Source organism: Phyllobates terribilis, unplaced genomic scaffold (genome assembly GCF_046119375.1).
Source record: "Phyllobates terribilis strain yellow unplaced genomic scaffold, ASM4611937v1 Scaffold_1__5_contigs__length_1240528914, whole genome shotgun sequence".
NCBI classification, from domain to species: domain Eukaryota; kingdom Metazoa; phylum Chordata; class Amphibia; order Anura; family Dendrobatidae; genus Phyllobates; species Phyllobates terribilis.
Genome location: NW_027362761.1, coordinates 159,429,347 through 159,683,190, shown reverse-complemented (window position 1 = coordinate 159,683,190; position 253,844 = coordinate 159,429,347). Strand labels below are relative to the sequence as shown.

The window sequence follows — 253,844 nt, the reverse complement described above, 5'->3', positions numbered from 1 at the left end:
CGGGACTCCGGTCCAGCATCCAGGTCAGTGCTACCTGGTGGCTGGATAGGAGGCCGTGAATCTCTAACCATCCGGCGTCCCCGGCGCAGGTTTTGATCACCCAGGGCTGGCAGGACGTCATCTGTGAGTCTATACAGTACAGGCCCCATATATTGCTCCATTCAGTATGGGCCCCATATATTGCTCCATTCAGTATGGGCCCCATATATTGCTCCATTCAGTACAGGCCCCATATATTGCTCCATTCAGTACGGGCCCCATATATTGCTCCATTCAGTACGGGCCCCATATATTGCTCCATTCAGTACAGGTCCCATATATTGCTCCATTCAGTATGGGCCCCATATATTGCTCCATTCAGTACAGGCCCCATATATTGCTCCATTCAGTACGGGCCCCATATATTGCTCCATTCAGTACGGGCCCCATATATTGCTCCATTCAGTACAGGCCCCATATATTGTTCCATTCAGTATGGGCCCCATATATAGCCACATATAGTATAATGGGCCCCATATATTGCTCCATTCAGTACAGGCCCCATATATTGCTCCATTCAGTACGGGCACCATATATTGCTCCATTCAGTAGAGGCCCCATATATTGCTCCATTCAGTACGGGCCTCATATATTGCTCCATTCAGTACAGGCCCCATATATTGCTCCATTCAGTACGGGCCTCATATATTACTCCATTCAGTACAGGCCCCATATATTGCTCCATTCAGTATGGGCTCCATATATAGCCACATATAGTATAATGGGCCCCATATATAGCTCCATACAGTATGGGCCCCATATATATATAAAAAAAAATCAAATACTCACCTCTCCTCGCTGGCGGCAGGTCAGGACTCCTCAGGAGATGAGGAAGACGCCGGAGCTGCGGAGGATCGAGGAGAGGCAAGTATGGCAAGTGCTGGGGCCCTGAGGAAGCAGGGGGGCCTGGCATCGATATCCTTTTATTCATTGCAGGTCACAGACATGTGAAGGATTACAGCTGACAAGCCAGCACTTCCCACATTTATGGCTCCCACGTCATCGTGACACTCCGTGAATCACCAGCGAGCCTCACACTAGCCTCCATGCAACTAATCCATTCACAGAGACAAAACTTCCTCCAAGCCCCAGATTTTAATGGTTGTCCCCATCAGCCCTGATCCTGCCACACCCTGGTCCCGGTTACCTCCAGCCGCCGAGCACCAGAGCAGGAGGAGCAGCGTGGCCTGGATGTGAGCGACGAACACGATCGGCAACTGGTCGGAAGGAGGGGGCGTGGCCCAGGTAGAGCGCCACATAGTCTGAGACCACTCAGTAGTAATTAGTAGGTATGGGGGGGAGTATGTGTGAGTTACCTCATTGGTTACTGCTTGTGTGCAGGCGAAATTGCCAAGGCGTACTAATACGTATCTGGCCCATAAGGCCCAGGGCACAGATGCGCATTAGTACGCCTTGGGCCGGAAAGGGGTTAATGGTGAGTGCATGTCTGTATTCAGCGGCACAGTGTGGGGGATTCATTTTTTTTAGGAAACAAGTGTGTATATATATGTGTATGTATATATAAAATGAGGGACACACATATGTGACGTTTTTAATTTTAGGGGCACAGTGAACAGTACGGCAAACTCTGCAGTGGCCATATCACGGCATTGGGACGTCGGCAAGAAGGTTTGACAAGATGGAGAAGAAATAAAGAAAATGGCTGTAATCAGATGAGACATCAGCGGTAAGTTACTGGCTGTAAATATTTATTCTGTATCTGCACAATTCAAAGGTTTACACGGGTGATCAGTGACACTAAACAACCACTGATCGGTAAACCATGATCACTGTTCTCGGCAGTGCGAGTCCTGTTTACAGAGGACAATGATCTTTTGTGCTGCACAAAAAGTAATTTCACCTGATGAACGAGCGTTTTGCTCATTCATAGGGTGATTGGCAGCCTGTTTAAAATGGAAGGATATATCATAAGAACGCTTCTTCATTGATTATCTTTCAGTGTAAATGCAGCTTTATTTGCTGATTTGATTGGAGTAATACTTTTGTTTGCAAAAGAAACTCTCTTATTGTGTAAAGCACCGTCACTTAATATATAGGGTTTTCACTTGTTTTGTTCAGGCCTGTATGTAAGGGAAAAAAAATTCTTCTTCCATAGCATCCCCTCTTGTTATGTATAGCCCCATCCCTTATTACATAGCATCCCCTCTTGTTATGTATAGCCCCGTCCCTTATTACATAGCATCCCCCTTGTTATGTATAGCCCCGTCCCTTATTACATAGCACCCCCTCTTGTCATGTATAGCCCCATCCCTTATTACATAGCACCCCCTCTTGTCATGTATAGCGCCATCCCTTGTTACAAAGCATCTCCTCTTGTTATGTATAACCCCGTCCCTTATTACATAGCATCCCCCCTTGTCATGTATAGCCCTGTCCCTTATTACATAGCATCACCTCTTGTTATGTATAACCCGGTCCCTTATTACATAGCATCCCCTCTTGTTATGTATTACCTCATCCCTTATTACTTGGTATCCTCTATTGTTATGTTTAGCGCTGTATGTAAGGGAAAAAAAATGGCGTCTACTGATGTGCACCAGAGCACCTGTGAGTTCTTCATGTGACATGTCACATGACTTCCCAAAAATATCATGTGGCATGTTACGTGATACATGCACCCTAAACTGCCCGGGGCCCCGGCTAGTCTCAATCCACCCCTGCTCCCCATGTATCTTGGTTTGTATGCTCTATGCTATGTCAAGAGGCACAAAGAAATACACAGCATTTTGGCAAGTACCACAGATGTCTTCACTGTCACATTTTTCCCCAAAAATTAATTCTTTGTGGGGTGGAATAGCTAAAAAATGTGTCTCTGTCATTGTTGCTTTTTTTTTTTCCAGTGGGCAGTAAAAATAACATGTTATTCTGTCGGTCAGTATAACTAATGAGATACCAAATGTATATAATGTTTAATGTTTGAATATTTAACAAAATAAATATCTTACAAAATAAAATTTTGTTTGTGTTGCCATATTTTGAGACTCGTGCCTTTTTTATTGTTCAATCAATGGAGCTGCACCAGGCCTTTGTTTTGCAGGTACAGCTGTAATTTTAATTGGTACCATATGGCCATGTTCACACGTTCAGTATTTGGTCAGTATTTTCCATCAGTATTTGTAAGCCAAAACCAGGAGTGGGTGATAAATCCAGAAGTGGTGACGTGTTTCTATTATACTTTTCCTCTGATTGTTCCACTCCTTGTTTTGGCTTACAGATAGTGAGGTAAAAAAACTCACCAAAAACTCATTGTGTACAAGTGACCTATCAGGACTGGGGTTACTGCTCATTCCATTTTAGTGGGGAAAAATGACCCAAAACAGCAATTCCTGCAATTATTTTTATTGTGTCATCCTGCAGGATAGATTATGTGATATTTTAAAAGTTTGGATTCTGTCAGACAATGCTAAATCTGGTGTTTTTTTATTTTTACATTTTTATGTACAGAATGGAAAAAGGGGCTATTATTAATTTTTTTTTTTTTTTTTTATCTTTTAAACGAACAGCTTCAGAGTAGCAACAGGGTTGCAACTCAAAATCTCCAAATTAGGGAAGATCCCAGCAGTCAAACCACCACCATTATGCCAAAACTGATCCTTTACAAAATAGTCCCATCATTTTTAGTGGAATGTGGCGCCTTCTTTAAGTAGAATATTTATGTTGGCGATTGGAGTGCACAATTATACACTCACCTTTGTTGGCTGCTGTATCTCTTCCTGATCAAGTATGTGATTGGGAAATAGATATTCTGGGATATATTTGCAGGAATATGGGAGTGCGCTGTTAACGTCAATGTCCACGGAAGGTTAATTCCAAGTAGCAGATAAGTATAGTAAGCAAGTTGCAGTGTTTTAACTCCGCATATCCACCTGACGAAGGCTCTGATCTGTTGCCAAAAAATGGATATTGTATTTTGCCGTATACCTAAATAAACTACTGCATCTATGCTTACCTACTTCTTGGAATTAATATTCCATGGACCATGGACGCTAATAGCGCACTCCTGTATTCCTGCTGATACATCCCAGCATCCAGCATGAATTTTTAAAGAGAACCTGTTATCTCTCCTGACATGTATGTTTCAGTAGAAATTGGTGTTTCCCATGAGATTACTACTATGGAACATATTTATTAAAACTTGATTTATTGTCATTCCTTTGTTATTCCTCCTCATATACTGCCTCTATTGGACAAATAATCAGTAGATTTGGTTTTCAGTACCATCACTAAGCCAATGATACCCAATTATACATCTCTACTCCTGACATCACTCCTGCATTATTACAAAACACCAGTGATTGTCTTTCCTCGGTCTTTAACATTATGTCCTCCCTCTAACTGAAACTGAACCTGTCAAAAACTGTGTTTCCTCCTTCCACTAACCTACCTATGCGCAATATTGCCATCTCCGTGTGTGGTTTCTACCATTACTCCCCGGCAACATGCTGCTGTCTTGGGATCATACTTGATTCAGATCTTTCCTTCACTCCTCACATCAGATCACTCGCTCGCTCATGTCATCTACACCTCAAAAACATTTCTGGAATTTGACCTTTTCTTACCTTTGACTCTGCAAAAACTCTTACTGTTGCTCTGATTCATTCTCGTTTGGACTACTGCAACTCTCTTCTAATCGGTTTCCCTCTTACTAAACGCTCCCCTCTCCAATCCGTCCTGAATGCAGCTGCCAGGATCATATTCCACCAACCACTACACCGATGCCTCCACGCTGTGCCAGTCATTGCATTGGTTGCCCATCCGATATAGAGTTCAACATAAACTCTTCACTCTCACCCACAAAGCGCTCCATGGTTCAGCACCACCCTACATCTCCTCCCTCATCTCTGTCTATCATCCTACCCGTGCCCTCCATTCTGCTAATGACCTAAGGTTAACATCCTCAATAATCTGAACCTCCTATTCCTGTCTACAAAACTTCTCGCGAACTGCACCATTTCTTTGGACTGCATTACCTAGGACTCTTTGATTAATCCCCAATACCCACAGTTTTAAGCGTGCCCTAAAAACACATTTCTTTAGACTAGCCTCACCTCACTTATCTAACTATCCCTGTTTTGCCCACACAAAATTTTCTTCAAAACCAGGAACGTATCATCTGTTGACACACCCTCCATGCACTTAATAGCCCCCTGTGTCTGTACACATACTGGTTGGTGACTGATTCATGCAGCATTTTGTGAACACCTTATTTATTATATTGATGGCTGGACCGTGTAATACAAGCAATTGTTTTGTGTCTCCCCTATTTCCTCATAGATTGTAAGCTTGCGAGCAGGGCCCTCACTCCTCCTGGTATCTGCTGATTTATGTAATTATTGTTATTCTGTAATGTCTTTTATTGTCTGCACAAGTCCCCTCTAAAATGTAAAGTGCTGCGGAATATGTTGGCGCTATACAAATAAAAAATTATTATTATTATTCCTCCTGGCAGTATATGCCACCACTTCACAACTGGCAACCGACCTCTCGGTCCTCACTTTCCCTAAAAATGAAGAGCTGCGCCTCCTTCAGTTTTATTCTTGCACAGTGGTGCCCTAGCCCACTTGCTGTGCAGAGGAACTACAGCACAGCTCCTTTCAATATGGGTGCTTAAGGAGTACAGCTGGGAAAACAGACCCAGAGGCTGGAAGATCCACTGATCATAAAGTGATGGCATATCCTTGTAATTTATGTATTTATGAGGTGGAATATCCCTTTAAAGCCAGATCTTTTTATCAACATTGTTTCCTCCTGAGCAGTTTCCTCTTTAAAACTCGTCTGATAAGTCACCTTTGCTTGAGACAAACTTTCCATAAACTTCCTTGTTTCTGAAAGATATATGAGTAAAGTCTAAAAGACTATAACTATGCATGAGGTCAGGGAACACGTATGGTACAATAATCAGTCCGAAAATATCATAGCAAAAGAAAAACCTTGCAATACTGCCTGAGCAGTTCCTTCTAGTTCTGTAATATAACTATATAATTTCCATTTTCTACAGTTTCTTTATAGAGTATAGTAATAAGGGAACATACAGCCTAAAATGATATAGCACAAATAGATAAATAGTGCAACAGAAACAATGTTAAATGTTGTGTGAATCTAACCCCAAAAACAAACAGGAGTGCTTGTGTAGCACAACCCTTTGGGCAGAAGCACATTAGTGAAAAGATAAGGTTTCCCAATCCACTGATTTAACTCACTACCACTCACACAGGGACTTAGCCACTGTTCACATTTGCATTGTGAATTGTTCATAACAGTCACCCAAATGCATTTCCAGATTGGTCTCCTAAAGGTTACTACTGATTTCCAATAGGCTCAATTGTGTCTTCTGTAATTTTGACGTTGTATGGAGTGATATTCTGGCTTCTAAAAGTATGTTCACACTCATTGATTTTGCTATGGAGAATTTAATTGCTTAATTCATGTGACCGCTGGAGCCTGTGATTGGCTGCCACGTCACCACGAACCATCACTACATGCTGGGTGTACAAAGGTTGGCAGGAGACCAGAGAAGCATTGCCATGGGGCTGTCAGGGAAAGTGAGAAAAATGTATTTGTGGATTTTTGCTATAGATCCATGGGAAATTTTTACCAAAATCCACCAAAAATCTGCAAATAATCTACAACATAAACTGACATAGTGCAAATGTAAAAATCCACATATCAATCTTACTGCTACCGCATGCCCAAAATTATTTTCCATTGGTCCAAATAGAGAATTTGTGTCAATTTCAGTACTTGTAACCTAGATGTGACTAAACCTCCAACAGAGGCTCCATTCTTCAACCAGGTAATCATCCCATAGGTGCTTAATCCTGTACACTCTACAAACTCTTTCAGACCAAGGGCAAACCCACACGTGGTTGCCAAGTCCCATCTGATAACCACAGTGGCTAATTGTTTTTTCAGAAAAATAGCTGGGCTTTGTAGGTGAACAGGTTTCAATTGCAAAAATGCAATGCTGACTGCAGGGTCGGACTGGGACTTAAATTCAGCCCTGGCATTTGTGAGCACACAGGCCCACTTGCTATGAAGTGAATGTGATATATGTTTTTTGTGGATCGCTCGAGATATATAGCACATTTACAGAATGCAAACTGCTGTGAAATTTAAAGGGAACCTGTCAGTTCAGATAACTATTTTCCCTGCAGATATAGGGTTAATCTGCAGGTTAATAGTATTATGAAGGTGCCCAGCCGCTGTACTGAAAGTGCGGCACCAGGGACAAAATACATTTTATTTCTCCCAGGAACCACCAGTTTCAGTCATGCAGGTGTGCCTGAATGAGAGGCCCATAGCTCGCACCAGCCCATCTGGCATTTGCCAGAATTGCCGGGTAGCCAGTCCGGCCCTGGCTGACTGTATCGGTGTGTGGATTTGCAAGTGAAGCTGTTCCCATGCAAAAGCAAGTAATTGCTAACATTATTATTAAAAAAAAAAAACTCCTAGCCTATGAAAGCGGTCACCTCTGATAGACTACCGAAGTAGTTGGTAACCTAGGCAATGAACAGTAGAAGTCTAAAATAAAAAAAAAATTCTGTCTCACGTAACTATGAATGCTGCAGCCAATCAATGGCCTCTTGATTGGCTGCAGTGGTCACGGGACATAACAATGCCACATGACTGCCAGGAATTACAGGACCAGCGCCGGTTTGGCAGGTAAGTTTATGGTCTTTTTTATGTTATGTGTTGCACATGAGCAGTTAAGGGGTTGTCCACTACTGGACAACCCCTTTTAAGTCCTATTAAGTATTTAATACTCATAAAAAGTAATCATTTATAAATATCACTGACACTATAAAAAATAATAGTAACATATTTAGAAATTGATCCTGGGACCACATTTAACCATTCCTTGCAATCTACATGTACTTCTACAATTTCTTACCAGCTGAATTCTTTTTAATAAAGAGTTAAACCTGTAAGACTATGTCAAATTGAACTAAATGTTATGTGAAAGTCTTCTTACCAGAATCTATGTAAGAATCTATGTCATTCGTTAGTTCTTGGCAATTATATCATGGGCAAATCCAGAATATGAAGAATTGTTTTTCTTTCACTAGATGGTGACATTGTTCCTGAATTACACAACTGAAGTTACTGAAACAAGTGAGAAAAAGTTTTGATATTATAGTATACAAATTGGTTTTTAGTCTCTTTCAGTTTTGTTAACTGCTAGCTTGGTGGCTAGGTTATTAAGGGCATCATAACCAAAAAACAATGAGCAAATACATTTTTTATAGGATTTTTGTGTAAATTATGACAGCTTTTGTATTGTTACGTCTACCCAAGGGATGTTAACTTCACAGGATTTCACTTTTATAATTAGTACAGTTAAAGCACCACTCCAGCGAGTTTTTTATTTCAGCGCTGGAGTGGTGCAACTAATCTAAGATCCCTGCTCCTAGAACATACTACCTGCTGTCTTCAGCTATTCCCGGTGCCGCTCCGGTCCTGCACCGCCATCTTGTGACCCCAGCTTCTGACTGACCGGAAGTCAGAGGTATAACGATCACAAGTTCTCAGTGTAAGTCTATGAGAGCCTGAAGGAGGCTCTCACAGATTTACATTGAGTTGTAACTTCTGGATCACTCCAGCAAATACTGGAAAGATTGACACCTGTTTTGTATTTTGGAGACACTCCTGATTTTGGATAGAAATACTGATCAAAAATACTGATGTGTGAATAAAGCCTAAAGGTGTGTATACATCATATGATTTGTGGCATGAAACAATTGCCAATTGGTACTTATTTGCTGATCAGTGGTTAGTTAATAGCCTGTTTAGATAATCAAATTGCATTTAATAAGCTCACAGAATAATTAGTAATAAATCGTTCTGTACGCATAGGCTGCCATTGCTCTCTCTCGGCAGCACATGTCCTGTTTACACAGGGTGATATGCTGTTGAGAATGATTATCTTTTGAATTGCTTAAAAGATCACTTCTCCTGATGAACGAGTTTTTTGCTTGTTCATTGAGTCATCGTCAGCCTGTTTCCACTGCAAGACTTTCAGGAAGAGCATTCCAATGACCTTTACTGAGGCTCACTCCCCTTACTATTTGTATTACAAATACCTAGTAAACTTTTTTATCATTCTAGTTGGCAGTGTATATTATATCTTCATTTTGCCAGTTCAGTTTTATCAGTTCTACGTGCACTGACTTCCTGGTGATCCTGTGATGGACTTGTGATTAACCCCTTCACGACATATTACCTATGTTTACGTCATATGTCATATACCTGCCTTTGATGCGTGCTCACACACTGAGCCCGCATCTTTCCGCGCACATAACGGCCGAGTTTATCAGCCATCATGTGCCTTTAACCTCTGCCGGTGGGGAGGTGCTCTGCCCCCGCCTGTTAAATCCTGCTGACAGCTGCTTTTAACACGCGCTAATAGGGCGTCATTCCACACTCCCATCGGCGTGCCCGTGACGTGATCGCGGGGCACCGAAGGGTTGTCATGACAGCTGGGGTCTGCTGATGACCCCCTTGCCTGTCGCTACGATCCTCCTGTGAATGCCAGTCCATGGCTAGCGTTCACAGGAGATCGTGATTTTTACTATACCTAGCAGTGCTGAAGTACTGCTATATATAGCACAAGCGATTGGACAAGAGTTCAGATCATCTCCCCCTTCTGCCCCATTGAAAACAGAGCAATTTAAAAGAAAAAAAAACACATTTGGTATTGCTGCGCTGTGCTTTATCAAAATATAAAATAAATTCATCCGATCAGTAAACCACCTAATGTAAAAAAAATTAAAAATGCCAGAATTACGTTTTTTTGCCCGCTGCAACATTTTAATGAGAGGCAATAAGAGGTGATCAAAACATTGTATCCACCACACACAGTATCAGTAAAAACATCAACTCAGGGTGCAAAAAATAAGCCAGCACACAACCCGTGAAAGCTCTACGGGTCTCGGAAAATTGCGACAAAAGCAAAAAAAATTTTCATACAAATTTCAGAATTTTTTTTCACCACTTAAATAAAAAACAAACAAAAAACACTATACATGTTGGGTATCTGCTTACTCGTACTGACCTGTAAAATCATATTGTCAGGTCAGTTTTACCATACAGTGAACATGATAAATAAAAAACAATTGTGGAATTGCAGTTTTTGCAATTTTACCGCTCTTGGAATTTTTTTCCCGTTTTCCAGTACACTATATGGTAAAATCAATGGTGTTATTCAAAACTACAACTCGTCCTGCAAAAAAGAAGCCCTCATATGGCTATATTGACGGGAAAAATAAAAAAGTTATAGCTCTTGGAAGAAGGGGAGGAAAAAGCTAAAAAAAAAGGGGCTAAACACAATAGACAATTTGAGTTGCAGAGGGGAGGCAGGGTGGAGAAGCCTGGACCAATGATGAGGCAAGAGGTGTGTATCAGACTACTGCAGATTTCCCATAGACATTGTAGCTAAACTGTAGCCATAGCCAAAAGCTCTGTGCTGATGGAAATGAGATAAGAAGTAACCAAGGAGCAAATTCTGAGGAAAAGAAATAGCAGGTATGCATCCCCAATAAGACCATTTTTGAGCCCATAACTGGACAGTCACTGTAATGAGACAAGGGGGTATGTGACCCTCACTGAACTCTATTAACTTGAAGATATACGTAACTATCTTACCCATGTTGTTGGAAGTTCCATCTCCCTTCAGCTAGCACAGCAGGTTTCATATTATGCAACTCAGAACAAGTTGCTGACCAGGTGAAGTAAAAGAATTGGAACGTTTACAGGAAGTGAAGTTTTAATGAGGAGTTAACAAAAAGTGGAAAAGCCATATTTTTCTCCCTTTCAAAAGCAGTAAACTAAGTAGATTTTCCCCATAGTCATACTGTAATGTTGCCTAAAAAATATATCACTTCCTCCTTGTGCATATTTAAATGTTATGCTGGAGGAAGAACACAACAGTACAGAGCAGGCTATGAATTCACAGTGGCTGTAGTCTTCTGGGTAAGTGGACAAAATAACTTAACACACACATTTGCTTTCTCTCTTTTATATATATATATATATATATATATATACATATTTATACAGTATATATATATATATATTATGCTGCATTCTGTTGAAAATTTAGTTTATTAGGGGACATCTGCTGGTATGATTACACTGTTTGTATCAGCCACTATGACATTAGTTATTTACCAGTCTTCTGGCACCATGTATTGGGGTGATCTCTGTTAGCACTGTTTTTATAGGGTTCTGTGCTGACACAATTGTTTATGGGATTGGCACTGATTATGTGTGGCAGTATCCTGGTATTACTTTCTATGGGGGTAGTCTGATCAATGTATACTTCCAGTTGCTAAAAATCTGTGTGCCTTGGTGTCCATCATATCATATAGCTATGAATAGACTATCTCACAGAAGACATTTTTTACCCTAATAACTTCTTGGAATATCCTTAGCAGAAATAATTGCACTCAAATATTGCTGAAATATATTGCGGTATTTTTACCAAAGGCATTTGAGACCAGTTTTTTTTTCAGACTCGCTCTAGTTTAGCAAAATATAGAGCAATGTCAGTATTCCTATACCATTAAATTAATATAATACAATTATCTCTAAGCCAGTTCATTTGAGGCTTTATTAAGCACATAGAGAATTCAGTCAATAAGAGTTAGGGTTCATCCAATGAGGTCACCTTGTTGCTGTTGGATGGCTATGACTGTGTTTACACGTTGCAGACACGGCACGGCAATTGCGACGATTTTCAAAAATTACGGCAAAAACATTGGCAGGCAGCAAGATTACTGGAAACCGCAGACAATCAGGAGAAGTCCTCCACTGACAGGTAGCAAGATTAGTGGAAACCACAGACAAGCAGGTGAAATCCTGAATACAACTAGAAGGTAGCAGGGTTACTGGAAGCGGCAGACAAGCAGGTAAAGTCCTCCACTGACAGGTAGCAAGTGTTAGAACCCTCCTGTTTGTTTTTTCCATCTTGTGTTTTGCGGTCACGTGACCATCTGCCTTTATATTCCAGCTCCGCCCTTTTGGCTTTGCTGGACTTCAGTGTTGTTTGACTGTTTTGCTAGCCAGGTGCTTCTGTGCCTATCTCTGTCGTTTTGCTTGGTCCTTCTGGGACCTCTAGTACCTTTTTGTCAGTTTATCTTTTTGTGTTCTGCAACAACCTTCTCTGTTTAGGAGGTGTCCCATTTTTGTTCCAGTCCTTAGTTCTTTTAGGGACCCCTTCCTTTATGCTATAGGTCTTCGTTCAGACTAGCCGAGGACTAAGGCAGGTCTGTTCGCTAGGAACAGGCAGCCCGCTACATCGTAGGCATTCAGCTTAGTCTTACTGTAGGGATAGCTTTCCCCTTTCTTTCCTTAGTACTTGTTGCAGATCATAACAGTAAGTCTAGCCCAAAAAAAAACTAAAAGGAAAGAAATTCGGGGATCAGTATGGCTTCCATCCAAGATTTGGCTCGACACTTGCAGGGATTTTCTCTGGAGGTGGCCGAGCTCCAGCAACACATGAGTAGCTGTTCTGGAGCGCATTTTGTGGAACCCAAGGTAGGACTGCCAGATGTTTTTCATGGTAAACAGCAAGATTTTTTTTCCTTTAAAAATGCTTGTTTGTTATATTTTTGTTTGAGACCAAGGTCCTCGGGGAATGAATCACAGCGCATTGGTTTTATTATGTCACTTTTGCACAATGAACCACAAGGGTGGGCCTTTTCTCTCCAACCTAATGATCCATGCATAAGGTCGGTAGAAGAATTTTTTCTGCTATGGGTCTATTATATGACGATCCTGATCGGATCTCATCTGCTGAGGCAGAACTCAGGCGTTTGAATCAGGGTTCAGGTGATGTTGAAAATTATTGCACACACTTTAGAAGATGGGCTTAAGAAGTCAAATGGAATGATCCTGCTCTGAAATGTCTATTTCTTGCTGGTCTGAGTGAAAGGATTAAGGATTTGCTTATTGCATTCCCCGCACCTGAGACTCTGCAGGATGCCATGCAATTAGCTGTTCGTGTGGATAGGAGGCTGAGATCCAGGCAGAATGAGGTAAAGACTCCTGTAATGCTAGGTCCTAGTCCCTAGAAAATCTGCTCAGACGGCGGAGAACCGATGGAGGTTGGGCGATGTCACTCCGCTCTCAGGAAAGAGACCGGAGGTTCGCCGAGGGATTGTGTCTTTATTGTGGTAAAGCTGACCATTTGATTAAGTATTGTGAGCTTCGTTTAAGTAAAGAAAAAAAAAAAGGTCAGGTACGCCCATATAGCTTGTTTACGCTCTGCAGGAGTATTTCTTTCAGGGAGTACTACTTTGCAGGAAAATTTGATTGAATTTCAGGTAATTGTGGATTGTGGTTCAACACTTAATGTGATTGATAAAGGATTTTTGGAAAAACTTAAATTGAAATCCAAACCTTTGTCATCACCTATTTCTGTGATTGCAATTGATAACACTCCCTTGAAATGTATTACTCACAAGGTTGCTGCATTTCCCCTCACTATCAATGGACTTCACAAAGAAATTTTGGACTTTGTTGTATTAGATAATTTACCCTCTCCAGTCGTTCTAGGATTGCCTTGGTTAAAACTGCACAATCCTTTGCTGGACTGGTCTACTAATATGATAAAGTCTTGGAGTCAGAAGTGCTATGATAAATGTTGTAATGGTCGCATTGCGGCTGTGGAAAAAGGGGAATTACCTATACCTATTCAAGATTTTTGGAGGGTTTTTTCAGAGGAGGAGTCGCAAGTTTTACCTCCTCATAGGGATTATGATTGCGCCATTGAGTTTGTTCCGGGAGCTACTCTTCCCAAGAGTCGCTTGTTTAATCTGACTATCCCTGAAAGAAAGGCCTTGGAGGAGTACATACAGACTAGCCTGGCTGCTGGTCACATTAGACCTTCTAAGTCGCCTGTGGCAGTTGGATTTTTCTTTGTTAAAAAAAAGGACAGGGGTTTACATCCATGTCTGGATTTTCATGAAATTAATAAGATTACCGTACGCAATTCCTACCCATTGCCATTAATTCCTGACTTGTTTAACCAGTTAGTGGGGGCCAAGTGGTTCTCTAAGATTGATCTCCGGGGGGCATACCATTTGTTACGAGTGAAGGAGGGTGATGAATGGAAAACTGCTTTTAACACTCCGGTAGGTCATTTTGAGAATCTGGTGATGCCTTTTGGTCTTACCAATGCACCTGCATTTTTTCAGAACCTTATTAATGACATCCTGAGACCTTTGATTGGTAAGAATGTGGTTGTGTATTTAGATGACATTTTGATTTATTCTCCAGATCTGGAGTCCCATTGGCAGAGTGTACGTGAAGTTTTGCAGTTATTGAGTGATAATTCACTCTTTGCTAAGCTGGAGAAATGTGAGTTCGCTGTGCAGAAAATTAGTTTTGTGGGCTACATTGTCTCCAGTGAGGGCTTTGAGATGGACCCGGTGAAGGTTCATGCTGTGCAGGAATGGCCTAGGTCTATTGTTTGAAATCTATACAGAGATTTTGGCGTTTTGCCAATTATTACAGGAAATTCATTAAGAATTTTTCTGTAATTGTTAAGCCTCTAACCGATCTCACCAGGAAAGGTGCGAATACGGTCCAGTGGACTACTGAGGCCATTGAAGCTTTTGAGTATCTCAAAGAGAGGTTCAGTTCTGCCCCTATCCTTATGCAGCCTGATGAGACCAAGCCTTTTTTGGTCGAGGTCGATGCTTCATCGGTGGGGGTCGGAGCAGTTTTGTCTCAGGAGAACAGGGATGGAGTACATCCTTGTGCCTTGTTTTCGAAAAAAATTTCTGAAACCGAACTGAATTATGATGTTGGAAATCGGGAGTTGCTGGCTATTAAACTTGCTTTTGAACCTTGGCGTCATTTTTCGGAAGGCGCTAGATTTCCTATTCAGGTTTTCACAGATCATAAGAATTTGATCTATCTGGATGCTACCAAGCGCTTGAATGCCCGTCAAGCTAGGTGGGTACTTTTTTTTTCTCGGTTTCATTTTTCTGTTACCTATATCCCTGGTACTAAGAATGTTAAAGCCGATGCTTTATCTTGCAGCTTCTCTCCTACGGTCAGTGCCGAGGAGGAGGAGAGCATTTTACAGAAAGGAGTTGTGGTGGCGGCATTGGACTCCGTTTTGGAAAATGGGATTCTGAAAGCTCAAGATGATGCTCCATCTAACACTCCCCATGGGAGGTTGTTCGTGCCTAGAACCTTTAGGAGAGATTTGTTTGTGGAATGTCATGAGTCTCGGTTGGCAGGTCATCCAGGAATTTCTGAGACTAAGAGACTTATCAGTCGCAGTTTTTGGTGGCCTGGATGGCAGAAAGAAGTCATCAAGTGGGTGCGTCAATGTACTGTGTGTGCTAGGTCAAAGGCTTCACATACTCCTGCTGCGGGGTTGCTTTGCCCTCTGGAGGTTCCTAGTGCGCCTTGGACGCATCTCACAATGGATTTTATTACTGATCTGCCCGTGTCCGAGGGTTTTACTGTCATCTGGGTGGTCGTGGACCGTTTTAGTAAGATGTGTCATTTGGTTCCATTCATTAAGTTGCCCTGCACCAAGACACTCGCTAAAGCGTTTGTTAAGGAGATTGTCAAGCTTCATGGCTTTCCCACGGGTATTGTTTCTGATAGAGGACCTCAGTTTGTGGCTCCCTTTTGGCGTGCTTTTTGTGACAGGTTGGGAGTCCATTTGTCATTTTCGTCTGGGTACCATCCTGAGTCTAATGAACAGACTGAAAGAAAGAACCAGGATGTAGAAGTTTTTGTAGAAGAGGCTAACAAGAAGTCCAAGAAGTATTTTGACAGGAAACGTAAGGTGGTTTTGTTTACAGTAGGTGACATGGTTTGGTTGTCCTCAAGGAACTTGCAGTTGAGGATTCCCTCTAAAAAACTGGGTCCTAAGTTTGTGGGTCCATTTAAAGTGCTTCAGGTTGTTAACCCGTCTGCGGTTAGGTTGGATGTCCCTACTTCCTGGAAGATTAATCCTGTGTTTCATGTTTCCTTGTTGAAAAAGGCTGATATATCAGATAGGGATGCCACTGTCACAGTTCCTCCTGTGGTGGAAGACGGCGAATATGAAATTTCTCGTATCTTGAATTCTAGATGGCATAGAGGGAGATTACAGTATCTCGTCTCCTGGAAGGGTTTCGGTCCCGAAGATAACTCCTGGGTAAGGGTGGATGTTGTCTCTGCTCCTAGGCTTGTTAGAGCTTTCCACAAGAGGTTTCCGGATAGGCCTGGGTCTGGAGGATCTGGAGGATCCTCATAAAAGAGGGGGTACTGTTAGAACCCTCCTGTTTGTTTTTTCCATCTTGTGTTTTGCGGTCACGTGACCATCTGCCTTTATATTCCAGCTCCGCCCTTTTGGCTTTGCTGGACTTCAGTGTTCTTTGACTGTTTTGCTAGCCAGGTGCTTCTGTGCCTATCTCTGTCATTTTGCTTGGTCCTTCTGGGACCTCTAGTACCCTTTTGTCAGTTTATCTTTTTGTGTTCTGCAATAACCTTCTCTGTTTAGGAGGTGTCCCATTTTTGTTCCAGTCCTTAGTTCTTTTAGGGACCCCTTCCTTTATGCTATAGGTCTTCGTTCAGACTAGCCGAGGACTAAGGCGGGTCTGTTCGCAAGGAGCAGGCAGCCCGCTACATCGTAGGGATTCAGCTTAGTCTTACAGTAGGAATAGCTTTCCCCTTTCTTTCCTTAGTACTTGTTGCAGATCATAACAGGAAGGTTACTGGAAACTGCAGACAAGCAGGTGAAGTCTTTAATACCACTGGCAGGTAGCAGGGTTACAGGAATCCGTAGACAAGTAACTCAGGGACTGGAAACCACAGGTGACCAGGAGACAGCCTGAAGCCTGTGGACAGGAACAGTGTACAGACAAACTAAAAGCATTACTAGAAAGTCTTAATGCAATGCCAAGACTCATGTGTGTGGTGTGTCTTTGAAGGCCTTATACAGTGGGGAAAATAAGTATTTGATACACTGCCGATTTTGCAAGTTTTCCCACCTACAAAGAATGGAGAGTTCTGTAATTTTTATCGTAGGTACATTTCAACTGTGAGAGACAGAATCTAAAAACAATCCAGACAATCACATTGTATGATTTTTACATAATAAATTTGCATTTTATAGCATGAAATAAGTATTTGATACAAAAGAAAAACAGAACTAAATATTTGTTACAGAAACTTTTGTTTGCAATTACAGAGGTCAGACGTTTCCTGGAGTTCTTGAACAAGTTTGCACACACAGCAGCAGGGATTTTGGCACAATCTTCCATACAGATCTTCTCCAGATCTTTTAGGTTTCGGGGGTGTCACTGGGCAACATTGAGTTTCAGTTCCCTCCAAAGATTTTCTGTTGGGTTCAGGTCTGGAGACTGACTAGGCGACTCCAGGACCTTGAAATGCTTCTTACAGAGCCACTCCCTTAGTTGCCCTGGCTGTGTGTTTCGGGTCATTGTCATGCTGGAAGACCCAGCCACGTCCTATCTTCAATGCTCTTACTGAGGGAAGGAGGTTGTTGGCCAAAATCTCGCGATAGATGACCCTATCCATCCTCTCTTCAATACAGTGCAGTCGTCCTGTCCCCTTTACAGAAAGCACCCACAAAGTATGATGTTTCTCCCACCTTGATTCACGGTTAGGACAGTGTTCTTGGGGTTGTACTCATCCTTCTTCTTCCTCCAAACACGGCGAGTGGGTTGATACCAAAAAGTTCTATTTTGGTCTCATCTGACCACATGACCTTCTCCCATGCCTTCTCTGGATCATCCAGATGGTCATTGGTGAACTTCCAACGAGCCTGGACATATGCTGTCATGAGCAGGGGGACCAATTTGATTTTCTGGTTTTTATTTTCCAATTCTGTCTGTCACAGTTGAAGTGTACCTACGATAAAAAATGATAGACCTCACCATTCTTTGTAGATGGGAAAACTTGCAAAATCATCAGGGTATCAAATACTTATTTTCCCCACTGTATAGGCTTAGGAAATACAACACATGGGAGTACACCAGGCTACTTGCAAAGCGAGACGTGGCACACAAGAAAATCGAATGGACTGGGGTAGGTGCGTAAAACCATCCAAAAATAATCCTTTTTTTATGGGGACAGCATCCAGTTTGCTGTTTTAAAAGTGGCGTCTTAAAAAGCTGTGCAAAAATTATACCTTTTTTGGGAGCATTTTCAGGTTAATTTACCATGTACAGGGCAGGGTTTTCAGCAGCAGTACAGTATAATTATACAACACAATGAACAAGGAGGAGATGTGTGTGATTATTTATCATCAGTGGCAGTAGCAGAAACAACCGACAGTATAGAATATACTATACAGCGAAGTAGATCTCAAGCTGTGTAGGGCCGACAAACCAGCAGCAGCAGTGCAGTATAGCTATAGAAGACATTGGACAGGCAGGAGATGTGTGGCTTTCTATCAGCAGAGGCAGCAGCCACACAGTATAGAATATGAAGGGGTAGGCAAAGGGATGTCCAGCTGTGCAGATGTGCATAAATAGACTTGGGGTACAACAGAGAGAAACGGAGTGCACCACCAGATAGCTGGGATCAGCCTGTAGCATGTCAGACAACCGATAAATCAATAGAGAAAAAAGTGGTACATAAGAGCCACAAACAAATCTTAAAAATATTTAAAAATAAGAAACACATGACACAGCAACCCACAATAGAGCTGTAACCTGCCTAACAAATGACACACTCAATATAAAAAATGTGATGCATGATAACATATCACCAAAGGGTTGATAGGACCAATTGAGAGGATGCACAGCTATACCTGGTGTATATAGCTATATATGATGTCAAAGAATAGAACATGTGCAAAAGCAAATGCATGCACTTATGACACTACCATCCTATGCACGAAGTGGAATAACATAATTGAACTGGAAAAAAATAGGTCCATGTTAACAAGTAATCCACAATAAAAAAAAAAAGTCGTAGAAACCTATTTGCAGATAGCCCAAATAAAAACATATAAATATGTATAAAACATCCCAGACTCAATATAGAACACAACACCTAAATGACTTATAAAATGTAAAGTCAGCCACGTTCCAGACCACGTGCTGGTCAGACAACAACAGTGGCCACTCTCACCAATCGATCATATCTGGTGCATGTAATATTTTGGTCCGAAACCCAAAAGTGGTCAGATGGATAAGGCAGGAAAAGATGCCGATGCGTGTCGCCACAAAGGTGGCTTCCTCATGGGCCTGTAGAATGGCTCTTGATACCGCTGCATATACAGTACAGACCAAAAGTTTGGACACACCTTCTCATTTAAAGATTTTTCTGTATTTTCATAACTATGAAAATTGTACATTCACACTGGAGGCATCAAAACTATGAATTAACACATGTGGAATTATATACTTAACAAAAAAGTGTGAAACAACTGAAAATATGTCTTATATTCTAGGTTCTTCAAAGTAGCCACCTTTTGCTTTGATGACTGCTTTGCACATTCTTGGCATTCTCTTGATGAGCTTCAAGAGGTAGTCACAGGAAATGGTCTTCCAACAATCTTGAAGGAGTTCCCAGAGATGCTTAGCACTTGTTGGCCCTTTTGCCTTCACTCTGCGGTCCAGCTCACCACAAACCATCTCGATTGGGTTCAGGTCTGGTGACTGTGGAGGCCAGGTCATCTGGCGTAGCACTCCATCACTCTCCTTATTAGTCAAATACAGTTATATGAAAAAGTTTGGGCACCCCTATTAATCTTAAGCTTAATGTTTTCTTAAAATTGGTGTTTTTGCAACAGCTATTTCAGTTTGATATATGTAATAACTGTTGGACACAGTAATGTTTCTGCCTTGAAAAGAGGTTTATTGTACTAACAGAAAATGTGCAATCTGCATTCAAACAAAATTTGACAGGTGCATAAGTATGGGCACCCTTATAATTTTATTGTTTTAAATACTCCTACCTACTTTTTACTGACTTACTAAAGCACTTTTTTTGGTTTTGTAACCTCATTGAGCTTTGAACTTCATAGCCAGGTGTATGCAATCATGAGAAAAGCTACTTAAAGTGGCCACTTGCAAGTTGTTCTCCTGTTTTAATCTCCTCTGAAGAGTGGCATCATGGGCTCCTCAAAACAATTGTCAAATGATCTGAAAACAAAGATTATTCAACATAGTTGTTCAGGGGAAGGATACAAAAAGCAGTCTCAGAGATTTAACCTGTCAGTTTCCACTGTGAGAAACATAGCCAGGAAATGGAAGAACACAGGGACAGTTCTTGTTAAGGTCAGAAGTGGCAGGCCAAGAAAAACATCAGAAAGGCAGAGAAGAAGAATGGTGAGATCAGTCAAGGACAATCCTCAGACCACCTCCAGAGAGCTGCAGCATCAACTTGCTGCAGATGGTGTCACTGTGCATCGGTCAACTATACAACGCACTTTGCACAAGGAGAAGCTGTATGGGAGAGTGATGCGAAAGAAGCCGTTTCTGCAAGCACGCCACAAACAGAGTCGGCTGAGGTATGCAAAAGCACATTTGGAGAAGCCAATTTCTTTTTGGAAGAAGGTCCTGTGGACTGATGAAACCAAGATTGAGTTGTTTGGTTATACAAAAAGGCGTTATGCATGGCGGCAAAAAAAACAGCATTCCAAGAAAAACACTTGCTACCCACAGTAAAATTTGGTGGAGGTTCCATCATGCTTTGGGGCTGTGTGGCCAATGCCGGCACCGGGAATCTTGTTAAAGTTGAGGGACGCATGGATTCCACTCAGTATCAGCAGATTCTTGACAATAATGTTCAAGAATCAGTGATAAAGTTGAAGTTACGCAGGGGATGGATCTTTCAGCAAGACAATGATCTGAAACACCGCTCCAAATCTACTCAGGCATTCATGCAGAGGAACAATTACAATGTTCTGGAATAGTCATCCCAGTCCTCAGACCTGAATATCATTGAACATCTGTGGGATCATTTGAAGAGGGCTGTCCATGCTCAGCGACCATCAAACTGAACTGGAATTGTTTTGTAAAGAGGAATGGTCAAAAATACCTTCATCCAGGATCCAGGAACTCATTAAAAGCTACAGGAAGCGACTAGAGGCTGTTATTTTTGCAAAAGGAGGATCTACTAAATATTAATGTCACTTTTCTGGTGAGGTGCCCATACTTATGCACCTGTCAAATTTAGTTTGAATGCAGATTGCACATTTTCTGTTAGTACAATAAACCTCATTTCAAGGCAGAAACATTACTGTGTCCAACAGTTATTACATATATCAAACTGAAATAGCTGTTGCAAAAACACCAATTTTTATAAAACATTAAGCTTAAGTTTAATTGGGGTGCCCAAACTTTTTCATATAACTGTAGCCCTTACACAGCCTTGAGATGTGTTAGGGGTCATTGTCCTGTTGAAAAATAAATGATGGTCCAACTAAACGCAAACCGGATGGAATAGCATGCCGCTGCAAGATGCTGTGGTAGCCATGCTGGTTCAGTATGCCTTCAATTTTGAATAAATCCCCAACACTGTCACCAGTTAAGCACCTCTACACCATCACACCTCCTCCTCCATGCTTCACGGTGGGAACCAGGCATGTAGAGTCCATCCGTTCACCTTTTCTGCGTCGCACAAAGACACGGTGGATGGAACCAAAGATCTCAAATTTGGACTCATCAGACCAAAGCACAGATTTCCACTGGTCTAATATCCATTCCTTGTGTTCTTTAGCCCAAAAAAAGTCTCTTCTGCATGTTGCCTGTCCTTAGCAGTGGTTTCCTAACAGCTATTTTACCATGAAGGCCTGCTGCACAAAGTCTCCTCTTAACAGTTGTTGTAGAGATGTGTCTGCTGCTAGAACTCTGTGTGGCATTGACCAGGTCTCTAATCTGAGCTGCTGTTAACCTGCGATTTCTGCGGCTGGTGACTCGGATAAACTTATCCTCAGAAGCGGAGGTGACTCTTGGTCTTCTTTTCCTGGGGCGGTCCTCATGTGAGCCAGTTTCTTTGTAGCGCTTGATGGCTTTTTGCAACTGCACTTGGGGACATTTTCAAAGTTTGCCCAATTTTTCGGACTGACTGACCTTCATTTCTTAAAGTAATGATGGCCACACGTTTTTCTTTACTTAGCTGCTTTTTTCTTGCCATAATACATATTCTAACAGTCTATTCAGTATGATTATCAGCTGTGTATCCACCTGACTTCTGCACAACACAACTGATGGTCCCAACCCCATTTATAAGGCAAGAAATCCTACTTATTAAACCTGACAGGGCACACCTGTGAAGTGAAAACCATTTCCGGTGACTACCTCTTGAAGCTCATCAAGAGAATGCCAAGAGTGTGCAAAGCAGTCATCAAAGCAAAAGGTGGCTACTTTGAAGAACCTAGAATATAAGACATATTTTCAATAGTTTCACACTTTTTTGTTAAGTATATAATTCCACATGTGTTAATTCATAGTTTTGATGCCTTCAGTGTGAATGTACAATTTTCAAAGTTATGAAAATACAGAAAAATCTTTAAATGAGGTGTGTCCAAACTTTTGGTCTGTAGTACTGTACTGTACTTTAACAGTTATTAATCAATGCACCTTGTAGCTTGTTTTCGAATAAACACTGCCAATCTATTATATTGTATATTTAAGACTAGCCTACATTTAGGCTACCCACATTGGTATCACAAGATGTTTCCATGGTCACTGTATGCACTTTAAATCAATATAACTAGGATCTTGATATCCCTTTAGACTTATTAACCATTATAGTTTAATTATATATACAGGTGCTTCTCACAAAATTAGAATATCCTTAAAAATGTAATTTATTTCAGTTCAAAAAGTGAAACTCATACATTATATAGAGTCATTACAAACAGAGTGATCTATTTCAAGTGTTTATTTCTGTTAATGTTGATGATTATGGCTTACAGCCGAAGAAAACACAAAAGTCTTTATCTCAGTAAATTAGAATAATTTATAACATGGGGCAGCATGGTGGCTCAGTGGATAGCATTGCAGCGCTGGGGTCCTGGGCTCGAATCCCACCCAGGACAACATCTGCTAGGAGTTTGTATGTGCTCCCCGTGTTTGCATGGGATTCTTCTGGGTTTTCTGGTTTCCTCCCACACTCCAAAGACATACTGATAGGGAATTTAGATTGTGAGCCCCAATGGGGACAGCGATGATAATGTATGTTAAGCACTGGAGAATATGTTGGTGCTATATAAAAATAAAGATTATAATTGTTATTATTATTAACACCAGCTTGAAAAATGTTTTTAAAATCCAAAATGTTGGCCTACTGAAATGTATATTCAGTAAATGCTCTCAATACTTGGTTGGGGCTCCTTTTGCATCAATTACTGCATCAATGCGGCGTGGCATGGAGGCGATCAGCCTGTGGCACTGCTGAGGTGTTATGGAAGCCCAGGTTGCTTTGATAGCAGTCTTCAGCTCGTCTGCATTGTTGGGTCTGGTGTCTCTCATCTTCCTTTTGACAATACCCCATAGATTCTCTTTGGGGTTAAGGTCAGGCGAGTTTGTTGGCCAATCAAGCACAGTGATACTGTTGTTTTTAAACCAGGTATTGGTACTTTTGGCAGTGTGGACAGGAGCCAAGTCCTGCTGGAGAATGAAATTTCCATCTCCAAAAAGCTTGTTGGCAGAGGGAAGCATGAAGTGCTCTAAAATTTCCTGGTAGACGGCTGTGCTGACTTTGGTCTTGATAAAATACAGTGGACCTACACCAGCAGATGACATGGCTCCCCAAACCATCACTGATTGTGGAAACTTCACACTAGACCTCAAGCAGCTTGGATTGTGTGCCTCTCCACTCTTCCTCCAGACTCTGGGACCTTGAATTCCAAATGAAATGCAAAATTTACTTTCATCTGAAAACAACACCTTGGACCACTGAGCGACAGTCCAGGTCTTTTTCTCCTTGGCCCAGGTAAGACGCTTCAGGCGTTGTCTATTGGTCATGAGTGGCTTGACACAAGGAATGCGACACTTGTAGCCCATGTCCTGGATACGTCTGTGTGTGGTGGCTCTTGAAGCAATTTTTTATTTCAGCAGCAGTCCACTCTTTGTGAATCTCCCCCAAATTTTTGAATGTCCTTTTCTTAACAATCCTTTCAAGGCTGCGGTTATCCCAGTTGCTTGTGCTCCTTTTTCTACCACACTTTTTCCTTCCACTCAACTTTCCATTAATATGCTTGGATACAGCACTCTGTGAACAGCCAGCTTCTTTAGCAATGACCTTTTGTGGCTTACCCTCCTTGTGGAGTGTGTCAATGACTGTCTTCTCGACATCTATCAAGTCAGCAGTCTTCCCCATGATTGTGGAGCCTTCTGAAACAGACGAAGGGACCTTTTTAAATACTTAGGAAGCCTTTGCAGGTGTTTTTTGTAAATTATTCAAATTTACTGAGATAATGACTTATTTGTTTTTATTGGCTGTAATCCACAATCATCAACATTAACAGAAATAAACACTTGAAATAGATCACTCTGTTTGTAACGACTCTATATAATATATGAGTTTCACTTTTTGTATTGAAGAACTGAAATAAATTACATTTTTGATGATATTCTAATTTTGTGAGAAGCACCTGTATATTACATTTACACATATGCCAAACTCTTGGTCGTGGGACAAATTTGGCACTCAGGGTGATTATATTTGGCCCTCGACGCCATATGTGGGACCATTATTCTGTACGGAGCACTATGCGGGCCATTATTCTGAATGGAGGACTATGTGGGGTCAATTATACTGTGTGGGAGGCTGTATGGGGATCACAGTTGGGGCATCATACTGTGTTAGAGTCACCATACTTTTCCAGGGGAGTTGAGGTGGGGAGTGGGGGGTACAGTAGAGTCATAATACCATATGTGTGGAGGGTACTGCGGAGGAATTCACTGTGGGGGTATCATACTGTGTTTGGGGGCACTTTTGTTGTCATCATACCTTATAGGGGCAATGAAAGGGCAATATAGGGGCTTCAATAGGAGGAAAATTACTCTGTAAGAGATGCAAAGTTGTGAGATATGCTCCTCTGTGACCCCATCAAATATTAAGTTTTTTTTTTTAAATAAATATCAAGGTTAGCCCATGACTTTGTCCTAGTTTTGAAATTTGGCCCTCTGTGTATTTGAGTTTGACATCCCTAGTATAGTACATAATACCAAAGAGTGACCGCAAGTCCTCTTTCAGAGCATAAATTCTGCCTGTGGCACTTTCATTTGCTGTGCGCATGCACACTGACGTGTTCCCTCACGACTTCCAGGAGTGCGAGATTAGCTGACCTTGATGCGTCCCAGCATGCGGTTCAGCATGCTCTGTCTCGTAAGTCCCATTAGCAAGAAGGGGCAGGAACAGTGCACGATGCACCAGATTATGCAAATAAGCTCCGTGACATGGCACTGTCCTATTGGTGGAATAAATATACATATACCACGGGTTCCCCTGCATTTGAGACATGCCCCCGGAAGAAGCAGAGGCAAAATGGCGTCGGGGTGAGGGGAGGACACTACCCTTGTCTGCCTTTACAGACGATTCAGATCATATTGGTAATATACCTTCTTACTTCATTGAGTACACTTGTCAAATGATGGTCACGTGTTTGGTATTGGCATATCTATTGGTATTTTGTACAGTGTTTAGTATATCCCATATTAGCTAAAATACTTTGCACATCTATTCAATATATAGTACATCTCCTATTAACCTAGTGGTATACCAGTACAGCCCTCTGTAGCTGGGCATGAGTGATGCAACTTCACTTTACTTTATATGGATTGGTTATTCCTTGTTTAGGCTAATTCTTGTGCAATTAACTATGTATTTAAACTTTTCAGCATTGGACTGATGCTATATGTACATAATTTGTGGGTATACTTATATATTTTCCACATACTATTGTTAATTGGGTTTGTGTTCCCTCCCCTTTTTTCTGGAGGTTTTTCTGCCCTGTTTTTTAATGTTTTATTTTTATATCATTAATAAAGATTATATATTTTTAAATTTGAGATGGAATCTCTTCTTATCAGGACAGCTATTTATTTCATTTGCTGTTGCTGATATATGATGTTCTATAGTTATTGAAGTGTCTAGCATTATCTTTCTTTTTTTATGAACATATTGAATTAATAGAATGTATTGGATGCAGTAACTCTGCATTGTTCAATGAACACATGCGGATTTAACTGCGTGATTGAACGCAGCGTTTTGGACGCAGCGAAAATATGCTACGTCCAAAATGCTGCTATTTCCTGATCATTAGCACATAGCCGAATAGTTGAAAATATAAAGAGAAGATGATGGCCGCAGAGCCGGGTGCATTCTCTTCTCTGTCTCCTTTCTTCTGATGCTGCTTGCTGCACTAATACACCCAGAAGACCACTGTGAAGATTTTATTTTTTACTGGAATTAAACTTTAATCTCCTACTTTGATACAGCACTTATCTCTGGATGGTGCCCTATCTCAGTAACGTTCATAAGTCTGAATTGATATATTAAATTGATTTTTCTTATTTTACTGTCCAAATGTGTAATGAAAGCTTATAGTTACTATGTACAATGCTTGGTCATGTGGAATCTCTGACAGCCTGCACTGTGTTATTGTCTTTGTAGCTTAGGCTCCAGATGGCTGCACAAAGTAATTTTCTGTTTGCTGTTCTTTTATGGAAGTGTTGCACCATTATAAGTGGTAAGCAGTTGTTTCTTTTCTACTCATTGGAATCTGTATACATCACAAAGCTAATATTTAAAGCACAACTGTGGTGATTTTTATTTCATCGACAGAATGGTATCACAAATGTTAAGTTCCCTGACCACAGTAATATATTTGAGTGGTGCTATAAGCTAAGGCGTAACATTTCTCCTTGTGGAGAGTGACAAGCCAGGCCTGGCATGTCAGATTGAGGAAACTTATAGGCCATGCATGCTCCTCTGGGAAACTAAAGATGCAAATTGCCTCTTCAGAGAGGAAGAGGACTAGACCTCTAGTACCAGCTATTGGAAGTAGCAATCCTAAAAGTCAATATCAACCTTTTAATGAGCCTTTCCATAATAGGATTGCTACTTCCAATAGGTAGCACTAGAGTTCTAGTCCTCTTGCTCTCTGAAGAGGTAGTTCTGCTTTAATAAAGGGGTTTTCTGGGACAACGGACTGTGGTTGCAGCATTAGCAGCTGATTGTGGTACAGATTTTGTGTGATTCCATAATCAGCTGCCGATGCTGATGCCACAGTCTGTGCCTCCAAAATCCTGTCAGGCTGACCAAGCACATCCTGTAGGCTCAAGATCAGGCCTTTTCCCACAGCCAATTGCAGATCTAAGGCTGTGTTAACATGCAGTGGTCATTTTGAGGTTTTAAACAGCATCATCCCAGTGCCACTGCAGTCTTTCCCTTTCCACTTTTTCCTCGTACAATCACTTAAAGAGTGGTCTGATAACTATAATGTCCTTTATAAATATCTATCTTTAAACCCTAACCACTTTTGTAATTTGTTTTATTAAAAAAAATAAAACTCCCTACCATTTTCCCTAGCCTGCTAATCCCTATATCGTTTTTTTTTTTTTACTTTACTTCCTGAGACGTTTTGTTTGAGGGGAGTCTCAAACAGGACGTCACAGGAGGATGGTCCATCTGTCGTTTCTTCAGCTTTTATCACCCCTCCTGAAACAGGATGTCATCAGGGGCCAACACTGTGGTCACTTACCACAACTTTCTCATTGTTGTCCCCTGATGAGGTCCTGTTTCGGTGCGGTGATGGAGAAGTGACCGCCTCTTCAGTGGATTCCGCCACACTTCTGTGCCCGCTGCCATACATCAGTGCGCGGTGCCGTGCGCCCAAACAGTGTTTTTTCCCCACATATGGGGTATCAGCTCAGGAGGAATTGCACAACAAATTGCATGGTGCAATTTCTCCTGTTCCCCTTATGAAAATGCAAAATTGGAGGCTGAAAAACATTTTTGTGGGAAAATTGTGAAAATTTTATTTTTACGACTGAATGTTATAAACTTCTGTGAAGCACCTGGGGGTTCAAGGCGGGGCCGGCTCCAAGTGTTCGTGGGCCCCGGGCGGAAGAGTCTCAGTGGGCCCCTTTAACACATATCACAATTCATGGCGCAAAGATACAGCAGAGAAATATATTTATGGCATAATGCCGAAGATTTCACTTACTTTTTACGTTACATGAGTGATATCTATTGTAAATTCTACAATAGCTCAGAAACCGGCGAATCCTCGCAGCGCACAGTGCAAACCGGACAGTATAGTCCTCCATACAGTATTGTGGGCACCACATAGTCCTCCATACTGTATTATGGGGACCACATAGTCCTCCATACAGAACTATGGGCACCATATAGTCCTCCATACAGTATTGTGGGCACCGCTTAGTCCTCCATACAGTATTATGGGCCCCATATATTGCTCCATACAGAATAATGGACCATATAATGCTCCATACAGAATACTGGCCCCCATATAATTCACCATACAGAATATTGGCCCCCATATAATGTACCATACAGAATAATGGACCCCATATAATGCTCTATACAGAATAATGGGCCCCATATATTGCTCCGTACAGTATTATGGGCCCCATATATTGCTCCATACAGAATACTGGCCCCCATATAATGCTCCATACAGAATACTGGCTCCCATATAATGCTCCATACAGGATACTGGCCCCCATATAATGCTCCATACAGTATACTGGCCCCCTTATAATTCTCCATACAGGATACTGGCCCCCATATAATACTCCATACAGAATATTGGAACCCATATAATGCTGCATACAGAATACTGGCCCCCATATAATGCTCCATACAGATTATTGTCCCCTATATAATGCTCCTTGCAGTATACTGGCCCCCATATAATGCTCCATGCAGAATACTGGCCCCCATATAATGCTCCATGCAGAATACTGGCCCCCATATAATGCTCCATGCAGAATACTGGCCCCCATATAATGCTCCATGCAAAATACTGGCCCCCATATAATGCTATATGCTGTATGGGCCCCATATAAGTGTTCCATGCTGTGTGGGCCCCATATAAATGTTCCATGCTGTATGGGCCCCATATAAATGTTTCATGCAGGATGGCCCCATATAAATGTTCCATGCTATATGGGCCCCATATAAATGTTCCATGCTGCATGGGCCCCATATAAATGTTCCATGCTGCATGGGCCCCATATAAATGTTCCATGCAGGATGGCCCCATATAAATGTTCCATGCAGTATGGGCCCCATATAAATGTTCCATTCAGGATGGGCCCCATATAAATGTTCCATGCAGGATGGATGGTCCCCATATAAATGTTCCATGCAGGATGGGCCCCATATAAATGTTCTATGCAGGATGGATGGTCCCCATATAAATGTTCCATGCAGGATGGGCCCCATATAAATGTTCCATGCAGAATGGGCCCCATATAAATGTTCCATGCAGGATGGCCCCATATAAATGTTCCATGCTGCATGGGCACCATATAAATGTTCCATGCAGGATGGCCCCATATAAATGTTCCATGCTGTATGGGCCCCATGTAAATGTTCCATGCAGGATTGGCCCCATATAAATGTTCCATACAGGATGGGCCCCATATAAATGTTCCATGCTGGATGGGCCCCATATAAATGTTCCATGCATGATGGGCCCCATATAAATGTTCCATGCAGGATGGCCCCATATAAATGTTCCATGTAGGATGGGCCTATATAATGCCCCATGCCTCCATATATAAAAAAAAAAATCAAATACTCACCTCTCCTCACCTCTGCTGCTGCTCTGCTCAGGGCTCCTCAGTGTTGCCATCTTCCCGCTCTCTGCGCTGTGACTGCTCAGCAGAGGGCACGGTGGAAAGACGTCATCGTGCCCTCTGACCTGAGACGTCACAGTCAGGAGGCACAGAAGAGACAGGACCTGCGGAGGCACGAGGAGAGTTGAGTATTGTGCCAGAGCTAGTGGGTGGGGGGCCTACCCGCGGGCGCTGGCACCGCACGCCTCCACTCACGGGCCCCATAGCACACCGGGGTGCCCCCCCTCCTGCTCAGGGCCCTGGGTGCTGACTCCGGCCCTGGTTCAAGGTGCTCACTACACATCTAGATAAGTTCCCTGGTGGTTCTAGTTTCCAAAATGGTGTCACTTGTGGGGGGTTTCCACTGTTTAGGCACATCAGGGGCTCTCCAAACATGACATGGCGTAATTATTCTACCAAATTTGACATTCAAAAAGTCAAATGGCGCTCCTTCCCTTCTGAACCCTGCCGTGCGCCCAAACAGTGGTTTTCTCCCACATATGGGGTATCAGCTTACTCAGGAGAAATTGCACAATAAATTTTGGGGTACATTTTTTACGGTTACCATAATAAAAAAATGTGGGTCAAAAGTAACATTTTTTGTGAAAAAAGTTAAATGTTAACTTTTTTCTTCCACATTCCAAAAATTCCTGTGAAGCACCTGAAGGGTTAATAAACTTCTTGAATGTGGTTTTGAGCACATTGAGGGGTGTGGTTTTTAGAATGGTATCAATTTGGGGTATTTTCTGTCATAAAGGCCCCTCAAAGTCACTTCTAATGTGATGTCGTCCCTAAAAAAATGGTTTTGTAAATTTTGTTGGAAAAATGAGAAATCGCTGGTCAACTTTTAACCCTTATAGCTTCCTAACCAAAAAAAAGATGGTTCCAAAACTGTGCTGATGTAAAATAGACATGTGAGAAATGTTATTTATCAACTATTTTGTGTGACATATCTTTCTGATTTAAGGGCATGAAAATTCAAATTTTGAAAATTGCGAAATGTTCAAAATTTTTGCCAAATTTCTGATTTTTTCACAAATAAACGCAAGTCATATCGAAGAAATTTTATGACTATCATGAAGTACAATATGTCACGAAAAAACATTCTCAGAATCAGTGGGATCCATTGAAGCGTTCCAGAGTTATTACCTCATAAAGTAACAGTGGTCAGAATTGTAAAAATTGGCTTGGTCATTAACGTGCAAACCACCTTCGGGGGTAAAGGGGTTCATGTAAATTGACCTTCTTTGTGCTTTTGAAATCCACAAGAATTGAATTTCTCTTGTGTTAAATATGCATTTTATTTGCAAATTTTTCCCGTAGACTTGAATGAGATGAAGAAATTTTGCTGCTAAAATGCACTAAAAATGCATGTAATACATACATGACTTTGTACAGAATACAGAACAGATCCGGTGCCTCCTCTCTTTTTGCAATCACCGTCCTCCTTCTTGCTTTGTGTGGATGACGCGCACTTCTTTGTACCCTGCCAAGTGCGCATGTGCCGGTGCTCTTTGGCCTTTCCCCATGCATGCACATTACAGTACCTTGCATTGCTCTCGGCAGAGCAGAGAGAAATGCTCCTGCGCGGGAACGAGCTGGAGGACACTGTGTGCATGAGCAAGGAGGATGGCGATCGCAAAAAGAGAGGAGGCACCAGATCAAGACCAGCGATGCCCATCGGACTGCGCCTTAGGTGAGTGTAATAAAAACCTTTATTGTGTGTTATGCAGAGCACATTGAGGACATATATACAGCATTCTAGAATTCTGTATATGAGGGTTTATAGGTGCTGGTCTTACATTATATGGGAAAAAAGTGGTTACAGGTTCCCTTTAAAGGGAAGCTATTATTTTATACCCCAAATTAATGGCGTTTTGAAGAAATCCATCGTTGAAATCTTGTTTCAGTGACCTGCCTCACTGTACCGAGCTTTCCTGCCAGTGCCGTCAGTGCATGAGGTAGTATCTGCATAGTAATGTTCATATGACGTCGCCAGACCCAGGTCCTGAAGGCACTGGCGAAAGATGTTGGTCAGGCGAGGCAGGACACTGAGACAAGCGTGACCTATCGGTCACACTTAGGAAGCTGACCACGGGCATGGAATAGGGAAGGAGGCAGGAGAGCTGCAAGTGCTTTGGGGTGGGACATGCACTCATTTGCACACAACTTCATAGCTGCATTTCTCAAAAACTGTAAAATGGACTTCTGTAATCAAGATACGGAATTAATCAGTATGAAAGCTTCATGCCATTCATTTGAGGTATAAAATCCTTCTGACAAGTTTGATTTAAAATGTTTAAAAAAAATGAATGTATTGAGGAGCAGTTTGTTTTAAAACAACAAACTGAGCTTTACTCACTTTCACCGAGTCCAGCTCTGAGTCCAAAGCTTTAACGTCATAGAAAAATCCTGCGAGCTCAGCTTCTCATGTCATCTGCTCAGGCAAAGCCACTGAGTTCACTGATTTACTGAAAAGTTGTCAATTTGTTGTCAGTGCTGTAGACAGTAACAGTTAGTTTCTTTGACTCCTTGACCCAGACAGGGTGAGTAAAGAGCAGTTTGTTGCTTTGAAACAAACTGGGGAAAGGGTTTTCTTAAACTGGAAAATCCCTTTAAAATGGATTCCCAAGAAAATGAGTCATAGTTATCTTCTAGCAACAAAATAGGGAACAACATACAAATATCTGAAGGAAACCCCAGCGATCCCAAGAACGAGGCACTGAAAAGCCCTGTCCAAGTGCAATGGAGGTTAAGAATGCACATCCCGGCATCTATGGAACTGCCAGAGATAGCTGAGCTCTTTGTTTGGCTATTTCCAGCAGCCCCATAGGCAATGAAAGGAGCAGAGGCGCTTGCAGCAGATGATATAAGTAATATTTTTGCATATCTTATTGTACATATTATATACGGTATGTATATCAACTATACATTCCATGTGACATATACGGGTAAAGGATACACAGTGACACACAAAATACACAGTGGATTTTCTGTGCAGATTTAACAGCTGGAATATTTGCAGCTTAATATACAACCCCTGGCAAAAATTATGGAATCACCGGGCTCGGACGATGTTCATTCAGTTGTTTAATGTTGTTGAAAAAAAGCAAATAACAGCCATGCAATGCTTCTTTGAAATATTAAATATGCAAATTGCCTCTTCAGAGAGGAAGGTGGCAATGTGCCACCTATTGGAAGTAGCAATCCTAAAAGTCAATATCGACCTTTTTATGAACCTTGCCGTATGACTGAGGATAAAAGCCAGAGCAGAATCTCAATTTGCAGACACGTTGTTTCAGGATATTGCTCCTTGTCAGTGCAAAGCATGAGATCTGATTGGCTAAATAAGAGGCTTATGACTGCGATCTAAGGGGTGTAAAAAAACATTTCAGAACTCTGTTAAAAAAAGAAAAAATTTGGTTTGTGACACAATTTTCTAAGGTTCCCATACATATTAGATCAGCCAACTGTGTTTATGTGTATTGGGGCCTTCCAGAGAAGGGGAGAAGGGTTGAGCACATCAGATTATCAATGGCTGATCCTTTTGTTCTTCAGGCGATATGCTGCTGGCAGAAGAGTCCGGAGGGAACAGAGGAGTCTGACAGTGTCTCTCTCACGGAGAAAACAATAGTGCATAGCCAAGCTGAGCGTTCCTGTGTATGGGGAACTGTCACGCAAGGTGTGGGAAAGACTTAGTGCAACACAAAGGGAAGAGGGAAAGGGAGCCCAGACACTAGGAAAAGGGGGAAATGGAGACCTCCTAGACTGATCTAATATCACCCTGTCTCCACTAACTTCCCTATATTGGTTTTTCACCAATCGCCGCACACTAACCTCACCCTGTCTTTCCTTGGCGTTAGGCCCTGGCTAGGGAAGGGAGGGGGATGAGCGCTAGTCGATCCCCACTGACAACTAAAGACAACAAGGGGGAACAAACAAGGGAAGATAGCTTAGCTTTAGTCAACTTCAGAGAGATGAACACCCGTCCTCATAGCCCCAGAGAGGAAGAAGTAAAACACTTGCTCCTAGCCTTCACAAGGGGTAATGTGGGTACCGCCGGCACCTCCCTCTAGCAGACAGCAGGTATTTATACACCCAGGCCAGTGTGTTAATTAGCCAGAGGAAGATAGCCTCTGGGTCCTAGAGAGACAGCCTCTAAGAAGGTGTCTGTAATGCCAAACATAGAGATATCCTGCAACCAACTGCAGGGCGACTGTCTGTCACTTCTGACACACCCATGACAGTACCCCCTCCTCTACGAGTTGCCTTCAGACACTCAGGACCGGGTTTCTCAGGATAAGAGGTGTGGAATGAACGAACCAACCTGGGAGCGTTCACCTCTGATGCTGAAACCCACATCCTCTCCTCTGGAGCATAACCCTTCCAGTGCACCAAGTATTGTAGAGAGCGACGTTGGAGATGAGAATCTACAATCCTCGAAATCTGGAACTCCTGATTACCATCAACCATTACTGGGGGCGGTGGTAGAGGTGAGGGCTCAAGAGGTTCCACATACTTCTTGAGTAAGGACCTGTGAAACACGTTGTGGACCTTACGGGCCTGAGGAAGTTCAAGACAAAACGCTGATGGGTTAATGATGGTGGTTATTTTATAAGGACCAATAAACCTAGGTCCCAGCTTCCAAGAAGGAACTTTCAATCTTATACTTCTGGTAGACAACCACACAATCATTCACATTCAGGTCCGGACCTAGCAAGCATTTTGTGTCAGGCACACGTTTATACCTGTCTCCTATGATCTTTAAATTATTCAAAACACCCTGCCATACTGAGGAGAGCGACAAAGCAAACCGTTCCTCCTCAGGAACTCCTGAAGCTGCTCCCCCACTAAAGGTACCAAACTGTGGGTGATAACCGTATTTACCGAAGAATGGTGACCTGCCAGTGGATTGACGATGATTTTTAATGGCAAATTCTGCCAGCGGTAAGTAGGATGCCCAATCCTCCTTATTTTCAGAGACGAAACACCTGAGGTAGGTCTCCAAATTCTGCACACTGGGTCTGTCCAACACACTCGGTCTGTCCGTTCGACTGAGGGTGGAAGGCAGAGGAAAAGTACAGAGGCACCCCAGTCGAGAACAGAATGCCTTCCAGAACTTGGAAACAAACTGGGTCCCCCAATCTGACACCACATAAGAGGGAATCCCGTGAAGCTTCACAATCTCATTTATGAACACCTGAGCAATTGTCTTGGCATTAGGAAGTGCAGGTAATTCAACGAAGTGAACCATTTTACTGAACCTATCTACAAAACCACCGTTTCGCCTGCAGAAACCGGTAGGTCGGAAATAAAGTGTGTCTATGGCCTACTAGGAATAGGTAGCAGAAGAAGAGTACCAGACCGGCGGGTATGCAAAACCTTAGAACGCTCGCAAATACTACAAGCAGATACATGTTCAATTACATCCTGATGCAACTTGGTCACCAAAAATGACGAGAGAGGAGGTCTGCGGTTGCCTTACCACCTGGATGCCCAGCAAGCACAGAGTTATGATGTTCCTTAATTACTTTGCGGGGCAGATTAGATGGTACAAATAACCTTCCTGAAGGGCAGGAGTCAGGGGCGTCCCCCTGAGCCTCCAACATTTCACCCTCCAGTTCAGGATACAATGCCAAAATGACTACCCCTTTCTGTAATATCGGGGCTGGGTTCTCATGGTCACCACTGCCAAGGAAGCTCTGGGACAGAGCATCAGTCTTGACATTTTTCAGCCTTAGACGAAAAGTGACAACAAAATTGAACCTAGTAAAAAACAGGGACCATTTGGCTTGCCTAGGGTTGAGATGTTTAGCTGACTGGAGATATAACAGGTTCTTATGGTCAGTAATAACAGTAATAGAATGGACAGCCCCCTCCAACCAATGTCGCCATTCTACGAATGCCAATTTGATCGCCAAAAGTTCCCTATTACCCACTTCATAATTTCTCTCAGCCGAAGACAATTTTTTAGAAAAGAAGGCCCATGGACTCCATTTACCAGGGGACGGACCCTGAGACAACACAGCCACAACCCCGACATTCGATGCATCAACCTCCACAATAAAGGGTTGGGAAACATCGGGCTGACTGCGTATAGGTGCAGTGGCAAAATGATTCTTTAAGGAAGAAAAAGCCTGGAGGGAGGCATCCGAACGTTTGGAAAAATCATACCCCTTCTTAGTCATGTCAGTAAGGGGTTTCACAATTACAGAGTAATTTTGGATGAATTTCCGGTAAAAATTAGTAAAGCCCAGAAAACGTTGTAGAGCCCTCAGGTTCTTGGGACAGTCCAAATAAAGGACTGCACGGATCTTCTCCGGATCCATCCAAAAACCCGAAGATGACAAGTACCCCAAAAACTGCACCTCCTGAACAGCGAAAACACATTTTTCCAGTTTTGCATAAAGTTTGTTATCCCTTAATATATGGAGCACCTGCTTAACATGCCCCTGATGTGTCTCAAAATTAAGTGCATAAACCAAAATATCGTCCAGATAGACCACCACAAACCTACCCATCAAATGATGGAAAATATAATTTATGAAATACTGGAATACTGCAGGTGCACTGGTCAAACCGAAAGGCATAACCAGACTCTCAAAATGCCCTTCAGGGGTATTGAACACTGTTTTCCATTCGTCCCCTTCTCTGATTCTAACCAGATTGTAGGCTCCTCTTAAATCCAACTTGAAGAATACACCCTGGCTGAACAAATCAGAAATCAGATGAAGACTTTCCGCAGTGAAATACTTCATGGCTTGTCTCTCAGGGCCAGAAAGATTATACAGTCTGGACTTCAGTAGTTTAGCTCCAGGGGTCAGGTTAATAGGACAGTCATATGCATGATGAGGAGGCAAATCTTGACACACCCTCTCAGAAAAAACGTCCTCAAAACCAGACAGAAAAGCCGGTAAAATTTCCATACAGACAGTAGCAAGAGAAATATCTAAACAGTTCTCATGGCAGTAATCTCCCCATTCAATAACCTCCCCGGCTTTGCCAATCCACTAACGGATTATGTTTAACAAGCCAAGGAATACCCAAAACAATAGGTGTGGGAAGAGAGAGACAGCCTCTAAGAAGGTGTCTGTAATGCCAAACATAGAGATCTCCTGCAACCAACTGCAGGGCGACTGTCTGTCACTTCTGACACACTCGTGACAGGAACTCAGGAGAGTTAGCCATCGACTAAATGATCTTATCTGACAGCTAACCAATGTGTATGATGAGGATTAAAGTTTGAACAATATCCCTTATAAAAAGGATAGGTGATAGCTTCCCAATCACTGGGTGTTTGATCTCTGAGACCTCCACCAATCCCGGGAATGGCTGTCTGTCAAGTATGCACTCCATTCATTAGCAATCGAACCACTGGAGATAACAGAGCGCAACAATCGACTGGTCTTTGGAAGTTCCACTACAAATAAATTGAGCAGAGATGCTCATGCCTGACCTCCACTTCATTCAGCTGGGGCCCTTAAGTGCCCTATTCTTAGGATTGGTGGGGGTCTCAGTGGCTGGGCCCCCAGCAATTGGGAACTTATCTCCGATGATGACTTAAAAACTAGGTTCAACCCTTTTAAGACTTCTTGTTCATGAACACAATGACAGAATTACAATAAACAATGTCAATCACGCTGCACAGTAAGACCTCATTTAGATGACCATATTTTACGAATGAGAAAAAACTGAGAGATCTACAATAGTGTGCCATCTTTTTTTTTTCTCACATACAAAAAATTTTTTAATTTAATTATTAAACAGTAAAGACAAATACAGAATACAAATAGATGGTTACCGAATGCTGTTTTTTTACATAAATGGATGAGTTTGATCCACAAATTGGATGAAAAGTCTATATGTGAGCATGCTACAGGCTATAATGGGTACATGTTTTATCTGTGAAAAATAATGATTAGAACTATAGAGAATTACATGATGATTAAGGAGTCCTTTTGTGTATGTCCGCTTCCAAAAAATGCCTAAAAATCACTCAAAATTAATGTGATAGGCTTTCTATTTATTTCTACTGTATAACCACTTTGCTGTTAATACGTTAAAAGGGTTGTCCAGGTTTGTGTTGGAAGTCTGCAGTCATTCACTGCAGACTTCTTAATCCTCACACCTGTCACCTGAATGTTTAGCTGTTTGCAGGTCTCAAGTCAGCCGGAAGTAAAGTAGACCACAGCTCCATACGCCTGGATTCTCTCACGTACAGAAATGTCCACAAATATGTGCTAAGTAAAGCAATTACGAGAGGGTCACGGAAGAGCAATTTTGCACAGGGCACCACTTAGCCTAACGCCGGCCCTGGGTGCACTGATGGAGAAGGGAGAGGTATCCAGCAGAACATAAGCCAAAACAGTGTTCTTTTGGAAACCACTAGGCTGGTATTCACCAACATTGTTTGGTTACCTTTGATGAAACTTTATGTGTATCAAATATGCTGCAGCCTTCCCTGGGAGATACAATGGGATATAATCCATATACAGTACAGACCAAAAGTTTGGACACAGCTTCTCATTTAAAGATTTTTCTGTATTTTCATGACTATGAAAATTGTACATTCACACTAAAGGCATCAAAACTATGAATTAACACATGTGGAATTACATACTTAACAAAAAAGTGTGAAACAACTGAAAATATGTCTTATATTCTAGGTTCTTCAAAGTAGCCACCTTTTGCTTTGATGACTGCTTTGCACACTCTTGGCATTCTCTTGATGAGCTTCAAGAGGTAGTCACCAGAAATGGTCTTCCAACAATCTTGAAGGAGTTCCCAGAGATGCTTAGCACTTGTTGACCCTTTTGCCTTCACTCTGCAGTCCAGCTCACCCCAAACCATCTCGATTGGGTTCAGGTCTGGTGACTGTGGAGGCCAGGTCATCTGGCGTAGCACCCCATCACTCTCTTTCTTGGTCAAATAGCCCTTTCACAGCCTGGAGGTGTGTTTGAGGTCATTGTCCTGTTGAAAAATAAATGATGGTCCAACTAAACGCAAACCGGATGGAATAGCATGCCGCTGCAAGATGCTGTGGTAGCCATGCTGGTTCAGCATGCCTTCAATTTTGAATAAATCCCCAACAGTGTCACCAGCAAAGAACCCCCACACCATCACACCTCCTCCTCTATGCTTCACGGTGGTAACCAGGCATGTAGAGTCCATACGTTCACCTTTTCTGCGTCGCACAAAGACACGGTGGTTGGAACCAAAGATCTCAAATTTGGACTCATCAGACCAAAACACAGATTTCCACTGGTCTAATGTCCATTCCTTGTGTTCTTTAGCCCAAACAAGTCTCTTCTGCTTGTTGCCTGTCCTTAGCAGTGGTTTCCTAGCAGCTATTTTACCATGAAGGCCTGCTGCACAAAGTCTCCTCTTAACAGTTGTTGTAGAGATGTGTCTGCTACTAGAACTCTGTGTGGCATTGACCTGGTCTCTAATCTGAGCTGCTGTTAACCTGCGATTTCTGAGGCTGGTGACTTGGATAAACTTATCCTCAGAAGCAGAGGTGACTCTTGGTCTTCCTTTCCTGGGGCAGTCCTCATGTGAGCCAGTTTCTTTGTAGCGCTTGATGGTTTTTGCAACTGCACTTTTGGACACTTTCAAAGTTTTCCCAATTTTTTGCACTGACTGACCTTCATTTCTTAAAGTAATGATGGCCACTCGTTTTTCTTTACTTAGCTGCCTTTTTCTTGCCATAATACAAATTCTAACAGTCTATTCAGTAGGACTATCAGCTGTGTATCCACCAGACTTCTGCACAACACAACTCATGGTCCCAACCCCATTTATAAGGCAAGAAATCCCACTTATTAAACCTGACAGGGCACACCTGTGAAGTGAAAACCATTTCCGGTGACTACCTCTTGAAGCTCATCAAGAGAATGCCAAGAGTGTGCAAAGCAGTCATCAAAGCAAAAGGTGGCTACTTTGAAGAACCTAGAATATAAGACATATTTTCAGTTGTTTCACACTTTTTTGTTAAGTATATAATTCCACATGTGTTAATTCATAGTTTTGATGCCTTCAGTGTGAATGTACAATTTTCATACTCAGGAAAATACAGAAAAATCTTTAAATGAGAAGGTGTGTCCAAACTTTTGGTCTGTACTGTATATAGCACAAAAGAAAACATTACATGTGAACAGAGCTTTAGTTTACATTGAATAAAACCTTTAATAACATGACAGTTTTGCCTAATTCATACCTTGAGACAAAGTAATTTTGTGTTAGGCTGTGTGCCCACGATGCATTTTTTAAGCGTTTCCGCAGTGACAAAAACGTTGCAGAAACGCTTAAAAAACGCATGGTAGAAGGCCTGCTATGTTCCCCAATGATAATCCGCATGTGCTGTGCACATGCTGCGGAAATTTCCGCTGCGGATTATCATTGCGGAAAAAAACGCAGCACTACCAATTATTTTGCGGAAGTGCTGCGTTTTCGCCGCCATTGACTTGCATTAAATCGCATGGATTACGCATCACTGCATAAGTAGATGCGCATTCCATGCGTTCTAATGTGCGGATGTTACCCAGGCTAGAGGAGAGGAGACTCTCCTCCGGACCTGGGTACCATTGAAAACTGTAAAAAAAAGAATAAAATAAAAAATAAATATATACTTACCTTCTGGCGGCCCGCGCTGCGCTCCTCCTTGCTTGGCAGCAGTTTGCGATGGAATGAAGGACCTGCGCTGACGTCAGAGTCATGTGACAGGTCACGCGACGCTGACGTCGGCAGGTCCTTCACTCTACCGCTGCCGGCAGCCAGGACTTAGGGAATCAAGACAGCTCGGGCCATCAGAAGGTAAGTATATATTTATTTTTTTATTTTTTACCATTCTTTTACGGTCACACTATATAAATCCATGCCGTTTGCATGGATTTATATAGTGTGACCAAGTTGACAAGCACTTTCCAAGTGATGCTAAAATCGCTTGGAAAGCGCTTGACAACCCGCATGCGGAAATGCAAGTGAAGAACGCTTCACATCCGCTTGTCCCTGGCAGGAAAAAGGCATGTACAATCCGCATGTACAATCCGCATGTACAATCCGCTTGCGTTTTTTTCTGCCAGGGAGATGCAGAAATGCTCAGGAAAAAATCCTGAGCATTTCTGCATCGTGGGCACATAGTCTTATACTGTCTGCTAATTGTTAGAGACTAATTAAAATATAATACAAACATATGATTATATGAGTGCGATACACCGTAGTTCCCTTATTAATTACCAATTTACACATACTCTTTGTGTCATTACTTTTCCAATTGGTATCTTGTTTTTTTTCATCCAATCACTTTTTAATCTATATTATCTATATTAGGCATATATAATTTGCATATAAAAATTATTTGTTTTAGTTGTTTAGATTTATTAAGACCCTGTTTCCGTTGTCAAGGCTAATAAAGTGCTCAGAAACACACAATTTCATCCCCTTTCACAGTATACTTTTTGCTCTAAGACGAATTGATCCACAATGACACTACCTGTCGATTTGCTCTATAAGAGCCCCCTATCCCCCTTGGGAGCCTTCTCTCACTGGGAAATTTGAATCTTTCATATGGTAAAATGACATCTGCCATATCAGTGGTGTGGACGGGGTTATACAGGGCTCAGCACTCATAGAACTGGTAGATCTTCAGCAGAGAAAACAGGGATTTTATAAAAACTAAAGTAAGCAGCTCAGTAAGTGACATGTCGCTGGAATCAAGTTCTCTGCCCCTACATCATGCTGCTCAGATAGGGGTAGTAAAAACCTGGTGACAGATTCCCTTTAATGGAGTTGTCTGCAAATATATATGTGACATGCAAAAGTAGTGCTGTTGCAGAGTGTGACATGCAAAAGTAGTGCTGTTGCAGAGTGTGACATGCAGAAGTAGTGCTGTTGCTTTAAAAGCATTCAGCAACTATTAGAAGTAACACAAGTACATGAGACAGGAAGTGTTGTGCTCCAGAAGCATCCAGCAACTAGAGGGGTTAACACAGTCACAGGAGAAGGGGAGTGTTTTAGCAGAGCCCCAAGGGGATTGTGGGGAAGTTGTTTACTGTCTGGCTGGAGCCAAAGAGAAAGGTGGTGTGTGTGTTCTGCATTTGACAGAAGCGCCCCTGCAAGTGAATAGGATTCAAGTCAGGAGTGAAGCTAAGCACAGGTCAGGTAGAGTTCCTGAACTAGCAGTGCAGAGTATTGTCAAGCAGAAAGATAAGGACTGTAAGAAATGTGTCTCAGGGATAATCTCCCTCAGCAAACCCTCCCCCCCTCCTCCATCTCACTGTGCTGTAAAGAATGCTGTGTTCATTAATGTGCCTTTGCATTAGAACTGTGCTGTCCTGTACTACTGAGAAGACTATGAACTGCTGTGCTGCTAAGGAAACTGTACTGTTTGTCACAGGAGCCTGTTGCTCATAAGACTTAACTTGGCTTCTTATTAAATGCTACTGCTCTACCGTCTATGAGGACTCTTGTCAAGTGTGTCTGGTCAGCAAGTGAAACAACCTACGTGTCTGTGCCTGAGGGTCAATATCCCTGTGTGCCTGAGAGAAGCTGCAGCACATGGTCTATGGTCGCCCTGAGTAACGGTTCCCCCAGGATTCCAAAGAATTCTTGTAACCTGTCTCGCCCCTATCTGAACCTAGCAGCATGCGTGTAACATATATAACTTAGCTGTTTTGCCCAAATGTAATATGAACTTACCCCAACATTTTAGGTTCATTTTAATGGGTTAGTGTTCCTTGGCAGCTTAACTTTGATTCTTTACAATCATGCAAAGTTGGAGTGTAATACTGCTACCAAAATGCAAAATGCAGCCATGTGTTGGGTATCACATGGTTAAAGTCAGTATTTGTTAACCGCTTAGAATAGGAAATGACACAGTACTTATCACTTCATCACTGTTTCCTGACATATGTGTTTTTACATTTCAGGGTTATTTACAGTGGCGGCCAAAAAGTCCCATTATATTGCAGTGTATGGAAATAATGTTTCCATGGAATGTCAATTTTCATTGGACATGGGAACAGATGTTGAAAAGTTGAACGTTTTATGGAAGCACAGCAGAGATAAATTGGACGCTGTAGAAGTGGTAAAGCATATAAATGGCAAGGATATTGAAATATTGCAAGACAAGAATTACAGTGCCCGCATAAAGCTGTTATCGAATGAACTGCACAAGGGCAGGGCCATTCTTCACATTAGTAAAGTAAAGATGACTGATGTAGGTCAATATTTGTGCATTATATCTTCCCACGGATCAGACTATAAAGTGATAAAATTGGACGTGCAAGGTAATTGCTTTTCCATTATGTCTCTATAATGTACACGGAAATGACAATTTGTACCTGTTGTATTGAAACCTTGGACAACTATTCAGTACAGTCGAAAACAAAATAAGGTACACTGATGTATACTGCTCCTTTTGGCAAACACTTTGGCCCTGTTTTATAATTGTGTTTACTCTAAAATTCTGGCGTAAAACACATTCAAAAGACTCAGATTTTTTTGCACAACATGAAGTTGCTCAAACATTTTGCGACCTGTAGTGTTTTCACAGCAGTTTTGGCTAGTTCCACGAAAATTGGCAGTGGTTTGTTCTGGAGTATGCACTGTTATCACTGTATTTGCATGTAGAGATAACAGTGCATTTCATTTAAACAAGCATACAGCTCAGGACACTGAGAGCCATGATGCTGAGTGCCAGGAGGTTGTGATTACATAGAACTGATAAGAGTAGCTTGGTCAGGAGATGAGAGGGAGGGGGAGGGTGGTGAATGTATAGAAATCAATGGGCTAGAGAGAGCTGACTGGTATGTTAAGAGTTAACTCCTCTCCTGGAATGTAACTCCTGCACACAAGTCCAGGGTCTTGGTAGGCACTAGTGGTCAAGCACCATGGCAAGAGCTGTACACTATGTAAGATAAAAGCTGTCATTGCAGGAGAATGACAGCATATATAAAGAGCAAGTCAATTGCTAACCTGCTTATTTTCATTCTAGCTATCTAATTAAAACAATTTATTAACTTAATGGGAACATTTCATGTAAAAAAAAAAACCCGCTATTAACCTGTAGATATGGGCTTAATCTGCAGGTTAATAGCGTCCTGAATCTGCCTGGCACCCATTCTGAGAGCCCTTATGCAGGGAGGAAATTAACTTTATTCTTCTTGGCAGCATCAGGTTTTCAGTCATTAGGGTGTGCCGGCGCGGCTTCAGGCACAGCTTAGTGCATAGTGAACGGTGGCTGTAACCGCACCCCTGGCACTGACTGACAGCCGGCTCTAATATTGATTCGGCTGTCAGTCCGTGCAGGGGCGTGGTTACAGCCTCTGCTTACTATGCAATGATAGGTGACTGAAGCCGCTTTGGCCCACCTGACTGAAAGCCAGAGGTTTCCGGGAGGAATAAAGTTGATTTCCTCCTGGCAGCAGGGCTCTCAGTGCAGTGGCCGGGCAGCTTCAGAATGCTATTAACCTGCAGATTAACAGCATTTTTTTTACATGACAGGTTCCCTTTAAAAATACACCTGTAAATGTAGAATTCATGCCATACCTCATAATTCATTGATCTAAGTTTCCAAATAAGGCTCAAATAAGACCCAGTTCATTATATTTTTCTCAGCATCCAATAGTATAATAAAATCCTCTTTTTCCTTAGCACCATACAAGAACATAACAACACAAGTCAGAGATGTGGTTAATTCCTCTGGAGAGACAGTCCGGGAAGTTTCCTGTCAATCATTTGGATTTCCAAAGGCCAATGTCACTTGGGTGGTAGACAAAGAGAATCTCACTGTGGTCCAGAACATCAGCTACACGCTAACTGCTGACAGATTGTTCAATGTCACCAGTGTAGTCAGAATCCCAGGAACATCTAGTACAACACTCACTTGTACCTTCTGGAACGAAATAAATCATAATGAAACATCTCTCACTTTTACCGTATCAGGTAACCACAGTTTTCTGTAATTCTCAACAGCTAAATAGCTAGCCTGTATGTACACCCTCTTATTTCTTTTATTTTTAACTAGCTGTACCTGGCTATGCGTTGCTGTAGCTCAGTCTGGTTAAATGGAAAAGAAAGAAAAGAGAAAGCGCACGTTTCTATAATATTTAATTTCACAATGCTTGTGGGTATACAATATTATTTGTTGTTCCATTGTCTGTGTAGATATAGAGATTGTCTGGTTTGCCGACTCTAGAACACGCAACATATAATTGTCCATGTGAGAAGCAAAATCTGAAACATTGAAATGGAATCGTAAAATTGGAAATTTGTAAATCGTAAATGGATGGTAAATCGGAAACATTGAAATGGAATCGTAAAATTGAAAATTTGTAAATCGTAAATGGATGGTAAATCGGAAACATTGAAATGGAATCGTAAAATATTTAGTATAGCATATGTTGCTTTTACGTCCAACAGAAATACTTACGTTTTTATTTATATAGATATATATCTGATAGGGCAATGCTGGCGCTGTTGATAGTTGTGCCTATCAGACAGGCATGGTAGCAGCCTGTACCCTGTGACCCCTGCAGACCTGTACTCTGCACAGGTCACTAAAGAGGTTGGTACTTGCTGTCAGGTGTCACAATGGAGCCGGTCATGTCAGGGATTGCTAGTTATGCAATTCCCTAGTACAGAGGGAATGTGACAGGAGGGGGCGCAGAGATGAAGGAAGGCGGTGGCAGAGGAGGAGGAGGTGATGCGCTTGACATGTCCAGGGCCTGTACTGGCCTGATCACAGCACCGGTTCTGCCGGGGGTGCAGTGGGATTTGCACTCGCTCACTATCCGCCCACTGCTGCAAGGCTCGGGCCCAGCTCAGCGCCCAGAGTGGAGGCCACGGCCTGCGCCTCTCCGTGCAGCCTCCCTCTCTCCTTCCCTCCCCCGCTTGTTGTTGCGCAGTCGGAAATAAGACTCACCTGCTGGAGAAGAAGAAGCTGCAGCAGCGGTGCCGAAGGGCAGAGGCAGTCGCCTCTCAGGCGGTGGTGGTGATGAGCAGCAGCGTCTTTTCGGCCTCAAACAGATGGTCTCGTCATTCCCCTTCCCCTAACCCCCACGGTGGACACGAAAGTAGCAGAGCACAGGCAGCGGCTGGGGCGAATGAAGGAGAGGAAGAAGGGTTTATGAATGAGATGTCACTAAGGGGGGGGAGAATGCCGGGCGGCCAGGGAGAGTCAGCCTGGGACTGAGCTCGTAACACCCCCCTCTCGCTGTTGATTTTACGTCCAACAGCAGGTATATAAAAACATAGTAGGTATATAAAAACGTGTGTATTCGAATGCAACGTTGTGTCAAAATTTCAAAGCAATCGGTGAAGAACTTTCAGAGATTTAAGATTTTGAACAAACGAACATTTACATTTTTATTTATATAGATTATTAAGTTTTTCTCTTTCTTATTGATTAGGCTGATGACAGCATTACAATTGTTTTGTACAAATCCAGGGTTCCCATAAAAGTGCATAGGGCCTATACCTTTAGTTTCATATGAAGCCATGCAGTTTTCTTACTTGAATTTCATATGAAAATTGAGTTATTCTAGAAATATTGCTTCTCTGTCGATTAAGTGAGGCTTAAAAATCCCAAATGGAAGGCATTATAGATAATGTGCCTTAAGTGCATATTCATAGCTCATTAAGGCTGTGTTCACACGATGAGTATTTCATGCGTTTCCGCGGCGTTTTTGCAGTTGCGTAAACGCCGCGGAAACGCATGAAAAACGCATGGTAGAAGGGAAGCAATGTTCCCCAATGGAAATCCGCATGTGCTGTGCCCATGATGCGGATTTTTCCGCAGCGTTAACGCTGCGGTCAAAAATCCGCAGCATGTCAATTAATTTTGCGGAAACGCGGCGATTTCGCCGCCATTGACTTGCATTAGAACGCGCCAATTCCGCAAGACAGCATTTGTACTTGCGTAATTGGTGCGTTCTAATGTGCGGATGGTACCCGGGTGTGGAGGAGAGGAGAGTCTCATCCACACCCAGGTACCATTAAAAAACCTGTAAAAGAAGAATAAAATAAAAAATAAATGTATTCTTACCTTCTGTCGGCCGCGCAGCGCTCCCGCTTGGTTCCCGGCACTTGCAGTGAGTTGTAGGACCTGCGGTGACGTCAGAGTCATGTGACGGGTCACGTGACGCTGACGTCGGCAGGTCTTTCAATTCAAAGTTGCCGGCGAGGGAGAACAGATTGAGCAGGACAGCGCGGGCCATCGGAGGTAAGTATATACACTCTCTCGGTTCACACTGTATAAATCCATGCTGTTTGCATGGATTTATATAGTGTGACCTAGTTATCAAGCACTTTCCAGGTGATGCTAACATCGCCTGGAAAGCGCTTGTGAATCTGCATGCGGAAACGCATGTGAATCTGCATGTGGATCCGCATGTATTCTGCAGGAAAAACGCATGCACAATCTGCATGCGTTTTTTCTGCCAGGGAGATGCAGAAATGATGCAGAAATTTTCTGCTTCATTTCTGCATCGTGTGCACATAGCCTTACCCGTTCTCTGGAAAAAAACATTGAGCACTCTTCTTGATCACTAAGGAGGGAGCTCAGGGGGACACTTTCTGACCAAGAAAAGCTTATGATCCACGAGGCCATATAGCTACACAGCTTACAGTGAACAGCACCGAGTAATAATGAATACTTACCAATATGTTATTGAGCTAGCACCATAACATGTAGAGGTATTATGCTCAAATATATATACAGTATGTAATGTTCTTTTAAAAGGAACCTGTGGCCAGGTTTTCCCTATACAGTATAAGTTATAACCACCATTCCTTCTTCATAAGAGCCTATCTATCCTGCATACCTTATAAAATAACTTTTATAATAGTCCTGTGCTTTCTGCTATTCAGTGCTGTCTGGTCCTATGGGGTATCTCTGGACTGTGCCTGGTGCCTCCTCTGTCTCTGTAATCGCCGTCCTCCTGTCTTGATTGACAAGGTTGACGTCATCCCCAGAGTCTGCGCAGCTCCTGTTCTCTACTGTGCAGGAGGGAGATTTGAATAGACTGTGTAGATGACATAGGAGATGTCAGCCATGTCAATCAAGACAGGAGAATGATGATTGCAGGGACAGAGGAGAAGCCGGGCACAGTCCAGAAACAGCCATTGGACTAAACTGTGCCGATTAGCACAGAGCATGGGACAATAATAAAAGTCATTTTTTTAGGAATGTGGGGGAATTGGTCTGGAACGCTGGGGGAGATGTCACAGGAATGCTTTTTGAGATGTGACGAAAAGGTGGTGGTTACAGCTTAAATAGGGAAAACGGGAGATAAGTTTCCTTTAAGTATTGAATTTTGACAATAGCATCAGCAGGTACTTAACCCCCTTCACACCTTAAACACTGAGGTGTTCAAATGACCACTTGTCAATGCCAAACACTTCTCAATGCAAAATAATGCGGTATTGTATAAATGGCCAAATACTGTATAGTGTTAATGGCATTGTTTATTCTATTTTTTTAGTTATTTTTATCTAATTTTTTTTTCAGAACCTGTAAAAAATGAGAAATCTCAAGAATGGAAGCTTTCATTTGTCAGTTTGGCAATATTGATTGTAATAGTTGTTAGCTTGGCAGTAGGCTATGGTAAGTCAACTTCAATTTTTTGCATAGATAAGTGTTTCTCTCTAGTTTGACATATAGGGAACCAAAATTTGTAAAATTGTTCGTTCCCCTATTCTTTGTATTTCTTGTTTATATTTCTTCAAAACTTGTGCAGACCCCTACATTAACCCTAAAATACCCATAAAGCATTCTGATTATGAAGTGCTCCCCTCCCAAAACACAATTTAAATAATACAAAGTTAATCAGTAAAATGATTAAATTCATTATAGAGTGGGTACGGAAAGTATTCAGACCCCTTTAAATTTTTCACTCTTTGTTTCATTGCAGCCATTTGGTAAATTCTAAAAAGTTCATATTTTTTTCTCACTAATGTACACTTTGCACCCTATCTTGACTGAAAAAACAGAAATGTAGACTTTTTTCAAATTTATTAAAAAAGAAAAACTGAACTATCACATGGTCATAAGTATTCAGACCCTTTGCTCAGACACTCATATTTAAGTCACATGCTGTCCATTTCCTTGTGATCCTCCTTGAGATGGTTCTACTCCTTCATTGGAGTCCAGCTGTGTTTAATAAAAGTGATAGGACATGATTTGGAAAGGCACACACCTGCCTATATAAGACCTCACAGCTCACAGTGCATGTCAGACCAAATGAGAATAATGAGCTCAAAGGAACTGCCCAAGGAGCTCAGAGACAGAATTGTGGCAAGGCACAGATCTGGCCAAGGTTACAAAAGAATTTCTGCAGTACTCAAGGTTCCTAAGAGCACAGTGGCCTCCATAATCCTTAAATGGAAGAAGTTTGGGACCACCAGAAGTCTTCCTAGACCTGGCCATCCAGCCAAACTGAGCAATCATGGAAGAAGAGCCTTGGTGAAGAGAGGTAAAGAAGAACCCCAAGATCACTGTGGCTGAGCTCCAGAGATGCAGTAGGGAGATGGGAGAAAGTTCAACAAAGTCAACTATCACTACAGCCCTCCACCAGTCGGGCCTTTATGGCAGAGTGGTCCGACAGAAGCCTCTCCTGAGTGCAAGGCATATAAAAGCCCGCATAGAGTTTGCTCAAAAACACATGAAGGACTCCCAGACTATGAGAAATAAGATTCTCTGGTCTGATGAGATGAAGGGAGAACTTTTTGTTGATAATTGTAAGTGGTATGTGTGGAAAAAAACAGGCACTGCTCATCACCTGCCCAATACAATCCCAACAGTGAAACATTGTGGTGGCAGCATCATGCTATGGGGGTGTTTTTCAGCTGCAGGGACAGGACGACTGGTTGCAATTGAAGGAAACATGAATGCGGCCAAGTACAGAGATATCCTGGATGAAAACCTCTTCCAGAGTGCTCTGGACCTCAGACCTGGCCAAAGGTGACCCTAAGCACACAGCTAAAATAACAAAGGAGTGGCTTCAGAACAAGTCTGTGACCATTCTTGACTGGCCCAGCCAGAGCCCTGACCTAAACCCAACTGAGCATCTCTGGAGAGACCTGAAAATGGCTGTCCACCAACGTTCACCATTCAACTGACGGAACTGGAGAGGATCTGCAAGGAAGAATGGCAGAGGATCCCCAAATCCAGTTGTGAAAAACTTGTTGCATCATTCCCAAGAAGACTCATGGCTGTACTAGCTCAAAAGGGTGCTTCTACTCAATACTGAGCAAAGGGTCTGAATACTTATGACCATGTGATATTTCAGTTTTTTTTTAATAAATTTGCAAAAATTTCTACATTTCTGTTTTTTCCAGTCAAGATGGGGTGCAGAGTGTACATTAATGAGAAAAAAAATGAACTTTTTAGAATTTACCAAATGGCTGCAACGAAACAAAGAATGAAAAATTGAAAGGGGTCTGAATACTTTCCGTACCCACTGTATAGTGAAATCAATGGGTGATTGCCAAGCTACATCCTCTTGAGGGAGAACTGCTTTTTGTACCAGTTCTAAATTGTCTATCAGGCACAGATCCCTGTCTAATATTTATATATGCCCCAAAAAGGCATACTTCACTACCTGACGATTTTCAGTTTTTTCCTCCCCTTCTTCTATGAGCCATAACTTTTTTATTTTTCTGGCCATATAGCCATACGAAGGCTTGTTTTTTGCGGAACGACTTGTACATTTGAACAACACCATCCATTTTATCATACTGTATAGAGTACTGGAAAATGGGAAAAAAAAATTCAAGTGCATTGAAATTGCAAAAAAAGTGCAATGCCATAATTGTTTTTTTTATTTACCATGTTCACTACTTGGTAAAAATGGCCTGGCAATATGATGCTCCAGGACAGTACAAGTACAAGTATTTAAGTGGTGAAAAAAAATTGGTAATTTTGTAAAAACAAAAAATTTGTTTTTGTTGCCATTTTCCGTTTCCATTTTTTGGGATCTGGGGCTGTGTGAGGGATTATTTTTTGCTCCCTGAGCTGACATTTTTATTGATGCCATTTGGGGGTAGATAACATGTTTTGATCAGCTCTTATTGCATTTTATTGTGGTATTGTAGCAGCAAAAGAAAAATAATTCTGGCGTTTTGATTTTTTTTCTCATTACCCAGTTTACTGATCGGATTAATTTATTTTATGTTTTGATAGATCAGACATTTCTAAACGCAACAATACCAAATATGTGTATTTTTCATTTGTTTTATTTTTAATCGGGGGTGATTTTGTGTTTTTTTTGGTCATATTTTTAAAAACTTTTTTTTACTTTTTACTGTCTTCAATAGTCCCCTTAGGAGACTTGAAGCTGCGATCGTCCGATCGCTTGTGCTATACCCTGCTATGTGCCCTGCTATGTATAGCAGAAATCACAATCTACTGTACTATGAATGCCAGCCACGAGCCGACATTCACAGGAGTATCGTAATGGCATAGGGGTCATTAGCAGACACCCGGCTGTCATGACAACCCATTGGCGCCCCCCTCACGTGGCAGGGGCACTGAGGGGCAAGCTGGGTGACGCGCTTCTGGCTGGCGTGTGTTAAATCCAGCTGTCCTTGATTAACAGTGGGATTTAACTGGTTAACAGTCGCGAGCGGACCACTGCTCCACCCACAGCTGTTATATTCACTTGATGGCTGATTAAATCTGCCAACAAGTGTGGGGAAAGATGTGGGCTTGGCATACAAGCCCACATCAAAGGCAGGGACACTAGCTTTGTCCAACGTAGTGAAGGGGTTAATTACATAGATGACAAGAGAAAACACAACCATCAATATTAATCCTTCTCAGTTATTTCTGGCTTCACATAGCAGTCATATCAATTCCCTGGGTAATCATTTGAAAAGTTGTTGTTTTTTATAGTCGATAACAGTTGGATAGAAGGCTATACAGGCAGTTTGGAGGTTGCGATCAAGAGTCCTAGGTTTGTTCTTAAGTTGAATTTGTAAATACATTGCAATAGGTATATAATTTAAAGGGAATCTGTCACCAGATTTTTGCTACCCCATACAGGAGCAGCATGATGCAGGGGCAGAAATCCTGATTCCACCAACTTACTTTATTGGCTGTAGCAGTTTTGATTACAAACTTTTATCTGCTGCATATCTACCAGTTCTCCAAATTCTGAGCTGTGTATAACCCCACCCACACCACTGATTGACAGCTTTCTGTGTACACTGTGCATAGGCAGAAAGCTTCCAATCAGTGCTGGGGGCGTGATTGGACTACATGGCAGCAGGCCAAGTAGTCCTCTAGTGATAATCTCTGACTGACAGAGGACTGATTTTAAATAATCTACACTAAGCAGCCTTGTAAGTGAAACATCACTGGAGTCAGGATCTCTTCACCTACATTATGATGCCCTCAGATTAAGTAGCAAAAACCTGGTGACAAATTCTTTTTTAGAGAAACGCCAGCAACATTTTTTTGTTTTTGGATAGCATAAGGAAAGGTTATTACTAGAGATGGGTGAATTTTTTTGAGTGGAATTGAATTCTACTAAAATTTTACAAAAATCCGTATTCTCCAAAAAACAGATTTCTTTGTAATTTGCTCCAGGCTAATTCAGCAAAATGGTAGCCAGCTGGCCATCATTTTTCGGAATGCTAAAGGGCTGGCAAATGGTTTAAAAAAAAAAATGCTCACCTCACTACTCCTCTCTCCGGCTGCCCCTCTGCTTGTTGCTCGTTGACCGGTCCACTTCTTTTCACCATCGCATGCAGTATTCCCAACCTCTTCACTATAGGTATAGGTCAGGAATTCTGGCCGCATAGAGGCTTAGGAGGACACTGTGCGTTGTAAGGTCGACATTGCAAAGCAGCAGAGGCGAGCAACAAGTAGGGGGCGACCGGAGAGCTTTGTGATGAGGTATTGGTTTCTCTTTTGTTTTTGACATCTTACGTTTTTAAGCATGAGTCATACATTAGTCGATCATTCGTTGACAAATTTTTGTGCACAAAAAAATTGGGACATTTGAAGGCTTTTTTACTCCAGAATTCTGGTGTAAACACCTTTATGAATTGGGGCCTATGCGTCTAAAACTCCTATGCAGATGTTTGTGACTCCATGATAACAGGCCAGAAACACTCTGCACCCTGACCCTGCAGTTATGGGGCATTACATCGGCCCTCTCCTTTTTTGCCAACATATATTTAGTTGGTTAGAAAGTATATGCAGACTGATGTAGGGATACTGTATGTTACAGCAGGATAAGGGTACACAGAATTTGCTTGTAGTTTGTAACTATGGAAATATATATTTCTGCTTAAGAGCTGTAGACTCAGAACAATAGGATACTTTTTACAGAAATTAATTTGTAAAGTTGCTTCTTTTTTTTTGATTTTCAATACACTGGAACAAAAAAATATATATAATTGTAAAGATGTCACCATCATCAGTTTTTGCTCTGTGTCACATTGCTCATAATTTACAACTCCAATTGATTTTACTACTTATTTTTATTATTTATTTGCCAAATCAAATGTTAGTACTTCACAAAACTGAGTCTAGTTTTGATCCGTTTCTTGGTATTTGACTTTCTATAGGACAGTACAAAAGAGTTCATCAGAAGACCGGTTTCAACAAAAGCATATGTAAAAATGAGACTCTCAGCATCAACGATAATACATTAGCGACAAGCAAATATTCTAGCAAACATTTTGGAAACATATCTGAGAACACAATTGTTGGTAAATAAAATGTCTTTCTTTCACATTATGTATGTAACCTGGTATAATTAACATATATAAACTTCTCTCTTGGTTCAATGTTTGACCATTTCACAACTTCAAGTGCAGTTGATTGAGCCAGGAATCATGGAGAGATCTGCATATTCTCTAGAAACACCTAATGACCCATGCTTCTTTTCAATTTCTGTCCATTTTGCTCTTTCAATGGGAAGGCAGGGACAAATTTACTGTACACTGAGATCTTTGTACAAGCAAGTACGGTAAATGAATATAAAGAAGGGGGAGCAGGAACGTTTTTGTGATCCTCCCTTTGTGAGCCAGAAATGCTGGAAAAAGTGTTTTAAGGCCCCGTCACACTTAGTGACGCTGCAACGATCCCGACAACGATACGACCTGTCAGGGTTCGTTGCTGCGTCGCTATGTGGTCGCTGGTGAGCTGTCAAACAGGCAGGCTCACCAACGATCAGGGGAGCAGCGACATCGTGGAAAGAATCTTTCCACGATGTCCTGCTCCAGTTGCCAGCCTGCTGAAGCAGGAGCAGGCTGGTAACCATGATAAACATTGGGCTACCAGGGGCACACGCGCACCTAGTAACCCGTTGTTTATCATGGTTACCACTCTGCTACAGTGAGCGGGAGGTTACCGCTCACTTTAGCAGGCTCGTAACCATGATGGGTGCGCGTGTGCCCCTAGTAACCCGATGTTTATCATGGTTACCAGCCTGATCGCTGCTCCCGCTGGTCACACACAGCGATGTGTGCTGACCAGCGGGGGGGCAACGACCAAAAAATGGTCCAGGACACTTTGCAGCGATCAGCGACCTCACAGCAGGGGCCTGATCGCTGCAAAGTGTCATACATAGCGACATCACTGGTGAGGTCGCTGTTGCGCCACCAAAACCGTGACACAGCAGCAATCTCGCTATGTGAGACGGGGGCTTTACACTCTGCATTTCAGGATTATACACTGATCAGCCATAGCATAGACCAGCTGCCTCATATTATGTACAGTAAGTCCTCCACATATCAGCAAAACAGCTCTGATCCACAAGTTTTCACAAAACCTTTGAAGGTGTCTAGTGATAATTAGAAGAATTTATGGTTGGAAGTGGCCAGAGAACTTTAGGAATATTCAGTGCCTCCCACTAGATAATCAAGAAGTGACTGAGGGTACTTGCTATGGACTGTCTCTTAAACAGGAGCAGAATTTACCGATGCCATCCTTAGCTTTATGATAATATTTGAGAAGTGTTAAGAGTATAATCATGTTAATTGATATAAGATATATCTAAGTTCTCTCAACACAAATGGCACCAATCAGAAAATATGATCGTGAAAAGTGGGTTATTTGGTGGAGTACCCCTATAAATATTATTGTAGGATGTTGTAACCCTTGGTGGTAGAATTGTTCCCCATTTAGGGGTGGCTGAAGGAATGCAGGCAAATGCAGAAGGCTGTTCAACAACTATTCACAGGGAAGCACAGATAGAAGAACAGCCGGCTGATAACTGTGAGACTTTACAGACACGTGTCTCAGCCTGCTGGCAATGTCTTCAGCTGCTTCTCCTCTAATCTGGTTTATTCTATGTGTCATTCTCAATGTTGCACACCCTTAGAGTGCTTTTCACAGCCTCTCTTTTGGTCATCTCTCTTGGCAGCAATACTGTTTAGTAGGTTATCTGGGAACTTGAGTACTTTTTTGACTTACCCACATTGTTACTGCCTTTCAGTTCGTTACACTCAGGCAAGAGTTTTCCTGCTGTTCCTAGTGTGGTAGTTTTCATCAAACACAGGCATAAGCTGACTCCACGCTGTCCTTTATCCAGCCATGTCACCAGCAATTCATTACCTTTACTCACTCCTAATTATCAGCACCTCATACTACACCACTGCTACTCATTGGCATTCATTAGTATTTCTTGTCCTGGGGTGTACTTAGCAAATAATTCAATGGGTCTTAAATTACCATTCACTTGCATTGCTTGCACATTTGTCACATTTTTTTGCAGCTCATTTGCAGCATTACATATACTAAATGATGATAATAAATAATATCATGGCATTAAAATGTGTATCGAACTGAAAAGTGCATGAAACTACCCATCAATAGGCCCCTTGATATTATGTACAGTAGATGGTGGGATATTCAAAGTTTTTGCAATTTTACCTTGAAGAACATTTTTTTCTGAAATTGTTTCAGAATTTTTACGCAAAGCTGTTCACAGATTGGTGAACCCCTGACCATCTTTGCATCTGAAAGACTGCCTCTCTAACATGTTTTTTTTGTACACAGTCATGTACACTTAGTTAAAAGTTGACACTTCAGCTGCATTTCATTAGTGCCACTTACCCTTCCTACCTTTTGTGAACACTTTTTTGAGATGTGTTGCTGCCATCAAATTCTAAATGAGTTAATTTTTTCAAATTAGATGGAATAATGTCTAACTCTCATCTTCTGATCTGTGTTATATATTCAGTTTTGAATAAAATATATTGGCTATAAGTAGTGATGAGCGAGCGTGTTCTGTTAACTCTTTCGCCAAGCATGTATTAAAGCAAACAGGCATTCCTCACATGTATTAAAGCTGTCAAACAGTCTCAAATCATGGACACGCCGTAAAAACTTGGCGAGCACCCGAGCATGCTCGGTGAAAGGGTTAACAGAACACGCTGGCTCATCACTAGCTATAAGAGATTTCCAAATCATTGCATTCTTGTTTTCTTTACATATTACACAGCATCCCACCTTTTTTGGAATTGGGGTTGGACACGGCAGTACGCAACATATACTGTATAGCACAACATAACGTAATTCATAATATATCACATAGTTATGGTACATAATAATGATATTAGGATAGTAATAGCATAACTTTAGTGGTATCACCACTGTGTCAACAATTATCCATAGCTATCAATAAAGGATATCTTAGTCCTGGAACATTCAACTCATAACAGTGGGGTTCAATGGGAACAGTCCTCAATTTTTGTAATTTATAAGCCTATTATAATCCAGTATTGTTCTGGATATGTAGGGGATTAGTATGTGACCCTAGGCTTGAATGAATATGCACTTTGTAGTTCAGTGTTGAGCAGAGCTTAGTTAATGGCAAGTTCACGTCTCTAAATAAACTGTACTTTGCCTGTAAGACTTTTATTGCAAATAGTTTGAAAATTATAAACTGTATCTAACTGATTGAGTTCATAATGTGTTCAATTTCATTTTTACAGATGTGGAAAACACAGTCACAAGACTCCTGAGCAGTTCCTGATGATGCAACTACTGGTGAAGAAGAATGGAGAATATTTTATGTGCACTTTATACGAGTAGAATGTTTACGCAATTGTGACTGTTTGATAGGTCCAGAAATTGGAATTATGCTTTGGTATATATTTACCTGTCAACAATAATAATTAAAAAAAAAACAGGAAGTATTTAGAGTCCACCATCATCTATAGTTTATCATTTTTAGAAGTCTTTAGTAGAACCTTCAGTTAACTTTGTTGACAATACCTTCCAGTTCTTCAAGCTTGGATTGAAGCACATGTGGCACAGCAGAAGACTTGTCTATAGGAGTAGCTGATTACATTTCTTGTATCCTGAAAAATCTGAGATTATAAAAGATTATTTAAAGAAAGGATCAATACATGTGATGTCCCATGATATCTGCTAAGAGAAATTCTCACTACTTTTATTCTGTTGTCAAGTTTAATACGTTTTTTTTTCCTACACTTATCGTGGAATATGCTACATGTTTCGGCAGGTACAGAGCTTTAGCTGCTCCGTGTGTAGTCGTATGGCACCTCTGCATGACAATATTTAAATAGTAGAAAGTGGTTCTAATGCATCCAATATAACCTATGATGAAAGGAAAGGTTATTCAGTGCCATCGGAGAACAAAAACTTTATTTACATATTATTATACAGAAGGGTGCACAGCCTACAAACTGTAGCGCATGCGTAAGAACCTGCGTAGTCCATGGCATGGATCCTTATGTTTTAAAAATGAGCAAACAAAGTTCACAAGTTTTCTTCCTCTGCTAAGTGCTGCTGGATATCCTTTCCTCTCATCATATTCTACTACCCGGGATCCGGCATTACGTTCTTCTCTGTGTGTCCCACATCAATAAATGGTCGTCTGGTGCTTTTAGAACCATCCAGCTGGTGTGCTGATCCTGATCCTGTTTTTTCCTTTATCCAGTTTGACATAGCATTTTTTGTTGTTGGATTCTGTATGAAATTGGAGAACTACAAAAGGTACAGTATGGCCCCAAAGACCTCTTTAGGAGTAATATCATAGCTCCTTATGATTCCAACCTTTTATGGAGTCTAATTTAGTTGTGTACATGTGCACTTGATTTACCAAAAATCACAAAAAAAAATCTATGAAACTCGAATGTCAAATCCGTTAACATTTTCCGTTAAAGATTTTCCATTAAAACAATTTTTAGCATTCAAAGAGCTGTGCGTTTGGTGGAACTCAAATAGGCGTACGGATTATATTTTCTACTCTGCAATTTATTCTTACATCAATTCCTGAAATCAATAAGTGAATATAAGTTTGGTTGTATAATACATCTACAATGCACTTTATGAAATGTGTAACAATTATCATAAAGTTTTATTTTTGTATAATAAATACATATTTTTGTAATATTTTCACTTAAGTCATTATTTCTTTATCCATATTTTCATACTATTATTGTTATTATTATTTATTATTATTATAGCGCCATTTATTCCATGGCTCTTAACATGTAAAAAAGGGGGTATACATAGCAAAAAACACTTACAATAATCTTAACAGAACGAGTCAGCGACTGGTACAGGAGGAGAGAGCACCCTGCCCACGAGGGCTCACATTCTACAAGGGATAGGTGAGGGTACAGCTGTTTGTGCAGCGGTATGGTGGAGCGAGGGTTACTGCAGGTTGTAGGCTTGTCAGAAGAGGTGGGTCTTCAGGTTTCTTTTGAAGGTTTCCACGGTAGGCGAGAGTCTGATGTGTTGAGGTAGAGAGTTCCAGAGTAGGGGGGATGCGCGGGACAAATCCTTCTAAATGCCATTGTGAAATTACCCTCGGGCACAGATACAGATACATTTGACATTTTTAAAAACATTTTTTAAGGGAACAATAATAAATAATAAAATAGCATTAAAGACCAGACAAACAACACAGACTGTGAGTCCGCAGCTGAAGCGGTTTGGTGAAACGCACGTCGGGTGTGCATTTTTCTCAGTGGTTGTTCCCTTTTTCTTATCATTTGTACCGACTCTCTCCATGCTTCTTGTTTTGATTCAATATACATTACTCCTGTGTATGTTGCAGCGTTGAGTATTGCAGCGCACATGTACTTTGTACTATTTAGACTTGTTTCCAGGTAGTCTATGTATATAACATTTGTAGTTTATGTATATAACATTTATAGTTATGATATTACATGTCATGTATTTTTACCCATTTGCATTATGACTCTTACATATCATTATCTTGTCTTCAATGATTTTCAAGCAAACCTAGTGATACTTTATTTACACTTCAATGTTCTTCTGTTTTATATACCGGTGTGTATATATGCAGTGGGGGAAATAAGTATTTGATCCCTTGCTGTTTTTGTAAGTTTGCCCACTGACTAAGACATGAACAGTCTATAATTTTAAGGGTAGGTTAATTTTAACATTGAGAGATAGAATATCCCCAAAAAAATCAAGAAAATCACATTGTATAAATTAGATATATTTATTTGCATTTTGCAGTGAGAAATAAGTATTTGATCCCAAACAAACCATTATGAGTTCTGGCTCCTACAGACCAGTTAGACATTCCTAATCAACTCATTACCTACATTAAAGACAGCTGTCTTACATAGTCACCTGTCAGTCTGTATAAAAGACTCCTGTTCACAGACTCAATTAATCAGTCAGACTCTAACCTCTACAACATGGGCAAGACCAAAGAGCTTTCTAATGATGTCTGGGACAAGATCATAGACCTGCACAAAGCTGGAATGGGCTACAAAACCATAAGTAAGACGCTGGGTGAGAAGGAGACAACTGTTGTTGCAATAGTAAGAAAATGGAAGAAATACAAAATGACTGTCAATCGACATCTATCTGGGGCACCATGCGAAATCTCACCTCGTGGGCTATCCTTGATCATGAGGAAGATGAGAGATCAGCCTAAAACTACACGGGGGGATTTCCAGGCAGCTGGGACCACAGTCACCAAGAAAACCATTGGTAACACATTATTCCTTAAAGTTTTAAAATCCTGCAGTGCCCGCAAAGTCCCCCTGCTCAAAAAGTCACATGTGCAGACCCGTCTGAAGTTTGCCAGTGAACACCTGGATTATTCTGTGAGGTATTGGGAGAAGGTGCTGTTGTCAGATGAGACAAAAATTGAGCTCTTTGGCATTAACTCAACTCGCCGTGTTTGGAGGAAGAAGAAGGATGCGTACAACCCTAAGAACATCGTCCCAACCGTGAAGCATGGTGGGGAAACATTATACTTTGGGGGTGCTTTTCTGCAAAGGGGACATGATAACTGCACCGTACTGAAGGGAAGATTTTGGCCAGCAACCTCTTTCCCTCAGTAAGCGCATTGAAGATGGGTCATGGCTGGGTCTTCCAGCAAGACAATGACCCAAAACATACAGCCAAGGCAACAAAGGAGTGGCTCAAAAAGAAGCACAGTAAGGTCATGGAGTGGCCTAGCCAGTCTCCAGACCTTAATCCCATAGAAAACTTATGGAGGAAGTTGAAGCTCCAAGTTCCCAAGTGACAGCCTCAAAATCTTAATGATTTAGAGATGATCTGCAAAGAGGAGTGGACCAAAATTCCTCCTGACATGTGTGCAAACCTCATCATCAACTACAAAAAACGTCTGACTGCTGTGCTTGCCAACAAGGGTTTTGCCACCAAGTATTAAGTGTTGTTTGCCAGAGTGATCAAATACTTATTTCTCACTGCACAATGCAAAAAAAAAAATATATATCTAATTTATACAATGTGATTTTCTTGATTTTTTTGGGGATATTCTATCTCTCAATGTTAAAATTAACCTACCCTTAAAATTATAGACTGTTCATGTGTTTGTCAGTGGGCAAACTTACAAAAACAGCAAGGGATCAAATACTTATTTTCCCCACTGTGTATATATGAATATGTATATTATACACCAATCCGATGTAGAAATTTATGAGTTCTATATTTTCTGTGAATCAAATATAATTGCGACAACCTTTGAGCCTCGGAAAGGGAAAGAAGAGTTGTTAAGCCTAATATGGAGTATTTTGAATCCTTATGATTCACTCTCTATAGATTATGATTTTCCCCCCACTCTGTATATCATACTCAATTTGTTTATTTATGTCTCCTGAATTTTGTATAAAATAAGCACAACATTTATTAATTATGTTGCTATAGCTGCAGCCATCTAAAGATGTGATATTACATGTCGTGAGGTCGAGTCTCAAAGCTGCTAGTCTGGAAGAGCAGTTCTTGAGCAGCATGGACAAGTGGCACTAGAGCATTAGAACAGAATAGAGGAGTGAGACCACTGTGGAGAAAATGCCATGCCAATGTAGCAGGGCCCAGAAAAAAGAGAAACGGAGAGCTCCCTATGTAAAACTGCAAGGTGATTGGGGAGGTGATAGGATGTGAACCGCTCACCAGAATGAGTTGTGTGCGGCACAATTGAGAACGTGAGTTAAGGAATAAAAATATTTTCCTAGGAAATTAAATTCCATTATAGATATGGATCCAATCAATGTGTCCTTTTATAGAAATATTTTAGATGGAAATTTTATGGATTTATAGTTTTTTTGTGTTTTGTCTTAATTGAATAATTACATAAACGTCACGACCTACCCCTATATAAGGGGAGAAGTGACCCCTCTGTGTATAACCTGAAGAAGGAATTGATGCAACGTTGTTTTTATAGTCTGTTTCTTCAACATCTGTTCCATTGTGACATAGTTGACAGCGCATGGACACCACTGCCGTTTTCGCTCAACTACCCTAATGTAGCAGGGCTAGAACAGTAATGATTGATATAGCAGCGCAGGATCATCAGTGAATGATTAAGCAGAGCTGGACAAACAGAGTTTGTACCACTGAGCAACAGAGTAGTACCACAATATAGGAGAGAAGGTACAACTGAGTAGCAGAGTTGATATAACGATGTAGCAGATTTGTCACCACTATGTAGCAGAAGTTGTATGGGAATATAGCTGTACTGGAACAATGGTGTAGTAGAATTGTAACAGCAGAGTCTGCGTAGCAGTGCCAAAACCACAGTATATAGCAGCAATGTTTCGATCAAGAGTAATGTAGCAGTTCAGAATCTAAAAAATAGCAGAGTTAAGATAAAAAGTAGGTTGCAGTACAAAATAGTGACAAAAAGCCAATGAATATTCCGGATCCACCCCACCACCTGAGCCAGGTTAAATAACCTGGTAAAATGACTTCATAGGTGTGTGTCAGGTTGCCGTGGTAACCAGACACACAAGAGAGAAGGCTGAAATGGCCGAGGAAGTAAAGCAAGGCAGTGCTTGGGGCTAGAACTGGGAGACTCTTTTAAAGCCTCTCCCAGAAGTGTTCAACACGGAACCTCTTACAGCATATCCACATATTTTTTCATTTCTAATATTTGACTGGGCTTGAAATCCCCTACAGGGCACTTAAAACGCGTCACATGCTCATACAAGAACAGACCTGCCTCTTCAAACAACTGGTGTAAGACTGAGATGAAGAACAGAAGAGAGTATGTAACAGGATCGTCATTTCCACAGAGGTGCAGCCCAGGTCAATGTTTCTCCACAAAGCAGCAAAAACAATATGTCATACTGGCTGTCATGCCTCTGGATTTGAACCCTTGGTTCTGTGGTCGGCGTCTCTGAGCCACAGCAGATTTACCTTTTCTTTGAGTGTTTTAGTTCTGTTATGTTTGTTTCTGTAAGTTTTTGGGCAACAGGTGTTTTTCATTTACTCTGTTTGTCTGTCCTATCACCTTGTGGGTGCAGCTTTACATACCTTACCCTACTGGTGTTTCTTGCTGGTGATAGACTTTGTTGGATTCATTCACTTAGCTATAGGTTGTGTTGGTTGCAGTTGTTTTGTGTGTGATTCCTTTATTCCTTAGGGAATTGCTATTCTAGCGATCCTTGGAGCTGCTAAGGACATTCAGGGTAAGCCGCCGTCGAGTGAGGGCGCCATTCCGTTATCTTAGAGTGCAAACCTCTGCAGTCAGGCAGGGACAGACCAGGGTCAGAGAAGGGCTTTTTTCTAAACTAAACAATGACCTGTCAGGTTCAGGAATTTGTCTTCCTGGTTTGTACGTTACCTGTGTGAATGTGTTTTGACAGTCATAACACTGGCACTGTCAAAATAGAACTGTTGCAGACAAATTTTAAAGTGTATAGTAGATAAGTTGACAAAGCCCCAGCAAGCCTTAGTATTCTCATCAAATCGAGTGGTGGTGGTTGGTAGCAGAAGGGAAGATTCCCAGGGATTGATTTCCAACAAAGAAACTATTTGTTGTAATAGTTGCGAGACTGGAGATGATGCAGATGAGAACTGTCCTTGTACGTCCGTATGTGCTGAGAGATCACACACAGTCTGGGCTATCTTTCGGTGATAAACAGAAAGCTGAGATACTAGCCCACCCAAATCTCCAAGATCAATCAGCCAGAATGAAGATGCTGTTGCCCCATGGCTTGTTATGTCTCAAAAGTACTATGTAAATTATAATTCCAGAAAAATTGACTCTTTAGCTGTACCTCACTAAGTATGAAAAGCACTGATGTATACAATAATCAATAAATCCACAAAAATATTTGCAGGTCAAAACCTAAGGGCATATGGTTATTATCGCCCTTACACTTCAAACACATAAAAATTATTCCCAGGACAGCAGATCTACAATCACCGATAGTGTTAATTTTTTAGACCGGCATTGCCTTGCTTCCCAGACTTCACATCCATCAAGATCAAAACTTTACCTGTATTTTCATATTCTTGTTCATAGCTGCTTTCTATAGTAGCCTTTGGTTTAGCCCACATTCACAGGTTCAGTATTTGGTCACTGTTTTACACCAGATATTTTTGAGTCAAAAGTGGGTTAAAATGCATAAGTGGTGACATGTTTCTATAATACTTCTTTTTCTGATTGTTCCACTCCTGATTTTAGCTTACAAATACATATCCGTGTGTCATCCGTGTGACATACCGGCGCCTGGGAATCAGTGTACAGTTAGCGCTGTTCCCAAGCGCCGGGTGCTGAATTCTGCACTCATCATTGTTTCCTGTTGGCGCTGCGATCAGCACCAGCAGGGACAATAATGAGAGTAGTAGTGTCTGCTCCTGCAGTGTATAACTGTAAAAATAAGAATAAAATAAAAAAAAAACCTTATACTCACCTGTCCTAAGTGTTCCCCATTGTAATCCATGCGACCAATCATGTCGAGGAGCCAGGGAGAATGATTCGCTGCAGCTGTTCTGAGCTCAGTGAGTGACAGGACATCGCTCGCTGAGCGCAGCTCCGGGGCCCGCTCGCTGCAGGAGTCATTCTCCCCAGCTCCTCGGCGTGATCGGTGGCATGGATTAAAGCGGGGGACACTTAGGACAGGTGAGTATAAGTTTTTTTTTTATTTTATTCTTATTTTGGACACTTCGGGAACAGACACTACTACTCTCATCATTGTCCCTACTGGTGCTGATCGCAGCGCAAACCCTGCTGGTGCTGATCGCAGCGCCAACAGGGAACTCTGATGAGGGCAGCGTTCAACACCCGGCACTTGGGAACAGCACTAACTGTACCGCTGATTCTCAGTCACCGGTACGTGTGATCCTGATGTGGCACACGGGCGGCACACAGGTGCACATGAACACGAATATCTCCAGTACCGGAAATATCAGGACGTGTGAAAGAGCCCTTAGCACTTTGATTTTTTTTTTTTATAAATTAATGAATCTAAATACCCTATCAAATTGATTATATTTATTTGCACTTTTATATTAATTTATAAGTATAGACTTGTTTCAGCAATTGTGTAATCAGAGTATGCGTATATTGCCATAAATACACCTGTTAAAAACAGCATTAGGGCACATGTTAAGTATTTGGTGCAGACATTCTGCATCAAAAAATGTCTCTTGGCAGGAAAAATGCTGCAGAAAAAATGCGCATTTTAGATCTGTTTTTCCCAGTCATTAGAATGGGTGAAAAATGCTGCAGAAATGCTGAAATTGACAGGGTTCAGTTATGAAAATCCTTCAGATCTACACGGAAAAAATAAGTAGCGTGTGCATGAGATTTCAAACATCTTATTAACTCTGCTGGAACAGTAAAATGCTGTGTTTCTCATGGCAAAAAAAACGTGCCAAAACTGCAACATGTGCACATGGGGTGATTTTTTATTATGGTAACTTTTCATGTAAATTGGTATCAATCCTATGTGTGATTGTGGATATGGTGGGGATATGCTTTACGTGTCTGCAGTGCATCACCAATAAGATCCTTTAGGTTTCTCTCTGTAGTTATTGTTGTCGATGTATTGATAATTGTCTACATAATAAAGGTTTTACTATATTGACTAGTACATCGATAGGATGTAAGCCCGCAAGGGCAGGGTCCTCTTCCCTCTGTACCAGTCTATCATGTAAGTGATATCTGTATTTTGGATGAAACCCTTTCCTCATGTACAGCTCGATGGAGTCAGTGGTGCTATATAAATAAATAATAATAATACACCCTTGTTGCTTGCCGGTTATGGATTTGGTTTGAAAAGGGAACATATTGATGTTCTAATGAGGTTTGTTTGTATGAACAGCTGATTGGTTTTTAGAAGTCATATGATCATGGTTTTGATTAATCTTTTGCGATTTATTGAAGTCACTTTTCTTTTTTCACTTTGTGGTATTTGCTGAAGTTTTTTGCGCCAAATTCTACAAAATGGCGCACATGGTTTATGTATGTGGTGCAAAATCAAAAATGCTGTTTATTTATGAATTTTTTTGCAACTTTTATAGTGGAAAAACTAGCAAATCCTTTTAAAAGCCACACACTTGTCTTAAAAATGAACCAAATTAAAAACTCCATCTGAAACCTTACTCAAGGCAAGGACTGGAGTAAGATGAGCCAAAAAACTGTGACATTTGGTAAAAGATGCATTTCATGAATCCATCTAAAGCATTTAATGTGCAAAGTTGCAGAGGTAAAATAAAAAATAAATAAAAAAGACAACTTAAAAAGTGGCACAAATCTTATACAGGATAAGGCCCTTTGTTCTCCAGCATTTTGGCTGTCCCTTGTATCGGACAGGAACAGTCAAAGGGCAAGATGTGGCATGTGGACCACAGTTTGCCCAAGTCTACTTTTTTGTATAAATTGGTTCTGTTATTGCATCCTTGTAGTAAGATTGGATCTGTTACTGCTGCCTTTATAGAAAAAGATGTCATGTTCATACCCTAAGATTGGTTTTGGTACCACATCTGTGTAGTAAACTTGGTTCTTTTACTATTGCTATGTACTTAACTTGGTTCTAGTACTAGTTCTGTGCAATGAGTGTCAGATCTTTGGTGAGGATGTTTCTGTATAGAGTCCAAAGTATTTAGCCCACTCAATGGTGAATTTCATGCTGTTAATACAATAAGGAAGGACCCCTGCTCACGGGTCACTGCTGTGTGCTTGCTCCCAAGCCAAAATTTGCCAGCTAGCCCCTGGCAGCCAGTGTCTGATTCGTACTGATTGTGGTTCGGCCAGCATGAATCTGATGTCAGGTTCCCTTTAAAGACTATAGAATAACCAAACTAATAAATATAAGTCAATTTTTGTATTTTTTTTTTGTCCGGGTCTCTGTCTCCCTCACCGAAACCATGTCAACATTGCGTTACTTTACACAGTTTTTTTCAATCTCTGCCATGTATCTAGTGACAATCTTTCACTGCCTCACTCAGAATTTTTCCTCTAGAGCTCTCCCTCTTTAACTCATGTGCTTTATGTCATGCAGCCAGAAGGTGGCAGTTCATGTTCACCTTTCTAAAAAATAAATATATATATATAATGGATGGACAAATAAAAATATTTTTACAGTAAGTGTATATGCACACAACATTTTTTTTCAGACGGATTCCACCTAGAAACTATCTGAAAAGAAGCTAAAAAAGAATGAACATATACACTGCAATGTGAAAACAGTATGTTCCGTCTGTTCTTGCTTCTTGTATTTGTTTCAGCCTTCAAAAGCCAAATCTAAAAGATGTGATCTGACCAATGTTCTGGCGGCTTCTGCTTGGAAATCGCCATTATTTTATATATAGAATATAAAAAAGATGCCGGGGCAAAGCCACTGCAGAAGACGTCCAAAAAGACGCTTCAGGATAAACACCGCTATGTGTGCATACCCTTAGGGTTAGGTTTTTCTAGAATGTGAAAACGCGCATTGGGGCTTCGGCACTACACTTCAGGGTAATAATATTATTTGTTTCAATTTTGCATCCTTGATGGTCTTTTAGCCATATGTATTTTTATAGTGGATGGGTGGAAGCTCTCACTGGAGACCCTGGGTCTTAGAATTTAATGAACATTCCACTAAGGGATGCTGATCATACCCTCTCTGCCCATACCTTCCCCCTTTTTGTTGTTGTGTGGTGCCACCTACTGGCTAGTGCTATATTCATGTTTTAATTTGTATTATTCAATAAAATTGTATTTAATCTATTTATCATGTGTTTTTCATATTATTGCTTCAGTTGCACATTTTTTATATTATTCTTAACTGGGAATAAGCAGGGAGTACTGCGCAGTATGTTCCATGACAGTCCTTAGAATCTGTATTTAACACTGGAAGACTGAACAACACACTTTCCCCAAGTCTTGCCCTCCATACAGCATAGCTCCCAACTTTTGAAGAACAGAAAGAGGGACATATGATGCGGCACACTAACCGTGCCACGGCAAATTTTGGCCACGCCTCTGTCCACACCCCAATCCACGCCCACTTGCCATTATCTTTCTTCCCCGGCAGGAGGAGTTGTCAGAGGGGTGCGGGCAGTGAGGGACATTCAGCAGATGTTTGAGACTGCAGGGTGCAGACCCAAATCCGGGACTGTCCATTGTATCCGGGACAATTGGGATTAGAGATGAGCGAAAGGATTCATGGGTCTCTGGTCCAGCGTCCAGGTCAGTGGTACCGGGCGGCTGGAGGGGAGGCCGCGAATCTCTAACCATCCGGCGTCACCAGTGCAGCTTTTGATCACCCAGGACAAGGCGACGTCATCTGTGTGTCCTGCTCATCTCTAGTTGGGACTTGTGGATTATTTTTTGTTTCTCATTCACAGTCGGAGCCGCCAGAACTTTCTCATCATTATGTAGCTTCACTATATGACATCTGGCTTTTTTTGTGCCTGTAAGGCCGTGTTCACACATTGCAGAAATACTGTGTTTTTCAGCAGATGTCCGCACCAAACTCCACAATAACAATCTTCTCCCCCTTATTTGATGCTTTTCTGGTGCAGATGTGAAGCCGCGTTTTTAGTGTGTTTTTTGTAGTAAAGAAAAGCTTTGATTCTGCACTTAATAAATTATCTGCGTTTTTTTTAGGCTCCACATAGAAGCATCTAGAGAGAAAAAAGCACCAAAACCGCACAGTTCATCAGCATTCTTGGGCACACAGCGGGCAACTTTTTTGTTAAAGTAGTTATTATTAAGGATTTTTTACATAAATGGGATAAAGAAAAAGGGGGAGGCATATTGTAAATACACAGTAATATAGAAGCAATCAAGAACAAAATAAAAACATAAAAGCTAAATTTAAAGGGATGAAAGATATAGGCAAAATAATGGGTGGAAAGGATTAAGGATGAGAAGGGGGAAGGAAAAATATGGTTTATTAAGGAAAATGGGAAAAAAGGAAAAAGAAAAAATTAAGGGGATAGAAGGAAAATGAAAAAGACTGGTATGTACAGGATAGACAAGGGAAAGGGGTCACAATGCAAATATAATATACTTTATATATAAAGCATTTAAGAGGTAGAAGGGGAAGAAAAGGAATGGGAAAGGCAAGGAAAGAAAAGAGAAAGGAAAAACAGCTGTATAAACAGGTGGAGAGACAAGCGTATAGATAAATACGAACTTTTAAATAATGTAAAATACTGTTTGTTGAATTCTAATAGCAGGCGGAGTTCTCATGAAATCACATCCACTTTGCTTCGACAGTTAAACACAACATAATTTTTGTGCAAAAAAACCTGCAGAAAATACGCAGCATTTACGCTACATGAGATCACGGTCTAAATGTCCAAGTAAAGTGGATGTGATTCCATGAAATCTCCGCCCTCTGTGGTCTAAAGATGCTGCCGAACTCTGTGGTTTTGGTGCATTTTTTCTCTATAGGCTTCTTCGGAAAAAAAAACTCATGAAGAAAAAAAACGCTGTTGTATTTTTAAGCACAGAATCAAATTTTTCTGTACTATTAAAAAAGCATTAAAAACTCTGCTTCATATATGCACCAAAATCGCATCAAATAAGGGGGAAAACGCATAAAAGAAATGCAGCAAACACACAATAATCAGAGAAGATTGTTACTGCGTTGTGTGGTGCAGACAACCGCAGAAAAAAAGCAGCTGAAAGAACGCAGCATTTATGCTACATGTGAACATGGTCTCAGCATTACTGTTTCATTAAATTTTTTATTTCATTGCCGTAAATAATCTGATCGCTGTGTTGTGCAGGTTGTTATGATTACAGGAATACCAAATATGTCAGTGTTATGTGCTGATTTGTGATGTTCATTATTTAAAATTAAACGCAGTAAAAATTACAATATTTTTTTCATTATCAAGTGTTTTTCATTATTATATTTTTAGTAATTTTATAAGATGAAAAAATCTCTTATTCTCTTAAAAATGCATACATAGAAAACAGCAATGTATTTCTATCAGTACAATCAGCCTAAAGGCAGATCATGCACTTATGATCAAGTAAACAAAATTCTTCTCATTACATCACTAGAGCTTGTGGCTCTAATGCTCCCATCTATCTGGAATGTGCAGGTTGTGGATTCAAGCCCTGGGTAGACTCCTAAAAATAAAAAAAATGTAACTGCTTATTATTTGTACTACTTTTAGGCAACGTTTCCATGATCAGGAACAGCAGATCTTTGGACGCAGCATATTGTCGCTGCGTTCTAATCATGCAGGTAAATCCGCATGTGTTCACTGAACACACAGGTGAGCTGTGTCTAAAACGCTGCTCTTCCTGATCGTGAACCTTCCTTATAGGAAAAAAATAAATCTTTTTCTTCACCTCAGTATACAGGCACCATAAAAATACATTGTTATATACAATGCAATATAGAGCTCAAGATAACCAAATTCTCCTATCTTTGTTGTTATGGGCTGTAGCTCAGTGGTTAGAGCAACAGCCTGTGAGCTTTGGTATGCAAGCTGTCACACTGTGATGTGAGTTTGAGTTCTGGGTGAAACTTGATAACAGGAGGGACAGGATGTGAATATTTAATTTATACACCGAGAAGAGATGATCAGCCCCACCCCCAAGGAGAAGGAGCTATGGAGCGATGAAAAACTCAGAGAGGTGAATATAGAAGTCGTGAGAACAGCTGTGTCGGGACAGTCCCACCAAAACCGGGATGGTTGGGAGCTATGCATATAGTATTGCAACACCCTAGTGGGCCTCCAGAATCCCAGTTTACCTTGCTGATCTTCATTTCATGTAGTGCCATATCACTCCCACTATTATCTTCCTGTGCATTCCCACAGTGGCTTCTCCGCATCTTACACAGCTGGGTGCCACTAGGGTTAGGACCAATTATCTTCCTCTTTGAGGGGTAAACAGGCAATTCTGTACCATATTTTTTCAGATAGCGCTCCTGTCTTTTTAGCCAACTTGCTAGTTTGTTGATCCTTACTGCTTTCTAGCTCAAAAGCCAGTGACTGGAGCTTTTGTAACCCTTAGTCCTCCCATCACTCTGGAACTTAAAGGGAATTTGTCATCAGGTTTTTGCCATGTAATCTAAGGGCAGCATGATATAGGGGATGAGACACAGATTTCAGTGATGTGTCACTTTTTAGGCTGTGTAATGTTGTTTCAATACAATCAGTGTTTTATCAGCAGGGGATTATCACTGCCAGACTAGCTGCCCATGTGCCCCCTTGTCCATCCACGCCCCCACCACTGTTTAGCAGCTTACTGTCACTATACAATGTACATAGAATGCTGCTAATAAGTGGTGTGGTTGGGTTAGCTTTCTGAGCTCTGCTACATCTACAGCAGAGAAAACTCTTGATTGTATCACAACTGCTGCACCCAGTAAACTAAGCAACCCATTGCCGGAATCAGGGTCTCATTCCCTACATTATGCTGCTCTTAGGTGAGGTAAAAAAAAACTGCTGACAGATTCCCTTTAACTAACTACCTAGTGCTGTGAACTCTATAGCGTATAAAGTGCTGCTGACACTTCTTAATGTAACACACACAATAATAGAGAACTTAGCGAACATCAATGCATAAAAATTACAGATTAAGGAGGCAAAGCACATAATATTTTCAAAACATTAGTGTAATTCCCAACGTTGGGGTATTACATGTGAACATAGCCTTACTGTGCAGCCTCTTGTAAAGCTGACAATTGTGAAAGTCGCCCATAACCCATAGTATTATCAGCTGAGAAAGAAAGTGAAAATACAAACTGAAACCTCTCTACAAGAAATCCCAGTGCTATCTGCAGTGAACGAACATCGTCAGGTAAGATTTTTCTACTATATGGCATTATTAAGAGGAGAGAGAGAGAATGGATAGATCAAATAGATAGATAATTGTATTATTGATGATGTTACTAACATTTAGACAGTTCCTGAGGGACCAATCTTCCTGGTTCTATCTACTACTATGTAGAACAATACTGAATATCCGCAGAGATATAATGGGACATATTTATCAGGCTTAATGGCTTAATAGATATGATGCAAGTCAAGAAAGACAGGTAGGTTTTTTATGGTTATGTGCTTTAAGACTGTCTAGTGTTAGTCTACACTGTCTACACTTTTATCTACCCAGAGTACCCCTTTAAAGGATGAAAGCTGTATTTATTCTGCTAGATACAATGGCTTTGGCCTCGTTTGTCCTAGTTTGCTTATTTCAGCAAACAGTATCAGATAGACTTTAACCCCTTCACGATCGATAACGCATATATATGTAATCGGTCCAGTCCCTGTTTTTGATGCGGTCTCCGGCGCTGAGCCCGCATCTTTCCCTGCTTATGATGACTGATTTAATCAGCCATCAAGTGCCTCTAACAGCTGCGGGTGGTTCTGAGATCCACTGTCAATCACTGACATCGGCATTCAACAAGCGCTGGCTGGAAGCACACCACAAATCTCACCCATTGGCACCCCTGTCACTTGATCGTGGGGCACCAATGGGTTGTCATGACAGCCGGGGGTCTGCAGAAGACCCCTGTGCCTGTCATTGTGAATCTCCTGTGAACGCTGGCGTGTGTCCGGCATTCATAGGAGATCGATGTTTCTGCAATACGTAGCACAAGCAATTGGTCAATCGCTGCTTCAAGTCTCTTAAGGGGACTATTAAACAAAGTAAAAAGTGAAAAAAAAGTTTTAAAAAAATATAAAAAAAAAACCAAAAAACACAAAAGTTCAAATCACCCCCATTTTACCCCATTAAAAATAAAACAATAAAAATTACACATATTTGGTATTGCTGGATTCAGAAATGTCCAATCTATCAAAATATAAAATAAATTAGTCCAAACGGTAAACGGCGTAACGAGAATAAAAATCAAAACGCCAGAATTATAGTTTTTTGGCCATCGCAATATTGCAATAAAATGCAATAATAGGCAATCAAAACGTTGTATCTACCCCAAAATGGTATCAATAAAAATGTCAGCTCAAGCTGCAACGTAAGTAAGCCCTCACCCAGCCCCAGATCCCGAAAAATTAGAACGTTACGGGTCTTGGAAAATGGCGACAAACGCAAAAACTTTTTTTCATACAAATTTTCAAAAATTTTTTCACCACTTAAATAAATAATAAACTATACATGTTTCATATCTGCGTACTCGTACTGACCTGGAGGATCATATTGCCAGGTCAGTTTTACCATATAGTGAACATGGTAAATAAAAAACCCAAAAAACAATTATGGAATTGCACTTTTTTTTGCAATTTCACCACATTTGGAATTTTTTTTTCCGTTTTCCAGTACACTATATGGTAAGATCAATGATGTCATTCAAAAGTACAACTCGTCCTGCAAAAAAACAAGCCCTCATACGGCTATATTGATGGAAAAATAAAAAGTTCTTGGCTCTTGGAAGGAGGGGAGGAAAAAACGAAAAAGAAAATCGCTTGGGGGTGAAGGGGTTAAACCTAAAATGTGGATCAAATGGAACCTGTTGGCACATTTTTTCATATGGAAGTAGTAGTATGGCTATGTAGATCTCCAATACATTTTTGTAGAGATTAAATATGCCAGTCATGAGAAATCAAGACTAGAAACAATATCCAAATCAGCCCGGAAGTGTATCGGGGGAAAAAGCAGTGCCAGTGCACTGACACTTTCCCATTTCTTTTGCAGCCCAATTTGAATATGGTTTCTTCATTAGATTTGTCATGACTGGCACATTGGACCTTTACAAAAAAGGTATAATTTCTATTGAGGGACAAGCGCCGACAGTCATACCACTACCTTTACTTCTAAAAACATTCCCAATACCAGAAGACGTTTTGATCTCTGTCACTAGGTTTGGGACCAGTCATGCAACTGGGGTTTATCACTTTAAACATGTCTATTGTGACAAGCTGATGACTCCTTACTTATAATACTTGTTTCCAAGAAGAGAAGATGTTTAAATAATCAATATTGTATGAGAAAAATGAAAAGATGTGCAATGCAAATCTTGCATGTGAAATTAGGGACTTTACATATACAGTTGAAACCAGAAGTTTACATACACTATATAAAGTTTCACATATGCATGTTTTTCTCAATATCTGACATAAAATCAGAATAAACCTTTCCCATTTTAGGTCAATTGGGATTACCATAATTTTTAATATTTGCCAAATGCCAGAATAATGAGTGAGAGAGAATGGTTTAAGGCATTTTTATTGCTTACTGCAAAGTCAAAGGTTTACATACGCTAAGATTACTATGCCTTTAAACAAGTCTGGACTGCCCATATGATGATGTCATGTGTTTGGAAGCTTCTAATAGTTTTTTTGGCAACATCTGAGTTAATTAGAGACTCACCTGTGGATGTATTTAATACACACCTGAAACACACTGCTTCTTTGTGTGCCATCATGGGAAAGTCTAAAGAAATCAGCTAAGATATCAGGAAGAGAATTGTGGACTTGCACAAGTCTGGCTCGTCCTTGGGTACAAGTTCAAGATACCTGAAGGTGCCTCGTTCATCTGTACAAACAATTATATGCAAGTACAAACAAGAAGAGAATGTTCAGCCATCATACCACTCAGGAAGGAGACAGGTTCTGTGTCCCAGAGATGAACCTGCTTTGGTCTGACATGTGCAGATCAACCCAAGGACAAAAGCAAAAGACCTTGTGAAGATGATGGCGGAAACTGGTAAGATTGTGTCAATATCCACAGTGAGTATTGTATCAACATGGGCTGAAAGACCACTCTGCCAGGAAGAAGCCATTACTTCAAAAGAAACATGAAAAAGCCAGATTAATGTTTGCAAATGCACTCAGGAACAAAGATCTTAATTTTCGGAGACATGTCCTGTGGTCTGATGAAGCTAAAATTGATATTTTTGGGCATGATGACCATCGTTACATTTGGAGGAACAAGGGAGAAACTTGGAAGTCTAAGAACACTATCCCAACTGTGAAACACGGGGGGTGGCAGCGTCATGTTGTGGGGTTGTTTTGCTGCAGTAGGGACTGGTGCACTTCACAAAATAGATGGCATCATGAGAAAAGAAGATTATGTGGAAAAACTGAAGCAACATCTCAAGAAATCAGGCAGGAAGTTAAAGCTTGGGCGGAAATGGGTCTTCCAAATGGACAATGACCCAAAGCATACTGCCAAAATGGGAACAAGGTGGCTTAAGGATAACAAAGTCAATGTTTTGTAGTGGCCATCACAAAGCCCTGATCTCAATCCTGTTGAAAATTTATGGGCAAAGCTGAAAAGGCAGGTGCGAGCAAGGCGACCTACAAACCTGGATCAGTTACACCAGTTTTGTCAGGAGGAATGGGCCCAAATTCCGGCCAACTATTGTGAGAAGCTTGTGGAAGGATATCCCAAACGTTGGACCCAAGTCATTCAGTTTAAGGGCAATGGTACCAAATACTAATGAAATGTATGTAAACTTTTGACTTTGCAGTAAGTAATAAAAATGCCTTAAAACATTCTCTTTCTCATGATTCTGGCATTTGGCAAATATTAAAAATGATGGTAATCCTAATTGACCTAAAACGGGAAAGGTTTATTCTGATTTCATGTCAGATATTGAGAAAAACATGCATATGTGTCTTTTTATATAGTGTATGTAAACTTCTGATTTCAACTGTATATAGAGATGGAGTATGGACCAATTTCTCACAAGGAACTCTGGACTAGCTTTTAATGCAAAATAAGATTTATGCTTAAAAGAAGATTATCAGAAATGCCAAAGGTTCAGGAAAGGAGCAGATGAACCATTTCCTTCATTTTCATATGAACATTATCTTCTTGGTTACCAGCAGGTTCCATAAAATTCCATAAAATTCCTGTCTACATTCTTTAGATAGGAATATCGTGATATTATCACAGGTCAAAATAAAGCTCTTTTCATGCTGCATTTTCCTTCTTCTAAGTGCATACATAAGGAAAGCTCTTTTACCTACAGGAATCCAATGTAAAAAACATACCGTATTTTGTTTCATATTTTTCTGGCGAGATAGCTACAGGAGTGACACTATTCATTTTGCCATATGAAGTAATGAAAATGGAAAAAAAACCTATAGGTGGGGGAAATTATGAAAAACATACAATTTGACCATTTGTTGTTAAGGTTTCATTTTGGCTGCTTTCACTGTGCTGTAAAAATGACTTTAGGCTGTAGGTCAGTTCGATTACAGTAATAGCAAAGTTATATAGTTTGTTTTTGGAATTTACAGCTATTGAAAAATAACTTTATAGAGCAATAACCATAGAGGTTGTAGATATCATGCTATGACTGAGGACCAGAATGCCTGAAACGCGTTACCATCTCTGTTGATCCTGTTTGTGGATTTTACAGGAACTTCATGAAGTTTGCATATATTGCTGGATTCTGGAGCCTACCTTCCTGTATCCAATATTTGAGTGTCTTACACACATCCATGCATCCTGCATACAGCGCAGTGGTGAACTGGACATTTGAACATGTTCTAATAGCAGCTAGGCCCCGGTATCATATCCTTCTGCCTCATAAGAAAACACCAATACAAAAAAAGAGCATGGTAGGTGGCGGGCCCTCCTACAGATCTTACATTAGGTTTCAAATTACCATATGCTACTGGTGACCTATTTTGGTTAAACATAGTTGAGTCAATTTCTATGTATTAGGTAACTAAGAAATGTTCTACCAATGTCTTGAAAAATCTATGTAAATCCCAGATATTTAAGCTTTTCTGTTATTTCCTTTAGATTTACTGAATAATACACATGTAGGTTATATTTTGAAGATTTTAACATATCATCTAGGGTGGTACTTTTTCTGGTAAAGTAGGTCAAAAATGACATATTCCTTTTAACTGGGTCAGTATCAAGAGCCTCAGTAAAAAGTTTTTTTTATATTGCTGAAATCTGAAACCTTGTGACTCATTTAGTCATTTTTCATTCTGGAGGGGTTGTAAGTAAAGGGATCCCAGTTTCATTATTAGGGCTCGCTCACATGAGCATATAATACGGCCGAGTGCTATGCGATGTTTTATGGGATAGCACTCAGTCCAGTGCTATTCTACGGGCAGCTCAGATCTGCGATTATTATCTCATGCCAATTCAGCATGAGAAAACAATCTCAGCATGCTGCGAGTGACTGCTAGATTCGGCTCACACGGCTCGGTCCGAGTGCAGTGCGATTATCGCGGACACAGGCAATGGAGAAGATGGAGAAATTACTTTCTCCGTCTACTCCGCACCTGTGCTGTGATTCTTTCATTTGAGAGAATCGGAGCACAGTGCACTGACACTCGGACAGAGTTTGATCAGAGAGTATTTGCATAATCGTCCCCAGTGAGAGATTTGACGGCCCTTAAAGTATGCATAGTGCCTGTGGTATTTTTTCTAGTAAAGTGAATACATTTTGTCATTAAATGGGTTCTCCAGACTTTTTTTTTTTCTGTTATACTATTATGATGATCTGATGTGTGTGCTGTGACCTGGAGATAATCTATAAAATGTTTTGTCAGTCAGAAAGACAGGATGGACAGCAGGGTGAGCAGCCTCTTCTTACCTCACCACTCCTATTATCTCCAGTATTAGATCAGAAAAAGAGGGAGGACAAAAATGTGAGGTGCTACTTCTTACCTCAGTGTCAGGGCACCACATTAGCACTCCTGGTATATCCAGTATTAGATCAGAGTGACAGGGAGGACAGCAGTATGAACAACCTCTTCTTAACCCAGCACACCTGGTATCTCCTGTATTAGATCTGAAAGACAGGGCAGACTGCAGTGTGAGCAGCCTGTTCTTACCTCAGCATCCCTGGCATCTCCTGTATTATATCAGAAAGATAGGGTGGACTGCAATGTGAGCAACCTGTTCTTTCCTCAGCATCCATGGGTATATCCAGTATTAGATCATAAAACAAGGTGTATTGCAGTGTGAGCAACCTCCTCTTACCTCACCACCCTTGGCATCTCCAGTTTTAAATCAGAAAGACAAAGTAGATTGCAGCGCGAGCAGCCTCTTCTTACGTTAGCAGACCTGGTATCTCAAGTATTAGATCAGAAAGACAGTATGGACAGCAGTGTGAGCAGTCTCTTCTTACCTCAGCACCCCTGGTATCTCCAGTATTAGATCAGAATATCCACTGAGAGCTGCGCATGAAGCTTCCTACCGCATATGCTCACAGGCACCTGTCCTGTTAACATTCTAGGAAAGGTTTCTGTCAGTGTAACAAAGTGTTGACAATTTTAATTTTATAGTGATTACCTCCCTAGAGAAATCCATTGTGATTTGCTAATTAACAGTATTTAGGAAATATCTAATTACATTTTCTTTAGCTATTTTTTGTGGAGAACCCCTTAAACTAACCCCTTTAACTCCCATACAGCCCATCAAGAGTTTCAGGTTGTATGAATGGGCCTTAGAGGGGTTGTCTTGTTAAAACAAGTTAACAGTTATCCACTTGATAAGTGATAACATATTCATCGGTGGAGTACTGACTGCTTGAACTCGCACCAGTCGGCAGAATGGCCAATTTTTATCTACGACAGGGCACTATTATGCCCATTAGAAAGGAGCGACAGCGCGAATGCTTGACTACCACGCCATTTATTCTCTATGGGGCTGCCAGGAAAAAGTTGAGCTCAGGTCTCGGCCGCCTTATAGGGAATGGAGAGGTTGTTGAGCATTTGTACTGCCATTCTAGTGGGGATAAATGTACCTTATCAGGAATAATAAATCTCCATTCTGCATATAGATGCAGGTCTCAGCAGTCGAACCCCAACTGAGCAATAAGTTATCACTAGTGTTGAGCGAGTATGTTCTGTTAACCCTTTCGCCGAGTATACCCCCCTATTTACTGCCTGGGGGGTATTTACTGCCTGTGTGGGTTATTTACTGCGAGGGGAGGTATTTACTGCATTTGTGGGGGTATTTACTGAGTGGGGGGTATTTACTGTGTGGGGGCTGTATTTACTGTGTGGAGGGTGTATTTACTGTGTGGGGGTGTATTTACTGTGTGTGGGGGGGTATTTACTGCCTGGGGGATATTTACTGCCTGGGTGGGTTATTTACTGCCTGGAGGGTTACTTACTGCGGGGGGATATTTACTGCGTGTGTGTGAGTATTTACTTCATGTGTGGAGGTATTTACTTTGTGGAGGTGTATTTACTGTGTGTGTGTGGGGGGGTGTATTTACTGTGTGTGTGGGGAGTATTTACAGCCTGGGGGTAGTATTTACTGTGGGGGTATTTACTTCGTGTGGGGGGTGTATTTACGGTGTGAGGGTGTATTTACTGTGGGGGGTTATTTACTGTGTGGGGGGTGTATTACTGTGTGGGGGTATTTACTGTGTGGAGGTGTATTTACTGTGTGGGGGTGTATTTACTGTGTGGGGGAGATTTAGTGTAACGGGGGATGATTTGAGGACACAAGTTTGGGGAGCAAAGAAGGGACAGATGCAGACACACTATGGGGAGTGGGAGAAATTTGAAGACACAATATGAGGAACAAGGGGTAAGATGGGGGCATGTATGGGGGGATGGGTGCTGACACAATATGGTGAGTGGGGGGATGGGTGCAGATACAGTAAGAAGAGCAAGGGGAAAATGTATGCATACACAGTATGGGGAGCGAGAGTGATAGGATGTGTGTGGACACAGTATGAAGATTCGTGGTCATGTGTGAGGGGGCAGTATGGAAAGTGAATGGGTAAATGTATGAGGAGGGAGGGGGAAACATATGAGGAAACTATTGAGGGGAATAGTGCGAGGAGACACTATGGGGGGAGAAAAGTGTGAGTGGGCACAGAATAGAGACCGAGTAGTGTGGGGGGGTAGCATGGGGGGACAGTGTAAGGCACAGTCAGGAGGGGATAGTATATTGAGGAGTGTGATGAGGGGGTACAGAGTAGAGTCTGGACCCTATAGGGGGGACACAGTGTGAGAGGATAGTGTGAAGGGGGGGCCCAGTATGAAAAGGAGAGGGCAGTGTGGAGGGCATGTACCATAAGAGGGACAGTGGGGGTTCAAACTGTGTGCAGGGAATATAGTGAGGGGCAATTATTTATTCAGGGGCTCAGTGTAGGGCAGATATTTTGATTCAGTAGCATTATAATGATACTGCTATCTTTAAGGGCATCATGTGGGGATGTGCTGCAGCAGGAGAAAGAAGATGGAAGTCTGCAGACATGGGTTGTGGATGAGAAAAGTAATCATGGAGTCTGAACAAGATGAAGAAGAAAAGAAAGAGAACTACTCCAGACACAACGTCAACTATAAGGTACCTGGAAGTAAATATTTTTTTTGTGAAACTGACTAATTCTCATATTTTATTTTTGTTAGGAGCATTAAAGAGGTTGTCCAAGTTTGTGATGAGTCTGCAGTCATTTTATATGACTGCAGGCTTCTGAATTCTCACAGTGCGCACTGCATGCTGTCAGTATTCTCTCGTGCCGGCGATTTGCATACATGTGGTCATGTGTCAACTAGACATGTGTGGCCTCACTCAATGAAACTTAATTGAGTGAGGCCGGGCACGTCTAGTCTGAATGTGGCCAGAAGTATACAAATTACATACTTGTGCAAGGGAGAATCCTATAAGTGTGCAGTGCATGCGCTGATAGAATTCAGAAGCCTGCAGTCACATAGAGTCACTGCAGACTTTCATCTCAAACTGTGACGAGACGAGCCCTTTAATTATAAAATGAAGTCCTGTAGCATGCCAATCCTAACAGTGTGTAATATATACTCACTGTCAGGATTCAGCTCAGCTTGCTGGTTCCAGCAGTCATCACATGGCCACTTCACTCAAATGCGATTTCCAATCTTACAGCATTTGGCAACTAGCTTCTCTTCCTGCTTCTCTCAGTTTTTCACTGAACATTGAGAGAATTAGGGAGAGCAGCTCATCGTCACATGACTGTAAGTGTGCAAATCGCATATGTGCTTGAGGGGAGGGGGAGCGCCAAACTGAATTCTTGCACCGGGTGCCAGAAAATCTAGATACACCTCTGCCCATGTGTCTCATTCCTGGCCCCATGTGTCTCATTGCTGGCTCCCATGTGTCTCATTGCTGGCCCTCATGTATCTTATTCCTGGCCTCCATGTGTCTTCATCCTGCCTCATATGATCTCCCATGCTGCCGCCTTATGTTCTCCCATCCTGGCCAGTTATGTCTCCATCTTGCCCCCATATGTTCTCCCATCCTTGCCCTATGTGTCCTCATCCTGCCCCCTTATGTTCTCCCATCCTGGCCCCATGTGTCTTCATCCTGCCCTCATATGTTCTCCTATCCTGCCTGTTAGAACCCTCCTGTTTGTTTTTTCCATCTTGTGTTTTGCGGTCACGTGACCATCTGCCTTTATATTCCAGCTCCGCCCTTTTGGCTGTGCTGGACTTCAGTGTTTGACTGTTTCTCTAGCCAGGTGCTTCGGTGCCTTTCTCTGTCAGTTCGCTTGGTCCTTCTGGGACCTCTAGTACCTTTTTGTCAGTTTGTCTTTTTGTGTTCTGCAACAACTTCTCTGTTTAGGAGTAGAGATGAGCGTTGTTCTACTCGAACTGTTCGCCAATCTCAAATTCGAGCTGTTTTGGGCGGTGTTCGAGCCGTTCGGCGAACACGAACAATTTGAGAAAAATTCGGCTGTTCGAGGTTATGTTCGATAACTGTTCGTGCACCAAAATCATAACTGGATTTTTTCTCAGTAATGATGAAAATTAATGTTAATACGCAGTTTGAGTGTACAGCGGGGTGGGGGGAGGGGCAGGGGATGGATCTCTGCAGGAACAATGAAGATCTCCATTTTTTTTTCTCTTTCCCGCATTTGCAGTGGGGAGGTGCAATCTGTCAGCCTATCAGCAGCGCACACACGGAGCGAAGTGCTTTTTTTCACACAAGCAAGGGCATGTGTCATTGGCAGTGTATGTCACATGTCCTTGCCCTATAAGACCAAGCCATTTTCCCCGTCGCCACCATTTTCTCACTGCTGCAGCTGCGTGTTAGACGGCACCGCTGTTGCTGTGTGCGCTATACCTTGTTAATTTCAAGCCAATTTTCACACAAATATACAGATAGCTTGGGAGTAGGGAATAGTTGTGATTGCAGTCCTTTTAAGGACTAGGTTACAGCATTTTCCATACGACTTTTATCAGGCAGGTCTGTGCTCTTAAATAGATAGATTGTGGGAGTAAAGACTAATTGTAATTGGAGTCCTTTTCAGGACTAGGTTACATGAGTTCCTATCAGTTTTTGCCAGGCAGGTCTGTGCCAGTGCTGTGCAAGTTTTTTTCACAGCATTTGGCTGAATCTAGCAAAGCTAATCCTTTTTGGCCTATTGCAGAGTGTGTTAGTCAGTGGAGTAGCCTATCTGTGTTGCAAGATATAACACCTGTGTATAGAATACCAATTTTTTTACTGCACCTAGTGAAGTAAAATCTTTTGGGCATAGCATCATTCTATTAGTCCATCTATACTGACCTCCATCAGGTTGCAAACTGAATATAATTTTTTTCTGCATCTAGCTCTGAAAAAATATTTGGGCTTCTAGCAGTGTCTGGGACTTGGTCTATTAGTCCATCTATACTGACCTCCATCAGGTTGCAAATTAAAAATAATTTTTTTCTTCATTTAGCTCTGAAAAAATATTTGGGCTTCTAGCAGTGTGTGGGACTTGTTCTATTAGTCCTTCTATACTGACCTCCAGCAGGTTGCAAATTGAATATAATTTTTTTCTGCATCTAGCTCTGAAAAAATAGTTGGGCTTCTAGCGGTGTGTGGGACTTGGTCTGTTAGTCCATCTATACTGACCTCCATCAGGTTGCAAATTAAAAATAATTTTTTTCTGCATCTAGCTCTGAAAAAATATTTGGGCTTCTAGCAGTGTGTGGGACTTGGTCTATTAGTCCATCTATACTGACCTCCATCAGGTTGCAAATTAAAAATAATTTTTTTCTGCATCTAGCTCTGAAAAAATATTTGGGCTTCTAGCGGTGTGTGGGACTTGGTCTATTAGTCCATCTATACTGACCTCCATCAGGTTGCAAATTAAAAATAATTTTTTTCTTCATTTAGCTCTGAAAAAATATTTGGGCTTCTAGCAGTGTGTGGGACTTGTTCTATTAGTCCTTCTATACTGACCTCCAGCAGGTTGCAAATTGAATATAATTTTTTTCTGCATCTAGCTCTGAAAAAATAGTTGGGCTTCTAGCGGTGTGTGGGACTTGGTCTATTAGTCCATCTATACTGACCTCCATCAGGTTGCAAATTAAAAATAATTTTTTTCTGCATCTAGCTCTGAAAAAATATTTGGGCTTCTAGCAGTGTGTGGGACTTGGTATATTAGTCCTTCTATACTGACCTCCAGCAGGTTGCAAATTGAATATAATTTTTTTCTGCATCTAGCTCTGAAAAAATAGTTGGGCTTCTAGCGGTGTGTGGGACTTGGTCTATTAGTCCATCTATACTGACCTCCATCAGGTTGCAAATTAAAAATAATTTTTTTCTGCATCTAGCTCTGAAAAAATATTTGGGCTTCTAGCAGTGTGTGGGACTTGGTCTATTAGTCCATCTATACTGACCTCCATCAGGTTGCAAATTAAAAATAATTTTTTTCTGCATCTAGCTCTGAAAAAATATTTGGGCTTCTAGCAGTGTGTGGGACTTGGTCTATTAGTCCATCTATACTGACCTCCATCAGGTTGCAAATTAAAAATAATTTTTTTCTGCATCTAGCTCTGAAAAAATATTTGGGCTTCTAGCAGTGTGTGGGACTTGGTCTATTAGTCCATCTATACTGACCTCCATCAGGTTGCAAATTAAAAATAATTTTTTTCTTCATTTAGCTCTGAAAAAATATTTGGGCTTCTAGCAGTGTGTGGGACTTGTTCTATTAGTCCTTCTATACTGACCTCCAGCAGGTTGCAAATTGAATATAATTTTTTTCTGCATCTAGCTCTGAAAAAATAGTTGGGCTTCTAGCGGTGTGTGGGACTTGGTCTATTAGTCCATCTATACTGACCTCCATCAGGTTGCAAATTAAAAATAATTTTTTTCTGCATCTAGCTCTGAAAAAATATTTGGGCTTCTAGCAGTGTGTGGGACTTGGTCTATTAGTCCATCTATACTGACCTCCATCAGGTTGCAAATTAAAAATATTTTTTTTCTGCATCTAGCTCTGAAAAAATATTTGGGCTTCTAGCGGTGTGTGGGACTTGGTCTATTAGTCCATCTATACTGACCTCCATCAGGTTGCAAATTAAAAATAATTTTTTTCTGCATCTAGCTCTGAAAAAATATTTGGGCTTCTAGCAGTGTGTGGGACTTGGTCTATTAGTCCATCTAAACTGACCTCCATCAGGTTGCAAATTAAAAATAATTTTTATCTGCATCTACAGTACCTCTGAAAAAATATTTGGGCTTCTAGCAGTGTGTGGGACTATTTGTATTAGTCCATCTATACTGACCTCCATCAGGTTGCAAATTCAAAATAATTTTTTTCTGCATCTAACCCAGCCAATAGTTTTGGCCTAATACCACAGTTTGGCCACTCAGCTCTGCTCGGTTACCATCCATTGTTTTTTTGTGCAAACAACTCCAGAGTTGTGAATTAGTTAACCACCAAAATGAGTGGAAAAAGGCCTGCTGCTGGTGGAAAGGGGAATAGGCGTGTTGGGAAGGGGAAAAAAGGTTGTGTCCGTGGGGTAGGTGTTAAAGCAACAGTAACATCTGCAGAAGAAAGACCATCTTCCAGCCAAACTAAAATGTCTACTTCTTTTAGCGGACAATGTGATAAGATCCCTTTCTTACGGCCACGCCAATCGCTACAAATTCCAGATGAGGCACAAAAACAGCAGGTGCTTCAACGGATATCAAGTGCTCCTTTAAGTGGGCTCTCCTCCACATCAACTTCAACATCACAAATACTCCAGTCCTCAAAGGTGTCACCCAAATCGCACTTGCTTCCTCACAGCTCCCAAATCTCCAGCTGCCCGTCTGAGTATGAGGTAGAACAGATGGTTGAGTCTGCAGAGCTGTTTACTCATACTATAGCCTGGGAATCAGAGGTCGACTCCAGCGCTTCTGTGAATCCAGACGAGGAAATGATCTGCACTGATGCCCAGAATCTTTATGAGTCGGATCCAGGACCAGACGCAGAAGGTTCTGACCATAATGTAGACCCTCATTCCCAAACTGTAACTCCTGTTGGTGGAGACAATGAGGAAGACGATGATAAGACTCAAATACCTGATTGGAGCGACAACTTTAGTTTTTTGTCAGGGCAGGAACAGGTTGGCTCTGAGGACGACGGGTGTGATAACGCACAGGGTGATGATGATGAGGTCGGAGATCCCACTTACTGTCAACCCACAGTCAGCCAAGAGATGAGGTCAGCAGAGGAGGTGGAGGAAGATGCTAGTGACGACGAGGTCAGGTTGCGCCTTCCTGGACAGAGACGTAGTACTGGAAGCACGTCAACAACTGCATCCTCAAACACAACTCTGCCTCTCACCACAATTCGTGGTGGCTCTTCAGGTCGCATGGGTGCTAAGCCTTGCATAGCCTGGGCATTTTTTCAGATCGATAAAGATGACCCAACTCGTGTTATCTGTAACATTTGTCAGCAAAAGCTAAGTAGAGGCCAAAAAATACATAGTTTGAGTACTTCATGCATGAACCGGCACATGGACATGAAGCATAAGTTGCAGTGGGAAGCTCAGTGTGCTACAATGCGGCCTAGCCGGCCGGGCCAATCACCGTCTGCCATATCTTGTGCATCCGCGGCCTCTTCATCCTCTGTGACTGGGGGGACAGCAGTCACACCTGTTTTGGGGCGCAGACCTGCCACCTCTTTACCCGCAACAGCCAGCGTGATTGGCAGGTCATCATTTTCTTTGGAGGTGGTAACACCAGCTGGTGTTGAGCGCTGTCCGACATCGATAGCACCACCTTTGGATCAAGGCAACCTAACATGTCCGCCTGCATCTTCCTCACAGACCGGCAGTTTGCCGGGGACACCCTTATCAACCCCGTCTAAGCACAATAGCCAGCCCTCGGTCCCTCAGATGTGGACAAGTAAAAGACCATTTCCTCCTAGCCATGAGAAAGCTAAGAGGTTGAATTTCACCATCTGCAAGCTCTTGGCTACAGAAATGCTGCCTTTCCGCCTGGTGGACACAGAGGATTTTCGAGACCTTATGTCCGTCGCAGTGCCCCAGTACCAGATGCCCAGTCGGCACTACTTCTCAAAGAAAGGTGTGCCTGCGCTCCACCAGCATGTCGCACACAACATCACCGCTTCTTTGAGAAACTCTGTGTGTGACAGGGTGCATTTCACCACAGACACTTGGACGAGTAGGCATGGACAGGGGCGTTACATGTCGCTGACTGGGCACTGGGTAACTATGGTGACAGCAGGACAAGGGGCTGCTGTCCAAGTCTTGCCGTCCCCACGAGTTGTGCGTCAATCCTCTTTATGTCAAAGTTCCTCCACTGCTTCTGCCTCCTCAACCTCCTCTCGGTCTTCCACCTGCACCCAAAGCCTGTCTGGTCATGCCACAAGCTTTCTAACTGCGCAGAAGGGATCCTGCACACCTCCTTACTATGCTGGCAGTAGGGCTCAACGTCATCAGGCGGTTTTTACATTGAAATGTCTGGGAAATGTGAGTCACACAGCTGAGGAGTTGTGGTCAGCTCTGGAGAACCAATTTCATGAATGGTTGTCTCCACTGGACCTGAAACCAGGGAAGGCCGTGTGCGACAATGCTGCAAACCTGGGTGCGGCCCTTCGCCGGGGCAATGTCACACACGTGCCTTGTATGGCTCACGTGTTGAACCTGGTTGTCCAGCAATTTTTAGCCCACTATCCCAGACTAGATGGCCTTCTGCAGAGGGCACGGTCGCTGTGTGCTCACTTCCGCCGTTCGCATCCCGCAGCTCAGCGACTTACATCTCTACAGAAGTCGTTGGGCCTGCCACTTCACCGGCTAAAATGCGATGTGCCTACCCGGTGGAATTCAACTCTGCACATGTTGCAGCGACTGTGGCAGCACCGACAAGCCCTGGTGCAATACGTTCTGACGTATAGCCTGGGCCAACGAGATTCAGAGGTGGGGCAAATCACGCTGGAGGAGTGGTCTCAGATCAGGGACCTATGCACCCTTCTGCACAGTTTTGAAATGGCGACGAAGATGTTTAGTGCTGACGATGCCATTATCAGCATGACTATTCCGGTGATTTACATGCTGGAGCACATGTTAAACAGAATTCGGAGTCAGGTGGTGGCACAAGAGGAGGTGGAGGAAGTAGAGGAGGAGGAGTTGTATGCGGAAGGGCTAACATCTGCAAGGTCCAGACGGTCGGCAGCACCAAGGCGGCAGGCATGTGAGGGTGGGGGAGATGGTTTTACCAGGGCGCATGGTAGCAGCCAAACTAGTGAGGAAGGTGCAGGAGCCCAGGAAGAAGTGGAGGACGAACTGATGGAAGACTCATCAGATGAGGGAGACCTTGATCACATTTCTGTTGTGCGAGGTTGGGGGGAGAGGACAGAGGAAGGAAGCATGATTGTTACCTCGCCACCAACACAACAGGGACTTGGTGCTCCTGGATGCGCAACACACATGAGTGCCTTCTTGCTGCACTACCTGCAACATGACCCTCGAATTGTGAGAATTAGAAATAATCCTGACTACTGGGTTGCCACACTGTTAGATCCCCGGTACAAAAGTAAATTTGCCGAAATTATTCCTGCCATAGAAAGGGATGCACGCATGCAGGAGTATCAGCAGAGACTGTTGCAGAATCTTACATGTGCTTTTCCACAAAATACCAGTGGTGCACGTAGTGAATCTCACAGTTCCAACTTGCCAACCGTGGGACCGTCAAGTGTTCAGCACTCAAACTGTAACAGAACCACAGTATCTGCTGGTAACATCAATTTTGCGGAATCATTTCACCACTTTTTTAGCCCATCCTTTGCAAGGCCACAGGAGACAAGAAGTCTGACACATAGTCAAAGCCTAGAGACGATGGTACAGGAGTATCTCCAAGTAAACATTGAAGCCACGACTGTGTCACTGGACCCTTGCTCTTTTTGGGCTTCCAATCTGGATAAATGGCCGGAGCTAGCCACTTACGCCTTGGAGATCTTGTCATGCCCCGCAGCCAGCGTTATGTCTGAACGTGTGTTCAGCGCTGCTGGTGGTGTGCTGACAGATAAGCGCACGCGGCTCTCCACTGATAATGTAGACAGACTCACGTTCATAAAGATGAACAAATCATGGATCCGAAACGACTTTTCTACCCCTGTGTCATCCTGGGGAGAGTAAAAGCTTGATGATTGGTTAAAATCACCCTACCAACCGTTTTAAGCTTTCAAATTACTAATCATGTTTATCTGTATCTTGACTGGAAAATAATTTGGGCTTTGTAGCAGTGTGCAGCACTGATCCTATTAGGCCATCTATACTAAAGCTTCACCAGATTTAAAATTAAAAATAATTTTTAGCTGCATCTAGCCCGGAAAATGATTTTGGGGCTCCGAGATGCGCAAGGCACATAAGTGCCTTCTTGCTGCACTACCTGCAGCATGACCCTCATATTGTCAGAATTCGAAGTAATCATGACTACTGGGTTGCCACACTCTTAGATCCCCAAACTTTTCGATCAACCTTTTCATTTTAATAAAGACCAAAAAAATGGTCATTTTTGAAATTATAAGCATTAGCAGGTTGTTAGAAACTGAAATCAAACAGTTTTCAACTCAAAACTTTATTCTAGGTGATGTTACATTTTCACATAGGACCCCTTGTTCGAAAGGAGCTTCTGAACTCTCTCGTCCATTGAATTTGTCAGGTTTTGGATGGTTTCTGCTTCAATTGTTTTGCATGAGGACAGAATACCCTCCCAGAGCTGTTGCTTAGATGTGAACTGCCTCCCGCCATCATAGACACTCCTTTTAATGATGCTCCAAAGGTTCTGAATGGGGTAGAGGTCAGGGGAGCATGGGGGTCACACCATAAGTTTGTCCCCTTTTATGCCCATATCAGCCAGAGATGCAGATGTTTTATGTGCAGCATGAGATGGTGCATTATCATGCAGAAAAATGATCTTGCTGTGAAATACACGGTTCTTCTTCTTGAACCATGGCAGGAAGTGCTGTTTGAGAAAATCCACATACATTATGGAGTTCATCTTTAGCGCCTTCAGGGATCCTAAAGGGGCCGACAATCTCTATCCCCATGATTCCAGCCCAAAACATTACTCCACCTCCTCCTTGTTGGCGCTGTAGCCGTGTTTGCGTGGGGTGTCCATCAACCAGCCATCCTCCACTCCATCCATCTGGACCATCGAGCGCTGCACGGCACTCATCCGTGAACAAAACAGTTTTGAAATCAGTCTTCATGTAATGTTTGGCCCACTGGAGCCGTTTCTGCTTGTGTGAAGTGGATAGAGGAGGTCGACAGGATGGCGCATGCACAGCTGCAAACCTCTGAAGGACCCTGCATCTTGTTGTTCGGGGGACGTTGGAGGCACAAGCAGCTTCAAAAACTTGTCTTCTGCTATGACAAGGCTTTTTTGCCGCTGCTCTTTCAACCTGACGTAATTGCCTGTAGGAAAGAGTCCTCAATTTGCCCTTATCAGCACGCACACGTGTGTACTGTGAATCAGCTACATACTTCTTGATTGCCAAGACACTTCATCCTGATCATCGCACAATGTTGATTGTAGTCATGCCTTGACCTAAACACTCCACAATTTGTTGCTTCTCAGCAGCCGACACATCCTTTTTCTTTCCCATTTTGGCAGAAAATGTAGGCTGCTTAATAATGTGAGAGAGCCTTCTTAAGTAGTCTTGCCTTTCATTGGACACACCTGCCAAACTAATTAGCACAGGTGTCTGCAATTGCTTACAGTGATATAAAGAGCCCTGACACACATCACCATCAATGAGTTTAACTGACAAACAAACAAATTCTTCCCTTATCACTCCTAAACACTTTTTGTATAATAATTTGGAACGCAGTGTACATGTGCTTTTCCACAAAACACCAGTGGTTCACGTAGTGAATCTTACAGTTCTAACTTGCCAACCGTGGTCTGTATGGAGTTGTTCAATAAAGGGCCCAAAATTAAGATAACATAGATGGGAGAGGTCTCTATGAATAGGAATTCCTAAGTATTTGATACCCTGTGAGGGCCAGGCAAAGGGAAAGTTGGACTGGATGGAATCCTATATGGATTTGGGGAGGGAGACATCGAGGGCCTCAGACTTCGCTGCATTGATTTTAAAATTTTACCATGTAACAAAGTGATCTATTTCAGCCATAACAGCATGGATGGATATATGTGATTGAGTGATATATACTAGGACATCATCAGCAAATAGAGAGCACTTGTACTCGGTGCCTCCCACCTCAATCCACCTAATATTGGGGTTATGGCGAATTGATGAGAGCAGGTGCTCCGTCACTAGGATGTATAAGAGAGGGGACAGAGGACATCACTGCCTTGTCCCATTGGTGATTGTGAAAGGTGATGAAAATGTTCTGACGCACCCCCTGGGCCTTGGGACACCCGGAGCCGGACCCTTTTTGGTGGATGCTGGTGGTTGTAGTCTTCGTGGCGGCGACCCAGTTCCGTGGCTCAGGGCGGTCAAACCAGTGGCGGAACTATTTATGTGGTTTTCATGTTTAAATGTCCGACTACGCCACCTGTGGATTGCGGTCAGAGTGAACCGCCGCTACAGGGCAGACCACTGAGGCTGGTGTTGTGGGTGCAGCAGAGCGTAGCATAACTCCCCACGGGAGGAGTATAGCCTCAGGGCAGTGTATGCGGAGGATGGGGGTGATGGTGCAGGGCAGCAGCAGTAACGACACGGAGTCAGTGATGCAGTTCAGGGCCTTTACTCACAGTTCTTATTATCCAGACCACGTCTGCAGGTAACGGCTGTCCACGTCGTACTGTGCTCACCAGGTGAGGGGCTCAGACAACTCCCAGATAACTTTGGAGCACTTCACAGGACCCCCTTTGTGTGTCCTTTGTCTGGCCTTTCTTACCAACACTTCTGTCCGGCTGCCTCGGGCCTCCTCTTGGTAAACTTGGCGCCAGTTTCCCTGACCCTATGTGGTGCCTTCCTAGCGGGTGTAGCGAGGGGCTGCGCCACATAAAATGTCAGAGCCTCCGGTTTCTAGCTGAGGGTCGTTTCCTGCCTCCACTAGTTCGGGGACCGGTCTCCCCCTTTGGCCTGACCCCTCCACGCAGGTGGATTTGGGCGTGCGGTGGCGACTCGCCCGTCCGCACCCCTGGGATCCCTTCATTCCTCGTTCCTGGAGCCTTCTCCGCTCCTCTTCCTTCCTTCTCCCTCTTCCAGGCTTGGGCCTCTGTTACTAGGCCCGCCTCCGGAGCAGAGCTCATGCAGAGCCCCTGCTCCCTGCCACTTCTGCTCAGACTTCTCTGCACTGAACTAAGATGGTGCCCACCTTTTATACTCCCTTCTCAATGCACCCAGGAACTGCTTCCTCGCTGCTCCTGCACTACAGGGTTCCCCTTCCTCAGTGTTCCCTCCCCCCACTCCAGCCAAGGACAGGGACTGTCGTGCCCATCTCAGGGGCATATTGGTCGCCCTGCCCCACGGCAATGTGGTGTAATGCATGCAGGTGTCGGGTCCTGATCCACACTCCATCCTTACCTGAGAGTGAGATATCACACCTCTGGGTGAGGTGCAATACGTCTGTAGCAACCGAGCCCTCAAGGTGCTACAGTTCCATTTATCTTCAGCCTAGGTGACGTATTGCGATACAGGGCCGTGATTTTGGCTATAAAAGGGTCCCCTAGACCCCTACCCCAAGCTTTTTAAGAGAATCATATATGGCGTGCCAGGAGACTCTATGGAATGCTTTCTCAGCATCCAACGAGAGTATCTAATTACAAATTTTTAACTGCATCTAGCCCAGGAAATACTTTGTGCCTAGTAGCAGTGTCTGCTAGTGAGCGGATTATCCCGGCTGTTAAGCAAGCTGCACCACCTGTAGTTTAGACACTTAATTTTTTCAAAGGAAATGCTTCGGGACCATGGGATACTTAGTGAAGAGCATCAGGAGGCACCCCAAGGCATAGGGGCTGGGACTGGCAGTAGGATGCCTTGCGGTGGACAGCCGAGCTCGATCCTTATAAAAGCTTTTTAACTGCAGCAGCTTTAGTGGACGCTACTGGAGCTGGAATTACTGCGGCTGCTGGCATGAGACTTGCCCTCCAATAGATCCTTGTAAATGGATTTAAAGTGTATTCATTCAAATTAGAGAGACAATTTAAATTAAAAAGCTTAGAGCTGCCTCCACCACAGGGGGGCTCGCTCGACCCACCAGCGGACAGGCACCAGTATTGGGAGAGGGGGGCTGGCCGTCAGGGTTCACCGCGGCTCTGGCACAAACCCGGCGACACGGAGGTGGCACGGGCAGGAGCGGACTGGCCGTGTCGGCTTCTCACTTTTTGGATTTTAGAAGGGCATGACATGCCTATATCTGTGTCTCCCCCTCCTTTTACTCCTCCACCTCTTTTATTTTCGCATGACTATATGTACTTGTCACTTTTCCATGTGTTAGTTATGTCTTCTGAGCAGTTTGTCAGCTTTTGGACACCTTTGAAGGTGTTTTCTATGTGTTTCTATGTGTTTTTGTTTGCCTGCCATTGGTTTTAACGGTGTTCGAAGGTGTTCGACGAACAGTTCGACGAACAGTTCGGCGAACACACGGGTGTTCGACGAACCGAACCGAACTCGAACACTACGGGGGTGGCTCAACACTATTTAGGAGGTGTCCCATTTTTGTCCCAGTCCTTAGTTCTTTTAGGGACTCCTCCCCTTATGCTATAGGTCTTCGTTCAGACTAGCCGAGGACTAAGGCGGGTCTGTTCGCTAGGAACAGTCAGCCCGCTACATCGTAGGGATTCAGCTTAGTCTTAATGTAGGGACAGCTTTCCCCTATCTTTCCTTAGTACTTGTTGCAGATCATAACAGTAAGTCCAGCCCAAAAAACTAAAAGGAAAGAAATTCGGGGATCAGTATGGTTTCCGTCCAGGATTTGGCTCAACGCCTGCAGGGATTGTCTCTTGAGGTGGCCGAGCTCCAGCAACACGTGAGTAGCTGTTCTGGAGCGCATTTTGTGGAACTCAAGGTAGGACTGCCTGATGTTTATTATGGTAAACAGCAAGATTTTTTTTCCTTTAAAAATGCTTGTTTGTTATATTTTCGTTTGAGACCAAGGTCCTCTGGGAATGAATCACAGCGCATTGGTTTTATTATGTCACTTTTGCGCAATGAACCCAAGGGGTGGGCCTTTTCTCTCCAACCTAATGATCCGTGTTTAAGGTCTGTAGAAGAATTTTTTTCTGCTATGGGGCTATTATATGACGATCCTGATAGAATCTCATCTGCTGAGGCAGAACTCAGGCGTTTGAATCAGGGGTCAGGTGATGTTGAAAATTATTGCACACACTTCAGGAGATGGGCTTCAGAAGTCAAATGGAAAGATCCTGCGCTGAAATGTTTATTTCTTGCTGGTCTGAGTGAAAGGGTTAAGGATCTGCTAATTGCATTCCCCTCACCTCAGACTCTGCAGGATGCCATGCAATTAGCTGTTCGTGTGGACAGAAGACTGAGATCCAGGGTGAATGAGGTAAAGACTCCTGTAATGTCAGGTCCTAGTCCCCAGAAAATCTGCTCTGACGGCGGAGAACCGATGGAGGTTGGGGCGATGTCACTCCGCTCTCAGGAAAGAGACTGGAGGTTCGCCGAGGGATTGTGTCTTTATTGTGGTAAAGCTGACCATTCGATTAAGTATTGTGAGCTTTGTTTAAGTAAAGAAAAAAAAAAGTCAGTTACGCCCGTATAGCTTGTTTACGCTCTGCAGGAGTATTTCTTTCTGAGAGTACTACTTTGCAGGAAAATTTGATTGAATTTCAGGTGTTTGTGGATTGTGGTTCAACACTTAACGTGATTGACAAAGGGTTTTTGGAAAACCTTAAATTGAAATCCAAACCTTTGTCATTACCTATGATTGCAATTGATAACACTCCCTTGAAATGTATTACTCATAAGGTTGCTGCATTTCCCCTCACTACCTCACTATCAATGGAGTTCACCAAGAAATTTTGGACTTGGTTGTATTAGATAATTTACCCTCTCCGGTCGTTCTAGGATTACCTTGGTTAAAACTGCACAATCCTTTGCTGGACTGGTCTACTAATGTGATTAAGTTTTGAGGTCCGAAGTGCTATGATAAATGTTGTAATGGTCGCATTGCGGCTGTGGAAAAAGGGGAATTACCTGTACCTATTCAAGATTTTTGGAGGGTTTTTTCAGAGGAGGAGTCGCAAGTTTTACCTCCTCATAGGGATTATGATTGCGCCATTGAGTTTGTTCCTGGAGCTACTCTTCCCAAGAGTCGCTTGTTTAATCTGACTATTCCTGAAAGAAAGGCCTGGCTGCTGGTCACATTAGACCTTCTAAGTCGCCTGTGGCAGTTGGATTTTTCTTTGTTAAAAAAAAGGACGGGGGTTTACGTCCATGTCTGGATTTTCGTGAAATTAATAAGATTACCGTACTCAATTCCTAACCATTACCGTTAATTCCTGACTTGTTTAACCAGTTGGTGGGGGCCAAGTGGTTCTCTAAAATTGATCTCCAGGGGGCATACAATTTGCTACGAGTGAAGGAGAGTGATGAATGGAAAACTGCTTTTAACACTCCGGTAGGTCATTTTCAGAATCTGGTGATGCCTTTTGGTCTTACCAATGCACCAGCATTTTTTCAGAACCTTATTAATGACATCCTGAGACATTTGATTGGTAAGAATGTCGTTGTGTATTTGATTGACATTTTGATTTATTCGCCAGATCTGGAGTCCCATTGGCAGAGTGTACGTGAAGTTTTGCAGTTATTGAGTGATAATTCACTCTTTGCTAAGCTGGAGAAATGTGAGTTCGCTGTGCAGAAAATTAGTTTTTTGGGCTACATTGTCTCCAGCGAGGGCTTTGAGATGGACCCTGTGAAGGTTCAGGCTGTGCAGGAATGGCCTAGGCCTATTGGTTTGAAATCTATACAGAGATTTTTGGGTTATGCCAATTATTACATGAAATTCATTAAGAATTTTTCTGTAATTGTTAAACCTCTAACCGATCTCACCAGGAAAGGTGCGAGTACGGCCCAGTGGACTACTGAGGCCATTGAAGCGTTTGAGTATCTCAAAGAGAGGTTCAGTTCTGCCCCTATCCTTATGCAGCCTGATGAGACCAAGCCTTTTTTGGTCGAGGTTGATGCTTCATCGGTGGGGGTCGGAGCAGTTTTGTCTCAGGAGAACAAGGATGGAGTACATCCTTGTGCCTTCTTTTCGAAAAAAAATTCGGAAACCGAACTGAATTATGGTGTTGGAAATCGGGAGTTGCTGGCTATTAAACTCGCGTTTGAACATTGGCGTCATTTTTTGGAAGGCGCTAGATTTCCTATTCAGGTTTTCACAGATCATAAAAATTTGATCTATATGGATGCTGCCAAGCGCTTGAATGCCCGTCAAGCTAGGTGGGCACTTTTTTTTTCTCAGTTTCATTTTTCTGTTACCTATATCCCTGGTACTAAGAATATTAAAGCCGATGCTTTATCTCGCAGCTTCTCTCCTACGGTCGGTGCAGAGGAGGAGGAGAGAATTTTACAGAAAGGAGTTGTGGTGGCGGCATTGGACTCCGTTTTGGAGAATGGGATTCTGAAAGCTCAAGATGATGCTCCATCTAACACTCCCCATGGGAGGTTGTTCGTGCCTAGAGCCTTTAGGAGAGATTTGTTTGTGGCGTGTCATGAGTCTCGGTTGGCAGGTCATCCAGGAATTTCAGAGGTTAAGAGACTTATCAGTCACAGTTTTTGGTGGCCTGGATGGCAGAAGGAAGTCATCAAGTGGGTGCGTCAATGTACTGTGTGTGCTAGGTCAAAGGCTTCACATACTCCTGCTGTGGGGTTGCTTTGCCCTCTGGAGGTTCCTAGTGCGCCTTGGACGCATCTCACCATGGATTTTATTACTGATCTTCCTGTGTCCGAGGGTTTTACTGTCATCTGGGTGGTCGTGGACCGTTTTAGTAAGATGTGTCATTTGGTTCCATTCATTAAGTTGCCCTGCACCAAGACACTCGCTAAGGCGTTTGTTAAGGAGATTGTCAAGCTCCATGGCGTTCCCACGGATATTGTTTCTAATAGAGGACCTCAGTTTGTGGCTCCCTTTTGGCGTGCTTTTTGTGACAGGTTGGGAGTCCATTTGTCATTTTCATCTGGTTATCATCCTGAGTCTAATGGACAGACTGAAAGAAAGAACCAGGATGTTGAACAGTTTTTGCGTTGTTTTGTGGAGGACAATCAAGAGGTGTAGTCTGAGTTTCTGCCTCTCGCAAAATTTGCTCTTAATAATCATACATCCTCCTCTGCTGGGTGTTCTCCATTTTTTTTGTTGTACAGGGAGACATCCGTCTTTTGGTTCGTTCTCCAAATTGGGGTTGGCGGTGCTGGAGGAGGAGAATTTTTCCGGTGATTTGGAGAGAGTTTGGACTAATGTACATTGCAACCTTCAAGAGGCTAACAAGAAGTCCAAGAAGTATTTTGACAGGAAGCGTAAGGAGGTTTTGTTTACTGTGGGTGACATGGTTTGGTTGTCCTCAAAGAACCTGCATTTGAGGATTCCCTCTAAAACACTGGGTCCTAAGTTTGTGGGTCCATTTAAAGTGCTTCAGGTTGTTAACCCGTCTGCTGTTAGGTTGGATGTCCCTACTTCCTGGAAGATTAATCCTGTTTCATGTTTCCTTGTTGAAAAAGGCTGATGTATCAGATAGGGACGCCACTGTCACAGTTCCTCCTGTGGTGGAAGAAGGTGAATATGAAATTTCTCGTATCTTTAATTCTAGATTGCATAGAGGGAGATTACAGTATCTTGTCTCCTGGAAGGGTTTCGGTCCCGAAGACAACTCCTGGGTAAGGACGGATGATGTCTCTGCTCCTAGGCTTGTTAAAGCTTTCCACAAGAGGTTTCCAATATGCCTGGGCCTGGAGGATCCTCATAAAAGAGGGGGTACTGTTAGAACCCTCCTGTTTGTTCTTTCCATCTTGTGTTTTGCGGTCACGTGACCATCTGCCTTTATATTCCAGCTCCGCCCTTTTGGCTGTGCTGGACTTCAGTGTTTGACTGTTTCTCTAGCCAGGTGCTTTGGTGCCTTTCTCTGTCAGTTCGCTTGGTCCTTGTGGGACCTCTAGTACCTTTTTGTCAGTTTGTCTTTTTGTGTTCTGCAACAACTTCTCTGTTTAGGAGGTGTCCCATTTTTGTCCCAGTCCTTAGTTCTTTTAGGGACTCCTCCTCTTATGCTATAGGTCTTTGTTCAGACTAGCCGAGGACTAAGGCGGGTCTGTTCGCTAGGAACAGTCAGCCCGCTACATCGTAGGGATTCAGCTTAGTCTTACTGTAGGGACAGCTTTCCCCTATCTTTCCTTAGTACTTGTTGCAGATCATAACACTGCCCCCATATGATCTCCGATCCTGGCCCCATTTGTCTCCATCCTGCCCCCATATGTTCTCCCATTCTGGCACCATGTGTCTTCATCCTGTCCCCATAATTTCACCCATAATGGCCCCATGTGTCTTCATTCTGCCCACATATGTTTTTTCATCCTGGCCCCATATGTTTCTATCCTGCCCCCATATGTTCTTCCATCCTGGCCCCATATGTCTCCATCCTGCCCCAATATGTTCTCCCATCCTGGCCCCATGTGTCGTCGTCCTGCCCACAGAAGTTTGATTATCCTGGCCCCTTATGTTCTCCCATCCTGCCCCAATATGTTGTCCCATCCTGGCCCCATATGTTCTCCCATCCTGGCCCCATGTGTCTCCATCCTACCCCCCATATGTTCTCCCATCCTGGCCCCATGTGTCTTCATCCTGCTCCCATATGTTCTTTCATCCTGGCCCCATATGTCTCCATTCTACCCCCATATGTTCTTCCATCCTGGCCCCATATGTCTCCATCCTGCCATCATATGTTCTCCCATCCTGGCCCCATGTGTCTTCATTCTGCCTGCAGAAGTTTGATCATCCTGGCCCCATATGTTCTCCCACCCTGCCCCCATATGTTCTCCCATCCTGCCCCCATATGTTCTCCCATTATGGCCTCATGTGTCTCCATCCTGCCCCCATGTGTCTCCATCCTGCCCCCATATGTTCTCCCATCCTGGCCCAAGGTGTCTTCATCTTGCCCCCATATGTTCTCCCATCCTGGCCCAATATGTCTCCATCCTGCCCCCATATGTTCTCCCATCCTGTCCCCATATGTTTTCCCATCCTGCCCCCATAGTTTCTCCCATCCTTGCCCCATGTGTCTCCATCCTGTCCACATATGTTCTCCCATCCTGGCTCCATATGTTCTCCCATCCTGCTTCCATATTTTCTCCCATCCTGACTCCATATGTTCTCCCATCCTGCTTCCATATTTTCTCCCATCCTGGCCCCATGTGTCTCCATCCTGCCTCCATATGTTCTCCCATCCTGCCCCCATATGTCTCCATCCTGGCCCCATATGTTCTTCCACCCTTTCCCTATGTGTCTCCATCCTGGCCCCATATGTCTGCTTTAAGTACAATAAATAAGCAAAAAGTTTCTCCTTACCGTTCAGTTACTGAACCGACCGAATCCTGTCCCTGTGGCCCAGTGAGCAGAAGCCCCCTATCCTTGCTTCTTCTCATTGGGACCCATACACCATTAAGGTACTGCCCTGATGGTGGCCCTGATCGGCACATGGCTGATGTTGTTCCATTCTTTAAAGGGTGTGGGCACAAAGGGGCCCACTGGAGTTGATGTGCAAGGCAAGATTAGATGTATTGCAGTAAATGAGCTTGGAGAATCAAAAAAAAGACACATATAATAGTGTTCAGCGAGATATTCTGCTTTAATAGAATGCGGGAGCGAGATATATTCACCCCTGAACAGAGAATGCTCTGTGCCAAAAAGCAAGCAACTATTTTCTGGGATGTAGACATAGATGTGTCTAGGGGATTGGGTTTGATCCAGTTTCTCAGGCACTTTGAATGTGTGTATGTGGGGGGGTTTGTGGAGAAGCTACGTGATAGAATTAGAGTATAAAATTAGGACTAAGAAGACAAAATGGATCCTGATTTCCCACAATCCCTTCCTTTTGTGATTCAAAAAGATAGGAAATGTGTAGTGCCGGCGTCCCTGCCCTCTGCTAGGCAGGGACGCTGTTCCCCTCACCGCTCTACTCCGTGCCCGGCGTCCCTCTCCCGCTCTGCTGGCAGCGCGCGCTCCTTCCCGGCCACTGTGCTTAGGGCGCGCGCGCTCTCCCTCCCTCTTAAAGGGGCCGCGCGCGCCGTCCTAAGGAGTCCCCGGCCAATGGCCGGAGGACTTTACCATATATAAGGCACCTCCTCCAAAATGGAGGTGCCCGAGCAATGTTGTTTGCACCTGTGTCTCACCTGTGCTTCAGCCCTCAGGTCCCGTTGCCAGTTACCTGCCAGTTACCTGCCAGATTCCTGCCTGATTACTTGCTACCTGCCTGCTAGTCTGAGGTCCGACGGTCTGCCTTACTAATCCTGTCAGTCTGTCTAAGGACCAGCCTGCCCGCTCACCTGGGAGCGCACATCAGCTACCTGCCTGCTTGCCTGTGGTCCGACGGTCTGCCTTCCAACTCCTGTCAGTCTGTCTATGGACCAGCTTGCCCGCTCACCTGGGAGCGCACATCTGCTACCTGCCTGCTAGCCTACCTGGAGGCTCCGCCGTCACGTGCTGTGACCACCTGCCTGTCCAGTGACTCCTGCCCGCTCACCTGGGAGCGCTCATCTGCTACCAGTCTGCTTGCCTACCCGGAGGCTCTGCCGTCACGTGCTGTGACCACCCGCCTGTCCAGAGACTTCTGCCCTCTCACCTGGGAGCGCTCATCTGTCGCCTGTCCGCTGGTCTTCCTGGAGGCTCCGCCGTCACATGCTGTGACCACCCGTTCATCCAGAGACTCTCGCCTGCTCACCTGGGAGCTCACGTCTATCTTCAGCCGCCACAGGTCGTACCAACCCTATACCTAGAGACTGCCCCGGTCACTTGCCGTGACCTCCAGCCCGTTCACTCAGAGACTGTCCCGTTCACTCAGAGACTGTCCCGTTCACCTGCTGAGACTTCCAGCCCATCTTCCCTGGTCGCCACCCGCTCCCTTACAAGGACCGCCCCCTTGTATAGTAGCTCAGAGGTTCCGCCTCCCAGACCCGTTACAGTTTGCTCGGGCCATGGAACCCGGTGGCACCCAAGCTCCCTCGCTCTCGGACCTGTGTCATGAACTGTCCCGTCAAAGGTCCCAACAGGAGTCCATTCTGGGTCACCTGCGGAATGTCAATACTCGCCTGGACACTCTGACTGCTCCACCAGCAACCTCCTCCAGTGCCATGTCTCGCAATCCGGCAGCTCCACTGCCCACTAATACCATGGTATCTTACCCCGGACCCCGGCTTTCTGCACCTCCTCGCTTCGGAGGCGACTCCGCCCAGGCTCGGGGCTTCATAAATCAGTGCACCCTGCACTTTGAACTATTATCTCACCAGTTTAACTCCGACCGGGCCAAAATTGCATTCATCATGTCCCATCTCACCGGGGAGGCCCTGGCCTGGCTAAATCCTCTATGGGAGAGAGGAGACCCCCTGGTATCCAACTTGCCTGCTTTTCTCACGGCTTTCCGGAAAGTCTTCGACGAACCCGGACGGAAGACCTCATCCGCATCATCTCTGCTACGCCTCCGTCAGGAAAGTCTCACCGTGGGCCAATATGCCATACGGTTCCGTACCCTTGCCTCGGAGCTGGCCTGGGATAACGACGCTCTGGTTTCCGTCTTCTGGGAGGGTCTGTCCGGCCGTATTAAAGATGAGCTTGCCGGTCGGGACATTCCTACCACTCTCGATGATTTAATAACTCTTGCCACCCGGATTGACCTACGGTTCCAGGAGCGTGCCAAAGAGGTCACCCGTGAGAGGAGGTTACCACGTCTAGCTCCTACTTTTCAGAAACCCGTCACTCCTTCTGTCTCTTACCAGGTACACTCTCCTGAGCCTATGCAGGTCGACCAGACCAAGATGGTCAAGACCCGTCAGGACTTACGCCGTGCCGAGGGGACCTGCTTCTACTGTGGCAGTAAGGAGCACCGGATCCGTGCCTGCCCGGAGAGGTCGGGAAACGCCTGTGTCTAGGTTTGCTCAGAGAGGTCCACCTAGACAAGAATAAATCCTCTCCATCCCTGCTGTTGTCAGTTTCAATCGTCTACGGGGAGAACCGTTATTTCGAACTAGCCCAACTTGACTCTGGAGCAGCCGGGAATCTTATCTCACAGTCCCTGGTAGAGAAATACCGCATCCCCACCAAACCTCTGGCTGTACCCTTGTCTGTTGCTGCCGTGGATGGGGGGCTCTTACCACGCCCCATCCAACTCATCACCGAATCCATTACTCTGCAGGTGGGAATGCTGCATTCTGAAAGTATCTCCTTCCATGTTCTGCCTGGACTCTCTCACGCCCTCCTGCTGGGTCTACCTTGGCTCCAGAGACATGCACCCGTTCTTGACTGGCAGACCGGAGAAGTCCTTCGCTGGGGACAGGGCTGCCATAAGACCTGTCTGGTTCCCGTCCATCCCGTCCATCCTTCTCCTACTCCAGCTAATCTACCTGGACTTCCGATCCCTTATTGGTCTTATGCTGATGTCTTTAATAAAAAGGAAGCAGAGACACTACCCCCTCATAGACCATACGACTGCCCTATCGACTTGTTACCTGGTACTTCTCCTCCCCGTGGGCGTATTTATCCATTATCCGCTGCTGAGACCCGCTCGATGTCCGAATATATTGAGGAGAATTTGGCCAGGGGATTCATCCGGAAATCTACCTCCCCGGCGGGAGCAGGCTTCTTTTTCGTCAAAAAGAAGGACGGCTCTCTCCGTCCCTGTATAGACTATAGAGGCCTTAACCAGATCACGGTGAAGAATAAGTACCCCCTTCCGCTCATTCCGGAGTTATTTGATCGTCTGAGGGGGGCTAGAATCTTCACCAAACTAGACCTCCGTGGGGCGTACAACCTGGTTCGTATCCGTCAGGGGGATGAATGGAAGACGGCATTCAATACCCGGGACGGCCACTATGAATATCTGGCAATGCCCGTTGGCCTCTGTAACGCTCCTGCCGTCTTTCAAGAGTTGGTCAATGACATCTTCCGGGACCTTCTCTACTCCTGCGTAGTGGTGTACCTGGACGACATCTTGGTCTTCTCTCCGGATCTCCAGACTCACCGGAGGGACGTTCGTCAGGTCCTGCTCAGGCTCAGGCAGAACCATCTCTACGCTAAATATGAGAAGTGCCTCTTTGAGCAGACCTCGCTTCCATTTCTGGGCTACATTATCTCTCAGACCGGCCTACAAATGGATCCTGAGAAACTGTCTGCCATCGAGAAATGGCCCCGACCGGAGGGGTTGAAGGCCATTCAGCGATTCCTGGGCTTCGCCAACTACTACCGCCTCTTCATACCACACTTCTCTTCCCGGACTGCCCCAATTTCCGCGCTCACCCGTAAGGGTACTAATCCCAAAGAGTGGCCGCCCGAAGCAGAGGAGGCCTTTCTTTCCCTAAAACAGGCCTTCTCTTCCGCCCCGGTGCTGCATCGCCCGGACGGCAACAAGCAGTTCTTCCTGGAAGTTGACGCCTCCTCCTCTGGAGCCGGAGCGGTACTTACTCAAAAATCATCTTCCGGGAGAATGGTAACTTGTGGCTTCTTCTCCAAACTCATCTCCTCTTCTGAGCGCAACTATTCCATAGGAGACCGAGAGTTATTGGCCATCAAGCTGGCGTTGGAGGAGTGGCGTTACCTAATCGAGGGGGCTCTTCATCCGGTAATAATTTACACTGACCACAAGAACTTGGCTTACCTCCAGCATGCCCAGAGACTTAACCCGCGCCAAGCCCGGTGGTCCTTGTTTTTTGCTCGCTTTGATTTTGTTCTTCATTTTCGCCCGGCTGACAAAAACGTCAAAGCAGACGCCTTGTCCCGATCCTTTCTGGTGTCCGATCTCGAGGAAGAACCTAAACATATCATCGATCCCGCCAGAGTAATGCAGGTGGCTCCCGTGAGTCTAAATCGTCTCCCTCCCGGTAAGACGTTTGTTTCAGTACCTGATCGGGAGAAGATCCTACACTGGGGCCATTCGTCTAAGCTAGCTGGCCACGCCGGTCAGAAAAAGACCCTCCAGCTTATTGCCCGGCACTATTGGTGGCCTACCCTGCACAAGGACGTAATAGACTTTGTTTCTGCCTGTGTGTCCTGCGCCCGCAACAAAGTCCCGAGACATCTGCCAGCCGGACGCCTCCTTCCGCTTCCTGTGCCTGCTGCCCCCTGGCAGCATATTGCTATGGACTTCATAACTGATCTCCCCGTCTCTGTCGGTTATACGGTCATTTGGGTGGTCGCTGACCGCTTTTCCAAGATGGCTCACTTTATTCCCCTGCCAGGCCTCCCGTCTGCACCCGAGCTGGCTAAAGACTTTATCCGCCATATCTTCCGTCTTCATGGCCTGCCCCTCCACATCGTGTCGGATCGTGGGGTACAGTTCACCTCACGTTTCTGGAGAGCCACTTGTAAACTACTAGACGTCACCCTGGACTTCTCCTCCGCTTACCACCCACAGTCCAATGGTCAAGTGGAGCGGATCAATCAGAACCTGACCAGTTACCTCCGGCACTTCGTTAATGCCCACCATTCTGACTGGGTGGATCTCCTACCATGGGCCGAGTTCTCTTATAATAATCACGAGAGCGAATCCTCCTCCAAATCCCCGTTTTTTGTAGTTTTCGGTCAGCATCCTCGGATTCCTTTTCCTGTCTCCACCTCTGTGGACAACCCGGCTGCGGAATCTCTCGTTAGCAAATTTTCCTCCATATGGGAGAGTACCCGGTCCGCACTCCTTCTGTCATCCGAGCGTATGAAAAGACACGCTGACAAAAAACGCCTGGATCCTCCACAATTTCGTCCAGGAGATAAGGTCTGGCTCTCATCTAAATATGTTCGACTCAAGATACCTTCTTACAAGTTAGGGCCTCGGTTCATCGGTCCTCTGGAGGTCATCAGTCAGATCAACCCGGTGGCCTATAAATTGAAACTCCCGGCCAACTTACGGATCCCTAACTCCTTCCATGTATCTCTCCTCAAACCCGTGGTGCTTAACTCTTTTTCCAAGTCTACAGGTACGCCTCCTGCTCCGGTTTCCGCTGAGGACGAGTTTGAGGTAGAGAACATTCTTGCTACCAAAAGGGTAAGAGGAAAGACCTTTTTTCTGGTAGATTGGAAGGGGTTTGGTCCTGAGGAGAGAACGTGGGAGCCCCGGGAGAACATCCATGCCCCTCTCATCCTAGCTAAATTTCTCTCTGGCCTAAAAAAGGGGGGGCCTAAAGGGGGGGGTACTGTAGTGCCGGCGTCCCTGCCCTCTGCTAGGCAGGGACGCTGTTCCCCTCACCGCTCTGCTCCGTGCCCGGCGTCCCTCTCCCGCTCTGCTGGCAGCGCGCGCTCCTTCCCGGCCACTGTGCTTAGGGCGCGCGCGCACGCTCTCCCTCCCTCTTAAAGGGGCCGCGCGCGCCGTCCTAAGGAGTCCCCGGCCAATGGCCGGAGGACTTTACCATATATAAGGCACCTCCTCCAAAATGGAGGTGCCCGAGCAATGTTGTTTGCACCTGTGTCTCACCTGTGCTTCAGCCCTCAGGTCCCGTTGCCAGTTACCTGCCAGTTACCTGCCAGATTCCTGCCTGATTACTTGCTACCTGCCTGCTAGTCTGAGGTCCGACGGTCTGCCTTACTAATCCTGTCAGTCTGTCTAAGGACCAGCCTGCCCGCTCACCTGGGAGCGCACATCAGCTACCTGCCTGCTTGCCTGTGGTCCGACGGTCTGCCTTCCAACTCCTGTCAGTCTGTCTATGGACCACCTTGCCCGCTCACCTGGGAGCGCACATCTGCTACCTGCCTGCTAGCCTACCTGGAGGCTCCGCCGTCACGTGCTGTGACCACCTGCCTGTCCAGTGACTCCTGCCCGCTCACCTGGGAGCGCTCATCTGCTACCAGTCTGCTTGCCTACCCGGAGGCTCTGCCGTCACGTGCTGTGACCACCCGCCTGTCCAGAGACTTCTGCCCGCTCACCTGGGAGCGCTCATCTGTCGCCTGTCCGCTGGTCTTCCTGGAGGCTCCGCCGTCACATGCTGTGACCACCCGTTCATCCAGAGACTCTCGCCTGCTCACCTGGGAGCTCACGTCTATCTTCAGCCGCCACAGGTCGTACCAACCCTATACCTAGAGACTGCCCCGGTCACTTGCCGTGACCTCCAGCCCGTTCACTCAGAGACTGTCCCGTTCACCTGCTGAGACTTCCAGCCCATCTTCCCTGGTCGCCACCCGCTCCCTTACAAGGACCGCCCCCTTGTATAGTAGCTCAGAGGTTCCGCCTCCCAGACCCGTTACAAAATGTTCCTGTGCACATACTTCAGGGGCTAATCCATCCTGCCGGATTTATTAACTCTTCACCGGATTCCGGACATCAGATCATTTCGGGCTTCTTTGAACTCACAGCAATCTTTCTTCCCTAAGGAAGGGTCTTCTCGAAAACGCAGCCATTAACGTACAAAAGAAAAACACATTTAGAACTATCATAAGAATAAAAAATACAAACATTACTACAACTTTATATTGGGCTTGTACTAAATTAACAATAATCACACAGATACTGTACATTGTAAAAAACAAATGTTTCCATTGTGGAAATAACCCTTTACTTCACATGGGAGCCCTGTGGTGATTGAGAGCAGGGCTTCTCTGAAATGGCTGCAATCAGAAAAACTCTAGCATAGGGTGACTGTCCCTATGGGGCACTGTGCAGGAGCAGGCCGCTTATCTCCTAACATGAGCAGCAGTTAGCCCAATATATTTGATTCTCTATATACACAAAAGCAACTTCTCATCATTAACCCAACAAACTACCTAGCTTATTAATATAGAGAAGTGTAGCACCCTGAGGATTCGGCTGCTACAGGGGTATTGCACCTCAACCCAGAGGTGTGATATTCCACTCCCGAGTAAGGAAGGAGTGTGGAACTGAGCTCGGTAGGCTGCATGCACTACACACATCCCATTTCCGAGGAGCAGACCGACGGTACTCCCACTTAGAAATGTGCAGGTACGACCGAGTCTGTTCCTGGCTGGAGTGGGAGGGGGGTGGTACATCCCAAGTAGTGTAGGGGCAGATAGGGGGAGCAGCCTGGGTAAAGATAGGAGCTCATTGGGTGCTGGTCACCTGAGCTCACACATAGAGGGTGTATATAAGGTGGGCACCAACTAAGAACAGGGTCAGTTGCAGAGAGAAAGTCAGCGAGCAGAGGAGAAGAGAGACCCAGAGTGAGAGGAGAAAGAGAGACCCAGTGGGGGGAAACAGAAGAAAAGGACTCCAAGAACCCAACTTAAATCCCCGGGTGAAGAGTCGGCACTGGGTACCGGAACCCAAGCTGGTGGGGGCAAAAACACTCCCCAGCCAGAGACCGGAGGCCATGGGCAGCGTTTGCCACGGTCACCCACCACATCCACCCTGAAGGCAAACCACGAGTAGGGTCTGGGAACCCAAGGCCAAGGGTTTCCCAACAGAAGGCCCGAGGGAGCTGGACCTAGGTGGATCCGTGGTGGGGACGGCCAGGAGAAAGGACAGAAGGAGAGCTCAGGGTCACGCTCCGGACTTATTTGGGGGTTGGCTGGATCCAGAACCTGGTGGACGCAGCACGGCTCGGGAGGTCACTCGAAGCTGGAGTGACCAGAACATCAGCAGTGAGTAAACATCCTAAACTGCATAACCCGACTCTGTCTCTGATTGCCGTCTACACTGCATCACCACAACTCCCATCCTCTGCACCTGATCCCCCTGAGGCTATACCCCACCCGTTGGGGGTTATATCACCAAAGCTGCACCTACACCACCAGCCTCAGCGGACCCTGCTGCAGCGGCGGCCACAGTGACCGCAATACAACGGGTGGCGTAGTCGACATTAAGAACTTAGTAACATCTGTAGGACTGCCACATACAACTGAGTTTGACACCCTGGGCACGGACCGGGTCACAGCCACTCGGAAGACTACAACCCCCATCTGATCCGGCTCCGGATATTCCCATAAAGAATATGGCCCAGGGGGCGCGTCAACTTTGGCGTAGTCGGCAGGATTACGTGCCCGCAACACCCGGGCACTGCGTGCCTGAAGGAAAGTGCAAGTTTACCTCAAGAAGAAGTCTCCTGCCGGTTCCGGAGGGTCCCCGCCATCGGACCCCATCACCAGTCGATTCCAGCCGGTTGTCCGCCATTAACAGCGTTTTCCCGCCATCTGCAGAGTTTCCCGCCACTGGGAAGCGATTCCCGCCATTTCCAAAGGTTTCCCGCCTTGGAAGAGCGGACGCCATTATGGGCGTGCCAGAGGGTGGCGAGAGGCCACCTCCCATCGTGGGCCAGGACCGAAAATGGCGCCAAAAGTGGAAACCGCCCCCACCAACAGAGACTGTGATGCTAGAGGTGTCTGTCAGCGTGAAAGAACCGCCCCTGGAGCTGACAGTCACCCAGTGGCCCCGGGACCGCCCTCGAAGTGGGAGGAGACGAAAGAAAAGAACGAAGATGGGTGCCGCCTGGAGCAGTCTGGAGCGAGCGCACCCGGAGGCAGGAAGCCTGGAGAAGAGTAGCAGAGAAGCTCACCCGGAGATGGCGAGAGAGCAGAGCAGCACCGGCCCGCTGGCCAGGAGCCTGCTGGAAGAAGAGCAGAGCAGCACCGACCCGTTGGTCAGGAGCCTGCTGGAAACCACGACCCCACTAGGCCTAGTGGAGGTCCTTGCACAACTCCCCCGAGACCGGGAGTGTGCACAGACTGCCCTGGAGGGCCTCGCACGGAGGATGGCCCGGGTACAGCGAGAGACATTGGCGGAGTGGAGCCGAGAGATGGCCCAGCAAACCAAGACCCGGAGCACGCCAGCCAAGATGAGGAGACAGACCGCCTCTGAGGACGGCGCGGGAGGACCCAAGGCCGGAGACGGCGCCGAGAAGGGAGCCGAACGCATGGAGGCAGGTAAAGGGGACGTCTATACCCCAAACCAGGACACCGCTTACCTGCCCCAGCTCCCCGTCGCAGAGCCCGAAAGTCCCCCTGCTGTGCCCGAAAACGCCATGTCACCGACGCAGACTAGGCCCCAACCGGAAGCCGCCGCGACCCCTGTGACGCCACGCGCACCGACCCCGAGCGTGGCAAAACAGGAAGTGACACCAGCCTGGTCGCAGGGCCTAGAATTCCCGGGCGTCGCAGCACCAACAGCGCCCCCTACCTCCGCGGAGCCTCCGGCCTGGCCGCAAGGCCAGGTAGCCCAGGGCGCCGCCGTCCTAACGGTGCCCTTCACCTTCCAGGTGCCTCAGGCCTGGCCGCAAGGCCTGGGCAACCCGGGCGCCACCACCACCGCGCCCGCACCCGTAAAACCAAGGGTGCCGCGTCTGGGAGAGGACTTGTTTGCCCAGCACACGTGGCCGGACGGGCAGCCTTTCATCTGGCCCCAGAGATATTATGAACTGGAGCACCAGAGGAGAGTTGGGGCCATGTGTGCACCCCTGATTCCGGCTCCGAAGCCCGTGATAAGGATCTCGCCCCCGCTTGAAGAGACCCAATTTGAGTGGGACCCCACCGGAGAAGACCTAATGGGGTTCACTCAGGAAACCAGGGCAGCTGCAGCGGAGCGTGCTGAGTGTTGCCGACAGCAGCTCGAGGAGTTTGCGAGGGAGTGGAGAGAGAGGCGGGTCCGGGAACAACAGGCCCAAATAAGGAGCGCCGAGCAGAAGAGCCGAACCAGGAGGGATCCCCGTGCAGCGCACAGTCCCCGCACCACCGGGACTGTAATTAAGTTCAATATGCAGCATGGGTGGGGCTTCATCAGAGACCACAACACCCCCGGCGACGTCTTTGTCACGCGCAGAGATGTGGAGTCCCATCTGCCGGAGGGGCACAGAGGTCGTGACCTTTATATCGGGGACGAGGTCACCTTTACCCGGCACAAGTGTGCCAAAGGACCTTACGCCCTCCATGTGCATCGCCTGACAGAGGAGGAGCTGCGATGTGAGGAGGAAGAGCAAGAGGATCCGGACGGGTCTGAAGCTGAGATCCCCAAAGAAGGAGCAGGAGGAAGACGCTGTTGAGTACAGCGGAGCAGGTGCTGTAAATAGTTACCCGATCGGGGTATAAAGAAACTGTTACTGCAAATATAGTCCCCGTTGGGACCAGCTGATGTGAACTGTTCACCCGTTTACCCTTGATCCCACAGGCTGAGGACTGTGAGCAGCCATTCCCTTTCCCTCCTTACCTGGCCGAGGACTGAGAGCGGCCATACCCTTGTACATAGTTGCGCTTCCTAAAGCGCCCCCTACCGGTTTTATAGGAAAACCATTTTTCTAGAAAGACTGTCGCACTGTACCCGGTCACACGTTGCACAGTGACCGGAGGAGGAGCCAGAGGCGACGAGAAAGTTTTATATATATAATGTTTTATATATTTTATATGTTTATGAAAAATTTTGCATGTTATGTGATGTTTTTGTCTTACAGCCCGAGGACGTGCTGTGATTTACCAGGGGGGAATGTAGCACCCTGAGGATTCGGCTGCTACAGGGGTATTGCACCTCAACCCAGAGGTGTGATATTCCACTCCCGAGTAAGGAAGGAGTGTGGAACTGAGCTCGGTAGGCTGCATGCACTACACACATCCCATTTCCGAGGAGCAGACCGACGGTACTCCCACTTAGAAATGTGCAGGTACGACCGAGTCTGTTCCTGGCTGGAGTGGGAGGGGGGTGGTACATCCCAAGTAGTGTAGGGGCAGATAGGGGGAGCAGCCTGGGTAAAGATAGGAGCTCATTGGGTGCTGGTCACCTGAGCTCACACATAGAGGGTGTATATAAGGTGGGCACCAACTAAGAACAGGGTCAGTTGCAGAGAGAAAGTCAGCGAGCAGAGGAGAAGAGAGACCCAGAGTGAGAGAGGAGAAAGAGAGACCCAGTGGGGGGAAACAGAAGAAAAGGACTCCAAGAACCCAACTTAAATCCCCGGGTGAAGAGTCGGCACTGGGTACCGGAACCCAAGCTGGTGGGGGCAAAAACACTCCCCAGCCAGAGACCGGAGGCCGTGGGCAGCGTTTGCCACGGTCACCCACCACATCCACCCTGAAGGCAAACCACGAGTAGGGTCTGGGAACCCAAGGCCAAGGGTTTCCCAACAGAAGGCCCGAGGGAGCTGGACCTAGGTGGATCCCTGGTGGGGACGGCCAGGAGAAAGGACAGAAGGAGAGCTCAGGGTCACGCTCCGGACTTATTTGGGGGTTGGCTGGATCCAGAACCTGGTGGACGCAGCACGGCTCGGGAGGTCACTCGAAGCTGGAGTGACCAGAACATCAGCAGTGAGTAAACATCCTAAACTGCATAACCCGACTCTGTCTCTGATTGCCGTCTACACTGCATCACCACAACTCCCATCCTCTGCACCTGATCCCCCTGAGGCTATACCCCACCCGTTGGGGGTTATATCACCAAAGCTGCACCTACACCACCAGCCTCAGCGGACCCTGCTGCAGCGGCGGCCACAGTGACCGCAATACAACGGGTGGCGTAGTCGACATTAAGAACTTGGTAACATCTGTAGGACTGCCACATACAACTGAGTTTGACACCCTGGGCACGGACCGGGTCACAGCCACTCGGAAGACTACAACCCCCATCTGATCCGGCTCCGGATATTCCCATAAAGAATATGGCCCAGGGGGCGCGTCAGAAGCATAGGTAAATTTGTGAATGAGGGTAACGTAATATTTGTATGTAACTGAACATTGGGCCCATAGAGTGAATGTTACTGGTGGGCCTTTGCCGTAACAGTCCAACACTGTACCCCGGTAAGAGTTAAAGAAGCATTCCCAACAAAGTTTTTATCCTAATATATTGCAATATATATTAATGTATTGCAGTCATCACATTTTATAGCACTGTGTACTTACAATTGCTCATTTGCCTTTCTACCCAAATAATTCTTCTCTTTTCCATGAGGTCTATGAGACATCATGTAATTAAAAACTGACTAGCTAAATCCTTCTGAACTATATGTAGAAGCAGGAAGTCTATTTTCCCTGCATGAGTCATAAGTCACTGCAAAAGTCTCTGGCAGGGGGAGGAGGAGGGAGCAGCTGGGTCAGGAGTTGAAGAGGGGGATGATAAATGCAGGGACAAGAGACTTCCTGTTTTTACATAGAGCAGAGAAAACAAGAATTAGCTGGGTAGAAAGGCAAAATGAGCAATTGTAAATACACAGTGCTTTTTAATATGGTGATTGCAATATATTAAGAAGGTAAGAACTTTGATGAGAGTACTTCTTTAACCTGTTTAAGGGCGCAGTCAGACTGCCTTATAAATCGGAGTGAGATCGTAACGCAGTGCACGGACTGGCCAGTGGCTCGCCCTACATGAGAGTGACATCTTCATGTACAGTATTTCTATGCAGGTGTGATGCTTAGGTCAGGAGAGCCGCCGGCCAGTCCGTGCACAGTGTTCCGATCTCGCTCTGATTTATACAGCTGTCTGACTGCGCCCTAGGAGACAATTTTTTCAGAGCACTTAAAACTAATAAAAATATCACCTGGAGATTAAAAAAATGTTTCTCTTTTTTTTTTTCTCCACGATACATGCAGCTTAACTTTTATGTCATGCTTTTTTTTTTTTTTGATGATATTGGGGGAAAATGTAAAGAAAAATAGGAAGTATTTGTCTAATTTTTATTTCTTAATTTATGACCATAAAGGGCCTCTCAAAAACATTTTAAATTGCATTCTGTTTTCTGTAGGGGGTAGTTTATTTTTTACTCTTGCTTTTTTATTTATTTCACAAGCTATGTCCCCTCATAAGGTCGTAAAATACATTTTAGGGGCATCTTAACATATTCATTCATTCTTATTATTGCTGATTTCCCCTATCACTGAGGTTGGTCTATTAGGCCTCATATTGTTATTATTTCTGTAATGCGCTTATAAAAGAATTCCTTATAATAGTTCAAGGATAGTGAATTAAAGGTACATTAACATATTGGGCCTAAATGATCAAAACTGACTTATTTTGCCTATAGCAACCAATTACAGTGTAGCACACAATTTTTTCTTTTACGCAGTTTCTCTTTTTCTCTTAAGCCTTCCCCATTGATTTGAAAGACAGGCCCTGATTCATGAACACAGGCATTTAGCACTGTCAGTCTAAGGCCAAAGCCCGACTATCAGTATCTGGTCAGTATTTTTTCTCAGGAGTGGGAGCCAAAACCAGGAGTGGGTGATAAATGCGGAATTGGTGACTTGTTTCTATTATACCTTTTATCTGATTGTTCCTCATCTGGTTTTGGCTCCCACTCCTGAAAAAAAAATACTGACCGAATACTGACCAAATACTGATAGTGGGGCCGTGGCCTTACTGACGGGTACCTGGGAGTAAGAGGCACCAAATTCATTAAGAAGCATGCTCCTTGAAATGAATTTAGAGTATATATCAGGTGGTGTCTGGTAATTTATGCCCCTTTTATATTGTAAATTCTGATTCGTTTTTCTGCTCCACTCAGCTACACTCCTCCAGCTAAGCTCTGCCCAATTTGTGTCACTTTCCAAACAGTTTGACAGAATTCTGACAAAAACTGTTTGATGAATCGAGGCGTGAAACTATTTCCAGCATTTTATGGGGTCACTGACAAAATGTCTAAGCGTCAAACAATGTAGCTGTTGTTTCAGGAGAACTTGCAGGTAGAATGTCTGTGTCTGCCGCTAGCTCCTCCCAACTCTTCTCCATAGAATCTTATGAGCACCAACTGTCATCTCCTATCTCAGTGACAGGAAAATCTGTCTTCACTAGATACAGATATTACCAGTGAATTGAGAATAAATAATCAATCCTGGAGGAGATTTCAGATTTCTCTGATAACATACATTACAAAGTTTTGTATTTTCACGTGATGGTTTCTCTATAACAATTTTGCTTGCAGTGTCAAAATTGAATGTGTTAAGACCATTGTGACTTTATTGAAAGCTCCTTAGCTGTTGAATATTTCAAGAGGAAGTGTTTGGAAATTCCCTGGTAAATCAGCCATTAAGTGTTTGTTTACAGACAGATGAATTGCAGAGTCAGATACTTTTCAGCTGTAAGCCATTATTCCATGTAAAAGATGACTAATCACTGAACAATACTGCTATAATATAAGGGGGTTGAAAATGGACTCCGACACCCTCTTACAAAATGTAGGTCTTTAATCTGCATGAACTCCACTGTTATGTTGGGCTGACTAAGATTGCCATATCTGTGTGGGTTGGTACTGATGCAATAGATATACCAACTGGTTATCTACTTTACCTTATTAATGTGCAAATGCAATACTGTCGCCAAATAAGAGTGATTATATGCCTGTAATGTATTGTGTTATGCCTGCTGTCTACTGTCAGCCATGCACTATTACAGAGATGTCAACCTGGGAGAGCTCCTCAAAGCTCCTCACACGAGTGGTAGCTCACAGCAAAAATAGGAGAGAACCCCATGTCTATGTCCATGTCCGCTGTGCAAAGGCTTCCATGTCAGAAAGGTTCCACTTTTCCCTGACTGACGCCCCTGCACTAGGTCAGCACCTGCACTCAGTCACTGCAGAGTTCTGCTGCTATGTTGGTTCTTCCCTTCACTGTTAGCACCCTGCACTGACATGTATTATTATTATTATATTATTTTATTATTATTTTTTACCTGTGAGAACCCAGAAAAAGGGTGATGGTTATATCTCACAGGGTGATCGGGTGTGGGACATTGAAAACAGGGTGACTCCCTATTAAATCATAGGGTGAATTGACATGACTGCTATTGCTAGGTAGTATTACATCTTATGATTAGGTATGTTCAGTATTGCCATACCAATGCCATTATATTATGTACTAGCCATTGAACCCGTTCTACGCCCGGGTGGCGAGCATTTTTATTGGTATATGGTTTCCCATGCTGGTATGTGCTGCCCCCCTCCTTGTATTTGTGCTGCCCCCATCCTGTCCCCACCATCCAATCCTGGTATGCGTGGTACCCCTCACCCCCAATCCTGGTATGCGTGGTACCCCTCACCCCAATCCTGGTATGCGTGGCACCCCTCACCCGCAATCCTGGTATGCGTGGCACCCCTCGCCCCCAATCCTGGTATGCGTGGCACCCCTCACCCCCAATCATGGTATGTGTGGCACCCCTCACCCCCAATCCTGGTATACGTGGCACCCCTCATCCCTATCCTGGTGTGTATGGTATCCCTCATCCTGGTATGCATGGCACCCTATCCTTCACTCCCAATCCCAGTATGCGTGGCACCCCTCACCCCCAATCTCGGTATGCGTGGCACCCCTCATCCCGGTATGCGTGGCACCCCTCACCCCCAATCCCGGTATGCGTGGCACCCCTCACCCCCAATCCCGGTATGCGTGGCACCCCTCATCCTTATCCTGGTGTGTATGGTATCTGTAATGCACACGCCCGGGCTGAGTGGCGTGTGCGTGTGTATGTAGTGATTCCACTGCGCCATGAACCGGAGAGTGCCTGGAGGGGCGTAACTAAGTATCTGCCCGATCCGACCAAGGTCGCACGACGGCATACGACGCCAGTGCACCAGGGAGGAACCGGGCAGAGGGACCAGGTGCTACTCCTGGTCAGACCCCGGACACGGCTGTTGACCCACACAGGGGAATACTGGAACAGGCAGGTTAGGCTGGCACACCGACTTGTGAGTATAGGCAGACACGGCTGGAATACAGACGGGTGGATGCTGGTAAGCACGACTGGTATGCAGGCAGGGAGGTACTGGCAGGTACGACAGGTTGGAGCACCGAGTGAATAGGACCCAGTACAGACTGGGACTCAGGAACAGAACCGCAGACGCGGTGGACAAACAGCAGAGTGAGGCCGCCCAGAGCGGCGAGCAAGAGCAGAACAAGACGAGACCGCCTGGAGCGGTGAGCGAGAGAAGAGCAGGACAAGGCCGCTTGGAGCGGTGAGCGAGAGAGGAGCAGGACGAGACTGCCTAAGCAGCGAGCAAAGGGTCGGAGCAGAGCGAGACTGCCGGAGCAGCGAGCAAAGGGTCAGAGCAGAGCGAGACTGCCGGAGCAGCGAGCAAAGGGTCAGAGCAGAGCGAGACTGCCGGAGCAGCGAGCAAAGGGTCAGAACAGAGCGAGACTGCCGGAGCAGCAAGCAAAGGGTCAAAGCAGAGCGAGACTGCCGGAGCAGCGAGCAAAGGGTCAGAGCAGAGCGAGACTGCCGGAGCAGCGAGCAAAGGGTCAGAGCAGAGCAAGACTGCCGGAGCAGCGAGCAAAGGGTCAGAGCAGAGCGAGACTGCCGGAGCAGCGAGCAAAGGGTCAGAGCAGAGCGAGACTGCCGGAGCAGCGAGCAAAGGGTCAGAGCAAAGCGAGACTGCCGGAGCAGCGAGCAAAGGGTCAGAGCAGAGCGAGACCGCGGGAGCAGCGAGCAAAGAGTCAGAGCGGAGCAGGACTGCCGGAGCAGTGAGCAAGGCTGAGCAGGCTAGAACCGCCGGAGTGGTGAGCAAGGCAGAGCAGGAGGGACAGGGCTCTGTTCACACGGAACAGACAGGAAGGGAAAGGCAGAACCAGATACCCACAGGGTACGTGCAGTGAAGCAGCGAGTGGACCACAAACTCACAAACGGAAGTACAGTGACAATGAGCAGGAGTTAGGTACGAGTTCAGACTCTGCAGAAAAAGGGAAGGTACGGACATAGAGAAAAACAGGAAACAGGCTAGGAGAGTATACAGACAAGAACAGACACAGCAGCAAGATACAGGAGCGGGTCTAGGTATGCGGCCCCTAGAAGGCGGAACGAACAGGCTAGGAGCGTGTTCAGACAGGAACAGGCAAGATACAGGAACGGGTCTAGGTATGCGGCCCCTAGAAGGCGGAAAGAACAGGCTAGGAGCGTGTTCACACAGGCCTGGAAATACAGCCTCCAGGATAGGCAGAAGACAACAGGCTAGAAGATAATACAGACAGGACACAGTTCAGACACGGGAACTGATACCGAAGGCAGGAAACATAAACGGGACCTGGCATATCAGTGACCAGAAGCCAATTGACAGAACACAATGCTCAGGCAGGGTTTCTTGGGAGGAGCTGGGTTAAATACCAGATGACAGACAGCAATAGGCTGAGGACGCACAAGGGGTGTGCCCGCAGCAGGTACAAGAAACAGGAAGTGATCGGGCGCCACCCTTAAGAAGCAGAAACAGAGGCAAACAGACAGCATGGAGGGAAGCCAGGCTAGCAGACTGGACTGGAGATCAAGTGCGCGCTCTTGCACAGTGGGAGATGGACCACTATGCAAGGACGCCGCCAGGTATGTTACAGTATCCCTCATCCTGGTATGCATGGTACCCCATCCCTCATCCCTATCCTGGTGTGTATGGTATCCCTCATCCTGGTATGCATGGCACCCCATCCCTCATTCCCAATCCCGGTATGCGTGGCACCCCTCATCCCCAATCCCGGTATGCATGGCACCCCTCATCCCCAATACCGGTATGTGTGGCACCCCTCACCCCCAATCCCAGTTAACGTGGCACCCCTCACCCCCAATCCCAGTATGCATGGCACTCCTCACCCCCAATCCCGGTATGCGTGGCACCCCTCATCCCTATCCTGGTACGCGTGGCACCCCTCATCACTATCCTGGTGTGTATGGTATCCCTCATCCTGGTATGCATGGTACTCCATCCCTCATCCCGGTATGCATGGCACTCCATCCCTCATCCCCAATCCCGGTATGCGTGGCACCCCTCATCCCCAATCCCGGTATGCGTGGCACCCCTCATCCCCAATCCTTGTATGTGTGGCACCCCTCATCCCCAATCCCGGTATGCATGGCACCCTTCATCCCCAATCCTTGTATGTGTGGCACCCCTCACCCCCAATCCCGTTATGCTTGGCACCCCTCACCCCCAATCCCGGTATGCGTGTTACCCCTCATCACTATCCTGGTGTGTATGGTATCCCTCATCCTGGTATGCATGGTACCCCATCCCTCATCCCGGTATGCATGGCACTCCATCCCTCATCCCCAATCCTGGTATGCGTGTTACCCCTCACCCCCCAATCCTGGTATGTGTGGCACCCCTCACCCCCCAATCCTGGTATGCGTGGCACCCCTCACCCCCCAATCCTGGTATGCGTGGTACCCCTCACCCCCAATCCTGGTATGTGTGGCACCCCTCACCGCCCAATCCTGGTATGCGTGGTACCCCTCACCCCCAATCCTGGTATGTGTGGTACCCCTCACCCCCCAATCCTGGTATGTGTGGTACCCCTCACCCCCCAATCCTGGTATGCATGGTACTCCTCACCCCCAATCCTGGTATGTGTGGCACCCCTCACCGCCCAATCCTGGCATGCATGGTACCCCTCACCCCCAATCCTGGTATGTGTGGTACCCCTCACCCCCCAATCCTGGTATGTGTGGTACCCCTCACCCCAAATCCTGGTATGCGTGGTACCCCTCACCCCCAATCCTGGTATGTGTGGTACCCCTCACCCCACAATCCTGTTATGTATGGCCCCCTCATCCCTTTCACACTGTACACACATACAAAAAAATAAATAGTTATACTCACCTTTCTTCCCTGTGCTCCAGCGCTGCTGCGTCCTCTTCTGCCGGAGGCCGGGGGAGGAGTGTGGCGCTGGAGCACCGCGCTGTCCAGCGCCATTTTGCTTAAGACACACTGTAAATGTGTCTTCAGTAAAATGGCGCCGGATAGTTCAATGCGCACGCGCCGGTCCAACGCCTTCACTCCGCCCCCGGTCTCCAGCGAAGAGTGGCGCCGCGGCAACGCTCCTCCCGGTCAGGTAAGTATGTAAGTATGGCGCCGGAGATTGCGGTATACGTTCAGTGTCTACGCATACCGCGATCTCCGGCGCCATATACTCCTCTTACCTGTAACGGCTGGATGCGTGCTTCTCTCTGGAGCCAGACTGCGCGTCACGCATGTGCAGTCTATCGAGGCTTCAGACAGAGACACGCATCCCCGGTTATATTATAGATGTGATGTAGCTGACCAGATCTGTGATATACTATATGTGTGTGAGATGCCAGTGAGTGTGATATCATCAGTCACATCTCACTGAGGACAATATCTGCAAGGACTTTGTATGTTCTCCCAGTGCTTACATGGGTTTCCCACACTCTAAAGACCTAAGTTCCTTTCATTCAGCGTTTTTGCCCACGTTCGTTGGTCCTGTCGGGGCTTGCATCCAAATCCCCCCACAAAACGGGATTCGGGTGTATGCGCCGATGGGGCCATAGACTATAATGGTACCAACAGAGTCAACGTGTGCTCTGACGTGCAGCATTTTCGGGCGTATGCTGGAAGCAGACACTCAGACTCAGTCTACTGTTTTCTACAGCAGTAATGCAATTCCAATTTCATATATTCAATGTGTACATGTTATAGCATTTCAGAGTGTGGCTTTAATTTGTTAATTATATAGAGTGGCTCTCTTAGCTTGCACCTGTTCATACTTGTCTTTTTCTGTTTTTTGATAATTGTAGCATACGTCTTCTGACTGAGCACTCCTCCCATCAGCCTAAGGCGGTTTTAAATAGAGCTTGACCCTATCTGCTCAAATCATTGTAGGCTTTCAGCCTGGGAAAGGCATCATGTTAGGTTTAGGGTCCCAACAATGGTGTACGCCTTGTCGTTGGCTATTGGGCTCACACGAATTGGCCAATTTGTGCGCTAAGTACCTACATTTTTAACATGTTTTCTACAGCATTAATGCAGTTCCAATTTCATATATTTAATGTGTACATATTATAGCGTTTCAGATTCTCCTGTGAAAGCCCGCATTTAGCTAACATTCATAGAAGATCGGGATTTTCACTATACATAGCAGTGCTGATGCACTGCCATGTATAGCACAAGTGATCAGACGATCACAGCTTCAAGTCTCCTAATGGGACTATTAAGTACAGAAAAAAGTTAAAAAAAGTTTATAAAATATGAAAAAAATATAAAAAGCACAGAAGTTAAAATCACCCCTTTTTTGCCTCATTACAAATATAACAATAGAAAAAACAAAACACATATTTGGTATAACTGAGTTTGTAAAAGTCCAATCTATCAAAATATTAAGTAAATGAATCCGATTGGTAAACGGCGTAATGGGAAAAAAAATCAAAATACCAGAATTATGGGTTTTTGACCACCTCAGCCAGGCAATAAAATGAAATAAAAGGTGATCAAAACATCAGTAAAAACATCAACTCAGGGCACAAAAAATAAACCATCACACAGCACTACATCCCCAAAATGTAAAGTGTTACGGGTCTCGGAAAATGGCGACACAAGCAAAGTTTTGTTTTTGTTTTGTTTTTTACAAATCTCCCAAAAAAATTTTAACACTTAAATACAAAAAAAACAAAAAAACTATACATGTCTGGTATCTGCGAACTCGTACTGACCTGGAGAATCATACTGTATTATCAGATCAGTTTTACTACATAGTGAACATGGTAAATACACACGTGGTCAAAATTGTTGGTACCCCTCGTTTAATGAAAGAAAAACACACAATGGTCACAGAAATAACTTGAATCTGACAAAAGTAATAATAAATTAAAAATCTATGAAAATGAACAAATGAAAGTCAGACATTGCTTTTCAACCCTGCTTCCACAGAATTTTTTAAAAAAAATTTAACTCATGAAATAGGCCTGGACAGAAATGATGGTACTCTTAACTTTGTTGAACAACCTTTTTTGGCAATCACTGCAATCAAATGATTCCTGTAACTGTCAATGAGACTTCTGCACGTCTCGACAGGTATTTTGACCCATTCCTCATGAGCAAACTGCTCCAGTTGTCTCGTGTTTGAAGGTTGCCTTTTCCAGACGGCATATTTCAGCTCTTTCCAAAGATGCTCAATAGGATTTAGGTCAGGGCTCATAGAAGGCCACTTCAGAGTAGTCCAATGTTTTCCTTTTAGCCATTCTTGGGTGTTTTTAACTGTGTGTTTTGGGTCATTATCCTGTTGCAAGACCCATGACCTGCGACTGAGACCAAGCTTTCTGACACTGGGCAGCACATTTCTCTCTAGAATCCCTTGATAGTCTTGAGATTTCATTGTACCCTGCACAGATTCAAGACACCCTGTGCCAGATAAAGCAAAGCAGCCGCAGAACATAACAGAGCCTCCTCCATGTTTCACAGTAGGGACAGTGTTCTTTTCTTGATATGCTTCATTTTTCCATCTGTGAACATAGAGCTGATGTGCCTTGCTAAAAACTTCCATTTTTGTCTCATCTGTCCATAGGACATTCTCCCAGAAGCTTTGTGGCTTGTTAACATGTAGTTTGGCAAATTCCAGTCTGGCTTTTTTATGATTTTTTTCAACAATGGTGTTCTCCTTGGTCGTCTCCCATGAAGTCCACTTTGGATCAAACAATGACGGATGGTGCGATCTGAAACTGATGTTCCTTGAGCTTGAAGTTTACCTTTAATCTCTTTAGAAGTTCTCCTGGGCGTTTTTGTTACCATTCTTATTATCCGTCTCTTTGATTTGTCATCAATTTTCCTCCTGCGGCCACGTCCAGAGAGGTTGTCTACAGTCCCATGGATCTTAAGTTTCGGGATAATATGTGCAACTGTAGTCATAGGAACGTCAAGCTGCTTGGAGATGGTCTTATAACCTTCACCTTTAACATGCTTGTGACGTGCCCCCTGGGCCGTGGGGTACTCGGTGCTGGTCATTGCTAGGGGAGATGTCACAGTGGCGGTGACCCGGTCTATGACCCAGGGCGGTCAATCAAAAGGGGAATATTTACAGGGGAATTAAAGTTTTTATATACAGTTCGTGAGGCCACCTGTGGTATGCGGCTAAAGGGAGTCGCCGCTGCAGAGCAGGTCCTCTGGAGCTGCTGTTAATGCAGCAGAGTTGGTTTAGCTATCCACAGGTAGAGCTTAGCTCCAGGGCAGTGTAGATGTTGTTGTCATGAAGTAGCACTCGGGGTGCAGTGTGGTGCAGGGAGTAATGGCACAGCAGCAATAACTGACAGAGACAGTGGGGTGCAGTCTTCAGGGTTTTACGGTTTTCAGACTCCAAGTTACCAGGGCCAGGGTAACCTCCCACGTCGTCCTGTGCCTACTCAGGGAGGGGTTCAGCCAACCCTCAGGTACCTCCAGAGTACATAGCGGGACCCCCTTCTGTGTGTTCCTTCTGGCCGTCTCCCTGCACCTCACACCTAGTGTCCCAATCCAGTGACCGCGGGCCTTGTCAGGCGATGTCTTCTCTGTCCCCTGGGTCCTCTATGGCCACCTTCTTGGTGAGACAGATGTGGCTTGTGGCTGCAGTACTTGAAATACTGCAGCCTCCGGTTTCCTAGTTGAGGCTTAAAGAACTCTGCTAGTTTAGGGACCGGTCCCTTCTGTGCGACCTGACCCCTCCATCTCCTGGCAGATTCGGGCGTACGGGTGGCCTCCAGCACTGCCCGTACCCCTGGGGTCCCTTCTACGTTCCTGGAGCCTTTCTCCTGCTCCTCTCCTCCTCAGTCTGTCCTGGGCCTCTCTCTAGGCCCTCCTCCTGAGTAGAGATGAGCGTTGTTCTACTCGAACTGTTCGCCAATCTCAAATTCGAGCTGTTTTGGGCGGTGTTCGAGCCGGTCGGCGAACACGAACAATTTGAGAAAAATTCGGCTGTTCGAGGTTATGTTCGATAACTGTTCGTGCACCAAAATCATAACTGGATTTTTTCTCAGTAATGATGAAAATTAATGTTAATACGCAGTTTGAGTGTACAGCGGGGCGGGGGGAGGGGCAGGGGATGGATCTCTGCAGGAACAATGAAGATCTCCATTTTTTTTTCTCTTTCCCGCATTTGCAGTGGGGAGGTGCAATCTGTCAGCCTATCAGCAGCGCACACACGGAGCGAAGTGCTTTTTTTCACACAAGCAAGGGCATGTGTGATTGGCAGTGTATGTCACATGTCCTTGCCCTATAAGACCAAGCCATTTTCCCCGTCGCCACCATTTTCTCACTGCTGCAGCTGCGTGTTAGACGGCACCGCTGTTGCTGTGTGCGCTATACCTTGTTAATTTCAAGCCAATTTTCGCACAAATATACAGATAGCTTGGGAGTAGGGAATAGTTGTGATTGCAGTCCTTTTAAGGACTAGGTTACAGCATTTCCTACGACTTTTATCAGGCAGGTCTGTGCTCTTAAATAGATAGATTGTGGGAGTAAAGACTAATTGTAATTGGAGTCCTTTTCAGGACTAGGTTACATCAGTTCCTATCAGTTTTTGCCAGGCAGGTCTGTGCCAGTGCTGTGCAAGTTTTTTTCACAGCATTTGGCTGAATCTAGCAAAGCTAATCCTTTTTGGCCTATTGCAGAGTGTGTTAGTCAGTGGAGTAGCCTATCTGTGTTGCAAGATATACCACCTGTGTATAGAATACCAATTTTTTTACTGCACCTAGTGAAGTAAAATCTTTTGGGCATAGCATCATTCTATTAGTCCATCTATACTGACCTCCATCAGGTTGCAAACTGAATATAATTTTTTTCTGCATCTAGCTCTGAAAAAATATTTGGGCTTCTAGCAGTGTGTGGGACTTGGTCTATTAGTCCATCTATACTGACCTCCATCAGGTTGCAAATTAAAAATAATTTTTTTCTTCATTTAGCTCTGAAAAAATATTTGGGCTTCTAGCAGTGTGTGGGACTTGTTCTATTAGTCCTTCTATACTGACCTCCAGCAGGTTGCAAATTGAATATAATTTTTTTCTGCATCTAGCTCTGAAAAAATATTTGGGCTTCTAGCGGTGTGTGGGACTTGGTCTATTAGTCCATCTATACTGACCTCCATCAGGTTGCAAATTAAAAATATTTTTTTTCTGCATCTAGCTCTGAAAAAATATTTGGGCTTCTAGCAGTGTGTGGGACTTGGTCTATTAGTCCATCTATACTGACCTCCATCAGGTTGCAAATTAAAAATATTTTTTTTCTTCATTTATCTCTGAAAAAATATTTGGGCTTCTAGCAGCGTGTGGGACTTGTTCTATTAGTCCATCTATACTGACCTCCATCAGGTTGCAAATTAAAAATAATTTTTTTCTGCATCTAGCTCTGAAAAAATATTTGGGCTTCTAGCAGTGTGTGGGACTTGGTCTATTAGTCCATCTATACTGACCTCCATCAGGTTGCAAATTAAAAATAATTTTTTTCTGCATCTAGCTCTGAAAAAATATTTGGGCTTCTAGCAGTGTGTGGGACTTGGTCTATTAGTCCATCTATACTGACCTCCATCAGGTTGCAAATTGAATAAAAAAATTTTCTGCATCTAGCTCTGAAAAAATATTTGGGCTTCTAGCGGTGTGTGGGACTTGGTCTATTAGTCCATCTATACTGACCTCCATCAGGTTGCAAATTAAAAATAATTTTTTTCTGCATCTAGCTCTGAAAAAATATTTGGGCTTCTAGCAGTGTGTGGGACTTGGTCTATTAGTCCATCTATACTGACCTCCATCAGGTTGCAAATTAAAAATAATTTTTTTCTTCATTTAGCTCTGAAAAAATATTTGGGCTTCTAGCAGTGTGTGGGACTTGTTCTATTAGTCCTTCTATACTGACGTCCAGCAGGTTGCAAATTGAATATAATTTTTTTCTGCATCTAGCTCTGAAAAAATATTTGGGCTTCTAGCGGTGTGTGGGACTTGGTCTATTAGTCCATCTATACTGACCTCCATCAGGTTGCAAATTAAAAATAATTTTTTTCTGCATCTAGCTCTGAAAAAATATTTGGGCTTCTAGCAGTGTGTGGGACTTGGTCTATTAGTCCATCTATACTGACCTCCATCAGGTTGCAAATTAAAAATAATTTTTTTCTGCATCTAGCTCTGAAAAAATATTTGGGCTTCTAGCAGTGTGTGGGACTTGGTCTATTAGTCCATCTATACTGACCTCCATCAGGTTGCAAATTAAAAATAATTTTTTTCTGCATCTAGCTCTGAAAAAATATTTGGGCTTCTAGCAGTGTGTGGGACTTGGTCTATTAGTCCATCTATACTGACCTCCATCAGGTTGCAAATTAAAAATATTTTTTTTCTTCATTTATCTCTGAAAAAATATTTGGGCTTCTAGCAGCGTGTGGGACTTGTTCTATTAGTCCATCTATACTGACCTCCATCAGGTTGCAAATTAAAAATAATTTTTTTCTGCATCTAGCTCTGAAAAAATATTTGGGCTTCTAGCAGTGTGTGGGACTTGGTCTATTAGTCCATCTATACTGACCTCCATCAGGTTGCAAATTAAAAATAATTTTTTTCTGCATCTAGCTCTGAAAAAATATTTGGGCTTCTAGCAGTGTGTGGGACTTGGTCTATTAGTCCATCTATACTGACCTCCATCAGGTTGCAAATTGAATAAAAAAATTTTCTGCATCTAGCTCTGAAAAAATATTTGGGCTTCTAGCGGTGTGTGGGACTTGGTCTATTAGTCCATCTATACTGACCTCCATCAGGTTGCAAATTAAAAATAATTTTTTTCTGCATCTAGCTCTGAAAAAATATTTGGGCTTCTAGCAGTGTGTGGGACTTGGTCTATTAGTCCATCTATACTGACCTCCATCAGGTTGCAAATTAAAAATAATTTTTTTCTTCATTTAGCTCTGAAAAAATATTTGGGCTTCTAGCAGTGTGTGGGACTTGTTCTATTAGTCCTTCTATACTGACGTCCAGCAGGTTGCAAATTGAATATAATTTTTTTCTGCATCTAGCTCTGAAAAAATATTTGGGCTTCTAGCGGTGTGTGGGACTTGGTCTATTAGTCCATCTATACTGACCTCCATCAGGTTGCAAATTAAAAATAATTTTTTTCTGCATCTAGCTCTGAAAAAATATTTGGGCTTCTAGCAGTGTGTGGGACTTGGTCTATTAGTCCATCTATACTGACCTCCATCAGGTTGCAAATTAAAAATAATTTTTTTCTGCATCTAGCTCTGAAAAAATATTTGGGCTTCTAGCAGTGTGTGGGACTTGGTCTATTAGTCCATCTATACTGACCTCCATCAGGTTGCAAATTAAAAATAATTTTTTTCTTCATTTAGCTCTGAAAAAATATTTGGGCTTCTAGCAGTGTGTGGGACTTGTTCTATTAGTCCTTCTATACTGACCTCCAGCAGGTTGCAAATTGAATATAATTTTTTTCTGCATCTAGCTCTGAAAAAATATTTGGGCTTCTAGCGGTGTGTGGGACTTGGTCTATTAGTCCATCTATACTGACCTCCATCAGGTTGCAAATTAAAAATAATTTTTTTCTGCATCTAGCTCTGAAAAAATATTTGGGCTTCTAGCGGTGTGTGGGACTTGGTCTATTAGTCCATCTATACTGACCACCATCAGGTTGCAAATTAAAAATAATTTTTTTCTGCATCTAGCTCTGAAAAAATATTTGGGCTTCTAGCAGTGTGTGGGACTTGGTCTATTAGTCCATCTATACTGACCTCCATCAGGTTGCAAATTGAATAAAAAAATTTTCTGCATCTAGCTCTGAAAAAATATTTGGGCTTCTAGCGGTGTGTGGGACTTGGTCTATTAGTCCATCTATACTGACCTCCATCAGGTTGCAAATTAAAAATAATTTTTTTCTGCATCTAACCCAGCCAATAGTTTTGGCCTAATACCACAGTTTGGCCACTCAGCTCTGCTCGGTTACCATCCATTGTTTTTTTGTGCAAACAACTCCAGAGTTGTGAATTAGTTAACTACCAAAATGAGTGGAAAAAGGCCTGCTGCTGGTGGAAAGGGGAATAGGCGTGTTGGGAAGGGGAAAAAAGGTTGTGTCCGTGGGGTAGGTGCAGAAGAAAGACCATCTTCCAGCCAAACTAAAATGTCTACTTCTTTTAGCGGACAATGTGATAAGATCCCTTTCTTACGGCCACGCCAATCGCTACAAATTCCAGATGAGGCACAAAAACAGCAGGTGCTTCAACGGATATCAAGTGCTCCTTTAAGTGGGCTCTCCTCCACATCAACTTCAACATCACAAATACTCCAGTCCTCAAAGGTGTCACCCAAATCGCACTTGCTTCCTCACAGCTCCCAAATCTCCAGCTGCCCGTCTGAGTATGAGGTAGAACAGATGGTTGAGTCTGCAGAGCTGTTTACTCATACTATAGCCTGGGAATCAGAGGTCGACTCCAGCGCTTCTGTGAATCCAGACGAGGAAATGATCTGCACTGATGCCCAGAATCTTTATGAGTCGGATCCAGGACCAGACGCAGAAGGTTCTGACCATAATGTAGACCCTCATTCCCAAACTGTAACTCCTGTTGGTGGAGACAATGAGGAAGACGATGATAAGACTCAAATACCTGATTGGAGCGACAACTTTAGTTTTTTGTCAGGGCAGGAACAGGTTGGCTCTGAGGACGACGGGTGTGATAACGCACAGGGTGATGATGATGAGGTCGGAGATCCCACTTACTGTCAACCCACAGTCAGCCAAGAGATGAGGTCAGCAGAGGAGGTGGAGGAAGATGCTAGTGACGACGAGGTCAGGTTGCGCCTTCCTGGACAGAGACGTAGTACTGGAAGCACGTCAACAACTGCATCCTCAAACACAACTCTGCCTCTCACCACAAGTCGTGGTGGCTCTTCAGGTCGCATGGGTGCTAAGCCTTGCATAGCCTGGGCATTTTTTCAGATCGATAAAGATGACCCAACTTGTGTTATCTGTAACATTTGTCAGCAAAAGCTAAGTAGAGGCCAAAAAATACATAGTTTGAGTACTTCATGCATGAACCGGCACATGGACACGAAGCATAAGTTGCAGTGGGAAGCTCAGTGTGCTACAATGCGGTCTAGCCGGCCGGGCCAACCACCGTCTGCCATATCTTGTGCATCCGCGGCCTCTTCATCCTCTGTGACTGGGGGGACAGCAGTCACACCTGTTTTGGGGCGCAGACCTGCCACCTCTTTACCCGCAACAGCCAGCGTGATTGGCAGGTCATCATTTTCTTTGGAGGTGGTAACACCAGCTGGTCTTGAGCGCTGTCCGACATCGATAGCACCACCTTTGGATCAAGGCAACCTAACATGTCCGCCTGCATCTTCCTCACAGACCGGCAGTTTGCCGGGGACACCCTTATCAACCCCGTCTAAGCACAATAGCCAGCCCTCGGTCCCTCAGATGTGGACAAGTAAAAGACCATTTCCTCCTAGCCATGAGAAAGCTAAGAGGTTGAATTTCACCATCTGCAAGCTCTTGGCTACAGAAATGCTGCCTTTCCGCCTGGTGGACACAGAGGATTTTCGAGACCTTATGTCCGTCGCAGTGCCCCAGTACCAGATGCCCAGTCGGCACTACTTCTCAAAGAAAGGTGTGCCTGCGCTCCACCAGCATGTCGCACACAACATCACCGCTTCTTTGAGAAACTCTGTGTGTGACAGGGTGCATTTCACCACAGACACTTGGACGAGTAGGCATGGACAGGGGCGTTACATGTCGCTGACTGGGCACTGGGTAACTATGGTGACAGCAGGACAAGGGGCTGCTGTCCAAGTCTTGCCGTCCCCACGAGTTGTGCGTCAATCCTCTTTATGTCATTTTTCCTCCACTGCTTCTGCCTCCTCAACCTCCTCTCGGTCTTCCACCTGCACCCAAAGCCTGTCTGGTCATGCCACAAGCTTTCTAACTGCGCAGAAGGGATCCTGCACACCTCCTTACTATGCTGGCAGTAGGGCTCAACGTCATCAGGCGGTTTTTACATTGAAATGTCTGGGAAATGTGAGTCACACAGCTGAGGAGTTGTGGTCAGCTCTGGAGAACCAATTTCATGAATGGTTGTCTCCACTGGACCTGAAACCAGGGAAGGCCGTGTGCGACAATGCTGCAAACCTGGGTGCGGCCCTTCGCCGGGGCAATGTCACACACGTGCCTTGTATGGCTCACGTGTTGAACCTGGTTGTCCAGCAATTTTTAGCCCACTATCCCAGACTAGATGGCCTTCTGCAGAGGGCACGGTCGCTGTGTGCTCACTTCCGCCGTTCGCATCCCGCAGCTCAGCGACTTACATCTCTACAGAAGTCGTTGGGCCTGCCACTTCACCGGCTAAAATGCGATGTGCCTATCCGGTGGAATTCAACTCTGCACATGTTGCAGCGACTGTGGCAGCACCGACAAGCCCTGGTGCAATACGTTCTGACGTATAGCCTGGGCCAACGAGATTCAGAGGTGGGGCAAATCACGCTGGAGGAGTGGTCTCAGATCAGGGACCTATGCACCCTTCTGCACAGTTTTGAAATGGCGACGAAGATGTTTAGTGCTGACGATGCCATTATCAGCATGACTATTCCGGTGATTTACATGCTGGAGCACATGTTAAACAGAATTCGGAGTCAGGTGGTGGCACAAGAGGAGGTGGAGGAAGTAGAGGAGGAGGAGTTGTATGCGGAAGGGCTAACATCTGCAAGGTCCAGACGGTCGGCAGCACCAGGGCGGCAGGCATGTGAGGGTGGGGGAGATGATTTTACCAGGGCGCATGGTAGCAGCCAAACTAGTGAGGAAGGTGCAGGAGCCCAGGAAGAAGTGGAGGACGAACTGATGGAAGACTCATCAGATGAGGGAGACCTTGATCACATTTCTGTTGTGCGAGGTTGGGGGGAGAGGACAGAGGAAGGAAGCATGATTGTTACCTCGCCACCAACACAACAGGGACTTGGTGCTCCTGGATGCGCAACACACATGAGTGCCTTCTTGCTGCACTACCTGCAACATGACCCTCGAATTGTGAGAATTAGAAATAATCCTGACTACTGGGTTGCCACACTGTTAGATCCCCGGTACAAAAGTAAATTTGCAGAAATTATTCCTGCCATAGAAAGGGATGCACGCATGCAGGAGTATCAGCAGAGACTGTTGCAGAATCTTACATGTGCTTTTCCACAAAATACCAGTGGTGCACGTAGTGAATCTCACAGTTCCAACTTGCCAACCGTGGGACCGTCAAGTGTTCAGCACTCAAACCGTAACAGAACCACAGTATCTGCTGGTAACATCAATTTTGCGGAATCATTTCACCACTTTTTTAGCCCATCCTTTGCAAGGCCACAGGAGACAAGAAGTCTGACACATAGTCAACGCCTAGAGACGATGGTACAGGAGTATCTCCAAGTAAACATTGAAGCCACGACTGTGTCACTGGACCCTTGCTCTTTTTGGGCTTCCAATCTGGATAAATGGCCGGAGCTAGCCACTTACGCCTTGGAGATCTTGTCATGCCCCGCAGCCAGCGTTCTGTCTGAACGTGTGTTCAGCGCTGCTGGTGGTGTGCTGACAGATAAGCGCACGCGGCTCTCCACTGATAATGTAGACAGACTCACGTTCATAAAGATGAACAAATCATGGATCCGAAACGACTTTTCTACCCCTGTGTCATCCTGGGGAGAGTAAAAGCTTGATGATTGGTTAAAATCACCCTACCAACCGTTTTAAGCTTTCAAATTACTAATCATGTTTATCTGTATCTTGACTGGAAAATAATTTGGGCTTTGTAGCAGTGTGCAGCACTGATCCTATTAGGCCATCTATAATAAGCTTCACCAGATTTAAAATTAAAAATAATTTTTAGCTGCATCTAGCCCGGAAAATAATTTTGGGGCTCCGAGATGCGCAAGACACATAAGTGCCTTCTTGCTGCACTACCTGCAGCATGACCCTCATATTGTCAGAATTCGAAGTAATCATGACTACTGGGTTGCCACACTCTTAGATCCCCCAAACTTTTCGATCAACCTTTTCATTTTAATAAAGACCAAAAAAATGGTCATTTTTGAAATTATAAGCATTAGCAGGTTGTTAGAAACTGAAATCAAACAGTTTTCAACTCAAAACTTTATTCTAGGTGATGTTACATTTTCACATAGGACCCCTTGTTCGAAAGGAGCTTCTGAACTCTCTCGTCCATTGAATTTGTCAGGTTTTGGATGGTTTCTGCTTCAATTGTTTTGCATGAGGACAGAATACCCTCCCAGAGCTGTTGCTTAGATGTGAACTGCCTCCCGCCATCATAGACACTCCTTTTAATGATGCTCCAAAGGTTCTGAATGGGGTAGAGGTCAGGGGAGCATGGGGGTCACACCATAAGTTTGTCCCCTTTTATGCCCATATCAGCCAGAGATGCAGATGTTTTATGTGCAGCATGAGATGGTGCATTATCATGCAGAAAAATGATCTTGCTGTGAAATACACGGTTCTTCTTCTTGAACCATGGCAGGAAGTGCTGTTTGAGAAAATCCACATACATTATGCAGTTCATCTTTAGCGCCTTCAGGGATCCTAAAGGGGCCGACAATCTCTCTCCCCATGATTCCAGCCCAAAACATTACTCCACCTCCTCCTTGTTGGCGCTGTAGCCGTGTTTGCGTGGGGTGTCCATCAACCAGCCATCCTCCACTCCATTCATCTGGACCATCGAGCGCTGCACGGCACTCATCCGTGAACAAAACAGTTTTGAAATCAGTCTTCATGTAATGTTTGGCCCACTGGAGCTGTTTCTGCTTGTGTGAAGTGGATAGAGGAGGTCGACAGGATGGCGTATGCACAGCTGCAAACCTCTGAAGGACCCTGCATCTTGTTGTTCGGGGGACGTTGGAGGCACAAGCAGCTTCAAAAACTTGTCTGCTGCTATGACAAGGCTTTTTTGCCGCTGCTCTTTCAACCTGACGTAATTGCCTGTAGGAAAGAGTCCTCAATTTGCCCTTATCAGCACGCACACGTATATACTGTGAATCAGCTACATACTTCTTGATTGCCAAGACACTTCATCCTGATCATCGCACAATGTTGATTGTAGTCATGCCTTGACCTAAACACTCCACAATTTGTTGCTTCTCAGCAGCCGACACATCCTTTTTCTTTCCCATTTTGGCAGAAAATGTAGGCTGCTTAATAATGTGAGAGAGCCTTCTTAAGTAGTCTTGCCTTTCATTGGACACACCTGCCAAACTAATTAGCACAGGTGTCTGCAATTGCTTACAGTGATATAAAGAGCCCTGACACACATCACCATCAATGAGTTTAACTGACAAACATACAAATTCTTCCCTTATCACTCCTAAACACTTTTTGCATAATAATTTGGAACGCGGTGTACATGTGCTTTTCCACAAAACACCAGTGGTTCACGTAGTGAATCTTACAGTTCTAACTTGCCAACCGTGGTCTGTATGGAATTGTTCAATAAAGGGCCCAAAATTAAGATAACATAGATGGGAGAGGTCTCTATGAATAGGAATTCCTAAGTATTTGATACCCTGTGAGGGCCAGGCAAAGGGAAAGTTGGACTGGATGGAATCCTATATGGATTTAGGGAGGGAGACATCGAGGGCCTCAGACTTCGCTGCATTGATTTTAAAATTTTACCATGTAACAAAGTGATCTATTTCAGCCATAACAGCAGGGATGGATATATGTGATTGAGTGATATATACTAGGACATCATCAGCAAATAGAGAGCACTTGTACTCGGTGCCTCCCACCTCAATCCACCTAATATTGGGGTTATGGCGAATTGATGAGAGCAGGTGCTCCGTCACTAGGATGTATAAGAGAGGGGACAGAGGACATCCCTGCCTTGTCCCATTGTTGATTGTGAAAGGTGATGAAAATGTTCTGACGCACCCCCTGGGCCTTGGGACACCCGGAGCCGGACCCTTTTTGGTGGATGCTGGTGGTTGTAGTCTTCGTGGCGGCGATCCGGTTCCGTGGCTCAGGGCGGTCAAACCAGTGGCGGAACTATTTATGTGGTTTTGATGTTTAAATGTCCGACTACGCCACCCGTGGATTGCGGTCAGAGTGAACCGCCGCTACAGGGCAGACCGCTAAGGCTGGTGTTGTGGGTGCAGCAGAGCGTAGCATAACTCCCCACGGGAGGAGTATAGCCTCAGGGCAGTGTATGCGGAGGATGGGGGTGATGGTGCAGGGCAGCAGCAGTAACGACACGGAGTCAGTGATGCAGTTCAGGGCCTTTACTCACAGTTCTTATTATCCAGACCACGTCTGCAGGTAACGGCTGCCCACGTCGTACTGTGCTCACCAGGTGAGGGGCTCAGACAACTCCCAGATAACTTTGGAGCGCTTCACAGGACCCCCTTTGTGTGTCCTTTGTCTGGCCTTTCTTACCAACACTTCTGTCCGGCTGCCTCGGGCCTCCTCTTGGTAAACTTGGCGCCAGTTTCCCTGACCCTATGTGGTGCCTTCCTAGCGGGTGGAGCAAGGGGCTGCGCCACATAAAATGTCAGAGCCTCCGGTTTCTAGCTGAGGGTCGTTTCCTGCCTCCACTAGTTCGGGAACCGGTCTCCCCCTTTGGCCTGACCCCTCCACGCAGGTGGATTCGGGCGTGCGGTGGCGACTCGCCCGTCCGCACCCCTGGGATCCCTTCATTCCTCGTTCCTGGAGCCTTCTCCGCTCCTCTTCCTTCCTTCTCCCTCTTGCAGGCCTGGGCCTCTGTTACTAGGCCCGCCTCCGGAGCAGAGCTCATGCAGAGCCCCTGCTCCCTGCCACTTCTGCTCAGACTTCTCTGCACTGAACTAAGATGGTGCCCACCTTTTATACTCCCTTCTCAATGCACCCAGGAACTGCTTCCTCCCTGCTCCTGCACTGCAGGGTTCCCCTTCCTCAGTGTTCCCTCCCCCCACTCCAGCCAGGGACAGGGACTGTCGTGCCCATCTCAGGGGCATATTGGTCGCCCTGCCCCATGGCAATGTGGTGTAATGCATGCAGGTGTCGGGTCCTGATCCACACTCCATCCTTATCTGAGAGTGAGATATCACACCTCTGGGTGAGGTGCAATACGTCTGTAGCAACCGAGCCCTCGGTGCTACAGTTCCATTTATCTTCAGCCTAGGTGACGTATTGTGATACAGGGCCGTGATTTTGGCTATAAAAGGGTCCCCTAGACCCCTACCCCAAGCTTTTTAAGAGAATCATATATGGCGTGCCAGGAGACTCTATGGAATGCTTTCTCAGCATCCAACGAGAGTATCTACTTACAAATTTTTAACTGCATCTAGCCCAGGAAATACTTTGTGCCTAGTAGCAGTGTCTGCTAGTCAGCGGATTATCCCGGCTGTTAAGCAAGCTACACCACCTGTAGTTTGGACACTTAATTTTTTCAAAGGAAATGCTTCGGGACCACGGGATACTTAGTGTAGAGCATCAGGAGGCACCCCAAGGCATAGGGGCTGGGACTGGCACTAGGATGCCTTGCGGTGGACAGCCGAGCTCGATCCTTATAAAAGCTTTTTAACTGCAGCAGCTTTAGTGGACGCTACTGGAGCTGGAATTACGCGGCTGCTGGCATGAGACTTGCCCTCCAATAGATCCTTGTAAATGGATTTAAAGTGTATTCATTCAAATTAGAGGGACAATTTAAATTAAAAAGCTTAGAGCTGCCTCCACCACAGGGGGGCTCTCTCGACCCACCAGCGGACAGGCACCAGTATTGGGAGAGGGGGGCTGGCCGTCAGGGTTCACCGCGGCTCTGGCACAAACCCGGCGACACGGAGGTGGCACGGGCAGGAGCGGACTGGCCGTCTCGGCTTCTCACTTTTTGGATTTTAGAAGGGCATGACATGCCTATATCTGTGTCTCCCCCTCCTTTTACTCCTCCACCTCTTTTCTTTTCGCATGACTATATGTACTTGTCACTTTTCCATGTGTTAGTTGTGTCTTCTGAGCAGTTTGTCAGCTTTTGGACACCTTTGAAGGTGTTTTCTATGTGTTTCTATGTGTTTTTGTTTGCCTGCCATTGGTTTTAACGGTGTTCGAAGGTGTTCGACGAACAGTTCGGCGAACACACGGGTGTTCGACGAACCGAACCGAACTCGAACACTACGGGGGTGGCTCAACACTACTCCTGAGCAGAGCTCCTACAGAGCTCCTGCTCCCTCTACTTCTCCTCTCAGACTGCTCACACTCCCAAGATGGCTTCCCTCTTTATACTACTCCTAACAAGTGCTCCCCTGATTTACTTTCTCCACCCACACCCACTACATGGTTCCCCCTACTTTGGTTCCCCCCACTCCAGCCAGGGACAGGGCTCAGCAGGAAGCGCGACACATCTTGCCCTTCCAGCTGGTCTGGAGTAGTGTAGTGTTGGATGCTGGTGTTAGGGTCCCGGGCTGTACTCCTTCCTTACCTGAGAGGGAGATACCACACCTCTGGGTGAGATGCAGTACCTCTGTGGTGACCGAACCCTCAGGGGCGCCACACTTGTCTATAATTTTCTTTCTAATCTCCTGAGACAACTCTTTCCTTTGCTTCCTCTCGTCCATGTTGAGTGTGGTACACACCATGCCATCAAACAGCACAGTGAGTATCTGTAGCCCTATATACAGGCCCACTGACTGATTAAAAGATTGTAGACACCTGTGATGCTAATTAGTGGACACAACTTGATTTAATATGTCCCTTTTGTCACATTATTTTCAGGGGTACCATCATTTCTGTCCAGGCCTATTTCATGAGCTTAATTTTTTTTAAATTCTGTGGAAGCAGGGTTGAAAAGCAATGTCTGACTTTAATTTGTTAATTTCCATAGATTTTTAATTTATTATTACTTTTGTCAGATTCAGGTTATTCTGTGAGCATTGTGGGTTTTTCTTTCATTAAACGAGGGGTACCAACAATTTTGACCACATGTGTAAATCCTCTTCACCCCCAAAAATTATGAAATTGCACTTTTTTTGCAACTTCAACCCACTTGGATTTTTTTCCCACTTTCCAGTGCATCACATGAGAACTGTCATTCCAGCTCTGTGCAATAAGCTCTGGCGAATCCATGAGCCATAAAAATGTTTGCCTGACAATCATGATAATCAAGATTGTAATCTATAAATAGGAATAATTCTATTAGGATGCCTGAATGTATTTTTCACTAGTGTAAAAAAAAGATCTATGACCTCGATTCATCATTCCCTTTGAGCCTGTTTTCTTGTCTAATTTTGTGTGTTTTGAATTTTTTTTTGTTTTCCCCCAATTCATTATTCTATTTGCACCTTTCTTGAAGTCTGTTTCTTATGCCCTGACCTGCTTTTTCTTGTTTTTCTGCTTTGTGGGTGGAGTTTAGCATTTCCAGATGTTTTTGGGTGATTATTTGCAACTTTTTAAAAAGTTTTAAAATTTGGCCAATTCCACTCCAGTAACCCTCTTGAGTAATTTTATGCATGTCAAGCAAAAAGTTCCATTTCAAAAAGTCGCAAAAATGGTTAATGACACAAAAAAATGCCCATTTTTTACTTTGAACAAAATTCACGAACTGTATGCGCCATTTTGATAAATTTGGTGCAATAAATAAATGTCAGCTAATATCACAACACAACAAAATAAAAACATTACCTTTAGTCTTTTTCTACCTATTTCAACAGGTTGGAGCTGTATGTGTCTACTGAGGTTTCTTGGTCCATATAAACAATGTTGTGTATTACGCTTTTCCTCCTGATTATTTTGGCTTTTCAATCAATTTTAGGTAAGTGAACCTTTAAATCTTTAAACCTCTTTTTGACCTCATTGTTCCATCAAATTTCAACATCATCATTTGTTCTGCAGTTAAAGGGAGCCTGTCATGTCCCCAAAATGCTATTAAAGCAGCTCTCCCATCAAACGTTTTATCCTCTTAATATAGTGCTGTCATCATATTATTTGGCACTATGTACTTACAATTGCTCATTTTGCTTTTCTACTAAGCTAATTCTTTTCTTTTCTCTGCTCTATGTAGAAACAGGAAGTCACTTGTACCTGCATTTATCATTCCCCTATTCAATTCCTGACCCAGCTGCTCCCTCCTCCTCCTGTCAGGGACTTTTGCAGTGACTCATGACTCATACAGGTGTAATTGACCTCCTGTTTCTACATAGAGCTTAGAAGGACTCAGCTAGTCAGTTTTTAATCACGGGATGTCATAGACCTAATGGAAAAGAGAAGAAGAATTGAAAGACAAAATATCCGATTTGTGCTGGAGGAATTGTGGTCAAAGAGGCAATCTTCTTCACATATTCTGGGAATGTCCAAAACTTTTGATACTAAGGAGAGATGTCTCTTTACTATTGAATAAAATCAATGAATCTCTTGTAAAATTTCTCCCCAATTGGCTCTCCTTTCTCTGGAAGCAGATGACCTCCCTCAAAAAATTAGACAAGTTTCTTTACATAGTTTTTCTGTTTCTGATATTCCCTGTATTTCCGACATAATTGATATTATGTTCTCCCATAAAGTCTTTGAAACCTCCTTAGCTTTAAGGAATAACTCTCTACCTAAACATAATTCCAAATGGTCCTCTTGGAATGCAATTTTTCCTCCAAGCAAGAGAAGTCTCTTTATATGATGTTTTATTACTTTGCCAGAATTCTTTTAATCTATACTTCATTCTATGTTATTTTTGCACTTGGTATGTTAACGTTGTGGTGCAACTATGTTAAGATGATCTTCATTTCCTTTTTTTTTCCCTCTCCTCTTCCTCCCTACTCCATTTTCTTTTTTCCTTTATTTGGTTGCCTTTCCTTTCCCTGCATCCCTTTCCTGACCCATTGTCCCCTATACTGTAAGAATTCCCCTAATAAAAAGAATTTTGAAAGAAAGGCAAAATGAGCAATTGTAAGTACACAGTGTTATATAATATGCTGATTGCAATATATTAAGAGGATAAAAACTTTGATGGGAGGAGGCGTGCTTCTTTAACCTGCAGATATGGTTTTAAACTGCAGGTTAATAGAGTTTTAAAGCCGTGTGGCCACCGCACTGAGAGCTCTGCTGCCAATAGGAAATAAACTTTATACTTCCCCGGTAGCCTCTAGTTTTCAGTCATAGAGGTGTGGCTGATGCGCTTACTACATTGTGAATGGTGGCTGTAACCACGCCCTGGCATAGACTGACAGCCAGCTCTGCAGTGCACAATTACAAAACCAGCTGTCAGTCGGTGCTAGGAATGTGGTTACAGCCACCACTCACTATTGTGAGGCAGTGACCGAGATCGTATACGAGGGACGTTATACAGTCATGGCCAAAAGTTTTGAGAATGACACCAAAATTATATTTTCACATGATCTGCTGGCCTCTGGTTTTTATTAGTGTTTGTCTGATGTTTATATCACATACAGAAATATAATTGCAATCATATTATGAGTACCAATAGGTTATATTGACAGTTAGAAAGAGTTAATGCAGCAAGTCAATATTTGCAGTGTTGCCCCTTCTTCTTCAAGACCTCTGTAATTCTCCCTGGCATGCTCTCAATCAACTTTTGGACCAAATCCTGACTGATAGCAGTCCATTCTTGCATAATCAATGCTTGCATTTTGCCAGAATTTGTTGGTTTTTGTTTGTCCACCCGTCTCTTGATGATTGACCACAAGTTCTCAATGGGATTAAGATCTGGGGAGTTTCCAGGCCATGGACATAAAATCTCTATGTTTTGTTCCATGAGCCATTTAGTTATCACCTTTGCTTTATGGCAAGGTGCTCCAACATGCTGGAAAAGGCATTGTTGGGCGCCAAACTGCTCTTGGACGGTTGAGAGAAGTTGCTCTTGGAGGACATTCTGGTACCATTCTTTATTCATGGCTGTGTTTTTAGGCAAGACTGTGAGTGAGCCGATTCCCTTGGCTGAGAAGCAACCCCACACATGAATGGTTTCAGGATGCTTTACAGTTGGCATGAGACAAGACTGGTGGTAGCGCTCACCTCTTCTTCTCCGAATAAGCTGTTTTCCAGATGTCCCAAACAATCGAAAAGGGGATTCATCAGAGAAAATGACTTTGCCCCAGTCCTCAGCAGTCCACTCCCTGTACCTTTTGCAGAATATCAGTCTGTCCCTGATGTTTTTTCTGGAGAGAAGTGGCTTCTTTGCTGCCCTCCTTGAAACCAGCCCTTGCTCAAAGAGTCTCCGCCTCACAGTGCGTGCAGAAGCACTCACACCAGCCTGCTGCCATTCCTGAGCAAGCTCGTCACTGCTGGTAGTCCGATCCCGCAGCTGAAACAGTTTTAAGATATGGTCCTGGCGCTTGCTGGTCTTTCTTGGGTGCCCTGGAGCCTTTTTGACAACAATGGAAGCTCTCTCCTTGAAGTTCTTGATGATGCGATAGATTGTTGACTGAGGTGCAATCTTTGTAGCTGCGATACTCTTCCCTGTTAGGCCATTTTTGTGCAGTGCAATGATGGCTGCACGTGTTTCTTTAGAGATAACCATGGTTAACTGAAGAGAAACAATGATACCAAGAACCAGCCTCCTTTTAAAATGTCCAGTGATGTCATTCTTACTTAATCATGACTGATTGATCGCCAGCCCTGTCCTCATCAACACCCACACCTGTGTTAATGGATCAATCACTAAAACGATGTTAGCTGCTCCTTTTAAGGCAGGACTGCAATGATGTTGAAATGTGTTTTGGGGGTTAAAGTTCATTTTCTGGGCAAATATTGACTTTGCAAGTACAGTAATTGCTGTTAAGCTGATCACTCTTTGACATTCAGGAGTATATGCAAATTGCCATTACAAAAAATGAAGCAGTAAACTTTGAAAAATTACTATTTGTCTCATTCTCAATACTTTTGGCCATGACTGTATATCCCCCAGAATGTGTACAGAGACCTATTAAATCCATTGGAGTGCATTGCAGTCACAGACACAGCTACGGCTGCAATGTTGGAATGAAGGTGAGCATTGACCTGGTCAGGCTATCTGGCTAAGGCAGATTAAGTAAAACCCGGCCGGGCCTTCATTTCTTGAAGGAGGCTACAGGAAGGCAGTGGGGGGCCTCCTCCTTCCAACCCGGGTTTGCCACAGGTCCTTTAAAAACCCTGCACTAAGGATTAGTGTTGTTCAGTGTTGGGACCTGCTAGGAGGATAGCAGGAAAACTCGGCAGGACAGTGTATAGCTGAACCCACACCTGGGAAGGCTCTGAGCGGCCCGGCGCGGCCTTTGCCCATGGCAACCATTGTGTATGAACTTCTGTTAACCCGGCTGCGAACCGGAGGACTTTCTGTTAACCCGTGAGTTTCTGAAATAAAAGCTGTTTATGATGGACTTGCTTGGGTCACTGCCTCAGTTACTGCACGGTGTGAACACCGCCGCCTTACACTATGTACTGAGCGGTGACTGAAGCCATACCTCTATGACTACAGCCGCATGGCTTTAGAACGCCATAAACCTGCAGATTAACCCTATACCTGCAGGTTAATAGTATTTTTTGACATGACAGGTGCCTTTTAAATCTGTTTATAAAAAATGGTCAAAAAGTCACAGTCCTAGTTGTTTAGTCTCAGTCATTTTAATGAGCAAACAACACATTTCATGTCCCCGGGGGCAGAGGAAACCTATAAGTACTTTCTTAGGTTTCTATTTCACCTGATGATTCCAGTGGAAAATTATCTGTGAATAATCTGTTCTTTCTCTTTGTGACTAACCTTTAGAAAAACATACACAGTGTTTTTGTAGACTGTGAAAGTATCACATATGCTTGACAACATTTCTTACATAAGGGTGTATGTGGGCTGAAGGCAAAAGGGTTTTTCACAGAATCGTTATTATGACATCAGTAAGACATGCCATAAAAGTGTGATCTCAACAGCAGGGGTTGTCATGTATTGTGGCTGTAAGGCTACGTGCCCACGATGCAGAAATGCTCCGGATTTTTCCTGAGCGTTTCTGCATCTCCCTGGCAGAAAAAAACGCATGCGGATTGTACATGCAGATTGTACATGTGTTTTTCCTGCCAGGGACAAGCGGACGTGAAGCGTTCTTCACATGCATTTCCGCATGCGGGTTGACAAGCGCTTTCCAAGCGATTTTAGCATCACTTGGAAAGTGCTTGTCAACTTGGTCACACTATATAAATCCATGCAAACAGCATGGATTTATATACTGTGACCGTAAAGAATGTTTAAAAAATAAAAAAAATAAATCTATACTTATCTTCCGATGGCCCCCGCAGTCTTGCTTCGCTGCGTCCTGGCTGCCGGCAGATCGTGGTACACTGAAGGACCTGCCGACGTCAGCGTCGCTTGACCCGTCACATGACTATGACGTCAGCGCAGGTCCTCCAGTCCATCGCGATCCGCCGGCATGCAAGGAGGAGCGCACCGCGGGGTCGTCAGAAGGTAAATATAATCTTTATTTTTTATTTTATTCTTTTTTTCACAGGTTCTATGGTACCCGGGTCCGGAGGGGAGTCTCCTCTCCTCTAGACCTGGGTACCATCCGCACATTGGAACGCATGGAATGTGCATCTCCATATACAGTGATGCGGAATCCATGCAATCTAATGCAAGTCAATGGCGGCGAAAACGCAGCACTTGCACAAAATAATTAGTAGTGCTGCGTTTTTTTCCACAATGATAATCCGCAGCGGAAATGTCCGCAGCATGTGCACAGCACATGCGGATTATCATTGGGGAACATGGCAGGCCTTCTACCATGCGCTTTTTAAGCGTTTCTGCAGTGTTTTTGCCGCTGCGGAAACACTTAAAAAACGCATCGTGGGCACACAGCCTTAAGAAATTAGGCTGCTATAGAGAAGCCTTCACTTCAATAACTACTAATTTCCGCTAACATTGAGTGTGCATTTCTAAATTGATATATTATAACCCCCCTCCATTGGTGCAAACATTCTGCTGCACAACTGTTTCTGCATATTCACAGCAAAACGACATAAATCCAGAAAAAAACAGCTATGTTTACCAATAGTTGGTCACATTACTAATGCACTATAGGGTACACTAGATCCCAATGATAAAAGGTGGAGGAAACACAGGTGGAAAATAATAAGCAGCCACGCACACGCTTATCTATGGGGGAAGAGTTGCTTGGTATTACAAATACACATGGATAAGACTTGTTACACATATACGTGTAGGGCACCATGCCGACTTACAGACTGTTGGTCATGTCTATACAATTATATCAGGCGGGCTACCCAGCACTCTAAGTTCAGCTCACAATGACAGACACCCCAATTCCCCAAGCCTATACCACAGGGCCTGATCCTGCAAAGAAAAAAATTCATGAGGTCATAATTGATTTATTGGCCAAAATGCACAAACTCACAATCCAGAGTCCTCTTTTTCTTTCAAATTCCTACACTGCTGCTTCCAACAGGTGGCACAATAGAGTTCAAGTCTTCTTCCTCTCTGAAGAGGCAATTTGCATATTAAAATTCTTACACTAAAATTAAAAGCAAAAAGATAGAAAAAATCATAGAATAGAACAGCCATACTTACCAATACCTGCAAGATTCAGTAGACCCCCTGGATAAAGGTGGAGGGAGCAGCACAGGTGCAAAATACAATGGATGGTAGGTGTGTGAATGGTTGTCCATCAGTACTTTGCATCTTTGCTGCCACCTCCCTATATAATGGTACCAGGTATTGGTAACAATGGCTGCATTTTTCTTTCATGTTTTTAATAAAACCTATTCCCTGCTCTTTGATGTTTGTTATGCCTTAGGATTTTTTCTCAAAACAATGTAATTATGTAACCAATGTAGACTGCTAAATACTCTAGAGATAATGATATGTTTGTTTTTATTCAATATAGCATTATTTGTAGTGACAGCTCCACATTTAACTTACACTGCAAGATATGGGGACACTGTACAAATGGTCTGTAAATTTCCAGTTACGGAAGAAGATGACCTTAACAAACTTACAGTTTCCTGGCAACATGTACCACCACAGGACCATAAACCAAGTCAAGTAACAATGTTTAACAATGGAAGAGAAGATGTTTTAAGCCAGGATAATATGTATAAAGGAAGAGCAAGTTTGATGACCCGAAAGCTAAAAAATGGGATGGCTGTTCTGCAAATTGAAGAAGTGAAGCTCACTGATGCAGGAAAATATCTATGTGTTTTACATCTTGCTGGATCTGATTTCAAGGCCATCATGCTTAATGTCCAAGGTTAGTTTGTAAATCTGGCCATATACCTTAGATTGCTGATGACTGAACAATTGTTTGTTTGCTTGTTAGCTAATGCTCAAAAACCTTACAACTTTGTAAATATACAAACATTAATTATTGACGTGTGACGTATATATACAGTACAGACCAAAAGTTTGGACACACCTTCTCATTTAAAGATTTTTCTGTATTTTCATGACTATGAAAATTGTACATTCACACTGAAGGCATCAAAACTATGAATTAACACATGTGGAATTATATATTTAACAAAAAAGTGTGAAACAACTGAAAATATGTCTTATATTCTAGGTTCTTCAAAGTAGCCGCCTTTTGCTTTGATGACTGCTTTGCACACTCTTGGCATTCTCTTGATGAGCTTCAAGAGGTAGTCACCGGAAATGGTCTTCCAGCAATCTTGAAGGAGTTCCCAGAGATGCTTGGCACTTGTTGGCCCTTTTGCCTTCACTCTGCGGTCCAGGTCACCCCAAACCATCACGATTGGGTTCAGGTCTGGTGACTGTGGAGGCCAGGTCATCTGGCGTAGCACCCCATCACTCTCCTTCTTGGTCAAATAGCCCTTACGCAGCCTGGAGGTGTGTTTGGGGTCATTGTCCTGTTGAAAAATAAATGATGGTCCAACTAAACGCAAACCGGATGGAATAGCATGCCACTGCAAGATTCTGTGGTAGCCATGCTGGTTCAGTATGCCTTCAATTTTGAATAAATCCCCACTGGTTGCAATTGAAGGAAACATAAATGCGGCCAAGTACAGAGATATCCTGTATGAAAACCTCTTCCAGAGTGCTCTGGACCTCAGACTAGTTGCATCATTCCCAAGAAGACTCATAGCTGTACTAGCTCAAAAGGGTGCTTCTACTCAATACTGAGCAAAGGGTCTGAATACTTATGACCATGTGAAATTTCAGTTTTTCTTTTTTAATAAATTAGCAAAAATTTCTACATTTCTGTTCTTTTTCAGTCAAGATGGGGTGCAGAGTGTACTTTAATGAGAAAAAAATGAACTTTTTAGAATTTACCAAATGGCTGCAATGAAACAAAGAGTGGAAAATTTAAAGGGGTCTGAAACTTTCCATACCCACTGTGTATATATATATATATATATATATATATATATATATATATATATATATATATATACACACACACATTAACATATATGGCTGTGTTGATGGAAAAATCAAAAGGTTATGGGTCTTGGAAATAAAGGAGGAAATAATGAAGGTGCAGAAACTAAAATTGGCTACCATGGGAAGGGTTTAAAGAGGCTCCCTGGAATTGGTATATTGATGGCCTATCCTTTGGATTGGTTGAAAGTCTTGTGGACTCTGTTTTGAAATTGCTATTCTTTTACTATTTACATTTATTTGTCTACCAGAATGCCATTAACTTATTAACGATTTTGACATAGACTTGATCTGTAGAAGTCTAATCAAACATTTAAGAATAGTGATAGGTATACGGCACTCCTGTAGAGAGAATCAGGTGCTCAAGAAGGGTTCCACTACGATCCTTGGATTGCCAAAATAAAAATCTAATCTATCTACATTTTGCCAAGTATCTTTGCATTCAAGAGGACATTGATTCATTGGATTTAATTACTATATTTGGAATAGGAAGGATTTTTTCCCCAAATATAAGGAAAATATTTTTTGGATATTCCTTTCCTCTGGATTAACACAGTAGCATTATAGGTTGTTCCTAATGGGTTTGTGTCTTTTTTAAACCTTATTAACTCTGTAACTATGTGTATTTACATTAAACATGATTTTTTTTTCATTATTTTCATTACAGCGTCTTACAGTAAAATTGTGACTTCTTCTCATATATCAGAAGACAACGAATTATCTTTGACATGTGAATCATTAGGTTTTCCTAAGGCAGAGGTATACTGGGAAAAAAATGGAGTTAATGTAAGTTCTCCAGTAAATACTTCACACACTCAGACTACAGATGGCTTTTATAAAATAACAAGCACTATCAAAGGCATGAACGTGACTGACTCCTACCATTGTGTATTCTGGAACAAAGCACTTAATGAGAAGACAGAAGCTTCACTGGAACATTCAGGTACTTTCTGGGAATATATTAATCTACTATAGGAAAAGCTAAAGGGCAATTTAATGCATGCAATATAAGATTTCCCATTTCACCAAATATATATTACAGTATCTGTACATAAGGTCATAATGTAATTTTCATATATGTTTAGAAAGGTAAGTTCATTTATATTTCTTGCTTAGCATTTTCCATTGAAGATAATTTACAATGTGTACCGCCATGGGTACAAACCTAGTCCAGACACACCCTGCACATGGCTGTGTAAGGCTTCTTTTAAGTATACTTAAGCAAACACCATATATAACGGAACAAGAAAATAAATTACGGTAATATTTTCTTGTCTAGGTGAATACATGTGAATTCTCGAGACATACTGTATGTACGATTCCTTCTAGCTTTGTTGTTGCAAGAGTAAAGAGAAAAAGGCTTTGCCAGCTGGGCAGGGGTCAAAAAATATCTTATTTGTAAGCACATGATTTATACAGTGAATTTGGGCTTTTTTGACCATCACATGGTTTGGCTTTTTTTCAGATGGGTACGATGAGACCTTTTTTTAATTCCTGAAATGGTGCTTAAAGGGAACCTGTCAGAATAAACGCTATTAACCTGCAGATATGGGGTTAATCTGCAGATTAGCTTTATTCTCCTGGGCAGTGTTTGGGTTTCAGTCACAGGGGGGAGGCTGTAACCGCTCCCCCAGCCTTGACTGACAGCCAACCCAATGCAGAGGCAGTGTCAGTCAGGGTCGGCGGTGCGGTTACAGAACCCACGCCGGCGCCGCCCATGTGTCTGAAACCCGAATGCCGCCGGGGAGAATAAAGTTAATTTCTCCGCGCAGCGTTCCGCTACGTGCAGGTGTCCCGATAGGTTAGTAGCGCTATTAACCTGCAGATTAACCCCATATCTGCAGGTTAATAGCGTTTTTTTGGGTAATAGGTTTCCTTTAACAAACATTGTAATTTGAAAGGCCATTCATAGCTGCTTTGTAATTGCTTTTTTTATACTGCAATGTTTTTAGAGCTGGCGTTAGTCCTTGACAACTGTTTGACCTTGTTTTGGTTTGATCTTATATAGGGACTGCTACTTGACATTTGATGGCGTTACTAGCTAGCTAATGAAGAATTATTATAACAATTATTGTTGGGCTTTTGATTTATGTTCTTCTAGTTGCACTGAATAAAAAGAACCTATAGAAACCATGCACCCACCTTAGAAACTCAAGAACCACAAACTGCAATAGCAATAGCAGCATCTAGATAGCTAACAGAGAGTAGGGGCTCCCTCTGTTCCCCTTCAGCACTCATGACATGATTGTGTGGTGCCGTTGGTTGACATGGCACCCAGAAGCTTGACAATGGCCTTTGGTTCAGCCATCTATGGAAGCCTAGCTGGTCCTAAAGAGCTGTATGTGAAAGTGACACTGACAGGTATAACTACAGTACTATACAGTGCTATCCTCAGGATAATCTGCTTAATCTTCAACAAGAAAACCAGAAGAAAGAAAAAAAGTACAAACTTCCCATCAATGTATTTAAATAACAAACATCACTTTATTGCAGCAAGCATGTTCATGAGATAAGGACGTAAGTGGCTACAGCTGGCCATGTTTGTGACCAATGACCATGTTTGCAGCAGTAAAGCAATATTTGTGATTGAAATACATCGGTGGTGAGTTCTGTATTTTCATTCTTTTTATTCTGGCTTTTTTTTAAGATTATGGACCTATTCGTATAGGTAGCACCACTTAAGTGTTATTTATTAATGATTTTGTATGGTATAACTATCTGTTATTTTTTAGACAGATTTTTTTTATTAAGGTTTGATAGAAATAATATAATAACATACAGTATATAAAACAGATTTAAAAAAATAAGCCCCCTCCCACCCACGCCTGTTAAGAAATAAACAAAAATGCAACCATCAGTCTTTTAGCACATAGCATATGAATCTTCATAGATCAGGATAAGTACTTTGTCCTTGGAAGTTGAGGAGTTTCCCACTGCAGGGATCATCTTAGTGTTAATGTTAATGGGGACAATAAAAGTTTATGAAACAAATGTTAAAAAGTTACCACTTTAAGAAGTGAGCGTCATTTCTTATCAAAAGTAAGGAAGAGAAGAGCCATAGGTCAGTGACTATTTGTATCAGATAGAGTGTCCAGGCAGGGTCCCCCCAAATTCTCAAATTTCTGTAGCATACCTCTTTTTGTATCTACAAATTTTTCATGTTGGCTGATATTATTGATTTTAGGTAAAAAACTGGGAAGAAAGTAGCACAAATAGGGCCCTATCCGACAAACAATTAAAATAATTATCAGATTATTCTGACCTGATCCGTAGATTTATGCATTTTGAATGTTGTTCAGCTGCTGCGGATCCATGGGTTGTCATATTATAATTCTTGGTAACTGACGTCTTCAATAATCAGCAGCGCGGAAAGAATTCACAAATTTTCCATATCGTCATTATTGATTTTAGAGACATTATTTTGCTACATTAGGTGTTTCTGGGTCCTGCCAATGCTATGCAATATGTTTTTGGGCTCATGGCTATCCGATACCTTAGACTCAAAATTATAACCAAGTATCAGTACTAAGAGATCTAGTGTCAGGTGGCATTCATGTACTGTGTTAATCTGATCTATCAGATCATTCAATACCAATGCATGTAGCAGGTCAACACATTTTGATTCACTATTATAGCCCATCTTGAATAAAAGCAATGGTGTATAATAAACTATATGTGTATGAGATAAATTTGGGAGAGCCTGTGGGCTTCACTGAGACTTTTGGAGTACCTTGTAAAACTTCGACCTAGTTATCACTTAAAAAGGCCAAATCTTTTTGCCATTTATCTTTAAAGGGGTATTCCCATCTCCAAGATCCTATCCCAATATGTAGCAGGTGTAATAATAATAATATTAGCAAATACCTCCAATTAGAAATGTAGTATAGTTTTTCTGATTCACTATGTCTCTTTCCTCATGTGCAGGCATTACAGGATCCATGGTTACGACTACTATACTCTTTTGAAGGGTAGTCTCCAATAGACATTTGTACTGTAAAGAAATCACTCCTCATGTGCTATATGTATTAGTATCTCCTCCAGTGAAATGGGACCCACCAGTAACTGAGCCTCCTCCTGTGATAGCTTAGGAAGACTAACTATCAAGGTTTTCCTGTGTGGAGTGAACCTTAGAATCATATAGGGATGTGAAGAACTCTTTAAAGGGAATCTGTCAGTAGGATCAACCATCCTAAGCCGCCTATATGGGCATGTAGATCATAAGAAGATTAATAAAAATGATATCTGCAATCTGATCTCTTATTCCAGAGAAATCCATGTTTTCCTATATGTAAATGACCTCTTCCAGGCTATAGGACGAATTCTGCCTGGAAGATAACGCCGCCTTCATAGCTCCATAGCTGATGGCCTAGGTACTACCCACCACTGTACAAGGTATCCTTGAGATGTCATAGCTCCACGGCATTATGGGGAAGCCCACGTGGCAATGCCAAATGACATTAGCCTGCACTGTGATGTTCAGCTGCGTGGGAAATGTTGGGGTTTTTGCAAACTGCAAATCAAATCTCAAAATGTTCAAATTAGGAGGAAACCATGAATTTAAGGAAATTCGACTTGAACTCGATGCTCCACGGATCGATCTGCTCATCTATACTGTTGAAGTCTTGTGATGATCGCTAACAAATGCTCAGCCTATTCCCCATCTTAATGGAATCTTTGTTTCTGAAAGAAGTGTTTGTTGTCAGCTACGGTTAGCATGTGTTGATTGAGCTTCTGTTGCAAATCTTGTAGCCTAATCTTACTCCCTACTGTCAAGTCATGAATCTAATTTTATTTTGCTATCTGCACGTCTTTGTCAAGAACTTTTAGCATCTCCCTAGATGAGTGTTTGAAGCCATTGACCTCCTTTATCAGATGTTGCCTCAGGTATGCTTTCATAGTATTCCATATAGTAAGTGCAGAAGCCGTCCCCTCATTAACAATGGTCAGGGATAGAACTCATTATAGGCAACTGTTTTATCCAATATGGGTTGAAACGCCATATTGTTGGAAGCGTCGATGATCTGGTATTATCTTGAGAATTACTCTAAGTGGTGCGCGATCTGATAGCCCTCAAGGTAAGTAATCCAAACTATGAATTTGAATTTGAAGCGCGGCCGCAGGGTTATCCAGGAGCAAATTAACAGAGGAAAGGGAACAATGAACAGATGAATAGCAAAATTGTAAATTAATTGTAAAGTGCTACGGAATATGTTGGCGCTATATAAATAAAAATTATTGTTATTATTATTATTATTATTATTAAGAGTACAGTCTGTTGTTGGATTATGGAGATGCCATAAATCTAGGGCTTAAGGCCTATGGCAACATTTTTATGATTTCTAATTAATTTGTTGAGAGACATATCCATGGTGTTATTAAAGTATCCCATAATTATTCTAGAACCATGTGGGGTCTGAGTAGCAAATTGAATGACTTTCTGTTGGACTACCCCTGAGTAAGGGGAGGGACATTAACAGCTATAATAAAGCAAATGACATTCATCCATATCTGTTCTCTTCATCTACAGTAAGTCAGTGAAGTGGCATTCAAAGGGGACTTTGTCATGCCCGCAGGTGGCGTACGTGGTTCGTGGACCCACTGTGCCACGGACCGGACTTACCCTGGAGGGGCGCAACTAAGCTGCTTCTTTGGTGTTCACTGGAGCCTCTAGTGATGAGGTTAGGTTTGTGCGACAGGTAGCTGCCAGGTGCCACTCCAGGGCGGCGTCCAGCAGTAGCAGCTGACCCCAAGGATCAGAGATGTTAATTCAGATTCCCAGAAAGAGCAGGATGGCCACTGGGACAGATTCAAACTGTGCATGAACCCCAGACAGAATACTGTATGCGATTTCTTATAAAATGTTAATGGGTTAGTACAGTATTATGCAATGTGTTTACTGATAGTTGTACAACACATGAGATCATACTTAAAGTGCAAACACCGATACTTCTATGTCTGTCAGAATAGAAATGAAAATGTGTGAATTTTATCTATCTGTACATATAATTCTACAGAGTTTACAAGCATTGTTTTAATTTTTACTATAAATTAATGTAATGAAACTTTCTTAATTGCAGGACACACAGACATTCTTAATGATGGATTAAACACATACCCACACAGGAATGGTAAGATTACTAAACATTCTCAGAATACTCTTCTGTTTTCAATATGTTAGAGGGAATTTCCAGTTTTTCAAGTACTATACTTTAGTTTAAATTCCCCACTATTTTCACAATCTTTACTGCAGCAAACAGAAAATCCACATATGAACTTTTTCCTCAGTTAACATTTGTCACCTAACAGTGGCCTACCTAGAGTCCGATGGGCCCCGGTGCAAGATTTGGACCGGGGCCCCCTCCTATCCTAATATATATATATCCTCCATCCTGCTATATAGGTTGCTCATCCTGGGATATATATATGCCCTCCATCCTGATATATATGTCCCTCATCCTGCGACCGCAGTTATTACGCCTCTGTTACCTAATCATTACAGGTTACAGTTTACAATTTTACACATGCCACCTGAGGAAGCAGGGTGAAACGCGCATCGGGGCTCTGACAGCACTGGCTAAGCCTTCTCACTTGTGCAGGTGTACAATGATCATCTCTTAACTCTTGCATCTACAGTGGAGAAAATAAATTGTAACATAATCTGATCCCTTACCTATCTCCTACTCATTGTCTCTGTACTCCCGTTTGTGAGTTCTGCCTTTCCCTTCCAGTCTGTTCCGTGTGAACAGAGCCCTGTCCCCTCTGCTCTGCCTTGCTCACCGCTCCGGCGGTTCCAGCCTGCTCTGCCTTGCTCACTGCTGGGGTGCTACCTGATAATAAGTGGAGAGAGACTTCCTTGTGTGCTGTTCCTGGTACTCCACCCGTTTCGTCTGTTGCTGAGGATGGCTGGATAGGAGGTAGCATCCTAGCTACCCAGATGAGACCAGTTTCTCCTGTGGACAGTGGAAGTGATCTCCTTGAAGTGAAGGATTGGCCCTCGAATTCCCTGCGGAACATTCTGGCAGGCCTGAAGAAGAGGGGGCATAAGGGGGGGGTACTGTAACATACCTGGTGGCGTCCTTGCATAGTGGTCCATCTCCCACTGTGCAAGAGCGCGCACTTGATCTCCAGTCCAGTCTGCTAGCCTGGCTTCCCTCCATGCTGTCTGTTTGCCTCTGTTTCTGCTGCTTAAGGGCTGCGCCCGATCACTTCCTGTTTCTTGTACCTGCTGCGGGCACACCCCTTGTGCGTCCTCAGCCTATTGCTGTCTGTCATCTGGTATTTAACCCAGCTCCTCCCAAGAAACCCTGCCTGAGCATTGTGTTCTGTCAGTTGGTTTCCGGTCACTGATGTGGCAGGTCCTGTCTATGTTTCCTGCTTTGCGGTATCAGTTCCCGTGTCTGAACTGTGTCCTGTCTGAACTATCTTCTAGCCTGTTGTCTTCTGCCTATCCTGGAGGCTGTATTTCCAGGCCAGTGTGAACACGCTCCTAGCCTGTTCTTTCCGCCTTCTAGGGGCCGCATACCTAGACCCATTCCTGTATCTTGCCTGTTCCTGTCTGAACACGCTCCTAGCCTTTTCGTTCCGCCTTCTAGGGGCCGCATACCTAGACTCGCTCCTGTATCTTGCTGCTGTGTCTGTTCTTGTCTGTATACTCTCCTAGCCTATTACCTGTTTTTCTCTTTGTCCGTACCTTCCCTTTTCCTGCAGAATCTGATCCCGTACCTATCTCCTATTCATTGTCTCTGTACTCCCGTTTGTGAGTTTAGAGTCCACTCGCTACTTCATTGCAAGTATCCTGTGTGTACCTGGTTCTGCCTTTCCCTTCCAGTCTGTTCCGTGTGAACAGAGCCCTGTCCCCTCTGCTCTGCCTTGCTCACCGCTCCGGCAGTTCTAGCCTGCTCTGCCTTGCTCACTGCTCCGGCAGTCCTGCTCCGCTCTGACCCTTTGCTCACTGCTCCGGCAGTCTTGCTCCGCTCTGACCCTTTGCTCACTGCTCTGGCAGTCTCGCTCAGCTCTGACCCTTTGCTCGCTGCTCCGGCAGTCTCGCTCTGCTCTGACCCTTTGCTCGCTGCTCTGGCAGTTTCGCTCTGCTCTGACCCTTTGCTTGCTGCTCCGGCAGTCTCGCTCTGCTTTGACCCTTTGCTCGCTGCTCCGGCAGTCTCGCTCTGCTCTGACCCTTTGCTCGCTGCTCCGGCAGTCTCACTCTGCTCTGACCCTTTGCTCGCTGCTCCGGCAGTCTCGCTCTGCTCTGACCCTTTGCTCGCTGCTCCGGCAGTCTCGCTCTGCTCCGACCCTTTGCTCGCTGCTTCGGCAGTCTCGTCCTGCTCCTCTCTCGCTCACCGCTCCAAGCGGCCTTGTCCTGCTCTTCTCTCGCTCACCGCTCCAGGCGGTCTCGTCTTGTTCTGCTCTTGCTCGCCGCTCTGGGCGGCCTCACTCTGCTGTTTGTCCACCGCGTCTGCGGTTCTGTTCCTGAGTCCCAGTCTGTACTGGGTCCTATCCACTCGGTGCTCCAACCTGTCGTACCTGCCAGTACCTTCCTGCCTGCATACCAGTCGTGCTTACCAGCTTCCACCCGTCTGTATTCCAGCCATGTCTGCCTATACTCACAAGTCGGTGTGCCAGCCTAACCTGCCTGTTCCAGTATTCCCCTGTGTGGGTCAACAGCTGTGTCCGGAGTCTGACCTGGAGTAGACCCTGGTCCCTCTGCCCGGTTCCTCCCTGGTGCACTGGCATCGCATGCCGTCGTGCGACCTTGGTCGGATCGGGCAGATACTTAGTTACGCCCCTCCAGGCACTCTCCGGTTCATGGCACAGTGGAATCACTACATATACACGCACACGCCGCTCAGCCCGGGCGTGTGCATTACATAAATATTTGATATACTGCCAATTTTGCAAGTATTCCCACCTACAAAGCATGGAGAGGTCTGTAATTTTTATCGTAGGTACTCTTCAACTGTGACAGACAGAATCTGAAAAAAAAAAACAGAAAATCACATTGTATGATTTTTAAATAATTAAATTGCGTTTTATTGCATGAAATAAGTATTTGATCACCTACCAACCAGCAAGAATTCTGGCTCTCACAGACCTACTAGTTTTTCTTTAAGAAATCCTCCTACTCTGCACTCATTACCAGTATTAGTTGCACCTGTTTGAACTCGTTACCTGTATAAAAGACACCTGTCCACACACTCAGTCAATCACACTCCAACCTCTCTACCATAGCCAAGACCAAAGAGCTGTCTAAGGACACCAGAGACAAAATTGTAGACCTGCACAAGGCTGAGATGTGCTACAGGACAATAGGCAAGCAGCTGGGTGAGAAGGCAACAACTGTTGGCACAATTATTAGACAATGGAAGAAACACAAGATGACTGTCAACCTTCCTCGGTCTGGGGCTCCATGCAAAATCTCACCTCGTGTGGTACGGATTATTCTGAGAAAGGTCAGGAATCAGCACAGAACTACATGGGAGGACCTGGTCAATGACCTGAAGAAAGCTGGGACTACAGTCTTAAACATTACCGTTAGTAACACACTACGCCATCATGGATTAAAATCCTGCACGGCAAACAGGATTACGTGGTCATGTGGTCAGATGAGACCAAAATAGAACTTTTTAGTATCAACTCCACTCACCGTGTTTGGAGGAAGAAGAAGGATGAATATAACCCCAAGAACACCGTCCCAACCGTGAAGCATGGTGGCGGAAACATCATACTTTGGGGCTGCTAGTCTGAAAAGGGGTCAGGACTACTGCACCATATTGAAGGTAGGATGAATGGGGTCATGTATCGCAAGATTTTGGCCAACAACCTCCTTCCCTCAGTAAGAGCATTGAAGATGGGTCGTGGCTGGGTCTTCCAGCATGACAATGACCCGAAACACACAGCTAGGGCAACTAAGGAGTGGCTCTGTAAGAAGCATTTCAAGGTCCTGGAGTGGCCTAGCCGGTCTCCAGACCTGAACCCAATAGAAAATCTTTTGGAGAGAGCTGAAACTCAATGTTGCCCAGCGACAGCCCCGAAACCTGAAAGATCTAGTGAAGATCTGTATGGAGGAGTGGGCCAAAATCCCATCTATCACATGATATTTTGTATCTTACCATTCCTCTAACATTTACCTAGTGTTGTCCTTGAGACAATCTTGATATTTATTATCACTATGTACGTTCTTGCTGTTTTTAATAAGTGTTAAATAAAGTTTGCTTTTACAAATAGTGGCATAGTAATTACATCAGTTGTTGTGACCACAGTCTGTGGGATTTTGTGTTAGTGTTTGAGTAGGTGCATCCCATACTATTGACATAGGTTGATTTAACCCCTTTCTGACGTCGGCGTAATAATACGTACCTGCGCCCTGGGTCTTATGGACCAGGTATGGATTATTACGCCCTGGCGATCGCACCCTCACAGAGGCTGTATGGGCCCAATCACCACCGGGTGTCAGCTGATTCTAACAGCTGACATCCGGTACTACGTGCCAGGAGCGGTCCCGCACCGCTCCCGGCATATTAACCCCCGAAATGCTGTGATCGAAGAGCGCCCCTCTTACCTTGGACCGGAGACTCCGCGCTCTGTGAGCAGGGTCCCGATCGTTGTCATGGTGACACGATGTCGTCATGATGTCGTCATGGCACCAGGAAGTTAGGTAGATCGTGCTCAGAGCACGATCTATCTAACTTGTGTCTGCAAGGGCTGACAGCCTGCATAGCACAGGGATTAAAGTCCCATAGTGGGACAAAGTGTAAAAGTAAAAAAAAGTGTCAAAAGGTAAAAAAAAAAAAAAAAAAAATTGTACAAATATAAAAAAAAAAATGAAAAAATAATCCAAAAAAAATAAAAATATACTGTACCCATAGATAAATATTATTCTGAAAAAAAAAAAATAACAACAATAAAAGTACACATATTTGGTATTGCCACGTCCGGAACGACCTGACCTATAAAACTGTCTCACTAGTTAACTCCTTTAGTGAACACGGTAAGAAAAAAAAAACAAGCAAAAAACGATAAAAAATAAAATGCGATCAAAAAGACGAATGTAAATAAAATGGTACCGCTGAAAACGACATCTTGTCCAGCAAAAAAAAAAAGCCACCATACAGCTCCATCAGCCAAAAAATAAAAAAGTTATAGCTTTTAGAATAAAGCAATGCAAAAAAATTATTTTTTCTATCAAATAGTTTTTATTGTGTAAAAGCGCTAAAACATAAAAAAACTATATAAATGTAGTATCGCTGTAAACGTACTGACCCGAAGAATAACGCTGCCTTATCAATTTTACCACACGCGGAACGGCATAAAAAACAAAACAAAAAAACAATTCCTGAATTGTTGGTTTTGTTTATTTTGCCTCCCAAAAATAGGAATAGAAAGCAATCAAAAAATATTGCAAGACTGAAAATGGTACCAATAAAATCGTCAACTTGTCCTGCAAAAAACAAGCCCTTACATGACTCTGTCGGCCGAAATATGGAAAAATGATTGCAAAAACTAGTCTTTGCAAAAAACCAGTCTTTTAGTGTGTGACAGCTGCCAAAGATAAAAAACCGATATCATTCTGGTATCGCTGTCCCGAAGAATAAAGTCATCTAATCACTTATACTGAACAAGGAAAGGCATAAAAAATTAACTCTAAGGTTAGGGTTGTGCTACGGTTAGGGTTGTGCTAGGGTTAGGGTTGTGCTAGGGTTAGGGTTACGGTTAGGGGTGTGCTAGGGTTACAGTTAGGGTTGTGCAGGGGTTAGGGTTGTGCTAGGGTTTGGGTTGTGCTCGGGTTAGGGTTGTGCTAGGGTTAAGGTTGTGCTAGAGTTAGGGTTGTGCTAGGGTTAGGGTTACGGTTAGGGTTGTGCTAGGGTTTGGGTTGTGCTAGGTTTAGGGTTACGGTTAGGGTTGTGCTAGGGTTAGGGTTGTGCTAGGGTTAAGGTTGTGCTAGAGTTAGGGTTGTGCTAGGGTTAGGGTTACCAATAGGGTTACGATCGGGTTAGGGTTATGCTAGGGTTAGGGTTACGCTAGGGCTCGGGTTGTGCTAGGGTTAGGGCTGTGCTAGGGTGAGGGTTATGGTTAGGGTTGTGTTAGGGTTGGTGTTAGGGTTGGGGTTAGGGTTGTGTTGGTGTTGAGATTTTTTCAAAAATAAAGAAAAAAAAATGATGACTATATGGCGACTAGCGTTGAGCGCAAGTGCTCGCTACTTGAGTTTTCATCGGGTGCTCGAGTATGCACCGAGAATCGCGGGTGCTTGAGTGACATGCTCGAGTCTTTGCCCCACATGTTTCCCGGCTGTCATACAGCCAAAAAAAGCATGCTTGAATTGCCTGCTGTTACGGATCCGGGTGGTGGAACCTATGTGCTGTGAGACAAGGAGGGACCAGAGGGGCGTAACTAAGTGCCTACGCGGACCGACCCTGGCCACACGGCGGCTTAGTCAACTCCATGAACCAAGGAGGGACCGGGAAAGTGAACCAGGTGCCACTCTGGGACCGACCTTGTGAGAGCAGGCGACTCCCACAAGACTGATGGCCGAGGCCGACAGGCACAGCAGATTAGCACGGCCGGTAGACGGGCAGTTGATGCGGGAAGACAGGCACGGCCGATAGACAGGCAGGCGGGTACGGCTTATAGACAGGCTGGCGGGCACGGCTGATAGACAGGCTGGCGGGCACGACTGATAGACAGGCTGGCAGGCACGACAGACAGACAGGCTGGCCGGCACGGCTGATAGACAGGCTGGCGGGCATGGAAATCTGAGGACTGAGGAGAGTGTTAGCACACAAACAACAATCTTGCACAGGCACCTCCATTTTGGAGGAGGTTCCCTGAGGGGTCTAGTTTCCAAAATGGGGTCAGTTGTGGGCGGTTTCCACTGTTTAGGCACATCAGGGGCTCTCCAAACGCAACATGGCGTCCGCTTATTATTCAAGCAAATTTTACATTCAAAAAGTCAAATGGCGCTCCTTCCCTACCGAATTCTGCCGTGTTCCCAAACAGTGGTTTCCCCCCACATATGGGGTACTCACATGCTCTAGAGAAATTGCACAACAAATTTTGGGGTCCATTTTGGGGAACATGATCAGACCATGTTCCTGCACTGTCAGACACGACCATTACACAGTACACAGCAGGGGCATATTTATAAGATTATCTCAGCACAGGAACATTTAATTTAAACACATCCAATTGTGGAACTTATTATTATTACAAAGTAACGTCAAGTGAGCCGTGACATCAGTGACGAGCTCCCCACGGTGGATGCTGGGCTCTGGGCGGGGTTACCCCATGCATGACACCCTGCATCCACCGCGCGCTTTCCCAATGAATGAGGAGAGGGAAAGCGAGCAGTGGATGCTGGATGTGAAGGGTGGGGTAACCCCGCCCAGAGCCCAGTATCCACCGCGGGGAGCGCGTCACTGATGTCATGCCTCACTTGTCATGACATCAGCAGAAGAAAGAGTCGGCTGCCGCCAGGAGTCATGTGATGCCTGTGAGCGGCCAAGGATAGCGCCTCTCACAGGCAATAAAGACTACCAAAGATAATTACAAAAAGACTTATAATCACAGGATAAATACATTGGAGCAATCGAAAAAAGTAGTGGACAACTTCTTTAAGGGAATGAGTCACATACTGTACATTTTTTAAAATGACCAATAATACCACATACAAGGGACAAATACCATCACACCATGGCCGGACTACATATTACCACCAGAATAATACCACATACAATAACAAATACCACAACACCATGACCAGACCATATAGTACCTGGAACATCCCTGGCGGCGTGCTGGCATGGCTTACCATCTCCCACCATGCAAGACCGCCAACTTACCTCTCAGTCCAGGCTGCGCACTATGCTCCTCTACTTGCTGTGTGCATGTCTCTTGTTTGCTGGCTTAGGGCGGCGGCGCTGGAACGTCCTGATTCTTAAAGTTACAGTGTGCGCAGTCCTAATGCGTCCCCAGCCTATTGCTGTGAGTCATTGGATACTTAAACCTCCTCCACCCAGTGGGAGGTGCCTGAGCAACAGTTTCTTACAGTGTGTTCCATGCAACTGTGAGTTGCCAGGTCCTGTCCTGAATCTTGCCTGTTTCTGCCACCCTGGGGGCTGAGTACCCAAGCCTGTACCTGTGTCCTGTATCTTTCCTGTTCTGTCACCCAGGGGGCTGAGTACCCAGGTCCGTTACCTGTATCTGTGACTTGTAGTCTATTTCCGCCACCATAGGGGCTGAATGCCCAGGCTCGTTCCTGTCTGAACTGTCCTAGCCCATTACCTGTTGGTCTCTGTCTGATCCTTCCCTTTTCCTGCAGTGCCTGAACCTATACCTAACTCCTACTCATTGTCTCTGTACTTCTGTTTGTGAGTTCTGTGTCCACTCCCTACTTCATAGCAAGTACCTTGTGTGTATCTGGCTCTGCTTTCCCGTTTCCCTGCCTCCCTATCTCCCTCCTGTGTTCTAGCTATCTTCCTGTGCTTTCCTGTCCCTGTCTGTCCATGTGAACAGAGCCCTGTCCTGTCTGTCCGCTCCTGCGGCATTCCCGACTGACCGCACCTGCCGCTCTGCTCTGCCCTGCTCCACTTCCCGTCCGCACCTGCGGCTCTGCTCTGCTCTACCCTGCTCCGCTTCCTGTCCTCACCTACGGCTCTGCTCTGCCCTGCTCCACTTCCTGTCCGCACCTGCGGCTCTGCTCTGCTCTACCCTGCTCCGCTTCCCATCCGCACCTGCTGCTCTGCTCTGCCCTGCTCCGCTTCCTGTCCGCACCTGCGGCTCTGCTCTGCTCTGCCCTGCTCCGCTTCCCGTCCGTCCACACCTGCGGCTCTGGTCTGCTCTGCTCCGCTTCCTGTCCGTCTGCACCTGCGGCTCTGCTCTGCCCCGCTCCGCTTCCCATCCACGCCTGCGGTTCTGCTCTGCCCTGCTCCGCTTCCTGTCCGCACTTGTGGCTCTGCTCTGCTCTACCCTGCTCCACTTCCCTCCATACCTGCGGCTCTGCTCTGCCCTGCTCCACTTCCTGTCCGCACCTGCGGCTCTGCTCTGCTCTACCCTGCTCCGCTTCCCATCCGCGCCTGCGGCTCTGCTCTGCCCTGCTCCGCTTCCCGTCCGCACCTGCAGCTCTGCTCTGCCCTGCTCCACTTTCCGTCCACACCTGCGTCTCTGCTCTGCCCTGCCCCGCTTCCTGTCCGCACCTGCAGCCCTGCTCTGCCCCGCTCCGCTTCCTGTCGGCACCTGCGGCTCTGCTCTGCTCTGCCCTGCTCCACTTCTTGTCTGCACCTCCAGCTCTGCCCCGCTTCGCTTCCCGTCCGCACCTGCGGCCCTGCTCTGCCCCGCTCCGCTTCCCGTCCACACCTGTGGCTCTGCTCTGCCCCCGTGTGTCTCCATCCTGCCCCCGTGTGTCTCCATCCTGCCCCCGTGTGGCTCCATCTTGCCACCATATTGCGGCTTTACCTGTCCGCGGTCCAGCGACGTCCTCTTCCTCATCCATTTGAGATGCGGATGTGCCAACGCATGGCACTGACGTCGTACACCGGCTACGTGCGTGCCAACGTCAGCTGCTGGCCTCTGATTGGTTGGCGGCTGTTAACTGTTGCCGTGCAGGAAGCCGAAGGCTTCCTGCAGGGTAATAGATTTGAACTGAATGTGCTCTCATATTCAGGATATTGGCAGGGTGTGAGAATCATGATAATCAAAACCATTGATTTCCTGTTTTCAAAGCAAACATCACGTTGGTCTGTCTGTTGCTTCTAAGACTGAATAATAACCGATCATTATTTATCGTATATATGGTGTGCAAAGACTGTGGTGTGCAACCGCACCCAGCATTGGTGCGTGTGGGGCTCATAAGAGGACAGCAAGAATATTAAAATGCAGTTAAAAAAAGAACTGCAGACCAAGTCAAAAAATGGCCATTTTTTATTCTGCTTTTTGTTTCAATAAATTACAGTATTGTTTATTTGTTCTTTTTTGTTTTTTTAAGTTTTACAACAAATAAACCCTAAACATAAGCATAATATATTCATCATTACTTTTCTTGGATATACCGTATCTTAATCTTTTTATTATACTTAAAAAGTATCTTATTTATAGGGATGGGAAGGCTATCGGGAGAAGGTATAAGCAGGACAGCAAAATTCTTTATTAGGGAAAAAGAATAAATGGGTAATTGGGTAAAGTAGTAACCTGGGATAAAACAAAGGAGTAAATATACCGGTAGTTGTTTTTTTCAAAGCTTTAACCTATTATTATAGTTATAAACAATTTATCGCCTAATAATAACTGAAGGAGATATTTATTCAATCTTTGTATCTACCAGTAGTATAACAGTATATTAACTACCTAAAATAATAGCAATTTCTAGTAATGTACATTTAATGTAACAAATTGTTTTCAAGGCTTATATTTCTTTATTTATGGTTAGACTAATAAATTACTTCCTCCTTGACAACCACCAGAGGATTTCCTGTACCAGCTATGTTTATTTTAGATGATTTAGGTTAGCGATGTTGCAAGCTTTTTATTCCAATTGGTTCTGAGTATTCTGCTTGTTTCTTCATTAAAATACGCGATATGGTTACAGAGATAAGCACTTTTTTTATTTAGTGCTGTATTTTATGGTCTTTACTAAGAGGGTGGTGCTTGTATGATTCTCTGGGGGGTATCTTTAGACTTTTCTGCATTATTATCTTATGAATCACACCCCCTTCGTTATCATCATAAGACTTAGCACTAAAAAATATGGTGGATTTAAAGAAAAGAGCATAATACTCAGGGGAGCAGAGGGAATAAAATAAATACAAAACCTGAACCTTTTTGACCTGGTGACAGGTCTTTTTTAATGGTGGGAAAGTATAGGTGCAGATCGGGTCTTTGGTTTTTGGGTTTTGGTCGAATTTAAAACAGTCAAAAAAAGTTAGAAATAACAATAAGCATGTTAAACTGAGCACCCCTGCATAACTCATATACCAGCAACATGACCTTCTTAATATATTTCTCAGTTGTCACTATTGTAATAGGTTTGTGGCTTCTCATGTTATTTTCAAGCTATTGTCTTCCTGCTAGCTTTTATAGTTTTGTCTGATTGCCAACATGCTGTAATTTTTTTCTACTGGAAATTTAATAAAGGATTGTTTTTATTAGAAGCATTATAGAGCAATGATATTTCTGATTGAAACTTCCTGGTAGTTTCTATAGCTATGCGATCGGCAAACACGTTTCTTAGAGGAATAGAATGATCACAATGATGATGTAATCTTATTTGCTTTGCATAATACTTGGCAATAATAATCTTTAGGAGAGTATTCAATGTGAACGTAGACTAACATTCAGCCTTAGAAAAGGTCATCCAAATGCAGGAAACACATGCAAGTAATTACCGTACTTGACCAGGGGAAATCTTTCTAGCATTAAAAGCCGTAGTTTCCTTGTTTTTGTGACATTGGTGTTACATATTATCACAGTAATGATATATATCAATTTGTACTTATCGTTGCCCCATAGTAAAAATACCACAATAGATAGGAGTCAGTTATCACATGGTGATGAGCATTTTTTGTCATAGAGATCACAAGGGAAGAACACAGTAATACACAGACACACTGCAATAACAGATAAAAAAAATATCTCTGTCATTTAAAGAAGCACTCCCACTAACATTTTTATTGTTTAAATGTGTGTGTACGTGCATGTAATATAGTCTGAGTGTGCTAATATACTCACCTACTGCTGCTCCAGTCCAGCGCCAGTCTTCTGCTCTTCTCAGTGACGTCACTGCAAATGAGACCTGCAGGCTCATTCTACACTCTATGAATGAGCCGGAAGTCTCTTTTATAACATAACTCCCATGAGCTTCGCTATGATGCTCCCTAGGCTTACATTCTAAAAGCCATTTCCAGGTCACGCAGACCAAAGTGTGACCCGGAGGAGTCTGTAGAGTCGTAATGTCATTTAGGAAAGTAGAAGAACGACACTGGACACCAGAGAAAGTGGTGTTAGATGAGTATATTAATGCTCACACTACATTACATCCACATTGTAAGAGATCACTCGCTTCAGGCAGCTTGGTATTGTTCACACAGGCACTAAATTTCTCTGTGCAAGCAGGAAAGTTTATTACACGTCCATAAACCTTCAGCATGGAGTGAACAACTTCATTGGCAGCCTCTAGCAGAGGCTGTGCAACATAATCAAGATCCTTTGTCGACCACACACAGACCTACGTTCCAGACGTATGTTCAGGCCCCTTGTAAGCCGGTCAGCTGCCATTTTAACCCAGTTTTAAAAACATCTCTATTTATTCAGTATCAAATATGAGCACTAAGTGCAGAAATACACGTACTACACACCTTTTCTGCTATCATTGAGGTTATTAGTGGTTGTCTGCCACGCTTAATGCACTTTCGCATGTAAGCTGGCAGCTCCCTTTGCAATTGCCGACCATTGATGTCCCCGATGTGCTCAATGGGAGACAAGTTCGGAAACACTACAGGCCATGGTAGCATGAGCAATACATGGTCTGATATTGTGTTGAAAAACTTGGGACACTCTCACTTTCCCTTGTGAAGGCCTCTTCAGAGCGCTGCCGATGTGGTCTCCAGACCGATCTCTGGCTATTAACACTTAGGAGGATAGCCCTCCATTTCAGCCTCCATTGCAGTCTTGTTCTGCACCATGATAGCCTTGAGAGCAGTGGTTTAAAGTCACTGGAACACCTGTAGCTGGAAGTCTTGCAGCCCAATGTCGTATAACCACCTTCTGATGATTTGTGGAAATACTGATGCCTTAGGCTTGGCATGTGACATCTAATTTCACTTTGCGTACAGAAAGTATTACTCAGCACTAGTGTTGAGCGAGCACTAAAATGCTCGGGTGCTCGGGCCGAGTTCACCGTGATACTCGGGTGCTCGACCCGAGCAACGAGCCCAATGTTAGTCTATGGGAGACCCGAGCATTTTTGCGGTGGCACCCCCGGCAGTCTGTAGAAAGCCTAAAAAGTGCCCAAAACGATAGTGACAGTGCTCAAAAGACATGGGGGCAGCATGGGGATCGCCCCTGGAAGCATTTCTGACCCCCAGGTCACTGCTGTCAACAACGTGGTCAGAGGTATTAAACCACTTTTACGGGCTCACAATAAAACGTTCAAAAACGAAACTGAAACGCTTTTCCTGTGAAATTTCCTTTCCAGGGTAAAGACTTGTGTATAAGGTAAAATAAATAACCAAAAACAAAAATACTCCTCCACACCTTGGGCTATGTTCACAAGTAGGATTTTTCATGCGTTTTTGCACTTTTGTATTGCTTTCAACCGTGACATATGCATTCACCGGGAAATGTCATTTTAACATTTTACAACCTTATCTGGCCATGTGCTGTGTGACACATGCATACAGTGCTGAAAAGACATGGGAACAGCATGGGGAAGACCCCTGGAAGCATCTCTGACTCCCAGGTCACAGCCTAAAAGTGTGCCCATCAGAAGTGATCCTTGACGCATCAGAAGATGCAGACTTGCAACTATCCCCGTGCAAGTCCTTGTCCCAGGGCAGTGTTCAATTGTACCTCCCCCATTCCTTGCAATGCAAGCGCAAATATGCAACCAACCACCTACCCACCCGCAGGCTGCAATACCATACTGCTAGCTTTCACTTGAAATGGGGCCTTTCAGTTTGGAGGAGGCCGAAGCTGGCCACTACCTCATGGCTGTTTCGGCAGTGAGGTATCCATACTCAGTCCCCAGCCGCCCGGCGGCCGGGTGTCCATGAACGGCCCACAGCCACCCTTATTTCTCCTGTCACCTTCCCACACACTTTTCTTAACCTGGCCTGCTTTAGGGCGGCATTGGACAAGCCCACCAGAGAACCAGACTCCTCCGGTGGGCCCTGGCTTCTCCATCAGGGGAGTTGAGAGTGCCAAGGTGAGGAGCATGATGATGATGATAGAAGTTAGCATCTGCTTTGTTTTATTTTAATGCAAGCGTAAGTGTGCAGCCTGCCACCCACCCACCCCCAGGCTGCAATGCCATACTGCTAGCTTGCACTTGAAATGAGGCCTTTTACTTTGGAGGAGGCCGAAGCTGGCCACTACCTCATGGATGCTTCGGCGGCCTGGTATCCATACTCAGTCCCCAGCCGCCCGGCGGCCGGGTGTCCACACTCGGTCCCCAGCCGCCCTGCGGTCGGGTGTCCACACACGGTCCCCAGCCACCTGGGGGCGGCCGGGTGTTCATAAACGGTCCCCAGCCGCCCCTATTTCTCCTGTCACCTTCCCACACACTTTTCTTAGCCAGGCCTGCTTTAGGGCAGCATTGGATGAGCCCACCAGAGAACCAGACTCCTCCGGTGGGCCCTGACTTCTCCATCAGGGGAGTTGAGAGTGCCAAGGTGAGGAGCATGATGATGATGATAGAAGTTAGCATCTGCTTTGTTTTCTTTTAATGCAAGCGTAAGTGTGCAGCCTGACACCCACCCACCCCCAGGCTGCAATGCCATACTGCTAGCTTGCACTTGAAATGGGGCCTTTTAGTTTGGAGGAGGCCGAAGCTGGCCACTACCTCATGGATGCTTCGGCGGCCTGGTATCCATACTCAGTCCCCAGCCGCCCGGCGGCCGGGTGTCCATAAACGGTCCCCAGCCGCCCCTATTTCTCCTTTCACCTTTCCACACACTTTTCTTAGCCTGGCCTACTTTAGGGCAGCATTGGATGAGCCCACCAGAGAACCAGACTCCTCCAGTGGGCCCTGGCTTCTCCATCAGGGGAGTTGAGAGTGCCAAGGTGAGGAGTATGATGATGATGATAGAAGTTAGCATCTGCTTTGTTTTCTTTTAATGCAAGCGTAAGTGTGCAGCCTGCCACCCACCCACCCCCAGGCTGCAATGCCATACTGCTAGCTTGCACTTGAAATGGGGCCTTTTAGTTTGGAGGAGGCCGAAGCTGGCCACTACCTCATGTATGCTTCGGTGGCCTGGTATCCATACTCAGTCCTCAGCCGCCCGGCGTCCGGGAGTCCACACTCGGTCCCCAGCCGCCAGGGGGCGGCCGGGTGTCCATACTCGGTCCCCATCCGCCCTGCGGTCGGGTGTCCACACACGGTCCCCAGCCACCTGGGGGCGGCCGGGGGTCCATAAACGGTCCCCAGCCGCCCCTATTTCTCCTGTCACCTTCCCACACCTGTCACCTGATGATAGAAGTTAGCATCTGCTTTGTTTTCTTGGAATTCAAGCGCATGTATGAGGATTGCTGGATGTTTTCCTGCTACTATCCCAGTTCTTTGACTCCCGTTAAAACAAAGCTTCAGGTGATAAATGATGGATGAGGTGGTGGCAAAGGAGGAAGAGTAGGAGGAACAGGGACCATTCACATCAATGTCAGGCCAGTCAACGATATGTTTCTGTACCAAAAGGAGCGGTTCGGCTACACAGTTATAGGGCATACAGTGAGTGCAATGCCTACCAAAAATTTAGAGGCACTCCAATGCCCCTTGGAAGTGACATGGAGGTCAGAGGGCCTTAACTAAACCATTTTTTCCATTTATAGCAACTGGGTCTCCTGTGCACTGTTGGCCTAAGCAGTGAATGGAAGGCTTTCCAAAAATTATGAGGAACTGCAATGGCCCTTGAAACAGACGTGGATTACAGCGTACTAAAAACCTTCTACCTATTATTGGGGAGTGGGTCTCCCTTAGTGTTCGCCTATGCACTGAAAAGCAAAAGCTGACTAAAATTAGGAGGAAATGCAATGCCGTTGGAAGAGTCGTGGAGGTCGCAGTAGCTTAACAAGACGGTTTTATTGCCCCTTGGAAAAGTGGTGGAGGTTACAGTAGCTTAGCAAGACGGTTTGAATGCCCCTTGGAAAAGTGGTGGAGGTCACAGTAGCTTAACAAGACGGTTTTAATGCCCCTAGGAAGAGACGTGGAGGTCGCAGTAGCTTAACAAGACGGTTTTAATACCCCTTGAAAAAGTGGTGGCGGTCACAGTAGCTTAACAAGATGGTTTGAATGCCCCTTGGAAAAGTGGTGGAGGTCGCAGTAGCTTAACAAGACGGTTTTAATGCCCCTTACAAGAGCCATACAGTACAGCATCTTAAAAACATTATTCCCATTATTGGGGAGTGGGTCTCCCATAGTCTTTGCTTATGCCTTCCAAGCAAAAGCTGCCAAAAATTAGGACGGAGGAACTTGCAATGCCCCTTACAAGAGCCATGCAGTACAGCATATTACAAACATTATTCCCATTATTGGGGAGTGGGTCTCCCATAGTCTTTGCTTATGCCTTCCAAGCAAAAGCTGCCAAAAATTAGGACAGAGGAACTTGCAATGCCCTTTACAAGAGCCATGCAGTACAGCATATTACAAATATTATTCCCATTATTGGGGAGTGGGTCTCCCATAGTCTTTGCTTATGCCTTCCAAGCAAAAGCTGCCAAAAATTAGGATGGAGGAACTTGCAATGCCCCTTACAAGAGCCATGTAGTACAGCATATTACAAACATTATTCCCATTATTGGGGAGTGGGTCTCCCATAGTCTTTGCTCATGCCTTCCAAGCAAAAGCTGCCAAAAATTAGGAGGAAATGCAATGCCCGTTCGAAGAATCGTGGAGGTTAGAGTTAATTAAAAACAACATTTCAATGCCCCTTGGAAGAGCTGTGGAGTTCAGAGTGGTTTAACAAGACTCTTTTAATGCCCCTCAGACGAGACGTGGAGGTCCCAGTAGCTTAACAAGACGGTTTTAATGCCCCTCGGAAGAGACGTGGAGGTCACAGTAGCTTAACAAGACGGTTTAAATGCCCCTTGGAAAAGTGGTGGAGGTCACAGTAGCTTAAGAAGACGGTTTGAATGCACCTTGGAAAAGTGGTGGAGGTCACAGTAGCTTAACAAGACGGTTTTAATGCCCCTTGAAAGAGACGTGGAGGTCCCAGTAGCTTAACAAGACGCTTTTAATGCCCCTCGGAAGAGACGTGGAGGTCGCAGTAGCTTAACAAAACGGTTTTAATGCCCCTTGGAAAAGTGGTGGAGGTCGCAGTAGCTTAACAAGACGGTTTTAATGCCCCTTACAAGATCCATACAGTACAGCATCTTAAAAATATTTTTCCCATTTTTGGGGAGTGGGTCTCCCACAGTCTTTGCTTATGCCTTCCAAGCAAAAGCTGACAAAAATAAGGACGGAGGAATTTTCAATAATGGCAACACGAACCACGGTCACCCTGGTGGTATAGTGGTGGTGGAGGCTGAGGATAAGGAGAAGAGCATAAAACAGCCGAAATGAGGAAGCGTATACCCATGTGTGGGTGTGAAGCGGTGCATGTGAATACACCTCCCGAAATAACACAGTGGATTTGACTTTATGTTACTCTGCTGTCATTTGGTGGTGATGAGAAGTCTGGCCCAATCCAGCCCTTGTTCATTTTGATAAGGGTCAGCTTGTCAGCATTGTCAGTTGACAGGTGAGTGCGCTTATCAGTTATAATTCCCCCAGCGGCACTAAAAGCACGCTCTGATAACACGCTAGCAGCAGGGCAGGCCAGGACCTCCAAGGCGTACAGAGCGAGTTCATTCGGAGTGTCCAGCTTGGATAACCAATAATTAAAATTCACAGAGGAATCACGGAGGACGCTGGTACGGTCGGCAAGGTACTCCCTCACCATCTTTTGAAACTTTCCACTCCTTGTGAGAGTACCCTCAGGGTCTGTCTGAAGGGAGGGTCTGAGAAAACTGTCCCAGAATGTTGACAGTGTTCCGCTGCCTCTGCTGGATTGGAGTTGCGTCTCTCTCGCATATACACCTTGGTTGGGCAATGAACTGTGACCTCTGCCGCTAGCGTGTTCAGATGGGAATTTTTTTAACAGTTCTGCAGCAAGGGCCTTCTGGTACTGCCGCATTTTTGTAGACATCTCCACCTCAGGAATAAGAGAGTGAAAGTTCTCCTTGCAGCCAGGGTCTAAAAGTGTCACCAACCAGTAATGACTGTCACCCAACATTTTGACAACGCGAGGGTCACGGTTAAGGCAGCGTAACATAAAGTCAGCCATGTGTGCCAGACTGGTAACGGGCAAGACTTCCGTGTCCTCACCAAGATGACAACTGACCATGCTCTCCTCCTCCTCCTCCTTTCCCCTGTCCTCTGGCAGACCCCTTGCTGAACCGACGGTATGACAGTTGTACAGGTACTACCGTCTACAGCGCATGATACAAGCTCTTGTTCTCCCTCCTCCTCTTCTCCCTCATTGTCCCCCAATGCACGTTGGGATGAGATGAGGCTGGGCTGTGTGTAATCGACCGCTACGGCTTCTTGATCCATCTCATCATACTCTGGCTGCAATGCTTCCTCTTTAATTCTCTGCAGAGAGCGTTGCAAAAGACAGACAAGTGGAATGCTGATGCTAATGATGGCGTCATCGCCACTCACCATCTTGGTGGACTCCTCAAAGTTTGTCAAGATGGTACATATGTCAGACATCCAGGTCCACTCCTGAGGTCTTGTGTGGAGTCTGACCTGAATATTGATGGCCTTGTTGCAGCTGGTACTCCACAACTGCTCTCTTCTGCTCACAAATCCTTTGCATCATATAGAGGGTAGAGTTCCAACGTGTGGGGACATCAAACACCAGTCGGTGTGACGGAAGCTGCAAACGCTGCTGCAACACAGCAAGGGCGGCGGAAGCTTTAGCCGACTTGCGAAAATGAGCTGACAGGCAGCGTACTTTGACGAGCAGATCTGGCAACTCGGGGTACGATTTAAGAAACCGCTGAACCACGAGGTTAAGCACATGAGCCAGGCATGGTACGTGTGTGATCTCGTCTTGCCTCAGAGCCGACATCAGGTTACGGCCATTGTCACACACGACCATGCCTGGATGTAGGTTCAGCGGTCTCAGCCACAGATCGGCCTGCTCTTTCACAGCTGTCCACAACTCACAAGCAATGTGAGGTTTCTCACCTAAGCTTATGAGTTTCAGCACAGCCTGTTGCCGCTTGGCGGAGGCAGTACTGCAGTGCTTCCAGCTTGTAACTGATGTGGTGATATCTGAGATGGGGGCTGAACATGAGGAGGAGGAGGAGGATGATGCGCAGGAGCTGTACAGTGTGGGGGCAACTCTGACTGACATAGGGCCCGCAATCCTCGGTGTGGGGAGGATGTGTTCCGTCCCAAGGTCCGACTGGGTCCCGGCTTCCACTATGTTTACCCAGTGTGCCGTCAGGGAGATGTACCGTCCATGGCCACAAGCACTTGTCCACGTGTCCGTTGTCAGGTGGACTCTCCCAGTAACTGCGTTGTTGAGGGCACGGCAGATGTTTTGGGACACATGCTTGTGTAGTGCAGGGATGGCACACCGGGCAAAATAGTGTCGGCTGGGGACAGAGTACCGAGGGACGGCCACCGCCATAAGGTTGTGGAAGGATTCCGTCTCCACCAGCCTAAAAGGCAGCATTTCCAACGCAAGCAGTCGTGAAATGTGCGAATTTAGGACTGTGGCCTGTGGGGCGTTGGCTGCGAATTTGCGCTTTCGTTCAAAGGTCTGGGATATGGACAATTGAACGCTGCGGTGGGACGTGGATGTTGATGCTGTTTCTTGAGAAACTGCCATAACAAGTGAAGACTGAGAGGAGGGGACATCTTTGCATGCAGTATGGACAGGGGATTGCCTTGCACACACAACAGGGGGTTCTTGTTATGCACACGCCCGGGCTAAGCGGCGTGTGCGTGTGATTGGTAGTGATTCCACTGGACCGTGCCGGAGAGTGAATGCCTGGAGGGGCGTGACTAAGTATTCACCCGATCCGACCAGGGTCGCACGACGGCATACGACGCCAGTGCACCAAGGAGGAACCGAGCAGAGGGACCAGGTGCTACTCCAGGACAGACCCCGGACACGGCTGTTGACCCACACAGGGGAATACAGGAACAGGCTGGTAGGCTGGCACACAGACTGGTGGGTATAGGCAGGCACGACTGGTATGCAGGCAGGCGGGTATGCAGGCAGGGGGGTAAAGGCAAGCACAGCTAGTGTGCAGACAGGGAGGCACTAGCAGGTAGGAACACAGGCGGGATAGGACCCAGTACACACCGGGACTCAGGAACAATACAGGCAGAGGGTTACAGGCAAGCACAGCTAGAGTGCAGACAAGGCTGAGCAGGGAGGACAGGGCTCTGTTCACACGGAACAGACAGGAAGGGAAAGACAGAGCCAGATACTCACACAGTACTTGCAGAGACAACAAGCAGGAGTTAGGTACGAGTTCAGACTCTGCAGAAAAAGGAAGGGAACGGACATAGAGGCAAAACAGGTAAAGGACAGGAGAGAGTTCAGACTGGAACTGAGTGTACGGAGGAGACCGACACTGCAGAGGGATACAGGAGCGGGTCTGGGAATACGGCCCCCAGAGAGGCGGAACGAACAGGCAAGGAGCGTGTTCAGACAGGACAGACCAGACACAGGAGCGGGTCTAGGAAATCGGCCACTAGAAGGCGGAACGAACAGGCAAGGAGCGTGTTCAGACAGGACAGACCAGACACAGGAGCGGGTCTAGGAAATCGGCCACTAAAAGGCGGAACGAACAGGCAAGGAGCGTGTTCAGACAGGACAGACCAGACACAGGAGCGGGTCTAGGAAATCGGCCACTAGAAGGCGAGAGGAACAGGCTAGGAGCGAGTTCAGACAGGTCAGACAAGATACAGGAACGGGTCTAGGTAATCGGCCCCTAGAAGGCAGGAGGAACAGGCTAGGAGCGTGTTCAGACAGGACAGACAAGAGAACACAGAAAGGACTCAGTTCAGACACGGGAGCTGATACCGCAAAGCAGGAGACATACAGGACTCAGTTCAGACACGGGAACTGATACAAAAAGCAGGAGACAAGAGACGGGACCTGGCACCTTCAGAGTGCAAGCACACACTGAAGGAAACACTATGCTCAGGCAGGGATAGAAGGGAGCTGCTGAGCTATATACCAAGTGACAGACAGCAATAGGCTGAGGACGCACAAGGGGTGTGACCCACAGCAGGTACAAAAGGCAGGAAGTGATCGGGCGCCGCCCTTAAGCAGCAGAAACAGACACAAACAGACAGCATGGAGGGAAGCCAGAGAGACATTCTGGACAGGAGATCAAGTGCGCCCTCTTGCACAGTGGGAGATGGACCACCATGCAAGGACGCCGCCAGGTATGTTACAGTACCTCCCCCCTTACGCCCCCTCTTCTTCAGGCCTGCCAGAATCTTCCGCAGGGAATTCGAGGGCCAGTCGTTCACTGGGTTGGAGGGGGACAGAGACTTAAGGGTAATCTCTGCTTCGAGGTACATCTTGTCAAGCTCACAGGAAGAAATAGACGGGTTATCAGGTACATAATGAGGAAAAGTCACTGTCTCTTTGTTATCTGGTGGTATCCCGGAGGATTCAGGAAACAACTGGAGGTCCTCCGCCGGGTCAGAAGAGTGCAGAGGCTCAGAGAAAACAACTGCTTCAGAGTACACTAGGTCGGACTCACTGGAGGAAGCAGGCGAGGTATCGGGTACCGAGTATAGGAAAGTCTCTGTCCATTCACCACCAGGTGGCACCCCGAAGGGTTCTGGAGACAGCTGGCGGTCCTCCGCCTGGTCAGAGGGGTGTAGAGACTCACGGGTAACCTCTGCTTCAGAGTACACTAGGTCGGACTCACTGGAGGAAGCAGGCGAGGTATCGGGTACCGAGTATAGGAAAGTCTCTGTCCATTCACCACCAGGTGGCACCCCGAAGGGTTCTGGAGACAGCTGGCGGTCCTCCGCCTGGTCAGAGGGGTGTAGAGACTCACGGGTAACCTCTGCTTCAGAGTACACTAGGTCGGACTCACTGGACGAAGCAAGCGAGGTATCAGATCCAGGATATAGGAAAGTCTCTGTCCATTCACCACCAGGTGGCACCCCGAAGGATTCTGAACACAACTGGAGGTCCTCCGCCTGGTCGGAGGGGTGTAGAGACTCAGGAGTAACCTCTGCTTCGGAGTACACTAAGTTGGACTCACTGGACGAAGCGAGCGAGGTATCAGGTACAGAGTATAGGAGAGTCTCTGTCCTTTCGCTACCAGGTAGCACCCCGAAGGGTTCAGGAGACAACTGGAGATCATCCGCCTGGTCGGAGGGGTGTAGAGACTCGGAGGTAACTACCACTTTGGGGTACCCATTGTCAGGCTCACAGGACGAAGCGGACAAAGTATTGAGTACCAGGTGTAGAGAAGTCTCTCTCCATTTGTCATCGAGTGGTATCCCGGAGGGTTCAGGAGGCAACAGGGGATCCTCCGCCAGGTAGTAGAGGTGCACAGACTCTGAGGTAACCACAGCTTTGGAGCATCCTTGGACATGCACACCGGTTAAAGAGAGAGAAGCATCTGATGCCGGGTGCAGGAAGTTCTCCTGTGTGGAGTCTGGATGGGCAGAAGTCTCTTCAGCCAGGAGAACTGGTGCACTACCCACGCACATTACCCATTGGGGTTTCTCCGGGATACAGGGAGGTGAAGCTTCAGTAGGGACTTCAAGGTTGGGGTCAGGAGGTCTCAGGGAGGACAGACCCTGGCGTGACGGCTTGCCTCTAAGTCTAGCACGTCTGGACTGCCTCTTGAGGTTGAGAGAAGTATTCCGGAAAGCGTAGTCACCCTGTGAGGATTCTGGGTGGGCAGTAGTCTCATTGGGCTGGAGGACTATTGCGCTACCCACACACATTACCCGTCGGGGCTGCTCCGGGATATTGGGAAGTGAAGCTTCAGCAGGGGCTTCAGAGTTAGGGTCCTCAAAGACCATACGAAAGGCCACCAGGAAGGCCTGCAGGTCAAGGATGACAGGATCCCATGCTTCCCATAGGGGGGTGACCCATTTCAAGGCATCACCCGCTAGGTAGTCAATCATAAAGGCCACTTTAGCCCAATCGGAAGGAAAATAGAGAGGGTAGGCCTTAAAGTGTAGCATGCATTGCTCCACAAATGCACGACACTGTCTTGGATCCCCATAGTAACGTGGCGGATCCGCAGGAACGAGAGCTGATAGATCCATCTGGACGGGTGCGTAATTCGCCTGGAACTCAGCTAAAGGGGGAAAAAAAATTATTTATTTATTTTAATGCATGTATTCGCTGGAAAAACTTCTCAAAGAGCGAAGGCCGTGGGGCTCAACGGGAACCATGGCCTGAGCATGCTGTTATGCACACGCCCGGGCTAAGCGGCGTGTGCGTGTGATTGGTAGTGATTCCACTGGACCGTGCCGGAGAGTGAATGCCTGGAGGGGCGTGACTAAGTATTCACCCGATCCGACCAGGGTCACACGACGGCATACGACGCCAGTGCACCAAGGAGGAACCGAGCAGAGGGACCAGGTGCTACTCCAGGACAGACCCCGGACACGGCTGTTGACCCACACAGGGGAATACAGGAACAGGCTGGTAGGCTGGCACACAGACTGGTGGGTATAGGCAGGCACGACTGGTATGCAGGCAGGCGGGTATGCAGGCAGGGGGGTAAAGGCAAGCACAGCTAGTGTGCAGACAGGGAGGCACTAGCAGGTAGGAACACAGGCGGGATAGGACCCAGTACACACCGGGACTCAGGAACAATACAGGCAGAGGGTTACAGGCAAGCACAGCTAGAGTGCAGACAAGGCTGAGCAGGGAGGACAGGGCTCTGTTCACACGGAACAGACAGGAAGGGAAAGACAGAGCCAGATACTCACACAGTACTTGCAGAGACAACAAGCAGGAGTTAGGTACGAGTTCAGACTCTGCAGAAAAAGGAAGGGAACGGACATAGAGGCAAAACAGGTAAAGGACAGGAGAGAGTTCAGACTGGAACTGAGTGTACGGAGGAGACCGACACTGCAGAGGGATACAGGAGCGGGTCTGGGAATACGGCCCCCAGAGAGGCGGAACGAACAGGCAAGGAGCGTGTTCAGACAGGACAGACCAGACACAGGAGCGGGTCTAGGAAATCGGCCACTAGAAGGCGGAACGAACAGGCAAGGAGCGTGTTCAGACAGGACAGACCAGACACAGGAGCGGGTCTAGGAAATCGGCCACTAGAAGGCGAGAGGAACAGGCTAGGAGCGAGTTCAGACAGGTCAGACAAGATACAGGAACGGGTCTAGGTAATCGGCCCCTAGAAGGCAGGAGGAACAGGCTAGGAGCGTGTTCAGACAGGACAGACAAGAGAACACAGAAAGGACTCAGTTCAGACACGGGAGCTGATACCGCAAAGCAGGAGACATACAGGACTCAGTTCAGACACGGGAACTGATACAAAAAGCAGGAGACAAGAGACGGGACCTGGCACCTTCAGAGTGCAAGCACACACTGAAGGAAACACTATGCTCAGGCAGGGATAGAAGGGAGCTGCTGAGCTATATACCAAGTGACAGACAGCAATAGGCTGAGGACGCACAAGGGGTGTGACCCACAGCAGGTACAAAAGGCAGGAAGTGATCGGGCGCCGCCCTTAAGCAGCAGAAACAGACACAAACAGACAGCATGGAGGGAAGCCAGAGAGACATTCTGGACAGGAGATCAAGTGCGCCCTCTTGCACAGTGGGAGATGGACCACCATGCAAGGACGCCGCCAGGTATGTTACAGTTCTATTGCACGCACAACAGCGGAAGAAGCAGTGGTGACACCCGCTGACACTGGTCGTGGACCCTGGGGTTCACCTCACAAAGTCGGGTGCTTTGCTGCCATGTGCCTGATCATGCTGGTGGTGGTCAGGCTGGTAGTTTTGTCACCCCTGCTGATGCTGGCATGGCAGGTGGTACAAACGGCCTTTTTGGGGTTATCAGCAGAGTCTTTAAAAAAAATCCAGACTCTGGAAGACCTACAGGTTGTACTGGCAACGTCCCTCGTGTTGGTGTTACGGGGAACTGTTGCCTGCCTTCTGTGTGCGGCCACCACACTGCTTCTTCCTGCCTGTTGGGGTACTTTACCTCCCTCACCCTGTGTGCTGCTGGCCTCGCTCTGCATGTCCTCCTGCCACGTTGGGTCAGTTACTAGATCATCCACCACCTCCTCCTCTTCCACTTGTGCACCATGATCCTCCTCCTCACCTCCTGGCAATTGTGTCTTGTCATCGTCCACCTCTTGTGACAAATTGCCAGCGTCGACTTCCTGTGGCCGTGGCTGTTCAAATATTTGGGCATCGCTGCATGAGATCTCCTCTTCACCACTTCAAGCGGAGCAGGCGAGGGGCACAAATCTGGAAATGGACCAGTGAACAGCTCTTCAGAGTGTCCAAGTGTGGGATCAGTTGCTGTCTGATGACACTCGGCATGGTGGGAGGAAGGAGCATCAGGGTGAGGAGGAGTATGCGGTCGAGACTCACGGCTACTAAGATTTGACCGTGTCGAAGACAGACCAGAGGTGGTGGTGCCCAGGTAACTGGAAGTATTATCTGCTATCCAATCATTAACCTGTTAACCCTAATCAGTTCGCAATACTGGTGTTGTTCTGTGCTTCCCTAGTAATTCGGTCAAGAAGTGGGAGCGAGAAGATGTGGCTGTTGGTTGTGGCACATTTTCACCTTGGCCACGGCCCCGTCCTCTGCACGCACCATCACCAGAACGTCCAGTTCCATGTCCCTCGCCACGCGCCTTGCCCATTGTAAAGGAAGTAAAATAGCTTACACTCGCACTATCAATGGAAAAAGGGTAATGAAAAGTAGATTAGAACTGTGGAAGAGGAAAACCACAGTTCTATTTCTCTGGCCTACACCCGACTCTTTTAAACAATCTGAACAATCAGGGAGAAACTATTACTGTTTTTCTTTACGGAAAAAATACCAAAATCTGAATAATAGAGATTTTTTACCGTGGAATGGCAAAACCACAGTTATTGTTTACTGGGGTATACCAGACAATTTTAAATAGATATATTTGCGGCTGAACAGTGAGCGACACACTCAAACTGTTTTTTTTTTAGGTAAAAATGGCCCAAAAGTGGATAATACAGAGGTTTGAACCGTGGAACTGCAAAACCACACTTCTATTTCTCTGGCCTACACCAGACTATTTTCAACAAATATATTTGTGTCTGAACAATCAGGGAGACACTATTACATTTTTTTTTTACGGCAAAAAATGTCAAAAGCAGGATAATAGAGATTTTTTATCGTGGAACGGAAAAACCACAGTTATAATTTACTGGTGTTTACCAGACTCTTTTAAACAGATATATTGGTGTCTGAACAATCAGGAGACACTATTACTGTTTTTCTTTACGGCAAAAAATGCCAAAAGCAGGATAATACAGAGATTTGACCCGTGGAACTGCAAAACCACAGTTCTATTTCTCGGGCCTACACCAGACTATTTTCAACAGATATATTTGTGTCTGAACAATCAAGAGACACTATTACTGTTTTTCATTACGGCAAAAAATGCCAAAAGCAGGATAATAGAGATTTTTCACCGTGGAACGGCAAAACCACAGTTATAATTTACTGATTTATACCAGACTCTTTTAAACAGATATATTGGTGTCTGAACAATCAGGAGACACTATTACTGTTTTTCTTTATGGAAAAAATACCAAAAGCTGGATAATAGAGATTTTTTACCATTGAATGGCAAAACCACAGTTATAATTTACTGGTGTATACCAGACTTTTTTAAATCGATATATTTGCGGCTGAACAGTGAGCGACACACTCAAACTGTTTTTTTTTAGGTAAAAATGGCCCAAAAGTGGATAATACAGAGGTTTGAACCGTGGAACTGCAAAACCACACTTCTATTTCTCTGACCTACACCAGACTATTTTCAACAAATATATTTGTGTCTGAACAATCAGGGAGACACTATCAAAAAAAAAATTTTACGGCAAAAAATGCCAAAAGCAGGATAAAAGAGATTTTTTACGGTGGAACGGAAAAACCACAGTTATAATTTACTGGTGTATACCAGACTCTTTTAAACAGATATATTGGTGTCTGAACAATCAGGAGACACTATTACTGTTTTTCTTTACGGAAAAAATACCAAAAGCTGGATAATAGAGATTTTTTACCGTGGGACGGCAAAACCACAGTTATAACTTACTGGTGTATACCAGACTCTTTTAAACAGATATATTGGTGTCTGAACAATCAGGAGACACTATTACTGTTTTTCTTTACGGCAAAAAATGCCAAAAGCAGGATAATACAGAGATTTGACCCGTGGAACTGCAAAACAACAGTTTTATTTCTCGGGCCCACACCAGACTAGTTTCAACAGATATATTTGTGTCTGAACAATAAGGAGACACTATTACTGTTTTTCTTTACGGCCAAAAATGCCAAAAGCAGGATAATAGAGATTTTTCACCGTGGAACGGCAAAACCACAGTTATAATTTACTGTTTTTTACCAGACTCTTTTAAACAGATATATTGGTGTCTGAACAATCAGGAGACACTATTACTGTTTTTCTTTACGGAAAAAATACCAAAAGCTGGATAATAGAGATTTTTTACCATGGAACGGCAAAACCACAGTTATAATTTACTGGTGTATACCAGACTTTTTAAATTGATATATTTGCGGCTGAACAGTGAGCGACACACTCAAACTGTTTTTTTAGGTAAAAATGGCCCAAAAGTGGATAATACAGAGGTTTGAACCGTGGAACTGCAAAACCACACTTCTATTTCTCTGACCTACACCAGACTATTTTCAACAAATATATTTGTGTCTGAACAATCAGGGAGACACTATAAAAAAAAAAATTTTACGGCAAAAAATGCCAAAAGCAGGATAATAGAGATTTTTTACGGTGGAACGGAAAAACCACAGTTATAATTTACTGGTGTATACCAGACTCTTTTAAACAGATATATTGGTGTCTGAACAATCAGGAGACACTATTACTGTTTTTCTTTACGGAAAAAAATACCAAAAGCTGGATAATAGAGATTTTTTACCGTGGGACGGCAAAACCACAGTTATAACTTACTGGTGTATACCAGACTCTTTTAAACAGATATATTTGTGTCTGAACAATCAGGAGACACTATTACTGTTTTTCTTTACGGCAAAAAATGCCAAAAGCAGGATAATATAGAGATTTGACCCGTGGAACTGCAAAACAACAGTTCTATTTCTCGGGCCCACACCAGACTAGTTTCAACAGATATATTTGTGTCTGAACAATAAGGAGACACTATTACTGTTTTTCTTTACGGCCAAAAATGCCAAAAGCAGGATAATAGAGATTTTTCACCGTGGAACGGCAAAACCACAGTTATAATTTACTGGTGTATACCAGACTTTTTTAAATAGATATATTTGCGGCTGAACGGTGAGCGACACACTCAAACTGTTTTTTTTTAGGTAAAAATGGCCCAAAAGTGAATAATACAGAGGTTTGAACCGTGGAACTGCAAAACCACACTTCTGTTTCTCTGGCCTACACCAGACTATTTTCAGCAAATATATTTTCTGTCTGAACAATCAGGGAGACACTATTACATTTTTTTTATGGCAAAAAATGCCAAAAGCAGGATAATAGAGATTTTTTACCGTGGAACGGAAAAACCACAGTTATAATTTACTGGTGTATACCAGACTCTTTTAAACAGATATATTGGTGTCTGAACAATCAGGAGACACTATTACTGTTTTTCTTTACGGCAAAAAATGCCAAAAGCAGGATAATACAGAGATTTGACCCGTGGAACTGCAAAACCACAGTTCTATTTCTCGGGCCTACACCAGACTCTTTTAAAAAAATATATTTGTGTCTGAACTGTCACAGACACACTTTTTTTTGGGGGGGGACACAAGAAGGTTAATAAGATGGGTATTTGTACAGGATTTAGATGAAAAAAAAAGATTTTTCCTGGCCCCCGAGACCTGGAGCTAAGTCCAGCAATTTCAGCAACAGGAGCACACAGGACTGTAATGCAGTCTCCTATACAGCCTGCCTGCCTGCCTGATATCTGGGATGGATAGTAGTCTTGAGAAGGACTGTTTGTTTGATCTGGCAGCCTTTACAGACCCTACACTAACTATTTCGCAGTATATATCTCTCCCTAAATCAGCAGCGCTGTCCCTACACTGTCTGATCCCAGCCGTCTGTGTCCAAAATGGCGGCGCCCGGTTTTAAATACTTGAGGTGACGCTGTGTGGCCAGCCAATCAATGTAATGCCCACAACCAACATGGCTGCGGTATTACAGTGACTGGCTGGCAATCCCTGCATGTTCATTGGCTCTGTAAAGAGCGCCAAACATGCAGAGCGGAGACCCGAGCTCCCGCCCGAGTAACCCGGAAATGCTCGGTGCTCGCCGAACATCCCGAGTAGCGTGATGCTCGGGCGAGTACCGAGCAGTGTCGAGCATGTTCACTCAACACTACTAAGCACCATTGTTCTGATCTGATGAGACCATGTGGCAATGCCATGAAGATGCCTTCACAAGAAAAAGTGATACCAGACCTACTCCCTGGATTATCGTGTGGGGTGGCATAATGTACAATTGCTGGACCCCTCTAGTCTTAATTCCAGGTACAATAACAGCCCGACGTTATTTTGATTTGGTTATGGAACCAGTGATATAACCATTGTGTCCCACCCAGGAGCTGTTTTCCACACAACACCAGGCTGCATGTCACTCGTGCCACTGTGAGCAGACTGCATGGCCTAAACCTGCTACCGTGGCTGCAGTGTTTCCGGTCTTGTTTTCCATTGATCACATCTGAGACGTCATTAGTCTACAATTGCAAAGGGATCTTTGCATGCTCAAGTGCATTAAGCTTGGCAGAACATTCCTCAGACAAGCATGAATATCATTATTGGTATCATGCCAAGCCATGAAGTATGTGTATTCCTGCAGTTTCCTTTGAATTCTGGCTTTTTTCTACACTGGTTTTAATAAAAAGCCTCTGGAATATGATGCACCTATTTTATTGCTTATTTTTCAGTCTGCTACTGTCAAATTGTCAGGTAAATGGACATGTAGTCAGGATCTCTCACCAATGTGTTTTTCTGCTGTCACATTATCTAACTCTAAACATATACCTACTAATCATTATGTTAATGTGTACACATTGGCATTTCACTGATTTCACTCACAATCTTGACACAGGGCAGTCTGTGCACACCTATCCATCTTTCCCAATCATTTGGCTGGGAAAATTGGGCACTATTTAATACTCAGACAGCAGAAAGGCTAGAACTGACATTTAGCATGCCAGGCACCATTAGATTCTACTAAATTGCTTACCACATTGTCACGCAATGTGTGGTAAAGACTAAGTGCAACACAAAGAGAAGAGGGAGAGGAAGCGCAAACACTAGAGAAAGGGGGAGTGGAGACCCATAGGCTGATCTAATAACACCCTGCCTACCCTACTGTCACTATATTGGTTCCACACCAATCGCCGAGCAGGACTCTAAACCCTGTATATCCCTAGAGCTTGGCCCTAGATAGGGAGGGGACAGGGTGAGCACTGGTCAGGCCCCACTACAAACTAAAGGCAACAAGGTAGACAAACAATGGGGATAACTTAGCTTGAGCAGACACCAGAGGAGTAACGCCAATTGTCCTCCAAGGGCACCAGAGAAGAAGCTAGCCAACAGCTAGTGCTCCAAGCATGCACAAAAGAACATAGAAGTATCACCGGCGATTGCCTGAAGCAAACTGAGGGTTTTTAACTCCCATGCAAGGGTGTGTCTATCAGCAGCAGGAGGGAGGTTGTCGCTGGGTCTTAAAGGAATAAGGATTAAGAAGGTGTCTGCAATGTGAAGTGCAGTGACCTTCTACAGCTAGATCCAGAGCAACTATCTATTACACCTGACACACCCATGACAGTACACCCCTTCTACGAGTGGCCTCCGGACACTCAGGACCAGGTTTCTCAGGATAAGAGGTGTGAAATGCAAGAACCAACCTGGGGGCATTCACCTCTGATGCTGAAACCCACATCCTTTCCTCTGGACCATAACACTTCCAGTGCACCAAGTACTGTAGGGAACGACGCTGGAGACGAGAATCTACAATCCTCGAAATCTGAAACTCAAATTTAACATCAACCATGATTGGAGGCAGCGGTAGGGGAGAGGACTCAAGAGGTGCTACATATTTCTTGAGCAGCCAGAGACCTGTGGAAGACATTGTGGATCTTAAGGGCCTGAGGTAGCTCAAGACGAAACGCTGCTGGGTTAATGACATCGGTTATTTTATAGGTACCAATAAATCTAGGTCTCAGCTTTCAGGATGAAACCTTCAACTTTATATTCCTGGTAGACAACCAAACAAAGTCATTCACACTCAGGTCCGGACCTGGCGAGCGTTTCCTCTCAGCCATATGTTTGTACCTGTCTCCCATGATCTTCAAATTACTCAGAACCCCTCACCACACAGAGAAGAGTGACGAAGCAAAACGTTCCTCCTCAGGAACTCCTGAAGCCCCTCCACCACTAAGAGTACCAAACTGTGGATGGAAACCATATCCACCAAAGAACGGTGACCTGCCAGTAGATTCTTGACGATGATAGCAAATTCTGTAAGTAAGATGCTGTAATGCAGCAGCTTGCTAGCATTACTGTAAATGGTCCAGGATGTGTTTTACCTGACCATGTACCTTCCCCTTTAACTGACTGGTCACATGACTGTGACATCACATAGGTCCTGTATGCACAGTAAAGGTCTGTACACATGACTGGGACAGCACACAGGACCTATACACACAGCTGACTGATCACATGACTGTGACATCAGCAAGGTCCTGTCAGTATGGGTGTATGTGTGCACAGGATATATAAACCCCGGTAATTGGAGACAGGTGTGTTCAGTGAGAGAGGCGTGAGGCCTGTGCTCTGTGTGTGTGGGACACCGTTTGTGAGAGGCCTAGTGAGGCCGAGAGTGAAGCCTGGCAGCCTGAAAGGCCGAGTCTGGATCCTGTGCGTGGATGTCAGTGGCCTTTGAGGGAGAGCCGGCTTAGTGAAGAACCCTGAAAGGCGCAGGCTGGATGTCAAGTGTGGAAGACATACCAGTAGCCTACGAGGGGACGACAGCTAGAGACCCTCACCTGGGAAAGCCGCAAAGCCACAGTGGTGGCGGAATAAACGGACTGTAGCAGCAAAAACCCGCTAAAGGTAAAAACGCTGCGTTATATGAACATTTATGTTGTTGCCTAGCCGAGGGCTATAACGGGAGTCAAGTGGACGTATCTGTCGCTGGAAAGGCTCCCGAATTGTGATGTGTGTAATATGCCGGTCTGCCACTTGAGAAGCTCCCGGAGGTGATAGGTGTAAACATGCCGGGCGTATACTAAGATGGATTGTGTGATTAGCGGTTTATGACGAAATAATAAACTGCATTGTGAATTATCGGAAGGACATTGCTTATGTGCCTTAATTGACCCGGTGCAGCGAGTATCCCCCATTATGATGACTAGCGCTGCCTTACAATGCCCAATCCTCCAGGTTTTCGGAGACAAAACACCTGAGGTAAGTCTCCAGATTCTGGTTAATGCATTCGGTCTGCCCATTTGACTGAGGATGGAAGGCAGAGGAAAAGGACAGTTGCACCCCCAGTCGAGAACAGAAAGCTTTCCAGAACTTGGAAAAAAACTGCGTCCCCCAATCTGACACCACATCGGAGGGAACCCCGTGAAGCTTCACGATCTCACTTATAAACGCCTGAGCAAGAGTTTTGGCATTCGGAAGTTTTACTGAACCTATTTACAACCACCAAAACCACAGTTTCGCCTGCAGATACCGGTAGGTCAGTAATAAAATCCATGGACAAGTGTGTCCATGGCCTGCTAGGAATAGGTAGTGGAAGAAGAGTACCAGATGGACGGGTATGCGATACTTTAGAACACGAGCAAATACTACAAGCAGGCATGTGTTCAATCACATCCCGATGCAACCCCGGCCACCAAAAACGATGAGAAAGGAGGTCCGCGGTTGCCTTACCACCTGGATGATCAGCAAGCACAGAGTTGTGATGTTCCCTAATTACTTTGAGGTGCAGATTAGATGATACAAACAACCTTCCTGAAGGCTAGGAGGCAGGGGCATCCATCTCAGCCTCCAACACCTCACCCTCCAGTTCACGCTACAATGTCGAAATGACTACCCCCTTCTGCAAAATTGGGGCAGGGTTCTCATGGTCACCACCACCAGGGAAGCTCAGGGACAAAGCATCAGACTTGATGTTTTTGACCCCTGGATGGAAAGTGACAACAAAATTGAACCTAGTAACCAACAGGGACCATCTAGTTTGCCTAGGGTTAAGACGTTTAGCCGATTGAAGATATGACAGGTTCTTATGGTCTGTGACAACAGTAATAGGATGGACAGTCCCCTCCACCCAATGTCGCCATTTTTCAAATTCCAATTTAATCGCCAAAAGTTCTCTTTTACCCACGTCATAATTTCTCTCAGCCAAAGATAATTTCTTAGAAAAGAAAGCACATGGATGCCATTTACCAGGGGACGAACACTGAGAAAACACAGCCCCAACCCCCACCTCCAATGCATCAACTTCTGTGACAAAAGATTGAGAAACATCGGGTTGATTGAGTATAGGTGCAGTGGCAAAACAGCTCTTTAGAGAGGAAAAAGCCTACAGGGCAGCATCTGACCATTTAGAAAGATCAGACCCCTTCCTTGTCATGTCAGTGAGGGGTTTCACAATTACCGAATAATTTTGGATAAATTTACGGTAAAAATGAGTAAAGCCCAGGAAATGCTGTAGAGCCTTCAGGTTCTTGGGATGGTTCCAATAAAGGACTGCATGGATCTTCTCTGGATCCATCCGAAAACCCAAAGATGACAACAGGTACCCCAAAAACTGCACCTCATAGACGGCGAAAACACACTTTTTTAGTTTGGCATATAGCTTGTTATCCCTTAATATCTGAAGCACTAGTTTAACATGTCCCCGATGTGTCTCAAAACTAGGTGAGTAAACCAAAATATCCTCCAGATAAACCATCACAAACCTGCCCACCAAATGATGGAAAATATCATTAATGAAATGTTGGAACACCGCAGGTGCATTGGTCAAACCGAAAGGCATAACCAAACTCTCGAAATGCCCTTCAGGGGTATTGAACGCTGTTTTCCATTCATCCCCCTCTCTGATTCTAACCAGCTCCTCTTAAATCCAACTTGAAAAACACCTTAGCTCCAACAACCTGGCTGAACAAATCTGAAATCAGAGGAAGAGGGTATGGATCTCGGATGGTAATTTGATTTACTTCCCAGAAATCTAAACAGGGAAGTAGACCGCCATCTTTTTTCTTCACGAAGAAGAACCTTGCCGCCACGGGCGAAGATGAGGAACTGATATGTCCTTTTTCCAGACTTTTCGCAATGAAATCCTTCTTGGCTTGTCTCTCAGGGCCAAAAAGATTTTACAGTCTGGACTTTGGTAGTTTTGCTCTGGGGGTTAGGTTAATAGGACAGTCATACGCATGATGAGGAGGCAAATCCTGACACCCTCTCTCAGAAAAAACGTCCTCAAAACCAGATAAAAATGCAGGTAAGGTCTCTGTAGAGACTGTAGAAAGGGAAATGTTTAAACAGTTCTCATGGCAGTAATCTGCCCACTCAATGATCTCTCTGGATTGCCAATCCATCAATGGATTATGTTTCACTAACCAGGGTAGACCAAGTACAATTGGAGTGGGAAGACCATCCAGGACATAGCAAGGGATTATCTCACAATGAACTGATCCCATTCTCAGTCTTACATTATGTACAATCTGAGTTAGAGTTTTCTGTGCAAGTGGCGCTGAGTCGATGGCAAAGATGGGAATGGTCTTAGATAAAGTACAGCAAGCAAGACCATGAGTTTTCACAAACTCAGCATCAGCCATGCTGATTCCAGCTCCGCTGTCAACAAACACAGACATTTTCTCAGTCTTGCTCTCTAGCACCACCTCTGCTGTCAGGACAAACCAAGAACTGCAGGATTATGATAAATGCACCCCTTGATTATCCAGCTCCAGACTACCAAGGGTTAATCGGGTCTCTTTTTGCTTAGGAATTGAGGGACAGGCCCAAATAAAATGTCCCTTTTTTCCACAAAAAAAACACGCCCTTTTTATTGTGGATCTCAGGGGAAACGTACGATGCAGAGACACCCCCTAACTGCATGGGTTCTTCCACCTCCTCCAGTACTGGTTCACCCCCAGACCACTCCCCCGGCAAAGGGGCATTACCATGAAAAGAGGGCTCCGGAGAAGGTGGTCTCACCCACTTATCCCGAAGGCGTCTATCAACACGTCTGGCCAAAGAAATGGCAGCCTCCAAGGACTGTGGGGTTTCATACATTGCCAAAGCATCTTTCAACCTTTCAGTAGGGCCCTGACAAAATTGGCTTCTGAAAGCCGGGTTATTCCATTTTGTATCAGTTGCCCATCTGCGGATTATGGAGCTATACGTCTCTACTGACCGATTTCCCTGCTGAAGGCAACACAGCCTGGACTCAGCCAAGGAGATTCGGTCAGGGTCATCATAGATGAGGGCTAGAGCCCCGAAAAAACCCTCCACAGATTGGAGACAAACCGAATCCTGCCTCAAAGAGAAAGCCCAGGATTGAGGATCTCCTTGCAGTAGTGAGATCACAATCACTACTCGCTGCTCCTCACCTCCAGAGGAGTAAGGACGAAGTTTCAAATACAGTTTTCAAGCTTCCTTGAACACAAAAAACTTGTCTCGACCTACTGAAAACCTGTCTGGGAGGGCAACCTTGGGTTCAAGCTGGACTGCTCTACCCGCAGAGACCCCAACATTAGGGACCTGCAGCTGCTGTTGCTGCTGCTGAATCTCATAGCGGAGGTCAGTCACGTGCAGAGACAGCCTGCGCAGCTGCTCTGCCAGCTCTGCAAAAGAATCCATGAACCAAGAGAGAAAGAAAAAAAAAACACACCCGAAAAATAAAACCACACACAAATAAAACCACATGTCAGTTTTTTGCTTTTTTTCCCCTTTATTTATGCACGGCCGGTGATAGTGTCACGCAAGGTGTGGGAAAGACTAGCATGCACAAAAGAACATAAAAGTATCACCGGCGATTGCCTGAAGCAAACTGAGGGCTTTTAACTCCCATGCAAGGGTGTGTCAATCAGCAGCAGGAGGGAGGTTGCCGCTGGGTCTTAAAGGAATAAGGATTAAGAAGATGTCTGCAATGCCAAGCGCAGTGACCTTCTACTGCTAGATCCAGAGCGACTGTCTATTACACCTGACTCACCCGTGACACATATTTAGCAATTACTCCGCATATTAACTTTAGAATATTTACTGGAGCTTTATAATTTTACTGAACTTTAATAAAATTATTATATTGTGATTGGTAAAGCCTTACCTACAGCTAATTTATTTTTTGTTATTTTCCTTAGATTCTCGTCATCAACATCAGACATTGCATATATCGCTCATAGCAGCTATAATTGGATTTCTTGTGATTTTAATTGTAGTAATGGTGATTCTATTTAAAAAAAAGTGCTTCAAGAAAAAAGGTATTGTATATACCCAAGGCATAAAAATCCCAACTGTATTACTATTTGGTGTTCGGTTGACTACGTCTTGCTGCCCGCCTCAACTGAGCATATATGGCCAAAAATGATGTCCGACTAGCATACTGAGACTCCGTCTGCATCATTATAGTCAATGGCCCCATCAGTGCATACGCCCAAATCCCATTTTGCAAGGCTTGGGGTGTAAGCCCCGATGGAGCCACTGAAGATTTGCTAAAATGCTATGTGAACATAGACATATAATCCTTTCAAATAAAAGTAGGTGATAATTTTAACTGAAAAAAAATCTTATAGCTAAACATTATTATTGTATAGCTATTAAAATAATAAAAAGAATAAGAATAGGCCATGAATTGTTTTCTTAGAAATCCCCTTTGTCACTTAACATTTAAATTACATAATTTCATAAGAACATGACAAAAGGATTTCATCATTTTAAAGGAAATAAAATAGTTTCTTGTCACAATGTTGCACAAAACACTGATTCATTCTATACAGAAGCAATGGAATGACAGGCACAGAAAGTACAGGTGAGACAATATGTGCATTTTCACTTTTTTTCTATGTATAAAACATTGGAACTGGTGACCTGAAAGCAAAAATAATAACTTAGGAAATGAGTGGTCATCTGAAAAGTAGGAGTCCGAGAATTGACAGAGAACAATTGAATGGTTGCATTCTGAGCAGGATTTGTCCCGATAGGACACCCACCCAACTGATAACAGTGATCCAATGGTAACGGAGAATTATATTACTGATACTAGTGACCTGTGTACGGAAACATGCAGAGAAGACACACATAGCAGGTTTCTTATGGCATCCATACACATGGCATTACAATGCATAAAACACACAGAAACACGTTGAATTGATGGAAAAAATTAATTGGCCACGGCCTTTATTAAACAATCATTTAATACATGTAGAAAACCAAAAACTTAAAGTAATAAAATAACTACAACCAAATGCTGCTTAGCCAAAGCTCAAGCCCGTTTACCTTTCATATAACTAAGGCTGTGTGCCCACAATGCGGATTAAATTTGTTTCCGCGGCGGCATTTCCGCCGCGGAAACGCATTAGAAACGCTTGTTAATAGGTCTCCCATGTTTCCCAATGATAATCCGCATGTGCTGTGCACATGCTGCAGAAATTTCCACTGCGGAAAAAAACGCAGCACTACCATTAAATGTGCGGAATCGCGGCAAAATCGTCGCCATTGACTTGTATTGGATCGCATAATATCCGCATGACTACATGTACACATTCGGATATTATGCGATTCAATGTGTGGATGGTACCCGGGTCTGGAGAAGAGGAGACTCTCCTCCAGACCTGGGTACCATAGTACCTGTAAGTAAAAAAAGAATTAAAATAAAAAATAACCTTATACTCACCTTCCGATGGCCTCGACTCTGCTCCCAGCTTCGCTGCTGGCTCCGTGGTGGGTACCAGTAATGTAAAAGGACCTTCCATGAAATCAGCGGTCATGTGACAGATCACGCGACCGCTGACGTCTGTGGTCGCGTGACCTGTCACATGACCGCTGACGTCATGGAAGGTCCTTTTACATTACCGGTACCCGCCACGGAGCCAGCAGCGACGGCGGGAGCAGACCGAGACCGCCGGAAAGGTGAGTATAAGGTTATTTTTTATTTTTTAAGTTCTAATTCTTTTTTTTTTAACATTATGTTGGTCACACAATATAAATCCTTGCCGGTTGCATGGATTTATATTGTGTAACCAACTTTCAAGTACTTTTCCAAGTGATGCTAAAATCGCTTGGAAAAGTGCTTGACAAAAGCATGTGAAATCGCATGCTAAAAACGCTTGACAAACGCTTGTCCCTGGCAGAAAAAACACATGTAAAATCCACATGCGTTTTTTCTGCTAGGGAGATGCAGAAATACTCAGGAAAAATCCGGAGCATTTCTGCATTGTGGGTACATAGCCTTACTGTCCGTTCGGTTCCCCGTATGACTAACCCCACCCGGCCATCTTGCCTGAATTAAACAGGCAAGTATGGCCCTGCCCCACCCAGGGCCATTTCTACCATGGCTTGTAAATCCAGGTTAAAAATGTCATTACCTATGTCAGACAGGTGGATCCAATCGCTCCTGAATAGGCCTGCAAACCTCCCTCCAAGTCAACGTGCCGAAACGAGAAACCTTCAATAGATGGCATAAATTTACTCATAGACCTATTCACCCTCTTACATATTTTGTCGCAAAATTTTAAATCCACAGACTTCACCCACACCAATCTGGGTACAATCTCTGAAAATACAATTTTTACGCCATAAAATGATTTCGTTAACACCTGTTTGATCAAAAAATAATCATTACATGCCCGCTGACTAATAATCTTCATGAAAAATGATACGCCGGACAATGTTTTCGATATTGTGGAATATGCGAGCCCTTTGTCAAAAAGAGATATTGTGAAAAATAGCACGGTCTGTTCTGAACCCCTACTAGCATCCAGCTTCTTAATACTACAAAATTTAGCCCATGAAGCCCAGGCTGCCAGATAACCTTTCCAAGTTGAACCAGCCATAGATTGCTGCAACAGCTCCATTATCCTGACCAAATAGGATAGGGAGTGGATTGTCCAGAGGTACTCTGGACAATCCACTCCCCTTTCTTGGGTGCTTGGGGCGAGCCTGAAGAACCTCTCGAACTGAAAATGAGAAAGCGATACAGCCACTGGAGCACAATTATTATCCACCTGTATTGCTTTCAGCCAAATGTTCCATTTTAAACATAAAAGTACTAAATGTCTAAGAATCTTAACGACCAAACCACATTTATTTGATAAACAATTCACATCAAAAACTACACCCTTCCTGCTAGATTTAATGATGATATTCCTATTCGCTAGCTGCCTATCCCAGACCACTACCACCACAAGAATAGTAAACAATTCTAATAAAACTAAATTATTCAACACCCCATTTCTCCACCACACCTCATGCCATTTGCACGCACACCACTTCCCATCCCAAAAAACACCAAAACCTAGCACTGGGGTCATATCCCTACACAGATTCAACTCCTCCTCCTTGATAAAAGGCTGAAGTCACAGAGGCTAACCATTAAACGATTCCAAGAACTCCAACCAAATTTTCAAGTCCTTCTTTACCCCTCTGGTTACCCAAACATGAAAACTCGGGTTCCTGATCCCTGCAATATGCATTGCTAAATGCCTACAAAATACCCTGCCCATTGGCATTATTCTGGACGCAAATGCCAACCGCGCTACCAACAACTCCACTTCCTTCACTGTCACCTTCTTCCTACCCATTACCGCTAACAATGTCTCCCTACATTTAACAATCTTTGCTAACTCACCTCTATCTGTATCAATCACTATACCCAAATACTCTAAACAATTAGTTGGACAAACTGTCTTTTCCTTCGCCAGCGGGATACCAAACTGATTACAAATTAACTGAAAGGTAGTAAGAAGCTCCACACGCACCACTGAATCACGAGGACCTACAAATAAAAAATCATCTAAATAATGCGCTATACCGCCTCTCATGCACTGCAGCGCCATAACCCATTCATTAAAAGATGAAAACGCCTCAAAGTAAAAACAAGACATCGAACATCCCATAGGCAAACATGCATCTACATAAAATCAACCGTTAAACTGAAAACCTAGAGAACTAAAGCCGCTGGGATGTATTGGCAACAATCTAAAGGCTGATTCAATATCGGCCTTGGCCATTAATGCCCTGGGCCCAAAACTCCTGACTATCTCAGTCGCCTTATCAAATGATGTAGATGTGACAGAAATTAAACTATTGTCAATGCTATCATTCAGTGAAGAACCATATGAGTATGACAAGTGCTGTATCAATCTAAAAGAATTTGGCTCCTTTTTTGGCACTACGCCCAGAGGTGAAAGACGAAAATTTGCAAATGGCTGCTCCTTAAAGGGACCAGCCACTCGTCCCTCTGCTAATTCCTTCATCAATATCTTCTCTACCACCTCTGGGTGCAGCTCCACAGATTTTAAGTTTTTAACTCATATACATCCTTCCCCTGAGTATTGGGGAATCCTAAACCCATCTGAGAACCCTTCAATTATTAATCTTTCCATCTTGCGGGTTGGGTACCGCTCTAGCCATGGCCGCATTTTCTCCAGATTTACTGGAGTCAATGCCTTTATTAAAGTATTCTTTTGTGGAAGGTTGCCCTGACAAACTTGCTTTCTTAAAATATCTGGACATAGAGTGCAACCTTCCACAAAAGGAACACTTGTGTCTATATTTACACGTATTCGGCCACTTACATTGTGCCTCATTAAACGCGAAACAGGTACCTTTCCTAAAAGTAGCTTGACAGAACGCTGCACATTATTAGGTTTATTTGGCTGCATTAAATTAAGCCATAAACCCACATCCTTCACTTCCCATCTAAAGGATGGATATATTGCCAGCTTCTGCCGAAAATTTTCGTCATAAAAATACCAACTCAAGTTACCAAAATTTTTATAAGCTTCTAATACTATTTCTACGTGCTGGAAAAGACCAGAACACTTGCCGGAAAACCTCTCGCCCATAACACTAGCGTAAATACAAAAGGCCTGCAGCCAATTATTAAGAGACCTTGGTATCAGCCTGCATCTATCCTCATCTTTCTCCAACCTCGCCAAAAATTCCTTAGAGGCTGGGAGTAAAGACAGGATATCTATGAACTCATTATGCCAAATCTTCTCTTTAACCGCTATGGGCAAGTGGTACCCCAAGGGCGAAACTGAACATACAAGAACTTCTTTGTAGCAGTCCTCACCCATCCCCTTAGCACCTGATGCTAATGGGGTTGCTACAGACTCTTGCTCTCCCCCGCCAGTCTCCGGGCCACTATCCAGGTGTCGCCAAACTTCGGCTACACCTGTGGCCCTAGAGCACTGGCTAGCTGACCTAGAAACATCAGCAGGGGGTTGCAACAAATCCCTAAGGGATGATAACACATGTTATAGCTGTTCTAACATGTGCTGTGCGACAGGCGGGCTATACTCACCACCCTCAGCTGTAAGGTCCTGGGTCTGGTTGCACCTGAAGAAATCCGTTGCTGCGGGTTCTCTAGCTTCCTGACTGACAGCCTCAGGACCAGCAACGAATCCCTCCAGCCGGTGGTCAACTGAGGCCAGCCTGGTCCTGCCATCCGGTGAGGTGTCCGCCACACCTCTGCGTCCTCTCCGTCTCCTGTGGGTCCTCTGCATGCGTACCAGTGATGGGGAGTTCAGGATCCTCTTCCTCTTACTCCTGACTCCGGTGTGCATGCCCGTGCCACCGGATGACGATATCGGAGCTTCCGGTGCGTCTGCTGCTGCTGGCTCCTCCCGAACTTCTGGTCCTCTCCTCAGTCTCACGGCCGCGCTTGGGCCAGGAACATCCTCCATCAATCCCTCCAGGCAGCGATGAAGACATGCGTGGGCCCCCTCCTCGCTCATTCGATTGCGGAGCTCCTCCAAAGCGGCCTCCACACTTTTCCTTTTAAAAGGTATGACAGCACTTTCCTATAACAGCGCTGAGGACTGACACGTTCACCGGCGCTGCCAACTAATTTGTCCCCCCCATGTATTTATTGTTTACAATTAGCTTAACCTATTAGCAGGTGTCGCAGGGGGGAGAAGAACAATCTTCACCCGTGACACCCTACTACTGGTCGAATCGCCAGCCAATCCTGACCTCTAGCCCCCATGCCTAACTGGCAGGAAACCATAGGCGGGAAAACCTATTCCCGCCATTTAACCCTTTAGGGGAAGAGCACATGCATGTTAATGCCGTGTACTCCCCTCCTAAAGGTCCGGGTCTGCCATTAGATGAAAGTTGGCTGAAATCGCCAATTTTGATGGGACCAGTCTGCCATGGGATGTGTATGAAAGGCTTCCTGACTCTCCCCCAACAGAATATGTCTAGGAGAACGATAGTTCGCTACCCAATCCTCCTCTCCCAGACGTCATTTTGTTTTCAGGAGGGATATGATGCTGCCAGAGGTGTCTGTCAGTGGCTTTCTCCTCTCTCATTGCTTAAAACACCTGAGTGCTCAGCTACACTAAGTACTGGACTTAGAAGTGCTGATTTAGGCCACGGCCCCTCTATCAGTATTTGGTCAGTATTCAGTATTTTTTCTCAGGAGTGGGAGCCAAAACCAGGAGTGGGTGATAAATGCAGAATTGGTGCACTTGTTTCTATTATACCTTTTTGTCTGATTGTTCCTCACTGATAGTGGGGCCGTGGCCTTTAGCCAATAAACACTCGCCGATTACATAAAACCTGATCAACAATCATTTAATGGACAGTTTAGACAGGCCAACCATAATTCTATGCACGGAGAATGATCACTAATTCATTCTGTGTGAATAGCATATCATAATTTTGGGAGCACATAACCTGCTTACACTGTTTATGCTGCCCATAACGATTATTTTTATGCCTGATTAAGCACTTAATGATCTATGACATACATTTTCATCACAGGTTGCTGCTAGATATATGGAGCAGGCTCAGGAGCTGAGCAGGCTTTGCACATGGCGAATGCCGACTGTATTACATGACCATCATCTGCCTGTAACAAGAGCGGCCAGAGCAAGCTCTAATTACGACTGTTAAAGGGAACCTGTCATGTAAAAAAAACATTATTATTCTGCAGATATAGGGTTGATCTGCAGGTTGATGGTGTTCTGAAGCTGTTCGGTGCTCTCACTGAGAGCCTCGCTGCCAGGAGGAAATGAACTTTACTTCTTCCGGCCACCTCGGGCTTCGAGTCATAGTGATGGGCCGGCACGGCTTCAGTGCATAGTGCATAGTGAGCGTTTGCTGTAACCGTGCCCCGGCACTGACTGACAACAAACAGTGCAACTATCCACTCGTGAATATTTCTTTATCTATGTCAATTATCTGCTGAGGATTATTCCCTTACACACGGAGCAGCAGCAGCTTGTATTTACACCCTTTTAAAGTAGCTGTACCTGTCACAACCCTCATAGGTGAGCACACACCCACTCATTTCTTCTATGTTTTTAAGGTATCACCCTATGTGCATATTTGTTTCCATTTCAGTAACCGTCAAGTATTCGGCCTCATTCAGATGACCATTTTTCTCACATGAATGAGGCCTTATTTTAAGACTTTTCAAGATGCTAATAAATGATACCTTGTAAATATACAAAGCTAAATAAGCATGTCACAGACGCATATGACCTGATAAGCTGACCTAGTGAAGGAGGAAGCTTTAGAAGCAGTTGTAGATGCTGGTATGGTCGACATGTTTACACACAACAGTATGGATAGAAGCATATGACTATGTCAGAGTCGTTTATAGTTTTTAGGTCGTAGCGTAATATTCAGAAGTGCATGCAGGTATGGAATTTTAAAAGCAGTCCATATCTAATCTAAGATCTAGGTTACACGCTTGCAATAGGGCTTTGAGCACAGAACTCAGATGGGTAATATATGTTGTATCAGGGCAGGCAAACGGTGAAAATGTTTTAATGAAAACAAATTGCAAAAATGATTTTTAGCCCCAATTACATTCATTTAAGTAAGAAAACCGAAATGTCTCTTTTTAGAAGGGGTTGTCCACACTACTCTGCTTAAACCATATACATGATGAACATCTGGCATACATGCCGTGAAATCAGGGGTGGACACTGACAGCTTGGGGCCCCTGTGCAAGAAATGTGTATGGGCCCCTCTCCTTTTATTGCGACAAAGCTACAGATATATTTATAATAATCTTTATTTTTATATAGTGCTAACATATTCCGCAGCACTTTACATACATTATTATATATAGCCACACATATATATACAGTACAGACCAAAAGTTTGGACACACCTTCTCATTTAAAGATTTTTCTGTATTTTCATGGCTATGAAAATTGTACATTCACACTGAAGACATCAAAACTATGAATTAACACTAGTGTTGAGCAAGTATGTTCTGTTAACCCTTTCGGCGAGTATGCTCGGGCCGAGCTCCGAGTAGTTACAGCTGCTCGGTGATATGGTTGAATCGCTCCCGTGTGCATGATTTGCGCCTGTTTGACAGCTTTATTACATGTGAGGAATGTCTATTTCTTACACATTCCTCACATGTAATAAAGCTGTCAAACAGTTGCAAATCATGCACACGGGAGTGATTCAACCATATCACCGAGCAGCTATAAATACTCGGAGCTCGCCTGAGCATACTCGGCGAAAGGGTTAATAGAACATACTCGCTCAACACTAATAAACACATGTGGAATTATATACTTAACAAGAAAGTGAGAAACTACTGAAAATATGTCTTATATTCTAGGTTCTTCAAAGTAGCCACCTTTTGCTTTGATGACTGCTTTGCACACTCTTGGCATTTGACGCGCCCCCAGGGCCGTGGGGTACTCGGCAGTCGGGCCTCTGGACGCCGGTTGGCAGGGGATATCACGGTGGCTGGCCCGGTCCGTGACCCAGGGCGGTCAGTGCAAAAAGGGGTTATTTTTAGAAAGTTTTGTGACGTCACCTGTGGTGTCTGGTGAGGATCACCAGCGCTGCAACAGTCCTCTGAGGCGGATGTTAGGGCAGCAAGTGATGGGACGGCTCCCCACAGGTGGAGCAGGCCTCAGGGCAGTGTAAGATGGAGTGGTGGTTGGGCTGAGCGTTGAAGTGCAGGGGGAACGATAGCGCCAATGAAGAATGGACGGAGGCAGTGCAGTGCAGTCATCCAAGATTTTACTCACAGTTCTTTAGACACTTCACAGGTGCACTATACAGGTAAAGGCCTCCCGCATCGCGCTGCGTTCACCGGGCAGAGGTTCAATCCTTCCTCAGGCAACTTGGGAATACCTGGCAGAACCCCACTTTCTCGTGTTCCTATTTTGACCGTCTTTACTCTGGTCCTCCTCCCTCCTGCTCTGCGCTGCCCACTCTCAATCCCGCTCGGGTGCTCTGGAGTCCTTCCTGTACGTCGGATCCGGGACCTACTTGACCCTCCTGGGGGATTAGAATGCCGCAGCGATCCCTCTGTCTTCTGACAGATGCGGGGCGTGCGGGTGCCGTCCTGCACACGCCGTACCCCCTGGGATCCTTTCTGTAGAACGGAGCCTACTCCCTGCTCCCCTCTGGGGCCTTCTGACCTGGCCCTAACTGTGGAGCAGATCTCCTAATGAGACTCTGCTCCCGGACTGTTCTTCTGAACTGTCCCGAGCTGTTATTCTGAACCTTTCCCTGACTCTGAACTAACTGTTCTCTTCAGACTTGGGCCTCACTGGCTAGGCCCGCCTCTGGAGCAGAGCTCCTGCAGAGGCTCTGCTCCTCTCACTCTCCTCCTCTGACTGAACACACTCTCTAAGATGGCTTCCCTATTTATATCTCCTTCTACAAGTGCTTCCTGTAGCGTCGGCGTCCCTGCCTCCTGCTAGGCAGGGACGCTGTTCCCCTCACCTCTCTGCTCCGTGCCCGGCGGCTTCCTCCCGCTCTGCTTGCAGCGCCCGCTCTCCCCCGGTCACTGTGCTTAGGGCGCGCGCGCGCTCCCCCTCTCTTAAAGGGGCCGCGCGCGTCGCCCTAAGGAGTCCCCGGCCAATGGCCGGAGGATCCCTCCATATATAAGACACCTCCTCCAAAATGGAGGTGCCCGAGCAATGTTGTTGCACTGTTCACTACTCTGCTTCAGCCCTCAGGTCCCGTTTCCAGTTACCTGTCAGTTACCTGCCAGTTTCCTGCCAGATTGCTGTCTAATTCCTGCCTGCTATCCGCTTACCTGCTTGCTAGCCTGAGGTCCGACGGTCTGCCTTCCTACTCCTGTCAGTCTGTCTATGGACCAGCTAACCCGCTCACCTGGGAGCGCTCATCTGCTACCTGCCTGTTAGCCTACCTGGAGGCTCCGCCGTCACGTGCTGTGACCACCTGCCAGTCCAGAGACTCTTGCCCGCTCACCTGGGAGCGCTCATCTGCTACCTGCCTATTAGCCTACCTGGAGGCTCCGCCGTCACGTGCTGTGACCACCTGCCAGTCCAGAGACTCTTGCCCGCTCACCTGGGAGCGCTCATCTGCTACCTGCCTGTTAGCCTACCTGGAGGCTCCGCCGTCACGTGCCGTGACCAGCTGCCAGTCCAGAGACTCTTGCCCGCTCACCTGGGAGCGCTCATCTGCTACCTGCCTGTTAGCCTACCTGGAGGCTCTGCCGTCACATGCTGTGACCACCTGCTTATCCAGAGACTCTCGCCTGCTCACCTGGGAGCACTCATCTGCCATCTGCCTGCTAGCCTACCTGGAGGCTCAGCCGTCACAGGTCGTACCTGCCCGTTTACCCAGAGACTGTCCCGGTCACTTGCTGTGACCTCCTGCCCATTTACCCAGAGACTGTCCCGGTCACTTGCTGTGACCTCCTGCCCGTTTACCCAGAGACTGTCCCGGTCACTTGCCGTGACCTCCTGCCCGTTTACCCAGAGACTGTCCCGGTCACTTGCTGTGACCTCCTGCCCGTTTACCCAGAGACTGTCCCGGTCACTTGCCGTGACCTCCTGCCCGTTTACCAAGAGACTGTCCCGGTCACCTGCTGTGACTGCCTGCCTGTCTTCCCTGGTCGCCACCCGCTTCCTTACAAGGACCGCCCCCTTGTATAAGTTGCTCAGAGGTTCCGCCTCCCAGACCCGTTACAGTTTGCTCGGGCCATGGAACCCGGTGGCACCCAAGCTCCCTCGCTCTCGGACCTTTGTCATGAACTGTCCCGACAGAGGTCCCAACAGGAGTCCATCCTGGGTCACCTGCGGAATGTCAATACTCGCCTGGACACTTTGACTGCTCCACCAGCAACCACCGCTAGTGTCATGACTCGCAGCCCGGCTGCTCCGCTGCCCACCAATACCATAGTATCCTGCTCTGGAATCCGGCTTTCTGCACCTCCTCGCTTCGGAGGCGACTCCGCTCAAGCTCGGGGCTTCATTAACCAGTGCACCCTGCACTTTGAACACCAGTCCCACCAGTTTAATTCTGACCGGGCCAAAGTAGCCTTCATCATGTCCCATCTCACGGGAGAGGCACTGGCTTGGCTAAATCCTCTATGGGAGAGAGGAGACCCTCTGGTGTCCGACCTGCCAGCCTTTCTCACGGCTTTCCGGAAGGTCTTCGACGAACCCGGACGGAAGACCTCATCCGCCTCATCTCTGCTACGCCTCCGTCAAGGGAGTCTCACCGTGGTCCAATATGCCATACGGTTCCGTACCCTTGCTTCGGAGCTGGCCTAGGATAACGACGCCCTGGTGTCCGTCTTCTGGGAGGGTCTGTCCGGCCGTATTAAAGATGAACTCGCCAGTCGGGACATTCCTACCACTCTCGACGACTTGATTACACTTGCCACCCGGATTGACATCCGGTTCCAGGAGCGCGCTAGGGAGGTCACCCGTGAGAGGAGGATTCCACGTCTAGTCCCTACCTTCCAGAGACCCGTCACTCCCTCTGTTACTCCCCAGGCACACTCACCTGAGCCTATGCAGGTCGACCAGACCAAGATGGTCAAGACCCGTCAAGACTTACGTTGTGCCGAGGGGAGCTGTTTCTACTGTGGCAGTAAGGAGCACCGGATCCGTTCCTGCCCTGAGAGGTCGGGAAACGCCTGTGTCTAGGATCGCTCAGAGAGGTCGCCCTAGACAAAAGTAAACCCTCTCCATCCCTGATGCTGTCTGTTTCTATCTTCTGCGGAGAGAACCGCTATTTTGAACTGGCTCAACTTGACTCTGGAGCTGCTGGAAATCTCATCTCTCAATCCCTGGTAGAAAAATACCACATTCCCACCAAACCTCTGGCCGTACCTTTATCTGTCGCCGCCGTGGATGGGGGTCTCTTACCACATCCCATCCAACTCATCACCGAATCTCTGACTCTACAGGTGGGAATGCTGCATTCTGAGAGCATCTCCTTTCATGTTCTGCCTGGACTCTCTCACGCACTATTGCTTGGCCTGCCTTGGCTCCAGAAACATGCACCCGTGCTTGACTGGCAGACCGGAGAGGTCCTTCGCTGGGGACAGGACTGCCATAAGACTTGTCTAGTTCCCGTTCGTCCTGCCCGTCCTTCTCCTACCCCAGCCAATCTGCCCGGTCTTCCGGTTCCCTATTGGTCTTATGCGGATGTCTTCAATAAAAAAGAGGCAGAGACTTTACCTCCTCATAGACCATACGACTGCCCAATCGACCTGATGCCCGGCTCTACTCCTCCCCGTGGGCGAATCTACCCTTTGTCTGCTGCTGAAACCCGGTCCATGTCTGAATATATTGAGGAGAACCTGGCCCGGGGATTTATCCGGAAATCTAGCTCCCCGGCGGGAGCAGGCTTCTTCTTTGTCAAAAAGAAGGACGGCTCACTCCGTCCATGTATAGACTATAGAGGCCTAAACCAGATTACTGTGAAGAATAAATACCCCCTTCCGCTTATTCCTGAATTATTTGACCGTCTGAGGGGGGCTAGAATCTTCACCAAACTGGATCTCCGTGGGGCGTATAACCTGGTCCGTATCCGTCAGGGGGATGAGTGGAAGACGACATTCAATACCCGGGACGGCCACTATGAGTACCTTGTGATGCCCTTCGGTCTCTGTAATGCTCCTGCTGTCTTTCAAGAGTTGGTCAATGACATCTTCCGTGATCTTCTCTACTCCTGCGTGGTGGTGTACCTGGACGATATCTTGGTCTTCTCTCCGGATCTTCCTACTCACCGGAGGGATGTTCGTCAGGTCCTGCTCAGGCTCAGGCAGAACCACCTCTACGCTAAATATGAGAAGTGCATCTTTGAGCAGACCTCTCTTCCATTTCTGGGCTACATAATCTCTCAGACAGGTCTACAAATGGATCCTGAGAAACTGTCTGCCATCCAGAAGTGGCCCCGACCAGAGGGGTTGAAGGCTATTCAGCGGTTCCTGGGCTTCGCCAACTATTACCGCCTGTTCATACCGCACTTCTCTTCCCGGACCGCCCCTATCTCTGCTCTCACCCGTAAAGGTACGAACCCCAGAGAATGGCCGCCCGAAGCAGAGGAGGCATTTCTTTCCTTAAAACAGGCCTTCCTCTCCGCCTCGGTGCTGCATCGTCCGGACGGCAACAAACAGTTCTTCCTAGAAGTTGACGCCTCCTCCTCCGGAGCTGGGGCGGTACTTACCCAAAAATCTTCTTCCGGAAGAAAGGTAACCTGCGGCTTTTTCTCCAAACTTTTCTCCTCTTCTGAGCGCAATTATTCTATAGGAGACCGAGAATTGTTGGCCATTAAGATGGCACTGGAGGAGTGGCGTTACCTGCTCGAGGGGGCTCTCCACCCGGCAATAATTTACACTGACCACAAGAACTTGGCATATCTCCAGAGCGCCCAGAGACTTAACCCGCGCCAAGCCCGGTGGTCTTTGTTTTTTGCCCGCTTTGATTTCATTCTTCATTTTCGTCCGGCTGACAAAAACATCAAAGCTGACGCCCTGTCCCGATCCTTTCTGGTGTCTGATCTTGAGGAGGAGCCTAAACACATCATCGATCCCGCCAGAGTAATGCAGGTGGCCCCCGTGGGCTTAAATCGTCTCCCTCCCGGTAAGACGTTCGTAACGGAGTCCGATCGGGAGAAGATTCTACACTGGGGTCACTCGTCTAAGCTAGCTGGGCACGCCGGTCAGAAAAAGACCCTCCAGCTTATTACCCGGCACTACTGGTGGCCTACCCTGCACAAGGATGTAATTGACTTTGTTTCTGCCTGTGTGTCCTGCGCCCGCAACAAAGTTCCGAGACACCTGCCTGCCGGCCGCCTTCTTCCTCTGCCTGTGCCTGCTGCCCCGTGGCAACATATAGCTATGGACTTCATAACAGATCTCCCCGTCTCTGCCGGTTGTACGGTCATTTGGATGGTCGCTGACCGCTTTTCCAAAATGGCTCATTTTATTCCCCTGCCAGGCCTCCCGTCTGCTCCCGAGCTAGCTAAAGACTTTATCCGCCACATCTTCCGTCTCCATGGTCTGCCTCTCCACATCGTGTCGGATCGTGGGGTTCAGTTCACCTCACGCTTCTGGAGAGCCACATGTAAACTGCTCGACGTCACCCTGGACTTCTCCTCCGTTTACCACCCACAGTCCAATGGTCAAGTGGAGCGGATCAATCAGAATTTGACCAGTTACCTTCGGCACTTCGTTAATGCCCACCATTCAGAATGGGTGGATCTCCTACCATGGGCCGAGTTCTCTTACAACAATCACGAGAGCGAATCTTCTTCTAAATCCCCGTTTTTTGTAGTCTTCGGTCAGCATCCTCGGATCCCTTTTCCTGTCTCCACCTCTGTGGACAACCCGGCCGCGGAATCTCTCGTTAGCAAATTTTCCTCCATTTGGGAGAGTACCCGATCCGCACTCCTTCAGTCGTCCGAGCGGATGAAGAGACACGCCGACAAAAAACGCCTGGATTCCCCACAATTTCGTCCCGGAGATAAAGTCTGGCTCTCATCCAAATATGTCCGGCTCAAGATTCCTTCCTATAAGTTAGGGCCTCGGTTCATCGGCCCACTGGAGGTTATCAAACAGATCAACCCGGTGGCCTATAAATTGAAACTCCCGGCCAACTTACGGATCTCTAACTCCTTCCATGTATCTCTTCTCAAACCCGTGGTACTTAACTCCTTTTCCAAGTCTACAAGTACGCCTCCTGCTCCGGTTTCTGCTGAAGACGAGTTTGAGGTAGAGAACATTCTGGCCACCAAAAGGGTAAGAGGAAAGACCTTTTTTCTAGTGAATTGGAAGGGGTTTGGTCCTGAGGAGAGAACATGGGAGCCCCGGGAGAACATCCATGCCCCTCTCATCCTTGCTAAATTTCTGTCTGGCCTAAAAAAGGGGGGGCCTAAAGGGGGGGGTACTGTAGCGTCGGCGTCCCTGCCTCCTGCTAGGCAGGGACGCTGTACCCCTCACCTCTCTGCTCCGTGCCCGGCGGCTTCCTCCCGCTCTGCTTGCAGCGCCCGCTCTCCCCCGGTCACTGTGCTTAGGGCGCGCGCGCGCGCGCTCCCCCTCTCTTAAAGGGGCCGCGCGCGTCGCCCTAAGGAGTCCCCGGCCAATGGCCGGAGGATCCCTCCATATATAAGGCACCTCCTCCAAAATGGAGGTGCCCGAGCAATGTTGTTGCACTGTTCACTACTCTGCTTCAGCCCTCAGGTCCCGTTTCCAGTTACCTGTCAGTTACCTGCCAGTTTCCTGCCAGATTGCTGTCTGATTCCTGCCTGCTATCCGCTTACCTGCTTGCTAGCCTGAGGTCCGACGGTCTGCCTTCCTACTCCTGTCAGTCTGTCTATGGACCAGCTAACCCGCTCACCTGGGAGCGCTCATCTGCTACCTGCCTGTTAGCCTACCTGGAGGCTCCGCCGTCACGTGCTGTGACCACCTGCCAGTCCATAGACTCTTGCCCGCTCACCTGGGAGCGCTCATCTGCTACCTGCCTGTTAGCCTACCTGGAGGCTCCGCCGTCACGTGCTGTGACCACCTGCCAGTCCAGAGACTCTTGCCCGCTCACCTGGGAGCGCTCATCTGCTACCTGCCTGTTAGCCTACCTGGAGGCTCCGCCGTCACATGCTGTGACCACCTGCTTATCCAGAGACTCTCGCCTGCTCACCTGAGAGCACTCATCTGCCATCTGCCTGCTAGCCTACCTGGAGGCTCAGCCATCACAGGTCGTACCTGCCCGTTTACCCAGAGACTGTCCCGGTCACTTGCTGTGACCTCCTGCCCGTTTACCCAGAGACTGTCCCGGTCACTTGCTGTGACCTCCTGCCCGTTTACCCAGAGACTGTCCCGGTCACTTGCCGTGACCTCCTGCCCGTTTACCCAGAGACTGTCCCGGTCACTTGCTGTGACCTCCTGCCCGTTTACCCAGAGACTGTCCCGGTCACTTGCCGTGACCTCCTGCCCGTTTACCCAGAGACTGTCCCGGTCACCTGCTGTGACTGCCTGCCTGTCTTCCCTGGTCGCCACCCGCTTCCTTACAAGGACCGCCCCCTTGTATAAGTTGCTCAGAGGTTCCGCCTCCCAGACCCGTTACACTTCCTCTAACTACTTCCTCCACCCACACCCACTACTGGTTCCCCCTACCTTTGGTTCCCCCCACTCCAGCCAGGGACAGGGCTCAGCAGCTGCGCTCTGCATGTTGCCCCTCCAGCCGGCCTGGAGCAGTGTAGTGTTGGATGCAGGTGTTTGGGGTTCCGTGCAGCACTCCCACCTTACCTGAGAGAAGGGAGACTCCACACCTCGGGGTGAGGTGCAGTACCTCTGTGGTGACTGAACCCTCAGGGGCGCCACACATTCTCTTGATGAGCTTCAAGAGGTAGTCACTGGAAATGGTTTTCACTTCACAGGTGTGCCCTGTCAGGTTTAATAAGTGGGATTTCTTGCCTTATAAATGGGGCTGGGACCATCAGTTGTGTTGTGCAGAAGTCAGGGGGATACACAGCTGATAGTCCTACTGAATAGACTGTTAGAATTTGTATTATGGCAAGAAAAAAGAAGCTAAGTAAAGAAAAACAAGTGGGCATCATTGCTTTAAGAAATGAAGGTCAGTCAGTCCGAAAAATTGGGCAAACTTTGAAAGTGTCCCCAAGTACAGTTGCAAAAACCATCAAGCACTACAAAGAAATTGGCTCACATGAGGACCGCCCCAGGAAAGGAAGACCAAGAGTCACCTCTGCTTCTGAGGATAAGTTAATCCGAGTCACCAGCCTCAGAAATCGCAGGTTAACAGCAGCTCAGATTAGAGACCAGGTCAATGCCACACAGAGTTCTAGCAGCAGACACATCTCTACAACAACTGTTAAGAGGAGACTTTGTGCAGCAGGCCTTCATGGTAAAATAGCTGCTTGGAAACCACTGCTAAGGACAGGCAACAAGCAGAAGAGACTTGTTTGGGCTAAAGAACACAAGGAATGGACATTAGACCAGTGGAAATCTGTGCTTTGGTCTGATGAGTCCAAATTTGAGATCTTTGGTTCCAACCACCGTGTCTTTGTGCAACGCAGAAAAGGTGAACGGATGGACTCTACATGCCTGGTTCCCACCGTGAAGCATGGAGGAGGAAGTGTGATGGTGTGGGGGTGCTTTGCTGGTGACACTGTTGGGGATTTATTCAAAATTGAAGACGTACTGAACCAGCATGGCTACCACAGCATCTTGCAGTGGCATGCTATTCCATCCGGTTTGCGATTAGTTGGACCATCATTTATTTTTCAACAGGACAATGACCCCAAACACACCTCCAAGTTGTGTAAGGGCTATTTGACCAAGAAGGAGAGTGATGGGGTGCTACGCCAGATGACCTGGCCTCCACAGTCACCAGACCTCAACCCAATCGAGATGGTTTGGGGTGAGCTTGACCACAGAGTGAAGGTAAAAGGGCTAACAAGTGCTAAGCATCTCTGGGAACTCCTTCAAGATTGTTGGAAGACCATTTCCGGTGACAACCACTTGAAGCTCATCTAGAGAATGGCAAGAGTGTGCAAAGCAGTCATCAAAGCAAAAGGTGGCTACTTTGAAGAACCTAGAATATAAGACATATTTTCAGTTGTTTCATACTTTTTTGTTAAGTATATGATTCCACATCTGTTAATTCATAGTTTTGATGCCTTCAGTGTGAATGTACAATTTTCATAGTCATGAAAATACAGAAAAATCTTTAAATGAGAAGGTGTGTCTAAACTTTTGGTCTGTACTGTATATACCTTACATAATCTATATACTAAGGGACTGTGCTATACATAATACGGCTACATTCCTGTATCCGTATGCAGTGTCGGTGTGCTGCCCTGTTTTACAGACTCATTGAGCATGTTCTATTCTAATCCTCAAAATCCAATCAGAACAGGACATTCTCTGACCATCACAGATCTCATTCTCAGATCCGTGATATTCACGGATGTGTGAATGGATCTATAAAACTCTACAAGTCCTTGTGCTGTCTAATAAAAAAATCTGGCAGCACACAGACATTTCACACAAATGTGAGAATGCAGCCTAAGGGATTTTACCGATAACATTATCACTCCAAGTCACAGAGTGCAGATACAGAATAATATTTACATCCAGGCACTTACCGCTGACGTCTCATCTGATCAGAGTCGGTTTCTGCTGCTTCTTCTCCATCTGGTCAGACCTTCATGTCGACATCTCCCAGCCACAACTCGTCTTGTCACGATGATCTCCACCCTAGAGAATAACAAGGTCACATATATTGTATACATAAGACAGCCTTGTCCGGCACAGTGTAACAAAACAGAAAATAAACAGTCCATACAATATGGCGGGTTCGCCCACTCACGGTCACTGTCTTTTAGCACAAACACTGAATGAGACACTCGGTCTCTATTTTTTTCAAACTTTTTTTATTTTCAAACAGTACAAATAAATTCAATTCAATTACATGTCATAAATTACAAATTGTTTCTTGTTATAGCTTTTATATTCCTCTTAATGTGTGAATGACATGGTACATCAAGAATTTATATTTTAAATTCAAGCTTTGATTATTATTTTTATTAACTCCCCCCCTTCTCCCACCCACCCCCTCTGCATGCTCTCCCCAGATGAAAACAACAAAAAATGAAGAAAAAAATAACAGAAGAACTAGAGTCTACTGAATAGGGACACAACCTATAATGCATTTAAGGAGATACTATTTGGTGTCTTTTAGTTGGGTTCTCAAACTGCCCCTAACGGTTGGAGACAGAGTGGGAACAAGGAAAGACCAAGTCGTGAGAAATCTTCCTGTTAATCTTTCTTTATCAGTTAATGTTTCCAGCCACTCCATTTTGAATAAGAACATTATTTTAGTCAGCGATTGGGGTGGTATGTTCGGGTTCAACCAGTTATGTAGAATGCTTTTCCTGACCGCTGATGCCCATATTACCAAAACTGCTTTTATATGTTTGGGTAAAGATTTCTGGTCCTCTTCTAGTAAATTAAAGATTGCCCATTGTGGTGTAAGTGGAAAAGTAATATGAAGAGTATTTTGTATTTTTATGTGGGTTTCATGCCACAAATCCTGTATCTTTGAGCAGCTCCAAAGGTGATGAAGTATGCCTGTGTTGGGTATTCCACATTTTGAGCATGTATATGGTGTTGTAGGTGTCATTTTAGCCTGTTTAGCTGGAGTTATGTAAGTCCTATGGAGGATCAACAGAGCCATATCTGTATAACTATTGTAAGGGATAAAAAACCCTGGGATATCTCTTTCCCATTTGGAAGGCTCAGTGTTCTTCCCCTCCCAGGACCAACGTTGGCGTAGTATAGAGTAAATGTTGCTTGTTGATGCAATTTGTAGTCTCGAAGTTTTAAGAAAAATCTCCATATTATTCATCTGAGCAGTTTCTTTTCTACCACTAATGTATTTTTGGGCTAAGCTACGTGCCGGGAGGAAAAGGAAGGGGCTCTGTCTGAAAGAAGGGAAACGTTGTGCCGCTGTTGTTAATGATATTAGAGAGAAATTTTGATCTAGCATATCGGCCGCCATGGTGCAACCTTGTTCCGCCAAAGATACATAATGTGTAGATGGGTGATTATTCATAAAATTCAGATTACCTAGGAATGGCTGAAAAGGAGAAGTAATCCCCGATCCTCCACAAATTTTTCTCATCTTCCTCCATGTCAAAATAGTTTGCCACAGGACTGGGTGTTCTTTGATATCATCAGGAATTTCATCATTTCTCAAGTGAATCAGGGGGGTTAGCGAGACCCGGGGGCTCAGCTGCTGTTCTAATTGCACATTAGCAAAGTGGGAGGTCCTGCGAATCCAGTCTACTATATATCTGAAATTTGCTGCTAGATTGTATCTCCCAATATCTGGAAAATTAATTCCTCCCTCTCTCCTAGGTAATTGCAGCTTGAGTAAGCCTATGCGTGTTCTACCTTTTTCACCCCATATGAATTTCCTAAATGTTGCATTTAAAAAATTTTGGTCTGATTGTGTCAATAGCAATGGAAGGGTTTGAAATAGGTATAAAAACTTTGGGACAGTGAAAAGTGTTTCCATGAATTTAGGGTGCTGGCCAATGATGCAATAAGTGGTTTAATGTTAATAGAATATAATTTGTCAGGAACTGCTGGAAGACGCATACCTAAATATTTAATGGATTCCACACTCCACTGGAAAGGGAAGGATTCGTCTGATATTCTACTCGAGCGAAACAGTGCCAAAGCCTCTGATTTATTATAATTTACTTTAAAACCGGTATCAGTCCCAAACAGGTCTATTATCTTCATTATGGCTGGGATGGCTTGGGTCGGGATGGAAATGAATAACAATATGTCATCTGCGACGGCTAATAACTTAACCAATGAATTACCCACTGTAAAACCTTGGAAGGTAGATGAGTTTTGTAAGGTTCTTAAGAGAGGATCTAATGCTAGATTGAATAATAGTGGGGACAATGGGCATCCCTGCCTTGTGCCACGCTGTATTTGGAAGTGATCAGAAAATGTGTGGTTTATGTAGAGTCGGGATGTAGGATTTTTATATATTTGTTTAACAGGTTCGCAGAATTGTGGACCAAAGTTGCGGATTTCTAACAATTTATGTAGATAGGACCAGGAAACGCGTTCAAAAGCCTTGTCTGCATCAAGGCTCACTACAATGCTTTGTTTGTGACCGTTTACTCTGCTTGAGGATATCGCCCCTATTGCTATTCTGATATTATATGTAATGGATATCCCATGAACAAATCCCGTTTGATGTGGTGATATTAAATCAGGGATTATCTGTTGAACCCTATTTGCTAGAATTTTTGTAAAGATTTTAAAATCAGAGTTGAGTAGCGATATTGGTCTACAGCTGTTAACCTGTAAGAGATCTTTGCCTGGTTTGGGTAGTATAATGATATTAGCCTCATTGAACCTATCAGGTAGTTCACCGTTCTTTATTATTCCATTGAATACCTCGCATAGATGTGAACTTATTGTAGTTCCGAGTGTTTTGTAGTGTTCATTTCCAAAACCATCCGGTCCTGGAGCTTTGGATATATGTAAGGTGTTAATGGTTTGTAACACTTCTGTTGGGGTAATAGGACTATTTAGTATTGTTCTATGTTCTTCCGTGAGTGTAGGGGTGACATTGCTTTGAAGAAAGCATGAGCTTTCATCGGTTTCTTCTCTTCCCTTCTTGTATAAAGAGCTAAAAAATGTCCTGAACTCATCTACTATCTCTTCATTTTTGAATACTAGCTGACCACTTTTTTTACGGATTTTGTTTATTCTAGTTTGCGTTCTGAAGGGTTTGGTGAGGGACACAAGCGAACGTCCTGGTTTGTTTCCCCATTTAAAGTATTTGTGTTTTTGGTAATCTAAATTGTGTAATGCACTTTCATGTGCCAAGGTGTCTGCTATTTCTTTTGCCTCTAGAAAAAAAAATTTGTTAGTGGGAGTATTATTGGATTTGAAGTTTTTGTATGTTTGTGTTAGTAGTTTCTGTGTTTCTATAGTTTTTTTCCATCAATTTCTTCCTTTTATTGCTTATATAAGAAATAACTTGTCCCCTTATCACAGCTTTGGATGCAGCCCAGAACAAGGAAGCATTTTGACTCTATTCCTTGTTATCGCTTTTATAGATGTCCCAGGAGGCTTGTAGAAATGTCTTAAAATCCTCTTATTTATATAAGTAGGCGGGAAATCTCCAACTTCTCTCTCTTTTTATTGGGCAGATTAAGTGTGAGCTGAAAATTATCGGGGCATGGTCTGAAATATGAATATTTAGAATATCCGATTGAAGCACTAGTGGTAACATAGATGTGCCCAACAGCCAGCAGTCTATTCTGGTGTGGGAGTTATGTACATGGGAATAATGTGAGTAGTCTCTTTCCAGTGGGTGTTGTAGTCTCCAGATGTCTATCAGTCCCAGCTGATTCAATAATGACTTAATGTAACCACTCTGCGATGACTGTTGTGTAGGATGGGGATTTGATCTATCCACTAAGGTATCATGAACATTCGGTGCGGATATATTAACCAGACAATAGGTTATTTACTCAATAATAACTTTAACCAATAAAAATCTTTCTTGAGGATCTGCTAACACATCCAAAATCTCATGATTGATATTTTTGTTAAAGAGTATGGCTACTCCTCTTTGTTTTTTCTTATAAGAGGCTTCTGCACGTAGTATATATTTTTTGCTGAATAGAGAAGGATGGTTATCCTTTATCCAGTGTGTTTCCTGCAAAAAAATAACATGGAAATTTGTGCGTTGTAAATAATTCAATATTTTTTTCCTTTTAACAGGAGAGTTAAGCCCATTGATATTCCAAGAACACCACTGAATGAATAGCTTGTGTTGTGAATATCTCTGGATTAGCTGTGTGCGCCTTTAACCTATCCCCAGACTTGGAAATAACCATGAAGTTAGTAAGATTTGTGTTCAAGCTCTCCACTTATCCCAGCGAGTACGTGCTAGAGCTTTTAAGACCTGTAATCTATGTAGGAGCATGCAGAGACCCTCCCTCCCTCCCAACATTAAAAAATTCTCCCAAAAACTAACATTACTTAAGGAGAGTACTATGAACAGATATAACATTTCAATAATGCTAGGTATATGTGGGCTTAGCCACTGCCTAGGAAAAAAGGGAAATCAGTGACGTCACAATAGAATAAAAGGAATGAAATAGATAAACAATGTAACTCTAAATGTTCAAGTATCACCTAGACCACAAGGTGAAGATTGGATTTCTGTGCGTAGATAGATCAGGGCCTTTGTTGGATCATCAAAGGACCAATCCTTTCCAGATATGGTGAAACGTAGAATAGCCGGATACTGTAAGCCAAACTGAATATTGTTCTCCACCAAGATTCTGCATGCTGGATTAAAGGCTTTGCGCCTCGTCGCTAGGGCTGCAGAATAGTCCTGAAAGAGAAGGAGTTTGTTGTTGTTGTAGATTAGCTTTCGTTTCTTCCTGAAGGCTGATAGTATTCGTAGTTTGTCTTGAAAGTCTAGAACCTTGAAAATGACCGGCCTAGGTCTGTCCTTTTCTCCATTCCTCAGTGGCCATACACGATGAGCTCTTTCTATCATAACCTCCTTTAGTGTTGGATTCAAGTTCAATGCTTTAGGGAGCCATGCTGAGGTGATATTAATGAGATCAGACGCTGGGATAGACTCAGGGAGGCCTACCAAGCTCAGATTGTTGCGACTTGATCTATTTTCAAGGTCGTCGACTTTTTCTAGAAGGAAAGAGGTCTCTCTTTCTTTGGTTGCCAGCCTATCTGTAATGTCCTTTACTGCATCTTCTAGGTCAGAGACTCTCTGTTCTGCCTCTGCGAGGCGTGACCCTTAAGTATTGACTTGTGAAATGATCCCCTCTAATGATGCCTGAAAGGCCGTCAGCCTGCTGTCAATTTCTGGCACGGTCCATTATGGCTTGGGCTAAGGGTTGTGGGTCATCTTTGGTTACCTCGTTTGACAGTTTTGTGGGAGAATTAGCGTTTTGAGAGCGTGTCGAGGTTCTACCTCCTTTGTTGTTTTTCCCCACAAATTTATCCATGGTATGTAGAGTTCTAATTGAGGTTCTGTGTAAAAGGTGGCCACGTCACTTAAGTTTTGATAATCACATGAGTCTCTGCAAGGCAGTCAGCCAAGAAGCTTTAAATAGTAGATTACATAAAGGAATGTATGTTGTTTTAGTAGAATGATTGACTGAAGCAATATTATAAGGTTTCTATTAATGATGTTTCTGTTGCTTTGTGTATGGCGCTACCTGCGCCTGTTGACCCTGGTGTTTCCTCAGAGCTGGGCTGATGTTAAATGCCCTTGTCCCGGTTTTTGTATCTCTGGTGAGGAGATGGAAAAAACAATTTCTATAACCAGGAGGCTCTATTAAAATGCAGCCTATTTGTCTGCCTCCCAAGGGTCTCCTATGAGTCACTGATTAGATCAAAATAGATGTGGAGTGCTTTAAGGGTGTCAGTTTTTGATTATGTCTGTGGAATATTAGCTTTCCTTGTTGTATGGGCTGATGGCTCTGACATCCAGGGGTCACAGCACTATGTGGCTGCTTATGGAGGGTGATTTATAAAATGGCAGCGGCTCTTGTGGGCATATCCCTCCGCCTTGCCATCACGAACTCTCACCGGGTCTCCAGGGACCAAACGTCGCCGCAGGTCCGGGCACCGTTCTCCATGGTAGTGCCTCCCATCCCAAGCCACCCGGCGCATCTAGGGGTGGATGAACAACCACAGCAAGGCCATCGCAGCCACGACCAGAACCCTCCGCCGAGCCGCCGCCGACACCCGCACCACTCACCCTGGGACCACCCGGCTCCACGGTCTCCTCACCTCCGCAGACCCCGGGCGCCGCTCAGGCCCCACTCCACGGCTTCTCCACAGATGGTAGGTGGGTTGGAAGTTTCAGTAACGAGGGCGGGAAGGAGAGCAGAGTGCTTGAGCCGGAGCTGTGTGAGGGAAAAAAGTAGTCCATGCCGGCGCCAGCGTCCGCGGCGCCAGGCCTCAGATTGAAATATAGCCCTTTCTTTGTTTATGGGCTGTGGGGTCTTTTCCTCTCACTCCCACACGACTGTAGAGGGTCTGGAAGTTACTGGGAGTCCTTTTTCCAAAGATTTGGTTTGACCAAATGCCCCTAGTGAAGGCAGAATGCAGGAGCTGATGTGAGGCACATCTTCTCAGCTCAACGTGCAGGCCACGCCCCCATCGGTCTCTATTTTATACACACGCCCTGGGGTGGGGATATGTGAGCAGCCAATCCCACCCGTCTCTTATGACTGCTCGTAAAAAGCGGCCCTGATACGCCCAACTTACACCCACACCATCACACCTCCTCCTCCATGCTTCACGGTGGGAACCAGGCATGTAGAGTCCATCCGTTCACCTTTTCTGCGTCGCACAAAGACACGGTGGTTGGAACCAAAGATCTTAAATTTGGACTCATCAGACCAAAGCACAGATTTCCACTGGTCTAATGTCCATTCCTTGTGTTCTTTAGCCCAAACAAGTCTCTTCTGCTTGTTGCCTGTCCTTAGCAGTGGTTTCCTAGCAGCTATTTTACCATGAAGGCCTGCTGCGCAAAGTCTCCTCTTAACAGTTGTTGTAGAGATGTGTCTGCTGCTAGAACTCTGTGTGGCATTGACCTAGTCTCTAATCTGAGCTGCTGTTAACCTGCGATTTCTGAGGCTGGTGACTCGGATAAACTTATCCTCAGAAGCAGAGGTGACTCTTGGTCTTCCTTTCCTGGGGCGGTCCTCATGTGAGCCAGTTTCTTTGTAGTGCTTGATGGTTTTTGCAACTGCACTTGGGGACACTTTCAAAGTTTGCCCAATTTTTCGGACTGACTGACCTTCATTTCTTAAAGTAATGATGCCCACTCGTTTTTCTTTACTTAGCTGCTTTTTTCTTGCCATAATACAAATTCTAACAGTCTATTCAGTAGGACTATCAGCTGTGTATCCCCCTGACTTCTGCACAACACAACTAATGGTCCCAACCCCATTTATAAGGCAAGAAATCCCACTTATTAAACCTGACAGGGCACACCTGTGAAGTGAAGACCATTTCCGGTGACTACCTCTTGAAGCTCATCAAGAGAATGCCAAGAGTGTGCAAAGCAGTCATCAAAGTAAAAGGTGGTTACTTTGAAGAACCTAGAATATAAGACATATTTTCAGTTGTTTCATACTTTTTTGTAAAGGATATAATTCCACATGTGTTAATTCATAGTTTTGATGCATTCAGTGTGAATGTACAATTTTCATAGTCATGAAAATACAGGAAAATCTTTAAATGAGAAGGTGTGTCCAAACTTTTGGTCTGTACTGTATATATATACATACACACTGCTCAGCACAAATGAGTACACCCCTTTGAAAAGTAAGATTTTAATCAATATCTCACTGAATACAGCAACAATTTCTAAAATTTTGACAAGACTGAGTATCATAGAACATTTTTTAACCCATAACATGAAAGTAAGGTTAATAATATAACTTTCATTACAAAATCTTCAGTTTTACTCAAATTAGTTGATGTAAAAAATTAATACACCCAACATCAAAAAGTACTACATCTAGTATTTTGTATGACCTCCATGATTTTTAAGGACAGCACCAAGTGTTTTAGATATGGAATGAACAAGTTGGTGACATATTGCAACGTCTATCTTTTTCTATTCTTCAAAAGCGACCTCTTTTAGAGTCTGGATGCTGGATGGAGAGTGATACTCATCTTGTCTCTTCAGAATTCCCCATGAGTGTTCGGAATTTGAAGATGTTCTTGGAAGTGAGACACGATAATTCAGAGTTTTTCCCTAAATTGTTCTTTAGAACATAATTCCACATGAGCAGCAAGGGAAACCAAATCGTTAAGTGAAGAAGGCAAATCTCTACTCGCAAGTTCATCATTGACATGACTGAACAGACCGGCGTAGAAGTCAGCCAGGAGAGCGTCATTGTTCCAGGTTAATTCAGCATACAGGGTATGGAACTAAATGGCATAATGGCCCACTGAGTTAATCCCTTGTTTTAACTGCAGTATGCAATCAGCAGCTGAGTGAACGCGACTTGGTTTATCCTTGCGAAATGTAGTTAGAAAGGATGTTAGAGAATGCATCATAGGGTCATCCCACTCACACAATGGCACAGCCCATGCTATGGCTTCTCCACACAATAAAGAAAAAATGTCACTTTGGACCTGTCAGAAAAAAACTGCTGAGGACAAAGCTCAAAGTGCACAGTACATTGGCTCATGAAACACTGGCATGCCTTAGGATCGCTAGTAAAACATGCAGGAGTAGGAAAATGTTGAGCTGTTTCTCAGTCTGAGTGTTGCAGGTGAGAATTAGGCTGTGGCCGGTGTTGAAAAGCTGGTGGTGAAGCTGCAGGAATCTGAAGTAGAGCATCCATGTGGACTGAGATGTTTTGCACAGCCTAGACAAGGTCACGCTGGCTACCAGCAAGTTGCACCACCAATAGAGACAGATCATCCGTAACCCATGACAGCTGTGTTGTGGTTACTGCACCTTTGGTATCCATGGTCTTAGGATTCTATAAGGCTCACCTTGTGAGGTGAAGCTGGTAAGCCTCTGGTCAAGAGGAGTGTGGGGGGATACGGACTCTAGGCTCTAGTGCAGCTTCCTAGAGGACATGTGTAATCGATGATTTGGAGTATCTGGAATATAGTCCAAGATAGGAGCAGTCAGGCAGATGGAGTGGAACTCAGCAGGGGTGGGTGCAAGTTGAAAACATAGTTAGTACCGTTTTTTGTGGACCATAGGACACACTTTTTTTCCCCAAATTTGGAGGAAAATGGGAGGTGAATCTTATGGTCCGAATGTAGCTTACCGAGGAGTTGCGGTGGTGGTGGAGTGGGATCGCAGGGTCCCTCCCTCAGGAACCCAACAGTAGAAGAAGCGGTGCGATGCTGCGGGCCCGGTATCGGCGGTCAGGCAGAGCTTTCCCGGCGGCCATTTCCCTGAAGTCGTGGGCTGCATGCGCAGACTGGGATCTCAGCCCAGCCGAGATCTCAACCGTGCACGCGCCGCCTCCGGTGGCCATCTTCCTGAAGCCATGGGCCTCAGGAAAATGGCTGCCAAGATCCCAAACTTTGGGGTGCGTCTTATGGTCCGATGTGTCTAATAGTCCGAAAAATACAGTACATATAATGGAGCACAACAAACATGGAATACTAGAGTCTCAATCCTAAAACACCGGTATGTGTCCTAGTGGGCCTTAAATAGGATTTGGGAGAAGATATCATTGAGCCATGCTGGGCAACCTGCAAAATCATGCATGGAGCAGGGGGCAGTGGACCAAGGTAAAGAAAGCAGCGCCCGGGATTCCTGAGAAAGGTGTGTAAGACAGACAATGTTCAGTATGTAGTCAGCTACTAACATGAGACATAGTGAGTCAACTTGAAATAGAATCTGCCCTTTCAGTTTCTTCTTTGCTTGCTCTTTCTTGTAAATGAAGACATGTATTGCAAGCGCTGCTAGTAAATTTTAGAATTAAAGACAGTGAGTCATTGTCTGTTATTAGAATTGATAACATGCAGATAAACTAATTCAGCCAAGAAACAGGAAATTAGTCCATCACTCTTATCCTAAGTCATATTGCATGACTCGTTAAAGGGTTGATTGTGACTTGTAGGATTGCTGCATCCAATAGGTGGCGCTATAGAGTTTAAGTCCAGAAACCTTAGATATAAGGTTAAATTGAAAAGACTGTCCAAACAATTTTCTATCTCAAAAACCAATTAAATGTACTTTAGCGCATCTACAGTCTTTAGGCAGATCAGAATTATCCTCCAGAATCCTCCTTATCCACCACACTTGCAGTGTCTTAGTGTTTATACTGTACTTCCCCATGCTGCCTGGTACACAGGTATCAGAACATATCTATAGACAGACACTCTAAGTATGGTGGAGAAGGAGGATTCCGGAGGATTTTTTTAACTGCTCGAAAGACCTTGAATACAGTAAAGTGCATTTTTATTAGAAACTAATTCACGAGATAAGGTAAAATAACACCGTTTTACTGTAAAAGTGGTTGTAATAAAATGAATCAGCGGTGTTAGGCTAAGTGTGTTAGGCTATGGATTTATATAGTGTGACCAAGTAATAGTTAAAAAAAAGAATCAGAATGGTAAAAAATAAAAAAATAAAGTTTATACTCACCTTCCGATGCATTCTCTGCCCCGTCCGGAGTCTTGAGCGGCTCACGCTGTTGTGTGCAGGACCTGCGGTGAAGTCATTGAGTCATGTGATGGGTCACATGACTCAATGACGTGGTAGGTCCTTCACACAACAGCGCGACGGAGGGAAAACATCAGAAGATAAGTATAAACTTTATTTTATTCTTTTTTTTACAGGTTCTTTGGCACCCAGGTCTGGATGAGAGTCTCCTCTCATCCAGACTTGGGTACCATCCGCACATTGATTCCGCTGCGCTTCCGTAAAATTAATGAACATGCTGCGGATTTTTGACCGCAGCATATACGCTGCGGAAAAATCGGCAGCATGGGCATTGACATTGCGGAATGCCATTGGGGACCATGGGGTGCGGATATACACGCGTTTTACAAGCGTTTACGCTGCAGAAATTCCGCAGCATATACGCTTTGTAATACGCAACGTGGGCACGCCGCCTAATTAGGAGTTCCATGGGAGGTGAAACACATCTGAGCGGGCTCACAACCCAGATAATGCATGCTTACAAACCTGCGTGCCCTAACTATAATAGGGCACTTCAGCAATTATGATGTTATTGAATAAAAAAAACACTTCTAAGAGACTAAGAGCTATATTACCACCATACAATGACCATATAGTCACTTCTGCAGTCCATATAAGTGACTGCAATACAGTTAAATTCAATAACCCACAGGCAATGTCTTTTCTGATTTGAGACATTCACTTTTCACATATTTTCCATCTGGCCTGGCCATAACTTGTATTTTTATCCCGAGTTTGCAACACAGACACGTTTGTCATTTCCTATACATACTCCTTATTCTGCTGCTACCCCCTGTGTCTGATTCTACCTCAATTTACCCTACCAATGCACCTGCACTGTGCCCCAACATACAGTACTCCAGAAATTATGTTGTCATTCCTTTAATTACACCCCAAAAATACTGCCAGACACTACATCTGAAAAAAAAAATGCCTGGCAATTAGTGATGAGCGAGCATGCTCGCCACTGCTCGGTGCTCGCCCGAGTATCTCACTGCTCGAGATGCTCGGCGCTCGCCGAGTATTTACGAGTTGCTCGGGCGGGAACTCGGGTCCCCTCCCTGCATGTTTGGCGCTCTTTAGAGAGCCAATGAACATGCAGGGATTGCCTGCCATGCACTGTAATGCCGTAGCCATGTTGGTTGTGGGCATTACAGTGATTGGCTGGCCGCACAGCGTCATCAGGTCTATATCAGACCTGGCACCGCCATGCTCGTCACAGTTACTCCGGATCAGACAGTGTAGGGAGACGTGCTGCTGAGTCAGTGAGAGATTTGATTGTGTATTAGGTAGTGTAGGGAGAAAAACCGTACATTACACATATCCATCTTAACAAACAGTCCTTCTGAGGACTAATCCATCTGCAGAGATATCAGGCAAGCAGGGTGTATAGGCAGGCAGGCAGGGTATATAGCAGACTGCAGTGCATATAGCACAAGGGGCTCCATTCCAATTCTGCCTGCTGCTGCTGTTAGATATTTCTCTACAAAGGCCCAGGTCTCAGGGGCCAGGAATACTTTTCTTTGGATCTTAATCCTCATTATTTGCTTAAAAAGCAATCCAGAGAACACCGTTTTTTCTGCGCCATTTGCTTATTGGCACTGCAGAATACAGCCAGGTCCTTTCCATATTAGAGTGCAAGAAATCCAGCTATTTAAAACTGTGTTTTCTCCGTCAAACGGATCACATATACGTTGTCAGAAAATACTGCCATTTCTGGCCTCCATTAAAAATTTCCTTTAGTGTGTCAGTGAAGCAATTCTCCGCAGTTTGCTGTTCAAACTACTTACCTACAGGCCAGGTATTTAGAACTCTGTTTTCTCCGTCACACGGATCACATATACGTTGTCAGAAAATACTGTCATTTCTGGCCTCCATTAAAAATTTCCTTTAGTGTGTCAGTGAAGCAATTCACCGCAGTTTGCTATTCAAACTACTTACCTACAGGCCAGGTATTTAAAACTCTGTTTTCTCTGTCACACGGATCACATATAAGTTCGCTCCAAACTCAGTCATTTGTAGTGAGCGTGGAAGATACTGTCCTCCATTTAAAATGGGCAAGGCACGTGGCAAGGAACAGGGAATTGGACGTGATGGTAATGGTGCATGCAGAGGCCGAGGACAAGGCCGTGGGCAAGCCGAAATTGTGCCACAACAAACACCCTCATCTTCTCGCCTGACCTTCCTGTCCCAATTTCTTGGGGACCGCAGCACACCACTATTGAACCCAGAGCAGTGTCAAAAGGTTGTTGGTTGGTTAGCGGATAATGCTTCCAGTCACTTAGCCACCACCACCACCACCCTGTCTTCCACACGGTCAAGTCTCAGTAGCCGTGAGTCTGGACCGCATATTCCTCACCCTGATCCTCCTTCCTCCCACCATGCCGAGTACCCAGAGACAACTGATCCCACACTTGGACACTCTGAAGAGCTGTTCACTTTTCCATTTATAGATTCGGGCCTCTCGCCCGGTCCACTTGAAGCGGGTCAAGAGGAGATCGCGTGTAGCAATGCCCAAATATTTGAGCAGCCACGGTCACACGAAGGCGATGGTGGGAAAGTGTCACAAGAGGTGGACGAGGATGAGACACAATTGCCAGAAAGTCAGGAGGAGGACCAGTGTGCGGAAGTGGAAGACGAGGTGGTGGATGATATAGTAACTGACCCAACCTGGCAGGAGGACATGCAGAGCGAGGACAGCAGCACACAGGGGGAGGGAGGCAGAGCACCCCAACAGGCAGGAAGAAGCAGTGTGGTGACTGCAGACAGAAGGCAGGCAACCGTTCCCCGTAACACCAACACGAAGGAAGTTTCCAGTACAACTGTTAGGTCTTCCCGAGTCTGGGTGTTTTTTAAATACTCTGCCGATAACCCCAAAAAGGCCATTTGCACCACCTGCCAGGCCAGCATCAGCAGGGGTGGCAAAACGACCAGCCTGACCACCACCAGCATGATCAGGCACATGGCAGCAAAGCACCCGACTTTGTGGGCTGAACCCCAGGGTCCAGTAACAGTATCTGCGGGTGACACCATTGCTTCTTCCGCTGTTGTGCATGCAAGCCAATCCCCTGTCCATGGTGCATGCGAAGATGCCTCCTGCAACCTGTCGTTGCACACTCTCAAGTAGCAGCATCAGGACGAACGTCCATGTCCTTGTCCCAGCGCAGCGTTCAGTTGTCCATCCCCCAGTCCTTGAAATGCAAGCTCAAATATGCAGCCAACGCCCCACAGGCCACACTACTAAATTCTTACATTTCACAACTGCTTGCGCTCGAAATGTTGCCTTTTAGGCTCGTGGAGACGGAAGCATTCCGCAACCTGGTGGCGGCGGCCATCCCTCGGTACTCGGTCCCCAGCTGCCAATATTTCTCTTGGTGTGCCGTGCCCGCATTACACAAGCATGTGTCCCAAAACATTAGCCGTGCTCTCAACAACGCAGTTACCGGTAAAGTCCACCTAACCACGGACACGTGGACAAGTGCTTGTGGGCAGGGATGGTACATCTCGCTGACGGCACACTGGGTTAACATACTGGAAGCCGGGACCCAGTCGGACCTTGGGTCCTCCCGACCTTGGGTCCTCCCGACACCAAGGATTGCGGGCCCTAGGTCAATCATGGTTGCCCCCACGGTCTACAGCTCCTGCACCTCATCCTTCTCAGCCTCCTCCTCCTCTTCAGCCTCCATCTCCGAAATGACCACATCAGTCACAAGCTGGAAGCACTGCAGCACTGCCTCGGCCAAGCGGCAGCAGGCTGTGCTGAAGCTAATATGCTTAGGTGAAAAAACGCACAATGCTGAAGAGTTGTGGACAGCTCTGAAAGAGCAGGCAGATTTGTGGCTCACACCGCTGAATCTCCTGCCAGGCATGGTCGTGTGTGACAATGGCCGGAACCTGGTGGCGGCTCTGAGGCGAGGTGAGCTCACACACGTACCATGCCTGGTCCATCTGCTTAACCTCGTGGTTCAGCGGTTTCTCAAATCCTACCCGGAGCTGCTGGATCGGCTTGTTAAAGTACGCCGCCTGTGTGCCCATTTTAGAAAGTCAGCTACAGGTTCCGCAGCCCTTGCCGTGTTTCAGCAGCGTTTGCAGCTTCCGGCTCACAGACTGGTGTGTGATGTCCCCACGCGTTGCAACTCTACACTGCAGATGTTGGGAAGGATTTGTAGACAGAAGAAGGCAGTTGTTGACTACCAGCATCAACAAGGCCGTCAGTATTCAGTTCAGACTCCACACATAAGACCTCAGGAGTGGACATGGATGTCAGACATATGTACCATCCTCCAAAACTTTGAGGACTCCACCAAGATGGTGAGCGGCGATGACGCCATAATTAGCGTCACCATCCCGCTTCTCTGTCTTCTGAAACGCTCTCTGCTCACAATCAAAGAGGATGCATTGCAGGCGGAGCACGATGAGATGGAGCAAGGAACCATACAGGGTGATTACACACAGCCAAGCCTCATCTCATCTCAACATGGATTGGGTGACAATGAGGAAGAGGAGGAGGAGGAGGAAGGACAGGAGCTAGTTTCATGTACTATAGACGGTACTACCTGCACAGCTGTCATACCGTCTGTTCAGCGTGGATGGCCAGAGGACAGAGAGGAGGAGGAGAGCATGGTCAGTCATCCTCTTGGTGAGGACACCGAAGTCTTGCCTGTTAGTAGTCTAGCACGCATGGCTGAGTTTATATTACGCTGCCTTTCCTATGACCCTCGCATTCTCAAAATTTTGGGTGACAGTCATTACTGGTTGGTGACACTTCTAGACCCACGCTACAAGGAGAACTTTATATCTATTATTCCTGAGGCGGACAGGTGTACAAAAATGGGGCAGTACCAGAAGGCCCTTGTTGCGGAACTATTAAAAAAATTCCTATCTGAAAACGCTGGGGCACACTTCGTTGGACAAAAAAGGAGTACATGCGACAGAGACACAACTTCAATCCAGCAGAGGCAGGGGAAAAACTGTCAAAGTTCTGGGAGAGTTTTCTCAGACCCTCCCATCGCACAGGCCCTGAGGAAGTTTGGGAAGTTGCTGAGGGAGTACCTTGCCGACCGTACCAACGTCCTCCGTGATTCCTCTGTGCCTTATAATTATTGGGTATCCAAGCTGGATACGTGGAATGAACTGGCTCTCTATGCCTTGGAGGTCCTGGCCTGCCCTGCCGCCAGCGTTTTATCAGAGTGGGTTTTTAGTGCCGCTGGTGGAATTATAACTGATAAGCGCATCCGCCTGTCAACTGAAAATGCTGACAGGCTGACTCTTATAAAAATAAACAAGGGCTGGATTGGGCCAGACTTCTCAACACCACCGAATGATAGCAGCGTAACATAAACTCAAATCCAGTGTCTTTTCTTGGGAGGTGTATTCCCCTGCACCTTTTCACACCCACACATGGGTATACGCTTCCTGATTTTGGCTAAAAGTTTGTCAGCCCATACACTTAGTGCAAGTACAGGAGGCCCGCTCCTTTCTAATGGGGACATTTTTTTATGAGGCCCTCCTCCACATCTCTTCCGAAGGTCATTGAAGTGCCTCCAAATTTTTGGCAGCCCTTGCATTCACTGCATAGGCCAACACTGTGGGAGACTCTCTCCTTTCTAATAGGAATTTGTCGTTACTGTGGCCCTGCTCTATGTGTCTTTAAATTCTTAGTGTGGTTTTTCCTAAAATTGGTCAGCCGTTGGACTCACTGCATACCCTATAACTGTATAGCAGACTCTCTCCTTTCTAATGGAACGTGTCGTACTTATTACTGTGGCCCTGCTCTGTGTGTCTTTAAATTCTTAGTGGGGTTTTTCCTAAAATTGGTCAGCCATTGGACTCACTGCATACCCTATAACTGTATAGCAGACCCTCTCCTTTCTAATGGGAACATGTCGTACCTTGTTACTGTGGCCCTGCTCTGTGTGTCTTTAAATTCTTAGTGGGGTTTTTCCTAAAATTGGTCAGCCGTTGGACTCACTGCATACCCTATAACTGTATAGCAGACCCTCTCCTTTCTAATGGGAACATGTTGTACCTTGTTACTGTGGCCCTGCTCTATGTGTCTTTAAATTCTTAGTGGGGTTTTTCCCAAATTTTGGCAGCCCTTGCAGTCACAGCATGGGCATTACCACTATAGGAGACCAGCTCCTTTATAATGGGAACATTTTTTTTTACTGAGACCCTCCTCTATGTCTCTTCAAAGGGGTATTGGGTTGCATCCAAATTTTTGGCAGCCCTTGCAGTCACTGGATACGCAATAACAGTATAGGAGACCCACTTGTTAATAATGGGAACAACAAAGCATAGCCGGCTGATGGCTCTCTAACAATAGCTAGGGCCGACTGCTGGCCTTTTAAGAATAGTAAGGGCTGTCTGATGTCCCTATAAAAATAGGCTTTATGACTTTCAGAGTCCCTCCATCATAAATAAAACAGGATGTGTCTGATGATGTGTCACACACGACATTGCCAGATAAGGTTGTAAAATGTTAAAATGACATTTCTCGGTGAATGCATTTGTCTTAAAAAATAACGTAAAAAAAACAAAACAATAGGATCTTTCTTTAGTATAAAAAACAACGTCACCAATTTAACCTCAATGTAATCACATTGTTCAGCTCATGCACCTCCTCCTCCATCTCCGAAATGACCACATCAGTCACAAGCTGACAGCACTGCAGCACTGCCTTGGCCAAGCGGCAACAGGCTGTGCTGAAGATAACATACTTAATGCTTAATTGACAAACCGCTCAGCGCCGCAGAGTTGTTGAAAGCTGTAACACAGCAGCCTGATCTGTGGCTCTCACTGCTGAACATACAGCCAGGCATGGTCGTGTGTGACAATGGGTGGAACCTGGTAACGGAGAAATGACAGCCACGGTTTCCCTCTATGCCAGTCCTTTCACCGATCTAAAGAATATGGCTGTGGTGAAATACAACTCCCACTGAGAAGCAGTTTCAGATTGAAAAACATTGTGCCCACCAGAGGATTTGATTCTGAGGGCTAACCTTTCTCACCCGCTCAAGAGCCCCATAGCAGCTGCAAAGTTAGCACTATCATGAACTCTCCTGAGGTAGAAGCCAAGGCACACCAGAGGATTCTCTGGTGGGACCGTCCAACCCTGCCGAGAAGCAGTCCTGGCTAAGAAAAGTGTGTGGGAAGGTTCCCGGACACTCTATGGCTGCTTTTTTACTGAGGAGGAAACACACGCAAACACGGGGAGAACATACAAAGTCCTTGCAGATGTTGTCCTTGCTGGGATTTGAACCCAGGATCGCAGCGCTGCAAGGCTTCAGTGCTAACCACTGATCCAATGTGCTGCCGTTCACCCTCTAATATCTAACAGGCTGGAGAAACTTACACCTACTGCCACTCTATCTTCAGCTGCTTTGTGAGAAAATGTATTTGGGCAGCCACTCAGTCTACCAAATAAAATTCCTGAGAAGGAAATTGGGGATGGCTTCGCTACTGGTACTGGGGGCAGTGCTAATACCATGGCGTCGTACCATAGTTTGCTGGAAATATTCCAGTCTGGTAGGAGGCAAGCAAATTCCCACAGAAAAGTACCAGCAGTAATGTTCAGGCCACATTTCAAGTGCAAGCAGCTTTAGAGGACTTCCTGGGAGAAATGACAGGCAGAGTAGATACGGTTTCCCTCTATGCCAGTCCTTTCACCGAGCTAAATACAACTCTCAGCAAAAAAAGTTGTGGACTGGCTCCGTACCGTCCCTGGCCACATTCACCTGTCCACGTGTTTGTGATTAGGCGGTCCTTCCCAGTAAGTGCAATGGGGAGGGCACGGGTAATGTTATGGGACCCATGCTTGTGGAAGGTGGAGGCGATACCGGCAAATATAGTGGCAGCTGGGGACCGAGGATGGACACCCGGCCGCCGCCGGCATGAGGTTGTGAAAAGCTTCCGCCTCCATGAGCCTAAAAGGCCATATTTCAAGTGCAAAGAGCTGCCCAGAAATCTGGTAGTTTAGTGTTGCGGCTTGTGGGTGGGTGGCTGGCTGCGTACTTACACTTGCATTCCAAGTAACAGAAAACTAAGCAGATGGTGGCCTCTATCATCATCATGGCCTCACCTCGGCACTATGAACTCTCCTGAAGGAGAAGCCAGGGCCCACCGGAGGAGTCTCCGGTTCTCTGGTAGGCCCGTCCAACCTTGCCGAAAAGCAGCCCTGGCTAAGAAAAGTGTGGGGGAAGGTTCCCGGACACTCTATGGCTGCTTTTTTAATGTGGATCAGCCATGCTTATGCATGTTATTTCTCAAAACGCATACAGAACAGGCCATTGTCCAACTCTGTATTCAAGAAATTAAATGCGCAAAGAAAGATGTGTGTGTGTCAAAGCACCACTGACAGATGCGAGTTGATGTTGGACGGGCTGCCATTGCTTCTGCAACAAGCTGCATTACAGGACTTCCTGGGAGAAATGACACGCAGGGTACATACGGTTTCCCTCAATGCCAGTCCTTTCACCGAGCTAAATACAACTCTTAGCAAAAAAAGGTGTGGACTGGCTCCGTACCATCCCTGGCCACATTCACCTGGCCACGTGTTTGTGTTTAGGTGGTCGTTCCCAGTAAGTGCACTGGGGAGGGCATGAGTAATGTTGTGGGACCCGTGCTTGTGGAAGGCGGAGGCGATACCGGGAAATGTAGTGGCGGCTGGGGACCGAGTATGGACACCCGGCCGCCGCCAGCATGAGGTTATGAAAAGCTTCCGCCTCCACGAGCCTAAAAGGCCACATTTCAAGTGCAAGCAGCTGTCAAAAATTTGGCAGTATAGTATTGCAGCCTGTGGGTGGGTGGGTGGCTGCCTGCATACTTGCGCTTGCATTCCAAGGAATGGGGTAGAGACAACTGAATGCTGCAGTGGGACAAGGACGTGGACGGTGATTGTTTCAAGTCTGCAACGACAGGTGCATGGCGGGAGGCATCTTCTCATGCGCCAAGGATCACTTATGATGGGCACACTTTTAGGCAGTGACCTGGGAGTCAGAGATTCTTCCAGAGGTCTTCCCCATGCTGTACCCATGTCTTTTCAGCACTGTATGCATGTGTCTGATGATGTGTCACACAGCACATGGCCAGATAAGGTTGCAAAATGTTAAAATTACATTTCCTGGTGAATGCATTTGTCTTGGTTGAAAGCAATGCAAAAGTGCAAAAACGCATCAAAAACGCTACGTGTGAACATAGCCCAAGGTGTGGAGGAGTATTTTTGTTTTTGGTTATTTATTTTGCCTTATATACAAGTCATTACCCTGGAAAGGATGTTCCTTAACATATTTCTTAGGAAAATCCATTTTGGTTTCGTTTTTGTATGTTTTATTGTGAGTCCGTAAAAGTGGCATAATACTCTGACCACGTTGTTGACAGCAGTGATCTAGGAGTCAGAGATGCTTCCAGGGGTCTTCCCCATGCTGTTCCCATGTCATTTGAGCACTGTTCCCATCGATTTGGGCAATTTTTAGGCCCTCTGCAGACCGCCGGGGGGAGCCGTCTGAAAAATGCTCGAGTTTCCCATAGACCTACACTGGGCTCGTTGCTCGGGTCGAGCACCCGAGTATTCCAATTTGCTCGACCCGAGCAACGAGTACCCGAGCATTTTAGTGCTCGCTCATCACTATTGGCAATAAATACCCAAAAATATAATAGTGCGAAGCAACAGTGCCCTATAGTGCATCCCAGGCAATAATAGTGCAGAACACAATAAAATCTCCATGTTTTACACCTGACAGAGTAATAGTGATCTTTTTAGTGCCCCAAAACAGTTAGGCTATGTTCACATGTTGCATTATTGCTGCGTTTTTTCTTCTGCAGTTAAAACCTGCTTTCTTGGCAGTAAAGAAGCTGCTTACAAAAAGCAGGTTTTGCTGCATTTTTATGGCATTGTTCAGGATCCCAAAGTTTAGCTTTGCTTCCACCACAGAAGCATGAACACAGGTCCCAATGCAAGACATATGTTCATGAAAAAATACACATTACAAATGTAACAGCTGGGTGAGGTGAATTGGTCTGGAATAGTTTACCTAAGACATTGGCAGAGCATTGAGTTTGTAGGACACTGTTTACTTTCACACTTTGTTCAGCCATTGAGTTGCTCAGCATTGCTCAATTTCACACCTAGGTTGGTCATAGGCATTGTTCAATCTCACACCTTGGTTAGCCAATGATTACTTTGCATGCATCACTAATTTAATTAAACTATACTAATTCTAACTGCCATCTCAGGTGACCATACCAAGACATTATTGATTAAACTTGGGAAAAATCACAAAAATAAATGGGTTTCTGTCATGGGTGTGTCGTCACGAAGATCGTCGCGACTACACAGCCTGACTTCTCGCAGCTGAGTTTTTGGTGTTTTGTGTTTTTTGGTTGTGAGGGAGTTAATTCTCTCTCTCTCTGTGCTTGACGAGGCTCAGCCTCGCCCAGCTGCAGTTAATGCTGCAGTATTGGGATTCCTTCAAATACCTGCTGGTCTGATAGGGAAGTTGTCGGTGAAAGCATTTCTTGCAGACCTTCAGAGTGGATCGTTGTTTGGTGGAGTTCGAAGTTCGGAGCGAGGAGTATGCGGTGTGGTTTGTTCCCTTCCTCCCTTTATCATTTATCTCCTAACCTGTTGTTGTTCCCTCTGTAATTGTGGTGTTAGTTTTTGTATGCAAGGTGGTTTTTGGTTTTCCCCTTGTACTGTCTCGTTTGTCTAGTACTGTGTTTTGGGCATTTTCTATCCTGTTCCCCATTGTTGTGATCGGGGTCCTTCTCAGGACTAGATTACTTAGGTTCAGGGATATTCAGGAGTTTAGGGTTACGCTGGCGGCCTGGACCTCTGTACCATTAACAGTACCTCCAGGTTGAGGGATTAGTCAGGGCCCCCGTCTAGGGTCAGCTCAGGCCCCTGACCCCCCTGTACGCTGAGACAGCGTGACATTTTCACCGACCGACAAAAAAAAAAAAAAAAAATTTTTTCCAACCACCATGGATCCAGTAGCCAGTCTAGCTCGGCAGTTGCAGAGTTTGTCCATGGAGTTGGCGGACGTTAGGTCCAAGGTTTTGAGTCCTCTGGAGCAAGCCGGACCAGAACTTAAAGTAGCTCTCCCTGACAGGTTCACTGGGGAGCGGGACAAGTTTTTTGTTTTACGGGAGGCATGCAAGTTGTACTTTCAGCTGCGGCCTCGGTCATCGGGGAGTGAGGAGCAAAGGGTGGGAATTGTCATCTCGCTCCTACAAGGGGACCCACAATCTTGGGCGTTCTCTCTTCCCCCGGGCTCCCCGGCTCTCCAGTCAGTGGATAGGTTTTTCGCTGCTCTGGGACTCGTATATGATGATCCAAATCGGATCTCCCTTGCTGAATCTAAGTTACGTAGGATCCACCAGGGAGATTGTCCGGCGGAGGAATTCTGTTCGGAGTTCCGTAGGTGGGCCACGGACACCCAGTGGAATGACCCGGCTCTTAGGAGCCAGTTTTGTCAAGGGTTATCTGACAAATTAAAGGATGTGTTGGCACAGTATGACCCTCCCGCCTCACTGGAAGCCGCTATGGCCCTTGCTATTCGCACTGACAGACGGCTTCGGGAGAGGTGCGGGATAACTCCGCCCCCTGGGATGACTCCACCTCCTACAAGGTCCCCTCATATGGAGGTTCCCCTGGTCAGTCCAGAGGAGCCTATGCAGTTAGGAGGGACATCTTTCCGGGGGAGGGGACCGGCGGTGCACCACAAGACTGGAAGGTGCTTCTTCTGCGGGAGAAAGGGACATTTTGTTGGGGGGTGTCCATCCCGTCCTTTGCAGAGTAAAGAGTCGTTGGAAAACTATTGATCCCAGGTTGTGTGGTGGACGGCAATCTGGGAGTAGGTATTTCGTCCCTAGGTTCGTCTCAGTTTCTCGTACCGGCGGAGGTAGTGGTGGGTACGAGAACTGAGAGGATATCTGTTCTTCTAGATAGTGGGGCCGGGGCTAATCTGGTGGACGCTCGGTTTGCCCGGGTTCAAGGTATGCTATTGAATATGTTGGCTAAACCCATCCCCATATTTTCGATCGACGCCAGGCCTCTCGGTCAGGGAAGTTTTTTGCAAGTGGCGCATAACATAAATCTTCAAGTGGGGGCGATACATAAAGAACTGTTGTCTTGTTATGTGTTGGAGGGTCTTCCCACTCCTATTGTGTTGGGCCTTCCTTGGTTAACTAAGCATAATCAGGTTATTAATTGGCAATCCAGGCAGATAAGCCAATGGAGTGAATTCTGTAATAAAAACTGCATGAATACGGTCATCGGTGCTGTCACTCCTAGGGTCTTACCTCCATTTCTGGCGGACTTTGAGGATGTATTCTCGGAGAAAGGGTGTCAGTAACTACCTCCTCATCGCGTGTATGACTGTTCTGTAAAATTGCTCCCTGGGGCCAAGTTACCTAAATCTAGGTTGTATAACCTATCTGGTCCGGAGAGGCAGGCCATGAAGGATTATATTTCTGAGAGTCTGGCTAAGGGGCATATTAGACCTTCATCTTCCCCGGTGGCTGCGGGGTTCTTCTTTGTGAAGAAGAAAGATGGAGGCCTACGCCCTTGCCTGGATTTCCGTGAACTTAATCGGATTACGGTCCGAGATCCGTATCCACTCCCACTTATCCCCGATCTCTTTAATCAGATCGTGGGCGCCAAATGGTTCTCTAAGTTGGATCTCAGGGGGGCGTACAATCTGATTAGGATAAAGGAGGGGGATGAGTGGAAGACGGCGTTTAACACTCCGGAGGGGCATTATGAGAACCTTGTCATGCCATTCGGCCTGACTAATGCCCCGGCGGTGTTCCAACACTTTGTTAATGACATTTTTCGCCGCCTGGTGGGTCAGTTTGTGGTCATATATCTGGATGACATCTTAATTTACTTGCCTGATCTTGTGTCTCATCAGGAGCATGTTAGGCAGGTGTTACAGATCTTGCGGGATAATAAACTGTACGCCAAATGGGAGAAGTGTGTGTTCGCCGTACAGGAACTCCAGTTTTTAGGTTTCCTGGTGTCAGCATCCGGTTTTCGTATGGACCCAGGGAAAGTGCGGGCAGTTCTTGAGTGGGATCTGCCAGAGAATCTTAAGGCACTACAACGTTTCCTGGGGTTTGCTAATTATTACCGGAAATTCATTCGTAATTTCTCATCCATGGTTAAACCTCTCACAGACATGACAAAAAAGGGGACGGATTTTTCTAGGTGGTCTGACAAGGCTTGTCAAGCATTCTCCTCCTTGAAAAAATGTTTTGCCTCAACACCCATACTCATTCAACCTGATGCGTCACAGCCGTTCATTGTAGAGGTAGACGCTTCTGAGGTAGGGGTGGGAGCAGTTTTGTCACAAGGTTCGTCCCCTGGTAAGTGGCGTCCGTGCGCTTTTTTCTCAAAAAAATTGTCGTCCGCTGAGAGGAATTACGATGTCGGCAATAGGGAACTCTTGGCTATTAAGTTAGCTTTTGAGGAGTGGCGCCATTTTTTGGAGGAGGCAGTCCATCCGGTCACCGTCATCACTGATCACAAGAACCTGCTTTATCTGGAGTCCGCAGGTGGTCGTTGTTTTTTACCAGGTTTAATTTTGTCGTTACATATCGTCCTGGGTCAAAAAATGTGAAGGCGGATGCCTTATCTCGTAGTTTTCCTGGGGCCGGGAATACGGATGATCCGGTTCCTATCCTTCAAGAGGGGGTGGTGGTGTCGGCAGTACGCTCTGAGCTTGAGGAGGAGGTATTGGAGGCTCAGGGGGACGACCCTGTTGGACCTCCAGGGAGACTGTTTGTTCGAGATCAGCTACGACAAAAGGTGATCGAGGCACACCATAACTCAGCTTTGGCAGGACACCCAGGGAGTAAAGCAACTGTGGATCTCCTCTCGCGTCGGTTTTGGTGGCCTAACTTACATAAGGAGGTGGTAACTTTTGTTGCGTCCTGTGGGGTTTGTGCGCGCTCTAAGACCCCACATACCCGTCCGTCTGGGGCCCTCCTACCTTTGAAGATCCCGGAGCGTCCTTGGACTCATCTGTCTATGGACTTTATTACGGATCTCCCGCCGTCCTCGGGTAAAACGGTCATACTCGTTGTAGTAGACAGGTTCAGCAAGATGGCACATTTTATCACTCTTCCTGCTCTTCCTAATGCTAAAACTCTTGCGCAGGTGTTCATTGGAGAGATTGTGAGGCTTCACGGGGTACCCTCCGATGTGGTGTCGGATCGGGGGTCTCAGTTTGTGTCCAAATTCTGGAAGGCTTTTTGTACTCGGCGGGGGATGCATTTATCGTTCTCATCGGCTTTTCATCCTCAGACCAATGGTCAGACGGAACGTCTGAACCAGAGTTTGGAGACATATCTCCGGTGTTTTGTGTCAGAGAACCAGGAGGACTAGGCTTCTTTCTTACCTCTGGCGGAGTTTGCTCTTAATAATAGGCGGAGCGAATCCACTGGTAAGTCCCCGTTTTTTGGGGCATATGGTTTTTACCCCCAGTTTTGTACTTTCAGTAGAGGGGGCTCTTCGGGGGTTCCTGCAGAGGAACGATTTTCGTCATCACTCACTTCAGTATGGGGTACTGAATAATCTGAGTACTATGGGGAACCGATACAAACGTATGGCTGATAGGAGGAGAGTGTCTGGTCCAGACCTAAGTGTGAACGATCGAGTATGGTTGTCTACCAAGAATATAAAACTCAAGGTTCCCTCCTGGAAACTGGGTCCCAGGTTCATCGGGCCGTACAGGATCAGTTCTATAATTAATCCGGTGGCATTCCGTCTTGACCTCCCCCTTACATTTAAAATTCATAACGTGTTCCACAGATCTTTGCTTAAGAGGTATGTGGTGCCAATGATACCATCACCTTTACCTCCTCCCCCAGTGGTGATCAATGGAAATTTGGAGTTTCAGGTATCGAAAGTCATCGATTCACGTTTTAGTCGCCGGTCCCTTCAGTACCTGGTTCATTGGAAAGGGTATGGTCCTGAGGAGAGAATGTGGGTTCCTGCATCAGATATTAACGCAGACCGGTTAATTCGGGCCTTCCACACGACTCACCCGGATAAACCTGGCCCTGAGGGTCCGGAGGCCCCTCGTAGAGGGGGGGGGGGTACTGTCATGGGTGTGTCGTCACGAAGATCGTCGCGACTACACAGCCTGACTTCTCGCAGCTGAGTTTTTGGTGTTTTGTGTTTTTTGGTTGTGAGGGAGTTAATTCTCTCTCTCTGTGCTTGACGATGCTCAGCCTCGCCCAGCTGCAGTTAATGCTGCAGTACTGGGATTCCTTCAAATACCTGCTGGTCTGATAGGGAAGTTGTCGGTGAAAGCATTTCTTGCAGACCTTCAGAGTGGATCGTTGTTTGGTGGAGTTCGGAGTTCAGAGTTCAGAGTTCGGAGTTCAGAGTTCGGAGTTCAGAGTTCAGAGTTCAGAGTTCGGAGTTCGGAGTTCGGAGTTCAGAGTTCAGAGTTCAGAGTTCAGAGTTCGGAGCGAGGAGTTCGGAGCGAGGAGTTCGGAGCGAGGAGTTCGGAGCGAGGAGTATGCGGTGTGGTTTGTTCCCTTCCTCCCTTTATCATTTATCTCCTAACCTGTTGTTGTTCCCTCTGCAATTGTGGTGTTAGTTTTTGTATGCAAGGTGGTTTTTGGTTTTCCCCTTGTACTGTCTCGTTTGTCTAGTACTGTGTTTTGGGCATTTTTTTATCCTGTTCCCCATTGTTGTGATCGGGGTCCTTCTCAGGACTAGATTACTTAGGTTCAGGGATATTCAGGAGTTTAGGGTTATGCTGGCGGCCTGGACCTCTGTACCATTAACAGTACCTCCAGGTTGAGGGATTAGTCAGGGCCCCCGTCTAGGGTCAGCTCAGGCCCCTGACCCCCCTGTACGCTGAGACAGCGTGACAGTTTCACATACTGCTGTACATGCTTTTTTTCCACTAAAACACAGCAAATCTGATAAATGCATTTTTAGCTGCGTTTTTGCTTTACTCATTGCTTTCAATGGGTGAGAAAATGCTGAAAGAAGTGAAATGCTGCAACTTGCAAAAATGCAGCAGTTTTCCAATTCAGTCAGGAAAACAAAACAATATGTGTGCATGGGGTTTCTGAAATCTCATAGCTTTTGCTGGTACTGTAAAATCAACTTTTAATTTATATACATTTGCATAAAAAAGTGCAGCAAAAACGCAACGTGTGAACATAGATTTTTTATGCATTTTTTATGCAAATTTTCAGCTGCGTTTTACATTATCAGCAAAGTCTATGAGATTTCAGAAATCTCATGCACACAGCTTGTTTTTTTTGTCCTCAGTATTTTGTGAAATACCTTGGTTTTTGCAAAATGCAGCATGTCACTGCTTTTAGTGTGTTTGCAGCGTTTTTCACCCATTGAAAGCAATCGGTAGTGCAAAAAACGCTGCAGAAACACAGTTATAAGGTTTTGCTACGTTTTTCATGCCAAAACCTGAGGAAGTTGAATCACGTTATTTTTTCTTTCGAAACTTTATGAGCATGCACAAGAGGCAAATGTATCCTGACAAAAACGCTGTAAAAAACGCACCAAAAATCCAGCAAAAACAGCACAAAAAACACAACAAAAATTCAGGAAAACCTTCGTTTTTGAAGCAGCTTCTTTACTGCCAAGAGAGCAGATTTTGTCTGCGGAAAAAAGGTATCAAAAACGCAACGTGTGAACATAGCCTAATAGTGCTCCTCTTAGTGTTCTACATATTAATAATAATGCCTACCACTGTACCATTTAAAAATTAATTGTGCCCTTTTTGTTCCCCGTAGACAAGTAAACATGTGAAAATATTAATAATGATCCCTATATCAACCCTAGAAAGTAATAGTGCTTCCTTTTTGCAACCCCTAGACACTAATGCTACATTGAAGGTTATTCCCTAATTGTTCACTGATCACTGCTTGTTTATACTGTACCTGAGAAGGATTTGGAGCACCGGGATGAGGCAGAGAACACATTGTAGGGATGTCAATCAAGCTTCTGTGGGCATTAGTTTGGCGGAATTGGCAAGAGAGCAGGGCGAGTGGCTATGTGGCCAATATACAAAAAATGCTATCGAAGTACTTTGCTTTTTTAACATTTACGCTATGTGCCCACGATGCAGAAATGCTCCGGATTTTTTCCTGAGCATTTCTGCATCTCCCTGGCAGAAAAAACGCATGCGGATTGTACATGCGGATTGTACATGCGGATTGTACATGCGTTTTCCTGCCAGGGACATGCGGATGTGAAGCGTTTTTCACATGCATTTCTGCATGCGGGTTGTCAAGCGCTTTCCAAGCGATTTTAGCATCACTTGGAAAGTGCTTGTCAACTTGGTCACACTATATAAATCCATGCAAACGGCATGGATTTATATAGTGTGACCGTAAAAGAATGGTAAAAAATAAAAAATAAATATATACTTACCTTCTGATGGCCCCCGGTGTCCTTGTCTTGGCTTGCCGGCAGCTTGCGGTAGACTAAAGGACCTGCCGAAGTCAGCGGTCGCGTGACCCGTCACGTGACTAAATGACATCATGGCAGGTCCTTGAGTCCACCCTGATCTGCCGGCAATCCAGGACAAAGACACCGGGGGCCATCAGAAGGTAAGTATAATGTTTATTTTTTATTTTATTCTTTTTTTTACAGGTACTATGTAACTCTTCTCCAAACCCGGGTACCATCCGCACATTGAAACGCATATAATCCACATGTACAGATCCAGTGATGCGGATTACATGTGTTCCAATGCAAGTCAATGGCGACGAAAACGCAGCGCTTCCGTAAAATAATTAGTAGTGCTGCGGATTTTTCCGCAATGATAATCCGCAGCGGAAATTTCCGCAGCATGTGCACAGCTCATGTGGATTATCATTGGGGGACATGGCAGGCCTTCTACCAAGCGTTTTTTAAGCGGAATTGCCGCTGCGGAAACGCTTAAAAAACGCATCGTGGGCACACAGCCTTACAGCAATAGTGGAGTTCATGTATTCATTAGTTACACTGTGCTGACATATAGTGTATGTATGTGTTTGTATATTGGCCATGTAGCGTATTTGTGCGCCTGTACATTAATTTAATACTAAAGGTGTGCGGGCGCTATTTTTTTTTTGTAATATACTTTGGGGGTTGTAACTCAGCAACGTTATTTATACATCTTTCCCAGAAAAGGTTTTAATTACAAGCTACAACTGGTTTTCTTTCACTCACCATTCAGATGAGGTCTGGTTTGGCACATGGAGAGGTAGGACATTAGTAATAGGGTCCATATTTAGGTACATCTTGACATTGTTGCAGAGGCGTAGCTAGGGGTTCAGCTCAGGAAGGGGCAAAACATCTGATTGGGCCCCTAACTAGGTAACCCTGATTACAACTATGGTGGCGCACCCTGATTGTGGTACAGGGGAACCTCAGCAGATGACCGTCCAGTTATTGAAAATTTATCTCTATACAAAGACCAGCACTGATATTATTGCCATATCATGACATATAGTGGTAGATACCAGTCCTGCAGAACATATAAGAAATTACAGATTACAATACAGTTATAGATGGTAACTTACAGCTGACATTCTGATTTATGGAATCGTTCACTTTTCCCATCTTTTCCATCTGGCCCAGACCAACATGACAACTTCTCCAGCCAGGACTTGTCTGCAGATATTACAACAAAAACACATTTAACTTCTCACATTTCCAGCCCGTCACCATCTACTCCCAACCTGCACAAACGCCTCATTCTGCTGATACCCCAATGCTGAGCCGCTGCTGCTGTGTGTGTCCCTATTACTGCATGTACTGCGTGGCACAATAACAGTGCTCTTCTTACTGCCCCACATAGTAATGCCCACCACTGTGTCCGTTACATAGTAATAGCTAGTGTTGAGCGAGCACTAAAATGCTCGGGTGCTCGAAGCTCGGGCCGAGCTCGCCTTGATACTCGGGTGCTCGACCCGAGCAACGAGCCCAATGTTAGTCTATGGGAGACTCGAGCATTTTTGCGGTGGCACCCCCGGCAGTCTTTTAAAAGCCTAACAAGTGCCCAAAACGATAGTGACAGTGCTCAAATGACATGGGGACAGCATGGGGATCGCCCCATGAAGCATTTCTGACCCCCAGGTCACTGCTGTCAACAACGTGGTCAGAGGTATTAAGACACTTTTACAGGCTCACAATAAAACGAAAGTGAAACTTTTTTCCTGTGAAATATGTTAAGGAACATCCTTTCCAGGGAAAAGACTTGTGTATAAGTTAAAATAAATGACCAAAAACAAAAATACTCCTCCACACCTTCGGCTATGTTCACAAGTAGCATTTTTTATGCGTTTTTGCACTTTTGTATTGCTTTCAACTATGACAAATGCATTCACCGGGAAATGTCATTTTAACATTTTACAACCTTATCTGGCCATGTGCTGTGTGACACATGCACAAAGTGCTGAAAAGACATGGGAACAGCATGGGGAAGACCCCTGGAAGCATCTCTGACTCCCAGGTCACTGTCTAAAAGTGTGCCCATCATAAGTGATCCTTGCCGCATCAGAAGATGCAGACTTGCAACTATCTCATGCAAGTTCTAGTCCCAGGGCAGTGTTCAATTGTACCTCCCCCATTCCTTGCAATACAAGCGCAAGTATGCAGCCTGCCACCCACCCACCCCCAGGCTGCAATACCATACTGCTTGCTTGCTTGAACTTGAAATTGGGCCTTTTAGGCATGTGGAGACGGAATCTGGCCACCACGTCATGGCTGTGTTGGCGGCCTGGAATCCATACTCAGTCCCCAGCCGCCCGGCGGCCGGGTGTCCATACTCAGTCCCCAGCCGCCCCGCGGCCGAGTGTCCACACGGTCCCCAGCCGCCTGGGGGCAGTCGGGTGTCCATAAACGGTCCCCAGCCGCCCACATTTCTCCTTGGAACATCCCCCCACACACTTTTCTTAGCCCGGCCTGCTTTAGGCAGCATTGCACGAGCCCACCAGAGAAGCAGACTCCTCCGGTGGGCCCTGACTTCTCCATCGGTGGAGTTGAGAGTGCCAAGGTGAGGAGCATGATGATGATGACAGAAGTTAGCATCTGCTATGTTTTCTTTTAATGCATGTGTAAGTGTGCAGCCTGCCACCCACCCACCCCCAGACTGCAATTCATACTGCTAGCTTGCATTTGAAATGGGGCCTTTTAGTTTAGAGGAGGCCGAAGCTGGCCACTACCTCATGGCTGCTTCGGCAGCGAGGTATCCATACTCAGTCCCCAGCCGCCCCTATTTGTCCTGGTGTGCCTTATACATAAGATTAAGCGCGTATACCAAAACATTACCTGTGCCCTCCCCAGTGCATTTAGTGGGAAGGAGAGCCTATTCCGCTGTAGTGTGTGCATGCCAAACCCCTGTTCATGGTACATGCGAAGATGCCTCCCACCTTGCACCTGTCGTTGCAGACTTGCAACTATCCCAATTCAAGTCCTTGTCCCAGGGCAGTGTTCAATTGTACCTCTCCCATTCCTTGCAATGCAAGCGCAAGTATGCAGCCTGCCACCCACCCACCCCCAGGCTGCAATACCATACTGCTTGCTTGCTTGCACTTTAAATTGGGCCTTTTAGGCATGTGGAGGCGGAATCTGGCCACCACGCCATGGCTGTGTCGGCGGCCTGGTATCCATACTCAGTCCCCAGCCGCCTGGTGGCCGGGTGTCCCCGCTTGCTCCCCAGCCTCCAGGGGGTAGCCGGGTGTCCATACTCGGTCCCCAGCCACCCCTATTTGTACCGGTAACCATTCTCACACTTTTCTTAGCCTGGCCTGCTTTAGGGCAGCATTGGCCGAGCCCACCGGACTATCGAACTCCTCCGGTGGGCCCTGGCTTCTCCATCAGGGGAGTTGAGAGTGCCGAGGTGAGGAGCATGATGAGGATGATAGAAGTTAGCATCTGCTTTGTTTTGTTGTAATGCAAGCGCATGTATGTAGTAGCGGCTAGGCCTGAGGAGGTCAGCATTTTGGCGCATATCCCACCTCCTCCGAGGATTGCTGGATGTTTTCCTGCTACTATCCAAGTTCTATGACTCCCATTAAAACAAAGCTTCAGGTGATAAATGATGGATGAGGTAGTGGCAAAGGAGAAAGAGCAGGAGGAACGGGGACCATTCACATCAATATCAGGCCAGTCAACCAGATATGTCTTGTAGGATATGTTTCTGTAACAAAAGGAGCGGTTCGGCTACACAGTTATAGGGCATACAGTGAGTGCAATGCCTACCAAAAATTTCGAGGCACTCCAATGCCCCTTGGAAATGACATGGAGGTCAGAGGGCCTTAACTAAACCTTTTTTTCCATTTATAGCAACTGGGTCTCCTGTGCACTGTTGGCCTAAGCAGTGAATGGAATGCTTTCCAAAAATTATGAGGTACTGCAATGCCCCTTACAAGAGCCATGTGTGGCACCCCAGGGGTCTGGTCACCACAGTAATAGAGATTACGTCGGAGAGCAAGTGGGAGGTTTCCTGGTCAGGATCCCTTAAACATGCAACATCCTCCTGCCCCAGTCCTGGGAGGGGAGAATTCTGCCCTTATAAACTGGATCTGGGGTGGGGTTGAGTGAGTCAGAGAACAGTCAGAGTCAGAATGAGAGCAAGGGAAAGTAACAGCAAGGAGCTCTGTAGGAGCTAGGAGCTAAAGACGAGGGGCTGGAAGCTGAGCAGAGCTCGCCCTGGCAGAAGACAATAGGAACCGGACACAGGAGTCCGAAGCTGTGAGGACTTGTATATCCAGCAGCAGAAACCAGCCAGCAGGGGATTTCAGGTCCTCTGGCCATAGAAGCCCGGAGACTCAGTCACAAGCAAGGGACCAGCACCGCCGCCGTGGAGCGGAGGCTAACAGAAGGCCCCAAGTCACCAGCCATACGGGTGAGCACTACACGGTACACTCAGGGACGTGGGCTACTTCTACCTGCTTACAGCAAGGTAGCCAGGAAGAGTGCAGACAGACGGGGAGGCCTACAACTCCACCTGGCCAGGGGAACTCCTGCTTGCTCACAGACTGACCAGGCCTCTTATGCTAGCCAGTACTCCCGGGAGGGTCTACCTTATAATCATCAGTAAAGACCCTGAACTGCACTGCAAAGACTCTGAGTCATTCCTGCTGCGCTCGTGCACCATCACCCCCATCATCCACACTCACTGCCCTGAGGCTATACTCCTCCAGAGGGGAGTTATCCCATTTTATGCTGCGCACACAACACCAGCCTCAGCGGTCTGCCTCGCAGCGGTGGTACTCCCTGACCGCAATCCACGGGTGGCGCAGTCGGACAATTAACCTCAAAACCTAAGAAAGATTGCCACTGGTTTGACCAGCCTGAGCCACGGGACCGGGTCACCGCCACGGAGACTACAGACCCCAGAGACCCGGCACCGGGTATCCCACACACGTGTACACACGGCCCAGGGGGCGCGTCACATGCAGTACAGCATATTACAAACATAAGTCCCATTATTGGGGAGTGGGTGTCCCATAGTATTTGCTTATGCCTTGCAAGCAAAAGCTGCCAAAAATTAGGACGGAGCAACTTGCAATGCCCCTTACAAGAGCCATGCAGTACAGCATATTACAAACATAAGTCCCATTATTGGGGAGTGGGGGTCCCATAGTATTTGCTTATGCTTTCCCAGCAAAAGCTGCCAAAAATTAGGACGGAGTAACTTGCAATGCTGGCACCCTGGTGGTATAGTGGTGGTGGAGGCTGAGGATAAGGAGAACAAGATTAAACAGCCGAAACGAGGAAGCGTATACCCATGTGTGGGTGTGAAGCGGTGCATGTGAATACACCTCCCGAAATAACACAGTGGATTTGACTTTATGTTACTCTGCTGTCATTTGGTGGTGATGACAAGTCTGGCCCAATCCAGCCCTTGTTCATTTTGATAAGGGTCAGCTTGTCAGCATTGTCAGTTAACAGGCGAGTGCGCTTATCAGTTATAATTCCCCCAGCGGCACTAAAAACACGCTCCGATAACACGCTAGCGGCAGGGCAAGCCAGGACCTCCAAGGCGTACAGAGCGAGTTCATTCCAAGTGTCCAGCTTGGATACCCAATAATTAAAAGGCACAGAGGAATCACGGAGGACGCTGGTACGATCGGCAAGGTCCTCCCTCACCATCTTTTGAAACTTTCCACTCCTTGTGAGAGTACCCCGCGCCTCAGGGCCTGTAAGCTGGGCGGGTGTCAGAAAACTGTCCCAGAACGTTGACAGTGTTCCCCTGCCTCTGCTGGATTGAAGTTGCATCTCTCTCGCCTGTACGCCTTGGTTGGGCAACGAACTGTGACCTCTGCCGCTAGCGTGTTCAGATGGGAATTTTTTTAAGAGTTCTGCAGCAAGGGCCTTCTGGTATTGCCCCATTTTTGTAGACCTCTCCACCTCAGGAATAAGAGAGTGAAAGTTCTCCTTGTAGCGGGGGTCTACAAGTGTCACCAACCAGTAATGACTGTCACCCAACATTTTGACAACGCGAGGGTCACGGTTAAGGCAGCGTAACATAAAGTCAGCCATGCGTGCCAGACTGGTAACGGGCAAGATTTCCGTGTCCTCACCAAGATGACGACGGACCATGCTCTCCTCCTCCTCCTCTTCCTCCTCCCCCCTGTCCTCAGGCCACCCACGCTGAACCGACGGTATGACACTTGTACAGGTACTACCGTCTACAACGCATGATAGCAGCTCCTGTTCTTCCTCCTCCTCCTCCTCTCCCTCATTGTCCCCCAATGCACGTTGGGATGAGATGAGGCTGGGCTGTGTGTAATCGCCCGCTACGGCTTCTTGATCCATCTCATCATACTCTGGCTGCAATGCCTCCTCTTTAATTCTCTGCAGAGAGCGTTGCAAAAGACAGACAAGTGGGATGCTGACACTAATGATGGCGTCATCGCCACTCACCATCTTGGTGGCCTCCTCAAAGTTTGTCAGGATGGTACATATGTCAGACATCCAGGTCCACTCCTGAGGTCTTATGTGTGGAGTCTGACCTGAATATCGACGGCCTTGTTGCAGCTGGTACTCCACAACTGCTCTCTTCTGCTCACAAATCCTTTGCAACATGTGGAGGGTAGAGTTCCAACGTGTGGGGACATCACACACCAGTCGGTGTGCCGGAAGCTGCAAACGCTGCTGCAACACAGCAAGTAGCCGACTTGCGAAAATGAGCTGACAGGCGGCGTACTTTCACGAGCAGATCTGGCAACTCGGGGTACGATTTAAGAAACCGCTGAACCACGAGGTTAAGCACATGAGCCAGGCATGGTACGTGTGTGATCTCACCTCGCCTCAGAGCCGCCACCAGGTTACGGCCATTGTCACACACGACCATGCCGGGATGTAGGTTCAGCGGTCTCAGCCTCAGATCTGCCTGCTCTTTCACAGCTGTCCACAACTCACAAGCAGTGTGAGGTTTATCACCTAAGCTTATGAGTTTCAGCACAGCCTGTTGCCGCTTGGCGGAGGCAGTACTGCAATGCTTCCAGCCTGTAACTGATGTGGTGATATCTGAGATGGAGGCTGAACATGAGGAGGAGGAGGCGCAGGAGCTGTACACTGTGGGGGCACCTCTGACTGACATAGGGCCCGCAATCCTCGGTGTGGGGAGGATGTGTTCCGTCCCAAGGTCTGACTGGGTCCCGGCTTCCACTATGTTTACCCAGTGTGCCGTCAGAGATGTACCGTCCCTGGCCACAAGCACTTGTCCACGTGTCCATTGTCAGGTGGACTCTCCCAGTAACTGCGTTGTTGAGGGCACGGCAGATGCTTTGGGACACGTGCTTGTGTAGTGCGGGGATGGCACATCGGGCAAAATAGTGTCGGCTGGGGACCGAGTACCGAGGGACGGCCACCGCCATAAGATTGCGGAAGGATTCCGTCTCCACCAGCCTAAAAGGCAGCATTTCCAATGTAAGCAGTCGTGAAATGTGCGAATTTAGGACTGTGGCCTGTGGGGCGCTAGCTGCGAATTTCCGCTTTCGTTCAAAGGTCTGGGATATGGACAAATGAACGCTGCGGTGGGACGTGGACGTTGATGCTGTTTCTTGAGAAACTGCCATAACAAGTGAAGACTGAGAGGAGGGGGCATCTTTACATGCAGTATGGACAGGGGATTGCCTTGCACACACAACAGGGGGTTCTATTGCACGCACAACAGTGGAAGAAGCAGTGGTGACACCCGCTGACACTGGTCGTGGACCCTGGGTTTCGCCCCACAAAGTCGGGTGCTTTGCTGCCATGTGCCTGATCATGCTGGTGGTGGTCAGGCTGGTAGTTTTGTCACCCCTGCTGATGCTGGCATGGCAGGTGGAACATATGGCCTTTTTGGGGTTATCAGCAGAGTCTTTAAAAAAATTCCAGACTCTGGAAGACCTACCGCTTGTACTGGCAACGTCCCTCGTGTTGGTGTTACGGGGAACGGTTGCCTGCCTTCTGTCTGCGGCCACCACACTGCTTCTTCCTGCCTGTTGGGGTACTCTGCCTCCCTCCCCCTGTGTGCTGCTGGCCTCACTCTGCATGTCCGCCTTCCACGTTGGGTCAGTTACTAGATCATCCACCACCTCCTCCTCTTCCACTTGCGCACCACGATCCTCCTCCTCACTTCCTGGCAATTGTGTCTCGTCATCGTCCACCTCTTGTGACAGATTGCCAACGTCGACTTCCTGTGGCTGTTCAAATATTTGGGCATCGCAACATGGGATCTCCTCTTCCACCACTTCAAGCGTATCAGGCGAGGGGCCCAAATATGGAAATGGACCAGTGAACAGCTCTTCAGAGTGTCCAAGTGTGGGATCACTTGCTGTCTGACGACACTCGGCATGGTGGGAGGAAGGAGCATCAGGGTGAGGAGGAGTATGCGGTCGAGACTCACGGCTACTAAGAGTTGACCGTGTGGAAGACAGACCGGAGGTGGTGGTGCCCAGGTAACTGGAAGTATTGTCTGCTATCCAATTAATAACCTGTTCACACTGATCAGTTCTCAATACTGGTGTTGTTCTGTGCTTCCCTAGTAATTCGGTCAAGAAGTGGGAGCAAGAAGATGTGGCTGTTGGCTGTGGCACATTTTCACCTTGGCCACGGCCCCGTCCTCTGCACGAACCATCACCAGAACGTCCACTTCCACGTCCCTTGCCACGCGCCTTGCCCATTGTAAATTAAGTAAAATAGCTTACACTTGCACTATCAATGGAAAAAGGGTAATAAAGAGTAGATTAGAACCGTAGAAGAGGAAAGCCACAGTTATTGTTTACTGGGGTATACCACACTTTTTTAAATAGAGATATTTGCGGCTGAACAGTGAGCGACATACTCAAACTGCTTTTTTTTTTAGATACCAAAGGCCCAAAACTGGATAGTACAGCGATTTGACCCGTGGAACTGCGAAACCACACTGGGATGTCGGGCCTACGCAAGACTATTTTCAACACATATATTTTTGTGTCACAACAGTCAGGAGACACTACTGTTTTTCTTTACAGAAAAAACTACAAAAACCTGAATAATAGAGATTTTTTACTGTGGAACAGCAAAACCACAGTTATAATTTACTGGTGTATACCAGGCTTTTTAAAATATATATATATTTGCGGCTGAACAGTGAGCGACACACTCAAACTGTTTTTTTTAGATACAAATGGCCCATAGAACTGCAAAACCACACTTCTATTTCTCTGGCCTACACCAGACTATTTTCAACAGATATATTTGTGTCTGAAAAATCAGAGGCACACTTTTTTTTTTTTTTTTGGGGGGGGGGGGGCACCAAAAGGTTAATAAGATGGGTATTTGTACATTGTGAAGGAGGAAAAAAAAAAGAGGATTTAGATAAAAAAAAAGGATTTTTCCTGGCCCCCGGGACCTGGAGCTAAGTCCAGCAATTTCAGCAACAGGAGCAGCACACAGGACTGTAATGCAGCGTTTGCTGGTATAACCACTGCGTCTCCTATACAGCCTGCCTGCCTGCCTGCCTGATATACCTGGGATGGATATTAGTCCTGAGAAGGACTGTTTGTTTGATCTGGCAGCCTTTACAGACCCTACACTAACTATTTTGCAGGATATATCTCTCCCTAAATCAGCAGCGCTGTCCCTACACTGTCTGATCCGGAGCGACTGTGTCCAAGATGGCGGCGCCCGGTTTTACATACTCGAGGTGACGCTGTGCGGCCAGCCAATCACTGTAATGCCCACAAACAACATGGCTGCGGCATTACAGTGACTGGCTGGCAATCCCTGCATGTTCATTGGCTCTGTAAAGAGCGCCAAACATGCAGGGCGGAGACCCGAGCTCCCGCCCGAGTAACCCGGAAATGCTCGGTGCTCGCCGAACATCCCGAGTAGCGTGATGCTCGGGCGAGTACCGAGCAGTGTCGAGCATGTTCGCTCAACACTAGTAATAGCGCCTCCTTTGTGCTCTCTAGATGTTAAAATTTTCCGCTTGAAAATATTAATGACCTGTGCTAGTGCCCTCCACATTTTGTCCCTAGAAAGTAATAATACCCCATATGCAACTTTGATGGTCACAATACGCTGAGTGACCCTATTACAATAATGTTTAAGTGCACACTTAATATTTAATATTGTCCCCTAACTTGCCCCATGTACAGCTCCTCTATACACAGTATTGTGAGCCCACAACTTCCCTATACACAGTATAATGCCCAACAGCTCCCGTATACACAGTATGATAATCCCACAGCTCCCCTATACACAGTATAATGCCCCTATGCCCCCACTGCTCCCCTAAACACAGTATGATGAGCCCACAGTTCCCCTATACACCGTATAATGTCCCCACTGCTCCCCAATACACAGTATGATGAGCTCAAAGCCAGCCTATACACAGCATTATGGGCGCACAGCTCCCATATACACAGTGTAATGCTGATAGAGCTCCACTATACAAAGTATAACGCCTCCCAAAGCTCCCCTATACACAGTATAATACCCCCAAAGCTCCCCTATACACAGTATGGTAGGCCCACAGCTCCTTTATACACAGTATGATGGGCCCACAGCTCCCGTACATATAGTATGATGTCCCCAAGAGTTCCCCTATATATAGAATGATGTTCCAACTGCTCCCCAAAACACAGTATAATGACCCCCAGAGTAGTCCTCACACTTTATGTTGGCCCCCACACTGTATATTGGCCCCCACAGTAGCACCCACACTGTATAATGGCGCCCCAGTTTATAATCTCCCCCACAGTAACCCCCACAATGTTTATTGGTCCTCACAGTATCCCCCACACTGTATGATGGTCCTCACACTTCATAATATCCACCACAGTAGTCCCCCCCCCCCCCTAATAATGAACCCTGCATCGCTGATGTGAGCAGGCGGTCATGTGACCACTACACTTTTTCGACTTCTTTCAATTCTCTTCTATTGAGAGAAGCCAAGACTTTCTAGTTGGCACATGCAAATAGCAAACACATGGTCGTATGACCGCCTGATAACGCCAGTGATATTGGGGTCTCATGACAGCAGGCGCACACCCTGTCATGATTTAGCAGTTTGCAGTCACATAGAGAGACTGCAGACATTTATCCCAAGCCTTTAATAACTGTATAATAATAATAAATAGCTTATTATAATATTATTGTCTGTATTGCCTTTTGCTTCCTCCCCTGCCCAGGAGCTGTGGTATGATCAGACCATGTTCCGTACACGGTCAGACACAGCCGTTGATTAAAATGAACTTTTGTTCGTGGGAAAACTCCTTTAAGTGCAATGCAGCTCATGGTTACTGTATGGGGGCTTGTCATACTAACACTTATAAAAGACCCAGATCGCAAGTATGCAAAGCCCTCCACCTCCCCATCTACAGCCTCCCCAGGCAGCAACTATTACATGTGATGGAGTGCATATAATCTCATAACAAAAAAGTATAATAATCAGCCCCCATTGCCCTGTCCCCTCTCCCCCACAATACCCCCATCCTCTCACATTCACCCCACAGTGACCATGACATGCCTAAAGCCTAAATTTAATTAATCTAATAAATGACATCCTCACTTACCAATGAAGTTTGCAGGCAGGACCAGTAAGTGTCTGAATTAAATGTAAGGAGGGCTGTGCACAGGGAGACACAAACGGCAGCACTTGTAGCCTGGAAGAAGTTCATCAGGTCAGACAGCACCGTACACTGCACGGACAGAGGCTCTGCACACTGGCCACTGTGCTACCAGTGTGCAGAGTCTCCATCAGGCAGGGGAGCAGGCATTTTGTTGCCCTCCCTCTCTCTCACACCTCATGATAGAAGTGGCCGTCGCTCCGGGTGGGCCCCTTCATGTGATGGGGCCGGGGGCGACGGCCCCCTCTGCCCCCGGTAGCTATGCTGCTGTGTGTTTGGATGGCTTTTGCGATCTTTGAGCAAAAAAACGCTAAGTACCTTACACTTTTAATGTTCACAGCAATAGCGGAGTTCGTGTACTCATTAATCGCAGTGTGCTGATGCATAGTGTATGCTATATGTTTGCCTCAGTTTAATAGCTAAGCCAAACCCTCAGCTGTGACTGATTGGGGCTGTGTTAGTAAGAATTATTCTTAAATAATTACAAAATCAATTTTTAGGCAAAATTACATACATTTCATTAAAAAAACTGCCCAAACAAGGCGTATATCAGGCCGGATAAAAAAAACTTAAAAAGTTTCAAATAATGGCATACAGATGATGGGCGCCATAATTTTGACATTTTTACTCAATTTCTTGTGTAAACACTTTATCCCCTCATTATCTTTTAAAGTGTAAAAACCACCCATATAATTCTAGTACATTTTCTAGATGTTCGCCGGTAAATTAAAAAATGTCAGGCTTGCCAAAATGTACTTGCACTATCAACGAGGCAAACCCCTTGTATTTAATTTGGGAGTAAAAAGCAGACAAAGGGAATATATATTTTGTCTTAGTACTTAAAGGAGGTGCTCACTTTTTACAAACTATTTTCTTATGTTCTGTTAGAGAAATATGAATAGAGGGAGTTCCCGTGTCCAGGATCCCCATGTATTCATCATCAGCATGGAGAGCAGATGGAAAGTACAGCTCTCACTCTGGAGGATGTACAGAAAGGCAATTTTGTGAACTGCACTCCAGGCTCAGAAGCTATGAGAGGGCAGAACCCCAGGGGAACTGACGTCCCAGTGAACTCCAGGCATATACAGGTGCTTCTCACAAAATTAGAATATCATCAAAAAGTTAATTTATTTCAGTTCTTCAATATAAAAAGTGAAACTCATATATTATATAGAGTCAATACAAACAGAGTGATCTATTTCAAGTGTTTATTTCTGTTAATTTTGATGATTATGGCTTACAGCCAATAAAAACACAAAAGTCATTATCTCAGTAAATTAGAATAATTAACAAAAAAACCTGAAAAGGCTTCCTAAGCGTTTAAAAAGGTCCCTTAGTCTGTTTCAGTAGGAAAGATGTCCAGAAGGCAGTCATTGACACACTCCAGAAGGAGGGTAAGCCACAAAAGGTCATTGCTAAAGAAGCTGGCTGTTTACAGAGTGCTGTATCCAAGCATATTAATGGAAGGTTGAGTGGAAGGAAAAAGTGTGGTAGAAAAAGGTGAACAAGCAATTGGGATAACCGGAGCCTTGAAACGATTGTTAAGAAAAGGCCATTCAAAAATTTGGGGGAGATTCATAAGGAGTGGACTGCTGCTGGAGTCATTGCTTCAAGTGCAACCACACACAGACGTATCCAGGCCATGGGCTACAAGTGTCACATTCCTTGTGTCAAGCCTCTCATGACCAATAGACAACGCCTGAAGCGTCTTACCTGGGCCAAGAAGAAAAAGACCAGGACTGTTGCTCAGTGGTCCAAGGTGTTATTTTCAGATGAAAGTAAATTTTGAATTTCATTTGGAAATCAAGGTCCCAGAGTCAGGAGGAAGAGTAGAGAGGCCACAATCCAAGCTGCTTGAGGTCTAGTGTGAAGTTTCCGCAATCAGTGATGGTTTGGGGAGCCATGTCATCTGCTGGTGTAGGTCCACTGTGTTTTATCAAGACCAAAGTCAGCACAGCCGTCTACCAGGAAATTTTAGAGCACTTCATGCTTCCCTTTGCTGAAAGCTTTTTGTAGATGGAAATTTCATTCTCCAGCAGGACTTGGCACCTGTCCACACTGCCAAAAGTACCAATACCTGGTTTAAAAACAACAGTATCACTGTGCTTGATTGGCCAGCAAACTCGCCTGACCTTAACCCCATAGAGAATCTATGGGGTACTGTCAAGAGGAAGATGAGAGACATCAGACCCAACTATGCAGATGAGCTGAAGGCTGCTATCACAGCAACCTGGGCTTCCATAACACCTCAGCAGTGCCACAGGCTGATCGCCTCCATGCCACGCCACATTGATGCAGTAATTGATACAAAAGGATCCCCGACCAAGTATTGAGAGCATTTACTGAACATACATTTCAGTAGGCCAACATTTCGGATTTTAAAATAATTTTTCAAGCTGTTGTTATAAAGTATTCTAATTTACTGAGATAATGACTTTTGTGTTTTCATTGGCTGTAAGCCATAATCATCCACATTAACTGAAATAAACACTTGAAATAGATCACTCTGTTTGTAATGACTCTATATAATATATGAATTTCACTTTTTGTATTGAAGAACTGAAATAAATCAACTTTTTGATGATATACTAATTTTGTGAGAAGCACCTGTATATTAGTAAAAAAGGAAGGTGGCTCTCCAAGAACGGAAACCGATGTCAACACCACGCCATCACCGCCCATCTCATTACTTCAATTCTGTAGTCGTTATTGATCGCAACATCTAACGGATTAAACTGCAGCATTTGGGGCTGCCTCTGATTATTGTAGCTACAGGTGACAGCTGCGTAAGACTATGTTCACCTCACATTTTTGCCACACATCAATGGCTCTGTTGGTACTTCCTTCTGAAAAATTGGATTTAGGTTTATTCGATGATGGAGCCTTTACATTTAATGAAGCAAATGGAGTGGTCCTGTGCCCTGTCAGATCTAATTTTCACATTGTCTACCTTGTTCAAGTTGTCAAAAAAAACGTGGTTGACTGTGTTTTTGTGCCTACCTCAAAAAGGTGGACACTGCTGAAAAGGAGTTCAGATAGCGCACAAAGTGAGACAACTGCTTCATTAAAGTTAATGGCTCTATCAGCAGGGCGTAAGATGGACACCCCAATATATCCATGTATGGTGAAAACATGGTGTGAACCCAGCCTAATAAAGCCAGCACCACTATGTATGGTGTGGGCACACCTCCTGAGGTCCACCTGACATGTGAAGTGCAAATACATCAAGTCAGAAAGGGTTTGAAAACTAACTGCAAGGTTTTCAAAGGTGAGATGAGCACTGGGGTTCTCCGCAGGGGACAGTTTATTATATAAATGTCCAGAATTCCAGAAAGACTAACAGCTAAACCCACATTCTTTTTCTCCTGCTTCCTTAAACTTATCATGGAGAAAATGGAATTCATTATCTTTACACCACCTCGCTCATATCCCCTCTGCACTCCCACCATATCCTTCAAGCTACAAATTCAAGCCCTTACTACCTCCTGCCACCTCCAACTCAAAAGCATTTCTCAAATCTGCTCTTCTCTCAACTTTTAATCAATAAAAATGTTAGTGCATGTCACTGTGGTTTCCAAAAATTAGAAGTTTAAATCCAACATTTCATTATTGTTTTTATTATTATATGAAGAATAATGCCTAACCTCTTTTTTTTTTTTGCAGGTGATCGTTCTTCAACATTGTGAAATAAGAATTCATGAACTGTTACATGGACCGTTATATGCATTTAGGATAATGTACTAAATACTGTGCTTTCCATGGGATTGCTTTCTTTGACATCATGATGTATCTGAGCCATCACTATCTTTAACAAAATATTTTGGTAAAGGGGTTTTCTGGACATAAAAATACCCATATGGATGTGCCTATAATGCATCCTTAAACCAACCTGTTACCTTTATTTTTCTTTTCTTCGCTCCCCTGCAGCCATCTCTGTGATCCGTTATTGTTCACATACTGAACTTCCTGCTAGTTCTTCCTCTACATCTCTAGAATGAATTTAGTGGCAGTGCTGATACTAGAACCACACAGGCTCGGTGTACTGTAGGGGAGCAATGAGGCATATAAGATATTAATTTATTATAATATAATGTAGTGCTTTGGAAGCCAGGCATAATCCCCTATGGCTAAACTCACTAGTCACTAACCTCACTAGTCAATAATATTACTATTCTTCTCTGCAGGGCCGGCGTTGATGGGAGAGAAAAAGTGGGCAATTGCCCAGGGAGCAGGAGCAACCCTGATAAAAACATTAAAACAATTTAAAAAAAATAAACATATTTGGTATTGCTGCGTTAGTAAAAGTCCTATCTATCAAAATATAAAGTAAATAATCTGATCAATAAATGACATAACAAGAAAAAAATCAAAATGCCAGAATTACGGTTTTTTGGCCACCGCAACATTGCAATAAAATGCAATTAGGGGAGATCAAAACATTGTATCTACCCCAAAATCATATCAGTAAAAACATCAGCTCAGGATGCAAAAAATAAGAACTCACACAGCACTATATCACGAAAACTGAAAACATTATTGGTCTTGGAAAATGGCGACAAAAGCAAATTTATTTATTTTTTACAAATTTCAGATTTTTTTACACCTCTTAGATAAAAAATAACTATAGTTGTTTGGTATCTACGTACTCGTACTTACTTGGAGAATCATATTACCAGGTCAGTTTTACCATAAGGGCTCTTTCACACGTCAGTGTGTCCGGTACGTGTGGTGAATGGGTCTGTGCACATGTCAGTGTGTTTCCACGGACCGTGTGTCCGTGGGCAAAACATGCTGACATGTCCGTTTTTTACCCGCTGCTCGGGCCGCAAAACGTCCCACACTGATGACACATGGATGACATCCGTCTGACACGTACCGGCAACTGGGAATCTGCTAAAATGTTAGTGCATGCCCTCATCATCATCTCCCACCTCGACTACTGCAATATCCTTCTCTGTGGCCTCCCTGCTAACACTCTTGCACCTCTCCAGTCCATCCTTAACTCTGCTGTTCGACTAATCCATCTCCTTCCACGCTACTCCTCTGCTTCTCCCCTCTGTCAATCCCTTCATTGGCTCCCAGTTCCCCAATGTATCCAGTTCAAACTGCTAACTCTGACCTACGAAGCCGTCCATAGTTTGTCTCCTCCGTATATCTCCGAACTAATCCCCCGATATTTTCCAACACGCAACCTCCAGTTCTCCTGAGGCCTCCTTCTCTCCTCTACACTCATACTTTCCTCACCCAATCACCTCCAAGACTTCTCCCGAGTGTTCCCTATCCTCTGGGGATCTGTGCCTCAACACATCCGATTATCCGCCACACTCGAAACCTTTAAACGGAACTTAAAAACACATCTCTTCAAGAAAGCTTACAGCCTGCAATGACCTTGCAAGGGCAGGGCTTTCTCCTTTCTGTACCAGTCTGTCATTGTTAGTTTGTTTACCATATTTTATATTTGTATCTTGTATGTTACCCCTTCTCATGTACAACACCATGGAATCAATAGTACGCTAAACATAAATAAATAATAATAAGTGTAAACATGTCAGCAATCGCCCAACGAACGAGCAAAACGCTGCTCATTTATCAGATCATTGGATTGTTAATGGTAGAACAAAAATCATTGCTCTCAGCAGCACATCGCCCAGTGAAACCTGCAGAAGTGCTGTGGATAACATGATACTGTTTGGGGACATATTGATCTATTAGTGATTGTTCTGTCCCCATCATTCATGTCAGGCTGCGTAAAGAGGCCGGTAAACAAGCGCTGATCGACTTCAATATTGTCGATCACTCTCATTTAATGGTCTGAACTCAGTGCATGTTAGTACTACTGAAATGTTTCAGAGTGATAGGGCAACATGTGAACATTAAAGGCCCAACTTTAAACTTTTGCCCAGAGCCCCACTTTGTCTAAAACTGGCCCTACTTCTCTATGGAGACTGCAAAGCCTCTGTGGGTTCTTTTCTTCTTTTCTCCCTCTAAAGCTGGATAACGGTCACCCTCCCATGACATTACCATTCAGAGCCGTGGGCGAGGTACTCGTCTCTTGCGCCAAGACACATTACGGGCCCTTTCAGGCCACATGTAACCAGTGACGTTAGTTGGCCAGGACCAGATGTTTGACAGTTGAATGAGGGAGACCACCAGTCAATAATAAACTTTTTACTCAATGATTTCTTGGAGGGGATTATATCCAGTAGATAGCGGGTACACAATTTGATGAACGTTTCCTTTACAATAGGGAGTATTTTCCACACAGTTCCAATTCTTTCCTCCCTACTCACTTATGCTCTATCTTCAACATTCCTTTCTATTTCACCACCGCCCAGCTCAGTACTACAGTCCATTTAGCAAGAGTCCTATTCTCAACCCACTGTTCCACGTCTTCTTTCCCCTATAGGGGTATGGCAGGTACTTATCTTGTCTGTCTCTGACATCCTGGAACTCTCTCCCAGGGCACTCTCTTTGTCTTACGTACTCTGTCCCGTCTAGGCCTGTCACCTCTCTGCATTTAAACTCTGTGCCGGATAGCTGGCGTCCTGACACAGGACCCATCTCCGATTGATTACTCTGTTATTTCGGTCACTCCTCTCTCTTTCTCTTCTCTAAGAACTCGCTATCCTCTGTCTCCTCTCTCGTCTGGGATACACACATCATGCAGCATTGCTCACATCAGACCTTAGGTCTTCTTTCTAAGCAATCTGGGCCCTTTCTGACATTCTGACATGAAACTGCCTCTGTCCCTTCAGCAAAGCCCTTCTCCCTATGGGTAGTCCCAATGATTAACTCATACTTTCCCTATTGTCAAGCAACACACATCATGAACTTCATTAACGCATAGCTCAATTCACATTATACAACACAAAAATACACTTGTTCTTAAAGGGGGAAACGTGGGCAATATGTCTATTTCCTTACACTTTGAACAGACTGTACAGTATGTATGTGACAGCTCAGGAACAGAGCAGTATTTAATCAGGAAGTAAATTACAAAATTTCTTCATTTTTCATAGGCTATACAATGTTTTAATAATCTGTGCACCCAGAAAACCCCTTTAAAGTGAATCTGTCTCCATATTTCCTAATCCAAATTACATAGATTATTAAATAGATACTGTATGTAAGAACTGATGACACTAGTGTGTATATTTTGAAAATCTTTGTCAGAATTGCTGTATAATCCGTTTTAATGATAATCTGTTTTAATGAAAACCTGTCAGCTTCCCCAGGCTTTCCAAATCGTCCCCACATTTATATTCAACCCTTATTTCTATGTCTATCACCATAAAATCGTTTTTATAACTTGACCTTTGATATGCTAATTTTTGAGTAACTAGTTATGGGGACATTGTTTTAGCTAGACTAATCACCCCTTTAATCATGACATCAATCCCCTGTGGGTGTGAGTGACATCAGCCAGCTCTGAGAATCTCTGCCTCCCTGGCAATACGCGGTGAAGATGGTGTGAAGATAGTCAAAGTAATCCCATGTCAATCACTGTGCACTCTTTGGCAGGGTTACAGAGATCTCCATGTACAGTGCAATCCAACACTTTTGAATACTTGTGCAGGAAGCAGAAGGGAGGGGCGAAGTAGCAGAGGGGTGACAAATCTCACAGCAGCTGCAGCTGCACAGGATTTGTCCCTTCCCCACGCCATGTGCTCCTTTGTGTGAACTGCATAATTCAAGAGCAAGATATGGGAATAGGATACATCCGAGTGATAAACCAACCAGATTTTTGGAAACCTAAAAGAATGGAGAATCTCACCATTCCTTTCTTCACCGCCCAGCAAGCAAGGATAGGGAGATATGTGGCACAGCCTTTCAGAAGCCCCTAGGGCAACTGTGTTTGGTCTCCACGAGTAGCAGGGTACTGGCTGGATCCGATGACAACAAAACCAGCTCTCTAGGATCATCCAGTAAGGAGGTATAGCCCATCTTAGTTTTTGGGAATCTGTACCTGGGAGAGGCAAAGGGTGGAGATCTAGGTCCAGCCCGGGGGCCGTAAGGTGAGGGACCCAGAGAGGTTCAAAGATCCTGCCACCCCAGGTCCATTGTCTTTTTCCTGGGGGGTCGTGACGTCAAGTCATGTGGGAAAAGTCCTGCAATAACAAAGAAAGGGCCCACAAACCTCCCATGTGGCAGCCCTTCCCCCGAAAGCCAGAGCGTCCATCTAACCGGTAATTGACTTGTAATAACTGTTTTACATCTTTTGCACCCATGCTATTGTGCTTGCAACTCTGACCATTCTGTAGGTATAACCCTTATGCATATAGTGTTTGTCTTGTGCGCCCTTAACAGCGATTAAATATATAATTTAACCTTGGGCTGTTCTTTTATCTCGATCCACGAACCTTACGCCTGCTGTTCGGTCCATCGAACAAGCTACCGGGCTGGTTTCTAGCCCGATATAAGTCCGTTATATCAAATAGAAACTGGTGGCAGCTCTCCCAGGCCGACCAGGCTCTGCTTCACTGGAGCTAGTGAATGGAGCCTCTCAACCTGTCAGGGTTGTGGGCAAGTGTGGTGCCACGTCAGTGACTGAGTGGGCCTCCTCTCCTCACTCCCTGGTGCCTTCCGGTACCCGTGTGGATAGGGGGGTATCTGTGCACAACTGTACCAACCTGACCTTACGCGTCCATCAGGGGGGTGTGGAATGTCACATTGGTGCAAAGGGCAGATCCGTACATCGTACTTCGTCTGACGTAATTGTGACGTCAGGCGGGCGGCAGGGTGTGGATCCATCATAAGTGGTGGCAACAGCGAGATTTTGCGGGGTCTTCCTGCCATTTCATCATAGATGGGTATACACATGCTGTACACCTACTCTTGCGGTGATGCTGCTCTTGCAAATCATGTCACTCATCCCAACAGGGGCGTGATAACATGATTAGTGGGTGACTAGTCTGAGGTAAACAACGCCCCCATGACTAGTCCCTAACTAATTAGCATTTCGTTCTAAAAATGATTTTATGGTGAGCTATAAAGCAATAAGCTGCCAAAATGGGTTTGTTTGAAAGTATATTGAGGGTTGAATAAATACATGTGGACAGTTTGGGGGCCTGGGGAAGCTTATGGGTTCTCTTTAATGTATGTTCTTAATATTGGAATGTGAAGAAAAGAAAAAAAACAAAGGACTGGAGGACTTGTCTAGACTGCCAGTAAGCTGTCAGTCAAGCAGAGGAAGGTGGGGCTAGGCAAAGGAATAGAGTCAGGGAGGCAGAGGTATGAGAAGTGCTTTAACACTCACAGAGCACTGTATAGTTATCGCTATCTGAATATAGTGATGAAAAAAAAAACATTTTTGTTTGTAAAAAAATTATTTTTAGTTGGCAAACATAGCAAAACATTAAAAAAAACTGTAATCATACTGACCCGAGTGTTGTCTTATCTCTTTTATCATACGGGGAATGGTGTGAAAAAAATAAAATAATTCATGAATTGTTGGTTTTTCTTCACTCTGACACCCAAAAATAGTAAACAAAGTGATCAAAATCTCATCCTGAAAAATACAAGCAAAACGGGTCTTTTGGCAGAAAAATAAAAAATATAGCTCTCATAATATGAAGAATTTGTGTAAAAAAAAGTGTGTGCAAATAGCAAATTGTATAAAACTATATAATGCTGGCATCACTTCTGGTTGGAAGAATAAAGTCATCTTATCACTGTTACTGCACTGTAACAGCTTAAAATGGTAAAAATAATACAATTCTTGAATTGCTGTTTATTTGTTAATTCTGTCTCCCAAAAGTCAGAATAAAAAACTGTTACAAAATATTATGTACCATCAAATTGTACCAATAAAAACTTCAACTCATCCTGCAAAATACAATCCCTACACTCCTACTTAGATCTGTGATTTGTTAATGGAAATAAAGAGGTTTTCCACATTACTAGTAACTCAAAAGCGCTGGAAAAGCAACAAGGCTCAGAAAAAAACAATCTAGTAAAATCCCTGCTCCCAAAGACAAATGGCCCCACAGCGTGCCCAAACTAGATGACGTCAACGTGTACAGTCATGGCCAAAAGTTTTGAGAATGACACCAAAATTATATTTTCACATGATCTGCTGGCCTCTGGTTTTTATTAGTGTTTGTCTGATGTTTATATCACATACAGAAATATAATTGCAATCATATTATGAGTACCAATAGGTTATATTGACAGTTAGAATGAGTTAATGCAGCAAGTCAATATTTGCAGTGTTGCCCCTTCTTCTTCAAGACCTCTGTAATTCTCCCTGGCATGCTCTCAATCAACTTTTGGACCAAATCCTGACTGATAGCAGTCCATTCTTGCATAATCAATGCTTGCATTTTGCCAGAATTTGTTGGTTTTTGTTTGTCCACCCGTCTCTTGATGATTGACCACAAGTTCTCAATGGGATTAAGATCTGGGGAGTTTCCAGGCCATGGACCCAAAATCTCTATGTTTTGTTCCATGAGCCATTTAATTATCACCTTTGCTTTATGGCAAGGTGCTCCATCATGCTGGAAAAGGCATTATTGGGCGCCAAACTGCTCTTGGACGGTTGGGAGAAGTTGCTCTTGGAGGACATTCTGGTATCATTCTTTATTCATGGCTGTGTTTTTAGGCCAGACTGTGAGTGAGCCGATTCCCTTGGCTGAGAAGCAACCCCACACATGAATGGTTTCAGGATGCTTTACAGTTGGCATGAGACAAGACTGGTGGTAGCGCTCACCTCTTCTTCTCCGAATAAGCTGCTTTCCAGATGTCCCAAACAATCGAAAAGGGGATTCATCAGAGAAAATGACTTTGCCCCAGTCCTCAGCAGTCCACTCCCTGTACCTTTTGCAGAATATCAGTCA

General features: G+C 45.2%; 2 protein-coding genes across 5 annotated transcripts; both read left to right on the top strand.

Moving 5' to 3' along the window:
* The first annotated feature begins 10,838 nt into the window (after window positions 1-10,838).
* On the top strand, window positions 10,839-58,658 carry LOC141166094 (programmed cell death 1 ligand 1-like). 2 transcript variants are annotated; one of them, XM_073652436.1, is made up of 7 exons: window positions 10,839-11,028; window positions 26,668-26,743; window positions 42,788-43,147; window positions 44,514-44,804; window positions 48,370-48,465; window positions 53,436-53,579; window positions 56,811-58,656. In XM_073652436.1, the coding sequence occupies exons 1-7, from the start codon at window positions 10,915-10,917 to the stop codon at window positions 56,849-56,851; spliced, it is 1,122 nt and encodes a 373-aa protein (XP_073508537.1). In that variant the 5' UTR covers window positions 10,839-10,914; the 3' UTR covers window positions 56,852-58,656. The 2 variants fall into 2 exon arrangements, with proteins under 2 accessions (XP_073508537.1, XP_073508546.1); XM_073652445.1 differs by lacking the exon at window positions 10,839-11,028 and adding an exon at window positions 25,537-25,604 and having other exon boundaries at window positions 56,811-58,658.
* Window positions 58,659-71,169: 12,511 nt separating this feature from the next.
* On the top strand, window positions 71,170-253,013 carry LOC141245174 (programmed cell death 1 ligand 1-like). 3 transcript variants are annotated; one of them, XM_073669053.1, is made up of 7 exons: window positions 71,174-71,341; window positions 135,095-135,195; window positions 141,257-141,619; window positions 143,435-143,710; window positions 148,845-148,895; window positions 185,089-185,208; window positions 246,673-253,013. In XM_073669053.1, the coding sequence occupies exons 2-7, from the start codon at window positions 135,141-135,143 to the stop codon at window positions 246,693-246,695; spliced, it is 888 nt and encodes a 295-aa protein (XP_073525154.1). In that variant the 5' UTR covers window positions 71,174-71,341; window positions 135,095-135,140; the 3' UTR covers window positions 246,696-253,013. The 3 variants fall into 3 exon arrangements, with proteins under 3 accessions (XP_073525162.1, XP_073525154.1, XP_073525168.1); XM_073669061.1 differs by lacking the exon at window positions 135,095-135,195 and having other exon boundaries at window positions 71,170-71,341; XM_073669067.1 differs by lacking the exon at window positions 185,089-185,208 and having other exon boundaries at window positions 71,175-71,341.
* The last annotated feature ends 831 nt before the right edge of the window (window positions 253,014-253,844 follow it).

Coding starts and splice junctions, on each gene's coding strand:
- LOC141166094 (XM_073652436.1), top strand. CDS start 10,915: ATGTTGCCTAAAAAATATATCACTTCCTCCTTGTGCATATTTAAATGT. Junction 11,029..26,667: donor CAGTGGCTGTAGTCTTCTGG/GTAAGTGGACAA, acceptor TTGTCTTTGTAG/CTTAGGCTCCAGATGGCTGC. Junction 48,466..53,435: donor TAGCTTGGCAGTAGGCTATG/GTAAGTCAACTT, acceptor GACTTTCTATAG/GACAGTACAAAAGAGTTCAT.
- LOC141245174 (XM_073669053.1), top strand. CDS start 135,141: ATGTTGTGTATTACGCTTTTCCTCCTGATTATTTTGGCTTTTCAATCA. Junction 141,620..143,434: donor CATCATGCTTAATGTCCAAG/GTTAGTTTGTAA, acceptor TTTTCATTACAG/CGTCTTACAGTAAAATTGTG. Junction 143,711..148,844: donor AGCTTCACTGGAACATTCAG/GTACTTTCTGGG, acceptor TCTTAATTGCAG/GACACACAGACATTCTTAAT.